The following is a 220,399-nucleotide window of genomic DNA, read 5'->3' on the forward strand; positions in this document are numbered from 1 at the left end:
CATGGTTTGCAGAGCATTGTCTAGAATTAGTTCTCTGTTCCTGAACTGTAGTTGAAGGTGTGTACATCACCAACAAGTAATCTCGTGCCTGTAATCAACTTTGTATTGCCTCACTGATGCAGGAATGGAGTGGAGAAGACAAACCCAGCTGACATTCCCCCTTATGCATACCCATGCACTGAAACCAAATTCAGCTTCAGCATCTGCGGAAACTAGGGAGCTGCCCCCATTCTGGGGAATGCATTGAGCCACAGGGCAGCCTTGCTGCAGACCAATCTGCCACCTGCTCTGCAAGGCTGGGTTGTTCTCTGGGACCTCTAACAAGATTTTGGGTTAGGCCACATATTAATAGTAATCCTAAAAAGTGCAGTGACTTTAAGAAAAGGTTATCTGTGTTTTTAAAATGTATGCTAGTGAGTGTATTTAGGAGTGGAAAGTCCCTCGGTACAACCAAATAAATAAGTTGCCCTAACTGAAGGATACAGAGGAATCATGCTTATAGTTTCAAATATAATGCAAAATGGTGTATGTGAGTTTATCAAATTGTAGCCAAATTCAATTAAAATTGCATTTAATTTTCCTATCAAGGATTTTTATAAACAATGTCATCTTCATTTCCCCTGTAGAAAGTTGAGTAACCTATATCTTTTTTTCCCCTAAATTATGCTACATAATGGTATCATATTGACAACATACCATACTGATAAATGGTTGGGAGTCCAAAGCTGAATGAGACAGATGCCATGACCTTTAGTGATTTCCATCGTAGAAGGAGGAATATGATCTATAATAAACACCAGGGTGTAAGTCAGTATTGGGTATAAGAGCAATAATCAGTGTGCTTGTAGTTCAGGGGAAGGAAATCTATACCAGGTTGGAAAAACGATTTCATCTCCAAGTTCTATTCAGAGCCCTATGCTAATTACCTCCATCTATATCTCTATTCTCTTTTCAGATCCCTGTATCCTGCACTACAGAGTTTGCCTCCTATAATCCCACTAAAGCTAGGGATTCTTTAGTCCTTCAGCAGATATTTCAGTGTTTACTATGGATCAGGCATTGTGGCAGGGTCTAGAAATCGAGGTGAGAAGAGTCCATGATAAGAGCTGAGTGTGGGCTTTGGAGTTAGACTGGCTGGGTTTGAATCCTCCTCTAGTAATTAACCGGCTGATTTGGATCTCTTTTTGGCTCTGTTCTCTCATCTATAAAATGGGAATATTAATATTACCCGCATCATAGAATTGTTGGCAGGATAAAAATTGATATTCTTAAAGGGCTTAGAACAGTGCTTAGGAAGTGTTCAGGTAAGTTTCAGTATTTTTGTTGGGATGAACACAAGTGCTAGCTTCACAATCTGGCATTCTCTTCTCATTTTTTGTGTCTGTCTAGTCTACTGCTGTCTCACAAGATTGTGATTGGTTGCCTCCAGTCATCCCCACGGAGTGCGAGCTCCTCTCCAAGGAGCAGGCTATGCTGGGCACATGTCTTCCATCCTTTTACATCCCCTTCCTGCTCAGCCCCACCCACCCCCTCGGGAAAGCGCCTCTCATTGCTGACCTCTGTTCTCAGTCTTTCCTCTTGTGCTGTCTTGAGCCCCACTTTGATGTCAGACTTCCCTAAAGCCTGGATTGTGTCACAAAACCATCACCTTCTTCCTCTGTTTCCTAACATTCTGGCCTTCTCCCCTTTACCATGCTGCTTTTCTGGTGACACAAGTAGCAGCTGGGCATCTTGCAGGACCGATCCACAGATCTGGTCAGGATATGAGGCGCTCCCTCCCTTAACTTTCCCTGACTATTTGTCTGTGATCCTAGAAGAAAATCTTCCTGCATTCACTCTTGCCAGCCAACTCAAGTTGCCGCACCTGCCGTCCAGTCCCTAACTTGTGTAGTCCATTGCCATCACTCCTTAGGGGCCCTTTGAAGTCCATTTGAGGACTCAATAAATATTATGTACACAGAAGAACCCTGAACTAGCTTGGCACATTTTGGTTCAGCATGAGAATTTTCTGGCAACATTGCCAGAAAATGGAATTGGGTTCCTTTGCTGGTTGTGAGCTTCTTATTAATGAGGATGCTCAAGGAGAGGCTGGAGGACTGAGCGGCTGACCTTAGAGGAGATATGCTGTCTCTCTGGCCTGTGCATCCTGTGCACAGACCCTTCTTGCATCAGTGCTTCTCTGCTTTCCTTCTGAGTCTACACGGTTCCTGAGCTCCTATCAGCAACATGTGTTAGGGAAGGCATGAGAGTGGTGTACTTTGTTCTTTGAGAATTCATGTACTAGGTGTCCTTTTTAGGTTACCAGTTGTGCTTATTCAGGCATTCTTTCTGATGTTGATATGTCTTGAGTAAGAGACCATTGGAGTTGGGAGGATCTAGGTTGTTCCTGCACTGGAAGACCCAGAGTGCTTTGTTGTAGAAGTTTTGTTCTCTTCTAGCTTTGCCTCTTGTTTTCCATTCCTGCTGCCCTCCTTTCTTCCTTGCCTGCTTCCAAGCCTTTTTCTTCCTTGCCTGTTGGGTTTCTCACTAGTAGGACCTGTCTTTTAAGGTCAAAACTCTTCCCTCCCCCCCGCAAAAACTCTTAATAATCATTGTCTTTCTGCCCAGATCTAATAGGCTTGTCTTAAAAGGCCATCTGAGTGGTAGGTGCTAGGTATGATCAGAAGCAAGGTTTTAGCTTCCAGCTCTTATAGCAAAAGATGGGACTGTGGAGCAGCTGATACCTGAAATAGCTCTATATTGTTTTCCAGATCGTAGTGTATTTCATCAGATCTAAAATGTATATTTTATCACATTTTAACATCTCTGAAATGGGATGCTTTCTGTTGATGGCATTAAAAAAATTGTAAGATGTTGAAATGTAGATTGGCCTGAATTTTAAAACATAACTGCACAATATTTACTGCCTCTAAATAGTAGTAAAGATTACGAAATATATTCCTGGATTATATAACTGAGAACATCGACTAACAGCTTTCCTCTTCCTCTCCTCTAAACCCAAAACATACTTTGCATTGTTATCTCTCTGTATCTCTGGCAACTTCTTCAGCCTCCTTAATTATAATTACTATAAGAGTCATAATAATAGCTACTATTTATCCAGCACTTTGTTGGTCAGACACTGTCTTAAGTACTTCATGTGCATAAACTCACTCATTACAAATAGAATCCGTAATCCCCACTGTAGAAAAATGGAATCAGTGTGCCTGGGTGGCTCAGTGGGTTAATCCTCTGCCTTTGGCTCAGGTCACGATCTCAGGGTTCTCTGCTCAGCAGGGAGCCTGCTTCCCCCCTTTCTCTGCCTGCCTCTCTGCCTACTTGTGATCTCTCTTTCTCTCTGTCAAATAAATAAATAAAATCTTGGAAAAAAAAAAAAAAAGAAAAATAGAATCAGAAGCCCAGGCAGATTCAATAATTTGTTGAAGTTCATATGGCTGGGTAAGTCAGGATGTAAACTCATTCCCTTAACCCCTGGACTTTTCTCTCTCTCATTAATTTCTTATTGCCAGTTTTTAACATCTCTGAACCTAAAGATATTAGTTGTTAATTTTAAATAATGGAGGAAATACGTTTCCCTGATAATTTTGTCTACTTTATCCATAGTATTAAAAATAAAAGCAGGAACGCCTGGGTGGCTCAGTTCGTTAAGCGGCTGCCTTCGGCTCAGGTCATGATCCCAGCGTCCTGGAATTGAGTCCCATCGGGCTCCTTGCTCCGCGGGAGGCCTGCTTCTCCCTCTGCCACTCTGTCTGCCTGTGCTCACTCTCTCTCTCTCTCTGACAGATAAATAAATAAAATCTTTAAAGATAAATAATAAAAGCAATGCTCTAGCCCACTGTAGCTAGCAAGGAAGAGAAAAAAAGAAAGATATTTTCAAGGAGAAAGAGAAACCTATTCTTAAAAAAGATTCTGGAGATGGAAATGGAGACCAGAAATAGCTTCCTGGTCTTTGCTGTGCAACCCGACTCAGGAATACTCACCTAATTGAAGTCCTCTACTGCTTTCTTTCTAGGAAGTTTTGATTAGACTAGATCCTACCTTTAGCACAGTGATAGTGACCTATTGAACTTGGATGGTACGTGAATGGTATTGATTTTCAAGAATCCTGTTATTTGTAGATGTGCTGCGAACAGGCAAAACTGCTTTTCTCCTACCTAATTAAAAAAAATAGAACTATAATGTAAACCTGGCGAGTCACAGACCTGTACCCCTGGGGATAAAAATACATTATATGTTTATAAAAAATAAAATAAAAAAATAGAACTATAGTATATGGCTATATGATAGATTATATCTACTATACACGGTATGTATATATGTCTAATGTTAAATATATCAATATCATGAACCTACTGGTATTTGCCATTTTAATTTTTCAGAGAAAATTATGTATAGCTCCCTCTCCCCCACTCCTAACATCTTAGTGTAATAAAAAACTGGGTGTGAGTAGTCACACTCAGATGCCCACTACTGTGAAAGAACTAGGGAACTGACAGGGGTGCTAATTAGAGCCCCTCTGTAGTCCTTTCATAGAAAGTGGCGAACTCAGGCCACTGGTTATGAAAACAGTGAAAAGAAGGGAAGAGAAGGATTCAGGAGGAAGCAAGGAGGAAACTGCCAATGATGGCAATCATTGTTCTGAAGTCAGTGTGGTGCCCAGTATAAGCTCCTTTTCAGTGGAGAACTAATGCCCGTTTCCAAGTTTGGGAACTGAATGACCAACTTGCATGTTTTTGTTAACCTGGGAGATTTGCTTTAACCACATGGTGGGCACTGGGGAGATAGAACAAAGAATTCGAAAATTAAGATACTGATCTAATCCCTACTTCTCTTCCTCATGGTCTTGATGGTAGCTCATTTCTATAAGCCCGAGGAAAATTATATTGGCAATTACATGTATCATTGCACTAAAAGCCTTTGTTTTAGAATATTCATTCCTACAGATCTTTTGTTAATTGTCCATTTCTGGCAGAGATTTCTGGGTCCTACTATTTATACTTTTCCATCTGGAAAAGGTCTCAAAGCCAGTTCCTTACAATTAGTTCCTACAAATGTTATAGCGGCTCATTCAGAAAATAAGCTTTGTCATGGACTATTGGAAAAGCTTAATAGTTTATATCTGCTTATTTTCTTTTATCCAAAAATACCTCTGCAAGAATAGATGAAGAAATCATTCCCCTTTATTTTTTTCTTCTAATATTTTCTCTTTGCTCATGTGTTAAGTGATACAACTTATTGTTGACCAGAAAGTCTTGACTAATAGGAAGTTGTGGCCACTTGAAACATCATTTTTAATGTTAAAAAAGTATTGAATTTGTCGGTTTCATGTGTTTACTTACATTTGCCTTTTCACTGAGGATCCTCCCTGGCCACCTGATTTAATGTTGGAAGCCTCGCTTCCACACTTCTCTTCTCGATCTTTTGTTCTCTCTGATACTTGCCACAATCTCTGTTTAAGTTTTATTTTCTGTCCCTGTCTCTCCTGCCCTAGTGCATATACTAAATTCCATGAGAGCAGAAGGTTTTTGTTTTTGTTTTAAGATTTTACTTGTTTGAGCGAGGGGGAGAGTGGGAGGGGGAGAGAGAAAAAGGGAGAGCTCATGCATGAGCTGGGGGGAGAGGGAGAAGCAGGGTCCCCGCTGAGCCAGGAGCCCAACGTGGGGCTGGATCATGGGATCAGGACCTGAGCAGAAGGCAGAGCTTAACCAGCTGAGCCACTCAGGCACCCCAAGAGCAGGAGGTTTTGTCTGTGGACTCTTTTTTTTCCAAAGGCAGGGTACAGTTAGGATCCCCGCTGTGGAGACTGCCCAGCCTAAGCCTGCAGACTTGGGAGACAGGGAGGTAGAAGGTAGGTGTGTGTGGCGTGTGTGGTAGAAGTGAGCATAGTCCTGAGAGATAGGGTGTGAGGCCTAGGCCCTTCCCAGAGCACCGGTGGTTGCAGCAACCCAAACACACTTGGCTGAGGTTTTAACAGGAACAGGTGGAGGTAGAGTGTGGGGTCAAACTGATTTTAAGAATAAGGTCCAGACAAGAGTTGGTGTGAGGCCTTCAGTTCATTAAGTTGAAACTGTGGATTCTGAGAAGCTTTCTTCATCACTTCTTTTAGTAATTTGTTAAATCACTTTGACATGAAGATGAACCTTTATGTTAGTATAATGAGAGCAGTGACTATATTGGTCTCGGTCCCTTCCTGTTTCTCCAGCACCTAGAAGAGTTCCTTGTTCACTGGGTTTTTGTGAAGTTGAGCAAGAGTATTAAAATGTAGCACTCAATACAGGCTTTCAATATGTCAGCCCAATATTTAGAAATCTGACTAATACACAAGTTTTATCGCATCTTACCTTAATTGTTTTCTTTACTCGATTTCTTTATTTTTCTGAAATAGAGTTCCTTTAAATAAGTTTTTTTTTGGTGCTGTTGAGAAGTAATTCAATTTAAAAGTGTATAACTATAACTTTTAAAAGTTTATTTGTTTGATATACAAAGTATCCTTTAATTATAGCTGTTGAAGTTATATCTCTGAATTGTTTCTTTGAGACAGAGTTGTATCTTTGAAAATCTCCCCTGGGTTGGGGTGGGGTGCGAAAGAAAGAATCCTTTGACAAACCGGGGGATTAGCTATCTGATCATGTACATTTAATCTGAACTACAAAATAAGCTGAGACTTTCCCCTTGGTTTTCTAAGGTTTCTCACAGGACCCAGGAAGGTTTCTCCTTCAGCTCTTATTTAATAGTACATTCTAAACTTTCCATCTACATTTATATGATGGAGGAAGACCTTAAACCACGCTAATTTGTTCTGTTAGCTTGCAGTAGATCTTCCTTAGCTACAGAAAAGTTAGTTATCCTGTAACTAAAACAGTAACTGCAGGTGAGCAGTTAATCATTTGAATACAAAACTCTTTATAGCTGGAATATCTAAAATAGTTTTGTTCTCCTCCCCATAAATTTAATGCACATGAAAATAATTTTAAATTCATAGGCTAAATTCATTTCTTAGCTCCTTTATAATAGTCTGGCCTTTTCACAGAAGAAAGCTTTAATTATGCTGTCTAAAGGAAGGTCACTTCCTTCTTGTAAATTAGGATTTTTGTGTATCTGGACCCACTCTGGTTTCTTTATAGGCATAATTAACTTAATTGCCTTCTCAGTGCTTCGTGCCAGGGAGCAGGGAACTGTTTTAAACTTCTGTAGATACTTTTCTAAATGTAGACATTTAAGAAAATGATTAACTTACGAACAGAGTTCAGATTTATTCTAATGCAAAAATCTGTACAATGTGATGAGGCATCATTTGGTGTTTTGCCGAGATTTTGTCTGTGCCCTGTATATAAAGTCAGTAGTGGACAGTAGTGGAGTAGCAGACAGATTAAAGAAAAATTCAATACAATGATGAATGATAGAAATTTCTTTTCTGAGAGGAGTAGCTTCATTTCTTGAAAGTGGGACAAACTGGTTAAGAGTTCTGGCTCAGTAATCATACAGGTCTGGGTTCAAATCCTGCCTCTGCTACTTTACAGCTTGAGCAAGTTGTCTAACCTTCCTAGGGCTTTCTTTATAATCAGGATTATAATGAATAATGAAAATATTCATAAGGTTGTAAGGGGTTAAATGAATGGCAAGTTTGGTACATTTACATACTCCGTCCTCAATAAATGCTGGCTGCTAATTATATACAGACTGTGTATGTGTGTGTATGGTGGTGTATACATTTTTTTTTAAGATTTTATTTATTTGACAGAGAGAGATCACAAGTAGACGGAGAGGCAGGCAGAGAGAGAGAGAGAGAGAGAAGCAGACTCCCTGCCGAGCAGAGAGCCCGATGCGGGACTCGATCCCAGGACCCCGAGATCATGACCTGAGCCGAAGGCAGCGGCTTAACCCACTAAGCCACCCAGGCGCCCTGGTGTATACATTTTTTTAAAAAAAATTTTATTTATTTATTTGACAGACAGAGATCACAAGTAGGCAGAGAGGCAGGCAGAGAGAGAGGGGGAAGCAGGCTCCCCGCCGAGCAGAGAGCCCAATGTGGGACTCATCCCAGGACTCTGGGATCATGACCCAAGCCGAAGGCAGAGGCTTTAACCCACTGAGCCACCCAGCCACACACCTGGTGTGTGCATTTTCACTGGTAATTAGAATTGGACTGGGCTCTTTTGAAGACATCTGCTAAAACTAATGTAGCAAAACTTCTAGACAGATACCCACAGTATTTAAGTAGAACTAGCAGATTTCACATTAGCAAGTGTTTTTATTAGCTCCTAAAAATCTTACAAAGATTTTAATCTGTTCTTAGTTTACAAAGTTATGCTTACAAAGTTTTTTTAAAAAATATATATATTCTTGTTATTCCTTGTTATCCTTTTAGATGTTTCACATTTGACCCATGTCTTTTCATTTTCAGTACAAGTGAAATATCTTTTGTAGACCCACAATCTTACTATTGCACATAATTTCACTCATATTACTCTCCCATCATCTTCTGCACACTCTGTATACCACCGATGTATTGTCACCATGAAAATTATTTTTCATAATGTTGCTCTCCAATGTTAGGGTTAGGAGTATGCAGACAATGCTTATTTCCTTTCATTTTAGAAAACAGTACATTTACATTTGCATTATAAAAATGGCTTGGAAATACATAGCACCTGACAGCATTGTACCTCTATATGTCAGTCTTGAGATAACAGTAGTAACTATTAGGACACCATCCCACCTTGGAAAAGGAAGAAGTATCTGCTCTTAAAATAGTGTTGAAAGCTCTGCACTTAATTCATGTTAGCCTTCATCAGCAAATTCTTTATGCTTGGTTTTACTTTTCCCCACTGTTCACAGCAGATGAAAAGCCACAAATTAGGAGAGGCAAGAAAGTCGGTCTGCAAGAGAGTGACTACAGGTGTGTGCTTTTAAACAATACACCAGAAATTACCTGATAATCTGGCATAAAGAATAGAAAAAATTTAGATACCATCCAGTGTTTCATTAATGGGTATTCACAACTCTATCTTTCTCAATAAAAATGTTAAATAATGTCCAACATTGTAGAAGGCAATAGTGTATAATTTCCTTAAAATTTCAACTGTAATAGTTTTCAGGTATACCTTCATGTATCAGACTAGGATTATAGTGTAACATAATAGAAATAACAGTCTGGCTGTTAAATCATGACCAGGCTTCTTCTTCTTCTTCTTTTTTTTTTTTTTTTTTTCTTCCCTGTGGTTTCCATTGGCGTATCTCTTGGGTCTTTGTGAGAACAAAGCAAACAGTATAGGTAATGGGTTTTAAAATTCTCTTCAAATGCTAGTGGTTGGTAAACATGATTTTCTTTATCAACCCCAGTTATGATGTTTAAGAGTACCGCCTATAAGGAATTTAGTTCGGGCAGAATTTCTCATCTGCACTACTGGCACTCTGGGTTAGATAATTCTTCATTGTAGAGGCTGTCCTGTGCATTGGAGGATGCATAGTAGCATACTAGCCTTTACTCACTATATGCACGTAGCTCCAGACATTGCCAGATTTTCCACTAAGAGACAAAAGTGCCCCAGCTTGAGAACCACTGGTTTATTGTAAGTGTATTTATATTAGGTATAAACTTAAAACCAAATGCATTGCTAACATTGTTTTAGCCATGCAAAAATGTCCAATCACCATCATCTCTTTTTGGTAGTTCTGGGTACCTTCTGTTCTCACTTTTTTTTTTTTTTTTAAGATTTTATTTTTATTTATTTGACAGAGATTACAAGTAGGCAGAGAGGCAGGCTGAGAGAGAGGAGGAAGCAGGCTCCCTGCTGAGCAGAGAGCCCGATGCGGGGCTTGATCCCAGGACCCTGGGATCATGACCTGAGCCGAAGGCAGAGGCTCTAACCCACTGAGCCACCCAGGCGCCCCTGTTCTCACTTTTTTTTGTTGAGTGACGAAAGAACTGTCTATATTTGGATATTTGTTTCCTACTTGTTTTATGTTGTCCCTATTGTGACTTTAAAGTACTGAAAAAGACGTCTATGACTCATAGAGGGGAGTATACATCATTGTTTTAGTTTCTTGTTATCAAAGCTTCTAAACTTTTTGGTGGGGCATATAATTCTTAGTAGAATGCCAAGTGCTGGTTGAAGAGGAGAGTATCTGGAACTTGCCGATTTGTAGCTGGTGCCCTGGAATAGCTGGTACCCTTTAACACTGGTCTCTGGATATGCCGATCTGCACGGACAAAGTGGGGCAGAGTGCCAGAGAATCTACCAGGGAGATGAATGTTGCCAGCCTTTGCTTCCTGCCAACCACAGAAGGTGCTGAAGGCTGCCTTGCTCATTTTTTTCTTCTTCGTCCTCATTCCATCAGGAGTCACATCATTTTTGTACTGGTTTTACAGAAGCATGAATTGGACAAGGCGGGTGGACAGGAGAACCAGAGAAGGCTGGGGGCAGTGGGTAATGCTTTGAAGGAGAACTCTGAGTAGGTCCAGGAGCAATGCAGAGTGTAAGAAGCACGTGGGAGACCAGAGAGAGCTTTAAGAGCTGTTGCTGTGGAGTGGGCATTGTATTTGTTGTGCTTGAATGTCTTCTGTATGCCAGGTGTTGAGCAAAGAGCTTTCTATGTGCAACTTTATGGAATTCTCCCTCCAATTTGCTGAGGTGCGCACTGTTCCACTCATATTATAGATCAGGATACCAAGGTCTTGGAGAGGTGACTGACTTGCTAGGACTGAGTCTCACAGCTAGTGTGTGGTAGAACCAGGAAGCACATCTAGGTAGGTATTTGTAAGGAGGAGATTACATACACGGTCACTGTTGCTTTTTGGTAAGATAAATGTAAAATCACCCAGGCATGTCTCAAACCATTGTTTTTGCCTACTGCCGTCTTCATCTCTGGATCAGTACTTAGAGAATTACTTTTGGTGGTATCTGTTCATGAGCTAGTAGTCCTCTGGTTTTGTGGAATGTTTTTACGATAAATTCCTCTGCCCCTCCTACTTAAAGTTCACTGAACCATCAGCCCTAGGATCTGGTCATGGTGGCTTAGCTCTTTTCTGTCCCCAGCCATTCCTTAGCCAAAAGTTTTATCTTCAGAGCACCATTCTTGTTTGTAAATTTTCATGTTCCTCAGTGTTCTTGCTTTATGACTAAGAAAATGGTTTTTGACAAATAGAATGTCCAGTCAAAAAAATCTGTTTTAGGAGAGTTGTAGTACTTTATGTAGGAGAGATGTTAGGGTTCTAAGCCAATAGCCAAGAAAGAATTCTTGAGACATCTTTGGTGCAAAAGGTGGTTTTGTTAAAGCACGGGGACAGAGTGTCTGGGTGGCTCAGTCAGTTAAGCGGCTGCCTTCAGCTCAGGTCATGATCCCAGGGTCCCTGGATGGAGTCCCACATCCGTCAGGCTCCCTGCTCAGCAGAGAGTCTGCTTCTCCCTCTGCCCCTTCCCTTGCTCATGCTCTCTCTTGCACACATGCACTCTCTCCCTCACTCAAATAAATAAATAAAATCTTAAAAAAAAAAAAAAAGAAAAAGCACAGGGACAGGTCCTGTGGGCAGAAAGTGCCGCACTGGGGTTGGGACCGGTGACATATATACTTTCAGATTGGGAGGGTGTTAAGGATAACATAAGTCTCTAAGGAATTTTGGAAGCAAGATTTCCAGGACCTTGAGGGGGCTAGCTATTGTTGGGAAAAGATCATTTATTACTGTCTAATTAAACCTTAGTCATGAGACACTTTAGATATATATCAGTGGGTCATATGCTTTGGGGATGACTGCCAACATATATTTTGGGGGATAGAGATAAAGGAAGTTTCCAAGGAATTTTTATATGTTAAAGTTAAAGACTTACAAGATCCTGGGGGTCGGGCTAAGATTGCCTTTTGCCCTTAGCAAAGTATTAATATTAACATCAAGGCAGCTGAGTTCCTAGAGGAATGCCGCTCTACCTGCTTGCAGGAGTTGTCAGTAGTGGGCTGTAAGTGGTAAGGAAATTTAATTTTTCTTTTGCTTTTGTTTCCCACATCAGTAGGGGTAGTCATCAAAAAGAATGAAAATGAACCATAGTCTTTTGCACTTGATTGTGATGACAGTTTTGAAGAAGGAGCAGTATTTGAAAGGGCTTAAAACCAAATCAAAGTAATACATTGTGAGGTAGTGGTTTTTTGTTTGTTTTTTGTTGTTTTTTAGAAAATTGACAGGGTCTCTTTTTAAAAACCAGCTTTATTGAGATATAGTTAAAATATTATACACTTTACTCATTTAAAGTGAATCAGCTGACTTCTGAGGTGGAAAAACTTTGGATTTTTCAGTATAGTTCCGTAAAGCTCTGAATTAGTCAATGATTTCTGACAAGAGTCTCCACTCTTCAGAAGTGCTTAATTATGGAAAAGTAGGAACAAGGCAAAGATCAAACAAAATGGGTGGCATTTCTTCAGAGATCAATGGAAAGTTTTGGCAACCCTTAAGAAGACACTCTGTCCCAAATTTATAATGATTTAAGTGCTTTTTTCCAAACTGCATAACATTTGAAATGGTGATTGATAATGCATGAAGACATGGTTGACTTATTAGAATATCTTTCACAGAAGCTTAGCAAATTGAAATAGAAAAGCAAGGGTCCAGGGTGCCTGGGTGACTCAGTCCTTAAGTGTCTGCCCTCAGCTCAGGTCAGGTCATGATCCTGCAGGTCCTGGGATCAGCCCCACATCCGGCTCCCTGCTCAGTGGGAAGCCTGCTTCTCTCTCTCCCACTCCTCCTGCTTGTGTTCCCTCTCTCTCTGTGTTTCCCTCTGTCAGATAAATAAATAAAATCTTTTAAAAACAAAACAAAGCAAAACAAAGGTCATTAATGAATAAGTTCCTGTGCAAATATTTGCTTTCTTTAACACTTCCCAGTTGAAGACTAAGGGGTGTGTCATGAATTGGCCATGAAAGAATGTGAGACAAATGGAGTATGAAGATGGTTCAACGGTTCTTAAAGAGATAGGAGAACATGTACTTGGCATAATGAGATTTATTAGAAAAAATGATGTCCAGTGATGTCTTTAGTGAAATCTCCTTAGTCCTTACAAGAAAAAAAAAAATCCTTTAAAAGAATATACAATCTTCATAATACAGCTCTTTAAAAGTAAGTTTTTACATGCTTAGTATTTGTAAAAGCCTGTGTCAAGGTTTTCTTTTCAATTTACAAAATAGGTATTTAGGAAGTTGAACTTTGACTTACATAATTCTTACCCTTTGACCATTGCTTAAAAATGATGAGGTTGAAAGTTGGAAGTTGCCTCTGGTACAATAGCTTTTTATATGGGTACGGACTGAAGGAAACAGCTAGCTCATGATATGATTATTGAATTAAATCTTTTGTTTCTGTGGGTGCTGAAAATGGCAGAAAACCTATTTACTGCATTTCATCAGTAGGTCTTTATGCATTCGTTATTTTGGGACTGAACTTACATGTTTCACATAAGCAGTCACTGAAAATGAGGCCTAAGTTGAGACTGGGAATTGGGCTATACTGTGAATTGTGAATAAGATACATATTCTTTCTAAGAGTTTGAAATTTCTTTGCTAAATTACTAAACATGGAGACAGATCTATCTATTTATGTATCTGGAGACAGATCTATCTATTTATGTGTCTATCTCTATGTGCTTCTGTAAGGACCTCCTGCCTGTGGAACTTCCAGTTTTTCTACAGAAGACCAGATGCGGGAATTGTATGTAAAAATTTCTTGATGGTTGCCACTAATGAAAAGTTACTTTGTTTTGTGGGCCAAACTAACCTGCTCTTTTTAGCGGTGTGCACTCTCAGGCTAGGCGGTGTGGGCGTGATTCTGTCCTCCGTGGAGAGACAGCAGCAGCACCTGTTCAACACACTAGAAAGTTGACAAGTCTGGAGCGCAGGGACGTGCTGTGGTCCTGCAGCGGGACCCGGAGGAAGAGTGTAGATGGGAAGTGGCATTGATCTGGGGCCTGAAGCATAGGTCAGATTTAGAGGGGGTCAGTGAGGGGCGCACGTCCTGCCCAGAGAGGGAAAGCACCAGCCGGTTACTGGGAGTAGCAGTTGGTTCAGTGTGCCTCAAGCCTTCTGCTCTGGAGTTGTCCCCAGGAGAAGAAGGATAAAGCCAAGCACTTCCCATAATCTGTGTGAGCCCCCATACCCCAGCCTCTCAAAATGATTCATGCACTATAAGTTAAAAAAGAGAATGTGAAAATTCAAAAATAAGAAAAATCAGCTTTAAGACAGGTCCCCTAGACTGACCGGATTGTAGATTCTTAAAAAGTCTTGTGTGGGAGCGCCTGGGTGGCTCAGTGGGTTAAGGCCTTTGGCTTGGATCGTGATCCCAGGGTCCTGGGATTGAGCCCCTTATCGAGCTCTCTGCTCAGCAGGGAGCCTGGTTCCTTTCCTCTCTCTCAGCCTGCCTCTCTGCCTACCTGTGATCTTTGTCTGTCAAATAGTTAAATAAAATCTTAAAAAAAAAAAAAAAAGTCTCCTGTGTAGTGGAGCTGCTGTCCTGAGTAGTCTCACATTTTACTTTTAAGTAAAGAGGATATTGGCTCAGTACCAGAAGAATTAAAGGCTTTGGTCCCTTAAATTTTGTGTTTCCTTCACTAGACTTTCATATTTTAGAATCACCTTTATATTTCTCAGTAGTTTCCTGAGGTGTGGTTGGATGACTCAAGGTTACTAAAGTTACTCTTTGACTTTCCTGGAGTTCAAGTTTATTGTCTTTACTGTTAAGCATTAGATTTCTGGTTTAAGGTGACACCAGTGTGCTGTATGAACTATTGGGTTGTATTAGGTGAGACTATCTGTTCCATTTGCAGTGTAGGAGATAATCTAACACAACTGAATTTAAATGTACAACGGAAAGGCTTAGCCTTTCTAGTCCTGGGTCATCCATTAACTTGCGCAGTGACCTAGGGCAAGTCACTTACACCTTGAATGACGTGTGATGTTTTTCATCTGTTAAATAGAGATGTGTAGCCAGGTTAAATGCCTGATAGGGCAAGATTTGGAACACACACACACAAATGCTGTCCCTCACCACCAGTATACTGTCTGATTTGTTCACCTTGGAATCCTAGTGTGATGCCTCATACATAGCAGGTTCTCAAGTATTTGTTGGATGAAATCAATATAGAAAAGAAATCCTCCCTCCTTCCCCACCATGGTACTAGAAGAGGCAGAGATAGGTATCTTCAGTGTTTGTTTTGATGAGTGTGTGTGTGTGCAAAAAACTCTCAACTTATTGAGAGAAGGACACAGGTACAAGACAGAGAACTGTGTGGCAAAAATTAAAAGTAAGTGCTTGCCTGATTTGTTCCCAAATCTTTAGGTCCTGCAGATTGTAACCTTGGCCTTTTTTATGCCTTTACTTGCTCTCTCACTTTGGTTGATGCATTTATTCAGAACTCATTTCTTGAGCACCTGCTAGGTCTTGAGTCCTGGTTTAAGCATGATGGTGGCTAAGATGAATTAGGTTTATAACATTAAGCAGACCATCGCCTTTTTTTTTTTTTTAAGATTTTATTTATTTATTTGACAGACAAAGCAAATGAGAGGGGAGGAGATCAGAGGGAAAAGCAGACTCCTTGCTAAGCAGGGAGCCCAATGTGAAACTCGATCCTGGGACTCCGGGATCATGACCTGAGCTGAAGGCAGTCCCTTAACCAACTGAGCCACCCAGGCGCCCAGCAGACCATCATCTTAATAGAGAAATGAACAGAAGCAGATCACAGTGCTATATGATGTTAGAGGTATTATGGTGAGTGTGGAAAGTGGAAATGCAAGTAAGGGAGCCATTGTATCTGGCAGGTTGGAGCAGAGTCATTTGGGCTCATAGAAAAAGGGGTACTTGAGCTAGGTCTTGAAATGTGAATGTGTGTTGGGGCACCTGGGTGGCTCAGTTGGTTAAGCATCCACCTTACACTCAGGTCATGATCTCAGAGTTCTGGGATTGAGCCCCAACTCAGGTTCCCCACTCCTCAGGGAATCTGCTTCACCTTCACTGTCTGCCTGCCACTCACTCACCCTGCTTGTGCTCTCTTTTTGCCAAATAAATAAATGAAATCTTAAAAAACCATGAACATGTGTTGAGTAAGAGGAAGGGAAAGGTAGGGCACTGGGGATCACCTCCTGTAGGGTGAATTATGGGGAGAGACATATGGGAGGGATGCAAGGAAAAACTGGGAAAAACCTGACACCATAAGATATCTCCTGAGACAGAGTTTTTCTGAGGTAGAGTTATAAAGTAATGCAGTTTTATGTTAAAATATTTCTTCCAACATACTAAACTTTGTATTTTTATGTAACTTAATTTTCATAATACTCCTGGAAAAATAGGCAATATTGTTTCCATTTGTAGACTGAGAATTTGAGGTAATCAAAGTCAGATGATGGGTTTAGGGTAATTACTAAGTATGGATTCTGTGTCTTTTAAACTTAAAATTTAACTTAAAAGTTTATTCTATTTTATTTTTTTTAAGATTTTATTTATTTATTTGACAGACAGAGATCACAAGTAGGCAGAGAAAGGGGGAGGGGGAGGCAGGCTCCCTGCTGAGCGGGGAGCCCAATGCGGGGCTCAATCCCAGGACCCTGGGATCATGACCTGAGCTGAAGGCAGAGGCTTTAACCCACTGAGCCACCCAGGTGCCCCTAACTTAAAATTTTAAGTAAATTTAAAATAGTATCAAATGTGCCAAAAAATTAAAATTATAGTACATAGAATTTTTTTTCCTGATTGATAGTAATTGGTCTACCTGATACCCAATCAACCCTGAATATTTAGTGCATATGTATATTTTAAACTAAGGACATTCACCTATGTATTCATAATACAGCCATCAAAATCAGGATAGTAAATTGCTTACAACAATTCAGGTGCTGTTCAACAGGTCCCATTCAAGTCTCACCAGTTGCCCCAGTCATGTCCTTTATGGCAGGAGATCTAGTTCAGAATTGCCCTTTGCTTTTAGCCACTCTGTGTATTTATAGTCTCCTACAGTCTGGAACAGAATCTTAGTCTTTCCTTCACTTTCATGACCTTGACACTTCCAAAGATTGAAGGCCAGCTGTTGTGTGGAATGGGTTTGTCTGAGGTGTCCTCATGATGAGATTGAATTTAGATGTCTTTGATAGGCATATCACAAGACTTACACTGCTTTTCTTCTAATTGAATCTTAGCAATCATAAGATGACTGATTTCTCTGTCTCATTGCTAATGCTGTTCACTTTGATCCCTTGACTAACATGGTTTCTGCCAGGCTTCTCTACTGCAAATTTCTTTCTCTGTAATTAATTACCAAGTATTTTGTGGTTGAGTACTTTGAGACTGTAAATATCTCCTTTCTCATCAAACTTTAAGTTTATTTGGTTATAGTAGTGTGTATGCATCATTTCCTGGTAGGTTTTTATCTGTTATACTCCTTTCAGGTTGTAGCTTTTGTTCCTTTTTGACAAGTTCCCATAATTCTTTGAGCACTTCTGGTAGGCACAAGTTGTTCCAAGGTCATCTTGTTCTTCTCTTTCCCCTCCGTACTAGAATCGTCCTGGAATCAGTGATTCTCCAAGGAATCAAATAAATGGTATAGAGAAACCACGATCATGACTATGGGGATGTTAACTGCTCTCAGGGCTTCTGAGCTAGGAGAATATATGCAGTTATATGTATAACATCCAACACACACACACACACACACACACACACACTCACTCACATATTTATACATTCTCGATCTAAAAATTGTGAGCTGTTCATAGAGATATAGCTAATTCTAATCTGACACCACATGACTCATTCCAGTTTTCTCCCTTGCCATATTTGCAACTTCTTTTCAGAAAGTGGGTATTCTGGCTATTATCCTTAATGTATTTTCTTATTTGGTCAGTTCAGCTATACATACCCAGTGTCTCGTTGCTGCTGCCCCTCCTCCCTCTGTGCTGTTGTCCTCACACCACTTGGGCTCTGATACACTGTCCCGTGTTGACCCCGTTTGGATACCCTCTTGATTGAACGTGGGCATGACTCTAATTAGAAGAGTGGCAAGACTGGAGGCACTAGGTTTACCTCTCTTGCACTTCAGATAAAGCTTTGTGAAGGGGTAATTGAGATCTTGCCTGTACTCTCCTAATCTTAAATTGTATATTTTTAGTCTGTTTTTTCATGTAGTTAGGTTTTTGTTTTGTACTTTGTACAAAAGCAATGAATGTATTTATGTGTGGGTATTGTGATTCTTGTATAATGCCTACATGTATCATTATTGGACAGCTTGTGGTATAAGTGGTGAAGCCATATGTTTGTGTAGTAACATAAAGTGCAAAGAGTAAGAACCAGTTTCATCTGTAATCCTCTTTCTCATGGATTGCAATATAAATTAGAATATTGCTCAATGTCATGATCCTCTAATTTTTTTTGAAGATTTATTTATTTTAGAGTGTGCATGTATGTGCACACACATGTGAGTTGGGGATGGGCAGAGAGAGGGAGAAGAAGAAAATCTCTAGTAGATTCCCTGCTGAGCACAGAGCCCAGTATGTGGATTGATCCTAGGACCTTGAGATCATGAGCCCAGCACGGTTTCACTGCACTACTCTGCTCCCATGACCCTAAGATCATGATTTGAGCCAAAATCAAGAGTTGATTGCTTAACTGTCTGAGCCACCCAGGCGCCCTGTGATCCTCTAACTTTAAAATTATAATAAAGACATTACCAGTGGTGTATCAGTTTCTTTTGGTTTATATTTGTGTTTTTCCTTAAATTTATTTTTCTTTTAAATATGCATAAGGAGGAAATTACTAATTAAGGTCATGCCTGTCTTTTAAAGATAACAATAACAGGGTTTCTTACTTTCCTGAGCTCCATGCCTTTGGAAATCCTTCACAAGTCAATTTGTTGGGAAATAGAGCTTCCTGGACTTTCCTTTCTTGTGTGCACTTATGTGTTCTGTAGGAAGCTTATGTAAATGTGGGCACTCTGAATAGTTGTTGACTGATTGCTAATCTGATTGATTAAAAATCATGCTGAGGGGCACCTGGATGGCTCAGTCTATTAAGAATCTGCCTTCAGGGGCGCCTGAGTGGCTCAGTGGGTTAGGCCTCTGCCTTCAGCTCAGGTCATGATCTCAGGGTCCTGGGATCGAGTCCCACATCAGGCTGTCTGCTTGGCGGGGAGCCTGCTTCCCCTCTCTCTTTGCCTGTCTCTCTGCCTACTTGTGATCTCTCTCTCTCTGTCAAATAAATAAAAATCTTTAAAAAAAAAAATCTGCCTTCAGCTCAGGGTCATGATCCTGGCATCCTCGGATTGAACCCTGCATCAGGCTCCCTGTTTGGTGGGGAACCTGCTTCTCCTTCTCTCTCTGCCTGCCACTCCCCCTGCTTGTGCTCATTCTCTCTCTGTCAAATAAGTAAAATATTTTAAAAAATAAAAAGCATGCTGACATTGAGGTTCTTTTAAACTTTGCTCCTTAACATTTTCCATTCATAAGTCTGTCCTGAAATAGCACTCTGAGAAGCCATTCTTTTTCATTGTTCTTCAGTGATTTGGGGAACAATTTTATAGGAAAATGTTTTGCATATATGTCCATGGTACAGGGTAGTTCTTGAGGAGTTTAGTGTCAATATGTACCAGACACTATTCAGATCTCATCTTTCTTTCTTAGTGAATGTGGAGATCACTATGCACCCATGAACAGACAGATCACTCTTCATCCAAAAACAAGTTAAAGATTCATTTGTCTAAGAATAGCATATTGGTTAAAAAAAAAAAAGTGTGAATCTGCAGAAAAAGTTAGCAATATACATGTAGGTATACCAGTTTGTGAGGTACAGTTCTATTGCAAAGTAATATAATCAGCTGGATTGGTTGGATGTGCTACTCTTTGGAAGTTGTGACTCAGGCAAAAGGTAGAGAACTTCAGGGATCATAAGATGGGTGAATTATTTGAGCATTCTCCCTGCTCTGAATTCTAGCCCATCATTGCCCTATGGAACTATGTGATCCTTAATAGCTGAAGTGTATAAACACCTTGTGCACAAAAGGAACAATTTTTTTTGTTATGGAAAATCTCTACTTTGCATAAGTTTGGAAAGAGTATGACCTCCAGTTCTATCACCCAGCTTTGCCATCTAACATATGGGCAAATGATTTTACGTTACAAAGTATTTTTAAAACCCTTTGAATTTTAATGAAATGGGACTTAGAACTTTTAGCCTGCTATGTTCTCAGAATTAAAGTAATTTATATTTAAAGCATCGTACATATGTAAACTTTGTCTATACCGTGGCAAATGAGAAATTTTCCTTGGATTCCAGTTTATCATTGCCTTAGGTACAATTTATTCCATTTCTCCTTTTGTTTTGTAAAATCATTAAGATTTCTTTCTGGGAAAAAACCTTTCTTCAAGGCTTAACCAAGAGTAAATAAAACAAACAAAAACATTAATGCACTGATGATTGTTAGTTGCCTGAATTAATCAAAGGCGTTCAAGAAGATGTTTGTGTAGCAAGATTTCTTTTGCTCCTAATTTATGGTATTCTTCTTTACTTCCGTGTCTGCTCAAACATCTACAGAACTTTTTTTCCATTTTCAAAAACTGTGGTAAAATAATCATAACATAAGTTTTGTTGTCTTCATCATTTTTAAGTGTACAGTTCAGTGGTATTAAATACAGTCTTGTGCAACCATCTCTACCCTCTATCCCCATAACTCTTCATCTTTAATAAAATTGAAACATTATACCCATAGACACCAACTCTCCCATTTTCTGCACCCCCCCCCAAAAAAAACAAAAAAAAACCTGTGGGGTTTTTTTTTGAGTTTTAGGAATTCTATGTGTAGTCTAGATATTAATTCCTTATGAGATTTGTAAATATTTTCTCCCATTATGTAGGTTGCCTTTTTTATACTCTTTTGATAGTGTCCTTTTTGCACAAAACCAGATTTTCATCAAGTCAAATTTGTCCATTTTTATTTTGTTACTTGTGCCTTTGCTTTCTTGTCAAATTAAATGTTGTGAATCTTTTGTCCTATGTTTTCTTCTAAGACTTGTATTGTTTTAGGTCTTGAATTTAGGTTCTTGACCCATTTAAGTTTTTCCATGTGGTATTAAGTAAAGGTCCAACTTAATTCTTTTGCATGTAGATACCTAGTTTTCCCAGCACCATTTGTTGGAAAGACCATCCTTTCTCCATTAAATGGTATTGGCTTCCTTGTCAGACATCATTTAACCATATATGTGAGGGTTTATTTTTTACTTCTCTGTTCTATTCCACTGGTCTGTATATCTTTATGATAGTGCTACACTGTTTTGATTATTGTAGCTTTGTAGTTAGTTTCAAAATCAAGAAGTGTGAGTTATCCAGGTTTTTTATTCTTCAAAATTACAGCAGGTATTCAGAATCTCTTGAGATTCCATATGACTTTTAGGATGGATTTCTCTATTTCTGCAAAAAAAGTCATTGGGATTTCTATAGAGATTGAATCTGTAGGTTGATTTGGGTAGTACTGACATTTTAACAATACATTTTTTAAGGATTTTATTTATTTGAGGGGCACCTGGGTGGCTCAGTTGTTAAGTGTCTGCCTTCGGCTCAGGTCATGATCCCAGGGTCCTGGGATTGAGTCCCACATTGGGCTCCCTGCTCAGCGGGAAGCCTGCTTCTCCCTCTACCTACTGTTCCCCCTGCTTGTGTTCCCTCTCTTGATGTCTCTGTCTCTGTTTAATAAAAATCTCTCTCTCTGTTTAATAAAATCTTTAAAAATATATACTTTATTTATTTGAGAGAGAGAGAGAATGAGCAGGAGGAGGGGCAGAAGGAGAGGGAGAGAAGCAGATTTCCCATTGAACACAGGGCCTGATGCAGGACCATATCCCACAACCCCAAGATCATGACCTGAGCCAAAACCAAGAGTCAGATGCTCAACCGACTGAGCGTCCCAGGTGCCACTCCATTTGTCTTTTAAAATCTCTTTCAGCAATATTTTATAGTTTTCATTGCACAGGTATTCCTAAGTAGTCTACTTGATGCTCTCGCAAATATATTTTTATAATTTTCTTTTCAGTTCATTGTTTACAGAAATGCAATTGAGTTTTGTGTTGACTTTGCAGAATTTATTTTTCAGTTATAACAGGTGTGTGTGTGTGTGTGTGTGTGTGTGTGTGTGTGTGTAATCTTTAGGGTTTCCTAAATGACCAATAAGATCATCATCTGCAAACAGATAATTTTACTTCTTCCCTCAATTTAGATGCCTTTTATTTCTTTTTCATGCCTGTTTGCTCTGGCTAGAACTTTTAGTACTATGTTGAATAGAAATGGTGAAAGCAGGCATCCTTCCCTTGTTTCTGATTATAGAGGAAAAGTTTTTAGTCTTTCTCAAATGAGTATGATGTTCACTATCAATTTATCATATGTGGCTTTTTTTTCCATATATGGCTTTCATTATGTTACAAAACACACAGCACTCCCCACAACACATACCCTCCCCAGTGTCCATTACCCAGCCACCCTATCCTCCCACCCCCCACTTCTCTAGCAACCCTCAGTTTGTTTCCTGAGATTGAGTCTCTTATGGTTTTTCTCCCTCTCTGGTTTTGTCTTGTTTCATTTTCCCCCTCTCTTATCCTGTGATCCTCTGCCTTGTTTCTTAAATTCCACATATCAGTGAGATTATATAACTGTCTTTCTCTGATTGACTTACTTTGCCTAGCATAAAGCCCTCTGCTTCCATCCATGTCATTGCAAATGGCTACCAGAATTTCTTATTTTTATTTTTATCGTTTAGTAAATGATGAACTAAGACAATTACTGGTTATTTCATCTAAAGTTTAAAATAATGTATTTCTAAAACTAAGCTTTGAAATTTCTATTCTGACAAGATATCTTAGCTCTTCAATGCACCTTACACTTACTTTTTTAAAAATTGAAATATAGTTGGTATACAGTGTCAAATCCATTTCAGGCATATAACATAGTGATTCAACAAGTCTGTACATTTTGCTATGCTCATATGGAGACCGATAGTAACTAACTGTTACAATATCATTGACTATATGCCCTGTGCTGTACTGTCCATTCCTGTGACTTCTTCATTCCATACCTGGAAGCCTTTACGTTCCGCTTCCCTTCACCCATTTTGCCCCTTCTCACAAGCCTACATTTACTACTTATTTTGATTTCTGAGGTTTGATTCATTTCAGGACTCTGAACTACATGGTCATCTGTCACTCTTTATCTCAGATTACTCAGAAACTGTTTGTTTCTTCTGTCTTCTCTACAGAATTATAAAGCTTCAGGAGGACAAAAATCACATGTTCTTCACTTACATATCTTGATAGTCTGGAACATATTAGACACTTAATAAATATTTATTTAAAAAAATCAGAAATGTCAGATGTGACTGTCATGATGTGATAAATTCCATGTGCTCCTGAGTATTCTTTATTATAGAATCCATGCAGTGTAGATGCTTTTTGGGGTATCTGCCAGTCAGCCTCTGAATTGTTTCTTCTTTCCCTCTTCAAATGGTAGATATGAAGTTATGCTTCTGCCTAAGATGGGATAACTGAATTTACCCTCCCATCTAAAACAAAACTAAAATAAGCAAGCAAGCAACCAACCAACCAACAAAAGACGTGGCATAAGGTAACAAAGAACAATGATCTTGAGAAGTGTTATCCCCGGGAGATGGGAAATAGATGAGGCAAGTCTTAAGATTTCCCAAGTTTTACTGCTTTGAGAGTGTTTCTAGTCCACAGCTCAGGGAGGGCGAAGATCTCAGGAGGAGCACAGAGGATTCTCTGAGTTGAGAAATTAGACCATTGCGATTAGGATTTATAGGACAGAGTACCAGAGCGAAGAGAGCTGCAAAGGGAAATCTCCAGAGATCTGTAGGGGATACCCCCTATAGAATACTGATTATTGTTTACATATAAGGAAACTACCCAAAGGCCATGATAAACCACTGATATAGATTATAAGAAACAGTGCCCAGTGCTCAAAGGGAATAGTACTTTTTCTGAGTCATGGGACCTTGGGGAGAATACTCAAAGATTTTTGCCTTCATAGTGCAGAATAAGTTGCCCTAGACTGAGCAATGCCTTGGACCTACCTAACACATCATAAAAGCAAGCCCTGAGAGGCACAGATGGTTTTCACGTATTTTTTAATGTCATCTTGGAACAAAACTTAAGAATATTTTTAGTAGTATAAAAATATCCAGTATCCAGAAGAATAACGTTAGCAATGTCTGGCATTTAATCAAAGATTACTAGTCATGCAAAGAAACAGGAACATAATCCTTAATAAGGAGGATAATCATTTGAAACCAATCCAAAACTAACAGACATTGTAACGATAGAAGTCATTAAAATAGGTTACTATATATGTATTACATGTTGAAAAAAAAGGCAAAACAAATGAAAAACAGACCTGGGAGATGGAAAAAAGACCAAAATCGAACTTTGAAAGAAACTATAATATGAGATGAAAAACACACCAGCTGGGATTAATGGCAGATTAGACATTGCAGAAGAAAAGACCAAAGAACTTTTTAAAAAAGATTTTATTTATTTGAGAGAGTGTCTACATGCATGCAAGAAAGAGCATGGTGGAGAGAGGGGCAGAGGGCAATGGAGAAGCAGACTCCCTGCTGAACAGGGAGTCCCACGTGGGGCCCTGTCTCAGGACCCCGGGATCATGACCTGAACTGAAGGGGGATGCTTAACTGAAGGCAGACACCTAAGTGACTGAGCTACCCACACGCCTCTAAAAGACTAAGAAACTTTTGAGCATAATAGACATTATCTGAAATAAAATGAGGGTGGGGGGACAAGACTGAGAAAAAGTGAAAAGAAGGTAAGTGAATCATGGACAAATTTAAGTGGCCTGATATAATTTACTTGTAATCTTTGAAAGGGGTAGGAGACAGAAAATAATTTTGAAGGAATAGCCAAAAAAATTACCAAACTTGATGGAAACAATAAATCCATAAATACAAGAAGCTCAGTGAACTCCAAACACTAAGTTACACAGAAGCACATCATAATCACATTATTTCAAATCCATGATGAAGAGAACATCTTAAAAGCAACCAGAGTGGGCCACCTGGCTGGATCAGTTGGTAGAGCATGCAACTTTTTATCTCAGGGCTGTGTTCAAGCCCCATGTTATATGGCAGTGGAGCCTACTTAAATTAAAAAAAAAAAAAAAAAAAGACATCCAGTGGGAAAATGATACCATACATACAGAGGAATAAAGGCAAAGGTCTTTGACAGCAGATTTTGTCTGAAAATGCAGGTGAGAAAACAAAAGAGCAACATCTTTAAAGTACTCAAAACAAACCCCTAGAATTCTATATCACCAAAAATGTCTTTCAAAAATAAAGGTGAAATAAAAACATTTTAGACATTTTCAGATGTACAAAAGCTAGAAGAATTCATCAAGAGATGGGCTTCCTGGCACCCTATTTGATTGGGCCCAGATGACTTCCTTAGCTGGGCCAATCCAGATATTCTTCTAGGACCAATATTACACGGTGTGTTAAATAGAATGTATTTTATTTTTATTATTTTTTACCTGGAATTTAAATAAAAAAAAAATATCCTTGTAGGAATGTGAAACTTGAACTGAGGAAATCCTGTTACTATGTGAAATTGGGGCTTATGTGTAATAGCCCAGGAGAACTGAATAACAGAGGTTTTGAGCACAGAAAACAATTCATGAAATGCAACTTGGAGGCAAGAAGCAGACATTCCCATGGTTTTCAGTGGTCTTCCAATTTCTAGTTCTAGTCATTCTTGAGGCTGAGTTGCAGACCTGCATTTTGAGTCTGTGTGAAGCCACTCCATCATTATGATAAATTAACCTCTTTTTTTTTTTTTAGATTTTATTTATTTATTATCACAAGTATTACCACAAGATCACAAGTCAGCAGAGAGGCAGACACAGAGAGAGAGAGAGGAGGAAGCAGTCTCCCCACTGAGCAGAAAGCCCGATGCGGAACTCGATCCCGGGACCCCGGGATCATGACCTGAGCCGAAGGCAGAGGCTTTAACCCACTGAGCCATCCAGGTGCCCCCTAAATTTACCTCTTTTTTAACATGTTCTTAGATACTTGTCACCTCCCCCCAAAAGATTTATTTTAATGTAAATGAGATGTCCCATCTAGGCATAAGAGCAGAAAGAGGAGTCAGTTGTGAGGATTTAGCATTTTTACGCCAGTCATGTATTTAGGATTGTTGTTATGGTTTGCTCAACTGTGAGGTCTTAGATTTCTGTTGAGTCATGGAAGGAAAAAGATGCTCTAGATTTTAAAGTTAGTTTTCTGTCTCACTATCTGGAGTGCCCACACAGCCAGAAATTGTTGAAGAAATGAAGAAAACAGTGGCAAGAGCTTCACCGTGTTGATATAAGAGTCCCAGAGAAGTTAGGGTTTTCTCTATGGACTGTTTGCTTTTCTAACATCCTCCACAAGATGCCCCTATGCTCTGGTTGATATTAGATAAAATCTTTGACTTAAAAAAAAAAAATTGACTTTTGCCTTTCCATTAATCTCTGGTCTTTTTATTTTTACTGTTTTTAAAGAGATTTATTTATTTATTTATTAGAGAGCGAGAGTGGGGGGGAGGGTCAGAGGGAGAAGCAGACTCCCCACTGAGCAGGGAGCCCAGTGTAGGCAGGGCTTGATCCCAGGACCCCAGGATCACAACCTGAGCCCATGCAGAAATTTAACCGGCTGAGCCACCCAGGGGTGCCCCTTTTCACTAATGTTTTAAAAAATATATCAGTGTGATATCCCAGCCTCTGAGTCTGTACCAAATGCTTGTTGATTTAAGTAAGTTTGGGTTTCCATGTAGTCTATATTTCTATCATAGTCATTAGATATTATTTTCTTTTATTTAACTCTATAGGATCATAAGCATCCTTTTGACCAAATATTTTGCTGCTAAATATCTTAAGTTGACTAGACTTCAATTCAGAATCCTAGAAAATTTAAATCTTTAAACAGTTGCTCTTTTTATCATCTTTAATGTTCTTGTATCTAACAATGTATCTTGTGATTCTTTGTATTTTTCCACCTTTTGGGTGATGTGGCAGTATTAAAGTCTTTTTTGAAGGTTCTGGTGATCCTAAATATCGTTTGGGAGTGTTCTGACCCACTTGGAATGGCTTTTTGCAGTAGAGAGAATGTTTATCCCCAGGGTAACTCTGCTACAGAATTGCCCCGTGTGAATGCTTCGAAACTTCCCATTTACCAGATCTTTTATTACTTGAACACAAGGAACAGCATGTAGCCAAAAAGCAGGGAGGAAGATTGCATTGTTCTTGACTTCCTTGAATTAAGACATTTTATTCATCTAGTGTTTTCTACAGATTGTCAGTAATATCCTGAACAAGGATTTTACAACAGTTGCTTGCACGTGTGTTCCTTCTCAGTATGTTTGCTGTAGTGAGAAACAACTTAATCATTTTGTTTAATACAACATGATACTTTTAGATAAAATTTTACTCTATACCTTACCTTTCTTAGGTGTATGGCTCTATTAAATATAGCGGTGTAGTCTTTTTTGGTATTTAAAGATGAACTGTCAGGTCACTGTAAACTTACAGTATACATTTTCAATGTTTGCATTTACTCTATGCCATATATTTTTTAAAGATTTTATTTATTTACTTGACAGAGAAATCACAAGTAGGCAGAGAGGCAGTTGGGGGTGGGGGTGGGGGAACAGGCTCCCTGCTGAGCAGAGAGTCCAATGCAGGGCTCGATCCCAGGACCCTGAGATCATGACCTGAGCTGGAGGCAGAGGCTTAACCCACTGAGCCACCCAGGAGCCCCTCATACACCATATTTGTGATTGACAGCAAAATATTTAGGTCATTCGCTTGATCTTTTCAGGTTTGGGTCATTTACAGTAGACATTTTTACCTACCCATTTCAGTTTTGTTTTTTTGTTTTTTTAAGATCTATTTATTTTAGAGAGAGCACAAGCAAGGGGAGGGGGAGAGGGAGAGAGAGTCTCAAGCCAGCTCTGAGCTGAGCACAGAGCCCAATGCTGGGCTTGATCTCAAAAGACTGAGATTGAGACCTGAGCCGAAACCAAGAGTTGAACGCTTAGCTGACTCTACCACCCAGGTGCCCCACCATTTCAGTTTTTTTTTTTTTTTTTAATGCAAGTATATGTTTATACAGAAATGAGAAAGAATCACTTAAAGTAAAAAATAAGTAGGGCATGTTTTGTTTGGTGATTGTCAACACTTGAACTTGAGGTTTTGTGATGTTTGTTGAAACTAGACAATTGAGATAAATGTGGTATTCTTATGTACTTTGGCCTCTAGGAGGCAGCATGATCTAGTAAAATTTCTACATCCTGAATAAGGATCCTTGGTCCTTTGTCATTTTAAGAACTTTTCAGTATGAAAACATTTGCTCCTTGATTCATAAAGTTATACTGGGAACAAGTAACAACTGATAGTCACAGACTTACAGATGGAGATTGTGATTGTGTTGTTCTCTTTTGTGACTATTTAAAAGAAAAAAGAATTGTGGTCATTGCCGTAGTAGTAGCCTAATGATTGAGAAAACAAAGGAATTAATAATTTTAATGGACAAATACTTTTCCATTTGCAGATCAGTTTTCTTATGGAAATGCTGTGTGAGCATTACTGTCATTAATAGTTTGGGACTCTTATTTCTAGGTGGTGTTTTTGCTAAAATACTATGGTAAGTGTTTAAGTATAATTTGATTAAAATTACTGGCAAATGTTATGGCTCTCTTATAGCTATTAAATGCTATCTAAAATTGGCTGAAATTCAAGAACTACATTATGTTAGTATTTTCATTTTAATTATACTTTCTGGGTGTGATCAAAATGTGTTCATGACATTAAAACTATTGGCTTCAGGAGAACAGGAATTGTGAATGTGTTGTCAGGGGACAATGCGTGAACAGCCATTTTGACTTCTTTTTCTTTTCCTGTTTTCATGCCCCCTGAATGATTGCTATTTAGTGACTTGGATGACAGTAATATAGTAGAGGAATAATACCCGTTGCTTTTCCTAGAATTGCTACTTTTAGGAGAATGTATTCCGCTCAAAGTTCAAAAGTTGGTTCATGGGGCGAAGGAACTGGTGGGAAGATTTATTTATAACCTTATTTATGACATTGATATTGTTAATTTCAGTAATTTAGTTTTGGGTCTGTTTCAACCCAAACCTCAAAGTTCAGGTCACAGTCTTTTGACCCTGAATGTACTTAATTCAGAAAGGATTAATCAAATACTGAACGAATTGATAAATGTGAAAGAAAATTAGAGTACCGTATATTCTGAAGAAGTCCAGTAGTTCTTTTTCCATAAAAGGATACAGTCCTTTAAAAACAGAAGTCTAAGAAAAAAAAATAAAATAAATTATAAAAATGGAAATCTGAGCATAAAATCGGACATTTTCTGTTTGAAATGGTCTGAGGTTTCCACTCCCTTTTTGTATTTCAGACACAAGGTCTACAGTCATCTAATGCACTGGGATGCTTTTTGCATTTTTTTTTTTTTTAATGTTCGTTTAATGTTTATTGTCTCTGCATTTTCAGGGTGATACTTGGGACAGAATGGAAATGGGATAGCTTGAGCTGGCATAACCTGTGTGACTTCTATGAGCCGGCATGTACTTGAAGGAATTAGATCATTTGGAAATCTTTAGATTTTAAGAAGCAAAATAGAGTTTCTATCTCAATTTTTTATGTATTCTGCGTTAGGTCACTAGAACGTTGCTTATAGGAAAATATAGTTTCTATCAAAAAAATTGAGTATTCTATTTCAACATTGTTTAGTTTCTTATTTTTCTTTTAACTAGAAATCAGAATTTTTTTTTAAGGATTTTATTTATTTGAGAGGGAGAGAGGGAAGGAAGGATAGAGGGAGAGTGAGAGGGAGAAGCGGGCTCCCTACTGAGCAGGGGGCCCCATGTGGGACTCAATCCCAGGACCCCAAGATCATGAACCGAGCCTAAGGCAGACACTTAACCAACTGAGCCACCCAGGTACCCTAGAAATCAGAGTTATATGAAAGAAAATAATTGTGAAACATTTTGTATTTTTTTTAAGATTTTAAAACTTTTATTTATTTATTTATTAACATTTTATTTTTTTATTAAAGAGACAGAGTGAGAGAGTGCACAAGTGGGGTGAGAGGCAGAGAGAGAAACAGACTGCCCGCTGAGCAAAGAGCCCAGTGCAGGGTGGGATCATGATCTGAGCTGCAGGCAGACGCTTAACTGACTGAGCCACCCAGCTGCCCCAAACATTTTGTATTTTAGCCTAAGTGTATCTAGGGTTATTTTTGTCCGTTAAGTTAATTCAGGATTATTACAGCTGAAATAATAATGCTTAAAAGATGTCCAACTCCTCTTAAGATGGGGAATTGTAGTGATAATTTTTCTTACCATTTACAACTGTCCTCGTTTCAAAACTCGTCTATCCAGCACGTGCCACAAGTATGCATTATAAATATATTGTAGTGTTGGTAGAGTGTGGGGTGAAATTTCTAGTATCTAATTGCTAGGATCTTTTGTAAGAAAACATAACCTATGCTTGGTTTGTCAAATATGGAAAAAAACACACTGTTAGAGCATTAGGTGTGCTTCAAGGATAGATTCAAGGGACCCAGCCCTCCAGGGTTGTGTTTTGTGGGTACGTGTTTATGTGTGAGTATATATGTACATGTGTGTGGGATGGGCTGTTTTCATTAAAATGGTCAGCTTATTACACATTATTAAAAGCACGACATTGTTATTTGTGCCCAGAACATACAGCATATATGGATAGAATGCAAATTTCAGTGGAGACCTTAAAGGGACCTTGGAGAGTATCCAGTGCTTCAGTCGTCCATCTCTGCTCCCAGGAGCTGGGGTGAAGACTTCTGCTTTTAAAACTTAATTATCAAATGATTAATAATTAAATTCAGTAAGGACAGGATTGCTTTCCTTCCTATTAGATAATAAATAGCATTTCCTCATTAAAATTTTTTTTAACTCAAAATTTCTTTTAACCTTTATCACTTCTTGCCATCTATCTGTTTGGGAGTATGAACTGAATTCACGGTGAAATCTGTATAAGTACATATGAATGCAAATTAATGGGAAAAACACAAACAGCCTATTTTTTTGTGGCCTTGTTTGCTTGTGGCTGTGATTTTCTTTCTTTCATTCTTTTTCTAATAGGTATAATAGAGTTACATTTTCTGGTAATAAGAGTCCCCTATGTGTTATAACACTGAACTTGTTGATAAATCAGTATTTTATCCACAAGAACATGTTTTGCAAAGAGCATCATGAATTTCAAGTGCTCTATAACCCAGACAATTACTATAGCCAGTGGTCTGGTCTGGTGTTTGTTCTTGGCAAGTAAGTCTAAGTCTCCGTTAGAGTATTTTTCACATTATGCTGTAATCTTATTTATTTGATAATTGTGCTGGGAGTCTGGGCATTTGCAGGCAATGAATGACTGGGTCTTCCTTATTTTCCTCAATGCCTGGCATATAATAGGTAGCCAATAAATGCTTGCTGAATGAGTGAAGGTATACAAGACCATATGTTAGAAACATCTAACAATGCAGTAGGGCTCCAGAATAAGGCGTGGTGTGGGCATTGGTAAGAGATAAAGCTGGCTGTAGATAATATCCTTATCCATATCTTGGGCTTTTTATGCAAGGCCAGAGGGTTTGGATTTACCCTGTAAGGAGTTGTAGAGCCATTAAGGATATCTGAGAAGGGAGTGGGTAACATGATTAGTTTTATAACTTAGAAAGGTAACAGTTTTAAGCCGTGTAGAACATAGACTGGAGGAATTTTATCAAAAGTTGAAGGCCAAGTGCGGTGTAGGGTGTGTGTATACTTGGAGGTATCTAAGACAAGTCAGGTGTTGGGAGAAAATTTTCAAACTTTTGGTTATTTAAAAAAAATCCTTACCAGGAATTATTATATATGTTGAAAAATCGTTATTACGTTCTGTTGATGGTGACTTCCTTGTGTGAATGTTATATTGTCGCCTCCCATGTCTTCAGTAAGGCTTCCTGAAAGGAGAATTGCAACTCTGTGACTCAAAGGGGATGGCAGGGCTTTTTAGTCTTTGCTTTTAGTATTTTGCTAAACATTACAGTTCGTATGTACTCGGTTCAGCGGATTTACACAATTTGTTGGCTAGCTTTAAACTCTTACAGAATGATACAAGAGTGCAGAAATACTCTTAAGGAAACCACGGTTTGAAGATAAGCCTAACGGTAAAATGCAAGTGAACAATAAGTAAATGGTAGAGCTTACACTTTCCTGTAGCTCTGAGTCACATTATGATGCAAAAACAAGGTTTAACCTGATAGGACAAGAAGGTGACCAAAAAACTAAAATCAGAATTATCACAAAGATGGCGGTGCCTGGGTGGGTCAGTGGGTTGGGCCTCTGCCTTCGGCTTGGATCTTAATCTCAGGGTCCTGGGATAGAGCCCCGCATCGGGCTCTTTGCTCGGCAGGGAGACTGCTCCCCCCCGCCACCCCCTGCCTGCCTCTCTGCCTACTTGTGATCTCTCTCTGTTAAATAAATAAATAAAATCTTAAAAAAAAAAAAAAAAAGAAAGTTGACATCTGGGTGTTCGTCCAGTGTGAAGTATGTGCTTGGCTTAAGCTTTATTGTGCTTTGAAATATTAAGTAATACTATGAATCCAATATTTAAAACTGCTTTTCATTTTATCTTTATATCCTCTTATTAAAAGTTCTATTTTTGTGTATTCTGTAATATGTTAGTGTAGTCATACATGTATAATTTATAAATGCTCATGTTCTGGGGTGCAGAAGCAGAAGTTTTAATGGGTTTTATGAAAAAAACTCAAGAAGATTGGTTTAGAGAAAGATGCTGAAAAATTAAGGCAAAGAAGAGTCGGTGATCAGAGGATCTACTTAGATTCTTCCTAGACACTGTAGACCTTATGGTGTCCTTTGTATATTTTCTGTGATAAGTTAACATTACTCCCCTGAAATAGATACTGTCATTCTATAGACAGCAAAACTGAGATTCAGAGAAATGGAATACCTTGCCCAAGATCACAGTTACAATATGTATTACAGATTGAGTAGTTCAGCCCAGGTCTCTTAAAAATTCATGGGCATTCTACATATTATTTCTATTGAATAACTAGGGATTTTAAAATGCTATTAACTGAGAAAAAGGATATAAGTATCCCATTTTTTCCAGTAGATTACTAGTGAATTTTTAATGGAGTTGTGTTTCTAGAAACCCTACTTGAAACATCTAATCCATATACGATGTGTGTTATTCCTGTGTCTGAAGGTCCAACATTTATTCATCATGATTGAAGTCAATATGGATTTATCTAAGTTTTTGTATGATAATAGAATACCCAGTTAGAAAAAAAATTTTTTTTTCCCTTTGGAATGTCTGTCCTAATTTGAATCAGGAACATATGGGAGGGGGGAAAATAAGCACTATTCAAGCAACTAAAACTGATGTAAATACAAAATTTACTGTTGTATTTAATTAAGCCCTTGTCAGATGAAGGCTTTCATGGCTCCTTATGTATCTCCAGGCTTGTAATAAAAGTTCTCAAATGATTTCTTCAGTCTTAGAAGCTAACAAGGTGAAGAAAAATGCCTCAGAGCTTAAGAGGCTTTTACTTAATGAGTTCAGTAATAATATTTCCCTTGATTCATCTATTTCTCTGGTTCTTTTTGATCTCCTTTTGCCAGGTACTTAATTTATTTGCTGTGAATTTATACAACTAGCAGAAATGGAATTTGAGTCTGCATATTTTCACGGAACACTGAGAGGTGCTTCAAAGCAAACAGAAACCTTCCTGGGGGAATTTCAAGAATGTTTTAAATGGAAGTATCTGCTTGTTCCCAGTTTATGCCCTCTGCCCTGTGACTATTATTTTGTCCTTTTAAAGGTTTTAACTATGCCCTTTTTGTTAAGGATTTGGTTTGGTTTCTGCGTGATGTCAGGTGGTTAATAACAAGTAAACGCTACATATCTGTCATAGGAAAGTTGGTAGAAAAACTACCTTTCCATCCACCGTATGGCAGCCTTAAGTGCCTTCACAGCTTACTCCACAGTTTGCCTTTAATGATGATTGTCAGATACGATAATGCATTACTTCTTTTTCTGCATATTTCTTTTCCATCTATGAGGAGATGACTATATGCTTGTATTTAAAATGAAACTTAATTTTCATCTAAATAGGTTTGCAAGTATTTTTAAAAACGGACAAATCCTGAAGGCAGTTTTGTAAGTGCAGAAATGTTTGGGACTCAACTTAGCTCCCTAAAGCTGCAGCCCTTCCCCACCTGCCTCCAGTTAGAAAGTATAACTGGGGCCACAATAAAGGAGAGAATCCAACCAACACATGCCAGGTACAGTGCATAGCTGTGTAGTACCCACTATGGAATGTAGTATTTCCATTTTAAGTGGGAGGAAAGTAGGCTTCAGAAAATTTAAATGTGTTTTCAAGGTTATACCCTCAATAACTGACAAAGTGGGGATTGATTTCTGACTGTGGTCCCATTGCTTTACTTTTTCTTGAGAGAGATAACCTATATATATATAAAAGTCTTAGCTTGCTGTCTGTCACTTGGTAGGTTCTTAATAAATGTAGATTCTCCTTTCTCTTTCTCTGAACTTTTGTACCTTTCACTGAAACAAACAAACAGAAAACCCACAAAGGGGATTGGCTGCTGTTTCCCCCCTTCCGGGGAAGGGACAACTTGATTAAAAGAAAAGAAACATATCCTGATGCTGTTTTATCCCTTTTGGGCTTAAAATGAGGGGACCACTCACAGAGACCTTTTCTTATCTTAACTCTTGTTACTGAAGTACAGTTGACATAAAATGTTATATTCTGGTATACAGCACAGTGATTCGACAACTGTGTATTACTCAGTGCTCACTGTAAGTATAGTTACCATCTGTCACATACAATGGTATTACAATATTATTAACTATATTTTCTCTGCTGTACTTTTCATCCCCATGACTTATTTTATAACTGGAAGTTGGTAACTCTTCATCCCCTTCACCTACTTGCCCACCCCTGACAGAGTTTTTCTATTTTGAATATAAGTGGGAGCCAACCAAGAGGTGTAGGGAGCTAGAGGCCATTTGACCCCTTAATAATTAGGGTTATTATGATAGACTATGGACTCTGAAAAACAATCTGAGGATTTTGAAGGGGTGGGGGGTGGGAAGTTGGGTGAGCCTGGTGGTGGGTGTTAAGGAGGGCATGTTTTCCATGGAGCACTGGGTGTGGTGCATAAACAATGAATTCTGGTACATGAAAAGAAATTTAAAAAACTAAAAATTAAAAAAAATAGGGTTATTAAGGAAGGGTTTGTTTGAAGATTTTTTTTTTTTAAATGAGTAAGCATTTCAGGAGCTTAGCTTTGCGTATAAGGCCAGACAGCTCCTGTTGCAAAGAAAGAAGTAAGAGGGCGTTTTGACAAGTTTAGGTTCTCAAACTTAGATATATTAAGTAGTGGTGAGTCTCATCAGGACGCTTGGGTGTTTGCGAAAGGTCCATGCAGTGCCATTCATATAGGCTAGCTTGTGAATGCCCCCTCGGGACCTCAGAGCTGTATAGCACAGTGGCCTTGACTCTAATAGATGGATAATTTCCGAATAGAGATCATTTTCTATTTGTATGGGTGTTTAAGTCTCTTTAAAAATCCCATCTCAAAAAATAAATAAATAAATAAAAATAAAAATAAAAATCCCATCTCTGTGTTTTACCATTTAAACAAATGGTAACAAATACAGTGGCTTCTCAATTGATGGCTCCTCTGAAAGTGAAGTTTGTCCTAATGAAGACAGGCTTTGTGAGGTAGGTGGCATCTGAAGACTAGGGTCCAAGGGAAAGGCTCCGTCTCAGCAGGGGCTGAGAAAAAAAATACTTGCTTGGCTGTGGAAACAGCGCTTGAACACAGGGAGTCTACACTTGCTCTGGTCATGTGAATCCTTGCTGCCACTAGGTGGCAGGACAGGCAAGAATCCTAGGGCGACCTAGAAATTTAAGAAGCCAGGTCAGTCCTACCTGCAGGGGCGGGGGGAGGTGGTGGGAGAGGTGGCATAGCCAGTCAGGATGCCACAGGGAAAAAAATTGTGCCCTAGGGTTTATGTCTTTGCTACTTATTTTAATTCTGTTAATTCTGAGGAAGTTTCTGGTGATGGGATTTATTACTTAGAACGTGTCCTTTAACGGTATAAATCATAAAATCTTTGCTGTCAAAACCTTGCAAAGTTCTGTGATCAGGGAGTTAAGACACAATTATACTTATTTTATAGACACACAAATAGAGGTCCATGGAGAAGTCAGCTTTCCCAAGATCTTACAGCAAGTCACTGGCTGTTCTTACTCATCGAGTTCCAGTTCTGTGCCAAGTAAGCTGTTGTTTTAAGTGCTATTTATGGAAAAATCTAGAGATGGGAGGACGTTCTAAATTGTACCTTTCTGGTTATCCATAACCCTAAAGGTAGGCCCTGTCCTACCCAAACCAGGCACTGCTGGTCCGTGGGTGGTAATGACCAAACTTGTCAGTCCTGTGACTACAAGAAAGTGACCTTCATTAGGTGATCACTTAAAATGCAGAACTGTGAAGTACAGCTACCACACCATGATACTTACAGGATTGGGGGGATTAAAGGAGGAAATCTATATGTGTGCCTAGAATATAATCTAACACCATACCTAGAATTAGTAAAGTTTTTTTTTCCTCTGTACCTGCCCTCTCCCTCATGATTTGCTCCATATCAGCCTCTTGACTTGAAGATATTTGGACCTATTAATGATCAGTTGGACCAATGTGCTAAAGGAGGAGGGAGAACTTTCTTCTTAACAGTGCAGCCTTTTAAACTGTCTTTGTGATAGCAATGACCTTTTAAAAAATAGTGTTACCATCAGTTACTTATTTTCAAAAGGAGAGCAGTCAGTCACTGTGCTTTTGAATAGTGGTTTTCAAGCTTATGAACCACAACCCCGTATGACACCATGATTGTGTGGAATAAAACTTATCCTTTCTGTGTGCACACGTAACTCTCTTTTCTGTCAGACCCACTAATAGAATGAGACTGCAGTTTGAAAAATCTTATGCCTTAGTGGAAAAGATGGTAAGAAAACAAAACATTCTTTTTTGGCAGATTGGCAACATCCAGGGCCAAATTCAAAGTGAGAAAGTGTTGGAAGGTCGGGGAGAGACAGTAAAGTATCTCCCAAATGGAGAGGGCACTTTGAGACGGAAAAATACAGCCAGCCTCCTTGTAGAGTTGACATAGAGCTTTATTCGAGGTGCCTGACGGATATGGGGGATCGGGCAGAGGGGGATCCTTGGCAGCCGCATAGCTGTTCTCACAAAGTCCAGCCCTTAGTCCACAGACTTTATAGAGCGAGGGGACACACAGAAGGGCACTGTAGTAGGATCAAAGGGTTCGCATGCACCTCAAAGGGCTTGCATGCACTTACTTGACAGCTATCCTTTAATTAGATCTGGTGGCATCACTTGTGCATCAAGAAAGAAAGACTGTGTTATCTCTAAAAGATTCATGAGAGGCCAAAATAAAGTCTTCCCCATCCTGGCCTTGGTGGGCATCTCTAAGGTATATATATTAATCTCCAAGGGACCCAGGACACGTAGCCCCAGGAGAGGTCATTGAACAAATATGAACAAGATGGAAGCCCAAGATGGAGTCAGTATTGTCAGCACTCCTACAGAAGAGGAACGTGAAACATGCACGTTTGGGCCGTAGACCTTGGAGCTTCAGATGGGGCGTTGTCTTTTGTATCAGCTTTCCCTACACGTACTCATGCCAGAGGTATGATTAAAGGCAGTGAGAACAGAAAGAAAACGCAACATAGGTACTGTGAATCACAGCTAACAGTCTTGCTTAAACTTTTACTCTCCCTATATTTCTTCTGTGGGTAGTTCTTGGATCAGCGGACTTGTGTTAACTCACATCACCTAGCAAATCCACTTGAGTCAGCTTGGAAATCCAGGTGTGAATGAAACAGACTGCGGCCGTGGCTGCTGGTGGAGGAGAGCAGCAGTGTTGACTGTTGCTGCCTTGTTCGCAATGTGGTGTGTGTGTGGCCTCATTTGCTCCTCATCATCCTGTGAGAGAAAAGACGAAATTGTCTTTTTTGTTCAGTGTGACCACCAGCACCAAAAGCAAACAAAGCGCAGGGATCTACAAGGTTAGCCAGCTTCTCAAAGTCACAGAGCTAGTGGAAGAGATGCTAGGAAAAAGCGTCAATCCAGGTCTGCCTTACTACTAAAAATCTGGATACCAAAACCTTCTGTGATATGAGTTTGGAAATGTCAATGTCAAGAGTATTTTTTATTGTGGATTACATATAAATTAAAACACTAAATCTTTGGGAGACAAAGAGCACAGCACATGAAATTGTCCCTCATCTGTCATTGTTTCAAGGCAAATAACCCATTCTTATGGACTTTGTACTTCAGATATTTAAGATGCCTTCATTGGGAGGAACATTGATACCATTCCCACAGATGATTTTTTCCCTCTGTGCAGCAAACCTGGAAGCCTGTGCCTGTGTTTCATAGTTTGTCTTCACTGTTTTTGTCTGAAAAACCTGTGCGGTAAGGGGGCCGGTGGTATCCTTGTTGGCAATATTGAGGTCTGAAAAGGTTATGTGAGAATTTAAATGAGAACTTGGGTCTTCTGACCACCTGCCCACTTTTTTTGCAGAAGCGTTAAGCCATGTGGGCAGAGTACCTGAATGTTTTGGGTAAAGGCCCAAGGTCTAAAATGGCAGAGGAAGAACACCACAAAATGTACCTGCCACTTAACTTTAAAATGTAGTCATATCAAGACTGTTTGATCAGTGTTCTATAAAGTGACCCCATGAGAGAATAATTAAGTTCTGCACTTACTGGCTATTTCACATATCCAGTAAGCACCCAACTCAACAGGTAGGAATGTTATTTGAGTTGTGATTTTTCCTGTCTCTCCCAACTTTTTTTTTTTTTTTTTAACGTAGGCTCCATGCCCAGTGTGGAACCCAACATAGGGATATGAACTCATGACCCTGAGATCAAGAACTCAGCTAAGATCAAGAGTCAGACATTTAACCAACGGAGCCACCCAAGCACCCCCCAACTTTCTTTTAAAGTTTTTGCTAAGCACTTATTTGCATGTGACCCAATAAAGCATGTTATGTAAATAAACCACTGGATATATCAGTGGTTTTTAAACGTGTTTGGTCTCTTTCAGGTGAAATTCATGACTCTACAAAAGATTAAAAAGGACAAGTGTGAGTAGGGCATGTATATCATAATCACTGAAAAGCTGATTTCATTATAAAACAATAAGGAGAATCGATAAAGTTTACTAATATTTCCTATGTGTTACGTAGTGTTCAAAGGTTTTATCCTTTTTATTTTGTGAAATCTCAAAACCCAATTGAAGGTCAATACTATTCTGGTTTTTACAGATGAGGAAACCAAGTTTTTTGTTTTGGGTTGTTTTTTTTAATTTTTTATTTCTTTTCAGCGTAATAGTATTCATTGTTTTTGCACCGCACCCAGTGCTCCATGCAATCTGTGCCCTCTCTAATACCCACCACCTGGTTCCCCGAACCTGCCACTCCCCCACCCCTTCAAAACCCTCAGATTGTTTTTCAGAGTCCATAGTCTCTCATGGTTTACCTCCCCTTCCAATTTCCCTCAACTCCCTTCTCCTCTCCATCTCCCCTTGTCCTCCATGCTATTTGTTATGCTCCAGAAATAAGTGAAACCATATGATAATTGACTCTCTCTGCTTGACTTATTTCACTCAGCATAATCTTTTCCAGTCCCGTCCATGTTGCTATAAAAGTTGGATATTCAGGTATTTTTTTTTTTAAAGACTTTATTTATTTGACAGAGACATAGAGAACACAAGCACGGGACTAGGAGAAGGAGGAGCAGACTTCCCACTGAGCAGGGAGTCTGATGCAGGGCTCTTCTCAGGACCCCAGGATCATGACCTGAGCCAAAGGCAGACACTTAACGACTGAGCCACCCAGGTGCCTGGGAAACCAAGGTTAATAAACTAATTGCTTCATATACTTAATTGAGGGTCATACTGTGATAAGTGGTAAAGCAAGTATAATCTGACTTCTGATCTTGGGCTTTTGATAAATGTTATATAGCCTCCTGGTGTAAAAGAAATTTAAGTTAATAGATAAATGGGTCCTAATTGTAGTTTTAATAATTTATAGTCTGAACTTGTACAAGTCACTTCATCTCTTTTTACCTTTTTGTCCTCATCTCTAAATTGTGTATATGATCTATTCTGGGGGTGTCTGGATGGCTCAGTGGGTTGGGCGTCTGCCTTCGGCTTGGGCCAAGGTCCTGGGGTCCTGGGATCAAGCACTGCCTCAGACTCCCTGTGCAGTGGGGAGCCTGCTTCTCCCTCTGCCTGCCTCTTCTCCTGTTTGTGCTCGCGCTCTCTCTCTCTCTTTCTCTCTCTCTCACAAATAAATGGATAGACTCTTTAAAAAAAAAATGAAATCTTAAAAATCTATTTTGCCCACATCTTCAGTGGGGATTAAAAACTAGAGTGGTATAGTAGCCCTCGAGCAGGATATATTGTGGAAATGAGAGGCAATGAGGAGGTAAAGATGATAGAAAGTGCTAGAAAGTATAGGTTTAGAAAGCTTATCTGCAAGAAATATTCCAAAATGTTGGTGTGGTGGTACTTATTTTTCTCCTAACATGGAAATGGTCAGGGTAGGCTGCAGGTACCATTTTAATGGGAAGATGAGGAGCTGTAAGGAGAATGTGGAGAAGTAGCAGTTTCAGTGATCAGAGGATGGATGTATAGGGATGCCCTCTGGGTGCTGCTGCTCAGTGGGGTCGGCCACATTAGAGAGCAGCAAGAGTGGGTCATTTGCTTAACCAGGCAAATGTTGGTGGAGGGGGCGAGAGCTGGATGGAGAGGTTCCATAACTATGTAGATAGATATTTGGAAATTCTGAGGTATTTTGAAGCAAGCATGAATAATTCAGCCATTTGTAATGGAGAAAAATGTGTGTGATGCTCCAAAACAAAAATCAGTGTACTTTCTGCTACTGTCTGTTGTCTCTACCTGCCATTTTCCTTTCATTTCCACCATGGCCTCAGCAGGTCATTGATGAGGCCAATTTATCTAGTTATGTGATTTTTTAATATTATTTTGTCTTTTGAAGCTTTGAGCAAAGTATAAACTCCCTTCAGGACTCTTTCTCTTCTTAAGAAGCTAAGTAAGGGATAATAAGGTGTGCCTAGCTATATCCTATTCCACGCGTATTCATGTATTCCTAAACAGCATGATTTGCTGCCAACACCATGATTGGAAGAAGGCTTAGGCATGTTGTGGTCAGGAGAGGCTGTTTCCCCTCATTGAATTACTCTTCCTCTGTAGATATTAAACTGCTAGTAGCCAGGTTATAATGTCCCAGAGGGGATCCCTGTATTCAGGATTTTCCGGAGAAACAACACCAGTAGGGTATGTGGGTATGTGTATGTGTGCATGTGTGTTTTAAGGAATTAGCTCATGTGTTTATGGAGTCTGGCAAGTCCAAATCAGCAGGCTTAAGACCCAGGAGAGCCAACGGTGTAGATGACGTCTGAAGGCAGTCTGCTGGAGACTTCTCTCTTGGGAAGGCTGGGTTTTTTGTTGTTGTAATATTGGGACTGTCAACTGACTGAACGAGGCTTACCACATTATGGAGGGCATTCTGTTTACTCAGAATTCACTGATTGAAATGTTAATCTTATCCAAAAGCACTCTCCAAGTGGGCACATAGAATTAACCATCACACCCTTCTGTGGGGTGTGCTATAGTCAAGGCCTTCATAGAACATTAGAGCCTTTACCATCTCATCCTCAGCACATCTCTTAAATGCCAGCTTTTTTTTGTTGTTGTTCAGTGTATTAGGTAGAAATTCTATAACCTGTTTGAATCAAATTAAAGGCAAGAAGGTAATTTTAAAATTGTGTCATAGGGGTGCCTGGGTGGCTCACTTGGTTAAGTGTCTGCTTTCAGCTCAGGTCATGATCCCAGGGTCCTAGGATCGAGCCACTCTTTGGGCTCCCTGCTCAGCAGGGAACCTGCTTCTCCCTTTCACTCTGCTGCTCCCTCTGCTTATGTGCTCTCTCTCTCTGTGAGATAAATAAATAAAATCTGTAAAAAACAAAACAAAACAAAAAAACTGTAATAGTTTACAAATGCAAGGAAATTAGGGATGTGGTGAGTGGAGAGGGTGAGTAGAGTTAAGTGTAAGAGTGTGTATTGCCACCTGTCATGATGAGTACAGTTTGGCAAGAGAACAATAAACCCTTGTTTTTGTGACTGGACAGCATGTTACCATATACTGTGTATGTGTCGGGAGCTGCTTCTTAGAATCTTCTTAGATCTGCAGGAAAGTCCTGTCTTCATTCTGGGGAGGAGTGGCTTGGTGTGGGGCCTTTGAAACTCTGGATCTGCTACTTAACCACTGAATTCTTCCCTGCTGGCTGTGCTACTGACTCCCTGAGAGGACCCTCTTAGTGGTGCCGTGAGCCCATAGGTTGAAGAATTGCATAGATCAATTCAACTTGTTTCCATAGCAGCTGTCTTCTGGGCCGTATTGTCTCATAAACCGTGGGAGAATCAAATGACTTGGAAGGGGTGATTTTGTTGCTAATACCCTTACAGATAGAGCAACCACAATTTTAATTCTTCTAGTTAGTATAGAACAGTATTTTGCACCTAGTTGCTCAGGAAGTGTTTGGAAAGCTTTATTCTCTTTCTGTATTCATTCTCTTTTCTCTCTCCCTTTCGATGTTCCCTGCAGCTCACATTTGAGTGCCTGTGATACAAAGAATGCTGTATTATTTTTTTCCTTAGGAGAAATGAGGTAAATAGAAGTTTTAGATTCCCTTGAGAAATTTTTAAATGAGATTGATCTTAGTATCAGGGTGGAAATAAAGTGCTTAATACTCATTGTTACGTACCATCTAATACCTTTTGGATTATGTTTTTATAACGGAAATCTTTCATTTTACTCTAGAGAGTAAACTTTTCTTTCGTTTGACTTGCAGAAGTGGTGGTGGTTTTATTTTCCAGTAAACTCTTACAGCAAAATGTTCATTAATTAAAAATAGCTGCCCCATACAGGAAACAGCTCATATAGCAGCTCCTGACACCGTTCTAAAAACAGACTTGAGCCGCTCTGAATGCTAAAGAGGAGTGAACACTGAAGACCATGTGAGCAAACTCAGGTAAAAGCATGCTGTTTTTTAAGAAGGCTCTGTGTGCCTTTCTCTCCATGTTGTTCTGATGATAAGAGTCATGTGCTCACTATTAGAAAACCAAATATTACAGCAATATGTTCTGTAGAAAGTGAAATTCTCACCCAGATTGTGGTGTCTAGTTAGTCTGGTGGCTTCTGGCAGATTTTTTCTGTGCATATACAAGCGGTATAGACATATTTTTAAAATGGGATTATATGTTCTTTAAACTTGGTTTTTTATTGATATGTATTAGAAATTTTCCACATCAAATTTTTCAAAATCCTCTGGTTTGTTATTTAAGTTAGCATAGTATTTCACTGTATATCTGTACTACAATTTGTTTAAAACAGCTCTCTGTTAATAGACTTGTGAGTTGATACTCTTATTTTTTTCCTCGAAGATCATTGTTTTTAGGGTTAGATGTGCTTGCAATTGAACAAAGTTACCACATACAATATATTCATAGTGTAATATATTGAGAGTTTACTACCTGCCTAGAACTTTTCTAAGCATTATCCTGTGAAAATTAGAATAGTTCTGTTATGAGGGATTTCTTCTTGTCTGTATTCTCTAGATGCAGAAAACCTCTGAGATCCTTGCATGCCATCATGGCCATCCCTAAGATAAACTGAAAGACAGGAGTCACTGAGGCAGACACGTGAGCACTCTTTAAACCCAGAGGAGCTAAGCAGGACAGCAGGTGTGTCCGCATAAGAGAAAGCAGAGTTGAGAAAATCTTAATGGTGTTACTGATGTTAACAACAACAACAAAAACAACTTCGCTGGTTGTCATAACAACTGGCTTCAGAAGCCTTGCCATCTTAACCCTTGTGATTGTGCCTGGAGGATTCCCTGGCTGTCACCACAGACTGCTTGGTATTTGTGTGTCCCCACTTCTCTTCCGAATTCCTATTGTGAATTTGTCTGATCAGCAGGGCCTTTCCTCGGATTTGCCTGTGCTCCGGAGTGCCTTACTGAGCACCAAGGGATGTCCGCTAATGCTGAGGTTCCCATCCCTGGCCAGTCCTCTCTGCTGGCTTATGTAGCTGCTCGGTGCTTGCTACTGGAAATGGAAACTTTCAAGTTTTGTCACTCTTAGAGACTTGGACTCCAAAATAGACTCTGTGAAAAGTCTCCTGAGACCTAGAAGGTATATTTCATTTGCTTAAATGGTTGTTGAATTAATCCTAGGTATAATAGGTTAAATTTGTAGAGGAAAAAAAAGTGTACGCACATTACAGTTCTTCATAATTAAGTAGTCTAGTGTGACTAGAGAGAAGTAAAGCTTAAAATACCTCTAAAAGCGACCTGTTTGGGTTATTTATGGTTGTGTAATAAACCACTCCAAAACTTGATAGTCTAAAACAGCGACTTACCTCATGATTCAGTGAGTTGACCAGGAGGTTCTGTTCTGTTGGTGTCAGCTGGATGCTGGGATAGCTGTGGTCCTCTGAGACTTGCTTGGGAGCTGGGACTCGGTGGCTGTTTGGGTAGCCTGGTGGTATCTGTCTTCCCAAATAGAAGTAGATGCTACCCAAGCAGTTAAGGGCTTGGCCCCGAATTGGCTCTGCATCATTTCTGCCATATTCTAATGGTGTAGGCAGTGATAGACCCAGCCCCAGCCCAGCGTCCATATGGGAAGGAACTGTACAAGGACATGAATACCCACAAGTGTGGTTCCTTGGAGGTGGTCACCACAATGACAGTTTACCACCGTGTGCTCTCTGGCCCCTCATACATGCAGACAGACTATACTCACCCATACCTAAGACTCCCACAGGCCTCACTCCGTTACTATGTTAGCTTGGGTCCAGGAGCTCCTCTAAGTCAGGTCCAGGTGCAGGTGAAGCTCTTTGGGTACAGCTAGTCTCCAACAAAATACCTGTGAACTAAAGGCACAAGTTATTTGCTCTCTTCTCCCCACCCAACATTCAATGGCGAGGCAGGGACAGGAAAATTGCCACAGACAATCTCCTTCAAAAAGGTATTAGAGGGGCGCCTGGGGGACACAGTTAAGCATCTGCCTTCGGCTCAGGTCATGATCGCAGGGTTCCGGGATCGAGCCCCACTTCAGGCTCCCTCCTCGGCGGGAAGCCTGCTTCTCCCTCTCCCACTCCCCCTGCTTGTGTTCCCTCTCTCGCTGTGTGTCTCTCTGTCAAGTAAATATAATCTTCAAAATGGTATTAGAGTTTTTGGAGAGGGTCACAACACTGATACACTGCTGGTGGTAATATAAAATGGTACCATTACTTTGGAAACAGTCTGGCAGTTCCAGAAAAATTTAAACATGGGGTGACCACGTGACCTTGGCAATACCTTTCCTAAGTGTATACACAAGAGAAAGGAAAAAATATGCCCACCCAAAACTTATACCTGAATACAACATAGTAACATTATATAGTCAAAAGGTGGAAACAACTCAAATATCTATCAACTGATGAAACATAAAATCTAGTATATCCATACAGTGGAATGAATTACTGACATATACTGCACCATGGATAAACCTTGAAAATACGCTAGGTGCAAGAAGCTAGTCACAGAGAGCACTTACTGTATGATTCCATTTATATGAAATGTCCTAAATAGGTAAATCTATAGAAACAAAGTAGACTAGCAGCTTCTTAGAGCTGGTGGGTTGGGCGTATGGGGGGTAATAACTAAGGGTACAGGTTTCTTTTTGAGGAGGTGGAAATGTTTTAAAGCCAGCTGGTTGTACCTGTGGATATATACTAAAAAAAAAAATCTGAGTTGCAAACTTTGGGTAAATTTTATGGTATGTGACTTATATCTCAGTAAAGCTGTTTTTTTTTTTTTTTTTTTTTTTTTTTTAACAAAACAGAAGAGGGAAGTGAGAGACACCTAGCAGTCCCCAGTCTACAACAGTTCTAAAATCCAGCTAGGTAAATGTCAGTAGTTCCTTGTTTGGGACTAATTTTTTTGTTCTTGTTTTTTGGGGTTTGTTTTAGGGGGTGGGGGAGAGAGAGAGAAGGGAGGGAGGAACAGAGGGAGAGAGAGAATCCCAAGCAGGCTCCACACCGAGCACAGAGCCTGAGGAAGGGATCGGTCTCAAAATCCCGAAATTAAGACCTTATCTGAATCAAGAGTTGGATGCCCAACTGACCGAGCCACCCAGGCACCCTGGGACTAGTTTATAATCTGGGTGGTTCTCTGTGGCTCTTGTATCTACTCTCTAGGCTCTTGGTTATGTCCTCTGAATCTTATTTTTCCATAAGAAATGACTTATGTTTGTAGCCTCTTCCTATCTGAATAAGGGCCCTGATAATTTACATTTTGAACTATGTCTTTTTAGTCCAGATCGATGGTCTTTCCATTCATATGTTTTTATTTAGAGTTTGAGTATTCCCATGGATTTCTTTGGGGTTCACAACATTAGATTAAAACTGTTCCCACTAATCTCTTTGAGACAGGGCTCTACCTTGAACTGCCTTTAAGTCAGGGCATTGTGTGAAAATACCATTAAAATTCTTGCAAGCTCAGGGTGCCTGGGCGGCTCAGTTGATTAAGTGCCTACCTTTGACTCAGTTCATTATCTCGGGGTCCTGGGATTGAGCCCAGTGCTGGGCTCCCTGCTCAGATGACAGTCATTTTCTCCCCCTCTCTCTGCTCTTTTCTCTCTCCCCCATTTGTGCTTTCTCTCTCAAATAAATAAATAAAGTCTTAAAAAAAAATCTTACAAGTTCTACTGTCTGGTAGAGATGGTTCTTAAGACACACTTAAAATCCTCCAAAGCCTTTTGGTCTCACACTGATTTGCAAAGTATGGTCTCTGTACCAGCAGCATTAGCATCACGTGGGAACGACAGGGGTCAGACAGCATTGCAGACCTAGTGAATCAAACAGTGATCGGATGCAGCAGTCTGGGTTTTAACACACACACACCGGCCCCCCACCCAACAGCTGAGTCTGGTGCACATGAAGTTTTAGAACCACTAGTTTAACATAGTCTGTGAGGAACCAACCACCTAAAATCTTTGAGGGCTCAAAAAATGTTTGGAGGAACATTTTACTGGTGCTATAGGAATTGAGTTTTGCCTTGAACCATGTCTTTGAGACATGCTTACTTTGAGCTTGCTTTTTGCTAAGATGCTGAAATGAGGAATGGTTTTATTTTTGAACCCATCAAGTCCGGCTCCTTTTTATTTCCTCTAAATTCTACTTGAAAAGGAACCACACTGTTCCTTTTTTAGTTCATTTCACTACTCCCATATTTTATCATAGGCGGCTAACATGAACCATTTGGTACTTTCAGCATTCTTCCTAAAATTCTCCTTAGTCAGATCCATGAGTTCACTAGGTGCCCTTTCTGTGTCCATGTTACTTCATGCTTTGGGTTTGCTAATTATTCTGCCAACATGTGATGTAGGTTCCTTTTCTTCAGCCACCAATAACATTTCTTCACTTTTTCAGATTTTTATTAACTGTCTCCTCAAGATTCTTCTATTTTCTGCCCTCCACCGGGACCCAAGGCCAGTATATATTTTAAGCTTTTTTCCCCAGCCTTTCTAGTTCTAAACTTGGTTTTGGTTATCTGTTGCTGCCTAACAAGTCATCCTTAAATTTTGTAGCTTAAGGCAACAACTATTTTGGGGGCACCTGGGTGGCTCAGCCAGTTAAGCGTCTGCCTTTGGCTCAGGTCATGATCTCACGATCCTTGGATCAAACCCCAGGTTGGGCTCTCTGCTCAGCAGAGACCCTGGTTCTCTGTCTGCCTGCTTATGCTTGCTCTTTGTCAAATAAATAAATAAATAAATAAATCTTAAAAAACAAAAAAGAAAACTGTTTTCTTGCTCATAGCTTTGAGATCTGGCCAGGGTTTGGTAAGGATGACTCATTTCTGGTCTATGTGTTGTCTGCTGGGACAGCTTGTTCAGGGCTGTAAGATTTATTTCCAAGGTAGCTCACTTGCAGGCCTGGCAGCTTGGTGCTGTCAGCTGTGATTTTAGCTGGAGTCGTCAGCTGGGCCTTCATTCTCTCCCGTGGAGGCCTTTCTCATGTGTGTAGCTATTTGGACATTTTCATAACATGGCAGCTGGACTCCAGAAAGGAAATAGAAATGCCCAAGCTTCTTAAAGATTTAGCTCAGAACTGGTGCAGTGTCATTTCTGCTGTTTTCTGTTGGATAGTCATTCAAGGAGGGGGAAGAAATAGATCCCACCTCTTGGTGTGGGAATAGTGGTGGCAAAGAATTTGTGGCCATCATTAATCCACTGTAATCTGTTAGAGATATTTTTGGGTTTTGTTTTTGGTGTTGTGGTTTTGGTTTTGTTTTTTGTAATACTGAAAAGGCACTTGGCCTAAGTTATAAGTTGGTGGTAAGTAATTGTTTATTAGTTGGAGAGAGGTTCAAGCTCTGAGAGGAGGTTGAAAGAAACATTTACAAATAAAGAGCCTCTCAGTATATCTGTGAAAATTTTAAATGTTGTACTTCACTGGTGCACAAAATTCATTTTTTTTGGTAGAATTAAATTTCAATTCTTCATTAACAGAATATAGTTTTTAGCACCTTTGTTGTGTCAAGATTTGGATGTGACAGGGATGCCTGAATGCATTTGTGGTTTTAATTGGTCTGAAAACAGAAATGGTTATTTTTAGTAAAGATTGCCTTATATATTACCAAAAGTAGAGAAATAACCCTCTTCTACAGACTTTCCTTTTTATAATAGGGACTAAATCTTGCTCAGGAATTGGGAACAATAAAAAGCAGACTCTGGGTGCATTGTAGAAATGATTGTGGTAAAGGCAGAAATAAATAATGGGCTGAGAGAGTCCCAAGGTTTTCTACCATTTGGAACTTTTGTGTGCAGCTGTTTCGACTGGTAAGAGAGGACAAAACAGCCAGCAGAAGTGGCCTCTGATTTTGTTTATTCACCCAAATCACATATTAGATTTGCTCATATAGCCTGGTAAATGGCTTCCTGAATTTGTCAAGCACTTGTGTTAGTAGATTTTTTCACTATTCAAATTGGAGCTCTATTTAAAAAAAAAAAAAAATCAAGCAGCACTTTATTCCAATAGTTTAGAATAGATTTAGTTTAGATTCAAGAGTTTAAATACAACTTGTAGCTTTAAAATTAAAAGACTCTGACTGGTGTTAAGTCTTTGACCTTTAGTTCCTATTTTTAGCTCAGAATCAAACATTTGAATGCTTTTGGTTTTGGTTATACGTTATCTTAATAGTACTGATAAGATGTTAAACATAAAATAAGTTGAATATTTTTTCTTTAATTTGATCTTTTGTAAAAATGTTTGGGGCAGCACTTGTTTCCCTTAGTTTTAGTTTTTACTCTCCTATATCTAAGTAGTTGTCAAGCTGACTAATAATGTACTTCCTCTTTTTTTTTTCCCCCCCTCTCTCCTTGGTTCTTCTATTTGTTTTTTCTTCTTTATGCTCCTCATACCCTGCACAGTCTGGTGCAGTGACCTATCCAGGAGTGAGATTATGGTTAGGGTGGATAAGATGACCATGATACCTGTGTTTGATTCTGTGGAACAATCCTTCTACCTGTCAGTGTCCAACTTCCCTGGCATGATAATCATGACCAACAGTTTAGAAAATGATGCCCATGCTCTCGGTTTTCAGAAATTGTCTTCCTCTGTTTCTCCACCAATTAGAATTCCGTTTGCTTTGGGATATCCTAGGTACTCATCATCCCATCAAGCAATTATTGTGTGTGAACTGATAAAACATTCTAGGAGACCCAGAGGTAAGCAGGGATGTCACTGTTAATCGTTCCTTAGTCTCTAGTCCTCAGGTTCTTCTTTATCAGTTAGATTTGAAAGCTGTGCGTGGTATTTGGGAGACTTGGATCATACACTGGTCTGAATTATTGTGGTGCTCTCCTATTTCACAAATACACTTCACAATTATACTCATCATGAATAGGACCTTACTTATTTCAGGGTTTGTACAATCTACTGTGTTCTATTTTGAACTCCAGTTGTTAAGAATGTATTCTTGTGTTCATTTCCCTTGGGTAGGTGTATAACCTCCTAATTACCTTACAGGTATTTTCACAGAATTCTCATTTCTGGGCTAAATAATTTTAATCTCTTCAAAATTTTCTTGTATCTCACTTTTCCCTGCAGCTTTCATGGATTGTCCAAATAGTTACATACACTTACTATTCAACAGAAGTTTTTCCACTTGACCTGCCCTCTGTAGATCTCTAAGCAGCAATATTCACAAAGCATTATTTTCTATCACATTTCAAAAATATAATTCATAAAATACTTTGGGACTTGGAATGGACCTTTGCAAATGTGTAATTTAGAGCCCCCATCTTGCAATGTTATTGCACATGTAATGCACAGCTTTCATACATAGAAAAAATAACATCAAGAACGGGAAGAAGTGCTACTTGTAATAGAAGGTAGGTATTCCATCCTTTAAACTTCCAATGTGTCCTACATACTGTTTTAATTGCAGAATTACCTATAATGCCCTTTTATTTCTTTGTAAACGATAGGAAGCCAGTCTTTCGGCAAAATCTGCTTATTTGCCCCAAGTGAATATACTTGTGTTTGTGTGATTCTTGGTTATTAACTTTAGTTAGCTCAGATCACGCTGGATTCCAAAACCTGTGTAGACTACCCCCTTTGTATTTTGGTAGCATTTATAAGGTATTTCTAGGTCACTTCTAGGTTTGCTTTTAAAAGATATACCCATGAAAACTACAAAGTGCTGATGAAAGAAATAAAAATCTAAATGAATGTGGAGACATACTGTGTTCTGGGGATAGAAGACTGTCAATACAATGAAGATGACAGTTCTCCAAAACTGACATATAGGTTTAACAACATTCCTGCTAAAATTCTAGTAAGACTTCTTATAGGTGTAGATAAGATTATTCTAAAATTTACATGGAAAAGCAAAGTAACCAAAACAGCTAAAAAAAAAGGTTTTGAAAAAGAAGCATAATGTGGGGAGAATCACTTTAATTTTAAGAAGTGATGTAGTTACTGTGACCAAGACTAGGGTATTGCCAGAGGGATAAACACATAGGTCAGTGCAACAGGATTGAGAACCCAGAACTAGGCCCACACAAGTGGAGCCAAGTGATTCTTAATAAAGGTGCAAATAGAGTTTATCTTTTCAACAATGGTATCAGAACAATTGAATATCTATGGACTGCCCCCCCGCCCACCCAAAAATTAACTTCCACCTAAACCTTAGACTGAATACATGAATTAACTCCAAGTAGGTCATCAATCTAAATGTAAAACATAAAACTGTAAAACTTTTTTAAAGAAAACCTAAGAGAAAATCTTCTAGACCTAGAACTCAGTAAAAAGTTCTTAGCCATGACACCAAAAGCATAAAAACCATAAAAGAAAAAAATTGATAAACAGGACTTCGTCAAAGTTTAAATCTTTTGGCTCTGTGACTTTTAAAAAGGGCAAAAAGACAAACTATAGACTGGAAAAAAGTATTTGAGAACCCTATATTTGACAAAGAACTCTAGAGTGTATAAAGAACTCTTGAAACTAAAGAGTAAAAGAAAGAATAAAAGAACAGGAAAGAAAGACAGACAGAAAGAAAGAAACCCTAACAACCTAATTAGAAAATGGGCAAACACCACAAAGACATTCAGGTTAACAAGTGAAAATAAGCACATGTGGACACTCATCATATATGACAGTCATACCCGGATCATTAATCCCAGAGAAATGAAGACTTAGATCCACACTAAGGCTGTAAATGAATGTTCATAGCAGTTTTATTTGTAATTGTCAAAAACTGTTAACAATTTAATGTTCATTGACATGTTAATGGCTGAACTCACTGTGGTATCACCACACCATGGAATTCTACCCAGCGAAAGAAAAGGAATGGTCCATTGATATATGCAAGCACTTGAAAGGGCCACAAGAGGGGCGTGTGGGTGGCTCAGTCGGGTAAGCATCTGCCTTTGACTCAGGTCACGATCCTGGGGTCCTGGGATCAAGCCCCTCATCAGGCTCTCTGCTCTGCGGGAAACCTCCTTCTTTCCCTCCCACTCTCCCTGCTTGTGTTCACTCTCTTGCTGTCTTTCTCTGTCAAATAAATAAAATCGTAAGAAAGGAAGGAAGGAAGGGCCTCAAGCATTATGCTGAGTGAAAAAAGCCAATCTCAGAGTCACAGTCACATACTGAGTAATTCCACTTATAGAGCGTTCTGTAAACATGACAACATGATAGAGAACAGAGTAGTGAGTGCCCGGAGTTAGGGACAGTGAAGAGAAAGTGTTGATGACTAGAAATGGGTAGCATGAGGGAGCTCTTAGTGATGCTGGAATCCTTCAGTATCATGATTGTGACTGTGCTTACCCAGGTCTATACAAGTGATAAAGTGGCATAGAACTAAACACACACATTGTGCCAATGTCAGTTTCCTGGTTTTGATATTGTACTATAGTTATATAATATGATGTAATCATTAGGGGAAACTGGACCTCTCTGTACTATTTTTGCAATTTCCTGTGAGTCTATAATTAATTCAAAATAAAAATTTGAAAAGACACCCAGATCCGAGGCCTATGCTGTCCATTAGCCACTGGTTGTTTTTAAAATTTCAATTAACAAAAATAAAATTAATTTTAGCCCTCTGGTCACACCAGCCATGTTTCAGGTGCTCATGTGACTACTTTCATATTACACAATATAGAACATTTCCATCACCACAGAAATTCAATTGACGGTGCTGATTTAGACCAGCTCAACAGTGCCGATTGCCATATGTGTGGGTACCAACACATTTCTTAGTGTACTGTCTTAAATTTATAAATTAAAGATAACGTTCTGCACCAATAAAATTTAAATAGAAGAAATGGATTTAACATGACACTTCTTGAAAGTATCGAACTTCTTGAGGCTATATCCTATATTTTAATAAGAAAAGGAAATGAAACTTTGCTTCATGTTTGAAATAGGAGTAAGGTTTTTTCCTTATCTGCCAAAGCAGTTGCAGTTTCTTTCCATAATCACAATACAGGATATATAGGAAATGGGCAAAATAGAGGGGAGGGACAAGTTAGGGGAAAAAGATCAGCAAAAGAAGTATTTTAAATATCCCATGCTTCTTGTTATTTTTTGTTTCTTAATGACCAGCCTACCAATAGTAGCTTACCATTGCAGAGGAAACGTGGTTTAGCAACCAGACCTTAGACCAGAATTGTATTTCTGGCTCAGAGTGGCCTTGAGAAAATGACAAATGTACTCTTCTCATTCTCATAACCAATGAGCAAACTAAGCTAAAACGGACTATTGCTTGAGAGGACTAAGGGTTGAGGTATACAAAAGGAGGATCCTTTGTAAAACTATTGGCTTACATGTAGATTAAATACAAAGTTTTGAGGAATTTGGTTATGAAAAGGTCACATGGAGTAGAAAGCAGAAGTTTACCAGGTACAGATCGTTTCAGTTTTTGAGTTTGGGGTTGAATACAAGAAAACTTAGGGTGAAAATTTTTCTTCTTCCATCCAAGGTTAATAACTTCGAGAAAGCTTTGGGAGACTAAGCAGACATTTTGGATTTTAGAGACCAGGTTTTGAAATTCAACAGTGCAGGGTTTGAATCACAGCTCTGCCACTCAGTCTCTGAGAATGCTGCCTAACTTGAGTTCTCACTTTCACCATCTGTAAAATGGGGCTATAATTATTTCTCTTTGTCAGGTTTTTCTTGAGAAGGACACATATCTAAACAGCTCTAGTTACTGATAATTTTATCAAGTCATGGAACAAAATGATGGTGTTAGGAACAGTTAAATAGCCTTGTTATTTTCCTTTCTTAAAGGTTTTTTTTTTTTTTTAATTTTATTTATTTGACAGAGAATACAAGTAGGCAGAGAGGCAGGGTAGGGAGAGAGAGAGAGGAGGAAGCAGGCTCCCCGCTGAGCAAAGAGCCCGATGTGGGACTCCATCCCAGGACCCTGGGATCATGATAAATGTGTATTTTTAGTTAAATATTTAGATAATATTTTTGGAGGTAGGGTACTAATTTTAGCTTTGTAACAGATTGGTTAATATCATGGTTTCTAAAGCCATTCTCAAATTTAATTAATGTATATAGTATGACTAAACTGATCAAATCTTGATTTGAAACTAAGACAGATAAATCTGTTCTTATAAAAATCCAATATACCAAAATATAAACAGCAAACTGAACAAACCCCACACATTTATGAGAGAAATGTTATTTCAGTGTAATTTTTGCAACCTGTTTCTACAACTATAGCCACATAGTATCTGAATGAACAGTGAGGAAGAGGCTTAATTAATTATAAAGACATATAAAAATCTACAATATACTGGGTCAGATCATCAGAAAATACTTGCTATTGATTTTCTTTTTCTTTGCTTACCACACTGCTAAAACAGTGTAAGAGGTCAGGAACCAGAGCCAACATACTCATTAGGATCCTTCTGGCCCTGGTACACTTAGCGGAGGAGGACAGTTGCAAATTTAGCCAATAGTTTACTGGCATGTGGTCAGTTTGAAGGGAACCAAGAATGCTGACATCCTCATTTGACTTCATCACTGGAGCCTAAGTACATACACCAGCACTTCCTGTATAAAACCTACCCTCATTCTGCAGAGGACACCCCAGCCCTTGGCTGATCTGGGTAGGGATGATGGCTTGGCTTGGTGAAGTCCTCAGCTAGCTGGTATCCACACTATGTGAACATGTCATGTCTCTTTACTGTACCTTTTACTTCATAGAACTTAGCTTTCAAAGCTGATAATAATATTCATCAATAGCAAGACATTGTTGCAGGTGGGTTACTAGCTCTTAAAATTGCCAATCCTTGGAAGTATTATACTGGATGGATTAAACAGCATGTTTAAGAACTAATTTAGAAATATAGTTCTATGGAAATCATACAAAAAAATCTATCAGAAGATCTGAATTATATATAGCTTGTCTCCCTAACAGATCAGTATGGCTACATCTACCTCAACACCTATGGTTTCTGTTTTCTCACCAATACAATGGGAGGGTTTCTAAATTCCTAAGACTTCATGATTTTAGTGAGTATCTCCAATATAGCCTCCATATAGTTTCCTCTATACTTGTTGGTTGATAAGCTACATGAAATGCTTTTTCTATCCATCAGAATTTCCTCACATATTTTCAAGTTCTTTAAGGTAATATGCTATTTTCAATTTGTCATTCTTTCAGAGGCATAGTAGTTTGAAGTGATACAGCAAAAGTGAACTGACCCTCAGTATTAGAGTTTGATTCTGACAATATCTAAATATCACATGAAAGGCAAATTAGCATTTGGATTATTATGTAAATGTTGAATTCACATGATAAACCATTAAGTGTCTTGAGAAGTCTATGATTTATTAACTAAATCATTGACTTTAATCAGTAATTTTTTCTGATATAATATCTGGCAAGGATGAGAAATTTGCTCATTGGTACCGCTCCTCCTCTAAAATTCTGATGTTTTTATGAAGTTATTTGGCATTGTTAGGTAACCTAGGAAGGAAGTAGAAGGCCCTTTTGCTCAGGAAACACAGGGCATAAACACTATTTCGCTGTGTTTTGCTTTTCAGCATTCTTTATGACTTTCTGATGAATGTGAAAAAAATCCTAAGCCTGTTTTTAAAGGATAGTTTGTTATGAATCTATAGGCTATAACCGCAGTAAAATCATATGCCGTTGGCCCCATCCTTCCCATTCCACCCCAGGACTGTAGAACTCTCTCACTACATTTTGAAATACCTTCATGGAATTTTGAAATGCTATACTTGCGTAGATCTTTGAGGCTACATCAGTGCTAGAAAAGTTATGAAACTTAGCTCTGCACTTCCCATTAGTTAGTTCTTCACCATGTCAGACAGAAGATGTGTGTATGTCTGGTATCTAAATACAGACCTGTAGGTTTTACCCATAAATCAGAGATCCAAATAATTGCTCCACAAGCAGGAAAAAAGTATGATTAATCAGAAGAATAAAAGGCACTGCTGGATGTTGTTGGAAAAAAGTCCTTTATGGGGGGCTGTGAGTATTGTTATTTTTGCAATTTCTATTTCTAAAATATCTCAGGTTAAAAACATTTGAAACTTTTAATATACAAAGTATACAAGTAGATGAAGTAACTGGTATTTGTCTTTTTAGTTACTACTAAATGACAAGTAATTTGTCACTATTAAAATTATCGTGGCTCTTGTTTAGAATGGTTTCATGGTGTGGTTGTTTTTTTTTTTTTTTTAAGATTTTATTTATTTGACAGACAGAGATCACAAGTAGGCAGAGAGACAGGCCGAGATAGAGGGGGAAGCAGGCTCCCTGCTGAGCAGAGAGCCTGATGCGGGGCTCGATCCCAGGACCCTGGAATCATGATCTGAGCTGAAGGCAGAGGCTTTAACCCACTGAGCCACCCAGGCGCCTCTCATGGTGTGGTTGTAGCATGAAGGTGTACTTTTTCTTTTTTTTTTTTTATGGTCCATGTCTAGTACCTGGAGATAATGGACCTTCTCCCTGGGATTTATAGCATAACAGTGTTCTCTTAGAGTGATGAACGTGAGCTGTGCTTTAAGTGAAACTGTTGACCCTTCTTATCAGAGACTTATAACCTCTTACTATCTATTTCTAATATCCACTTCTTCCTTCCGTTTCTAATACATAAAAGCTATACTTCAGTCAGTTTCTTAGAACTCCAATCAATTTCTTAGAACTTATTTGTGTAGTTAATGTTCTCTTAGTCATCAATTATTTGGGGATAAAATTCCCTGTACTTCTAAAACATTAGCAAGGTACACTGGTCATGTACAAATTTAAGGATTTCTTGAAATTACATACTAGAGTCTGAATTCTAGTTGACTTGATCCTCTGTTATTATGGCTAAATAATGTTCTCATGGTCTTTTGTATTTAACTGAAAAACTACTAAATGTTTTTATTCAAAAAAACAGTTTTAAACAGATTATTCTTAGTAAGAAGATAAACATCAAGGTGCAACTAACATTTTGAGGTGTTTTTCCTCTTTGTTCTGTGAAGTTGAGGTCCTATTTTATGTGGATTTTTTGATCATGCTTCTCTATTCCCATGTAACGTTAAATTACTTCTTGTTACTAAAAATCTTTAGTAAAAATTCAGTAACTGTATGGTTCTGTTAAAAAGTAGTATTTTAATTTAGTTAACATGTCCTAGATATTTAAAATTTTTCAAGATTTTGGATTAAAAGTAACTGAGAATACCATCATTTTAAATTAGAAGACTATCTTGCAAAGTGCGGGAATTGCACTTTACAGTTGAATTGCACTTGCAAACATTGCATTAGTATTTCAAACAAATGTGTTGGGTGCCATATTGGTTTAAACTATGGATTTCACATTTTTTTCAGCTTTTGCTTCTGTGTGGCAGACAGCCTATGTGCTAGCTGTTTTTCACATGTGGATGACATTGCTTTCTTTAGAGAGGCAAACTGGAGTGGAATCTGTAACACTTTTGCAAATAAATGGATCATTGAGGAAAACTAAAAGAGGACTTCCCTAACTGAGGTTGATTCTTTGATGCACAACATCCTATGAATGGAAGACTAGATCCATGCAACAAAATAAATTGAGCATGGGCTATGAAAATGTGCCTCGGAAAAACAGATTTACAAGGTTTTGGCCAGAGTTTTTCTCTTTGTTTCACTAGGTTAGAATGGCCTGGGATTCTTCTGATAAATTCACCCACAGAAGGAAAAAAAGCTTGTTCTTCATTCCCTTCTTATAGAGCCCCTAGGGTGTCACTGACTTGCACCAAGACAGAGTTATGACCTTTCTTATGGAATGATTGGAACTGAGTTTAGAGTTACTTTGAATTACTCATAAATTCTTTAATGTATCTTCTTTTTAAAACTTGATAGGCCTGATGATAAATTTTAACAGAATAGAACTAGCTATTCTATTTGACTACAGTCAAAATATGAAATTTTGGACCTTTCTCTCCAAGAAACTATTTTGGATCAGGAAATTTGATTTCAAGATTTCAGGAGACTTAATCTTTTTTCTTTGCCCTACCTCCACCTTCCCCTTCCTAGTTTAGATGGCAATATACGTTAATACACTAACTTTTCTTAATAAATGAGTAAAAATTTTTCTGAATATATATTTTACTTAAGAACAGTCATTCTCTTAATATTTATTATAACTTTAAAATTTAGGATCTGGTTGCTACTAAATACAAGACCTTATACACACACACACACACACACACACACACGTATTCTTACATTAAGAAGTCGTCAACGTGAGATTTATTGTAGCACCTGTTTGTTTTAGTCTTTAATGACAAGTATGAATAGATTTATTTTTGAGACTAAAGTAGACTAAGAATTGGGCTGAAAACCGCAGTAGTACTAAGGGGAGTTTTGTCCCATTTTCATTCTTTTGTTTTTCAGACATCCTAACCTGCATATGCTTCTCTTCAGAGTGTGCATCCAGTGTGCATAGTTTCTAAGGATCAACTTTGTAACTGAACCATTTGGACTCCTGTCCAGTGTATGCACTAGTTGGCATTTCTCCTGCCCATTTGTTTAATCTTTCCAACTCATTTCATCCTCTGGCATTAGAGGTGACAGCTGCAATTGCATATGGGTTCATAAAGTCGCTGAGTAATAAAATGCCATGACCTGATTCTTGTGTAGTTTTACCAGTGACTGAGCTGGCAATTTAGAAATGCTACAGATTGGTTTGGCAGGTCAGACGGAACATTATCTCCATAGGAAGAGAGTTTATATATTAGAAAGTCTGGTATTGATCCTGACTGATAGAAGTTCCATTTCCTAAATCCTAGACAATGTTTACTGAGCACCTATTAGACGTAGTGTTTTGTGTTATGTGCATAGTACCTTTAATCCTCAGATTAATTACAAGAATAATCTTGTAAGACAGGTGACATGACCCTATTTTTCAGATGGAGAAAGCAGGTTTATGTACTCATGTCTACATATTTAGTATTACATGAGAAATAGCAGGGCTGAAATTCATGTCCAGGATCATTTGTTTCCAAAGCTTGTGTCCAGTCCATTACACATTGTAGCAGTAATTTTGTTCATTTTGAAGGGTCTTTATTTCCATTTTGCCATGGATGGACATTGACCATTATGCTGAATGGTGCTATGAACATTTTGTACATGTCTTTTGGTGGAATTATTGGGTCACAGGGTATGCATATATTCAGCTTTAGGAGATGCTAGCCTAAAAGTTTTCCGTAGTGGTTGTAGTGTGTGAATATTTTAGTTATTCCAATTCCTTGCCAATACTTTCTGCTGGTTTTAAAACATTTTAGTCATGTGGCAGATGTCTAATGATATTATTTTGTTTGACTTTAATTTGCATATCTCTGATGATTAATGATTTTTATGTGCTTATTAGAGACCTTCTTTCTTGAAGTTCCCAGTCGAGACTTTTGCCCATTAAAAAAAAAAGTCAGATTGTCTCTTTTGTCTGAGTGCTTTATGTATTCTGGATATGGTTCCTTGAACAGTGAGTTACAAATGTTTGTTTTTCCTTTAATGTTGTCTTTTTTATAGTTAGTGGTGCCCTTTCATCAATGATATCAAATTTAAGTTTCATCCTTTAAAGTTAGGTCTCGGTGTTCTTTTTTAAAATTTTGCCTATCTGAAGGTGGTAAAGGCGTTTTCATATAGTATTTCTAGAAGCTTATTGTTTGTTTATAATTGTTTAACATTTTAGGTCTATGATTCTTCTGAAATGTTTTTGTAAAAGATGTGTGGTAGGAGGTCAAGATTTACTTTTTTGTGCCATGTGGATCTCAAGTGGATTTAGCACCATTTACTGGAAAGACTGTCCTTTGCCTACTGTATCTCAATGTCAGTTTTGTTACACAATTTTGAGGGAGAATCCTGACATTTGACATTTCCAGAATCCAAACCATCTTAAATTCTTTTCATGGCTTTCCTTAAGTTGTCTCAAGTGTAGGCCATGTTTTCTATTTCCTCTAGCCTCGCCTAGTATAGTGCCCTATACACATTGTAGGAAAGAGTAGAGAATTTGCCACTTGTGGAAAGGTTTTTATTAACAGAATGGCAGCCATTTGGGTATATATCACTGCAGGGGAAGGAAAAGGAAGTGGCTTTGCATTGCTAGGTGGGAGCAGTGTATGGGTTTTTTTGAGGCAAGGTCTTCCTAGCTGCACTTTTCACCTAAATTTCTTTACATGGAACACTATGGAGGTTTGGATTATAGTTCTCACTGGACTGAAAGCAAGAATCACAGGACTCATTCACCAAAAACTTAGTTCTTTAGCTGCACTCTCTGATGCATTCTATATTTGCTCGATAAGCATACATGTTCCCCATAGTGGGGAACTTTCCCCCCTCATTTGTTTTGTTTCATTGGTTTTTAATTTGATTTTTAAGTAAGCACAAAGAAAGCATTCCATGAAGGATTTTTGGTTCTGGCCATGATGGAATAATTATTATTGGAATACTTTTCTGCCATAAGAAAACTATAAAACTGGAAAGATATATGCAGCTTCATGTGTTTATATTAGGAAAGAAGTTTTAGAATTAGTGAAGGTAAATACAAGGAAAGGCATAATAAACATGAAAATGAACAATATGCAGTAGAGAACAGACAATAGAGAAAATACAACAAAATGTTTCCCTGAAATATAGTAAGATTGATAAATCCCTGTTGAGACTGATCAAGAATAAAAAACAATTCCAATATCAGGGATAAGTAGTTACTATGAGCAACTTAGATGCAATACACAAATTTCTTTGAAAGACAAATTAAGGTGGCCCCTGGGCGTCTCAGTCAGTTGAACGGCTGACTCTTGATTTCAGCTTGGTCATGATCGCAATCAAGGTCCTGGGATTGAGCCTGTGGCAGGCTCCTTGCTCAGCCAGGAGTCTGCTTGAGCTTCTCTCCTCCCTCCCCCCAACTCTTGTACTCTCAATCTCTCTCTCTCAAATGTTTAAAAAAATGGAAATTAGAAAATACTTTAAAAAAAAAAAAGGAAAGACAAACTGAGGAAACAAAACAAATTGGAAGAAGTAGGAATCTGAGTAGTCATACAGCCTACTAAAGAATTTGAACTGGCAATTCAGAATTTTCAGAAATAATGATGTTAACATGACGTTGCTGGACCCAGAAGCCACTGTGTTAGGCTGTGAGGTCTATGAGGGCAAGGAATAACTTTCAAACCTCTTTATTTGCATGTGACATAATATTCTTGGGAAATGTTTGTTAAATAGAATTGATTGGATAACTCAGTACTAAGTAGAGAAATTTCTTCCCTTTAGAAACCCTACAATTCTTTACCTTTCTTTAGTAAGGAACTGAACTTTGATCTAGTTCATTTCAGAAAATGTGCACACCCTACTGAAATGAAAGCACTTTAATTTCTTGTGTTTGTGAAACTATAGGATTCAGAAGGCCTCAGGGTTTCCTTGGTTGAACATATAAATCATGTTGGGTGTAAGCGTGGGCTGTGTTGGTCCCAGACATGATCCTTTAACCTAAAACCATAAATCTTGCAGTCATGAATTAAACCAAAAGTAACGTGGACCCTCTTCCTGGCAATGGCAGTTTGGGGTGGGCTGGGAAGGGCAGATTGTGGGAGGGTAGCGTGTGTGTGTGTTTCCTGGAATTACAGTTCTGTTGAACACTATGTTGCCCATTTAAGAAAAAACCTTTTATTTATTTTGGTGGGTGGGGGAGGGACAGAGGGAGATAGAGTCAGCATGGAGCCCCATGTGGGGCTCAGTGGACTTGAGATCATGAGTGGAGCAGAAATCAGAGGCTTAGCCTACTGAGCCACCCAGGTGGCTTTTTTTTTTTTTTAAGATTTTATTTATTTCTTTGACAGACAGAGATCACAAGTATGCAGAGAAGCAGAGAGGCAGGCAGGGTGGCGGGGGAAGCAGACTCCCTACTGAGCAGAGAACCTGATGCGGGGCTCGATCCCAGGACCCTGAGATCGTGACCTGAGCCGAAGGCAGAGGCTTAACCCACTGAGCCACTCAGGTGCCCCTAGTTTGCCCATTTTTAAAGAAAGAATCAAATTGTAGCACTCCAGTTGCTGCTTAAAATTCATGAGTTTCATCTTGCGTGAGACATTATTCAGCTAACAGTTGAAAATCCTCCAAAGTGGACAGCATTTAGGAGACTATCAGAAACCTTATTAGAAAGTCAGATAGCAACTCTGCACAATAAATTAGCTTAACCTGCAGAAGAAAATGGTACATTGGCTGAAAATAAGTCTCCTTTGAATTGGGAGGCAACTCTTGTTGGGTGGAAAGTTTTGTTTATTTGAAGAAACTTGAAATGACTATACTGGTATTTATTGGACTGTAACAGAAATTATGTTCCTTAGCTGTACCAATCACTACAACATGTTAAATAGCTTAATTATATATCAAAGTCACTTTTTTAAAAGATTTTATTTATTTAAGAGAGAGCACATGAGGAGGGGTGGGAGAGGGAGAGAGAATCTGCGGCAGACTCTGCACTGAGCACAGAGCCTGATGGGGCGGGGCGGGGGTGGGGGAACCTTGATCTCACGACCCTGGGATCATGACCTGAGCTGAAATCAAGAGTTGGAAACTTCACCAACTGAGCCACCCAGGTGCCTCACAAAGTCACCTTTTTAACCCCATCTACCCTGACATAATTAAGAATAAATAAATTATTTATTTATTTAATTTAATTAAGAAGAGTTTGCTTTTATAAAAAAATGATTTCATAAAATTTCTTTTAAAAAAAAGATTTTATTTATTTATTTGACAGAGAGGGACACAGTGAGAGAGGGAGCACAAGCAGGGGGAGTGGGAGAAGCAGGCCTCCGGCTGAGCAGAGAGCCTGATGCAGGGCTCGATCCCAGGACCCTGGGATCATGACCTGAGCCGAAGGCTGACACTTAATGACTGAGTCACCCAGGTGCCCTGAAATGATTTCATAAAATTTCTTAAAGAGCACAATATTTAGAAAAATTCCAATCCTGATGTGTATTATGCGAACGTTTTAAAGGAAAGGCATCAAAATATTGGTCATTATATCTACATGATTGTTTTATAGGTGATTTTAATCTGTAAAAATACATTGCTTTTTAGTCATTAGGATATTTTTGTTTAGTAATATTTGCAAGAGTTAACTAAAAATAGAATTTTTTTGCACGGTGAGCATAGCAGTTAAAATTTGTTGTACTTTGGGGGTGGGGGAGGCTGCCTGGCTCAGTTAGTAAAGCATGTGACACTTTTCTTCTTTAAGATTTTATTTATTTATTTGAGAGAGAGAGAGAGCATGAAGGAGGAGGGGCAGAGGGAGAAGCAGACTCCCTGCTGAGCTGGAAGCCTGACACAGGACCTGGTCTCAGGACCCTGGGATGGTGACCTGAGCTGAAGGCAGAATCTTAAAGACTGAGCCATCCTGGTACTCAGAGCATGTGCCTTTTGATCTCAAGGTCCCGAGTTCAAGCCTCATGTTGGGTGTGGAGCCTACTTAAAAAAAAAAGAAAAAGAAAAAAGAAGCCATACTTCCTATTGAAATACACTTATGTTAACAGAATGCATATCTGAAATTGCTATAATTTTTCATACAGGTAAAGCAGGATATGTAATACACTGTTTTTGTAAAGAAAAACCATTTGTGTTATATACATCTGTATATATATGAATGTGTAGCAAAGAGCTCTGAACAAGTACCGTGAGACAGTAATTAGGGGTTATCCGGAGGTAGTAAGGTAGTGAGAGTAAGCTGCTTAATTGCCTTTTGCTTATTTCTTTAAAAAAAATTTTTTTTCTGGGGTTGGTGCCTGGGTTCTCAGTCAGTTAAACATCTGCCTTTGGCTTTAAACAGAGGCAGCCTTGCTCTCCAGGGACAAGGCAGCGAAGATGGAGATGTATGAAGAGAATGTAACTGGAGGCTTACGAACGGACCAGCTACTTTCGACTCCTAGATTGGCTGACTCTGCTATTTTTGAGAGGAAAACCCCATAGTGTGATCACAGTGGAATAGGATTAGGATTTAGATGACTGCCAGGTTTGGGTCGTGAGGTAAAGTCCGGGTCATAGCCAGGGAACATGGAGATCTGGTGTCAAAGTCACCAGTCACTGTCCAGCCACCCTGTAGGAGACCAAAGAAATAGGAAAGTGCCAAAAGAAAGTTTAGAAAATTTCCCTTGATTTACAGTTTTGCTAAGGCAGACATCTCTTTTTCACTTTTCCCACTGAAAGCATCTAGGATATTAGTGGCCTCTATAGGATCCCTTATTATCTCCTGGGCTGCCAGCCATCTTTCTTTTGAGCCCCTTCATTTGTCCTGGACAAAGTGTGATATCCTGATGAGTCAAGATCATTAGTCCTAGACACAGGTTTTCTGCCTGCTTGTTCAAGACCAGCAAACATACCTGCTCGACTTGCTTCAGAAATTCGTCACCTATTCCCACTCCCATTCACTCAGATGTGTCGGGGACCTGGCTTCATGGCCACTTCTCACATAGGTTACAGTGGTGTAGCCCATCCTTACACTGTCTTCTTTCAGTCCTTACCCTTTTTTATTCTTTTCATTTGTTCTTGCAGCAAAGATTTAATGAGCATCTACTTTGGGCCAGACCTTGAAGATTCCTTAGTAAACAAAACAAAGCTTCCTTATTTATGGAGTTTACCATCTAGGGTAGGAACCCGAAAATGAGTGGAAAAAGAGCAAACATTTAATGTTGGGCAGTGATGAGTGCTATTAAGCAGCAAAGAGACGAAGGTGTTGGGGTCGGTAGAAAGTCACAAGAGATAGGGTTGTGAAGTGACGTGGCATCTAAGCGCAGACTTGTATGGAGTGTGTTAACGGAAGCAAGAGGAAGATTTGGGGAAATGTTCTAGGCAGAGGGAACTGCAAGCACAGAGGATCTGAAACAGGAATGAGGTTTGACATCAGAATGTGGTGGGGAAGTATTTAAATTCCTGTACAGTTGTCGGGCGGACTATTATGAGGGCTGGTAAGGTCTTTACTCTGACCTACCTCCCGCTCTATGCTCAGTAAGATATCATTTACCTTGTTTTTTTTGTTTTTTTTGTTTTTTTTACATAAAGGGATGAAAAGCTTCTAATCTGTTAATGGGGTCCATGTTTGAACTGATAACTACATATTTTGTCCATGAATTGCTGTATAATATCTAAGCACATTGCTTGGGATGTGTTTTATGAATTTATTCAGTGAACATTTACTGACCTTATCTGATTAATTGGTTGTGACCGAAGAGGGAGAAGGTAGTGAAGGAGTCGCTGATAAGAGAAGAAAGGAGTTGCCAGAGATCGTCCTGGAGAACGAGGAGAGGCGGTAGTGAGGCGGCATGGGAGGAAGGAATGTCAGAGAAGCACAAGGTCAGCACAGCCAGACACATGCAGGAAAGACAGTGCAGGGATACGGGAACTGAACAATGTAACCTGCGGGTTGGGCAACTGGAATGTCCCTGCTGGTCTTGATGGGAGCAGGGTCAGTGCGTGTGGGTCAGACAGAGGTGAGCTGAGGAAGTGGAAGCAGTTGACTGTAGAGGTCTCACCTTTTGAGAAGTGCGAATGAGAAAGAAAGGAATAAGATTGGACAGCTTGACAAGAAAATGAATGGAGCTCAGAGGGGTTTTGTTTTTTATTTTAGAAGAAACTTTTTTAAGTGTGTGTGTGTGTGTGTGTTTCATGACAAGAAATGCTATTCTTGGCTCACAGAATAAACAGTTGTTTGTGTATGTGTCCCACCACTATACTTTCGAACATGTTTAAAACGTCTTAGACCTGCGTAGTTTTCCAGGTATTCAAAGAGCGTTCACCTGTGTGATCTTGATCTTCTTGAGAGGAAGGTACCAAGTATTGTGCCTAGGTTTCTTAGATGCAAGTCTCAAAGCTCAGGTTGTAGCTCAGAAGTCACCCCACTAATATTTTAGGGACAAGAAGTTTAATCCTGGGGTGCCTGGGTGGCTCAGTGGGCTAAAGCCTCTGTCTTCGGCTCAAGTCATGATCTCAGGCTCCGCAGGGAGTCTGCTTCCTCCTCTCTCTCTCTGCCTACTTGTGATCTCTGTCTGTCAAATAAAGTAAAAAAAAAAAAAGAAAAAAAAAGTTGTTTAATCCTTCCATCCCATCCTGCCCAGAATTCGGCAGTCTGTATTCACAGCATTAACTAACCATGATTTGCCCTCGCTATTCAACTGGTTATCCTCTGGTTACCTCAGAAAAGAACCCAGGGCATTTAGAAATAATTTACAGGGCAGATGAAGAAACTTTTCAGAATATGCTATTAGGTCTCACATGCCACACACACCTTCTCCCCCACATGTGCATCTTCATATGCATACCCCCCCACACACACTCCTGCCACACACAGAACACACACACACACACACACACCTTCAAATGTTCACAGTTGAGTTTACCTCAGTCCTAGTCTTAAAGGATTCTTGCTCACAAAGCCTGGCTACTCTTTTCAATACTTTCCTCTCTGGGGTTTGGGCTTATGATAGAAAGATAAAGTTAGGTTGAGAGAATTGATTTTATAAGACCAGATAGGCCATAAATAAATCTCCAGGTTTCAACAATAAAGGTTTGGTTGATTATTTTTGCAGGATTTGCTTTCCTTCCTAACAAAGGAAATCCTATACAACTTAAGCTCAACAGTTTTGAATAAATTTGATCAAAAGTAATAGTGGTTTGCATGTGTTATCTTTCAGGATATTTATTTTTTGAGCTGTAAGTGTTAATTATTGAGCCTTGAGTTTTATGAGCACAAAACCTGGGTTGTCATTTTCACTCTGGCCTTATCTCAGCTTCTTAAAATAAATGTTCATAATGTTGATCATTTTGATAATTTTATGGAATGACATTTGTGTGATGTATCTTTGCCACTTCCCTGTACTATAAATCTATCACTGCTTTACCTTTTTTTTTTTTTAAAGGTTTTATTTATTTATTTGACAGACAGAGATCACAATTAGCCAGAGAGGCAGGCAGAGAGAGAGGAAGGGAAATAGGCTCCCTCCTGAGCAGAGAACATGATGATGCAATGTGGGGGCTTGATCCCAGGACTCTGGGATCATGACCTGAGCCGAAGGCAGAGGCTTTAACCCACTGAACCACCCAGGTGCCCCTATCACTGCTTTATCTTGTTAGCACCTTACCTGCTCTCACCCCTGCACCAGAGGTAAAACTGTTTCTTAAACATGCTGAGTACTCCTCTGGAAAAAGGAGCCTGTGTCTCCTTTTTCTTACCTATAGAGTTTAGGTTGGCACTTTGCAAACTGTGGAAACCCAATGTTTTGTTTACATAACGTTCTTTGTTCTTACCCCATTTTCCACTTATTGTACCCTCTCGTAAACATTTAACTTAAATGTATTTACTAATGTAATTAATTAATATAATTAGTACATTAGCAGAAATGTATATTATGTTATACATATGTACTCCCTGTAAAGAGTCTTCAACTTTCATATATTTCTGGAATTTTCTTACACAAGAATTTCAAACATCTAGATACCAGCTTAAATGGATCACTTCTTTTAAAAAAAAATGTGGGTACAAATGAAGAATGGGGAGAGCAACAGACTAGGACCCAATGCGTGAGTTTTAGAGTCAAAGTGAAGGATTTGGAAGGAGAGGGAATATTACCCTATGGAAGACAGCAATAGATAATCTAATGATGTGAAAAATTGGATCCCATTATTCACATTGGACTATGACATTGTTCTTCTGATTGTAAATAAAAATATCTCTGTGGGGTGCTTGGCTGGCTCAATCGGTAGAACATGCAACTCTTGATCTCAGGGTCATCAGTTCAAGACACACATGGGGTATGGAGCCTACTTAAGAAAAAAAACCCTGACGCATTGGTAGACCTGAGTCTACCTGATGGTTGGACTTGCATGAAAAATGACTAGTATATGAGACCCCTGATATAGATTTATCCTCCTTATAATTGTTTTCTTTACAATATGGTAGCAAGTCCTAGAAAGGAAAGTACTCCTTTCAAATGCTAACTACAAGAGAGGAATGATGGGCAATTAAAAAAAAAAATTGCTTCCATCAAATCAGACCAGATTTGTTACTGTATCATCTTAACTCCTTGCAAACTGGGCAGAAAAGTTCTACTTATTTCATTTGTTTTCATTTATTTTCTTTTGCTCATAATACTCTTTACCCTGCAAATACATTTTTTAAAAAATTATTTAAATTCAATTAATTAACATAATGTATTATTAGTTTCAGAGGTAGAGGTCAGTGATTCATCAGTCTTATATAACACTCAGTGCTCATTATATCCCAGGCCCTCCTTAACGTCCATCACCCAGTTGCCCCATTTCCCCCATCCCCCCCCCCCAATTACCCTCAGTTTGTTTCCTATGGTTAAGAGTCTCTTATGGTTTGTCTACCTCTCTGGTTTTGTTTTAATTTTTTCCTCTCTTTCTCTATGCTCCTCTGTTTTGTTTCTTAAATTCCCACTTATGAGTGAGATCATATGATAATTGTCTTTCTTTGATTGACTTATTTCTCTTAGCATAACACCCTCTAGTTCCATCCATGTCATTGCAAATGGCAAGATTTGGGGGTTTTTTGATAGCTGCATAATATTCCTGAGTGTGTGTGTGTGTGTGTGTGTGTGTGTGTGTGTACACCACACCTTCTTTATCCATTCATCTGTTGATGGACATCTGGGCTCTTTCCGTAGTATGGCTATTGTGGACATTACTGTTATAAACATTCAGGTGCAATGCCCCTTCGGATCACTACATCTGTACCTTTAGGGTAAATACCCAGTAGTGTGATTGTTGGGTCATAGAGTAGCTCTATTTTCAACTTTTTGAAGAATCTCCATACTGTTTTCCAGAGTGGCTGCCCCAGCTTGCATTCCCACCAACAGTGTAGGGGGTTCCCCTTTTTCTGCATCCTCCCCAACATCTGTCATTTCCTGAATGGTTAATTTTAGCCATTCTGACTCGTGTGAGGTGGTACCTCATTGTGGTTTTGATTTGTATTTCCCTGATGCCATGGATGTTGAGCACTTTTTCATGGGTCTGTTGGTCATTTGGATGTCTTCTTTGGAGAAATGTCTTCTGCTCATTTCTTGGTTGGATTTTTCATTCTGTGGGTGTTGAGTTTGGTAAGTTCTTTATAGATTTTGGATACTAGCCCTTTATCTGATATGTCATTTGCAAATATCTTCTCCTATTCTGTCAGCTGTCTTTTGGTTTTGTTGACCATTTCCTTCGCTGTGCAAAAGCTTTTGCCATTGTTTCCTTTGCCTACATTTTTGTTCTAAACCATTGTTTTAAAACTAATTGCAAAAAAAAAAAAAGTCAAATTAAAAAAAAACATAGAATGTTCTTTAAGAATACAAAATTCTTGGTAACACAGTATAAATATCTGAGAAAATGTCACCTCTTTATGAATGTTGTATTTTGTGTTTCAGTGTCTGTACCTGGTTAACACTGTTGTTTAATTTGGTGCTGCTTAGGCAGAGATGATAAATTTGATTTCCAATCAGGATAGGTCATTTGAATCTGTTTCATTGTCAGACTCCAACCCTGACAATATCCAGTCACTTAATCATACAAACCTTTTGTCCAGAAGGAGTTTCATTAAGAGTAGAAAGTGCCGAAAGCGTGGCACTGGTGACAGGGTCACTCAGAGTGTGCCCTACGTGGGATCCACTTACCACCTTACCTGGTACTTAAGTAACACCTCACATTCAAAACTTTATCATGGCACACGTGAATTTTAGTCTGGGTTTCCTTCTGGAAAATAAATACTTATTCTGGCTGCTCTAGCCCTTTCTCCTTTTCCTCTGAAACTAGTAAGAATGAGGAAGAACCCTCTTCCTCCAACATTCATTCTTACTGTTTCAGAAGAGAAGGAATGTTGGATATGATCTAACCTAGCTCCCTTGTCTTGTGATGGAAGCGCACAGGATAGAGAGGACAAAATGGCGTGCCTATGTCATGAGTGGCTAAGCAGGCAGTCCAGGCTTCTGGATTTCTAATTAGGGAGTCTTTCTGTCATGGGGCACTGCAAAATCTAAGAGCTTAAAAACATCATTGCCAAAATATGTCCCTATGCTTATGTGCTTGGGGAGCATAGCCCCCCCAGCTCACTGGAGTGTGCTGCCTGCAGGATATTTTAACATTTTAAGACAAGCACAGTGACATCTATCAAATACTGTGGGAACTATTAGCTCTAGGTGGTTCTGCTTTAGTATTAGATTGAACTGTATTTCTTTAGGAGACATCCTAGTTTTGCAGAGCTGGGGTGTTGGCAGGTTATTGTGATAACAAGCAAATACCTGGTAAAAATCCATGTGAAGCAGGAATGAGGATGGCAAGGTCTACTATTAGATCCTGTGGTGTGAGAGGTTTTGCAGGACCCAAACCCAACAGGTACCCACATGCCATTAGTAAGTAGATGTAGTGATTTAAGAGTGGAGTAAGAGTATTTTTCAGGGTACCTGGGTGGCTTAGTCAGTTGAGTGTCTGACTCTTGGTTTCACTCCGTCAGAGTCTCAGTCATGGTGTTGGGGTCTTGGAATCAACCCCAAGTCGGGGTCCATGTCAACGTAGAGTGTTCTTGTCCCTCTCCCTCCCTCTCTGCTTCTCTCCTCAGTGGCACATGTGCGCATGTTCTTTCTCTCTCTCTCTCTCTCTCAAATAAGTAAAATCTTAGAAAAATTTATTTTTTCTGAATGTTTTATATTACATTTTCAAATGATGCTAAGTTGCTGGGTCAAAAATAGTTATTAAGTTGTTTATACCTAAACACTAAGTAAATGAGCCTGTTAGGGATGTCTGTTGGCCTGGAGTGCCTTGAGAGGCTAAGGGCTCCATAATTTCAAAGAGGTTGGGGACCTCTGACTTAAGAGTATCTTCCTGGATAAAACTTCATGCTAAGAAAGAGATAAAGGTTGACTAAGGGGGAATGAAACCAAGTACATTCAATAGTGAAGGGAGATAGACTATGCTCACAAGGTTATTTCCTACTTTAGCTGGCATAGTAGCTACTCTAAAGATTCTAGGCATGATGTTGCCCACCCAGCATCTGAAGAAGATAAATTATTAGGCCTCTCTGCTTCCAACACTTTTTCATCTTGAGAACCTTTCTGAGGATTGTTGGCTCTGTCACCTGCTCTACAGCTTACATTTGGAGGTCCTGTTACTAGATTCTGGGCAATGTGGTTGAGGTGCTGTTGTTGTAGACGATGTCAGAGTGCCCAGAGTTGACTATAGTTCTGAAGAGGACACTGTTGTTGACATGTCTTTCTTGAATCTGTCACTGTTTTTTCTTTCTCATGAATTCCCATAGAATCAATTCTCAAGAAATTGTGAATCAAGTTATTTTTAGATTTTTTTATTGTGGCTTGCTACTTAGTAGATCCACCCACGAACATAGGAAAAAAAAGAGAATGAATAGTGAAGAGGATGTGTAGTAGGAATAAATATTATTCTTAGAAATAATCTTTACTGATATTAGGAATTTTGGAAAATAGAGGAAAGGACGATATCACCAATATTTCTTCCTCACAACTGCTCTTATAATTTTGAGATAGGTAAGCCTAGGCTTTGGTTCCTAAGAATCTTTTCCTTTTTATGTAGTTGTTCATAGCAAGTGTTCAGTGATGTATTTATTTTTCCCCTTTTACTTCCAGGAGGGAGTGTAGCAATAATGACTTAGACCCAAGCTTTGGCCACAACTGAGGTTCAAATTTTAGCCTTGAGACATAGGACACTGAGCTGAATTTCTGAGTCTGTGTTTCCACACCTAAAAAACGAGGATAATAAGATCTACTTTAAAGTCCCTGTGAAGTTTGAATAAAATATTTGTAAAGTGTAAACTGGATATATTCTAATGCCTGGCACATACTAAGGGCTCATTGTATATTGTTATTAATATGCCATCATCATTCTCCTTATGCCACCTCATTTTTGTGACTTTATTTTTAATAACCACATGATATTCCATCAAGCACACATTCTTGTGTAATCATTCACTTATTATTAGAATGTTAGGTTGTCTCTAAAGGTACACTGGAATAAAAAATTCTGCAGCAAGCTGTTACTCATTGCAGATTTAATAAGTGCTCATGATACACAAGGAACTTTGCTTGGCACTAGGAGCACAGAGTCCATAGTGGAAGTCCCTGACCTTGAGGTTCTCACAGTCTGGTGGGATTTGGGGGGATGTGTACAGATAACTGGCCTGTGGGAAACACCATCGCTGTCCCAGTTACTGAGAAAGTGCTGAGGAGAGGACAAAAATGTCAGACTGCTTGGAGAGCTTGGGGAAGGCAGGAGAGAAGGTTGTAGGAAAGGAGTTGAGTGAGTTAATGGGATGGGGCCCAGGTTATCAAGGGCTTTCTAAGCCGTCACACAGAATGGGACTTGGATTAGTGCAATGGGAGTGGCAGTTTTGAGAAGAGAATTGGCATTATCTGTTTAGGTTTGTAGCCTGTAGGAGGTGAGATGGAAGCAGAGTTTAATTAGGAAGTTATTAAGGAGACCAGGTGGTAAGAAGTGGCCAGATTGGAAGAAATAGCTCATGACATGAGCTGTCAGGTTGGATGAGAATGTGTCAGCGAAGGCTGGGAGGTGGGCTCTTGGGTGTTAGACTGAATGATTACAGGAGTGGAGTTGCCATTTCCAAAAACAAGGAAGGATACAGGAGGAGCAGGTTTGGGGAGACAATCAGAAGTTGAGTTTGGGGGACTTATGTTTGAGATATTTATTAAACATCCAGGCAGAATAGGTAATTAGATGTAGGAATTCAATGAGAAAGAGGTTTTTCCTGGAGTTTTAATATGGGAGGTATCAGTATATTGTATTTATAGCATGTTTTAAAAACTTGGTATTATTTTACCTATTATTACTTATCTCATATAGAATTTTCTTTGGTAATTTCATCTTTTTGAAATCCAAATAAACTTTAGAGTCACTTTGTTAAATTTGTTTTCTAAAGTATATTGGAAATTTCACTACTACACTCTACGGTAATTTGGGAAAACTTGGCGTCTTTCAAATAGATCTTTCTATTCAGCAAAATACTAGGTGTCTTCATTTCATTTTCCTTTACCCCTTCTGGTAAGAATTCATTCTTTTTCCCCCGGGTAGTTCACACAAATTTCTTGCTATTATTCCCATGAATTGTATACTTTGCCTTGCCCTTGTTAGTAATTCCCCTTTCGTTGGTATTCTGATAGTTTTTGCTCTTCTAAAGGAATTGTATTGATTTATTGGCTAGTTCACTGAGCTTCTGGTACTATAAATAATAGCCTACTTGATTTCTCTGTTTGGTTTTTTTTTTTTTTTCAAGATAGAATCATCATCTGCAAATAATTTAGTCTCTTTCCTTTCAATATTTGTCTCATTTATGTTCTTGCCAGGAAAAGAACTCCTCAATTTAAGATAGGAAGTAACTGTGAAGGCAATTAATACCTACTTCTAGTCATAACGTACAAGTTTTATTTTGTCTTCACCTTAGGCTTATCCTAATTATTTCTTTGCTATTTTAAAAATTTATTTCTGATGGATTTTTTTGGAGTATCTGGAGTTTATCTCTTTTAGATTTGTGCATTACTTCTGATAGTTGGTTTTGGTGTGAAGTTGTACTTGGTTTTCAGCCATTTTGCTCCTTCAAGGACTTAATCCTCTGATTTCTTGAGCTCCACGGGTTGAGGGGAGAGCTGTTTTCCTGCTGACCCAGCATTTAACTTTCATGATTGCAGAAACAAATTAAACCTGTGGGAAGCACCTAAGGAAGAGATTTCAATCCCATAATTGGGTAAGGCTCTAATGAAAAGTTTAAATTTAATAGCCTTCCCCTCAACCCCCAAAATCCACAAACACAGTAAAAATGAATGTATACAAGTTATTTTTTTAAATGATTAGGTGCACATTTATAAAACAATTGGTTTTGAAAACTTATTTTCAAACTAAGGTAGTTTAGCAAATTTAAAAGTTATATTGTTTAAAATAAATCTAAATACATAATAAAATTTAAAAAAATCTAAATACAAAACCAGTTGCACTTCTCATGTGGATTGCAAATCAGAAAACAATTTGCTGATGCAGCTTAGATTTCTAGACTGCTTTATCTTAAATTTTCAAGTTAACTTTCAAGTGTTATTTTCTGTTTGTCAAGTTAAGCTGCTTGTGACCTTTCTCTCTGGATTAGCACTGAACACTATCTTAAACGTTAGGACTTTGAACCACCAAGTGTAGATTCGCTGAAAAGCTTTTAATTGGCCTGCATTGCCTTGTTTAAATAGCCAAACACCTGCTAGGCAAGCCCTTGCGCATGTGAGTGGCTATATGTTGCTTCCTTTAGGATTTGCAAGGCTGGAGCACAAAGACAGTGATTGTTACCCAATAAGCTGTAGTCACACACTTCTACCAATCGCCTTAGGAGGGCTGGTTACCATGGAATCCACCATCTGTTCACTCCCCGCTGGAATGTGATTATCCTTGCTGGGCTGGGAACTGGGAAGCGTGTGCTGTGTGAAATTATCTGCAATGGACTGGGTTAATGGGAAGCTAGATTTGACTCGCTGGAAGAACAAATGAAGGGAGTTTTACTTAAACCATTTGTGACTTCTAATCAAGAGGAAAACATCCAGCTTTTATAAGGTAAGTAACCCCAGTTCTGTGTATCCAGTTTGTACTATATTTGGTGTGGGGCACTATCTCCATGTGGTCCCAGGAACCGGAGCTAGAAGCTCTTCTGGAACACATCTCCAGCACTACACACTTCTCTTGTATTAAATCTGAGCAGCTTAATTGTGCCTGTACAATTTTATGTTGATGGAAAAAATGAAAGAATTGCGTTTTAATAATTTTAAATGCTTTGTGCCTGTGAAATTATGTTATGACCTCTGAAAGGGGCAAAGAGGCAATCATTTTTAATGGTGTCTGAGAGTGAGTTATACCCATATTCTTTTTGAAATACGCCCATGGCCACAGCGTGTTCTTATGCCTGTTTGTTCAATAAGAAAATGTCTCAGGTCAGGGACATTTGTAGGTTATGGTTTAATTAAGGATTATTCTAGCCCACATGGCTGACCTACCATTACTAGCTCATGTTTTGAAATGTGATGTTGATGCAGTTTTATTTTGCAATGCTTTTGCACAAGTTTCGAGGGCCCTGAGCATGTGGAAACAATGTGACCGTGCTTTACCGGCAGGCATGCAGGCACAGTGATAAGGGCAGGGGCAGCGCTAGGGAGCTCGGTTTCTTTTTCAAGGGCTTCCTTTGTTTTTCTGGTTCAACAGCCCCTTAAAATGTGTGGTGCATATTGTAAGCAGTCGAAGGAGATTTTGGTGCTAACAAATGGATGACTGACATTTTTCTGTGTGGCTAAGAGGTTGGTAGCTCAAACAAGGGACTTCTATGTCCTTTGTAAAGCAGCATTGTATCCCCTTCCCCAAAACAGCGCCCTAAAATATAAAAGTGAAAAACAAAAAGAGTGCTGTCTATACTCCAGATACTCCTTTTGTGTTTTTCTGTCATTTAAACCATAGTACCAAGGGTTCTCTGAGTCTTGCTAGGTCTGCCATTTTTATTTGCTATAGGAAGGGTTGCAAAGAAAAGCTTTTGCTTATGCAGCTGGAGTCCTTCTAATTGTGCTGTTTGGCTGTCACCTTAGACATTGATGTCAGTGGGTCATTGGCTGCCTGGAGAGCTAGAAAAGGTCATTGCTAATAGGACCTACCTTGTTTGATTTTCTTTTTTTAATGATAGTATAAAATTAGATAACCTTGTATTGGTCAAGGACTCATGGTCTTACTTCAAGAACAGGATTTGGGGCCTGACTGCTAGTTGTGGGTTCTTGGTATTAACTGTAGTTTACTTTAAAATCCTTACCTTCTTTTGCACTTACTGATCTATATACCTTATTATTATTTGAACTGTTTTTACTACGAAGAATTAAATTAGGTACATACCTGCTCTAAAAAGCATCTTTTTCAATAGTAATGTCTCTCTGCTTGAAATTTTCCTTAGCATCTGTAAGAAATTTTAGGCTAATATTGTATTACTGGGATGAAATTTTCACCCATACAAACACAAGCATTGTAAGTTTAAGGAGGAAATGAAATAATCAAAAAGCATCCATATTTAGGATGTTCATGTTGCTTTAGTTACCCATTATCTTAAAAACCTGAAAAAGGCTTTGAGTAAATGAGCGTGACGTGTGTGAGCATCCGTGTGCCTGGGGTGTGGTTGAGCACAACTGCTTGAGCAGTTGAGGAAGGCTGGATCAATCTGTATTTCTTAAGTTCTCTAGTGTTTGTGAACTTCTTTACCATTTTTATCGTTACCGAATTAAAGTTAAAAGTTTGTGTTTGCTTTCAGTGGGTATCCACGTCAGAATTTATCCCGGCGTTTTACGGATATTGGCAGGTACTTAGTCATTTATTTTCACTTGTAAGCATATTTATTAATATCACCCTTGACTGAGTTTTCTGAGTAAGAAATAGTGAAGCCACAAGCATATTTAAATGTGTTGAAAACCTCTTCTGTCAACCACGGACATGAAACCTAAGGCTGCTCTTTCAGAAATTAATGAATAGGATTGGACAGCTGGGACACTCCTGGAGCATTTGAGATCCCTACCAGCGTAGCCGAGGGATGGGAGTGCACGGTCATAGATCTATGTGAGTTCGTTTGAGGGGAGATGACTTTGGGACCTGGTGGTTCTTATTGCAGGCGGTGAGGTGTTTGTCTCCATTCACGAACACTGTCGGGAGTGAGACCCAGCATCATGTCCACAGTCTTGTAACGAGTTCAGACTGTACTCTGTTCTTGGGTCTCCTGCCAGGTGTTGCTTTCTGATTCTCACTGTCCTTACCTGTAGGTGCTAGATTTTTGTGGTTTCTGAGCCTTCTTCCAACGCTTTAAACTGATGGCATGCTACTTTTCAGTCCTTCAGTACAACTTAGGATTTTACCAAAAGGCAGTTTTATAATGTTTGTTAACCCTGGTGCAGAGTTATATCTTATGAAACTATTATGTAGATGATGTATTGGGAACTCTGAATAAATAGCTTGTACTGATTCAAACCCGGAACAGTCTGAGTAGACAGCAAATCAACGCACTACAACCTACTACAGGGCAGGCAAGTGCTTCTGCTGTTTCCTTTGACACATTATACTGGAATGCTGCCTGACTTGACTTACATTTGAACAGGTAGACTGCAGAGGTAATAAATAGAACTTAAAAGCTTACATTTTTCTTCCTGTATTTTATTGCCACATTCTTTGTAACTTCTAAACTGAGTCTGTCTCTTTGCTTTGGGAATACAGATTTCGAATCCCATTTTTTGAAGCTAATGCTTTTGGGCAGCCGTGGTCCATTTGGCCCTTGAGCTGTCTGAGATGATGGAACACTAGGGATTTGATGTGGAGAAGAAACTGCAGATGCTGTCATTGCTGATGCTGTGTTCACATGTCCTTGGTATCGATGCTGTTTGCATGTTACATGACGTTTAAAAACAGGTTTATGGAAAATTGCTCTCTTTTACCCTCTCCAACAATTCCATATTGCTGTGGTTTCAAGAAATGCTTAGAGTGAATGGATTTTATGCACAAGTAAAATTTTGTGTTTGTGTTAGATATAGACCTACGGGATGGAAAGCCTCTAATGTGTATGTGTGAACGATGCAAACTCACCCAAAATCTATGGCTCAAACATTGAATTTGACAGGATGTTCCTCTGTATGAGTGTGCTGTATTTTTATCAGCGGCTGTTTCTTCTGAGATGCTTCCTCTTCTGTGTTTGTAACTCCTGCTTCGCTTCTGTAGAAGGCAAACTTTGTAACAATTGGCAATGAATGGGTCTATGGAAGCTGCAGCATGTTTTGGAATGGTTTTGTGTAGCACCACAGCACATCTTATTCTGGTTCAGTTGCCAACACTTTAGGTTTTAGAGGTGGCTTGATGGAGTTGGGTGGAAGGTGTCTAGCAATACCTTATTCTTAGAAAAGTTTCATATTTTACAAATAAACCCCACACTGAGGCTAATTGTTCTTTTGTAACAAATGTGTTGAGTTACTGACTTCCCTTGTAAGGAGCTGTTTTCTTTCCTTCCCTCCTTTGCTTCCTCCTTCTTTGTGTAAATCCTGTGTTCTTTTTACTTTTTCACCAGTTTTCTGGTCCTGAATTCAGATTAATAAGATCATGAGGCAAGGTATGTTTTCCATAAGGCAAACAGATAGAATTTATTGGATTTTTTTAGATCCCTACTATATATTGCTAGATGTTTATTTTCACATAATTTCATATAATTTTCACATATTGTCACCTATTTTGGGGATCTGTCAGAATCATCTTGTTTCACAGCTCTCATTTTACAGAAAAGAATCAGAGACCTATAAAGATTAAGAAGCATATCCAAGGTCACAAAATTTGAGTTGCAGAAATAGCTAATATTGAGTATTGCATGTTGAGTGCAAAGATACAGGGTGAAGTCAACTGACTTCCTACACTGAAGCCTTATGTAAAGAGCAGAACATTAGGTTGTCACCATAAAGTCCCACAGGTGCAATTTTCAGTATGTCCAGAGGAAGAACAGCTTTGAAAGCTGGTTCCTCAATAACCAAAGTCATGAGAAAGAGTTTTTAAAAAGCTTAGGCATTTTATTTATTTTTTAAGATTTTATTTATTTGAATGAGAGACAGGGTGAGAAAGAGAGAGTATGAGCACGGTGATGGGTGGAGGGAGAGGCAGATTCCCTGCCCAGCAGGGAGCCTGATGAAGGGCTCAATCCTGGGACTCTGAGATCATGACCTGAACTGAAGGCAGATGCTTAACCCACTGAGCCACCCAGGCACCCAAAGTTTAAGCATTTTTTAAAAAGATTTATTATTTTAGACAGGCGGGAGGGGCAGAGGGAGAGAATCACCAGCAGACTCCCCACTGAACATGGAGCCTGAGGCAGAGCTTTATCTCACTACCCAGAGATCATGACCTGAGCAAAAACCAGGAGGTAGACGCTTAACCGGCTGAGCCACCCAGGCACCCCAAAAGTTTAGGCAATTAAGTGAGAACTAAAACTTTCAAGCCAACTCGATGTTTGTGTTTTTTAGTTTGCATGTTTTCTTCCTTATGTCCATATCTGTGGCAGAAGTAAAGTGATGATCAGAGTGTTGCTTGGTGATTACGGAGCGCATAGCAGGTGGGGGTGGAGCCCTGGGGAAGGATACCCTGACGGACAAGTACAGTTCCACTTGAGGGCACACTTGTCATCTGGCTAGTGGCTAGTTTATTTCTGATGTGGGCTAATGCATCCTCTTTGAACATTGCTGGAGACATACAGCTTGTGATTACTGATCTGGCACCCCTTTTCTCAGCTTCCCACCATGCCAGCCACCTGCTTCCCCTTGCCCAGGACCACTCCGTGCTACCTATTGAGACTTTCTTTCTTTGGTATGTTACAGTCATCAGTGTTAACCTTGCATTCACTCATTAAACATTTATTGAACATTTACTCTCTACTGGGCAGTTTTGTAGGTGTGGAGGGTAGGGCTCAGAACACAAAAGAAAAGGACTTAGTGAGAAGTATATAGTAGAAGGGGGAGACAGTACACAAATAAATGAAGATTGTTAATTTCAAATAGTAGTGACAAAAAACCGTGATGTATTGAGGGATCTTAGGGCAGCAAATTTCAGATTGGTTAACTAGGAAGTGCTTATGTGGGAGGTCTCATAAAGCTGAGACACAAATGATAAGAAGCCAGCATGAACCAGTGGAGTGGTTGGGGAGGCTGCTATCGCCACTTCATTCAGGAGGAAATTAAGGAGCGCCTATGGGGATCATAATGTGTTCAGTTAGTGCTTCAAAAGCACACTGCGTGTTGTCTTTACTTCAGGACTTACTACTGAATATATGCTCTCTTCCCAAGTCAGAGTTGAGTGGGCTAGCATGGGAAAGGCATTCAGTACAGTGGTTTAGAGCACAGGCAGCCTGGACTTAGACTGCCCACCTGGAAGTCTAGGCTTGTTATTCTAGGCAAGTTACTTAACCCCTCTCAACCTGCATTCCCATTGTTAGAATTTATGGGGTTATCATGGACACTGAAGGAGGCAATATTCAAAACCCCTGTTAGCTGCTAAAGATGATGGTGATAGTTGTGATGTTCTCTAGGGGGCATGGGTGAATAATCCCATGAATGTTGAAAAATTTGCTCCTGTTTGGCAGTGAAAGACTGGAAGTACTTTTAGCCTTCTCTCTATAGGGTAAGTTTTTCTTTGATCTCTCCCATCAGTTTCACCCCTCACATCCATTCATTCATCTCACACATTCATTTATTCAACAAACACTTTTGTTTTAAAAACTACATTGAGGTATGAGTGATGTACAAAAAGCCATACATACTTGACATATACAACTTAATGAGGTTTGGAGATAAGTATACACTTGTAAAATCCTTTCCACCACCTATGCCTCCAAAAGGACAGTTTTTGCATGTTCATCTGCCCTTGCTAGCTTCTGGATGAAGGACTTAATTAGATGTGGTCTGTGCTCACAGGTGGTCAGTTAACTATCTGCTCATCAGGCAGTTGCATTCACTGTGGTTGGTGACTGAGGACATGCAGGGCACCGAGGAGCAGGTGATTGTCCATACAGGTAAAGTGGGCTGGGAATTCTAGTCTGAGGCAACAAGAGCAGGGAGGCATGAGCTGGCCTGGCAAGTGCAAGTAGCTGAGTGCAGAACTTGAACTAAGGCAGGCTTGGGATTCGAGAGTGCAGAACTTGGCTTGCGTAGACGTTTTTACTATCCTGTAAAGAATGAGGAACATGAAATATTCTGAGACTAGATCTTCAGTTTTGTAGTCTAGAAAGATAACTGGCAGCATAAATGATGGAAACCCTGGAAGGAATAATATCTGAGGCAGCATAAAATCTTCTTTTGCATCTTTATCTTTATCGTCTTCTTCATCCACAGGAGGTAGAGTTTCTCTTCTCTTATCACCACCACAAAACAGTCGTCCTATCTTACTCCTGATATTTAGATTCCAATGTCAGCACATAAAGTAAAACCTGTATAGCCCCCCCCCAAAAAAAAGTCCTTGAGAATTTTCTTAGGAAGGCATTGCTTTGGAGATCAATTCTTTCATTGAGTTTGGCCTGGTGTTTTGTTTTATTTTGTTTTGTTTTGTTCCTAGGATTGGAAGAGAGATTGCTACTGCTTTGCTTTGGGCATGAGATGAAATATTGACTTGGCTTGCATTTCAGGTCTATTCTGAATGAAATATGAAGGAGCACCAGGTTCATGATTTCCAGTTCATGCTTATGACAAGGCGCAGGAGCATCGGTTGCCTCAACAACTTGAACTGCACCTGCCTTGTTTGTGCTGCTCACGTATAGCCGTTTTCTATGTCTGCAAAGCACATTAGTTCAAGCAAGTTTAAATACACCTACAGCACAATTGCTGCTGTTGCATTAGTACTAACTTTTAGTGTTTTCTGTGTCAAACAATGCAAAGTGTATTCATCATCTCATTTAATGTTTAACAAACATGTGAGATGAATGGGACTTATCCTCGGTTGAACAAATTAATCTTGTTATAAGATGTATATTGTTCTCAGGTTTACCAATAGTTACGTGATAAACTGGGATTAAAACCTCAGTTCACTCTGGCTTCAATCCTATATTCTTAGCTTCTCTGCTGAATTTTCTTTAATTAGAAAACCATCGCATTAACACAGGCAGAAACAAAACGAAACAAAAAATAAAAAATCTTCCCCGAAACCTAGGAAACTTAAAGACTGCAGTAGCTGAAGGGGTAGAGAAATCATAAGATTCCAAAGAGGGGCACCTGGGTGGCTCAGTGGGTTGAAGCCTCTGCCTTTGGCTTGGGTCATGATCCCGAGGTCCTGGGATAGAGCCCCAAATCGGGCTCCCTGCTCGGCGGGGAGCCTGCCTCCCTTCCTCTCTATCTGCCTGCCTCTCTGCCTGCTGTGGTCTCTGTCTGTCAAATGAATAAATAAAATCTTTAAAAAAAAAAAAAAGATTCCAAAGAAATGAAGAGAGAGGGGCGCCTGGGTGGCTCAGTGGGTTAAAGCCTCTGCCTTCGGCTCAGGTCATGATCCCAGGGTCCTGGGATCGAGCCCCGCATCGGGCTCTCTGCTCAGTGGGGAGCCTGCTTCCTCCTCTCTCTCTCTGCCTGCCTCTCTGCCTACTTGTGATCTGTCTGTCAAATAAATAAATAAAAATCTTTAAAAAAAAAAAAAAGAAATGAAGAGAGAATTGAGTTTTACTGTCTTTAAGAAGACCATAGGTAGTTAGTAATTGTCAAAGAACATGAACAGTTATTTCAAAAAGGAAGAAACATAAATGACTCATACATGAGAAGAAAGCTTTCTATAGCTGGCAATCAAAGAAATACACAAAATAAATATTCTTTTATTACACTAGCAAAGATTTCCTGAATGGTTATATTTTGAATTGGCACCCTTACTTACTTCAGGTGACGGTGTAAATTGATATAATTTTTTGGAAAACAATTTGATAGTATGAATTACCTTAATCCAAAAACATTTTTGCAGGGGATAGAAGAATACTCTGTAACTTAAAAGAGGGATGTATAGAAACAATTTTTTAAAAATTATCTTCTGGAGCCAACGGATAGTACACCCATTCAGGCCTCACAGGAGCCTGGAGCCAAGGCAGTTACATTCTCTCTCTCCCTCAGACCAGCCTCTTCTGTATCTCTGTGTGGATGACAGAAAACAGGGTCACTCCAAATCTCAGTCACACCACTTCCTAGTCCCAGTGCCCAGCAGAAACAAAAGTCCCAACTACTTATCCTTGAAGAGAAACTCTGATGGCGAAGCATTGGTCGGCACTTACCCATGATCCCATCAGATGTGGCTACGGAACACAGAGGTCATTTGTCTTATCTACCTACTCAGAATATCCTGTGAAGCAGAAACTCTTTGAAAGGAAATAGTTAGAGTAAGCAAATATGAGAACACACCTGGTACAAGTATCATGAGCTCTAAAAATGTTTATGTCCTTTGATCCCACAGTCCCAGTTTTATTAATCTACCAGTAGTAAGTTATCTAGTGATCCAGTAAATGATTTCTCACATCAGGTGCTCCAGTGGAATGGAGAGAAGTGGGAAACTATGGATATGTTCCATAATAGGGAAATAGCTACATGAATTATGACTTAGTCATGAGATTATGTGTTACACAAATATTAAAAACAGGTTTTCAAAAAATATAGAAAGTGCTTACAATGAAATGAAGTATGCATGCGTGTCATTTACACTGTACTGTTACATTTTATCTAATACACACAAAAAAATTTTAGAGGGAATTAATGCCAAACACCAGTTACCACTATATTTTCAAATCCCTTTTGTCATTTACAACTTGTTTGTAGATATTATTTTTTTATTTTTTTATTTTTTAAAGATTTTGTTTTTAAGTAATCACTACACCCAATGTGGGGATCAAACTCCCAACCCCAAGATCAAGAGTTGCATGCTCTATCAACTGAGCCAGCCAGGCTACCCTTGTCTGTAAATTTTAAATGATTAACAATGACCTTACAGTAATCTTAAAATTAAAAAATAAACTAATATAAAATGACTCAAACTATAATCTGGTAGAGAAGATAAACCTGTCCTAAGTAAAATAATAGTAACTGACATAACCTCATATGTATTTTTGTGTTATGGATTGTGTAAGAAAAGCTTAAGGAGGGGTTTCCTAATAATTAGACTCTTTATAAGTAGAATGGTATATTCAAGAGCTACTTTCTTATCACTCGTGGTATTCAAATAGAAATGAGACAAGCCCTTACAAGAACTGTGGAGAAGATTCATCTGTCATGTACGAAGAGTTAGATGGCATCTGAAGTCCTTTTCAACCCTAATGTTCTATTAGAGAAACAGGTTTACTGTGGTGATTGTTTAAAAAAAAAAAAAGTTTGATGTTAGGAGAAGATACACAAGGCAAGTAGCTTTTGTGAAAGAGATGTGAAGTTCTTAGAGGGGAGATGTCACAATCTATAGGATTAAGCAGGAAGCAATGAATTTGAGTCATATCTTGAAGGGTGTGACAGGGATTGGATTATGTGATAAAAGTCATTTTAAGGTCTGCCAATGGTTGATGCTGAGGCAGGTTTTGGATTTGGCCATTTATGGATAAGCATAGTAACCAAATTGGTTTGCCAAATTGGAGAAGCATTTTCCTTGTTCATTATCTACTGAGATGAGTGAAATGGTAAAAAACTTAAACTGAACAAGAGCAAAGTCAAGCCAGTCTGCTTGTTTGTGGCCTTAACAATATTCTGAGAAGAAAACTTCAGGATGATAGGACATGATTTTTGGTGGGTTAGTTAAATTATGGCAGTAATATATTAATAGCTATGCTATAAATTCAACCTGCTTGTTTAACTCTCGGACATTAAAATTTTTTGAAACTACACACAACTACACAGGAACCAAGGACACTTTAATTGTGTGTGTGTCTATGTGTGTGTGTTTGGGGGTGGGGGAGTCATCTTTTTGCCAAAGTAAAGTAATACTGAATGCATGTTCTTTCTGTTCATTAAAAAACAGTGTAGGTCCTTAAAGAGTAAGCTGATCCCAGGGCTGACACTTGGTGTAGCATTTTCTGTAAAGCTGATTTTCCCAATTCAAAAAATTGGAATAGGCATAAAATTATTGCTATAAAATGATCAATAATCTAATCTAGCTCTTCCTTGATTTATTTTTCTGCTTTCTGATTATTGCATACATTGAGTCTCTTCTGTGATGATTAACAAATTCTAGGCCAAATCTTTTTTTTTTTTTTTTTTTTTTAAGATTTTATTTATTTATTTAATAGAGAGAGTTCACAAGCAGGCAGAGAGGCAGGGAGAGAGAGAGAGGGAGAAACAGATTCCCTGCTGAGCAGAGATAGGCCAATTCTTACGAGTACATCTTCAACTCATGGTCATGACCACTTGGAAAGCTCTAAGGTGTAGAGTGTTTATGACTTTGAGCTCGTATAGCTTCAGCCTTCAGCTACTTGATGGACTTACAGCATTTGGCACTCCTTTTCCAAATTAGCACCCAATCCCTCATTAGAGTTTGTCACTGCCTTTTTGTCATAGAATATTGTCAAAGTAGTCTCTTTTCTCAGAAGAATCAGCTCTGTACCTGCTATATTAGCCACTGGCTAATTCAATAGTTTGACTACCTCAAATGCACAATTGCTTTGAAAAAGGCTATTTTAATATCTATATTTATGTAAAATGTCTAAAGTCTATCCAAGCATGGAATTAGTTTGTTACATATATCTTAGTAGTAAAATATTGAAGCAGTGTGAATGTTGAGGCAAGAAATGGTTATATGTTGTACATTTTTGTTTTTAAACAACAAAAAAATTTTAGTGTTCTTACTGCACTCCTAAGACACTGCTCAGCTACCATTCTTCAGTTAACCTTTCTTTCCAGTTGCATTCCTCTCCTCTGAGTTCCGGAAGCACTCTGTGGTTCTGTTATCAACATATTTTGCAATTGGCTGTTATCTTGCCTCTCTGCCCAACTGGATTGATTTCCTGAGGCCAGGAACTATTTTACTCATCTTCAATCCCCAGCTTTTGGCTCCACACAGAACTCATGCTTACACTTAGATTGCTGAACTGAACTAAAACAAATGAAAAAATGTAAAGCAATTTACCCAAATTACCAGCAATAGTTGTGTGTTGCCATTTCAAAGATTGGAAGATAAGGCTCAGTTGATATAGCATGCAACTCTTGATCTTGGGGTTGGGAGTTTGAGCCCCACATTGGGTGTAGTGATTACTTAAAAACAAAATCTTTTAAAAAAAGAAACTAAAAAAATAAAATCTACAAACAAGTTGTAAATGACAAATCCCCATAGGATTAGAAGAGTAACTGCCTCACCCAGCTCCTGTATTTCTTCTTCCGGAAAGAGCCCTTCCCCAGAAAAGAGAACTAAGCAAATCCTCCTCAAATCTCTGATGGTTCTGAATCCACTATTGTCTCTTCGTGATTACATTGGGTGCTAGTGGGGGCCATGGATTTTGTTGATCAAATTTATGCATATCGTTGGCTAAAGCCCAGCAAATGGAAAGTGCTAGATAAAGCATCTGATGAAGGAATGAGAAGAATGAGTCATACCCAGAAATCTTCAAAATATTTGAAGAATCACTGGTTTTTCTGCCCTATGGAATTTTAGGCACGGTTGGTTAAAAAGACCAAGATTATGTTATCATATGTAATTGTGATGATTACATAGCTTAGATAATGTATTGGGATTCTGGCAATACTTGGTGACAAGTCATCGTCAACATCGGGTTTATAGGTTATTAATGGCACAATACTTCAGTGAATTGTCAGACCAAAGACCTCTTTATCTTTTCTTTTACAAGAAAAGAGAAATGTTCTGCATTTACTAACCCTATTAGAGAAGTGTATCAGTACATCTTTAACAGGTTCTTACCTAGCAAATATATTTGAAAAAATAAGCAAAACCTGTCCTTCTGAGGTAAAGGTAACAGTTGAGTGAGTGAGAAAGTAGCTGCAATCAGCAGAGGGGAAAGTGCATTATGGACAAAACATTTTTGAAAGGACTGTTTGGAAATGTTTCCATTATTGTGTCATCACCAAAATAGATATGCGTATCTTTTTATAAAATTTCCTTTAAAAAACTATTTCTGCATACACATTTAAACTTAAATACAAGATCTTTTTTAGCTGTTTTAGAATCTTTGAGATAGTTATAGTAGATTTTAGACCAAAGGAAAAAAAAAAAAAGATAACGCTTTCTAAGACATCAAGGCAGATGGAAATACACTAGAAGAATTTCAAGGAAAATTTTTGCATAATTGATAGATGGGATTTAAAAATGTGTATCATGATTTAGTGAGTGCAGCCAGTGATGTACTTCTTCGCTTTAGAACAATGAATCTTCCTCTGCTAGGGGCAGTCATCAAAACCATGTATGGAAGTAAACCAACTTAGATCTGCTGTTTCAAACGGCTGTATCATCAAATATTTAACCAAGATTTAAAAAAAAACAAAGCAGATTAAATCACACTGATCCCTCAAAAATAGTATTTTATCTTTACCTCATCTTACCTTAAGTTTAATTTTTGTATTTTACAGTATGCATTTTAGTGCATAATACTTGTGTTTAATGCATTTAACTTATGCACATACCGATGGACACATCCACACTTGAAGGTGCATTGCCTAGTTTTCACACTGAGAGGGAGATGCCATCATAAAGTTTGGATGTCACTGTTCTAACAAGCCCTTCTTGACCTCCTTAACCCCATGGCAGTAACTGGGCCCCCCTCAGATGTGTTAGTCACCGTTCTACTTGTCAACTCTCCCTTTGACTCCTTGGAGGAGGCGACTATTCAATGAGATTGCATTAAGCGTCTGATCCAGTGTTCAGAGGGCCTATAGACACGAACAGGACAGTCATGGTCCTTTTTCTCCAGACGCTTTGAGAATGGCAGGAAAGACAAATGCTGAACAAGGACACTGTATGAACTTTCATTTAATTACCGTTGTAAATGAGTATTCAAAGGAAACCTACAGGGGATAGTGAGACCTAATCATACAAAAGACCTTAAGGCCATAGGAACTGAAAAGAATAGTGTGGTCAAAGGCATATGAGATGCCATTGAAAGTGATGGTGCAGACTTCTCCAAAAAATTCCCAGGTACTTAGCAACCTGCCATGTATACTGTATTAAGCCCCATGTAAAGGCTCAAAAATTCCTTGTGAATAAATGGATAAAACAATTTCAGAACAAACCTCTAACTGATGGCTCAAAATTTTATTTGATCTGCACAGTGTTTTTGAGTTATTTTGTGTTTTTGAAATTTTAGAAAAATCCATAGTCTAGGTTGCCATAAGTAACTCTAATTCATACTGTTTTAGACTGGTATCCTTGCCCATTTGTGTTATGTGCCTAGATGTGAGATCCATTTGCCTTTCTGTCCTATGTAGAGAATAAAGATTATGCTACACTCCACAGACAGCTGTTGACTAATAGATTATTTGAGCTCTAGTGATTAATGTACAAACTAAGTATTAGGTCTTAAAGACCATATTGGTTTGCAATTGGTTATTTTATCATCCTTAGTATAATATTGAAAATCTCTTTCACCATTATTGGTAAAGTTCACAATACACAGATTGCTAGGATAATAATTTGAAAATTTCAAGCAAGTAAATTTGTAATTTATCATGTACTCATTCATCAGTTTAAGGCCCTTATGATGGAAATTGCCCATTTTCTTTTTTCAAGTTCTTTTTTTATTCTTGATCTTCATTCCTACCACAGAAAAAGGTATCTGAAAGCTTACTAAAATTTGGAAGGACTAATATTCTTTTTCTTTTTTTGCAGTTTTCTTTATTTCTGTAATATATTCCTGAGATGGCATCAAAAAGGAAATTGCATGTTTAAGTGAGTTATCTGTGGGATAAGAGGGAAGAAATAAGTAAAATGGATGATTTGCAGATGGGATGGTGCTGGTTATATTTAGGTTATCTTTTCTTTCCATATTCTGAGTTTGTCCTTTAAGAATGTTTGGGCCAACACAAAAGGCTAAGCAGATGCTGTTACACCAGCAAGCTGTGCATTATGATCTTGAGGAAAGGAAGACAAGTAATTAAAAGAAATCTGGATGAGGCAGCTGATCAAAAAGAGAAACAAAAGCCCTCCCACTGTTCTCCCAAGTTAGTAGCAAGTAACTGGCTGTACTTTACCCTTTATCTGACCTGCCAAGGGCAAAGCCTAAGTTTTATTTTCTTAAAGCCTCAGAGGAGCTTTTCTGGAAGCTGTGTGGCTATTTCAAAGTTGGAAAAAATAATAGGTTCCTGTGGAAATTTATGGAAAGAAAACATTTTTCTTGACTTCCTTCTCAAAACTGGTGATTGATAGAGGGAGCATGGTTTGGGAACATACTTTGACAGCAAAGTGGCAAGAAATGAGTCTAGAAAGGTAAGCAGAGACTTGGGCCTTTGTGTAGTTTGGATTCATTCTGAGCCCAGTAAGCAGCCATAGAGGATATCATCTGGCAAGTGATGAATAATTCTGCAAGCAGCTGCAATGTTTGCAAATCTACCACAGATGTCATCACCATACAGCCTGAAATCAGGCGCTTTCCTTCCCCTTTCCTGCTTAACAAAACCTCAGGAATTCTTCAAGGTAAAGTTCAGTCTTCTTCAGTGAAGGAGGTCACTTGCAGATATATGGAAATGAGAGCATGAAGCTGAAAGAGAGGTCAGTCCTGGAAATGCTTCAAAATCTTCTGCATAGTGGAGGAGTTGTAGCCATCAGGTGGGCCCGTTGTCCAGAGTAGATACTGAAGAAAGAAGAATGCAAAGGAATAGTACAGGCAGTAGAGAGTAGGTGAGGGAATTCATAAGCATGAAGAAATAGATTGGCCATGGCAGAGATAGGCTGGCTGAGGTTGAGTGTCATGAATTCATGGTGGAAAATGTTCTAGTTGCAATAACTTTTTATTGTGGTACAATATACATGGCATAAAATTTACCATTTTTGCTGTTTTTAAGTGTACAGTCAGTTCTGTAGCATTAATATGTTCACATTATTCTACCACGGTCACCACCAGCCATCTCTAGAAATTTTTCGTCTTCCCTAACTGAAATTTTAGATCCAGTAAGATAATTGCTACAGTATTCTGTTCACACACAATGTCAACCTCGGCACCAGAACCCTGTGGGTAGACATTGTTGTGGTGCACACGGGGGAAGGAGCTGCAGAGCAGGACAAGCACCTGCCGGAGAAAGCAGCTGTAAAGAGTGACTCTGTTGTGAGGTGGGTGAGGCAGGAGGACTACGACAGGGTTGAGCAGAGAAGAGAAATGGATATGTAGTGTGTGTCCAGCATCATGTTAAGTGCTGTGTGTATGTTCTTTAATGAAGCTATTATGAGAGCTAAAGAAGACGTTGATTCCAGAGTTTAGGAAAGGGAAGAATCTAGGAGGTGGCAAGATGAGGATTGTAGGATTTGAAACCTCAGAATTAACTTGCTGCTGAAGTGAATGTGATTTCCTCAAGGAAGTGCACAGCTCTTCCAATGTAGGGTTGTCACTTGGCATGGATCAAGTGGAACCCAAAGAAGTTGTGCAGAAATAGTAATGATCATAATTAAAGAAGAAACACTGTATTTATCAATTAACTTTGTTTCTCCTTTGAATTTAGATAACACCAACTACCTGGGATTAAGATAAAGGCTAAATGAGATAAAAAGCATGTCACGGAGCTCCTGGGTGGCAGTGTTTGTTTAGGGTCTGACTCTTGGTTTCGGCTCAGGTCATGATCTTGGAATCATGAAATTGAACCCTGCTTGGGCTCTATGCTCAGCAGGGATCCGGCTTGAGATTCTCCCTTTCCCTTTGCCTCTCCTGTTCATACTTGCGTGCTCATGTGCTCTCTCTCAAGTAAATAAATCTTTAAACAAACAAAAAAGCATGCCAGATGTGAAGGTGGACTGTAATGGGGGGAAAGGCCAAAAAGAGAGACATATCACCCACTTAAAGTGTGTTTGCTGTTGAGCTGTGTAGGCGAACATGTGAAATGAGTGGTGTGATGGAGGAAATCCATAGTGGTAAAATCAGACAAACAATAAATTGGGATATGGAGATGAATTCCATAATTTAGGTTAGAGAATAGTGTTTTTATTCTCTAGGATTACACATTTTTACTTAGAGAATCACAACATTTCAGGTACAATGTTTCTTTTATATACCTAAAATATATAAGCTATCCCTATCCACATGCCATAAGAAAGATGTGTAGCTTTCCATGGGCTTCCGAAGTAGAAGAGTAATGGAGTTGTATTAGAACCCAGAGTGGACAGTAATGTAATCTAAGATTATATTATCATCCATCCAGAAACTCTGGTCTGAGAGGTGCTATCTACTTTAATACTGTGCTATGTGGTTGGGACTTTAAGCATCTAACTGTGGAATTAATATAAAACATTTATATTACATATTTTTTTAAAGAATCTAGGTTCAGGGATAGTAGGCTTTCTTTGACGATCTCTATAAAAATAATTTGGTACAAAATATTTAAGCAACAGCATTTACCTGGCACATATGAAAAAATACGTAGGTCTTACTTCATTAAGTCTCAGACATACAAAATGGAAATTATGCATCAGTTGGTTGGCTTTTTAAATTAAAATGTGTTTTTTTAGGCCAACAAAGGAATCATTTTAATATCAAATTGTTATTTGATTTTATTAGATTGTTGTTAGAAGACTAAAGAGTGCAAAATGGGTTAAGATTTAGATTAGTTTTGGGGCACCTGGGTCGCTCAGTGGGTTCGGCTTCTGCCTTCGGCTCAGGTCATGATCTCGGGGTCCTGGGATCTGGCTCTCTGCTCAGCAGGGAGCCTGCTTCCTCCTCTCTCTCTCTGCCTGCCTCTCTGCCTACGTGTGATCTCTGTCCATCAAATAAATAAATAAAATCTTTTACAAAAAAGATTCAGATTAGTTTTGTTCTGTGAAAATGGAGGTTGCCTCTCAGTTAAATAACATTAGAGAATGAGTATGAGGATTTTGCTCCTTAGTTGATAATTGAAAGTCACAAGTACTTATTGTTGTATCTAAACAAAGTGAAATACGAGTATTCACTTGGTATAAGTGTCCTGTTATTTATTGCCAAAATACGTTTATTAGTAAATAATTATTAAAGCCACTTTTGCCATTAGTACATGGAAGATTTCAATTATATGACAGATGATGTGCTGGATAGCTTTAAATAAAACTGCCAGGTCTAACAACTTAATCTACCACCTTTTTAAAAACATTGTAGATCAATAAATTTTGTTCAGTAAGTGCAAGATGCATGGTAAATTTTTGTTTTAAATCATTCCTATTAGAAATGGTAAGCTATGGGCGCCTGGGTGGCTCAGTGGGTTAAGCCGCTGCCTTCAGCTCAGGTCATGATCTCGGGGTCCTGGGATCGAGTCCCGCATCGGGCTCTCTGCTCAGCAGGGAGCCTGCTTCTCTCTCTCTCTCTCTCTCTTTGCCTGCCTCTCTATTTGTGATTTCTCTCTGTCAGATAAATAAACAAACTCTTTAAAAAAAAAAAAAAGAAATGGTAAGCTATTGAAAATAATAGAAGTAGGCTTTAACAGAAAAAGTAAACTAAGGTCAATATAATGAAAAAAACAAGTGGTTATGAAATACCATCTGAATGTGGGGCAGAACTTTCTAAGTCCTTATTCAACAATTTGTGACGAATAACCTTTCTTTAAGGAGACACATAAGAACAGAGAGCCAGCCCGTTAGATCCTTAGGTCACAGGGTATTTTATGAATAGCTGTGAGTTGTTTAGTATTGATTTTGGGTATGTTCAAGGCTGATATCTGTGACAAATAATCATAATAAATTAATGAAATGCCATACACTATTGTAAACATCAATTTTCCCAAATGGACTTTATGTGAAACTAATTAGGTCACTTCTGTATTTAAGATTTTTTTTAAATCACAGGAAACAGATAAAATGAACCAGTGATTATCTTTGCTATTGATGGGAAAGGCAATGAATATACCAAAAATCATAGTTTTGGGTTTACACTAATAGCATTCATTTCAAGCCTGTTGCTTTTTACTTGCTCCTTACTTTTTAAAATTAGAGGATAATTTATATACAACAAAATTCACCCTCCTGAGGGTAGAATTGAGTTTTGACAATTGCATATGGTCATGTAACCACCACCACAATGAAGATCTAAAACAACCCTATCTCCTTCTAATATTCCATCATGCTTTTTAAAAAAATTTTTTTAAATTTATCATGCCCTTTTGTAATCAGTCCCTCTCCCCACCACCTGCTGCTTCAGATTTATTTTCTGTCCCTATAGGCTTTCCTTTCCAAAATGTCATATAGAATCATATATGTGTAGCCTTTTAAGTTGGCTTCTTTCTTTTTGTTTCAGGTTTTTATTTAAATTCTAATTAGTTGGGGTAGCTGGGTGGCTCAGTTGGTTAAGTGTCTGCCTTTGGCTCAGGTCATGATTCCAGGATCCTGGGATCTAGTCCCACATCTGGTTTCGTGCTCAGCAGGGAGCTTGCTTCTCCCTCTGATGCCACTCCCCCTGCTTGTGTGCGTGCCCTCTCTCTCTCTGTCTCTCTGACAAATAAATAAAATCTTTTTAAAAAATTCCAATTAGTTAACGTAGAGTGTAATATTGGCTTCAGGAGTAGAATTTAGTGATTCATTACTTACATATAATACTCAGTGCTTATCACACGTGTCCTCCTTAATACCCATCATCCATTTAGCCCATCCCCCCCACCTCCCCTCCAGCAGCCCTCAGATTGTTCTTGATCTTTAAGAGTCCATTTTATACTTTGATCTTTTTAAATCCCCCTTCCCCTACATCATCTATTTTGTTTCTAAAATTTCACATATGAGTGAAATCATATGGTGTTTGTCTTTCTGACTTATTTCACTTAGCATAATACAGTCTAGCTCCATCCACATTGTTGTAAATGGCAAGATATAATTTTTTTTCGTGGCTGAGTAATATTTCATATATATATATATACACGTATACATATGTATACATATACATACGTATATACATATGTATATACATATGTATATACATATATATGTATCTGTGTGTATACACACACACAAACACACACACCCCCATCTTTTGTGGGGGCAGGGAGGGACAAAGGGAGAGAGAATCTTAAGCAGGTTCTATGCCCAGTGTGAACCCTGAGATGGGGCTGGATCTCAAAACCCTAAGATCATGACCTGAGCTGAATCGGATACTTAACCAACTGAGCCACCCAGGGGCCCCTTACTACATCTGCTCATCAACTGATGGACATTTGGGGTCTTTCCATAATTTGGCTATTGTTGATGATTCTGCTATAAACATTGGGGTGCATGTGCCCTTTGAGTCAGTATTTTTGTATCTTTTGGGTAAATACCTAGTTGTGCAATTGCTGGGTCATAGGGTAGTTCTATTTTTATAAGTTGGCTCTTTTCTAATGCACATGTGAGTGTCCTTACATGATTCCTTTTTATTGCTCAGTGTTATACCATTGCATGGATTTACCACAGTTTGCTTATCCATTCACTAACTGAAGGATGAGTGGGTGTTTCCAGCTTTTGGTGACAATGAATAAAGCCCTGTAAGCCTTCCTGTACAGATTTTTGTGTGAATGTAAGTATTCTTTTCACTTGGTTAAGTACCTTGGAGTGTGATTGCTAGGTCATGCAGAAGTACATGTTTAACTTTGTAAGAACCTTTCCTGGCTACTATTGGGGTAGCTTAGAATTTAGTACAAGTTTATGGTAGATGCTGAATATAATCACAGTTTACCATTTGTGGACAATGAGAGTCGGTGACAATAGTTATACTTTATTTTAATTACCACTTACTAGCTGCAAATCATGTCTTGGTTTTCTGGCTTTCATCCATTAAAACTTCAAAAGTGGACTGCATTATATCTTAATTTATTGTACAAAAGTGAATTTAGTTTTTTTTTTTAAAGATTTTATTTAGTTATTTATTTGACAGAGATCACAAGTAGGCAGAGAGGCAGGCAGAGAGAGAGAGAGGAGGAAGCAGGCGCCCCGCTGAGCAGAGAGCCCGATGTGGGGCTTGATCCCAGAATCCTGGGATCATGACCTGAGCCGAAGGCAGAGGCTTTAACCCAGAGTCACCCAGGTGCCCCGTGAATTTAGTTTCTTAAAGGTTGTCATTTCGTTCGTGTTATTGGCCAAAATTTTTAACCTCTTGAACCTCATTTTCTCTTCTACAAAATGGGCATTACTGTTTCCTACCTTACCTGTATTATTCCTTTTACAGAAGAGTCTATAAAATAGTGATCAATTATTAATACCTTACAGTGAGGATTTAATGAAATGCTGCATAGAAAGTGCCTAGCAGTACCTGACACAAAGTAAATACTAACTATAAAAAAAAAAGGAAAAGCTATTTATTTGTTTGAAAACCAAACCTGAATTTACAATTTAAACATTGCTATCAAAGCTAAGAAAGTACAATTTAAACATTGCTATCAAAGCAAAGAAAGCACAGAAGTTGGGGCATTTTTATGACAGGGAAATGTTCTGTTTTTTACATTACTGAAATTTGCCAAGGTTAAGTGGTCTTGGAATCAAATATAGACAGCTTTCCTGCCACAGTGAAATTCAAATCCATGGGTGGAGTTTGCAAAGGAAATAAAAGACAATTCAGATTTCTTTGACTCCTTCTCCTCATGTTTCTAATTATCTATTCTTTTTAGATCAGTTGTAAAACCTATTTCTTTTATTAAAAGTTAAGTTGATAACCCCCACTTCCTAATGAGCAGGTGGCGGTTACTGTGAGTCTCATTTGAAAAAACAGCCCGTCATACCTCATCCTGAACATTGCCCTCCTGTCCAGACATTGAGCATTTCCTAAGCAGGTGCAAGTGACCCAGAGCTTTAGGCCATCAGTGAGTGAGTCAAGAGTCCAGACAGGCAAGTCTCTGCCCCATTAGCTCTCCAAGTGTGGTCCCTGACGTGCAGACCCAGACTGGCTGTGTCTGCGTCACTTGGGAGCGCGTCAGAAAGGCAAATTCTGGAGCTCCACCACAGACTTTCTGAATTCAACTCTGGAGATGGGATTAGGCAACATATGTCTTAAAACGCCATCCAGGTGATTTGATGCAACTGGAGGGTGACAGCGATTGTGTGTGGACACCTGAAGAGGGGATTAGAGAGATTATTTCCAACCATTAGAGTGATGTCTGTGTAACCTGTTACTTCATTGTGATTTTATAAATATCTTCATTGATATTTTCTGATATTTCAGGGGATCAGAAATTTTTAAAGCACTTATTGAATAATATACACTTATAAAGATATATAAAATAAGTCATAAATATTATACCAGTTAAAAAGTATTCTGAAATCACCTATAAAATTTGGTTTCCTTAGGAAATCTGTGAGTAGTATTTATTCTCCAGGCTCAATGAGCTGTGCTAAAATGGAAGGTCGACTTGGCAGAATAACATTTGTGATCATTCAAAATGACATTTGTAACATCTGAAGCCAGTGAGTCCTGGATCTGTAACCTCTTCAGTCCAAGGCATGGACCCAGTTAAAGTGGAAACAAACAGTTTTCATGTTGGCTTTTTTAGAACATTACTAACAGTTAAGGAATTAGTTTCTAAACCATCCTATTCCCAAACGTATTTCTAGTTCGCTCAAAGCTTCCATGTGCCTCTGTTGTTGTTTCTTTTACCGTAATAAATACAAGTCTCCCCATCTTCAGATACTTGGCCTCATGATCAGCACTGCGGCAGCCCTTCCTCTGGGGGAGGCGTGGCATATTATGCATGAGGTTGTCTTTGAGCCGTAAGGTCTAAGAATGCCCTGAAATAAACAGTGTCCTGGTGGGGCTCCTGGCTGGCCTGTGTGTGATCTCCAGTCTACCAAAGGCTTTAGGCCAGGAGTGAGATTTTATCACATGATCATTAAAAGAGTAAAGGCAAATATTTTGTCAAACCTGAGTAGACTATCAGTATATGTGAAGTCATGTCCACTGATCAAGGTAAGTGGTTTCATTTTCTAGTGTATCTTTCTTATGTTTTTTTAGAGTGTGTGTGGTCAGTTGATAATTGAGCATGCCGAGGGGCATACAAGTGGCAGAGTGTAGTTTTGTTTCAATGTTAAGAATAAGGTTCACTTTATTTTTCAACTTTAACATTAAAATATGTACTATGGCTCTTCCAACAGGCGTCTTCTGGGTTTGCAAAGTACAAATTTGTTTAAGTTCTGTTTCTCTGACTCATTCTTACTAACATTAGAACAGTTTGAAAATTGAGTCAGTAAGGAGAGGAATGCAGAGAAAGAACGCAAGAATTTTCTTTTCTTTTTTCTTCCATTTCTGGTGTGAACAAAGCTCACAAATGTTTACCACTGATCCTTTCCTAGAGCTATTGCATGGAGCAGCACTGTGGTCAAACAACCCCCCCCCCACACACACACACCACCACCCCAGTCTGCTAGTTTTGGTAAAGTTCAGGGGACTGAGTGTTCTGGGTTTTTCATTTTAGACAACATTGTAGAGGTAGGCATGGGGTATTTTTAAATTGTTAGTGGTATTGAGCCACTGTTGTTTCTTCCAGTATTCTAGAGAGCATATACATGGGAAATTGACATTCAAAGAAGAATGAAATTCTACTGTGTGGTAGAAATATAATCATGTGATAGGAAATTTCTGCTAAAAATATTTTTTAAGACTGAAATGGGTTCATTTTGTGCAGCTAATATTCCCATTGTTTCTGCATGGACAGAATCCCTCCTAAAGAATACATCCATTGCTGAGCCAGATGGGCTGCACCTTACAGCGGCTGGCCTGCATAGCTACCAGGATTCTCTTCCCTCTGATGTCACTCCTTCTCGCGGGCTCAGTGGGGTTTGCACTGCGTGTGGAAACCCAAGGGCGGGGTTGGTCGTAGCACTGCAGCAGGGAAGCTGAGGCTCCTTTCTGGAGCTGCACAGCCTTGGCTGGCTCTGCTCCCAGGTTCCAGTAGTCTAGAGAGGAAGGAGCCCAGTCGGTGCCTGCCCCTGGTCCCTCCATCATCTGGGTGGAAGCCTTGATTCCTTTGTGGGGGTTCTACTCTTCTTGCATAAGTAAGTTCAGAGTTTGTGTCCTCTCTTCATGGTTTACCAGCATATTCCAAATATGAAAATATTTTTTAAAGTGACAATAGGGAAGTATTTTCTTTCTTCGTGACTGAAGTTCTCTCTTTGCTTGAAATAGCTTCTGTCCCTTCTCATTCCATTGTCAAACAGTTAGGGATGATTAGAAGGAATTGATGTGCCCTCCTGGAAGGCAACTCTTAAATGGAAAGAGAACTACTAGAATTTTCTGCTCCGATGGACATCTCCCCGTAGTGAGTGACCTGAAATGTAGGCTTAAGAAGCTCCTTTTAAGGTTTTTAAACTGAAAGGACAGTAATAGAGTACTTCCTGTCCCCACCAGTGGTTTATTTTGTTGCTATTATATTGTCTAAGAAAACATTTTTTGCATGCATATTTAGTGTACATGTTATTTTGTAAACGTTTTACCTCCTTTTAGTGACTGGAAGAAATTTTCCTTTACAAAACCTGTACTTATAGGCAAACTCATATGGAAACTGAAAAGTGAAAAGTAGTATGAGGAGCACTCAGTAGGAAGTATTATTTAATCTTTGCAGGGATGATAATATGGGCTTCATTTTGTAGTCATCCAAAATATATGTAACTTACACTATGATCCAAGAGTAAGATTTAAACTTTCTCAGTTCTCCTTAGACATTAAAATACCATTCAACAAATAAATAAATAAATAAATAAATAAGTAAGTCTTTTCCTTGTTGCCTGTAGACCTTATCCCTACGCCTTCTCTGATCTGCCCTCTGATAATCTTTACTCTTTGTGTTCTTTGTTGTTTATAAAATAGGGAGCCAATTTTTACTGGCCTGAAATATATTTTTAAAGGTCTTTACTCTGTAATTCTCTGAGTTGTCCCCTACCACATTTCCTCTAAGCCCTGTTTAGATCAGATCCTTCTAAGATTATTCACCCAGTTGGTTGGTCCTATGTTGAAGCTCAGAAGGAAAATGCCTATGAGGAGGAAAATTGTGTTAGCCTGGGAAGTTGGTCATTCTACATATGGTTATTAAAACCTGGCCTGGGGAAAACCCCTCCTTCTCCTCTAAGAGAATGAATACAGACAAGATTTTCTTTAAAAAAAAAAAAAAAAAAAAAAAGATTTTATATATTTGAGAGAGAGAGAGAGCAGAGGCATGCTCTCATACACACATGCATGAGTGGGGTAGGGGCAGAGGGAGAGGGAGAAGCAGACTCCCCACTGATCATGGAGCCCCAATGGGAGCTCAATCCCAGGACCCTGAGATCACAACTTGAGCCGAAATCAGATGCTTAAACCACTGAGCCACTAAGGCACCCCCAAGATTTTTTTTTAACTAACCCTCCCCACCATTAAGTCAATATGGCCTTCTCCATGTCACTGTGTAGCAACTCTTCTTTCTTTCTTTTTTTTTGAGATTTTTTTTAAGATTTTATTTATTTATTTGACACAGAGAGAGATCACAGGTAAGCAGAGAGGCAGGCTGAGGGAAAGGGAAAAGGAGACTCCCTGCTGAGCAGAGAGCCTGATGTGGGGCTCGATCCCAGGACCCTAAGATCATGACCTGAGCCAAAGGCAGAGGCTTAACCCACCAAGTCACACAGGTGACCTACAACTCTTATTTCTTAGGCTCTAGCCAAAGACCTTTATCTTCCTTCAGTCTTTTTCCTCTTACATTGAATCTGTCAACAGATCTTGCTTTAAGAGACCTCAAACTGACCATGTTTTAATATCTCCCCTACTGCTTCACAGGCTCAAGCCACATTCAAGCTTTCCTTGGATTATTCCAATCACTACTTATCTGTCCTTGACCTCCTGGACTCTGTTCTGCATGCAGCAGCCTGAGTGCTCCTTTAAAAATGGAAAACAGGGAGGGACGCCTGAGTGGCTTAGTCGGTTGAGTACCTGCCTTCAACTCAGGTCATGATCCCAGGGTCCTGGGTTCAAGTCCCACATCGGGCTCCTTGCTCAGTGAGGAGTCTTCTCCCTCTGCCTGCTCTGCCTGCCACTGCCCCTGCTTGTACTCTCTCTCTCTCTTTCTCTCTCAGACAAATATATAAAATCTTTCTGAAAAGTAGGAAACAGATCATGGTCTCTCCTCTGCTTTATAACGCTTCAGTGGATTCCCAGCTCTGTGAAAGGGATAGCCCCTATCCTCTCAGCGATTGACCAGGTCCTGTCTGTGCTGACGCCAGCCTCTATTGTTAACTCTGACCTCAATGCCAAATGCTCCCTGCTCATTCTTACCTATCCATGTTGTCTTTCTTTTTCTTTCCCCCATGTTGTCTCATTTCTTCCTGAACGTATCTACTGTGCTACTATTAGGACTTTTGTGGTTTTATCCTTTGCTTGAATGTTAATCCCCCAAATATTTGTTGTCTCACTCTCTTCAGGTCCACTCAACTGTCACTTGATTGGGGAAGCTTTCCTTGAACTGCCCCACCCAACAACCCTCTGCCTCCTTTATTCATCTTTGTTTTCCTCATAGCTCTTTATGCCACCTAGCATTTATATAAGTGTATTTTTTTTATTGTGTGGCTCACGGTTCTAGGGCCTAGAATAGTGACTGATAATATACTGGGTGCTTTGTTAATATTTGTTATATGATTGAGTACATTTCTAATACTTGTGACCTTGTGTTCATTTAAAGCCAACTGAACAGGAGTATAAAGAAGTTAATAAATTAAACATACATATTTATAGTATTCTCCATTTCTTCCCTTCAGTTCACTTTCATAAACATTCTGCTTATTAGTTCCTGTTCTTTCTTGTTAAGCAGAATCTGAGTAATGAGTGTCTTTCCATTGGAAGTCTGGAGGCCAACTTGATCACTGTTACAAAGAACAGAGAAAAAGGGAGAGTGACACTGAAGTCATGGCTGGGCTCAGTAAGTGGTTTTGAGTTATGAATTACAGGGCTCTGTTAGAGAAAATAGATGGGAGAAGTTTTGGGGTATGAGACCAAGAAATTTGGGGAACCATTTGTCTGTGTGGAGAAAATTATGGCAAGATGACAATAAAATGTTTAAGATGTCTTATTACATATTCAGGATGTGCTTTCCCCACTTTCTTTTTCTTGTTTTTTCTTCCTCCATTTAAGGCATTTAACTTTGAAATTGTCCCATAGGAGGAAAATAAGAAAAGTATGAAGATAAAATAAAATGTAACAATCTAGAAATGTTTCCTCTTAATAAGTTCTTGTAAAGCTTGATTTAAAGAGGATAGAAAGCCAATTCATGGATTAAAGTGTGAGAATTATTTATGGGTTTATACTTCATCCAGTTTCTTTCCAAATTCATCTGGATAATTGGAAATTGACCGGCATTTTAAAATTTATAACCAGGAGTTAAATTCTGTGAACTATTATTTGCTATACAATAATATGTTTATCAGAGTAATAACAATGATACGTTGCTGGGTCACATTACTTGGAAGTATGAAATCTATTTTGAATATAATGAAAAGTATATAAAGCTTGACTTTATATACTTTTACTTTATATACTTAAAAATGATTATTTTTGTGACTTTGCAAATATAAGCCCCCTAATGACTATTGAACTGGTGAAGTTACCGATTTATAAAGAATATCACCAGTTTTTCTCTTTTAACATTGCCCAACAAATTTTTTTTTCTTGATTTACTTCTGTCAGGGTTGCTAATTTAGAATGGAAAATAGCAAAATACAGAATGAAATGATTAGCAAAGAAGATATTTTTTTACTTCTTTATTCTAAAATTCATTAACTTATTTAGATACAGGACAATGTTAAGGAGACATGCTTAGGGATAGGGAATATAACTGTACAGTAGTTCCCTTTCACCCAGGGTTTCACAAGCAGATGATCCTTCTTCTGATGTGTCGTCAGAAGGTCAGTAGTAGCCTAACAGTATGTCACAATAACTGTGTCCTTCACCTTCCATCAGCTCATCAAGCAGACATTTTATCATTCCACATCATCACAAGAAGGGTGAATATGGAACAATAAGATACTTTGAGAGACAGAGCAAGCGCAGTCACATAACTTAGCATAGTATGTTATAATTGTTTTATCTTATTATTGCTAATCTCTTGTCTGTGCCTAATGTATCAAATAACCTAATCAGAGGTATGTATGTATAGGAAAAAGAGTAAATATAGACTTCAGTACCATTTGCAGTTTTAGGCATCCACCTAAGATCTTAACATCCTCTGTGGATAAGGTTGGGGGTGGGGCAAGGAACTAATGTATTCACTAGACCCAATTCTTTTTTTAAGATTTTATTTTATTTATTTGACAGAGCGAGAGAGCACAAGCAGGGGGAGAAGCAGACAGAGGGAGAGGGAGAAGCAGGCTCCCCACTGAGCAGGGAGCCCGATGGGGGGCTCTATCCCAGGACCCTGGGATTCCAGGGTCCCAGACCTGAGCTGAAGGCAGATGCTTAACTGACTGAGCCACCCAGGCGCCCCTCACTAGACCCAGTTCTAAAAACCTTCTAATATTCCTGCCTTCAAGGAAGTTTAAGTATGTCTCTACCCAGACACAGATTAAAGCAGTGACTATGCCTGACAAATGTAATAATATAGATACAAAATATGTGTTTGGAGAACAGAAAAGGAGGATCAACTGACTGATTCAAGGAAATTTTCTCAAAAAGGTGACATTGGAACTAGAGTAATATGATAAAAGTCTTTCAAGCTAAGGGAACCAACATAGGCAAAAAATACAGAGACATAGGAAAAGAATATAATTATGTTCTCGAAGGTAGAGTGCTGGGTTGTGTATGGCTGTGAGTAGATAGACATGAAACCTTTATGGGTAGATGTCTAATGCTCAGATGTCTGATGGTGAAGAGCCTTTTATGCAAATTAGAGTTTTTTCCATGGGTCTTGCAATTCTGTTAAAGGATTTTAAGCTAGGGGAGGAATAAGATTGGTTATACCATGGAATGAATAAAATAAATTTGGTCTTTGTAGGAACAATCCTCTTAGACGTAACTAAACATGACATATATAATGAAATTTTAAAATTCAGAACTAGAATTTGGTGAATTGGCTTACTTTTCTTCCTTCCTCTGTCAGCCGGGGTGGGGGGGGGGGGGGGAATAATAGAAAAGCTAGATGGAATATTTGCTTTTTAAGTTTTCATGACTGAAACAATCCCCTACACTGTTAGAAGCTGAACACACAATGCTATTGTGCTCCTGCTCTAGAACCCAGCCAGGGAAAAATACAAGGCCGTGAGGCCTGCTGGTCTGATTACATAGCAGGGAAAGCAAATATCTAACTTGTTAAGCTGTTAAATAGTACATTTTTAGTAAAATGGGAATTATATTAATGTTTGTCTTAAAAGAAAGGGTAGTGAAATTTAAAAAAAAAAAAAAGTGAGGTGGGATAGATTAAAGACTGTCTCCAAACCTTTTTGTGGAAAGCCACCTACCTTGTCAGATTTTTTAAAAATTGCCGCTCTTCAAATAGAAGTGTTGAGGTCTATGTACTACCCATCTGTGACCCATAGGCAAGCAATGATATACAGCAGTCAATTTTCTCTCATTTATAAAGGTAAGTAACTTTCTCATAGTCACAAAAGTAAATAATCACGTCAAAACTTTGGCCTTTTACTAATCTGCCCTCTTTTCTCTTAGGAAAAAAATGCCCTTCCCAGATAAACATTAGCCTTGTTTCCCACAGCAGGTCTGGCTGGTGTCCTGGACTATAGTGATTGTATTAGTGTGTTTAAACAAGTAACTTTCAGGATGAAGGACTTGCTGGCCCTGAGGAGCTTTTCCTATTTTGTAGGTTTGTTTTTTTTTTTAAGATTTTATGTATTTATTTGAGAGAGAGAGGAAGAGCACAAGCAGGGAGAAAGGGAAGGGAGAAAGAGAAGCAGACTCCTCACAGAGCAGGGAGCCCGACGCAGGGCTCAGTCCCAAGACCTGGGACCATAAACTGAACTAAAGGCAGACACTTAACCAACTGAGCCACCCAGGTGCCCTGATAAAGTTCATTTTTACCCATGATTGCTATGAAGCTAAATTTAGGTTTGAAAACTGAATGAGCAGTATCAATAACTGCAAAACGATGTGTAGGAAGACAGTGGGCTGAGAAGTAGAAGTTTGCCAGTAATTTTAAGGAGGCAATGTGGAAGCTTACAGACACTAGTTAATAAAGAGTGTTAGTCTGGAAGGTTTTAGCTGCTGGAAATCAGGTTTAGAGAAATCAAATTCAGAAAAGCAGGTACAGAATTTTGAAAAAAGCAAAGTCAAGAAGGATTTGGTTATGAAAATGATTTTGTGTGTGTGTGTGAAGAGAAACAGTAGTCAGTTTTTGGTTGCTTATGATCAAGATAATTAACAGTTCTGTTTGGTCTTAGCAACATCCTTGTCAAACCTTATGCAACACTGGCCAGTTTGATTTTCTTCTTTCTGGACCTGCTGATAAATTTATTGTGAATAAATGGAAAATAGTTTGGCAGTGGGTAGAAGGAAGAGGAAAAGCCAAGATTCTGGTTAATTTATAAACCAGACATCTTGAATAAATGAGTTGGCTATAGCTCTTAGAAAAAAACAACTTTATTTTGCCCTTCAAGTTCTTTTCTTACATCTGTTTTTATTTCTTCCAGAGTTTTTGAAGTCAATAAAATTTTTAAATTTTATTGTTTCAGAAGTCTCCTTTCATAGCAGGGCTTTCCATACTTGGCCAGAATAATCTCCTTCTTTTGAATTCTCAAGCTTCTAATTGATACCTTCTCAAATATACAGAGGACGTCTAGATTTTTGGCGTTTTGTGGTATTTTAGAGAGAGCATGTGCATGCACACAGATTGGGAAGGGGGAGAGGGAGAGAGAATCTCAAGGAGACTCATGCTGAGCACAGAGCCCATCATGGGGCTTGAACCCATGACCCCGAGATTACCACCCAGGCTGAAACCAAGAGTCAGATGCCCAACTGACTGTGTCACCGAGGTGCCCCTCAGTAGTAGATTCTAAAATCAGATAATTTACTTTATCTACCATATAGCAAAGAGGGCCTCATTCTTGAGATTAAATTTTGGGTTTACCTTCAATAGCCATTTGATGCTGTGAACCTAAATCATTTCTATTAAAATTTCACATGGTATCTCCATTTTATGATACAATTTTGGTGGAACTTTAGCTTAACAGCTAAAAATTTAAAAAATTCATTTCATCCAGCTTCCAGTGAAAATACTAATTTGATCTATGCCTGTTATGATATCAGAAACAGTGGATCTCAACCTTGACTATGCCTTGCAATCACTTCAAAACACAGATACCTTGGGACACCTGCTGGCTTGCTTGATTGAGTGTCTGCCTTCAGCTTGGGTCTTGATCCCAGAGTCCTGGGATCAAGCCCCAAGAGAGGCTCCCTGCCCAACGGGGAGTCTTCTTCTCCCTCTGCCCCTCCCCTGCACTTGTTCTCACTCCCTCTCAAATAAACAAAATCTTTAAAAAAATATAAAAATAAAACATAGATACCTGGCACCCCTCCCAATGATCTCATTGATTTGGGATTCAGTGCAGGTAGTGCAGGTTTTATTTTTTTTTTTTTAAAGATTTTATTTATTATTTATTTGACAGAGAGAGATCACAAGTAGACAGAGAGGCAGGCAGAGAGAGAGAGAGAGAGAGGGAAGCAGGCCCCCTGCTGAGCAGAGAGCCCGATGCGGGACTCGATCCCAGGACCCTGAGATCACGACCTGAGCCGAAGGCAGCGGCTTAACCCACTGAGCCACCCAGGCGCCCCGTGCAGGTTTTATTTTTTAAAGCTCCAGAGGTGATTCATGGGTGAGCACGATTGACCAAGAGCATGATCTACTGGTTTATTAGTTCAACATGCTGTAGATAGCTGGGGAAGATAATTTTTACTAAAAATATTAGGAAGGCAACTGAATTAATAACATAGTAAGCATGTGGGATTTAGATCAATAAGAAAGTAAAGATCATACCATGTAGCACTATTAGGTTACCCCAAAGTCATCTGTAAGCCCAGATGTGCTAGATAAACCATGTTAGATCAACTGTGCCATGATGCCGTTAATGAGTTTCCTGAAACCTAGAAGTTTTTACTCAAGGAGGTCACATTGCTAGCTGGGGACAGAACCAAGAGTGGTTCTGGAAAATTATAGTGCTAATGTATCACAGTGTATACGAATAATAGTGTCATCATACAGCACTTACACCACTAATCCGTAGTTTTTTGACTTGATTATTTAGATCAAGGTCTGGAAATCTTTTCCGCAAAGGGCCAGATTTGGGATTCAGTGCAGGTAGTGCAGGTTTTATTTACATATATCATGTGTATTTTAGGCTTTGAAGAACACAGGGTTTCCGTCACGGCTACTCATTTCTGCCAATTTAGTGAGAAAGCATCATACACGGTATGTAAAAGAATGAGTGTGGCTATATTTCAGAAAAATTTTGTTGACAAAAATAAGTGATGGACCATATTTGCTCTGTGAGCTGTGGATTGCAGACCTTGAGTTCAGGTTTATTTTAATTTTCCCATTGAGGGACCTGTGGGCTGTAGTTTGTAGCTCCCTGATTCAGGGGCATTTTAAACTTCCTAGTTGAGAGCAGGGTGAGGATCCTGGTGACCCTAAACACTGATAACTCCACTGGCACTCATTGATCCTGTTTCAGTGCCCTCTCTTGCAAGGTGCTAAGTACACACTTATTGAATTAATGTATATATGCAACTTTTAAACTTTTTTCTATTATCTTCAACCAACCTGTGTAACCAGTCTTCCAGTCAGGGAAAAAGTTGGCACATATGCCAGCTATGGAGAAGAAATGCACTTCTGTTCTTTGAAGTCTGTGGCAGGCTGTAATTGCTGGGTTTGGTAGAATTCTCGAAGTGAATAGGGATCTGATTTGCTCTGAGGACATTTATTATCCTAATTTCTTAGAGCAGATTCTAAGACTTTATTTCTAAAAAGGCATTCTTTTCTTTTTTAAAAATTTAAATTCACGTTAGTTAACATAGTATATTATTAGTTCAGGGTAGAATTTAGTGATTCATCACTTGCATGTAACACCCAGTGCTCATTACATCAAGTGCCCTCCTTATTGCCCATCACCCATTTAGCCCATCCCCCCCCCCACCTCTCCTCCAGCAACCGTCAGTTTGTTTCCTGTAGTTAAGAGGCTCTTATGGTTGGCCTCCCTCTGTGTTTTTATCTTATTTTTCCTTCCCTTCCCCCATGTTTATTAGTTTTGTTTCTTAAATTCCACATATGAGTGAAATCATTGTATTTGTCTTTCTCTAACTTATTTTGCTTAGCGTAATACTCTTAAAACGTATTTCTTAAACTTGGTTTTGTAATAACTAGGGTGTTGTTAGTGATTAAAGAGAATGTTTAGTTTCTCAGAACAATATTTCAATTCATTTGGATTTAAGATCTCTATCATGCTTGTATGTGGTGAGTGGAGTCTTTGGCAAAACAGAGCAAATACTGGAAATCGCACTTCAGATCATGAGTCCATTTGCAGTACAAAATACAAATGGGCCTGACCCTAGTTGTGGTGGAAATTTAAAGCCCTGGTGTGACTCTTGGCTTTACCACTATTTACCAACCTTACTAGAACATGGAGATCTCTGTCCTACATGCTTCTGTCGATGCTGAAGGTGAACTGTGGTGAGATATATGGGAAAGTGCTTCATGAGCTCTTTCCTGGCCTCTCCTTGTAGAGTCTGAGTCGACTGTAGCAGGAACCACAGAGCACCCCCAAGCTGACTAGGACTGCACTGTCATGGAGGGAACCTGAGAGATATGCCCACTGGTACTCAAAAAAAATGTGTAAAAGTATATAATGGAGTGGCCTTCTTGGCCTCAGTAGAAGATGAGAAATCTCAAAAATTGAAGGGCAAGTGAGAAGAAGGTCAAAGCAGGGGAGAGGCAGAGGAGTCTGGAACTCTGTCTTGATCTGTTTAATTACCCCAAATCAAAATTCATATTCTTTTTAAGATTTTATTTATTTATTTGACACAGAGAGCGATCACAAGTAGGCAGAGAGGCAGGCAGAGAGAGGGAGGAAGCAGGCTCCCTGCTGACCAGAGAGCCCAATTCGGGGCTCGATCCCAGGGTCCTGGGATCATGACCTGAGCTGAAGGCAGAGGTTTTAACCCACTGAGCCACCCAGGCGCCGCTTAAGTGGGATTTCTTGAACCTCCTGGCTACCCAGCGTTGACTGAAATGGAGGCACAGGATCAAGGCAAGTGGCTGGAATATAACAGATGCAATCACTTGATGATCTTCTGAGTGAAAGCCAAAGAATTATGCACTAGAGTCCTTATCCAGAGGGTGTTTACAAACTGTGTGTGGATGTGACCTCTCACATCAGCATAGTTACTTCACCACCACCACCTCCATTTATCACTGCCTCCATTCACCACCTTCATAATGGACACAACAATGCCTGCCTGCCTTTATCTCATTAGATTCTTGAGAGGAATTAATGAAATGGTGCATATAAAGTGCCTCACATTCTGCATACTTGGCTCAGAATAAACAATAAACAATGTTGTTATTTTTTTTTACTACTGTGGTTAACAGTATCTGTTGTATACTGTGTAAGTTTTAAAGCATTGGGAAATCCCAAGTTATGATTGTTAATATTTTTGTGACATTTAGAGAAACAACGTGTGTATATTGCTGAAGGATATGTATCTTAGCATCAATGTATCCCTGTCTGAAGTTATGCATTGTACTACATTTATCCAAATGCTTCTTCCTGTCTAGAGAACAAATCAGTTGAGAAAAGGCCATTTTGAATACTAGTTTTTTTTCAGGGAGCATAAGCTTATTCTAATTCCCTGTTGGAATTTTGGGTTATAAGTCTTCAGGAAGAAGTCAAGCTTCCTATCAAATGCATTGTTTTGCCTGATCTTGGGATTTAAACCCCAGGGAGGTCACAGCAAAGGAGCAGTTAGATCTGTTTGTGACTCAGCAGTAAAGGCGATTGATGTGCTTTTATACTCAGGGGTCTTAGGATATTTTTCTCAATGAAATAAAACTGTCCACAGTATTCTATGTATTGCTGTTCTCTGCATGGTTAATTATTGTCATACTTTACATCCTATTTTATAACCACTTTGAAGGGGAAAAAGTCCCTTTGGAGATTTTTCTGTGTTTACTAAGTTTCAAGTCTGCTAGGCTGTGGGATTTTCCAGGTGAGAGGAGGAGACTGGTAGAGAGACAGTGGACTATCAGAATTAGAGAACTGTGATCTCACCTGGGCTCTAAAACTCTAGTTTTAGATTACAGAACTCAAACATCCAGGGCCTGGTGCTAGTGCTGCTTTTTTGGTCAGCACATTGTGTTGTGGGATTGGGCAGCCACAAAGCTGGGGGCAGGAGCATCACCTCAAGAGCCGAGGGCAGGTTAGAGTTTCAGCTAAATTTGAGTCAAGGTCATGAGTGCAGCTAAAATAAGGGCGAAGTCAGAAACAGATGCCAGTAGCAGAGATGGGGAATTGGGGGGGGGGGGGGAATAGCCAAGCCTATAGCTGTCAGAAGGCAGGACGGATCCTAGGGCCACTTTTCCCAAAAATATGTTCTAAGACACATTAGCCCTGTGGGATATTGTCTTGTAATCTATGATGGCAGGTTTTCCTGGACATATAGTGGGTTCAAAGTCAAACAGGTTTTTCTACTTTAGGGCTTGTTGTAACCTCTAACATGCCCAGTGGTATCATGGGGATACAAGGTAAAGCTATAAAATTTGTCAGGTCACTAGTATTTCACACAGAATCATTGTTTGTGGTGAGGGTAGTGGGAGATGGAGTGGACAAGAGGGTTGGAGGGGGGCATGGGGGTGAGAGATGCTGTTGGCAGAGTAGAGTTTCCCAGAACACACTTTGGGAGAGGCTGCCCTAGGGTATGTGGCATGTGCTATGAAGTTTCCTGTGGCTTTTCGCCTGGGCTCTTGAGTGGACAGCTTGAACCCTGTGGAGTCCTGAAGGAACCCGCAAATACCCACAAATTTTCTCCAGGCTCTCAATAACTGTTCTTGTTTCATCCCTCTAGCCTCATCACTTGACTAATAATTGTTACTGCTGTTAATAAAATTAAGGAAATTAGTCCTCATATAAAAAAGGTTAAGTGATTTAACCCGTAGTTACTGAGACCAAAAACAACAACAGCAAAATGGGTCAGAACTTATGTACAGTTGGCCCTGCCTTAGGCATACAGGCCTACCCTGCTCCCTTAAAAGGCAACAAAAAACACTGTTTTTTTAAGGTTTCAAAGGGAATACATTTGAGAAATTTAACAATGAGTTTTAAAAATGAGGCAGATGGCGTGTTTAGGAATGAACTTAATGAATATCAGGGCATACTGTTCATTCAAGCATTCCCACAGGCTTCTGGAACTTAACACGCAACTGTATCCTTGCATGCTTACTTAAAATGAAAGGCACTGTTTCCTTGTCACATTAGCCAGGAACCTGAGCAAGCATCATATCTTACTCCTCTCTGTTCATCTCTTCTTCAGCCAGGCCCCTACCTGTGCCACCCTCAGGATGTCTCACCAGGCACTCCTCTCCTCTTCAGCCTCTGCCATGGGCACGGTGCCGGTGCTTAGCCTGCGCTAGACCAGGGTAGTTAGCAGGGGGATGAGGGAACGGGGCGGGGGGCGGGGGGAGGCGAGCATTCCAGATACCCATGGATTTGCATATACCTCTTCTCTCGTGTAAATCATGAGTTACATGAGGGGACAGATTATGGCTTATTTGGTCTCCTGTTCCCAGTAGTTAGCAGAGTCCTGGGGCATTTTTAATTAGGGAGTTACTCGTACATTTAAGTAGAGACAGAAAAAGCAAAGAATGAAATGAAGTAGAAGCTTGATAGGGTCTGTTAATCCCTTTGTGGCTGATCATTGGGTATTTTTGTTGCTGACAGAACGGTTTGTATTTTGGAGGCATAAAGACAAGACCTGTTAAAATTGAGTACCAAGTTTCTTTAAGTGGTCATAAGTACTTATGTGTGCTTTTCAGAGAATTGTCAGATTCATTGTCAAATTTTCAGAGTCATTGCCAAAACAGCAGTTATGATTAATGTCCAATGGAGGAAAATTGAAAAAGGTTTATGGAGTCCAGGATATGGTAAAGGGTGAAGGATAATGATTAAATCGTTTGGGATTGAAATTATCTGCAGTAAATTCTCTATAGCAAATGTCAGACATCATTTTATCATTACGGATGCTGTTACCTTTATTGAATAAAGATTCATGTTTGTAGCAGGCCATGTGCTTATTAACTAATTATTAATTTGCAGAAGGGTCATTATGTGGCTTGAATTGAACCAAATGGTTTATTGGGCATCCTAGAAGTAGCAGAGGGGCTGGGCACTGAAGCACATGACAGGTGCTGAGAAACTAAGCCAGTATGAGCAAGTGCTAGGTGGTACATCGAAAGTTGGGCAGTGGTCAGGGCAGTTACAAGCAAGGCAGGCAGAGAAGGAGGCAAGTGAGGAGGGCCCGAGGAAGCTGGCGGGAGGAGAAAGGGAAGGATCTGGTTCCCTGATCCACTACTCTGACATCCTATAGCACTGAGTATTCAAGGGGAGGGAGAAATTCTCCTCTGTCTAGGGTTCTTCTAGCTGGACTAACAATTAAATTTACATGAGACAGATTAACTGGAGAAAAAGCCACACCTTTATATGTGTGTATGGAGGCCCAGTTATAAAATTGAGACCTAAAAGGATGACCAAGGCAGGCAGGTTTTATACTTTTGGGCAAAGAGACAATAGTGGGAAATTGACAGGACAAGGAAAACATTAGAATTCCCTACTAGCCGAAGCTCCCAGACAGAACTTGGGCTGAGGTTGTAGATTAGTAAGAAGTCACCAGAGTGGTTTATGCAGCCTCTCAGCTCTAAATTCCCTATCTCTATAATAAATATATCTCCACCTCCTGGAACAGGGAGAGATACCTTCCACACAGAAGCTATATTTTCTGCTTTCAAGAAGACAGAGGAGGATCTGAGTGTCCTTGCACAAACGGTCTCTTAAGTAATTGTTATTTGAAATAATCAGCTTATGCAGAGTGTTTAGATAAATCTTGGTCCCAGTTTAATCCACCTGGTTACACTTTGCCATAAGAAGGAACTAAGAAATGGGTGTAGTTATAAATTGAAAACAATTGATCAGATAAAGCACAGCACCTCTTCTAACTCTAGGTGGTGAAAACTAGAACCCCCCTTTGCAAGGAGGCAAAAAGAAACACATACTTGATTGTGGTTTCTGTTTATTCCCACCTTCCGCTCTAGTCAACGCCGCGGACAGAATGATCTTTGTGCTTTAAATAGCCAGAGCTTTCTGTAATCTTGACCGACAGTCTCAGTTGAATATAACAAAAAAGTGAACCCCATCAGGGCATGATTTAGGGGTGGAAGAACTACCTCTAACTCTCTTCCTGATGCAGGGGGGTGCTGGAGGAAGTTCAGTCTCTACGATCATACCATGCCAAGGGCACAGCAGAGCTATCCCAGCACCGATACAGAAGTCATCATGGAATGTGTACTTTCAACACGTCTATGCAGGAATTCAGGGACCTAACAAATGGTCACACTGAAAGGGGGAAACAGATTCAGAAGCCTAGCACCAACATTTAAATTGTAGTAGTAAAATGTAGTCAGCAACATAAGAGGCACTATGGTCCTGGGCCTCATGCTACTCAAAACTGGAATTTTGACAAGCTTAGTGTGGTTTGTTTCAGTTCATCTAACAGAATTCTAACTTTTAAGGGAGCAGACAATAGCATTCTTTAGAAATGTTATCTTTTTCATTCCTTATGCATAACAAAAAAAGAAAAAAACACTCAGTAAATAATCATGGAGCGTATTTCAGGAACATAAATATTTCTATTTTGAAAGCATTATTTTTGTGTCTTTAAAGGCTGTACATTTCTTTCATCTCATTGCATTCATGCAACGTTGCATTTGATTAAGAAAAATGCAGTAGTCAACAGTTGCTTTTTTGTACATTTTATTTGTGCTCATCCAGCTATGGGACCTTGAAAATGTTGACTATCTACAGTTACCTACCTTCAAGGCTTATTTTGAATTCATACTGCTTTTGAACTTTAAAGACCTCAAGCTATCTGCTTTCTCTGATAGTATCAAATTCTGTAATTTTAGGTAGCATCATCTGATGAGGTCTGAAACATTGGCAGCCCACATTGCCTATTAGTGACTCTAGTAAATGTAAACAAAATTACAGATTATGATGGATGGAAGCATTTGAGTCAGTTGCTGGGATTTTTAGCTGCTGCTGTTTTTATCAAGACATCTGGGTAAACAATTCCAGATGTTTAGAAATCTGCAGGGTTGTGAGAAACATTACTTGGGTAAAAGATTTTTCCTAGATACTTAGAATTTGTGTAGAAGTAAACTTGAATGTTTTAAAACTTAGATAAGAATGGAAATGTTTGAAATTTCATGTAGAATTGGTCTCTCAAATAGTTATATGTACTTATTATTGAAATTTAGAAAACATCTCTCATGGGGATGCCCGGGTGTCTGAGTTCATTAAGCATCTGCCTTTGGCTCAGGTCATGATCCCAGGGTCTTGGGATCGAGTTCTGCCTTGGGCTCCTTGCTTAGCAGGGATCCTGCTTCTCCCTCTTCCTGCGGCTCCCTCTGCTTGTGCTCTGTCTCTCTCAAATAAACAAAATAAAATAAAATAAATTCTTAAAAACAAAACAAAACCCTCTCTCATGAAAGGCAAATGAAGGTAGGCAAATGAAGAGAAACTTGCCTAAGGTCTCTAGAGTTCATTTGTTCAAAACTATTTATTGATCATCTACTATGTGGCAAGTGATATTCCTGGGATACATCAGAACAAAGGTCACTGCCTTCTCAGAGCTGACATTCTAACCAGGGGTCACAGACAATAAGTAAATATGGTATTGATTTAATTTTATTGAAGTATAATTGATATACAACATACTAGTTTCAGGTGTGCAGCATAACTCAATATTTGTATACATTGCAAAATGACCACCACAGTAAGTCTAGTTACCATCCCTCACCAAAGTTACAATTTTCTTTCTTGTGATAAGAACTTTTAAGATTTTACTTTCTTACTTTTTAAGTTTGCAGTACATTATTGCCTGTAGTCACCATGGTGTGCATTACAATCCCATGACTTATTTTAGACCTATAAGCTTATACCTCTTGAATCTCTTCACCCTTTTAGTCTACCACCCTAACCCTTTTCCCTCTGGCAGCCACCAATCTGTTGTTCTCTATGTATGAGTTTTGTTTGTTCAGTTGTTTTGTTTATTAGATCCCACAGATAAATGAAATCATATAGTAATTGTCTTTGACTTATTTCACTTAGTGTAATACCTTCAAGGTCCACCATGTCATCACGAATGTCAAGATTTCATTTTTTAAAATGAGGACTATATTCCAGTGTGTGTGTGTGTGTGTGTGTGTGTGTCTGTGTATGTGTGTGTGTTTCTTTATCCATTCACCCAATGATGAACACTTAGGTTTTTTGCATGTTTTGGCTATTGTACATAATCCTACACTGATATAGGGGTACATATATCTTTTCAAATTAGCATATTCATTTTCTTTAGGTGCTGGAATTGCTGGATCATATGGTAGTTCAATTTTTAACTTTTTGAGTAACCTCCATACTGTTTTCCATAGGTACTGCACAAATTTACATTCCCATCACTAGTGCACATGGGTTCACTTTTCTCCACATCTTTACCAACACTTGTTGTTTCTTGTCCTTTGGATACTAGCCAATATGACAAATGTGAGATGATAGCTCATTGTGACTTTGATTTGTATTCCCTGATGATTAGTGATGTTGAGCGTCTTTTCATGTGTCTGTTGGCCATCTTTGTGTCTTCTTTGGAAAAATGTATATGCAGATCGTTTGCCCATTTTTAAAAATTGCATTGGCTTTTTGTTGAGTAATAGAAGTTTTTTGTATATTTTGATAATAATCCCTCATTGAATACATGATTTGCAAAACTTTTCTTCCATTCAGTAAGTTGCTTTTTAAATTTTTATTGGTGGTTTTCTTCATTGTGCAGAAGCCTTTACTTTGATGTAGTCCTATTTGTTAATTTTTACTTTTGTTGCCATTGCCTTTGGTGTTAGATTCCTTACCCCCCGCCAAAAACAACAACAACAAAAAACAAACAAACAAAAAAAAAAACGGAAAAAACAAAAGACCAATGTTAAGGAGCTTAGCTATTTATGTTTTCTTTTAGGAGTTTTATGGTTTCAGGTCTCTAATCCATTCTGAGTTTTTAGTGTATATTATAAAGAAAGTGGTCCAGTTTCATTCTTTTTCATGTGGCTATTCAGTTTTCCCAACACCATTTATTGAAAAGAGTGTCCTTTTTTCATTGTATATTCCTGGTTCCTTTGTCATAAATTAATTGACAGTACATGCATGAGTTTATTTCTGGGCTCTGCATTCTGTTCCATTGATCTGTGTGTCTTGTTTTTATGCCAATACTATGCTGTTTTGATTCTTATAGCTTTGTAATACAGTTTGAAATCAGGGAATGGTATGCTTCCATCTTTGTTCCTCTTTTTTAAGATGGCTTTGACTCTTCAGGGTCTCTTTTGGTTCCATACAAATTTTAGGATTGATTGTTCTTGTTCTGTGAGAAATACCATTGGATATTTTGTTAGGAATTGCATTGAATCTGTAGATTATTTTGGGTAGATGGACATTTTAACTATTATTTTTTTTAATCCATGAACACAGAATAACTTTCCATTTGTTGCTATCTTTTTCTATTTCTTTCATCAGTGCCTTACAGTTTTCAGTGAACAAAGCTTTCACCTCCTTGGTCAAGCTTCTTACTGTTTTATTCTTTTTGATGCAAATGTAAATTTCTTAATCTCTCTTTCTGATAGTTTGGTGTTACTGTTTAAAAATGTAACAGATTTTTGTGTATTAATTTGCTTATTCTAACAGTTTTTTGGAAGCCTTCAGGGTTTTATATATATAATAAAACCATGTATCCAGATAGTGACACTTTCACTTGTTCCTTTCCAGTTTGTATGTCTCATTTCTTTTTCCTGCCTAATTGCTCTGGCTAGGACTTCCAATACCAAACTGAATAAAACTGGCAAGAGTTGGCATCTGTGTCTTGTACCTGATTTTAAAGAAAAGCTTTTAGTTTTTCTTCATTGAGTATGACATAGGTGTGGATTTGTCATATACGGCCTTTATTATATTGAGACACATTTCATCTATACCCACTTTGTTGACAGCTTTTATCATAAATAGATGTTGAATTTTGTCAAATGGTTTTTCTTCATCTATTAAGATTATCATAGTGACTTTAACTTTCATTTTGTTAATGTGCTATATCACATTGATTGGTTTGCAAATGTTGAACCATCCTTGTATCCCTGGATAAATCCCACTTGATCATAGTGTATGATCCTTTTAATGTATTGTTGAATTCAGTTTGCTAATACTTTTGTTAGGGATTTTTGCATCTATGCTCATCAGGGATAATGGACGGTAATTGTGTGTGTGTGTGTGTGTGTGTGTGTGTGTGTGGTCATTGTCTGGTTTTGGTGTCAGGGTTATGCTGGCCTCATAGTGAGTCTGGGAACGTTTCCTCCTTGTTGTTTTGTTTAGTTTGTTGTTGTTGTTGTTGTTGTTTTTTGTTTTTTGTTTTTGTTTTTGAATAGTGGGGGAAGAATAGGTATTAAGTCTTATTTGAATGTTTGATAGAATTCACCACTAACACTGTCTTGTTCTGAACTCTTGATTGTTGGGAGTTGTTTTTGTTTTTGTTTTTTTTTAATTACTGATTCATTTTCCCTACTAGTGATTGTCCTATTCAGTCTTAGAAGATTGTATGTTTTTTGTGATTTATCCATTTCTTCTAAGTTGTACTATTTGGGGTGAATAATTGTTCCTAGTAGTCTCTTATGATCCTTTATACTTCTTTGGTGTCAGTTATAACTTCTCTTTCATTTCTGGTTTCATTTATTTGGGCCCTCTCTTTTTTAGTCTAGCTAAAGCTTTGTTAATTTTATTTCTTAGATACAACTCTTAGTTTCATTGTGTTTTATTTATTTTAGTTTCTATTTCATTTCTTTTCACCCTGATATTTATTATTCCCTTTCTTCTAACTTGGGAATTTTTTCTTTTTCTGGTTTCATTAGGTGCAAAGTTATATTGTTTATTTGAGATATTTCCTGTTTCTTGAGGTAGGCATGTGTCTCTATAACTTCTTTTATCCCATTGATTTGAGTATGTTATATTTCCATTTACATTTGTCTCATGGTATTTTTTTAATTTCTCCTTTGATTTCTTTGTTGACCCATTGGTTGTTTATTGTCATGTTGCTTAATCTCCTCATATTTTTTATTTTTCCAGTTTTCCTCTTTTAATTGATTTCTTGTTTCATGCTATTATAGTTGGAAAAGATGTTTGATCTAACTTCAATGTTCTTAAATATATTGAGACTTGTTTTGTGGCTTAACATGTGATCTATCCTGGAGAATGTTCCTTGTGCATTTGAACAGAGTATGTATTCTGTTTTTGGATGGAATATTCTGTATATAATTGTTAAGTCCATCTGGTCTAATATGTTGTATAAGGCTGATGTCTCCTTATTGATTTTCTGTCTGAATGATCTATTCATTGAGCTAAGTGGGATGATAAAGTCCCCTACCGCTATTGTTTTGCTGTCAATTTCTCCCTTTATGTCTGCTAATATTTGTTTTATATATTTAGGTGCTCCTGTGTTGAATGCAGGAATATTTATAGAAATTATATCCTCTTGCTGGATTGACCCCTTTGTTGTTATGTAATATCCATCTTTGTCATTTTTATAGTCTTTGGCTTTCTTTTAGCTTGCACTTACATAGAATGACTTTTTCCATTCCTTCACTTTCAGTCTGTGTCCTTACATCTGAAGTGAATCTCTTGTAAGTAGCATATAGGTGGGCCTTATATTTTCAATGCATTTAGCCATGGAACTTAGTCCATTTTCTTGAACCTAATTATTGATAGGTGTGCACTTATAGCCATTTTGTTAATTGTTTTTCTGGCTATGTTGTAGTTACTCTGTTTCTTCTTTTCTTGCTTTCTTTCCTTTTGGTTTGAGGACTTTCTAAAGTATTATGATTAGATTCCTTTTTCATTATCTTTTGTGTATCTACTATAGGTTTTGGCTTTGTGGGTACCATGAGGCTCACATATAACAGACTACATATATTATATATATAGTATATATATTCTAAATATATATATATATTTGTCTAATATATAGAGAGATTAGGCTAATCTCTCTCTATATATACATATATGAGTCTGTTTTAAATCAATAGGAAATTAGGTTTGTGAATGCATTCTAAGACTTCACAATTTTACTCCCCACCCTCCATGGTTGTATTTTTAATGTTTTTTTAAACATTAAAACATTTTAATGTTTTAAACATAAAAACATTTTACACCTTTTTTTTTGTTGCAGAAGAAAAACTATATCCTGGGTGTATTTTCTTCTCAATTTTATTTTATTTTTTATTTATTTTATTTTTTTTAATTTCTTTTCAGAAGAAAAGAATTCATTGTTTTTGCACCACACCCAGTGCTCCATGCAATAGGTGCCCTCCTTAATAGCCACCACCAGGCTCACCCAAGCCCCCACCCTTCCCATTTTACATCTTTTTATTTTGTGTATCTCTTAACTAATTTTTTAAGACTTATTTATTTATTTTAGAAAGAGAGCACAAGTGGGTGGGGCAGGGAGAGGGAAAGAATCTCAAGCACATTCTAGGAGTGTGGAGCTGGGCGCCGGGCTTAGTCTCACAACTCTGAGATCATGACCTGCCGCCAAACCAAGAGTCAGATCCTCAATTGACTGTACCATCCAGGTACCCCTCCCCTAACTAATCATTATAGTTACCATTATTTTTACTACTTTTGCCTTTTGAATTTTTGTACTAGCACCGTTATCATTACCATATATTTACCTATAACAGTGAGGTTTTTACTTTTTTTTTTTTTCCTTACTGTTCAGTGTCCTTTCTTTTCAGCGTAAAGAAGTCCCTTTCACATTTTTCTTAAGGCCAGTTTAGTGGTGGTGAACTCTGCTAGCTTTTATTTGTCTGAAAAGTTCTTTATCTCTCCTTCAAATGTAAGTAATAACCTTGCTGGATAGTGTTTTCCTGTTTAGAAGTTTTTTCCTTCAGCACTTTAAATACACCATCCCACTCTCTTCTGGCCTGTAAAGTATCTGCAGAGAAATCTGCTGGTAGTCTTTATGGGTGTTCCATTATATAGAACAAGTTATTTTTTTTTTCTTATTGTTTTTAAAATTCTTTAACTTTTGATATTTTAATTGTAATGTGTCTTGGTGTGGGTTTCTTTGGGCTCATTTTTGAGGAATTCTTTGTGCTTTGTGAATCTAGATGTCTGTTTTCTTCCCTAGGTTAAGGAAGTTTTCAGCCATTATATCTTCAAGTGAATTTTCTGACCCTTTCTCTCTCCTCTGGAATTTCTATGATGAGAACGTTAATCTGTTGTCCCATAAGTTTCTTAAGCTATATTCACTTTTTAAAGTACTTTTCGTTTTATTGCTCTGTGGGATGAGTTCCATCATGGATGCTTTTGTTTGTGTCATTTACTTTGCTATTGAATCTCTCTACTATATTTTTCAGTTTAGTTATTCTGTTCTGCAGCTCTGTGACTTCTGTTTGCTACTTGTATTTCTAACTCATTTTTGAAGTTCTAGTGTGTTTATTCATTCTTCTCCTGAGTTCATTGAGCATCTTCATGGCCAATATTTTGAACTCTATACCAGATAAATCTCATCTCTGTTTTATTAAGTGTTTTTTTTTGGGGGGGGAGAGGTGAATCTTGTTCTTTCATCTGGAATATATTCCTCTGTTTTCCTATTTTGCTTGACTCTCTTTTCATTTCTGTGTGTACTGTGTGATACAGCTATGTCTCTCAGTCTTGATGAACGGCCTTGTATAGATGATGAAACTTATTGCTAACCTTGTCCTTTATTATCTCTTGAACCTTTGTGATTGTCAAAGCAATGTGATTTATTCCTGATTGGCCCCAGGTGTTGAGGGAATGGCTAATCCTCTGAGTCTTCCAGAAAGTGGGATCTCAGTCAGCTCCTAGCTTTAGGCTAATTGGAAGCTTAACTCTCAGGCACAGAGTCACCATGGCCACCAGAGAAGATTCACCAAGAAAAGTGATAAAGCCAGGGAGATGCACTCCACTCTGGATTTGGAGCAACTCCCTGTTCATGTGGCCGGCCCTGCAGAACCCCTGCCCCTCCTCCTTTGCCCATCAAAGACTACAGAATCTAAGTGGGCTTTTACAGCACTCCAGTGAAGTTGGGGTGTCTTTGAAGATTGTCTTGGAACATCTTTGTTCTTTCTTTCCTGTTTTCCTTCTCTCAGGATCACTACTGAGTGGTGTTTATCCTCACTAATGCAAGATGTGAACTGAGATTAGGAATCCAGTACTCAACCAACTCAGCCACCCAGGTGCCCCTTTATTACTTTTTTTGGCAGGAATATTTTTAATTAATTTTCAATATATATAGTTTTATTCAATAGTTTTCCAACATTTTACTTTATTTAATTATATCTTTTAACCAGTTTTCATAAACTACCAATTTTGAAAAAAGTATTGCAAATATGTTTATATCTAAATGATCATCAAATCCATTTTATGTTAGAAAATGTTTTTTTCCAAATTTTTTAACTTATATTCAGTTGATTAACATATAGTGTATTACTAGTTTCAGAGGTATAGTTTAGTGATTCATCAGTCTTAAATAATACCCACTGCATCCCATGCCCTCCTTAATGTCTGTCACTCAATATCCTATCCCCCCACCATCCCTCCTGTCCAGCAACCCTCAGTTTGTTTCTTGTGATTAAGAATTTCTTGGAGTGCCTTGGTGGCTCAGCCAGTTGGGCATTTGCCTTCAGCTCAGGTAGTGATCCCAGGATTCTGGGATCAGCCAAGAGCACTTCTCCCTGTCCTACTGCTCCTGCTTATGTGCATGTGTGCTCTCTTTCTCTGTCTCTGTCAAATAAATAAGTAAAATCTTAAAAAAAAAAAAGAGTTTCTTATGGTTTGTCTTCCTCTCTGATTTCATCCTGTTTTATTTTTCCTTCCCTTTCCCTATGCTTCTCTGTTTTGTTTCTTAAATTAAATCATATACGAATGAGATCATATGATAATTTTCTTTCTCTGAATGACTTATTTCACTTAGCATAATCCACATCATTGCAAATGGCAAGATCTAATTTTTTTGATAGCTGAGTAATACTCCATCATATATGAGCCAGATCTTCTTTATCCATTCATCTGTTGATGGACATCTGACCTCTTTCCATAGTTTGGCTATTGTGGACATTGCTGCTGTTAACATTGAGGTGCAGGTGCCCCTTTGGATCACTACATCTGTATCTTTGGGGTAACCACCAGTAATGCAGTTCCTGGGTCATCGGGTAGCTCTATTTTCAATTTTTTGAGGAACCTCCATACTGTTTTCCAAAGTGGCTATATCAGCTTGCAGTCCCACTAAGAGTGTAAGAGGGTTCCTAGGTGCCCCTTTAAATTAAAGCTTTTTCATTTATTTAAAAAAAAATACATAAAATTTGCCATCTTAACCATTATAAGTGTATATTTCATTGGCATTAAGTACATTGGCATTGTGTGATACCATGACAACCATCCATCCATAGAACCCTTCGTCCTATAAAACTCGTTAAACAGTAACTTTCCATTCTCCTGTCTCCTCAGTCCCTGGCAACCACCATGCTACTTTCTGTCTGCTTCTGACTTCTCTGTGTATCTGGTATAAGTGGAACCAAACAGTATTTGCTTTTTAACTGGCTTATTTCACTTCACATAATGGCCTCATGGTCATCCATGTTGCATCATATTTCAGGACTTCCTTCTAAGCCTGAATAATATTCTGTTGCATGTATATGCCACATTTTGTTTCTCTCTTCGTCTGTTAATGGATAGTTGCATTGCTTCCATGTTTTAGCTATTGTGAATAATGCTGCTGTCTACATAGGTGTGCAAACATAAATGATATATATTTTTAAATCTTTAATACACCCAACTTTCATAGATTTTCTCTTTTTCATAAGTAATTTCTAAGCACCTTTTCATTATAAAAGATTTAAATGATACAGCTCTATAGACAGCAAAACGTGAAGGTTCCTATTCATCTTCTCTTCCTACTCCCAGTTCTCCCAGTTAAGTCTGCCCTGTTACTAACATCCCTTTCTAATGCATTTATGCACATTTGTATGCATTTTTCTTTTTTAAAGGGGATCCAACTATACATATTTTTCTATAGTTTGTCTTTTATTTAATAATGTCTTGGAGATCTTCCCAATCTTATTTTTGTTTTTCTGTTTTTAACAATGGTTCATATGTTCCATAAAGTTGCATCGACTAGTCATATACTTTTGTATATGTACATATATATATACGTACCTATACTTTATGTATGTATATGTATATGTACATATACTTTTATACACACAGGATTCTTTCTGTATATTCCTAGATGTAGAACTTCTAGGTCCAAGAAAATTTCTTAAATTATTAATCATATTTTCTTTTCTAAGATCCTTTATGGTTTGCTTGTTTTTCTGGAAAAGTTCTTATGGAGCTCTAGAAGTTTGGAAAATATATTCGAAAATAAATTTCCTGGCTATGGCTTTGTTCCCCTTTGCAAAAGAGTTGTAAACCATGAGTTTTATAACCTTAATGGGTTTATCTTAAGAAAAAAAAAATGCTTGATCTTTTTTTTTTCTTTTTTTATTATGTTCAGTTAACCACTGTATAGTACATCATTAGTTTTTGATGTAGTGTTCAATGATTCATTAGTTACATATTATAACACCCAGTGCTCATCACAAAATCTAGATATTTTAGGTAACACTTGGGAGATATGACCCTTATTTGAAATGGTAGGACAAAGGAGAGTTTTTGAAGAGATGATAAGAAAACATTGTTGAAAAATGTCTTTTAATATTTTTAGTGGAGAAACCTGGCAGATACCACCTTACCCAGGGTCCAGAGTTAATATCACATGTGATAATCACATTGATAACATGCCGTGATGTAATACGGTGAGATGGTAACACAGTGAGATGGGCATATTGTCTCTATGATGTCCTGCCCTCAAACCCATAAACCCAATTTAATCATGAGACAACATTAGAGAAACTCAGTTTGAGGGACAGTCTACAAAATACCTGACTGTGACCCTTCAAAAGTGCCAGCATCATACAAAACAAGCAATGACTGGGTAACTCTCTTAGGTTGGGTGCCGTAAGGAGACAATGAGAACTAAACACGATGTGGTATTTTCGATTGGATCCTATAACAGACAAGGGATATTAGTGGAAAAATTGATGAAATCTGAACTGAATCTGTGGTTTAGTATTTTTTCAAAATTAAATTCTTAGTTTTCATAAATGTACCATGGTTATATAAATGCTAATTTTAGGGATCTGGGTGCAGTTCCCTGTAAACCTAAAAATATTTCAAACAAGTTTTGGGACAGGGGTGCAGCTCATGCCTGGGTAGCTCAGGTGGTTTAGCATCCGACTCTTGGTTTCCATGGGTTGTGAGATCAAGCCCTATGTCAGGCTCTGCATTCAGTGGGGATTCTGCTTAAAGATTCTCTCCCAGTGCCCCTCCCTTAGTTCATGCTCGCATTCTCTCTCTCTCAAACAAAAAAAAATTTTTTTTAAAAAGTAAGTTGTAGTTTTGTTTCCTTTTTTAAGGTATCTTTTTGCTCTGGACAATGTACCCCTGAAAAGTTTGTCTTCTCTAGAATACTACTTCTTACCCCTTAAGCCCGAGAGACCCTCTTGTCCCAAGGAGGGGAATCCATTGAGCTTTCATAGACTTGAGACTTGGTGCAGTTGGAAGAGATGTCATGAATGGTTGAGGCAGTATTAGGCACAGCCATAGCAAGGCCGGAAAGATGTGATCTGTGGGAATGGATACTACAGCAAAAGAGCAAGCCTGAAGACTCAGAACTGAGTGGACTTTGCTTTGAGATGGATGGCCAAAGACTGTGAAAGAGCTGTTTGAGAATGATTTGGCAAAATATAACAGTTCAACACAAAGTTTTCCAAATAGGAGACAAAGTCACCTTAACCATTAAGAGGGATTATCTGCCACTCCCAAGTGATACAGAAGAAGACAGACAAATGAAAGTGAAGCTGTAGTGGTAAGCTCTCCAGCTGCAGTCAAAGATGAGGCTGAATTTAATAACTGAAAATATCTGAGGCCTTTTGCAGTTAGTATATATCTAGACATTCCTTACAGGAAATGCGACCCAGCAAGCACGAATCAGTAACCCAAATGCAGAGGAATGCAGAATGGGTAGGACCAGTGGCTGAAAAGATCATCGACCCTCAGGAAGAGACATTATTTAAATAGGCCCCCTTCCCTCACACTAACATCATGTAACTGTTGTAGTTTTATCTGAACCCAAGATTAACTGTTTAGTCACTCTTCTTGGTAAGCTGGACTCTAAAAGTTAATATTAAATTTATTGAATAGGTGAACCATCTGGTTGCAATTTTGTTTTCAGTTCCCTGTTATGCAATTGGCACCCAAATAAGAACTGTCTCCAAATGTGAGTAGGCTGAGTCAGTCGTAAACACTAAAAAAAAAAAAAAAGTTTTGTTTTGTATTGCTATTCCAAGATTAGTTAGAAGATGAAATATTTAATGGAATGGCCCTTTTTTAAATGGCACATTTCTTTACCATGATGTGTTTAACCTAGAGTAGTGGTCAGCAAACTTTTCCTGTAAAGGGCCAGATAGTAAATATTTTTGGCTTTGGGGCACCTGGTTGGCTCAGTTGGTTAGGCGTCTGCCTTCTGCTCAGGTTGTGATCCTGGAGTCCCAGGGTGGAGTCCCACAGCGGGCTCCCTGCTCAGTGGGGAGTCTGCTTCTCCCTCTACCCCTCACCCTGCTCTCTTTCATATGTGCTCTCCAACTCTCTTTCTCTCAAATAAATAAAATCTTCAAAAATATGTTTTTGGCTTTACAGCCACAAATGGTCTCTCTTGCCTATTTGTCATTGCTTTTTTTTTTTTCTTTAATCCTTTAAAAATGTGTTTCCTGTATCTTTCACCATATTTTCATACTTTGTGATAGTGGCTAAAGTTTGTAGACTGGTATTAAGCAATGATCTAAAATCAAGTTTCTGGTTGTAGATTTATTGCCAGTGACCAAAAAAAAAAAAATTGTAAACATGATTTCAATGGATTTATAAGAAAATGAATATGTAGTTGATTTCTTACTGCAGGCATTTTGGCACATTCATGGGAGATACTCTAATAAATATGAGACTTGGGTAAAACCCATCATACCCTGAAAGTTTGCTAACCAGAAATAAAGAGCCTAGTTTTAAATTTCAAGTTACTTATTCAAGACATCTTTTGTTTCTGAATAGGCTAATTATTAAAGTAGTTTCATCTTTTAATATGTAAGTTGGTGATCTGTTTTTCAAAGCTTCAGTATAATCTGTTTTCTCATTTAACCCATTAGCTACCTCCTTTTTACAGTTTTGCTGCTGTAAGTGACATTCTTGCTTTCAGTGCCTCGTTTTACAATCACGTTATCGTTTGTGCCTCTGATTTGGAGCTAAACTCTGGCTTTTCACTGTTTCTGTCCCAAGGCCATCCTTCCAGACCCCAGCTGGTGGCCTTTAGGCCATCATTGGGATCACTGTGGAACAAACATCCTAATATTCCTAATAAAAGGCTGAGTCATTGGATATCATGCTACCAGTTTCAGAGTTATACTTTGTCTCCTTCACATGGTGTTTCTAAAAAGGTAGATAGGGTCACACCTTTAAGGACTTGAGCTTTTATTTCTTCTGTTTGTATTTGTCATAATATACTGTCAAAAAATCTGTAAATCGTGCATTCAAAGCCTTTGTTCTGTTTGGCTAAACAGTGCTTCATCCTATTGGCCGGCCATTTGAGCAGCAGGGCGCCTGATGAAACCCCGTTTACTTCGTCGTCCCACCGAATCCCTCAGACTTGTCGACAGTACTTGGAAGGGTTAAGACCTTGTAAAATGTGTTTTACCAAGATCAATTTCAAGGAAAACACAGAAAATTAAGCAGCATGTGCAGTTTTTAATTAATACTGCTTAAGAATCAAAATAAAAGAATCATTTTACTCAGTAAAAAGGTGATTAGGTTTGGGGCGCCTGGGTGGCTCAGTGGGTTAAAGCCTCTGCCTTCGACTCAGGTCATGATCCCAGGGTCCTGGGATCAAGCCCCGCATCGGGCTCTCTGCTCGGCAGGGAGCCTGCTTCCTCCTCTCTCTGCCTGCCTCTCTGCCTACTTGTGATCTCTGTCTGTCAAATAAATAAATAAAATCTTTGGAAAAAAAAAAAAAAGGTGATTAGGTTTTATTAGCATTTCTTGTTTTGAATAATTAAGGCTTTTTATCTTACAGTTCTCTCTACAGATATTTGGATTCTGTAAAAATGAAACTATTTTTTTTTAAGATTTTATTTATTTATTTGACACAGAGAGAGATCACAAGTAGGCAGAGAGGCAGGCAGAGGGAGAGAGGGAAGCAGGCTCCTCGCTGAACAGAGCCCAGGTGTGGAGCTCGATCTCAGAACCCTGAGATCACAACCCAAGCCAGAGACAGAGGCTTAACCCACTGAGCCACCCAGGCACTCCTGAGACTCTATTTTTTAAACAGTGATGGTTTCTTAAGTGGAATACTTTTATTTAGTTATCACAATATTCCTGGTAGAAATTTTATTTTCTCCTAAGCAGGGTCCAGTCTGTTGTTAATATCATTGTGTCAGCTAGAAGAAAGGGAAATTTAATACAAGTGGTATAAAGAGAAAGCAGTGGCATAAGATTTCTTAAAAAGTCTCTGAAATTCAACAGTTTACTTCTTGTATCAGGAACCGAACAGAAAATTGATCTCTTTTCCTACATCTATGTCTTACGATGTATTTCAGTCTCTTAACATTTTAGAGTTTTGAGCTGTAGATAAGATCGTATAATCTGTATAATCCTTTTTTTAAAAAAATATGTGGGTATTAGCTTGTATGTGTAGATCTGGAGTCTGAGTAAGCTCATGAGTGAGGGGTGCGTGTGTTCGTTTCTCACTGACCCATTCTTCTAGAGTCTTTAGGTCAGCTGTCATGTCGGTGCTTTCCTGCTTTGTTCTGTGGAGTCAATGACTGGTGACTGACTGGCTGCTGGAAAAGACACTTGAACAGATGAATACTGGGGCCCTCCTGTCCTCGCCTTCCCCCATAGCAGCTGCATTCTGCCCTTTCTGTGGCCCTGCAAGGAAAGGAGGGAGAGAGGGTGGGGGTGTGCATGTGTGGGGGTGTGCATGTGTGCGTGTGTGTGTGTGCGGCAATCTCTGTCAGTATGCATTACAAGGTTTCTGGAGCACATGGAATGAGATCTTTCCCAAGAAATTCTGTCAAGGCCAGCACACACAGGAGATGTGTTGCTCTGCTTAGTCTTAGATCTGTGATTGTTTTTGGTTCGTGGGGTAAGAAGAAATTTAACTCATGGGACATAGCTGTGTTCCACCTCTCTATTTACCTTTTCTTTCTTTTTGAACTCTTGCAGGCAGCAGTACCTGTCCAAAGATCACTGTTGTTCCACCTTATTTGAAAAGAAGCACGACCCCACAGGTTGATCAGAATGTATCTAATGAAGAGGCTCAGGGAATAAATGGAAAAACGCCCGCGAAACACTCAGCTGCAAGTCCAAAGCCACAAGGTATGTTTTGGTGTTTGTTTTCTTTTTGTTTGTTTGTTTTTAATCGGGTTGGGTGTTTTGTTATTGATGAAGGCTACCCAGAAAAATGATAATGACAAAAAAAGGGTTTTAAGCTTTAAATGGGAGATATTGGGTGGATTTTTTTTTTTTTTAACCCAGGGAAAAAATCAGTCTCAGGCAGAGTTGGGTATAAAACACCATATACGTTTTTCTAATATGATTCTTTTCTCATTGCAGAAATTTACATGTCCCCTTAAGGGGGACATGTTATGCCTGACCTTGTGTTATGCCTGATCTAGTACTTACTATTTGCATAATAAATGTGTGACAAATGAATGACTACTGTCAGAAAGTCAGTGTGACTTGCTAAATGTCAGAGGATCTGTGAAACAGATAACTGTAAAACTGTGCTTAATATACGTAGTAAGAATGTGATTTTATACTAGTCAGGAACTAGGGCTTGAAAATGCTTCTTAATAATAGTCATCTGCAGATACTAAAATAAACGGCTCCTCCATTCAAGAATTGAGCAGTTAATAAGGGGAAAAACAACTATGATGGTGGAAATCTTTGACTGTTTTGTTCAGGGACCATTTCCTTTTAGCAATAAATTTCTGGTGAACGGGGTATTAGCTTTGAGGAGCACAAAACTGCAATTTTGATGACAGAGAGCAAGGCTTTGGAAACATTAACACAAAGCTGAGCCCTACTGTGATTTAATGTGTAGTTTCTTCCCAATAGATTTTTATTTGTACCAAATGATGAAAATTCAGCCAAGAAACAATACTAGTTATTTTCAGAATTACTACACTCTGGTAAAAATAAATTTCTATTTGATTTATGTGGTATTCACTTTTTGGTCTCTTTCTTGTTCTTTGAAAGAAAAGTTGTTACAGAGGCGCCTGAGTGGCTCAGTTGGTTAAGCAACTGCCTTCTGCTCAGGTCATCATCCCAGGACCTGGGATCGAGCCCTGTGTCGGGCTCCTTGCTCGGTGGGGAACCTGCTTCTCCCTCTGCCTGCTACTCTGCCTGCTTGTGCTCTTTCTCTCTCTGTCAAATAAATAAATAAAATTTTTTTTAAAAGTTGTTACAGAGAACACGTTATAAAAGAACAAGTGTTACTCTTTAAAGTTCTTATGTTTTTAGGATTTCTGAAAAAGTCTTAAAGGTGGTTTTTTTTTTAAGGTGTTTTAATAGAAAGGGGCTTAAAATAGAATCTGACAGATTGTGGGACATTTTTCTTTTTGTTCTCACTACTAGCTATATTTATGGTAGTATGGGGGTAAGGCTATCAAGTGAGATCAAATAATTGGTGATTCAAATGAATGACTCATTCATGAGTTCATAACCTTTTCTTTTGACCATATTCTTCCCTATGTAAATGATATGAATATGAACATAGAAATTTTTGTGATCATGATTTAAGCTATTTTATTTGCAAAATACAAAATTCCATCTTGCTTATTAGACCTGAGCTAACAAAGATCAAATGAAGTAAGAATATGAAAAACAAATGTAATTCAGTTTTATGTAATTGCCCAAATCACAAACAGGAATTTCATTATTTATAAAGCCTTTTTTGGGAAGATGTTTTACTTCTTTGTGTTTCATAGTCCATTGAGATAAATTACACCAGTGTCCTTCTGAGTTGCTATGTGCCAAAATAATCGTATTCCTTAGGGAGATAACACTTGATCTTGCTTTTGCTGTTTGGAATTATATTAAAGTCAACATACTGATACTTAAATACATTTATATTTACTGTTATGAATATGGATTAATGCATATAATTTTACAAAACTATAAGGGCTATTTCCAGGTATTAAATAAATCATTTAGAGAACATTGTACTTTTTGAAAGTACTCTCATTCATTGTTTGGTTCTTCCCTCGTTCCCCAGCTAAAATTTTAACCCCACTGTCACCTTTGACATTTCATATTTCCTCACACTTACTTAATTTTTTCTCATTTGCTATCATTTAACCCACTCTTTATGGCACTCCTCTTTCTTGGTTTCTTTCTGCCTTTGTACTGCAATCCCCCATTGCATCGCAGGCCCTCAGTAATCCTTGTCGAATGACTCCCTGATCCATTGCCATGTTTCCTCTACTTTGTTTCTACTGTTCTTTGTTTAAAACATGGAAGAATGTGTACTATATAGAGAGAAACATTCGGGAAATGAGGCTACACCTTGGTATTGTCAGATCAGCTGCCAAACAGATTGGGCACTACTTACTTATGGGCCAAATAAAAGTGTTTCCCCACCCTCTAGTGGAGAGAAGCTTGCTTTTAATTTCTCCAAACCCTTAAGAATATTTGGGTGACTGAGGCAAAGAAAGGAAGGGATTATTAATGGGGACTTCCTGTACAGATCCAGGGATTATCCCACTGACACCTTTATTCTCACTGCGTGGCAAGTCCCTTACAAATTTATGAATGGTGAGCCTAGTGAGGCTTCAAGATCCATTATGTAACTTTAAGATTCTTACTTTATTTATTTTTTAAATTTTTAAGTTTTTATTTATTGAGAGAGAGAACAGATAGTGACAGAGATAGAGAGAGCACAAGCAGGAAGGAGAGGGAGCCCAACGCGGGGCTCGATTCCCAGGACCCTGAGATCATGACCTGAGGTGAAGGTAAGCACTTAACCAATGAGCCACCCGGGTGCCCCTAATTGAAGATTCTTATTTTAGATAAGTGTTTATTATCTTATTTTAGATAAGTGTTCTCAACTGGAGATAATTTTGCAGCTCTCCTACCCCCACCCCATGGCCTGCACTTGATACTACTGTCTAGAGACTTTTTTGCTGGACACCACGTGTGGCAGTTTCTGATGGCAGCTAGTGGGGAGAGGCTGGGAATGCTGTTCAACATTGTACAGTGCACAGGCCAGCCCCCGCAAAACAAAGAATTATCTGGCCTGAAATGTCAGTAGTTTGAGAAACTCTGATCTGGATCCTCAAAAGAGCTCATAATTAAATCTTTTTTTTTTCCCTCTTGTGGAATTCTAATAATATCATAGCTACCATTTATTTTAGTGATATTTAAAAGGAGAGACAATATTGAATACCTTTATTAGTAGTGATTATGTAGTAATGTGTCTGGAACAACATTAGGTTTTTATTTTTATGTTTATTAATAAGTAAGTTATGAGGATATAGTGTACAGCTCGGTGACTATAGTTAATAATACTGTGATGTATATTTGAAAATCACTGAGTAGAGATCCTAAAAGTTCTCATCACATGAAAAAATTGTGACTGTGTGGTGGATTTAGACTTCAGTGATCATTTCACAATATATACAAATACTGAATTATATTATACACCTGTAATTCATATAATGTTGTATGTCAATTTTATCAATTAAAAAATACCAACAAGTAAGTACTTTTGAACAATTACAGTTTTAAAACAATGAAAGAGCTGAATTTTAGATTAGATAAGCTTCTATTTGAATCTAAGTAAGAGTCTGTTGCTTTTGAAATGGATTCCTTTAATAGTTAGGGCTTGTTTTGCCTCAGCCTCAGAAAATACCCTAAAGCCGTGGAAAACAATGGTTTATTCACTTCATATCAATCCTACCCTTCAAACAAATAAATTACTGAGCAACTTCCAACATAAGTCTTTCTTCTTGTTCACCACTTTCTATATCGGCCTATTTCCTGCCATGCTAGACATAAACTCAAAATAACTTCTTTAGCAATTAAAGCTAATAGTTCTTTTTCTCTCAGGAGCTTTGATCCACAGCATTCTCCATAGTTGTTTATTTTGTAGAGCCCATATATCATCTCTCATCAGTCATTAAAGCTTAATGTTTAAAAAAGTTTCATGAACTTCGAAAACCACATTATTGTTTGAATAATTTAAGTAAATGTGAGGTACTCAAACCTATTTCATTTGCTTCTAATGTAAAGCATCCTATGTGTAATGTTCCGTTTTTAAAGTATAATATGTTATAAATTTATAATGTATTAAAAATAGCCATCTATGTAGGGCACCTGGCTGGCTTAGTTGATAGAGCATGGGACTCTTGATCTCAGGGTTGTGAGTTCAAGCCCCACCTTGGGCATAGAGTTTATGTAAAAATAAGATGGCCAGCTATTGTTTTCCATAGTAAGTAAAATGAGACTAATCAAAATCCACTGGCAATCCCCAAACTTAAGCTGGCGATTCATTTTTTCATGCTCGGTAATTATCTCGGATAATTGGAAATTTTTGAATAAGTTGTTTTGTTCTATTTACAGTCTGTAAAATTGGCTGCAATAGGCCCCATTTTCCTTACAGTCAACTAGATATCTCAAAGTTAGCATGTCCACAACTGGACTACTGATTTCTCAAAAAATTTATGTGTTGTGTCAGTTAATGACAGTTCATCCTTCCAGTGGTTCAGGCCAAAGGTCTCCAGAGTCCTCCTTCGCTCCTCTCTCTTTCTCTCATACCTCACTTTATTCTATCGGGAAGCCTACTTTTAAAGCATACTGGAATCCTACCTTCTTCTAAGTTCCATTATTTCACCTGAATTTCTGCACTAGTCTCCTGACCCTGTTTCTGCCCCATTTCCACCCTCTTTCCTGACATTCTCAACAAAGCAACCAGAGAGACACAGTTGGTTAGAAGTCCTGTCATGTTACTCCTTTGCACAGAACTCCAGTGACTTCTCATTTCACATAAGTCACTCTCCTTATAGCGTGCCACCAGCTTCTGCATTGCCAAGTTACCAGACCCTCCCTCTGACCTCTGTACCTTCTCTTGCCTGCTTGCTGCTTTGGCTTCAGTCACATTGGCTTCCATTGCCTCTAGCTTGGTCTACTCTTTGGGAATACTCTTCCCAAAATAACTCGCTCAACTTCAAGTCTTCTTCAAATCTGAACTTTTCAAAGAGGCCCACTTTCAGTACCCTACTTAATATATACTGCAATCTGCCCTTCTCCCCATTTCCTATACTCCAAATCCCTTTAAACTTGTTCTTGCATTAGCCCTCCCCCTTTTTTTCTTAGCTCTCACCACCTTCTCATAAAGGTTTACTTACTAGCTTTTTTGTTTCTTATCTTTCCTTTTGTTCATTGATAAGATCAAGTACATAGAATTTAATAGTTATTCATTAAATACTGAATTAATGAAAAAGTGAAAATTTAATGAAACCCTGTAATATGTAAGAATTTCTGTAGGATATGTATTTTGTAAATGTCAAGTTCTTAATGGTTCTATTAGTTTAAATTCCCTCTCGAAATACATGAGATATCATATTGCTTGATATCCTCTCTGACTCTTGGTATTGATTTAAAATTTCTGATGGGGCTGAAGTAGAATCCTATTTAGATTTAATTTTCATTTCCCTGATTATCAGTGAGGTTGAACACTGCTTTTCCTATTTACATCCATTGGGCGGCAGGGGGAAGAAGTAGTAGCTTGAGTTTAAGACAGATTCAATGGAGATGCTGATAGAACACCTAGGAGATGTCCAGGGAGCATTTGGAAATGTTGACCTCCATAGGGTAAACGATCAGAAATGTTGAGAAAGGGGGCAGGGGAGGGGAAGACGAGAGTCTTTTTTACTCACCAGTTATGTATTTTTGACCAAATCACACATTATTTCCCTCTAAGGCAGTGTTTATGACACTGTAGCCATTCATGTATCATCTTGAAATTTGTGTCATATACATGTAATATTTGTGCTCTTTTATTTAAAATGTACATATTTACTTTATTTTCCATTTGGGTTGTCTCCCTTGATGAGATGCCTCCTCTGTGCTTCTAAAATAACAGTACCCAGTGCCCACTTTTATCAGCCTCATTAAACTGTCTCCTCACTAGACTATGAACTCCTTGATGACATTTTTTTCCTTCACGTATTCCACAGATTTGCCAAACACTGTGTATGTGGTTACTGTGAATATATTTGTGATCAAAATAAACTTGTTTCTTACCCTCACAGAACTCCAGCCTTGTGAAAGAGAAAGCTTTACATCTGTACTATACTTAATATTTTATTTCTGGTTTCTTTAATACTATTTATGACTATTTAATCATAATAATTTATTATAAGCACTTTGGAGACAAAGTACACAATGCTATGAAACAGTTTAGGTAGGCATAATTGAGATGGGAGAAGTTAGTGGAGTTATCTCTGAGAAACTGACTGACAACATATTATTTGAGTTTTCTAAGCATCTAACAGTGTCTGATATGTAGTAAATAATGTTCACTGAGTAAACTCTAGATGGATGAATTAAAACAATTTTATAACAATTTTTGTAACAATTTTTATAGAATTATAAAGAAGAACACATTCACTTCCTTTTTTGAATATTCTAATTAGGAATGTTGAAATTCTTTCTTTTTTTTCTTTTTTAAGATTTTTTTTAAAATTTATTTATTTGAGAGAGAGGCAGTGATAGAGAGAGCATGAGCGAGGAGAAGGTCAGAGGGAGAAGCGGACTCCCCATGGAGCTGGGAGCCCGATGCGGGACTCGATCCCGGTACTCCGGGATCATGACCTGAGCCGAAGGCAGTCGTCCAACCAACTGAGCCACCCAGGCGTCCCTGAAATTATTTCTAATATTAAAATTGCTTGTGTGTCTGTTGGGGGGGTGATATTGTCATAGTTTGCTATTTTGGTATAATTCTACACAGGAAATTTTTCCTTAAAATTAACAAATATCATGCTTATATAAGTCCCTTCTTTCTCAATGGATACTATATTTAACCATCTGCCCTGAGCATTTCTTGGAAAATAACACCATTTCCATAAAAAGAAGCATACCTTTTTGTAATTGGGATTTTCTTCTTGTGTTGAAAGGGAAGGCGGTGAATTAATTGTCATACCTGTAGCATATTTTTTTCTTTCTTTGTAAGAATTGATAACTCACATAGAAATGATGACATCTAGGCCAGTGAGCATCAGACAACTGTCAGCCAAGTTTATAGAAGAAATGAGAGGACTGAAAACCAGGGTAACCAGCTGAGGGAAAATGGGGCATGTAATTAGAAGGAGACATGATTCCCTACCCTTCCTTGGGAAGTCAGAACAAGGATTTAAAAAAAGAAAAACAAGGAATTTATTTGATTTGTTAGAACCAGTTGTAGAAAAATGCATACAAGTTATATAATCCTTTACCCAGAATGTTAATCTAAGAGGAAAATTATATTGGTTTTCAAAATTGAAGTTATTCCTGTACTGATGAAGCAGGCACTTATGGTGTATTTTCTCCTCTACAGAATTTCTCATCTGTTAGAGATATTCCATAGATTTTAATATTTTAGGAAATGATCTGTTAACTGAGGGAAGGACTTACTACTAAGCAAATAATTTGTGGTATAGAAATGCAAGCCAACTATTAACATAGCAGACAATAATAACAGAACTCCTATAACTCCTTATTGCTGGTTTTATAGTTGGGACAATGCTGACAGAGGAAGGAACTAGAGTCTGGGTACCAGTCATAAAATCAGATCAGCCTTTTTCCAATAGGGCAAGCACTTAACCACTCTGAACCTTCATAGACCTAAGAGGTAAATAATGCTACCTATCTCAAAGGACTGTAAAGTGAAAATTTTCATCTAAGATCAATGAGGTCAGGAGCTTTTGTTAAATGGGAAGATGCTATAGTAATTACTGTTGTTTGATATTGTTTTATTGGCTTTTAGGTCTAATTTACTAGCTCTGGATTCTATTATATTAGTGATTACTTATATTTAGAAACTCTGTTTCATAACAAGCAGTGTATCCCTAGGAATTAGTTTCAAAGTTAGTACTTTCTTTTCTCTGTTTAGATAAATAACTGCCATGTTATCTCTAATAGACGTTGGAAGTTCACAGCAATATGTAGATGGCTAGATGTTTAATGACTTAAAATTAAAAGAACCACTTGAATCTTGGAGATGGGATTTATAGAGGACACAGCAAATGTCCTAGATAGAGATCCCTTGGTTAAGATTCAGTACAAATTTGACAGACCCCTTTACAAAAATTTGATAATGCTTAAGATTTTTGCACCCAGGCCATCAGTTTCACTTGTTAGGGAATACGTATCCATGAAATACTGAATTCTTTTAATTCTTCTTCTACAGTGCCTGCAAAGCCATTGCATCTGCAGAATTCACCTTCGTCCAATATACACCAAACCCCCAGGCATAAAGCTTTATCTAGTGAGAAACCAAGGATGGAGGAAGTTAAACCTGCCTCTGCTTCTTGTGTCTCAAAAGAAAAACCCAGTAAGGTATCAGATCTCATCAGTCGCTTTGAAGGAGGCAGGTAAGAGCTAATTCACAATGGGAAGAAGAGGGGAGAAGAAAGCTGGGCTGTTTTTGTGTGTGTGTGTGTGTGTGTGTGTGTGTGTGTGTGTGTGTTTTAAGATGATAGAGTAATAGATTTTCTAAATCATAAGAATTTTATTCTACTAGTTTTGGGAGGCCTTTAGAAAGAGTAAATTTTAAAAATACTTAAACTTGCCCTAGTATGAACTGTCATTTACTACATATTCCCTGTGTGCAGCAGGGTCTCTGCCGCCACCTTTTTCATCACATTGTGTGTGGTATAGATCAGTTGATAATGCGTTCTCATTTCCTTTGTATCTGCCTATGTCACGTTGTGTTATGCCTTGGGGTCATGCCATGGGTAGCTAGATGTCTGGGTTGGGAAAGCAGGAGGTTGTCTCTCCTTGTTTCTCACTGTGCATGTTTGTGACTAATTTCTGCTGGTCTGTGCCATCTCTGTGGCCTTCTTTCTGACCCACTTTTTATTTAACATGAGTCTTCAGTATCCATTCAGCCCCCATACCCCGATCCCCACTCCCTCGTATCCTACAAGGTTTTGTGAGGAGACATTGCCAATAGCAAAATAAGTTTCGGTTTTGTATTTATTAGAAATATTTTTATATTCCTTAGTCCTAATGTTTCAAAAAAGGTAGGTAAAATATGAATTTCTCACTTAAAGATAAAAATAAACTCCCATAAGTTGTTTTTCTCCTTTATGACCTCAATTGCTTTTTCTTAGAATTCCCATAGCTGACATAAATAGAATTTTTTAAAAATTTTAATCAGAATGATTTTATCTGTCACCAGAAGTCTATATTTAATTAAACAATGTATATAAACTCCCATTCATCCTTGAAGCCAAATATTGCAGTGTAATATTTGGGAATGGTTTCCTGCTAGGTGATTACATTATTTATTTGCAGGATTTATTGTTATTTACATAGGGGATCATAGCTTGGAAATACTTCAGAAATCTTCTGAAAATTGTGACCAAGTACAAAACTGCAGTGTCCTTCATTTAAAATGAGACTATATTTAGAAACAAGTTCTTAAGAAGAAAAGTAGTTCAGAAGCCTGTCTTCATTTTCATTCCCAATCAATTGTGGGAACTTGAGTCATAAATATTTAAACTTCAACATCTCTCCCTCTAAAATAGGAATTTTAATACCTTTGCTATCTTAAATTATAGTAATCTTTACCAGAATGATTTTTTTTAAAGATTTTATTTATTTATTTGACAGAGATCACAAGTAGAGAGGCAGGCAGAGAGTGAGGGGGAAGCAGGCTCTCCATTGAGCAGAGACCCCGATGCAGGACTCGATCCCAGGACCCTGAGACCATGATCCGAGCCAAAGGCAGAGGCTTTAACCCACTGAGCCAACCAGGCGCCCTACCAGAATGATTTAATTCCACTTTAAATTTTCTTTTCCCCCCTCAGGGCAACTTGATTCAATAGCGAAGAGTCACCTTTCATATTTGCAGTTCTCAGGGCCATGTCCAATGACTGCATAATATCTGGGAGACTGGAGCCCTAAGCCTTATCTATAGTGCATACCAGATTTAGGGGCAGGTGTGGGAAGCCCTTAATAGGTCAGTATTGAAAAGGTTGAGCCTTCTGGTTCTCACCATTTTGGTAACCCACTGTTTGCATTCCTCTCCATACACAAAATGTACACAGTTTTTCTGCCTATTAGTACCAGTTTTCTTTTACTCTTTCAGACCTCACAGATTCAAAGTCATTTTTTGATGCAGAGTTTGAAGGTTGTATTTAAGGAGTGGTGTGGTGTAACCTAGACATTTTAAGCAAACTTATTCTAAGTGCAGATAAGATGTAATGTGAGTATTTTGGCAAATCTGGTGAAGGAGGGTGTTACTTGTAGCAGTCTACTGCCAATATGAAAAATGATTATATGCTCTTAATGAGGCATTACTGGTAGGAACTGACCCTAAAAGTGTGTGAATGGGTTAGTGTTGCACTGAGTCTCTAGGACTTGAATGGGAAGTTGTATTTCCTGTTGAGTGATGTCTGAATGCCTATGGTATGTGTAGCTTTCAGGTTTTACCCCAGTTGTTACAGTTTAAAGTAGCATTTTGGGGAATAGGAATTCAGCAGACCGAATTACTGCCATAAACTGACAGGAAGAGTGGGGTCATAGGTTACCAACTATTAGACAATACTATGTATCAGACTATATATCAGAATTTTGCTCTTTTCAGTAATGCAAGTAACACTATTAAGATGAGTGATATGGAGCACCTGAATTTTATTTATTTACTTATTTATGTATGTAAGTATTACTGCGGTCCCACGCTTCCTTTCTTCCTCTCTTCCTTCCTTCCTTTCTCCCTCTTTCTTTCTTTCTTCCTTCCTTCCTTTCTTTCTTTCTTTCCTAGTGTAAGAGAAACTAGCCTTTTTAATCCATGAAAGATTTCAAGATTTTAGAAAGAAATAACATCTTGCACAAAACTGAACACTGGTTTTTCCTGAGGACACTTCAAGGCCATCTGTTTTCCCCTTGGTCTGGGATCCACAAAACAGCAGGAATATATGTATAGGTTCAACCACTTTATCTCTACCCCACCTCAGTGTTCATGTCCCCTGGAAATCACTTATTACAGGAAATTCCTACCTTTCTTTTTTTTCTTTTTCTTTTTTTTTTTTTTTTCCAGATTTTATATGTCAGAGAGAGAGCACAAGCAGGGGGGAGTGGCAGGTAGAGGGAAAAGCAGGCTTCCCACCGAGCAAGGAGCCCAAAGCAGGACTTGATCCCAGGACCTGCGATCATGACCTGAGCCGAAGGCAGCCACCCTAACTGACTGAACCACCCAGGCGTCCCAAATTCCTACCTTTCATCCAAAACAGTCCTTTCCAAAAATCCTAAGCAAGCCTAAAGTTGGTTCAGAGGATCTGCTGAGGAACTTTCTGCTGGGTCTCTGGACCCTGATGTGGGCAAGGAGAGGAAGACCATGCCATTCAAATCACCAAGTACTGCTTGAGAAGTCATCTAGGCCAAGGGGTGTACTCCCCTAGAAGGCACACATTAACGGTGGAGTATGTGACACTTACTTACCTTGACAACCACCAACTTTTACATATATGGCATTTTTCCTGCCAGATTTTTCCTTCCCTTCCTGTGGTGCTGAGCTTACCATGTCTTTTATTAACATTCTTGCCATCTGTGGCATCTCTGTTCCATTCTCCATTCCAGATCAGCAGTGTCTGGGAGGAGCAGAATGTGAAGGGAGAAGGTAACACACATCTGAGTACTGTCCATGAACTGTGCTGCTGTGTCCTCTAGCCTGTGACGTCTCCCTGCACTGGGGAAGGTCTGGCCTGGACTTTCTCCCCACATTCTGTGCGCAGGCTACTCACCTGTCCCTTGTTCACTCCTGCATGTTCTCGTGTATTACAAGGTGGGGTTAAGACCATGGATTTAGAGTCAGACTTCGGGGTCAGGCTCTAGCTGTATCATTTCTTAGCCATGTGACATCACCTTATTATGCAAGTTTCTAAGCTTCAATTTCTCTATTTTGGGGTCTGTTTTACAATTATTATGAGATTGAAGCAAATAATGTAAAGAATACCATGCATTTTCTGGCACTTAATAAATGCTATCTGCTGTTGTTGAATGACTGCCACGATCACCATTACAGTTACTATTGCCAATTATTGATCCCTGACCACTTTCCAGATGCCTAGCACTGTGCTACGAAGTGGAAGAAAGCAGAGAACAAGATAGGCGTGCTCTGCGCCCTCACAGAGTGTTAGTCTGTATTCGTCTTGTCTCCTTATTAGGTCATAGGAATCTCTCCAAGATTGCAGCCCAGAGATTTATGTTTTTCCTCCCCCCGGAATCCTAGATTAAAATGTTATGCAAACATTTACATAGGGACATTGTAATATATTGGCAGTTAGGTTCTATTGTACTATTAGGGTTATATATATAATATCAAGTAATAACAAGAGCTTTAAGAAAAACTAAACGAGATGTGTAGTTTATGGCAGAGTACACTTACAATAGATAGAATAATCCAAGAAAGCCTCTTTGAGGTGAACATGTGAGCAGAATCCTGCATAATGGGAAGGAGTCAGCCACCCCGATGTCTTGGTGAAGGTCATCCTGGGCAGAGAGGAGAGCAGCTGCAGAGACCCTTAGATGCACACATTGGCTTGTTGGGAGTGTGGGAACAGCACTGAGACAGGACTGGCAAGAGATGGTGAGTGAGGACAAATAGAACTGAATGGGGCTAGGGCAAGTGGGGGCTCATGTGTACAGACTCCTAGGCCAGGGGCAGGAGGCCAGATTTACCTCCTAAGTGTACAGGGTGCCCTGGGAGAGTTTGACCTCTGCGGCTGACCTGGAGAAACTGGGTTTGACAGGATGGAGACTGGAGGCAGAGAGGTCAGTTAGGTTATGGCAGCAGGGCTAACAACATTTCTGAGACTGTGTTCTGCTTTGTAAACAGAAGGAACTTATGGTTTCTAACCTGCTCCTAAATTGGGATCTGAAGGTAACTTGTTTTTAATATGTACAAAAGTAAAAATCTTGGCAAAAGATGGCTTTCACTATAAATACTTCTCACATTTCAGTCCTTACTGATGTGCCGTATTGACAAACAACGCAAGGAAATGTTCCAGACCCTATTGCAAATGTTTGGTCTTCCCATCTTTACTTGGATGTTTACTTAAGTGTGTGTAGCATCCCAAGAGACTGTGAACTATGCCCGACTATTCCAATTCATGTTTCTAAAACCATCAGAGGAAAAGTCTTCACTAAATATCTCCTTTCCATTGGAATAAACTGGTCTGTCTTCTAGAAACTTTCCATGCCAGTGTTCACATGCTCCTCTTGTATTTTATCTTTCAGCACATTATCAAATTACAGTGATTTGAAGAAAGATTCTGGTGTGAACCTGAATGTTCCTAGGACCCCAGGAAGGCACGGACTGACAACCACCCCTCAGCAAAATCTCCTCTCCCAGCACCCACCACCGAAGCCGGAAAATGACACCGATCCAACTCAGGGTGTACAGACTGGTGTGGCTAATGGTGTGATAGCTGCACAAAACCAGATAGAATGGGAGGAGGATAAAGCGGCCACTCTTAGCCCAGAAACTCCAGTTCAAGCTCTGGAACCCTTGCTTGCTGTGAGCCTAGTGAACGGAGAAGGAGAGGAGGAAGCGACCACAGGCCCTGCATCCCCTACAGCAAAGGACGATGACGGAAATGCTGCTGACAGTAGCTGCAGGACTCCCAGGGTCAGCCAGGTGCTCCCCCTGGAAGAAGGAAGGGCAGACACGGAAGCCCAGGTGCAAGAGCGGGAAGATGGAGAAAGCCCTCTGGAATCGGACCAGCTAGACCCTCACCCTGAGATGAAGGTAACGCATGGGACCGGGTCGTAAGTAGAGGAAGCACCAACTGCTCCACTGGTTTTAAAACCCTACTCACTAGCACCCGTGAGATGAATGAGTCAGATCACCTGCACCACCAGTTAAACAGTTTTTAAGCATTAGCTGCTAATGAATGTTACCCCTACTTTATGAGGAGATATTTCGCTTTTTCTGGTGTCGTTTCTGTTGATCTTTCTATTATGCTTTCAAGAGTCAGAACATTCGGAAGACATCAATATAGGAAAACCACAAGCTTGTTATTTTTTTTTTAAAGATTTTATTTATTGATTTGAGAGAGAGACAGTGAGAGAGAGCATGAGCAAGGAGAAGGTCAGAGAGAGAAGCAGACTCCCTGCAGAGCCGGGAGCCCGATGCGGGACTCGATCTCGGGACTCCAGGATCATGACCTGAGCCGAAGGCAGTCGTCCAACCAACTGAGCCACCCAGGCGTCCCAAGCTTGTTATTTTACTTAGAGAAGAAGAAAATGTTCTTTGTTGCTCTAGATGTAAGGGCTAGATCCCTAATATTTATGGACTAAGCAAGAGGAAATGGTGTAATTTTCACTTTTCACATATTTCTAGTCTAGACCTGGAAGAGTAACTTGCACTAGCACATGTTTCATTTAAGGACACAAATATGGGAGTGCTCACAATTTATTCAACAGATTGTAACCATAACTCTTTCCAGGCTCCTAATTGTTTTTGTCATTTTTAAAAAAAATTTTAATTAGTATAGTTTTAAAACAGTCGACTTAATCTTGGATTTAGAAGCCTCTTTAAAGATCATCTTAGGAGTCACCTGAGCAGCTCAGTCAGTTAAGCGTCTGTGTTTGGCTCAGGTCATAGTCCCAGGGTCCTGGGATCAAGCCCTGTATTGGGAATTGTTGCTCAGCAGGAAGCCTGCTTCTCCTTCTCCCACTCCCCCTGCTTATGTTCCCTCTCTCTCTGTGTCTCTCTGTCAAATAAATAAAATCTTAAAAAAAAAAAAAAAAAAAAAAATATATATATATCTCATCTTAGTTAAGCAATTCATTTATAGAAGTAAGGACAGTTCCAAAAAGCCGAAGTGATTTTTCAGGTCACAAAAGCCTGGACCCTTGTACCCTGACTGACAGGCCAATATTTGATACAAAAATATCACAAACTTAAGTGCCTAAATGCAGGAAGTATCAACGAATACAGCATCCACGAATAATGTATTAGAGAGAGGGGAAGCTCTGGCAAACTAGAAGTTTCGATCCTTTCCAAAGAGGGCTGCAATTCAGTGAAACTGATTCAATGGCATATCTGTCCGTGTGTGGAATCTAAGCTTAATAGCTGATTTGCTGGTGAGATACATTCCTAATTCACCTGGGCTACAGAGAAACTTTGATACAATTCTAGGAAAAAGACCATTGCATTTGTACTCTTTATTTATGTCAATAAGATGCTTTGGAAGAATTAATAAATACAACTTTTACAAAATACCTGGAATTTCTCAGATCAAAGGTGCAATATAAGCATCATCATACAGTTCACTGGAAGACAAAGTTTTTTATGTGTCTGAGGACCAAAAACAAAAAAAACACACACACATACAAAAAAGTTCCCATTCCTCAGTTTCTCTTTTTAATTATAAATAACAGTCTGTGTAGGAGAGTTGAGAATTGAAAATTTGGCAATTATAGGAAAATCTGTCAATGACAAATCCAAGTTCTAAATTTATTTAGGATTTTTTATGGTACTGTGCCTTAAGTGGCATTAACAAAGGGAAAAATTCAAAAGGACTGGTACTAAAATATCAGAGTAAAAAGCAATTGATGTATTTACAACTTGAACTAAAATGAAATCCATGTTAGGGGACAGCTTTTACTAAACCTGAAAAAGGTCCCAAGTAGACAAAAAGACAGGGATTTATTTTCTTCCAGTTAGTGAATAAATTTTAAGTGCTGACTGTCAGGCAGGGAAAGTTTAAATAAGGAAGTGGGTGGAAGAAAAGTGAGTCATACTTGGTAACGTTATCTGAAACATTAAAGAGACAGAGCCCTGCAAAGTGAATCTCTTCACTACATCTTGAGGTGGTGCCGCTGTGCTTGAACCATGGTGAGCAGAAGAGGAGGTTAGAATCAAGAAGCTCGAGACTCCTTTAATAGTTGGGATGATGCCACCAGCAAGTGCTTATAAAGCAGTAAGAACTATTCTTATTAATATTTTCATTGGTGATGCCTTTGGTTACTGGGTAGTACTTTTTTTCCCCTGACCTATGTTATTATCTGTACATTCTCATAGATGAGTCATATTTGGTTTGGGAGAGACTTGAATAGGGGCTTTGGTATTAAACTAGTGCAATGAAGTAGCACAGCTGGCCTTTCTCCCATATGGGAGTGAGTAGTGGACAGCACATGCTGTGTGTAGGAACAGAAGTGCCGTTCTCTCTGTAGAGCTATTGATACAAAATACCGCATGTGTCTCTCATCCGAAAGGGAGTACTGGGAGGCGCCTGGGCGGCTCAGTCTGTTAAGCTCTGCCTTCGGCTCAGGTCATGGTCCCGGGATCTTGGGATCGAGCCCCACGTTTGGCTCCCTGCTCGATGGGAAGTCTGCTTCTCCCTCTCCTGCCTGCAGCCCCCCTGCTTATGTACTCTCCCTCCCGCCCTCTCCCTCCCTCTCTCTCTCTCTGTCAAATAAAGAAATAAATCTTGTTTTAAAAAATAAAGGGAGGGTTAGGATTTAATTTCTATGTGGTGATAATATGTTCTCCTTTGTTGCTCTGGTGTCTGTTACATTGCCTTTGTTCAAATACGCAAATATAAATGTTAGTAATGTTAAGATGGTAAATTTTATGTGATATGTATATTTTGTCACCGTTAAAAAAGAAAAATGAAATGTTAAAAATAAGTTAGTCATATATAGTAGAACCATTGGAACCAGGAAGTTTGGGTGCTGCTTCTGACTCACCCACTAACTAGTGGTATGACCTTAAACAAATCAAATTACTTGTGGCTTTAGTTAAAGAATATTAACTGGGTGTGATTGTAAAGCCCTTTTCAGTGATACTGTAATAATCACTTTCTGCTGTTGTTGATGAGTATCTTCCTTTGTTAGCATAGCCAGTATTGCCAGCTGCCTCTTGAGCTGTCTAATGTATCAAATCTCTTAAGATATAAAGGAATATCTGGGTTTCACTATGCAGGCAACTGAAAGAAATTACTTCGGTCTTTATATAACTCAAGGTAGAGACATTACAATAGTCTTAGCTAAATTTAAGCCAGTATTAAATGTAATGGCTGTTTCTTAAATGCCTGCCAAGAATGGGAGAAGGAGGGATTGGGGGATGAAGGGGTAGGAGCAGAGTAGAATTGCAAAGATTGTCCAGAAAAGCAGATACACACTATACTAGATCTTGAATAGTCATTATTAATAATGAGAACTGACTTGAAAATTGTCTCAGCTTGAGTAACTTTCAGTGATATCTGATATATTATTGTAATCAAGAATCACTTCAGTGGTGAATACAAAATATTGTTACTTTTACTATATAAAAGGTAATACCTACCTCATTGAAACTATTATTCTTACCATACTTTAGCAAAGCTACACTTTTCCAATATTTAAACTTTTTGCAGCATCAGTGATCTCGAATACAGCCAGACACCTCAAAGTAAGCAGATAGTTTTTTTAAAACCTCTGAAGTAAAGGAAAATTGTGAGCACTTTGTGACACCTTTAGCTCTTACCCATAAGGTGTTATCAGTATCTTTAAATTAAGGTGAATTGTGCGTTACAAGAGATTAAAAGACTGAAGTCTGCTAAGGGGGGAGTTGTCATTAGAAGGGAAACCTTAAAACCCCTAAGCGACAGGGGGCAGGAAACTGTCACATGTGCCTGCGTACTTGAGGGCTTCAGTACTTCAGGGGTAACAGTATTCTAATCCCTGTTTGGCATGACTGATTTGGGTTATCATAAATAGCTTAACTATATTAAGAGACTCAGGTAAATGGGTCAGGACATTTTAGAATGAATTTCATTTAAGGATGGATTTTTTTTTTTTCTCAGATTTATGTGCTTCAGTGGGTAAGCTTCATTAGAAATGCATTAGTATGGAATGCATTCATTGATTACACCATTTAATAAACACTTCTTTTTATAGTTTTCATGAGCCTTTTAATACTTTAACAGGTTGTGGTTGTAGATCTCCCTGAGACTTATTAGTGTTTCCTTCCTCTGTATTTCATATTGTAAGCCAAATATAAACCTGCAGATATGTATACTTTCTAAGACTAAAGTTGATAGAAATTACAAATCTGCTATTGGCAACATAATAGTAAGTCTAATAATAGCAGTTTTATCAAGAATATTATAGACACCTTTTATTTTATTTTTTTTTAAGAGTTTATTTTTTTATTTGACAGAGAGGGATCACAAGTAGGCAGAGAGGCAGGCAGAGAAAGAGAGGGAAGCAGGCTCCCTGCTGAGCAGAGAGCCCAATGCAGGGCTCGATCCCAGGACACTGAGCTGAAGGCAGAGGCTTAACCCACTGAGCCACCCAGACGCCCCTACAGACACCTTTTAAATTAATCCTTCATTTCACCAAAAATGAAAGAAATTATATAATAAGGTGAGGAATTGATGAAGATAGAAATTTAATACAACTGATAGAGAATTGACAACATAGAGATTTATAGAAATATTTTTTAATTACGTTTTTTTTCTATTGCCTTGTTTTTTTAATTACCATTTTACTTACATTTTGACATAAGCCTTGAGAATTTAAAACCTTTGAACATACTCAAAAGTTAAGAAGATAATCATCTTTTAAGGAAAAGAATGACAGAGAATCAAATTTAGAAGTAGTGCAAATAGAAAACCAATGCTATAATCCAGGTTAACTCACTTTCCTTTCTTTTTTCTTTTAATTTCACTTAATTGTGAACCTTAACGCTGTTGATTTTGCAGGATATAATCTAAGGTATCAGAGTTTTCTGTGAGTTAAAACATAATACTAACCTTGCTTGTCTCTTCCTTATGATGGGCTACAAGTTCTTTTTTTTGTGAGACTTTAAATTTCTTTGCTCAATTCTTGAAAAATAAAGGGGGCAGCTGTTGAGATCATGTTAGACCTGAAGACAAATAATAAGTTACTCCCTAGCTATTTCTTCTCTTGCCAACTCAGCTTCCATTCTAAGAATGTGAAAGATGGCAGAAGCAATGGAATTATCCAGCTTCACTAGTCAGTCTTTGTTTTTGCTGGTATTACAGTGGAAGTTCTCACTTAGAACTGAATGGTGAATTTAGAAAGTTCTTTATTTTGTGGAGGCTCCATTTAGTATAGTGGAAAGGTGTAAGAAAGTAAAATGAGAAAAAAAAAATGAACTTCACAGAGACTGTACCTGAAAAAAACACCTATTCCATTTGTAAATTCAGTATGTGGGGCATACTGTGCTAGGTGCTAGAAACAAATGAACAAGACTTACCCCATCTCCAAAGCCTCAGTCTACACAGTAGAGAGACATAAGTAAATCCCCATACTATGGTATGATCCATGCTTTGCCAACACAGATAAGGAATGACCTGTGCCTGGGAGGGGACTGACTGGGGGTGCAAACTGCTGAAAAGCAGTTGAATTTAGCTTAAAGCAAAATGATGGGGAAGTTGCTGGGTAGTTGAGAATGGACGGGAATGTGGTGAGGTAGTGAAGAGTGGCTGTATCTAGTCAGAGACAAGTGGATAGATGCCATGTTTGTGGGTGTTTCTGGCCTGATAAGAAGAGGCCAGAGGGCCAGAGAATTGTGTATAGAAGGATGGGTTTAAAAAGAAAACATGAGCTATGGATTGCAGTGGGTTTGTATGCTTAAACTGTATTGTTCCTTGCTGAAAACAGTGGGTTTTTAAAACTGTGGATAAAAGTTAATAATCCTCCCAGAAAAATCAAGAAAATGCAGCCAAGCATAGAAAATACAAAAATCACGCATATTTCCATCACCCAAAGAGAGCTGCTTTAGTATTTAACATTCCAGCTTGTTTTTCTGAGCTGATTTTGGGGGGAAAACTTTTTCTTTTCAATTGCCTAGTATATGGTCATTTTGCATCCTGTTTTTTAGGATTAAACATAGGAGTTTTCCTGTGTTATTTCAAACTTTCCATAAGTCTAATACTATCTGGCCTCTGACTTCTGAGGCACTTAGTTAAAGCATGGAAGTGACATGATTATACATCTATGGGTTTTAGAGAAATGAGTCAGATAAAAGGAAAACAGATGGAGCAGTTGTAAGCAACCGCAATAATCCAGGTGTTGAGAGGATGAGGTCCTTGACGGATGCGGCAGTGGGTTAGGACAAGGGAGAGAGATTTCTGAGGGCCTCCTGGATGGAGGTAGGGAAAGAGCCATGTTCAACTCCTAGCTTGAATGAAGTGGCAGATGGTGTATCACCTACTGAACTACGAGAGAATAGAAGGAGCAAATGCATTTGGGAGGGCAAAAATTTAATTGGCTTTAGACATAGTGAATTTGAGGCACTTGTGGACTGTCCTCATGAAGGTGTCTCAGACAAAAATGAAATACTCTGGAGACATTACCGTCAACTGGTTAAGGATGAAGACTTTAGATTTAAAAGAGATGAGTTCACATTCCAGCTTTGTCACTTACCAGTTAGGTGACCTCAGACATAGTACTTTACTGTAATTTGGCAGGTCTTGGTTTCTCACTATGTTCATGAAATAGTTGAGGTGGCTGACAGGAAGGAACGTAATTGTGTTTGGAATGATGGGAAGAGTAGAGTTGCTAATTAGGTGAGTTTTGTATTACTGAGCTTATGGTACCTGTAGGACGTCCGTTGGAGATATTAATGAAGCAAGTGGAAATACAGATCTGGAGCTCAGGAAAGAGGATAAGAATGTAAGAGGATGTACATAAGGGTGTGATTAATATTGCTAAAATAGAATGTGCAGGAACAGGAAGAGAAGAACAGGGACTGAGCCGTGGAGAGCACAAACATTATCAAAAGGGGAACATACTGAGTTGTGTGAGAGGAAAAAGAAGAGAGAACAAAGTCCTGAGAACCACAGGATTTGGGGGAGGGGGGCACAGGATTATTGGTGAGCTTATAAGAATGGTCATCATTTAGAATAAGGAATCTTGAAGCCTTGGCCTTACTGGGACAGTATAGCTAACTAGCTCAGAGAACCTGGGTAACCAAATTAATAAAAGCAGTACATTTACATTGCACATATACTGTTTGCAAGGCACTGCAGAAAGTACAAAGAGGAAACCGCTGAAAAGGAGTATTGAGATAAATAACCATCATGTAAGATATCTTGAGTTAAAGGGGAAAAGAGAACTCAAAGATAAAGTCAAGGTTCAGAGCATGGCTGAGAGGGTGAATTCTTCCTTGTTAGCATAAATCAAGGAGTAGGGCGAGTCTGGAACTCAGTGAGTGAGATACTAAGACTACAGTTTAGAGGTGACTCTTAGGCTTGGTGCTGAATGTGTCCATTAGGAAAGCACCCCCAGAGAGGCCAGTGAGAGAGCCTACAGGGGTTGAGGACAATGGAAAAGGTTAGGTCTCATGGTGACTTGTGACTAAGATTCTGAAGGCCAACATCAAAGGTAGTGGGCATAATCAACGGTCTCCCCAGCATTGGTGAGTGGCCTGAAACTCAAAAAAAAAAAAAAAAAAAAAAAAAAAAAATCAAAGGTGCAGTGGGAGTGAGGCAAGTTCTGCAGATCAGCAATACCAAGAGAACAAGGAGATAATGGAGTCAAAGATGGGGTTTAACAGCATATTGACATGAATCAGGAGGTTTGGGAAAGCGAGGTGTTTGGAGGTCACAATGCATATAAAGACACTGTTTGGCATAGGTGAGAGAGAAATGGAAACGCCAGATCTTAAAAACACAGCCATTGTTGTATGTGCCTTAAAACTAAAGAAAATAAAACAAAAGCAATATACCATAACACTGGGGGTCAGGAAGACAGGCTCAAAAGCCAGACTTTCTAGGTTTGCAACCCAGCTCAGCCACTTCCTTACTAGTTGTATGACCTCGAACAGGTCACTTAAATCTCTCTCTACCTTAGTTTCTTCATCTGCAATGTGGAAATAATAATACCTGTCTTACACAGTTATTACAAGGCAAAGATCATTGAATCGTAAAGAATTTAGAACACTGCCTTAAAACATAATGTGAGCTGTCTGTTAGATAAACATAAATTAAAATCCTGTTTCCTCATCTGTAAATCAAGATGAACAGACTCATGATCTGAGATATCCCTTGATAGATCCAATGTTCAGCGTATCCTGCCAGGTGACGATCCCAACAGCTGTTGGTTCGGGTTAAGCTGACGTGCTCCCTTGCGGGATGCACAGAAATAATTTTGCATGCCACTTCCTTTTTTTAACCCTGGTTTCCTATATTTTGTTTGTTTCTCTTGCTTGAGGGCCATCAGTTATTTCCACATAGTGCACTCACTTATGTACATGAGGTTTTAACTCTAGGGAACTATCATCAGAAACACTTATTAGTGACCTAATTACTTTGATCATATGCTAGACTTGGGATAGGTTAATTTAGTTATTGATTGTGAGCATATATTAAATTGTCCTTAGTGCCTGATCTTTAATTTCTGCAAAAGGCAAAGGCCAATTTAGTCTAATGTGTACTAAACTGGGCGTAAGAAGAACAAAGTTCTCTATTTACTACCACTTACTTCCTGTCTGATCTTGTGCAAGTTTAACTAAATTGACCTTCTCAGTCCAAGCTCTCTTTTGCCCTTCTCCCTGCCCTATCTCAAAAGGATATAATGTAAACCTTCTGATTAAAACTTCTCACTTGACTATTCTCTGTTTTGAACTGAATAAATAGTATAGAGGACATCAGATTGGAAAAATAGTGGTGCTGGGTCAAAAGTAGGCTTGGACTTTGCTCCCAAAGCTTCCTGAAGGATCATGCTAAAGTAAAAACTGTTTATTCTTGTGATACTATACATTAAAGCCCTGGAAAAGGGATAACATGTGTGTATCATAGTGAGTATTCTTTTTCCTGTAATGTGAACCTGGTCATAATTTCTTGCTGATTACAGATCTTCCCTGAGACCATGTGACCTTCCTTATGGCATTATTATATGATCTTAATTGAACACAAAATCTGTATTTTATTCCCTTATCTCCTTATCTCACAAATCCATAGGGGCTTCTCTTAAAGAGCTGTAACAAAGCAAGAACTTTGTTTTTACAGACCAAGATAGGAATCCTGGTTCAGTCACTTCCTAGCTATATGATTTTAGGCAGTTTCCCCATCCTCATTAAGACACTGCTTCCTTATCTATAAAATGAGAAGATAATGATATCTGCTTCCCAGGATATTAGTAGGATTCCACTAGATTATTCATGTGAAACACATACAGTATGCCTAGCACATAGTAAATACTCTCTAAATAGTTGGGGCCGTCACTGTCTCTCACTTGTGATCGCCTCCCTTGGCTTCCCTGATCTTTAGTATAATGAGAAAAAAATCTATACAGTTCTGGAATATTGGAATGAAGGTGTCAAGATAGGTTAGAGACTTTAAGATGCTTTTTGAGATGATAGGCCAATTATGTGACATTCAAATATCATTGTCTCATTTTAAATTATCACCTGGAGCCACATGGAAGACTTTAATGTCTAGGAAAACCTTAAAAGTGAGCTATCAAAATGTTGATGCATCTCACGAATTGTACAAAATCAAGTGTTTATTCCTAAGTTGACTCATCTTACTTTGAAAGAATGGACTTCAGGGAAAGCAGAAACATACGTATTCATACAAAGCCACATTTGCCTTCTCCATGGAAGAATTTAATTAATTGGTTAGAAACTTCCAGGACCTAGAAACATTCATTCTGGTCGTAAAAAACCCAATAATTTATAATCATATTATTTTAAATATAAGCTATAATGAATATATGAAAGAACTGTGAGAACTTTTAGTAGTTTTGATTCAATGTATTTAGAAAAAAATTCTTCCTGCTTAAAATAAAATCATGAGAATATGCGCTGAAAAGTTAAAAAGTATAATTGAGTCAGAAAGCATGAAATCAATATCTGATTCATTTTTATATAATTGAAGGTTTTGCCCTTAAAGCATCTTCTAGAAAATTCTAATTGTTGACGAACATTTATGAAGTTCTTTCCAAAATGTCTTCTCCCCTGCTTGGTGTTTTGAGGCATGTGGCAATGCGTATGGCACTGAAGAATGAGTTGCTGGCTCCACACAAGCGTCTTCTGCCTACCCAGTAAATGAAGTCTGTGAGCGGCAGTGGGGGCTCTTTGTCTGGGCTCCTGCCATATGGAAGTGTCATGCCAAAAGGTCTGAAAAGGAGCAGCAGGAGCTGGTGACATCTGTAAGTGGGGAGGCAGAACCAACAGTGCTGCACATTCAGGAGCCAGCAGGCACAGTGACTCACCACCAGGCTGAACCTGACCTAGTAGGAAGGCAGAGGATCTCTGCTGAAAGGTTGCTGCACATGCGTAGGCACACAGTCCTAGCCTAGCAAGTGCACTGTGCAGAGAGGAGAGAGAAGCAGAGGAAAGTAAATTGTGTCCTTTTTTCCTGTAAGAGGCATGCATCTTACCTTTTCAGTTGGGATCGTTTAGACATACTCTATTATATTTTTGTTTGAGGCAATACTCTGAGAATCAGCTTTCAGTGTAGGGATGTGGTGATTCTTTGCAAGTGAAAAAAAATCTGCTTATTTTATAGAGGAATATCAAAGGTAAGATGGCTTTTCTATAGCATATTTATCATTATGTTAAAAAGTGAAGTCTGGGATTTTTTTTTGTTAAATCAATATTGTGTGGCTATTACTATTTTCCAAAAAAATCATTAAGAATATATGACTGTTAGTAAAGTGCTGAGCACAAAGTAGGGGTATATAGTTTTAAGTGGCAAATAATATGAGACAATATTATATAACTTGACATATTTAACTTTCTACTTAAAAAAAATTCCATGCTGGGGCACCTGGGTAGCTCAGTGGGTTAAGCCTCTGCCTTCAGCTCAGGTCATGATCTCAGGGTCCTGGGATCAAACCCCGCATCGGGCTCTCTGCTCAGCAGGGAGCCTGCTTCCCCCTCTCTCCCTGCCTGCCTCTCTGCCTACTTGTGATCTCTCTGTCAAATAAATAAATAGATAGATAAATAAAATCTTTAAAAAAAAATATGCTGTATCCCAAGTGTATCAGCAATTTTAAAACAGGTTTGTTATTTAAGCATAAGTCGGACAGAGTAGTAGAGTAGTAGAGGCCCATGCTCACAGACGGATCAGGTATTTCTCCCTAAATGTACTCACAGATGAGTTTCAGTAACTAATTTTTTAAAGTTGGAACCCATCAGGGGCGCCTGGGTAGCTCAGTCTGTTAAGCCTCTGCTGTCGGCTCAGGTCATGATCTTAGGGTCCTGGGATGGAGCTCTGCTTTGGGCGCTCTGCTCAGCAGTGAGTCTGCTTCTCCCCCTCCCTCTGCTCTTCACCCCGCCTCTGCTCCTCACCCCACTCCTGCTCTCTCTCTCAAATTAATAAAATACTTTTTAAAAAATAAAATGAAATTGGGAGACTCAGTCGTTAAGCATCTGCCTTCGGCTCAGGTCATGATCCCAGGGTCCTGGAATCGAGCCCCACTTTGGGCTCCCTGCTCAGTGGGAAGCCTGCTTCTCCCTCTCCTGCTTCCCCTGCTTGTTTTCCCTCTCTTGTTGTCTCTCTGTCAAATAAATGAGTAAATCTTTAAAAAATAAATAAAATGAAATGAAATAAAGTTAGAAACCATTATATCATCATATCAAATATGACTGAATTTTTAATATCTGATAATTTTTTTTAAGATTTTATTTATTTATTTGACAGAGAGAGATCACAAGTAGACGGAGAGGCAGGCAGAAAGAGAGAGAGAGAGAGAGGGAAGCAGGCTCCCTGCTGAGCAGAAAGCCCGATGCGGGACTCGATCCCAGGACCCTGAGATCATGACCTGAGCCGAAGGCAGCAGCTTAACCCACTGAGCCACCCAGGCGCCCCAATATCTGATAATTCTTAATAAGATGCTGAGAAGCCTGTTATAATTAGAAATTATATTAGAGAAAGAATGTGTAAATTCAAATGCCTAGTAGATAACCACATTTCATTTTCAAGTGGGTAGTTTTGTTAGTTTTGTTAGTCTGTATCCCTTGCAGACACTTATTACAGTCTTGTTTCTAGTTGCAGAGAAGAGTAAGAGTGAGAACCATGACGTAGAGTCCCATGCTTTCCTATGTGATTGGAATCTGATTCAGTTACCTTTTAACTGTGACTTGGGACAAGTCACCTGGCTTTTCTGAACCTTGGAATTTTTGTCTTGTTGTATGTGTGGCTGCCTATAAAACAGGAATAATGTATCTATGCTATAGACTTATCATAAGGTTTAGTCAACTTATGTAAATAAAATATAACAGTGTCTTGTGCATAACAAGCAATCAGTGAATAACTGTTAGCTGTTCTTCTAGTGAAATTGTTGTTTGGGTCCGTGATTTCCTCACCTCCACCACAAAAATCCCTAGTAACTTTTCATAAACCTATATGATGTGATGAAACTGAATGTCAGCAAGTTTACTCTTGCTTATCTTGTGTTGGTTTTGGCAAGGTCAGGGACCTGACATTAGAAGACCATCTGTGTGGAAGGACACAGGTTTTTGCTAATAGCTGCTGACATCTCCCTTGGATTTTGCAAATTATGATCAGAATACCTTCAATTTGCCAAGTCCAGCTAAAGTATGATTTAGAGTCAGCAAAAGATCTTTTATTATAAGCTTCCTATTTAAGATCCTGTAGGATGTGGAAGACCTCAGGAGTGACTTCACTGCATAGCAATAACTGACCATATGACCTGTTGGTTAATGAATTCGCTGACTCATAAAAGATGTATTATTTTTTCATGGCACAAACTTTGCTGGGTGGTTTTCTTTAGAGGTATTTGTTAAAACCAGAATCAGAGCATATGGAAGTATGTGAATTAGTCAAAAAGTTACAGTAGTATCACTATTAGAATAAAACTAAGGGCTTGGAAAGAGCATGCCACTAATACTAATGACAACAAGGATGTGTCTCAAATGCATTTTGAGAAGTGGAAGACACAAGTCTCAAAAGGCACATACTGTGTGATTCAATTTACACAACATTCCGGAAAAGAGCAGATCTGTTAACAGAAGCTGGTGATAGGAGAAAGGCGTGGGGTGGAGAGGAGGGGGAGATGCAGTGCATCTACCCTCGTGTTTCATTGGCTCCTGAACCAATCACTCTGTATTCTCGATTTTATACCAGTCAGGGCTGTCCTTTTGATCTGGGGCATGAGGATAATTTCTCCAAAGGAAAGGCTACACATAGTTGTAGATACACTGAACCAATCTAGATATCATTAAGAAATGGAAGGAAAGGATGTCAAATAGGCAAATGATAATGCTAATACTTTAGCCTGAATTTGTTGTTTAACCAAAACCTTGGCTACTTGTGGGATTTAATGACTACATAGTTTTTATCTCAATATTTTTGAGACCACAAATTATTTACATAGTATTATGTTACTTTACCTGAAGACTTCACATAAAAATACCTCATTTCAGTGCTGCTGTAAAAAGCAAAATGATAATTTTTCACATTAGAACAGATATTGCTTAGGGGCGCCTGGGCGGCTCAGTGGGTTAAGCCTCTGCCTTTGGCTCAGGTCATGATCTCAGGGTTCTGGGATCAAGCCCTGCATCGGGCTCTTTGCCTAGCAGGGAGCCTACTTCCCCATCTTTCTCTGCCTGCTTCTCTGCCTACTTGTGATCTCTTTCTGTCAAATAAATAAAATCTTTTAAAAAAGAAAACAGATATTGCATAAAGCATAAAAGTAGACCTAATATGTTGAACACAGTGAAGCATTCCTATAGCTTAATAGCATTTTATACATAGTTTAAAATGTAGCCTTCACACAAATTAGACACTGGTTTAGAATATACTTTGTTCTGCTTTCCTATTAGTTTTTACTAAACACTTACTGGGCTTCATACTTGCCTAGAATGAAAAGGGTACTTCAGCAAGTAGCTAGGTAGAAATTTTTCAACAAAAAGATGTTCACATATAAAATACAAAATGAAAAAAAGGGTTGGGGGTAAAGAAATAGAAAATGAGTTCTGATAGGACCAAGCCCAAGAGCTTTGGATAGTTGAAGAAGGCTCCATGGACAAGGATTTGAAGAAATTCAGCAGGCCATCCAAAAACAAAGTAAATCTTAAACACCTAGAGAGATAAAGCAAGAATGTATGCCATGCAGAGAGGATGGAAAGAAGAAAGGTTTGGGAATGGACATGTTTGGGTCACAGTGTATTAGATTGGTTTGTTTGGAGGGAAGGGTACCTCCAGAAATACAATGAGAAAAACATCTGAGGAAGTGAATAGAGATGGGATTTGAACAACCCTGAATGATACACAGAGTCTGGATTTTATTCTGCTGGTGAACAGAGGACTGTTGGAAGTTTTCCTTCTATGGAAAGTAGAAAGATCTTGGCAAAGCAGAGTTAGAAAGATTGCTCATACAACAGCATACAAAGTGGGTCTAACTAGCCAAAAAAAAAAAAAAAAAAAAAAGGTAGAATCAGATCAACTGGGAGCTGGTGACTGGCCTGGACTTGAGATATGGTATGAGCAAAACTGGGTGGCAGTGATGAAAACTTAAATGTTGGATGCTAATATAAGTAGGAGCTCATAACAGCTGGATTTTGTGGTAGGGAACTAAGTTTAGAGTGATTCAAGATACCAAAGCCAGGTAACTGGAAAGGGATGGAACCATTACCAGACTGGTAAAGTTCTGGCGGGGTGGGGTGGGTGGCATGGGGTAGGGAGGGAGGTAGTAGGAAAGAGGTTTTCCTGAAAAGATGAGTTTGGTCTTACATTAACAGCATGCCAAAGTGGTAATAAATGTCCAACAATAGTTAATTTTGGATGATTGCTACTCATTCATTCATTCAGCAATATTTTATTGAATGTCAGTATTTTATTGAAGAAAGAGAGTTACAATGTTAGCAAGAAAAAAATGTTCCCATTCTCATGGAACTGGCAAAACTATACAAATATATTTAAGGGCTAAGGAAACATATACTGAGGAAGTAATAAAATGTTTGTATTTAAAATAATATGGGTAGAGGGAGGTGAGCATAGATGAAACAAGATTAACAATGAATTGATAGCTGTTGAATCTCAGTAATGGGTACATACTGGTTCATTTTACTGTTATATGTGATTGAAATTTTCTCTAACATTTTTTAAAAAGGCAAAAAGTTGGGTGCATAATGTTAATAATTAGACAAGATATCTGATAGATTGATGAAATCACAGCTAAAGGGTGGCCTGAGAGAGGCAGGAAGAAAATGAGCCAAATACACTGTCTGAGAAAGATAAAAGGTGTTTCAAGGACAAAGATGATAATGTTAATTTTGACTAAATTTAGGCTAAAGATGTTATAAGTTAAACCTAGCAGATTGTTTATTTTTAATTTTGTTCATTTCTGGTTGGATGGTCCTTCATGGCTGAAAGGAATTGAGTACCTGAGAAGCTTGAGAAAACTCGATAAGGTTGTTTATTACTTGAAAAATATGTCCAGGATTTATCTTCTAATATGTGAATATCTATTGTATTTTTAGGAAACTAATGAGCAAAAGCTTCACAAAATAGCCAATGAACTTTTGCTTACAGAAAGAGCTTATGTCAACCGACTTGACCTCTTAGATCAGGTAAGATTTTCCCTTTCAGGGTAATTTTTTGGCATTGTACATCATTTTTAGTAATCAAGGGGTTTTAGAAACTATAAAGGACATGACTGTTTTTGGCCAGTGGGAGCTTTTTCTTCAAGGAAATCTTTAGGATTTTTAGCTTTGGCAGTGAATTCACCAGACACAAAGGGTTTTCAATTCATAAAGAACAGATTCAATGACTCTTGAGTCACAAAATGCCTTGATCTGTATCTTTCAAAAATCAACACTACTATGTTTCTTGACCATTTATTATGATCCTAGATCCCTAGGATCTATTATATTATACATATCTATTACCATTATAATCCAAATAAGAGACTGGCAATTCTCATTTGTACATGAATATGTCACTGATTCTGTTTGTCTCATGCACTCTTCACCCCTATGTGAGTCCTCTGAATTGACGGAGTAATAGGGCCAGAAGAATTTTGAGCCTTCACTTACTTGTTCAAGCTTGTAGGAGACCTCTAATACAGTGCCTGGTGTAAAGTTGCATGGTCAATTTTTTTTGGAAATGACATCCTACTTTCTCACATTTTGTACTCTCATCATGGTGGAGCCTTGAGTATCATTTCAAATACATGTACATTTATAAGCAAAATTTTAAAATACATCATAAGAAGCACTTGAAAACCAAGGCCTCTTAATATTGTTTTAATAATAAAAGAATAAGATAATTGGTAGATTGTTCATAGAGTCTCCTCTTACTAGAAGAGAAAGTTGCCATGTTTAAGTGTTGATTCTAAAAAGAATTGTCCGACTTCTGCCATTGGAAAACTGGAGCTTCAGGGGAGCATGCCATCCTGGGCAACCTTCTTATCATCGGTTCTTAGAGTGAACTCTAGCCCTGTTAGAGTGAGCCTTAAGGGATCAGATTAGGGTTCTGTTCTTTGAAATAAGGAGTTTGTGACTTAAACACTCACTTTCCAAAAAATTTCACTGTAAGTCCATCAATTCATGTTGAGTTGGTATATTTAAAACAATTTTTCTCCTCATGGGTATTACAGACCTGAAATACTAGGTATTCCCATGTTTTTTTCTCTTAATCAGGTTTTGTGGTTTTTTGTTTTTTGTTATTTTAGCCATATTAGCTTGTCAGCTACTGTTGTTGACCTTTTAGAATTTTAGAGTCTTAAATACTTACAATATCCTATCTATTGGAGTTTTTAAGGACATAATTTTGTGTTCTTTTTGCCTCCCAAGAAAATGCAGTGGAGGTGAATTTAGAAAATTAACAACCATCTGGACATTATGAGGGAACAGACCTCCTTCTGCCTACATTTAACAGAATGGTAATTAAGAGGTATAGTAGCTCTAGTGGAGTATAGCTTAAGACTGCAATTATTTTTTATTTTTTTTAAGATATTCATTATTATGTGCAGGAGATCCTTTTATCCTCTTTTAAGTGTTCAGGTTATCATGCATTATTACTTAAAAGCAGGGAAACATCTGTGAGCTGAAATACTTTTACTTATCCACTGACCAGATACTTACTAAGCACCTATTCTGCTGGGGGAACTAAACTATGATGGCCTCCCTCCCCAAGGGGGCATACAGTTTTAATAGGGAAAATGAGATTTATGCCAACAAATTACAGTAAAGGGCAATATGATATATGCCACAAAATCATTCAAAATCATTCAAAACATAAAGAGGAGTGAAAAATACCACAGTTGTATATAAAGTTTTCCATCTCTCTTAACTCTACCTGTAGATAGGAGTAAATCCCTTTACCTCAGTTGGAAATTCTCTGGCATAGAAAGATTAAAATCCCCTAGATAGAAGCATGGCTTAGCTTAGAGTCAAGTTTTCTAATTCCTTCTTCTCAAAGCATATATTCGGACATTTGAAAAATGATTTATTTCTTGAACCATGAACCTTTTTGTTGATTGAACAAAAGTTACTGAGAGCCCACTATATGCCTAGCACAGTGCTGGGTGGGAACCAATAAATTTAAAGTAATGTTTGCTTTATTCTCTTATTCAGGTATTTTACTGCAAATTATTAGAAGAAGCAAATCGAGGCTCATTTCCAGCAGAGATGGTGAATAAAATCTTTTCTAATATTTCGTCAATAAATGCCTTCCATAGTAAATTCCTATTGCCAGAGCTGGAAAAACGAATGCAAGAATGGTAAGAGGATTAGATGTCAAATGATATGTCTAAGGCAGTCACGTTAGGTGCTGTGTTATTTGCTTTTAAATTGAAACAATACTGCACAGAGAGCTATAGCCGAACATGGGTGTTAAATTTTTACTATAAAGACCACTGATAGGAATTGTGGTACACTATTAGCTTTGGTTGAAAAGAATTTCATCTCTGCTCTCCAAACTAACTTTTGACTAGTGGAGATGAGATATCAGGGGGTAATCTGGAGCTTTAAAAACTCCATAGCAGGTCTCTTTACTATGTCATTCCTAAACTCCCTTTAAAAAGGTACTACTTCGGGGCGCCTGGGTGGCTCAGTGGGTTAGGCCGCTGCCTTCGGCTCAGGTCATGATCCCAGGGTCCTGGGATCGAGCCCCGCATCGGGCTCTCTGCACAGCGGGGAGCCTGCTTCCCTTCCTCTCTCTGCCTGCCTCTCTGCCTACTTGTGATCTCTGCCTGTCAAATAAATAAATAAAATCTTTAAAAACAAAAAAAAAAAAAAAGGTACTACTTCATTCTCTACCCGTCTCACAGCAAGGTGGGTCTGATAAAGCACAGGGAGTGTATAAAAAGTGATCACTTCATTTGGAGTCCTATTAATTAACATACTCTGTAAGAAATCTTAATGCTTTGTTTCTTTGTACAGGGAAACAACCCCTAGAATTGGTGACATCCTTCAGAAATTGGCACCATTCCTTAAGATGTATGGAGAATATGTGAAGGGATTTGATAACGCAATGGAATTGGTTAAAAACATGACCGAGCGTATTCCCCAGTTCAAATCAGTAGTTGAAGAAATTCAGGTAATTGGACTCTTTTGTTCAAGGCTATGAGTTAATTTTTCTGTACAAATCATAAGGTCTTCTAGATCTAAATTTGAGATTGAGACATCTTGTGAGGCTCTATGTCTCAGGGGTTAGAACATTGGTCTTCTAAATTGAGACATCTGTCTGAGACAGCCAAATTCCATGCTGTTCTGAATTATGCAAAAATCATCTTTGCAAAATTAACATATTTATTGAGCACATGCCTTGTGCTAAGCAGTAAATTCTCCATTTACATTTGAGTCTAGCTTTTATAAAGATCCACATAAATTTATAAAGTGAGTTCCCATTCAGGTTTATGCCTCTCTTTCTTTTAGAGGTTGAGATGATAGAATAAATATATAAATGAATATAAAGAATGATTGCCATAAACCCTGACATTCTGCAAACATTATTATTCTGGGTGTGTGTGTGTGTGTGTGTGTGTGTGTGACTTTATATATGTATACTGATTTTTTTTTTCAATTTCACCAAACCTGGATAATATGCTTTGATAACACCATGGTAATTTCTGTTTGATTCTCTAGTTAAAGTTGTTAATGACTTATTATTTAATAAAGTTTAAAAATCAAAAAGGAATTCTATAGATCACATAAGATTTTTATGGCAGGGATTCTGCTGCTCCTTCTCTGTTTTCTTTTGTGCTAGATAAATATTTTTTATTTTACCATTTTAATCCTTTAAATTTTAAAACTTTTTCATTTTTTCCCGCTGTTTGTTGGAGGAATTATAATATGCATTTTAATTTATCACAGTCTTCTTCAGATTAATACTGACCTTAATTCTGTAAAATACAGGCATTTTGCTATGCTCCATGCTTTTATTCTGAGATATATTACCCTTGTATGTTATAAATAGAATAATACAGAGATGTAATTATTTTTTATAACTTTATGTCTTTGAAGGAAGGAAGGATGTGAGAAAAAATATATGTATAAATATATTTATTAACCCATATATTTGCCATTTCTGAAGTAAGTTTCTTTCCACATAAAGTGGTAAGTGTTTCTTGCAAGGCAGAGAATGAATAGCAACAAATTTTCTTGGTCTTTGTTTATCTGGGAATATCCTTATTTTTTCTACACTGTTGAATTGTGTTGCTGGATACAGAATTCTTGGTTAATAGTTTGGTTTTTGTTTTTTTTTTTTCTTTCAGCAAAATGAATAGCATTTCACTGTGCTCTGTCCTCTCTTGTTTTATATGGAAAGTTAGGAACTGTATTGATATTTCCTGTATGTGATGAATTGTTTTTCTCTTGATATTTTCAAATTTATTTCTTTACTTTTGTCTTTCAACAGTTTGAATAGGATGTGTCTAATGTGACTGTATTTTTCTTAGAGTTGAATTTCTTAGACGTGTAGGGTTTTTTAATCAATTTGAGAAGTTTTCAGCCATTATTTCTTCAAATAATTTAGTCCAATTACACATATGTTGGTATTCTTGTTATTCTACAAGTTTCTGAGATGGTTCATTTTTCTTTATTCATTCTTCTGTTCTTCAGACTGTATCATTTCTCTGAGTCTTTTTTTGAGTTCACTGATTTTTTTTTCTCCTGCTGTCTGGAATCTGCCGTCAAGTCCCTGTGGTGCATTTTTCCTCTCAGCTCTTGTGCTTTTCAACTCCAGAATTTCCATTCGTTCTTTCTTTAATGCCTCTTTCCTTCTTGGAAATTGCTATTTGTGCATTCATTGTTGTTATACTTTTCGTGTTTTTCAAATACAATTTCCTTTAATTCTTTTAATATTTTTATAATAGCCACAGTGAACTCTTTGTTGGCTACATCCAGTATCTGTATTCAGAGACAATTTCTTTTGATTGCTTTTTTTTCAGTTTACTAAATAGTAAAAGTTTACTATGTCTTCGAATGTCTCTCTCCCTTTTTTTTTCCTGCTGAATATTAGACATCTTAGGTAACCTATTGTAGCAACTCTGTATTCTGATTTCCCCCACTGAAAGTGGCTTTGGTTAGTTTTGTTTGCGTAGTAACTTGCTTAGACTAAATCTATAAAATCCTCTGGTATGCAGTTGCCAATATCTCTACTCACTATATGGTTTAATATTTCTGTGTGTGGGTGTGTGTGTGATCTCAGCTTTCTAGGGATTGCCCCTATGTCTGTGTAGGTTATGGGGTCAAACAGTTATTGAACAGAGATGACTAAACAAACTACCTAGAGCCAGTAAGCTCTTGTCTGCTGATGGACCGGTCTATGCAGAGGGGAACGCATTTTAAAGATCAGACCATTTTCAAGTCTACTGGACCCTTTTACATCTCCTGTTTGCATGTTCAAGCCTCATGGTAGCCCGGAGACTGTGCTGGCTTAAGCTGTCTTCTGTCTCTGCTGATCATTCACACAGCCTCAGCCAAGAATATTATTATGTAGCCTCCTCTCACCCCAGCCTCCAACTGCAGCTTCAGGCCAGTAGAGCCATTGGTCTTCCCTACTCACCGACCTTCACTTTCACTGACGGTGTTGCTGGATGAGTGCATTGCCCACCATTCCAAATCTAAGGAGCCCTCTCAACTTTAGCAGAGATATGCCAGTCCCACAGCCAGTCCCACCCAAACTGAACCTTCCAGTCATTGAATCTTCATTTGCTAAGGGAGGAATGGGTGTGACCCCAGGCCAGAATGCCACAGATTCTCATTGTTCTTACCCAAAGGTCAACAGGTTTTATAAATGCTTTTCAGATTGTTCTGTGCCTTTGATCTATTTCCAGATTGCCAAAATGGTGGTTTTATCAGTTTTATCCAGCTTTCTAGTTGCTTTTTCCAGGGAGGTTTTTTACCGTCTTTTCCGTTAGCCATAGACAAAAGTCCTGCCTCTTTCCATTCACTCTTTCTTTTTCTTCTCTTGTGATTAAGCACTCATCTACCTTTCCGAACACTGACTCCTTTGATTCTTTTACCAGCCCCATTGGCTTAAACTGGAATGGGGACAGAGTACAGGGTTGACTCCTCACATTCTTCTTGGCCTTCACACCCACATGCTCCTGGTCCTTTATCCATCATGTCCTACAGATGCCTCTAGGGTCGTTGTTTCTAGTTATTTCCTACCTGTAAACTGTCATAGTCCTTGGGAATCAACCAACTAAGTTTAGAAGTTTGCGGCTTAGTCCCTGGACTTCTCTGAGCCAGAGTTTCCTCATGTAAAAATGTGGGGATCAGTAATATTTTCCTATATTTCATCTACATATAATATATATATTTCCTGTACACATATACTATAGAATCAAATGGAATGACTAAACTTATATCATTAATATTTTATACTTAATTAAGGAAAGCTATTATTTCTTCAGCTTCCATGTTGATTTCAGGCTCTTTATACGTTTTTTTCCTGGTCCGCACCATAACTTCCAAACTAATTTCCCCATATCTCTCTAAAGCCATACTGCAGTAGGTTAATATTAATACATCTCCTATGTAACAATATTGCTCTCCTGCATGAAAACCTGCATTAGAAGAAGCAAGTCTAAACTTAGCTTGACTTATTACCCCAGATTTTTTCTTCCTCATCCCCTGTATATATATATATATATATATATATATATATATCTTATTTTATATTTATATATTTATATTGTCCAGCCAAACTCAATGTTACATGTCCCACTGCCATGGGCATGCTCTCCAAGGTCCCTCTTTCTGCACTTGTCCCCTGATCTTCCTTTCCCTTCCCAACAGAGGCTGCCCTCATTGGAGTTCATGTCGAATGCTCTCTTGTCTGTGAAGGCTTTAGCTTCTTTGAATGCAAACATTATGTCTTAATACAACTTTAACACCCGATAGTACCTTGATCGTGGTATGAGTTCAATAAATATCTTAATGGGATTCCTGGTTTATTTAATATGAACAGGAACACATCTTATTTTTCAAGTAATCTTTTCCCTGTCTTCTGTTAACATTTTATTAAAAATAAAGGCTATAGACTCAATTTTGCTATAAGAAAAGGAGATATATTCGCAGAGTTCAGTTTCTAATGGAAAAGACTGACATGGCCTAATGAAAAATTAAAATTTTCTGAGAGATAATAAGATGCTCAGATCTTATTCTTCTATGTGTAGTCTTTTTTAAGTTCAAAGGAAATGACATTTATGGTAACCTTATTATTAAATAGTTTCTGTTGAGTCCAAAGTCATTTAAAACAGTTGTGCTTAGTGAACCTCATTAAATATATGCATCTTTTAAAAAGCTCTGAAGTATGATTCAATAATGTGACCACACAAACCCTTCCAGTGACTAACTGAAGTGGTTGGCAGCAATCTGGAATTTTCTTCCTTAACATTCTACTTGATTTTTCTTTCTGTTCTTAGACTAGATTGATGGGGCTTAAATTTTAATGTTCGAAGAATCTGGGGTATTTTAAAATGTATGTTCGCAGGCCTTAGCCTCAGAGATTCTGGTTTCATAGGTTGGGAAGGGGTTCAGAATTTGCATTTTTTTAAAAGATTTTATTTATTTTATTTGACAGGTAGAGATCACAAGTAGGCAGAGAGGCAGGCAGAGAGAGAGAGGGAGGAGGAAGCAGGCTCCCTGCCTAGCAGAGAGCCCAATGCGGGGCTGGATCCCAGGACCCTGAGATCATGACCTGAGCCAAAGGCAGAGGCTTAACCCACTGAGCCACCCAGGCTCCCCAGAATTTGCATTTTTAACAATGCTTTAGATCAATCTGATGCAAGTGATCCACAGACCACACTTTGTAGGGAAATACTGCCCTTGAGGAAAGTTCTGCAGGACAGTGAGTTTTTACATTGGCCGACTTAATTTTTAAATCTTTCTTCAAAAACCTTTCTCATTGTAGAAACAGAAGATCTGTGGGAGCTTGACTTTGCAGCATCACATGCTGGAGCCTGTTCAGCGGATTCCCCGGTATGAGATGCTCCTAAAGGACTACCTGAGGAAGTTGCCCCCTGAATCTCCGGACTGGAATGATGCTAAAAGTAAATGCTTCTCTCCCGCCCTCTCTCTATTATGGGGTAATCAAGTGACCAGGCAGCCTTGTGGTTAACAAGCAAGATATATCTCACAGCCAATTTAGTAAAATATTGCTGCCAAAAAATAACCTCCTTGGAAATTGTCATCAACATCTCAGTTAGGCAAGCACTTCTGAGCCCAAATCATAGGTTTAGAGCAATGCAAATCTCATTTCTCCTGCTGATTTCACGTTAATCATTAACTTGAAAATCTGAAACTATAGTCTTAGAGACATCTGGCCTAGCAATACATAATTACCCTCTCACAGGAAGAATACAACCATTCAGAATTACTGGTGCTGCTGGTTAATTAGATAAGTTGATGTATACCAAGAAAGCTAAAATGACATCTACTATGTAAAAATAACCTAAGCAAAGTTGGCTCTACCTACCCTGAAAGAGAAGAGAAAATGATGCTTTTTAGTGTCAGTTAACGTCTTCCCAGGAAAACTTTATTCCTATTCTCGTTGTCTTCTGTTTTTTCATTAGGTCCTAATGAATGGGGTTTTTTTTTAAGGCTCAGGAGTTTCAATACTTTAGCTTTCTCTTGTACTTTAAAAAAATCAAAGCCAATGACTCTTGATCTCTAGGGGTCATAAGTTCAAGCCCCTCATTGGTTGTATAGCTTACTTACTTAAAAAATAATAATTTATGAGGGGGTGGTTGCCTGGCCCAGCCAAAAGAATATGTGACTCTTAATCTAGGGGTCATGAGTTCAAGTCCCACTTTGAGTGTATAACTTACTTTAAATTTTTTTTTAATTAAAAAAAAAAAGCAGGGCAGAATGCAAATTTAAGGGATAGAAATGGCTTAGTGTCAAGAACTAACAATGCTGCTGTACAATCTTAAAACATAGATACTTTGCTAATAATTTCTTGTCTTTATTATAAGTGTATCCTGGCAAGAGATGAGGAATACAGAATACAGTCTTTGGTCTTGGCAGCCTGGGTCTTTTTTTTGAACAGAGGCTTTCTCTGATACACTTCTCCCACCACCCAAGTGAGTCAACAACCACAGGAACTTCTCTTCTTCCCTTTCGCCCTTTACAGTTTAGAATTATCCTGACTTGACGTCTTCCACTTTCCATTTCATGCCCACTTCCCACTCATCTGGCTGCATGGTTGGTTTTAGTGGCAGAAGTGGTAGTAGTAGGGTCACCACTCCTCTCTTCCAACTGCTGATCCCAGGTTATCTTATTCTGTCTCCCTCTACCTTGGATCCTGTAGGGAATGCACAGAATTGCCCCAATCAGGATAGTCCTCCAAAATCTAAATAAAAATTCAATTTCTTCTATACTCAAAGACTTAGACTTGCCCTAAGGTGACAGTGTCAACAATGAGAAAGTTAGCAACACTGTAGGGTATTTTATTACTCTCTTTGGTTGCCCTTTGCTCCTAAAATTGTAAGGAAATCACAGAGGTGCTTTTAGAGACCCAAAGGAGAGAAGAAAGCAACACAAGTACATTTTGTTCAGCCATGGAACAAAGAAGGCAGAGAATTTGGTCTAGAAGAAATAAGGTTGTTGTAGTAACAGAATTAATCAGGCTGGTATTCATAAGATAGAAAGGAAAGAGCAGGTCATGATTTAGGATTGAGGGCATTCCCTGGGGTTGATCCAGCAGGAGGCCTCAACCTCCACATTCCTTGCCAGCAGTGCTGGAGGCCCTCCCTTGCCCATACCAGGCAGTTCCCATTCCCATCTCTCCCACCACCTGTTCAGCATAAAACCTTCCATCAGCATTGGCATCAGAGAATTCCCTGTCACCTGAGCAAGACTAGAACTGTGAGTGTGTTTTCCCGAAGAAAGTTGTTTATGCTTGGTGTTTAGTTTGCTCATAAAACTCACAAAATAGTATTCCTGCTGAAATGTTGTAGAACTTTGAGCCAGAAGACGTAGGTTGCAGTGTGGCCCTAGAGTATCATAGTTGTGGAACTTTAACCAAGCCACTTCACTTGCCATTTGTCTCCTCTGCCAGGCGGGGTTAGCTAACAGACTCTCCATTCAAGGTTGTGTCAGAATGAAGAGACATAATATATATGAAAGCGTCTGGCAAAGTGCCTTGTGCCAGTCTAGTGTACATGTATTTGTTAATTTTGAAGGTTCATTATATAGGTCATATGTATAGTTGTATATGACTATTTATAAGGAAATGCCCTCATGTTCCAAGTAATCTGCTTACAAATGAACTCATTAAACTATCTGTTTTGTAAATGGAAATTGCCCCTGCTTTTGGTGTCAGATGTGGTCATCAGTCTCAGATTTCTTCTTATTATAGTATATGTTATTCAGCTATCTAGTAGCATAGGAACAACAAAATACATTTATTTAATTTCTTTTTTTCCATTTAGAATCACTTGAAATTATATCTACAGCAGCAAGCCATTCTAACAGTGCAATAAGAAAAATGGTAAGTGATTTTCAAAGGAGATGGGAATCTTCTAGTTAGATAATTATTGATAACATAGCCTAATGTTATCTGTAGGTTTGGACCAAAATGAATTGATACAAGTGAACCAAAAAGATTCTTTATTAAATGTTTAGTGTTGTGGAGAATAATCCTCTCCCCTCTTCTCCCAGGTTTCAATTTGCTCATAACTGACACATTTTATACCAAATTTATGCTTAGTCCCAATCCCTTCTGAATTATCCAGATTTTAGCTAAGGTCATTGTATTATTAAAGGTACTACTTTATTTGGTCTTGCTGTGTTTTGTTTTAATTTTCTAGGAGAACCTAAAGAAACTGTTAGAGATTTATGAAATGTTGGGAGAGGAGGAAGACATTGTAAATCCTTCAAATGAACTAATAAAAGAGGGACAAATCCTCAAACTCGCTGCTCGGAACACATCAGCACAAGAACGCTACCTTTTCTTAGTGAGTATTATAGTGTGAGCCGGTCACATAAGAGTAATTCATTAACGTTCTGTACATGTTGGAAAAGTAGGGTGCTTGCTTGCTAACGAAAACAATTCTGTCTAACCTGGTTTAGTCAACACTCTTAGGATTCCACAAAACTGAATGTCTTTAGTAACTAAAACTTGTTCTTTCAAGGACACAAATCTTAGAGTATTTTTAAAATATTGTTCTGTGTACTTACCACATATCAGTTACTTTAGTAACACACAACTGAAGACAATTTAACCTGTCCGTGATAATCTTAGCTATCAATGTACGGGGGAAGGTATGATGTGTTTTCTCAAATGTTCCTTGTTTCAGATTCACTCCTTCCTTTAATTCTTAGAGGTGAATGGGTACCATTTTCTGACCGGAGTTCTCTTCCTAATCCTCTCTGATCGCTATTTTTGATCTTTCCAGTTTGAGGAAATGTATCCTCAAGGTTGTGAAGTTTGTGCCTAAAATATCTCTGTGAAAAGTACATGAGTTTGCTATATAGTTCCTTTTCACTGGAGTAGGTCCCTATCCCTTCCTTTACTTCCTGGAAATGACATTTAGTCTGTAGCTTATCTCAAATGCAAGAGCTCTTCCTGGGGCATCCAGGCCATTACGTTTTTAGTCTCTGTTCATTCTAGTTCCTTTCTCTGTTGGTATACTGATAATCACAGTACTAGCCAATGTGGAGTAACAATAAGTTAACACTGAGTCGTAGCTCAGTAGATGTTAGCTGTTATTATGATTGTTATTAGAGTCACAGAAACAGAGGTGCATTGGTCATGAGGCTACCCAGTGCCTGGCACATTCTCAGTGTGTGACTCACGTCTGACTTTGGGCTACAAGGCAGTCATCCCACCATAATATGAGTTTAATTGGGAGCTTACAGGTTTTCATTTTCTGGTTACAGCCTCCTTAGAAAGGACAACTTACAGGAACTAAATATCATGCATAGGGGTGTTCAGGATCTCTCATTTTCCAAAAAGAACATTTGGTCACCATATTATCTAGCTGTTCTCCTGAGTTTGTGTAACTCAAGAAAATTGAAAATATATGTCTACACAAAACGTGTTTATGAATGCTTACAGCAGAATTATTCATAATAGGCAAAATATTTGGACATATGGATATAGTGGTATATCTATGCAATGGAATGTTATATAGCCATAAAAAAGAGAATAATGGTACATGCTACATGGATAAACTTTGAAAGCGCTGTGACAAGTGAAAGAAGCCATTCACAAAAGTCCATTCTATACGATTTCATTTATATGCGATGTCCAGAGTAGGCAAATGCAGAGAGACAGGAGATATAAGTAGTGGTTGCCTGGGGCTGGTGGGGAAGAGGAAATGAACATAGGGTTTCCATTTGGAATCAGAAATGTTCTGGAATTAGATAGTAATGAGGATTGCACAATTTACAGCTATATTAAAAACCACAAATTGTACATTTTAAAAGGGTAAATTTTACATTATATAAATTATGTCTCAGTAACTTTTAAAAATTTATAGATTCTGTCCAATTTAACTGTAAAAGTCTTCATTTGAGCACAACAAAAGTACTTCACCTCTCAGAGGTTATATAGAAGGCTAAAAATGTAAAGCAAGGATTGTGATATCCTGTCAGGGTTCAGAGGCCTATTTATTTTGAAATACAGGTTTTATTACTCAGGTGTGGTGAGGCCACTAGATCAGGAAACAGTTGCCATGAGAAACATCATTATACTCACAGATTCCCAAAGGGAGAGGCATGTCATAACATGGGGTTACTGAGAAAACAGCGGGGTCCATAAGGAGGCAGAGGGAACACATGTGAGCAAGAGCCTTTCTTGTGGCTCAGTGAGAAAGAAGGGGCAAGGCAACATAAACAGGTTTAAAATCTGCTAGTTTCAATAATTCTATCAGGCTCTGGGGCATGCAGGGGCTGCTGTCTGGTACCTGGTCCTGGCAGGGGAATACTGGCCCAGTAAGGGCTTAAGAAGAAGACGGCGGGGGTGGGCTCTGGATGGGTTGCTTTCCATAGGAAAGGCGTGCCTGTAGGTGAGTCATTTACTACTTCTAGGAAGTGGGTAATCCTAAGAGGAACAAGTTCCTCTGTTGTCAGCAAAGCCCCAAGATGTCAAAGCATCAAAAAACAGATTAAAAAAAAGACATACTTAATATAATATTTTGGGTAAAATGCATAGAAGTTCATGTCTCTTCCCTTTGCCTTTACCCTTCCTTTAGGTGCTTTGGTACTGCTCCTTTCCTGTCTTCTGGATTATACTACAGTTTCAATAGTTAAGCTTCTAGTTCTGTGTCTAACTGATTGCCTGGGTTTAATTTTCACATTTGAGAATTATTCTGGAAATAGTTTAAGGTTGAATATCTTGTTGCAGAGCCAAATTAAGCAGCAATATGGAGGACAGATGGCAAAGAGCCTTGAGGGAATACAGCCATAGTGACTTTGAAGAAACGACCCATCTTGTTCCAGTTATTATAAGCTATTAAACCTCTCTTGCCATTGCCTCCCAGGAGGATGGAGTCATAGAGCAGGAGTTACGGGAATTCGTCTTGGGAAGACCATCTTAGAAGCATGTCTATAGGCCCGTTCTGCTAATTCCTGCATGCCACCCCCCTCCACCCCCTGCTCTGTCTTTGTCACACACTCTTCCTCTTCACAACACACTTTTCTTGCCACAGAGCATCTTGGTTGTTTGTATGTAGAAACTTCAGAAGTACCATTTTTATCCTTCTGTCTCTAGAAAATGAGGGCTAGTTTTCGGGTATCCTACCCTGGTGATCTCACATTTCTCTAAAGAGCCCAATTGCATGTAGAATCCGATTTCAGCTTTCAGCTGAGCCTCCCATGTTTGCTCATTCACTGGCCCCCACACCATGCTTTTTTCTGTTACTGCCAGATACTCTGTTGACTAAATCAATTGATCACACACCTGACATCTGAAAGTTTAAAAAAAAAAAATCACCGGATTATCCCATAGAATGGCCCAAGAGGTTTTATTCTTGGCCCTTTGTTGTTCTGGTCTTTATTTCCTTATAGCTTTCAGTTTTTTTGCCCCTTGACTCATTTAAACTTTGAATATAAGAGCAGGCACTGGGAATTTTTTCCAATCATGTACTTTTACAAACTTTAAAACAAACTTTAATGAAATTGTCTCTGGTGAAACATAACATTGAATTGTCTCACTCAGATATTTCAAGACCTTTGAAATAAGTAGCTGAGGACCACTGGAGATGAGGAAGGGGGACTCTGCGCTTTTAATAAAATCAAGGCTGCCTTTTAGCTACCACTTTCAGAACTTGCCCCACCAGCCAGAGATCACATGTCCCTCATGCCTTCTGGCCATGGATAAAAAGCAGTCTCCTGCACTGAAAGGGAAGGCCATCTCCTTGGTGCTGCAGTTGCTCTGAGTTCCTCTTTGAGTGTCAGCAGAAACCCACATGGAAGGGGATGGTGGCTTTTGCCACAGCATCAAGGTTCACAGAGGGCATCTACGGCTTTGTAAACAATATTTTATGTCCTTACGCTCATACTTTGACCTCTAGGAAGAAGAAAAAGAGTACTTATGGACTAGCATTAGATTGTGATAGGAGTTATGTAAGGTTAATAAATAGTTATTGACAGTTTACAATGTAACATGCCACTTAGGAAGCATCTGTAATTGGGGAAATGTAATCCTGCAAGCATAAAATGGAAAGAGAAACATACCATTTATAAGATAGTCTGTCATCTTGTAAGAGTGTCACCACAAAAAACAAATGCCTAGAACTTCCATATTCATGGACTCTTTCTGTAAAATGACAAGACTTTGCTGAACCTTATAAAGTGAACTTGAGTACAAGTAGTAGACAACTCAGAAATTTAATGCCATAGCATTACATTTGTCGCTCAGTTTGCAGAAGCATGAGGTGGTGGTTGCCATCCTGAAGGTTGAGCCTTGGAGCCCCCGGGTAGCTCAGTCAGTTAAGTGTCTGACTCTTGATTTTGGCTCAGGTCATGATCTCAAGTCGTGAGATGGAGCCCCACATTGGACTCTGTGCTGGGCGTGGAGCCTTTCTGGGATTCTCTCCCCCTCTGTCTCTGCCCCGACCCACTCTCTCTCTCTCTCTCCCCCTGTCAAATAAATAAATCTTGAAAAAAGAAAGAAAGTCGAGCCTTGTGCCTGTTGGTGGCTGCTTTGCAGTTCTATGTGCACTGTTCACAGCCTTGGCCAAATCCCCTTCCGAGAAGGCCTTCCTAGGAGATCGGAAAAAAGCATTAACAGGAACAGTTAGCAGCAAGCTGTTGTCTTAATCAAGCTGGGGTGGGGAGGAGAGCCTTTCTGAGTGTTTTCAAGTCCCTGAATCCCATGTACTGCAATGAAGCTGGAGATTGCCACACTTAGAACGCAAGGGACAGTTGATGGTAGGTCGTTAGGGTTCCCTGCTGGCTGTGGAAATGTGAAATGTGGTGCCGAGGTGCATGTGCTCAAGGGTGTTTAGTACCCTTTTATTTCTGCACTATCCAGTGTGGAAATGAAATGTATGACACTCGGTTACAGGAACTTGCAAAATAAAGTGCAAGGAACAGCTGATGAGAATCTGCTTTCAGAATGAGTGCAGTGGACAGTGTCCCTTAAACAGGTCAAAATGTTTTAGAAATCCGTGCACATCTCTTGTCTTGATGGCTCTGTGGAGCTAAATGGAACCTGGCAGAACAGGACATTTTTCTGGATTTAATCCTCTGACGGAGACTTTCATAGATAATAATCCTGAGACATGAAAGGTTACATAGTGCACAAAGTTTAAGTCCCCAGTTGTTCTTGTCTTTGAAAAATATATGTAACTCTAGAATCAGTGTCAGAAACAATAAATGTGAAGGAGGTAGAAGATAAGTATGGGCCTTCTTTAGGAATCCACCTACAAATTAACCTAAATATTTAGTCTTCGCTCCTTTTGCATGTTTCGTTATTTTCAAAAGTGAATTAAAAGTCTCCCCAAACTTACTCTTTGGTCCTAATTAGTAGGGGTGGTTCATTCTTTTTTTTTTTTTTTTTTTTCTTTTCAGCGTAACAGTATTCATTGTTTTTGCACCACACCCAGTGCTCCATGCAATCCATACCCTCTCCAATACCCACCACCTGGTTCCCCCAACCTCCCACCCCCAGCCCCTTCAAAACCCTCAGGTTGTTTTTCAGTGTCCATAGTGTCTCATGGTTCACCTCCCCTTCCAATTTCCCTCAACTCCCTTCTCCTCTCCATCTCCCCATGTCCTCCGTGTTATTTGTTATGCTCCACAAATAAGTGAAGCCATATGATAATTGGCTCTCTCTGCTTGACTTATTTCACTCAGCATAATCTCTTCCAGTCCCGTCCATGTTGCTACGAAAGTTGGGTATTCATCCTTTCTGATGGAGGCATAATACTCCATAGTGTATATGGACCACATCTTCCTTATCCATTCGTCCGTTGAAGGGCATCTTGGTTCTTTCCATAGTTCGGTGACCGTGGCTGTTGCTGCTATAAACATTGGGTACAGATGGCCCTTCTTTTCCTACATCTGTATCTTTGGGGTAAATACCCAGTAGTGCAATTGCAGGGTCATAAGGAAGCTCTATTTTTAATTTCTTGAGGAATCTCCACACTGTTCTCCAAAGTGACTGCACCAACTTACATTCGGGTTGGTTCATTCTTGAGTAGAAATGGAGCATTATACATAATTTGACAGTTTCAAAATAAAGTCCTTCATTTTAAAAAAAGAGCTGGTAAAGAAGATCTTTAAAAATTTTTTGCTAAAATATATGACTTTTCTATCCATACATGATGAATTCTTAAGATGTAGACCAATAAAAAACAGTAACTTCGTTTTTTACATGAAGTTTAGTGTGTTAATCCCACATGTTCTAAAATAATAACTTGGTTTTTTTTAACTTAATATTAAGCACACTGGCAAAAATAATTGTTAAATAATACTTGTTTCCTCTACCAGCTATTGTAGACAATTAGGAATTTTCTTGCCTAAGGACATCAGCTTATATGGTTGAGAACTTCAATTCCTGGTGTATGTAAAGTTCTTTATAAATTGTTGTTGAACTTAATTGAACTTATTTTCTTCATAGTACAAAATGATAATTTGTTTACTTAAATATCAATAAAATATTATGTAACAATAAAGGGAAGTATAAATGTTAAAATAAGGTAATTTTGATGCAAGCATAAAATCTCAATAGTGTTTAAATAATCTTGCTCACATAGAGGGTATGATATTCCCTAGGGCTACTTGTAATACTGGTTGCTTCCTTCCTCCTTGTTTTCCTATTTACTGATGTGTGCCCTGTGTCCTTGCAGTTCAACAACATGTTGCTGTACTGTGTACCAAGATTCAGCTTGGTGGGCTCTAAATTCACAGTTCGAACCAGGGTAGGCATCGATGGAATGAAAATTGTGGAGACTCACAATGAAGAATATCCACACACTTTCCAGGTGTCTGGGAAAGAGAGAACACTGGAACTGCAAGCCAGGTGAGAGAAGCCTTCCTATCACACAGCTTTCCGAAAGCATCAGAATGAGTTGTAGGACAGAATAATTCTGAGGATCTTTCCCAAATGAACACTATAGACCTCTGGGAATCTGGATGGACATAAGTAAAGAAACAGAATCTCTTAAAATGGAGGAATCATGTTATCCCTTTTGATTCCTTCATTAGTGCCTAGAGAGTAGTTTTCAGACAGTAAGAATTCAGTACATTAAATTGACTCTTCAGATTTGCTAGGTGCTCAGAGAATGAAGTGGTTGCGTTCAAGCCAGAGTTTTGAGTCTCATAGGAAAGGGTGCTCCCCTAAACCCCTTCCCTCCACCCTTCCTTTTGGTGCCGATGTTCATTGATGCATCAGAGAGGCAGAGTATGAAAGGTAATGATTCTCCTGCCACATTTGGAGGATATAGGAAGGGGACCATTTGGGGTTATAGTGGCCTCTAGAAACCAGGACTTCTGGAAGGCATGCTTCTCCATACACGCTTTGTTGAGTTGGGAAGAAGGACAGGGGTTCTGGCACCCATCTGCTTAACATAACCAGGATTGGAAAGAAAAAACTATGAGAACCACTATGATGGCTCATAGCTACCTTGTGTGTAAACCTCTGAAAGATAGAGTGCTGTCTGGTTTTGAAATATCTGCCTGAGAAGACTGCCTTCCATCTCTCCTACAAAGGCTTATCATGGTGTGATTTGGGAACCTTCAGAAGGTCACACAGATCAGGGGGTTAAGGACCAATCCTGACTCTGATGGTTCTGATATCCTAGAATCTGGAGACTCAACACTTCTGTTCCTTTTTGTTCTCTTACACCAATAGCATATGGTTCTGGCTGCTCAGATGAACTCATCCTGGATATTTGTACGTAGTAACTGTGTCGAAGTTTGAAGTTCAGACTTTTAAAGGAGAATAATTCATTTCAGCAGGAATCTGCCCAGGGAATCAGGGAATTGGTGAAATTACAGTTAAGGGAAATAGGGCAGGCTGGTACAGTTTGAAGAAGTAGCCCTTTGGCTTCCCACAGAAAATCTATACTGAACCTGCCATTACTTAGCTGCCAGGGGACTGGCCTAAGGACTAGACGGTGGCATTTCAAGCATAAGTTAAAAGTGTAGAGGACTTGGCTTTGCATGGCATGCTTTTCCTACCTTATGGTGGGATTTGGGCTCCAACCACCAAACCCAAGGGAAGAATGTATTATGTATGCTGTGTTTGGAGGCTCCTGACCTGAGTCCTTGCTCAGTGCTTGGCTCACTGAGCGACTGGTTCTGGCAACAGGGAGGATGCATCAGTAGTTCTGACCATCAGAGGAGTCTTCATTGCAGAAGAACTAAAACACCACTCCTCTGAAATCCAGCATACTTCCAAATCTGCAAACCCAGCAAAAGAAAGATTATCAAGGTTTTGAGGGGGTTGGCTAAATGGAAACCCCAGCTACCTGAGGAATTTTCTTAAGTACAGACAGTAATCACTTTGTAGAGTTCCAGTATGCAGTATTGGATACATTTTAATTAGCATTGAAAACACAGTCATTTTTCCTTAAATTTCTTATTCCCCTAATCTCATTGCTCAGTTATATTTATGATTATATGGTCAATTGAAGAGCTGAATTAAGTGATTACTTTTCATCTTGTCTATGATTCTTTCAAGAATAAGGACAAACATTGAAAGTCTCAGAACATCAGAGTGTTATGGGGATTACATGAGCCCAAAGTTCAGTATGTATTTGGAGATATTTAAAGATCATTCTCTTCCGAAGCCACCTGGGAAAAAAGGGTTCTGCTTTTCCTGCTAAATGAGTCAGCCTGAAGACTGACCTTTTACACTCTGCTTCCTCTTTCATATTTAAAAGAAGATTAAGTATTCTGTCTTGTAGACTTTTTATGTAATTATTTTATATTGCTAAATGAATAAAAAAATAGTAAATTAAAGGAGTAAAAATTCGACTTGAGAAAGTAAAACAAAAAGCATTAGAGACTTGTCAAGTTTCTTTGCATTTCAAAGGCTAGAAGCATCTAGGAAATAACTGTGTTTCCAGAGCAGTGGAACTCATTTTATCCAGGCAGGGGACTGCAGTAGTGAGAAATCTCTTTTGAGGGACAAGATTGAACACCCCCCCCGCCCCGCCACCACCAAGGCTCTTGGTCCAAGGATTCCCCACGTGAACAATAAGCAGAATCTTCCATTTGATGGCATGGATTCCAGCAGCATTCTTGGCACATCATGACGCTCAAGAAGAAATTTGCATGAAAGCTAGATGATGTCATAGGAGCAAAACTCCTGCCAGACTCACCCTATGTGATACCTGGGAGTGGGGCATGTGACCTTCAGGCTGGAACTCCAACTTAGCCCTAGCCTACCAAACACATGCAAATAAATGCATATAAACATTTGCATAAATGCAAATAAACAGAGCCCACTCTTGGCATTCTTCAAATTCCTACAGCATAGAGATCTAGCTCTGTCCAGAGTCTACTAAAATGGGGACTTTTCTAATATACTCTGTGACAGCAGCCAGCTGGATAAGCTACCTGCAAGGGAGATGAAATAAATAAAATTTGCCTCAATAGGAAAATAGATATAACTATAGTCAAGGAAAATTTTTCCCAATGGAAAGTATTAAATACTGAAGTAAGTCCATTAACCTGTGAAACTTCCTTCCTACAAGCATCTAAAATGTTTGCTTTGCTTTATCTGTAATAGGTTAAATACGGTGTTGCCTAAAGCTTTCTAGCAAAATTGTTTATCAAAGGAAATGTTAAATAGCTCCCTGAGGACTTACAAAGATGTTTTAGATTCTAGAGCATAATTATAATATTTTCTAAGATGGTTTGTGACTAGTAGCCTTCAGAAGCCCCCTGTGTTTTCTTAAGTGAATTGGAAGACTGGTTGTATATCTGGTACAATGCTAAATCTGCAGTTACCTAACATACTGAGCTAGATGATCGTTGTTAAATTTAACATTAGGGCAATTTATTAATGGAAGCTAAATGTAACTCTCCCAGTCAAAAGTTATGTATAGCAAAGTGGATGGTGTAAAACTCTGTTTTAGGGGTGCCTGGGTGGCTAGGTGGTTAAGTGTCTACCTTCCTTCTCAGGTCATGATCTCCAGGTCCTGGTATAGAGCCCTAGAGCAGGCTCTCTGCTCAGCGTGGAGTCTGCTTCTCCCTCTTCACCCCCCGCCCCCATGCTCGCTTGCTCTCTCAAATGAATAAGATCTTTTTTAAAAATTAAAAATAATAAAACTCTGTTTAAGAATTTATTTGTTCAGGGATGCCTGGGTACCTCAGTTGATTAAGCACTGACTCTTGATTTCGGCTCAGGTCAAGATCTCAGGGTCGTGTGTCGAGCCCCCAGTCGGGCTCCACGCCCAGCTTAAAATGATCTCTCTCCCTCTGTACCACCCACTTTCTTAAAAAAAAATAAAAAGGTATTAGTTTGATTGACAGTGATTCTGTTTAATTTTTATTATAACTCCTTCCTAGGCATCCTTGAATTTTCCAGAAAGTTGGAACAGCATTAAAGCATAGTTTTATTCATGAGGTGTAACTCATTAATGTTCTGTATTCACTTGAATTTTGTTTTGTTTTAGTTCTGAGCAAGACAAAGAAGAATGGATTAAGGTAAACCATATATCTATTTTTTATTTTTGTTTTTTGGTAACCTTTGTCTGTGTGCACAAACATGCACATATAAGAGTGTACACATATTGTCATCAGAACAAGGTCATTTAATTTTTAAGATCACTCTTACATCATAGACATTTGTTTGATAAAGCATTTTCATTAATTTGCATGTGATATTTTAATGTGTGCTCTGAATCTCCTTTATATTTTAGGCTCTTCAAGAGACCATTGATGCTTTCCATCAGAGGCATGAAACCTTCAGAAATGCAATTGCAAAGGATAATGACATGCACTTAGAAGTTTCTGTAAGTTGAAATGAATTCTTTAAGTTCTTTTCTCTTTGCAGTTGCAGATCTGTCTAATCATTTTCTTATGTTGCCTTTTCTCTTTGCAATGCCAGAACTGGCTATTTAGACAGAATCTCATTCTTTCTTACATGAATACAATATGAGTGCCTTTGTATGGTGCTTAAACTTCTTTAAACCTTTTATTTCTTTTCCTAGGTCTTGAGTTTCAAAGCAAGATATGAGCAGTGTTGTCAAAGTGCTTTTTAATGAATAAGTAAATAAGTAAATAAATAGATGGAAATGACAGCTTTTTCTATTAAAACTCGATCCTATTTAGACTGCTGAGCTGGGGAAAAGAGCTCCAAGATGGATCCGAGATAATGAAGTAACGATGTGTATGAAATGCAAAGAGTCTTTCAATGCACTGACAAGAAGAAGGCATCATTGTCGAGCATGTGGACATGTGAGTGAGATTTCTTTTTTCTTTTTTTTTTTTTTTGTGAGATTTCTTAATGATCATAAGGTTGCTAGTAACTAGATAGGTGTTATATAATCATCAAGTTTGAAAAGACAAAAAAAGTCATTTAATTAATCAGCCACCTAATTGATAAACTTATTTTGGTGATGGCTATGTGCAAAGCACTGTGCTGGGTCCTGGAGAAAAATGGTGAGCAAAATGATACCCTTCTTCACATATCTTACATTCTAATGGAGAAAATAACAAAAGTCAAGTAAATAGACAAATAAGCGTTTCAAATTACTATAAAAACAAGAGGTAATGAAGAGGTTAGAATGGAGAATAATGTTAATGTGGGAGGACTTAAAACCACTTTTACTTAGAAAAATGAAGACCTTGGGCACCTGGGTGGCTCAGTTAAGCGTCCGACTCTTTATTTCACCTCTGGTCATGATCTCAGGGTCATAAGATCAAGCCCTGTGTCCAGCTCCACACCCTGGCAAGGAGCCTGCTTAAGATTCTCTCTCTTCCTCTCCATCTGCCCCTCCCCTCTTCCTGTCCCCCTATTAGAAAAATAATAATAAAGAAAAGAAAAATAAAGACCTATCTGAAGGTTGTTATTTAAGCTGATGAGGGTGAGAAGGAGCTAACCATGCCAAGGAAGGTGGGAAAGGTGTGGAGTGGCACTCTATATCAGAAGCCCTGAGATAGGAGAAGGTTGGGTCTGCTCTTGAGGTGCCAGAGGTCATGAGGCAAGAGCCCGATGAGTAAGTGGAACTGTGGCATAAGAAATAGTTAGAAGTAAATAATAACCAAAGGAGTTGATGTCCTTGAGAAAACAAGAGACGGAATGTAAATAGCATACGTGGAAGTTCAGGCTTCTGCTGGGAGAGGGAAACTTCCCTCCATTATAACAAAAACGAAAAAGGTAATGATGGGTGCAAATGTGGGTGTGTTTTTGATTTTGTGGTAGGAAATTTTCAGCATAATGATAATTGTCATTGAAGTATGAGGAATAGTCATCGGCTGAAAGAAAAGGGGGTAAGGGTGGAGAGGGGGGAAGAGTCAAGAAAGAGGGCTCAGTATGAAATAGTTGTCTCTGGGCAGGGGAGTGAGCCTCCCCAAGGAACAGGTTGTGTGCCCATTAGAGGTTTATGGTTATGCATGTAAAGGGACACTCAGTCCATTTACTGGCAAGGTTGTTCTCACAAAATTCAATACCTCTGGCCAGAGAAGGCAGGTGACAGGTTTTCAGTGATTTGAGTTGTTTCATATAGAAAGCGTGAGGAAGAAGGAGGCATGAAATGAAGCAGGAAAGAGATAACAGGTTTTGGATAGCCTTGTAAACCAAGCTGAAGGTGATATACTTTCTTCTAAAAAGTGACAAGTAAACAAAGAAGGGTAGGCATTGTAGTGCTGTGATTTAATATATTACTAGTATGCTAAAGTGCAAAACAGTTCGTATTGATAGTTCTTTTAGATTATTCTCTTACTGCAGATTTATTCTTCCATTTTTTTTCCTGAGTTTTCTCTCAGTGAAACAACTCTGTGATCAAATTCAGTTTGATAGCAAACAACTTTTACCCTCCTCATGGTAAGACTTTTTGATCTGTCATTGAGTTTGCTTGAAACGATTTCAGGCATTGACTGGTAGTCTTACCTTCAGTAAACAAACAGAAGGGTGTTTGAATGTGGATTACCAAAATACTATAATGTGACTTGGAAATAAATAAGGTGGTAGTTGATATGAATATGCAGATGCAGGCATGTCTAATTTCAAATCCAACAGTAATTTCATTGTAATTTTGAGAAAACAATGAATAGTTCTTTATCATGAATTTACAAGCTATGAACCCAAATGAAGTTTTACTAATATTTATATGTTCATAGTTTATTATAAATTGGGAAAATATGCTTCCAGAAACAAGAAGATAATTTTTTACAGATTTTATTTAAATTCCAGTTTAATATACAGTGTAGTATTAGTTTTAGGTGCACAATATAGTGATTCAGCCCTTACATACAACACCCAGTGCTCATCACAGCAAGTGCCCTCCTTACTCCCCATCACTGTTAAGTGCCTTCCCTACCTCCCTCTGGTAATGATCAGTTTGTTCGCTATAGTTAAGACTCTGTTTCTTGGTGTGGCCCTCTCTCTCTTTTTTTCCCTATGTTCATTTGTTTTGTTTCTTAAATTCCACATATGAGTGAAATCATATGTTTGTCTTTCTCTGACTGACTTCTTTTGCTTAGCATAATATTCTGTAGCTCCATCTATGTCATTGCAAATGGCAAGGTTTCATTCTTTTTGATGCCTGAGTAATATTCCTGTGTGTGTGTGTGTGTGTGTGTGTGTGTGCGTGCGCGCGCATGTGCATGCCACCACATCTTCTTTATCCATTCATCAGTCAGTGGACATTTGGGCTCTTTCCATAGTTTGGCTATTATAGATAATGCTGCTATAAACATTGGATGCATATATCTATTTGAATTAGTATTTTTGTAATCTTTGAGTATAATTGCTAGGCCATAGGGTAGTTCTATTTTTAAATTTTTGAGGAACCTCCATACTGTTTCCCACAGTGGGTGCACCAGTTTGCATTCCCACCAGTAGTGCAAGAGGGTTCCTTTCTCCACATCCTCCCCAACACCTATTGTTTTTGTGTTGTTTGTTAGCCATTCTGACAGGCGCGAGGTAGTATCTCATCATGGTTTTTAACTCTTTCTTATTTATTATTACTGTGATTATTGCTCAAACCGTTGATTATTCACTCTTTTTAATTTAAGGTGGTTTGTTGGAAGTGTTCTGATTACAAAGCTCAACTTGAGTATGATGGTGGAAAATTAAACAAAGTTTGTAAAGACTGTTATCAAATAATAAGTGGATTCACAGATAGTGAAGAAAAAAAAAGAAAAGGAATTTTAGAGGTATGGAACACTAAATGTTTGGTAACATTTAAATTTTTATTCAAGGAATGTAGAATTGTCTTTTAACCCTGAAGAATACAAAAGCATATTTTGTTATTTCTCTTAATATTTAACAATTTGAAGAACAAGCAAGATTCATACTTTTGTCCTATCTTGCTGAATTTGGGGATCATACTCAGTTGTGTAGAAAGAAGAGGGACAAGTGCTGTATTTTAATCACATGCATTTGAGAGTGAAATATGATGGTTTTGTGAAGATGGCTATTATCAAATATTAGAGTATTAATTGTCTCTTCCAGTGCCTAACTTATAGTATATTTTTTAATAGAAAAGCTTTTCTGTCAATTTTATCATATTGGCTTCAAAAGCCATTGTTTGAAATTATTAGAATTCATATTAAAGTATTTATTACCTGAAAATATCTACCAACTTATTGCATTAAAAGCATCATTTAATAGCCAGTGACACTAATCTGGTAACTGCATTGAAATATTATTGAAATGTCTTGCAAATGAATTTGACTCATGTTTTCAAACTAAAGTCAGAACCTCCCAAGCCGGGGAACTATAACACAGCTTGTATCTGAAATGAGTTTTATACTCAAAAGCACATTAATGTAAGGAATAAATTATGTAGTAAGGCCTTTGTGGCAGAAAGTTCAACATAACCTGGAAGGTCTGTGAAGAATAATAGGCTCATGATCAGACTCCAATATATCTAAAGTCAGAGACACACTTGGTTTATAAAGAATTTCCATGATTTATTAAGAATCAATAAGCATTTATTGAGCATCTATACAGTGTAAGCTTACAAAGGTCATTTCTGTTAACTAAAAAAGAATCCTAAACTTCAGTGTCCATTGAAGGTTAAAGTATAGGCTGACAAGCTCAAAAGTATAAAACTGAATCCTTCTAGGGTATATATGTTGCTTACAGGCAGACCAAGGCGGGAAGGTGGAGACACATTTCATTAGCTCCCAGGAACACAGCCTTGAGACTTAAACACAGCAACTGATGAAACTGGCATAATAGAATGAGTCAAATAACTTGTGCTAAGGGATGAATTTCAGCCTGTATCTATGAAATAAAAAAACTCTAGGTAGTTTTCTCAAAAAAAAACTTTATTTGGAGGACAAGTTACCAGGTTAACACATTTAATCAAATAAATATATAATGTGAGGTCAAGATAATATATATATGTGCACATGCGCACACATGTACACACGTATTTGAAACTGGCTTCATGCCAGCGAGTTTGTTATGTGCTCTAGACCAAAAGTCAACAAACTTCTCCAGTAAAGGGTCAGAGAGAAACTATTTTAGTCTTTTCAGGCCAAGAGGAAAAATGGAATATTACTTCTATAACAAGAAAAAAAAAAAAAGAAAAATATTTTCACAATTTTTTGAAAGAATTCAAAATTTAGTAATAACTTAGTATAACTTTTTATAATATGGCAATAAGACTGGAATTCTTCACAAGTAAGGGAGAGAGCAGTTCGTTTAATTGGAGTCCAGAGTTAGTGTTTGCTGTCGTCAAATTGATTTTAAATGTTCATCCTTAAAAACTATTCTTAGCTCATAGGCCATACAAAAACAAGTGGTGGGCTGATGGGCCCTAGTTTGCCAGCCAGTGCTTCTTAAACTATCTGTGATGAAGGGCCAGTTTTATTTCCAAATCACCACGGCTCAATATTTTTGTAACATAATTATGTTGCTTGTGTATTGTCACAAAGCCCAGTTGCTCTAAAAGTTTCTAAGTGCTTACTCTTACTTTCTGTGCTTTATATTGAAGGGGTAGCAAAACAGTCTGAACCAGCACTGTTCAGTGGTGGGCATTGAGTAGCACTACCCTAACGATTAGAGCAATCGAAAATAGAAACAAACCACTCGCTTCCCATAATGTGCATAATAAAATCTATCATTTAGTCCAAGGGTTTTATTTTTGTTTTTTTTAACCAGAGATATAGGTATCAGGAGACAAAGCAGAAAACTTTAAATGGGTCTACAAAGAGTTGTTGCCATTTTCAGAACTTTTAAATTATCTCAGATTCCAGGACAAAACTTGCTGGTCAGTATTTGCCTTTTTGCTGTTGCACTGTTACACAGTTGAAGCTGGTATAGCATTGTGGTAAAAGGGCAGGCTCTGGATCCAGACCCAAATGCCTAGCATACCGGTTCCTAAATGTGTGACCTGGGGACAGTTACTTCATCTCTGAACCTCATAGATAAGGGAAGGGGTATCTTCTTAGTGTCAGTGTAAGGATTAAATGAAATAATACACATAGTGAACTAAAAAATGTTCCTGCATAGCAAGCAGTCAGTGAATGTTTAACTTTTTTAAAATTTCAGGTCTGGTGCTACAAAGAGTTAAAATTCATTTAAATATTTTCTCTGGCTCATGAAAAATCTAGATGAGTATTTAAATAAACATTGCCATGAACCTTTTTGGACATTCCCAAGAGAAATTTTATATGAATGTATTGTACTTTGTGATTATTCCCTTAAGGTGAATTACTTCTCCGCCTTGTTCATTTTGTGTTCTCTATCTCTCTCACTCTCTTTCCATTATATTTTTCTAGATTGAATCAGCAGAAGTATCTGGAAACAGTGTAGTGTGCAGCTTTCTTCAGTATATGGAGAAGTCAAAACCTTGGCAGAAAGCTTGGTGTGTGATCCCCAAACAAGACCCTCTTGTGCTGTACATGTACGGTGCCCCCCAGGTATCTAACCTGCATCTTTCTGAAGGGGCAGAGGTCCTGGGGCACAGGCGGAGGTGAAGAGACACTGAACTCAAAATCCTTCCATTACTCTTCCACAGAACAAGAGAGCTCAGACAGTTGCATTGTCTTTCATTACAGTTGAACAATAATTAGGAACTAAAATTCAAGTTTAAACTGACTTTTATTTTTTTAAGCTTTTTTTTTTTTTTTTTTTTTAAGATATAGCCCATAGTTTCTTCACCCTGTGCAGCATTTGCCTTCTCCCCTCCTCTCATTCCTATTCAGTGATTTGAGAAAGGATGAGCTGGATTGGGAAGGGGTATGGGAAGCAGGGGTGAAGCAGAAGAAGAACCAAGGAGGAGAAGGAGCCTGTTTGGTGAAGGGAAATAATTATAGGTTTGGGTTTTGTTTTGTTTTTGTTTTTGTTTTCCTGAATGGATGGATACCTGAAGAAGAAAGGAATTTGAGAGGAAAGGGAATTTAAATCAACCTCAGATTTTCATTGTCCAGTAACAAGTTTCTAAGAACCATGTAAACATGGACCTGAGCTAAACCTGAGGGAGTAACAGAGATGCAGGTTTAGCCTCTAACCAGAACAGCACCAGGCATTGTGGAAAAACACCTGCATTCACCTGGAAATAGATAAAATCTTAAATGTACCTGTTGTATTTTAGCCTATATCCATATTAAGGGCTGGTAAAAAATTTTTTTAGAAATAAACTTAACACCTGGCTGGCTCAGTCAGTTAAGCGCCTGCCTTCGGCTCAGGTCAAGATCCCAGGGTCCTGGGATCGAGTTCTGCATTGGGCTCCCTGCCCAGCCAGAAGCCGGCTTCACCCTCTCCCTCAGCTGCTCCCCCTGCTTGTGCCCTCTCTCTCTCAAATAAATAAATAAAATCTTAAAAAAAAAAAACTTAAAATACCAAGGTATATATTGTCTTCTATTTCATTATTTTTCCTATACCCTTTTCTTGTCCTTAAATAAATTGATGCATGAATGAATGGATCATCAAATAAAACTGTTTGGTAATCAAATCATCATTAGCATTTGGTGGTTTTGTACAGTAAGATAACTATTATTCTTTCCCCTTTTCATCTGAATGAAGAGCTAAATGGACTCCTTCACAGGGGGATGGGGTGTAGGGTCTGTGAATCTTGGCTGATTGAGGTATCTGCTCTCATTCGTTAATTCATTCAGCCAACATTTTCAGTGACCTCATGTCTGGGCAGTATGCTAAGCATTGGATCCCAGTCTCTGTCCACAGAGAGCTCATAGCATGAGTCTTTGTGGAACAGCAATAGGGAAAGGGTTAGTGGGAGCCAGATCACAAAGGGCCATGGATAACAAGCGAATACATCTCACACTCCTATGTACCATGTTTTTTCCTTAGGACGTCCGAGCCCAGGCCACCATTCCACTCCTCGGCTATGTTGTGGATGATCTGCCAAAGAGTGCAGACCTGCCCCACAGTTTCAAACTGACCCAATCCAAGTCTGTGCACAGCTTTGCTGCAGACAGTGAGGAACTGAAACAGAAGTGGCTGAAAATCATCTTTTTAGCTGTCACAGGTGAGACACCAGATGGTCCCAACAAGCATCCAGCCACCTTGGATGATCATGCTGAACCTAAGAAAAAATTAGAATGCTGAACTCCAGGACCATCCATGACATGGAGGTCTCAAGATTTACAGCCCAAGACATTCCCAGCCCTCCTTATTCATCTCTTAGCACTTTATGTTGGAAAATATAGGCTCATAAATGCATCTTTTGGGGGACTATTTTCCTGTTTCTGTACCCTTAGTGAAACTGATGTGCAGAGCCATTCTACCGATAAAAGTTTGAAATAATGTGAAAATGGAGCATTTTTTTAATGAGCTATTCCTTGCATATGTACTTTGTCTTGAAGAAGATGGTATCAATGGATTCTATCACTATCAGGTTAGAATAGGCCACTTGCATCTAAGGTCCTTCCATGTTTTCTCCCTCACAGGTAGGACTTGTAACAGTTTGAAAGATATACCTCCATGTTGCCAAAATAGATCCGTGGTATTAAAAAAAAATACAGGGACAGTTTAGGCTATTAACCTATTTAATTTAGTTTATAAAGCTCAAGCTGCATAAATAATGTAAGGTCTTTTAAAACAAAAAGGACAAATTGTTGATGTTCAAACTTTCAACTTATTAAGAAAAGATAGTACTTGTTTTTGTAGAAATATTCCTAAGAAGAAACTATTTCAAGTATATAGCAATTATGTGTATATAGTATTAAATATGGATATAATTATATTATACATGCTTTTCAGCTTTAGGTTCATATTTGTCTCTAATTTATTTTATAAATATAAAGCATGTTTTATCTTGGATTTGAACAATGTTCTAAATTTCAGAAATGTTTTTGGTGGTTTATGTTTAACTGATTGACATCTAAGGGTATTGATATTTTTATAATAAGAAAAAGCAGTAATTTATGTGGCATGGGATATATTAGTTCCAACAGTATTTTTAAAGTACTATTTTTTCGTTCTGTGCCTATTTAAAACAGTGCCTCTCTTTGAAGGTGCTAATAATACCTATTTAAATATATAATGAGGATTTAATTAATGCTTCAGTCTTGAGTATTTGGCCACTGGAGTGGTCGAAGTCACACAGGTTATTTTACCTTTCACAGTCCTGCAATTGTTGCAGCAGTTAATATCAGCATGTGCAAAAATGTTCACAGAAACCTAAACTGTACAAGATACCTGACTTGATATAGAACTGGGACATATGGAAACTACGTTTATTGTAATGTTTTTCTATTCTGTAAGGCAATTAAGCATGGTTAAATGAGGACTATACATAATTAACACTTAGATAACTGTGTGGGCCTATCCCTTCGTCAGATGGGAAACGAAATTCACATGTGATAACCTGTGTTTGAGGGGCAGATAAATAGATATTAGAGGGAGTTTATGCTCAACTCTTTAAACCACCTCAGTAAAGAAGAGGAGGGGAAAACACAGTAATGAAAAGCAATATTTTAATGGCAGGTTTGGGAGGTACAAGATGTTTGAAGAGAGTCTGAGCATTTTTTCCCGTCATCTGGGGAATTTTTAATAGTCAAAACATGATTTCTTATCACAAAGGCTGCTCTTCATTATATTGTGGTTGTGATTAAGATCTCACATTAAGTTGGCTATTTAAGTTAATCTTTTTCTCAGATTAGGTATTTTTTTACCCATTTACCCTGTTATGCCCCAAACATTATCACTTTTAAATGCCTCAGTCTGCTAGAAATCCACAAGAACGACCCCACTATTTTGGCTTTTGAGAATTATATCTTTTTTTTTTTTTTTTTTTAGATTTTATTTATTTCTTTGACAGACAGAGATCACAAGTAGGCAGAGAGGCAGGCAGAGAGAGAGAGGAGGAAGCAGGCTCCCCTCGGAGCAGAGAGCCCCATGTGGGGCTCCATCCCAGGACTCTGGGATCATGACCTGAGCGGAAGGCAGAGGCTTTAACCCACTGAGCCACCGAGGCACCCCGAGAATTATATCTTAAGTGTAGAATGGATTCACTCAGAATTTGAGACAGCCACACATTTATTCAGGCCTGTTGTTTTAAGAAATATTTGAAGTCTCTCCTTTTTCCCCCCACTCCAAAGGCGAAGGTAAACTAATTATGGCTGACAAAATTAGATTGCCTTCCTCTATAAAAGGAATTTCAGCCATGATCATTAACATTAAACCAAATATTTGGAATCAGAAAGAGATAAAGGTGTAGCTTCTTAAGCCCTATCACATCAGGGACCGACTGAAAGAAATGTTACATTACTTCTCTTTTCTAGTTGCGAATCCTATGGGGGGAGGTGTTGTGTGTGTATGTACAAAGTATATATTCAAGGTGGCTTTTGAGATGGTTACACTATAGCCGTAGGTGATGTATTGGCATTCTTAATCTCCAGAAAAGAGAAGCAATAAAAACATAGAGGGATTATCAGAAGAACATGACTTTCGTAAATTGTGAATAGAGCAATGGAAACATAAGGGCCAGTTTAGAAGATTTATGGGCCAGATTGTTTTTGAAAACTATTTTGAACAGTGAGAAGATTGTTATCCTGCAAGGGGAGTAACATGGATACACTCAAGTTTTGGCTCAGTAAATATCATTATTTAATTTAGATTATCAAAAGAGTATGTAAAAAGAATATTGTCATGCTCTTAACATTATCTTTAATTTTTCCAAAAAATTAGAAATAATAGTACTAGAAGAGAATTTCTGGTTTTCCAGTTACCATCTTTCATGGCACACCCCATGTTCTTTAGACAAGCACAAAGAGAAGCATTGAAGCAGGCTTACCTGTTTCTCATAAAGAGTCACTAGTGCTTTTACTTGGAGGAAGGCAAGGGAATACTCTTAGGCATTTAGTAAACATCCAGCTAAACCGAAAGACATCAAAGTGTGATTGGTTTCAAGAACCATCATATGTCTTGGTTTCTGAGACACCTGAGCAGCATGACAAATTGAACATAAAAAAACAATTGATTGCTTTCCAGTTAAAAACAACATTCCATATAGGTTTTATTCTTTATTTTCCCTAATCTGGTGCTTTCCAAGTCATCTTCAAAGTGCCCTTTCTCCAAACTTAAAAAATACTTCTTTGATAGAAACTGCTATTCATTACAAAACATTCCAGATTTTTTAAGCTTAAATTTTGCTTTTACTAAAAGTCTACCATTTGGTATATGAAGTATGAAATGTAGTGCAGACTTATCTCCAGGTTTTAAGTGGGACTCAATAATGAAAAATGCCACCAGCCACTTTTGTAATAATGGCATCTACAATGCCATCATGTATGCAAGCAATAAAATTCTTCAGGGTATGTTTTTATACTGAAATTTTAATAAGAATGCCCCTAGCCACAAGGATATAGAGAATTAACTTTTAGAAATGATACTATAACTCAAATTGCTGAGTATAAGGAAGGGAAGGGTGGGGGACATTATTCCTTGGATTGAAATAACTGTCAAAAGCATTTTTCCTTTTGCAAAGGATATGGATGGTGAGAGAATTAAGCACATCTGCACTACTTCATCAAGCTACATTTCATTTTCCGTGAAGTTTAATACAGCATACAGGTTGGCGTACTTACCTTCATTGGGTGACCTACTCCAATTTAAAAAAAAAAAAAAAATACTCCAACCTAAAAAATTACTGAACTTTTTACGAGAACTAACCTTTTAAATGTGCCCTGTCCCCATATATAAATACACATTTGGATTTTTTATAAAGAGTACTTGTCGTAGTCATAAGTATATAAACTACAAACTTCATAGTACTGCAGGGTTGTTAAAGATTCATTGATGCCTTCTAAAAACCCTATATCAAAAATACTTTCGTGAGCTCACAATTCTCTTTTACTTTCCCTTGTCTACTTTGTGGAAACAGGGTAGGTTTTTTTTGTTTGTTTCCTTCCAAAGTTTAGATCCCATTTATGATTATATTTAAAGCCTTAAGTTCTTATTCTGAGAATATTATCTGTGATAACTCTAATAATGATCTTTCTGGACTAGATATATCCAGAGGAAAAGGCACCAACAGGAGCAAATAAACTTCTAAGGAACAAAGATCTTATTTTTTGCAGGTATCCTTGTATAATGCAGAATAGAAGATTAATTAAAATTTCCTACATCATGTGATGTTCGTGTTAGCGGGTCTAAGATTAAGCACATGGCATTTATAAGCTAAAATTAATTCAAAAGGCAAGAATGTCTTAATGTTTTCATTCTTCAATTTTATATTCTTTAAGAATGTATTAATATAAAAACTGTGGCTCATCAGTTCTTATTCTCTAGAACTGTATTGACACTGGTAGTGGATCGTGTTACTTCTTCATTCTCATCCAATTTTAGTAGAATCAAATTGCTTTTTTATTTTCGTATTACTATCTACTATAGATTCTTCAGATTTAGAAAATGAGTAGGATATATAAAGACCACTAGATATACTTTTAAAACCCTTTCTGTGAATTTATGCATATATGTATATATGTAAAAACATTGTTGATTTTCCTATTGTTTTTCCATAGGAATGAAATTTTTATAGAAATTATTCTTTTTAACTTAAATATTTTAACATAAATTATTTACATGGGTTTTTAGTACAATTCATTCTTGTGTGTGCCCTATAATCATGTTTCCAGAAGAAGATTACTTTCTTTATTGATACAGTAAAGAGGAATAAAAAATTAGGAACTGAAATAAGCAAGAGTGAACAGAGAGGTGGACAGAAAGAGACTTCTGATCACCAGATCAGAGCAGTATATGTTAGGACAAAAGAAAAAATACCTAAACTGCAGAAGGGATATGAACTATAAAATAAAAGTCTTTGTAGTTGAGCACTGATGGGATTTGTTGCACCAAGGCCTTTCTCCATTAATTACTTTTTCCTTTAGGCTTAAAATTCTTTCATCCTATGGGCCATTTTGTGCACTGTTTACTGAGATTAAAAATTCCTCTAAAGTCAATCATGGTTTTTACACTTTTTGGACTGAGCATTTGGCAGAATGCGGTATCTTTTCTGTGTTTTGAGATGAACTAGCACATGGCTCCTACAAGATGGTTTTTAAGTCATTGCGGTCACTGGAAGTTACATGATGGTATACTTCTTCCTAAAATTTGTTATGGTGGATTTAGTGAGAAATTAAATCAAGAAATCTCATTGTAGCATATTTTAATAAGTGAATACCAAATACATTGAGATATATATACACATATATATCAGTTTGGAAAGAAACATAATAGTCTTGGGGACCATTATGAAAATGGAATTGCATTATATATTACACATTATGTGGATGTTGGAATGTATCACTTGGGGGAGGGGTCTCCATTCATTAGCAATCATGTCTGTATATAAAACTTTTTTTTAACCAAACTAGCATTTTATTTTGTGAGTGACAATTGACTGATATTTTTGAATAAGTGTTATCTGGGTTTTGGAATTGTGATTAGTTTAAAAAGGTATATTACCAGAATTTTAGAGTTAACTCCAATGTGAAAAAGTGTACACAAGAAGTAATTCTTTTATAGCTATATGAATGTAAAATACTTGCATATAGTGTATATATTGTGTAATATATGTATATTTGGTCATAAAGGCTAGAATTGGAAACATTGTAAAATTAAGCACTTTAATTCCTATTAAATATTAAACATTTGTATCTTGTAAATAAATACATCCTTAAATGAATTATAAAGACTTAAATGTCATTTCATCTAGGACTATAGATGTTCACAATGATCTCGGTTGTCAGAAATTTTGGTTATCTCACAGAACAGTTACTCCAATACAGTACCGATGCTCCTTCCCACTTCAAATCCCCACGAAAACCTGTGGAAATCTTTCAAGAATAACACAGTGACAGAAGCCAGGGCTCCCCAGGTATAGAACTGGGGACCCCTCCCTGTGATAACTCCAGGATTAGGTTTACAGGAGCCACAAAAGCAGTGCTACTCTGTTCTCTGAGAAATGACTGACTGCTTTACTATGTTGTTTATGGTGTTTGCCTGCACTGCTCAGTCTTAGCTGGTGAAACAGACATGGAAATGGAAGTCAGAGGAACTGCATTTGAGTCTTAGTCCTGCTGTTACTACTATTATGTGATCTTAGACAATTTACCTGAGTCCCAATAATAAACTCTTATAGTCATTCCAAGAAATACAAAAAATGCACTTGGTGACTACAAAACACTATATACGTAAGTATTTTATGGAATACTTCACTGGGTTTCATACAGTTACTTTACTGGCTTTTGATTTAAAACGTAAAAGATATCCCAAAAAAGAATGTTTGAACAGTTTAAGAGAGAAAATATTTCCAGAGATAATCCTTTTTAGAAATTAATACTCTTGTTGAGGTCTCAATTAATTAATTTATCAGTTGGTTCTTTAAAGCAATTAGCAGGTGCATGGGGGGCTCAGTTAAGTGTCTGCCTTTGGCTCAGGTCTCCTGGGATTGAGTCCCACATGGGGCTCCCTGCTCAGAAGGGAGTCTGCTTCTCCCTCTGCCTTTCTCCCTCCCTCTCTCTCTCATGAATAAATAAAATATTAACTTTAAAAAAAGCAATTAGCATCAGCTGAAGAATTTCTTGTAAGTTGTCCTTGGCTTACCAATATGACGTGTTTGATTGCACCTTATACTAGAGTAGAAATATGGCAAAGAGACCCAGTGTGGCATAATTCAGAACTTCTCAGACTAAAGTACATGGGAATCATGGGGGGATCTTGTTAAAATGCAGATTCTATTTTAGCATGTCTGTGATGATCAAGTTCTCACAGGGTCTCAGATAATGTTGATATTCTTCAAACCATTCCTTGGAATAGCAGCTTATACTGAGAAGGACTTTGTCATAGACAAGTGACTAGAGGTCCCTGACTCTGCCATTTTTTGTGACTTTAGACATAAACTCTTCCTTGAAATGTTTTGGGACTTGGATAATATTTTAGTATATTGCCTGGTCTATATGAGGCATTCAGCACATTTTACTTTTAATTGAACTATAGTTGATAATATTACTTCAGGTTTACAATATAATAATTCAACAATGATATATATTACAAAATGCTCACCAGGATAAGTGTAGTTACCATCTATCACCATACAAAGTTATTATAATATTATTGACTATATTCTCTACACTGTACTTTTCGTACCTGTGACTTATTTTTGTAACTGGAACTTTGTTATTTCTTAATCCCCTTCACATACTGATCGCATCACTCCTCCCCTCTGGCAACCACCAGTTCTCTGAGATTTTTTGTTCATTTGTTTTTTAGATTTCGCATATAAGTGAAGTCATATAGTATTTGTGTTTCTCCACATAGTACCCCCTAGGTCTATACATGTTGCAAATGACAAGATTTATTAAAGATTTATTATTAGGGATGCCTGGATGTCTCAGTTGGTTAAGCGGCTGCCTTCAGCTCAGGTCATGATCCCACTGTCCTGGGATGGAGTCCCACATCAGGCTCCTGCGGGGAGCCTGCTTATCCCTCTGCCTCTGCCTGCCACTCTGCCTGCCTGTGCTCTCTCTCTCTCACTCTAATAAATAAATGAGATCTTTAAAAAAAAAAAAAAAAGGTTATTAGAGTGCGTGGGGAAAGGATGAGGGAGTGAGAATCTCAAGCTGACCTCACTGAGTGCAGAGCCCAATGCGGGGCTCCATCTCACGACACTGAGATCATGACCTGAGGTGAAATCAATAGTCAGACATTTAACTGACTGAGCCACACAGGCACCCCAAGGATTATTCTTCCTTATGGCAGAACATTCCATTGTATTTATATATACCACATCTTTATCGATGGGATACTTAGGTTGCTCCCATATCTTGTCCATTATAAATAATGCTGCAATAAACAAGCAAAAACCCACATCTTTTTTAATTACTGTTTTGTTTTTCTTTGGGTAAATACCCAAAAATAAAATTAATGGGTGTTATGATATTTCTATTTTTAACTTTTTGAAGAAACTCTGTGCTGTTTTCTTAAGCAGCTTTGTCAATTTGCATTTCCATCAACAGTCATGAGGATTCCCCTTTCTCCATCCTTGCCAAGACTTGGTATTTCTTGTCTTTTTGATAGTCATTCTGACTGTGTAAAGTGATACCTCATTGTGGTTTTGATTTGCATTTCCCTGATGATTAGTGATGTTGAGCACCTTTCCATGTGTCTGTCATGCATCTGTAGATCTTTAGAAAAATACCTTTTCAGGTCCTCTGCCCATTTTATAATCAGATTATTTGGCATTTGTGTGTGTGTGTGTTTTTTTTCTTTACGTATTTTGTGTATTAACCCCTTATTTAATATATACTTTGCAAATACCTTCTCCCAACTAGTAAGTTACCTTTGTTTCCTTGATGGCTTTTTCCACTGTGCAAAAATGTATTGGTTTGATGTAGTGCCAGTTATTTATATTTGCTTTTGTTCCCCTTGCCTGAAAAGACATATCTAGAGAAATATTGCTAAGGCTAATGTCTGTGAGTTTACACCTATGTTTTCTTTTAAGTTTTGTGGTTTCAGGTCTCAGGTAGGAGTCTCTAATCCATTTTGAGTTTGTTTTTGTGTGTGGTGTAAGTGGCCCAGTTTAATTGTTTTGTATGTGGCTATCCAGTTTATTGAAGAGATTGTCTTTCCCCATTTTTGGTACTGTTGTAAATTTATTTACAATATATACATGGGCTTCTTTCTGGGTTCTCCATTCTGTTTCATTGATTTATGTGTTTGTTTTTATGCCACTACTGTACTGTTTAATTTACTAGAGCTTTGTAGTATAGTTTGAAGTCTAGAATTGTAATACATCCAGCTTTGTTCTTTCTCGAGATTGCTTTTGCTTTTGGGGTCTTTTGTGGTTCCATATAAATTTTAGGATTATTTGTTCTAGTTCTAAAAAATGCTATTGGTATTTTGATAAGGATTGCCTATTTTCTGTAGGATTTTTATGGTTTCAAGTCTCACATTAAGGTCTTTCATCCATTTTGACTTTATTTTTGTGTGTGGTGTGATAAAGTGGGCCAGTTTCATTCTTCTGCATGTTGCTGTCCAGTTTTCCCAACACCGTTTGTTGAAGAGACTTTTTCCCTTTGGATATTCTTTATTAAAGATTAATTTGACCACATGGTTGTGGGTTCATTTCTGGGTTTTCTATTCTCTTCCAATGATCTGTGTGATTATTTTTGCCTCAGTACCATATTGTTTTGATTGCTATAGCTTTGTAATACAGCTTGAAGTCTGGAATTGTGATGCCTCCAACTTTGCCTTTTCAAGGTTGCTTTGCCTATTCTGGGTCTTTTGTGGTTCTGTACAAATTTTAGGGTTGTTCTAGTTCTGTGAAAAAATGCTGGTGGTATTTTGATAGGTGTTGCATTAAATATGTAGATTGCTTCGGGTAGTATAGACATTTTTAACAGTATTTGTTCTTGAATCCATGAGCATGGAATGTTTTTCCATTTTGTGTGTGTGTGTCCTCTTCAATTTCTTTCATCAGTGTTTTATAGTTATCAGAATACAGGTCTCTTACATCCTTGGTTGGGTTTATTCCTAGGTATCATGTTGTGGGTGCAATTGTAAAGAGGATCACTTCCTTAATTTCTCTTTCTGCTGCTTCATTATTGGTATATAGAAATGTAAGAGATTGCTCTATGGTGATTTTGTATTCTGGAACTTCACTGAATTCATGTATTGGTTCTACCAAATTTTTTGGTGAATTCTTCTCTACATAGAGAATCATGTCATCTGTAAATAGTGAAAGTTTGACTTCTTCCTTACCAATTTGAATCCCTTTTATTTCTTTTTGTTGTCTGATTGCTGAGGCTAGGACTTCCAAAACTATGTTAAATATGTTTAACATAACATGTCAAACTATGTTAAATAACAGTGGTGATAGTGGACATCCCTTTATTTTTCCAGACCATAGAGGAAAAGCTCTCAGTTTTTCCCCATTGAGGATATTAGTTATGGGTTTTTCATATATGGCCTTTATGATGTTGAGCTTTGTTCCATATAACCCCTCTTTGTTGAAGGTTTTTATCTTGAAAGGGTGTTGTACTTTGTCAAATGCTTTTTCTGCATCTATTGAAATGATCATATGGTTCTTATCCTTTCTCTTACTAATGTAGTATATCACATTGATTTGCAAATATTGAACCACACTTGTAGCCCAGGAATAAATCCCACTTGATTGTGACGAATGATTCTTTTAATGTATGTTGGATTTGATTTGCTAGTATTTTGTTGAGAATTTTTGCATCCAAGTTCATTAGAGATACTGGCCTGTATTTCTCTTTTCTGAGGAGTCTTTGTCTGGTTTTGGAGTCAGAGGAATGCTGGCTCCATAGAATGAGTTTAGGAGATTTTGTTCCATTTCTATTTTTTGGAACTGTTTGAGAAGAATAAGTATTAACTCTTTTTTAAATGTTTGGTAGAATTCCGCTAGGAAACCATCTGGCCCTGGACTTTTGTTTGTTGTGAGATTTTTGGTTACTGATTCAATTTCTTCAGTGGTTATTAATCTGTTCAAATTTTCTATTACTGTTACAGTTTTGGTAGTTTATATGTTTGTAGGAGTTTATCCATTTTTTTCATATAGTTTTTCATAATATTCTTTTATAATTATTTATATTTTTGTGGTGGTGTTATTTCTTCTCTTTTTACTTATTTTTTAAAGATTTTATGTATATATGTGTGTATGTATTTTTGTGATGTTATTTCTTCTCTTTTCACTTATTTTTTAAAGACTTTATTTATGTATGGATACATCCATACATAAATATGTATTTCAGAGAGTGAAAGAGAGCCTGAGCAGGGGGAGGAGCAGAGGGAGAAGAAGAAACAGACTCCCTGCTGAGCAGGGTGCCTGACATGGGACTTGATCCCAGGACCTCAGGACCATGACCTGAACCGAAGGCAGACACTTAACTAACTGAACCACCCAGGCGTACCCTATTTCTTCTCTCTCTTATTTTTTATTTATTTGGGTCCCTTCTCTTTTCGGTAAGTCTGGCTAGACATTTATTAATTTTATTAATTTTTTCAAAGACCCAGCTCCTGGCTTCATTGATCTGTTCTATTGCTTTAAGTTTCTATGTCATTTATTTCTGTGCTAATCTTTATTATTTCCTTCCTTCTGTAGGCTTTAGGCTTCGTTTGTTCTTTCTGTACCTCCTTTAGGTGTAAAGTTTGAGATTTTTCTTGCTTCTTGTGGTAGGCCTATATTGCTATATGCTTCCTTCTTTCCTTTTGCTGCATCTCAAAGGTTTTGGACTGTTGTGTTTTCATTTTCATTTGTTTCCATGTATGTTTTTAATTTCTTCTTTGATTTGACCCATTTATTGTTGTCTAGCCTCTGTGTATTTGTGGTCTTTCCAAATTGTTTCTTGTGGTTGACTTCTAGTTTCATAGTGTAGTGGTCAGAAAAGGTCCATGGTATGATCTCAGTCTTGTATTCGTTGCGGCCTGTTTTGTGACCTCATATGTAATATATTCTGGAGAATATCCTATGTGCCCTTGAAAAGAATGTGTATTGTGCTGTTTTGGGATGGAATGTTCCAAATATATCTGTTAAGTCCATTTGGTCCAGTGTGTCCTTCAAAGCCATTGTTTCCTTGTTGATTTTCTGCTTAGGTGATCTGTCCATTATATAACTGTGGTGTTAAAGTCCCCTACAATTATGGTGTTATTATCAATTAGTTCCTTTATGTGTGTCATTATGTGTTTGGATGCTCCTATGTTGGGTGCATAACTATTTATAATTGTTATATCTTCTTGTTGGATTGCCCCCTTTATGATTATTTAATACCCTTATTTATTTCTTATTACAGTCTTTGTTTTAAAGTCTAGTTTGTCTGATACAGGTAATGCTATTCCGGCTTTCTTTTGACATCCATTTGTGTAATAATGAGTCTCTTGGGGCACCTGGATTTTAAGCATCTGCCTTCACCTCAAGTCATGATCCCGAAGTCCCAGGATCAAACCCCACATTGGGCTCCCTGCTCAGCAAGAAGTCTGCTTTCCCCTCTGACCTCCCCCTTCTCGTGCTCTCTCTCACACTCGCTCACTCTCTCTTTCTCAAATAAATAAAATCTTTAAAATAAGTCTCTTATAGGCAGCATATAGATGGTTCTTGTGTTTTTGGGTTTTGTTTTGTTTTTTTTTTTTTTTAACCCATTTTGATGTCCTATTTCTTTTGTTTGGATCATTTAGTCCATCTACATTCAAAATAATTATTTGTTGTTAAGATTTTTAAGTAATCTTGGGATGCCTGGGTGGCTCAGTTGGTTAAGTGTCTGCCTTCAGCTCAGGTCATGATCCCACAATCCTGGGATTGAGTCCAATCAGCCTCCCTGCTCAGCTGGGAAATCTGTTTCTCCCTCTGCCTGCTGTTCCCCCTGCTTTCTCTCTCTCTCTCACACACAAATAAATAAGATCTTCAAAAAAAATTTTTTTAAGTAACCTTTACACCCAACATGGGGCTGGAACTTACGACCCTGATTCAAGAATCATACACTCCACCAACTGAGCCAGCCAGGTGCCCCTCAAAATAATTGTTTGATAGATATGTATTTACTGCCATTTTACTACTTGTTTTGTGATTGTTTCTGAAGATTTTCTCTGATCCTTTGTCACTTTTGGTTTCTCTTTGGCAGTAAAGATTCCCCTTTAATATTTCTTGCAGGGCTGGTTTAGTGGTGACAGACTCCTTTAGTTTTTTGTTTTGTTTTGTTTTTTGCTTTTTGCTTTGTTTTTAAGTAGATTCCATGCCCAGCATGGATCCCAATGTGGAGCTTAAACTCATGACTCTGAGATCAAGACCTTAACTGAGATCAAGAGTCAGACGCTTAACTAACTTAGCCACCCAGGCTCACCAACTCCTTTAGTTTTTTTTCTGGGAAACTCTTTATCTCTGCTTCTATTCTGAATGACAGCCTTGCTGAATAAAGTATTCTTGGGTGCAGATTTTTCCCATTCAGCACTTTGAATATATCATGCCACTCCTTCTGTCTTGCCAAGTTTCTGTTGAAAAGTCTCCAGCTAGCCTTACAGGTCTTCCCTTGTAAGTTAAGTGTTTCTTTTGTCTTGCTGCTGCTAAGAAATTTTTCTTCATCACTGTATTCTGCATACTGCAGACACAGTATGTCTTGATGTTGGCCTGCTTTTGTTGATTTTAATGGGAGTTTTCTCAGCCTCCTGCATCTGGCATTCTGTTTCCTTCCTCATATTAGGGATGTTTTCTGCTATTTCTTTCTGTCCCCCCTCCCTTTCTCTCTCTTCTTCTGGGACTCCTATAATACAAATGTTATTATGTTTGATGGAGTCACTGATTTCCCGGTTTATTCTTGTGTTCCATAGTTATTCTATTGTTCAGCTTCATTTTCTTCCATTATTTTGTCTTCTATTTCACTTATTTGGTTCTCTGCTCTTTCCAACCTATTTATTGCATTAAGTCTATTTTCCAAATCTCATTTATTGGATTTCTGACTCAACTCTCTTATCTCTGTGGTAAGGATCTCTTCTGATCTCTTCCATTATCTTTTCTCAAGTCCAGTGAGTATCCTTATTGTTGCTTTGAATTCTCCATCAGGCATATTACTTATATCTGTTTTGCTTAGATCTCTGGACATGGCCTTATCTTGTTCTTTCATTTGGGATAAATTCCTCCATCTTGGCATTTTGTCTAAGTCTCTGCCTTCTTCTGTGTGTGAAAAAAAAAAAAGCCAGTTATGTCTCCTGATCCTAAAAGTAATAGCCTTATGGAGAAGAGGTCATGTAGTAACCAAGGCCTGGTGCTTCAGGGAATGTCTCTGGTGTGTGCTGCATGTGCTCTGCTGTTGTGTTGTGGGGGCTCTATCCTTAACGACAGTCATCTGCAGGGACTCTTCTTGCATGCTGTGCAGTTTTTGGTTTCTGGCCTGAATGTGGTAACTTTTAACTAGGCCTGAACCACCATCACCTCTTGCCTACATTACTGCAGTAGCTTTCTAATTAGTCTCCAGGCTATCATGCCACCTTGCCATTGTCAAATAATCAACCAGGGGAGTTAGTTAAAGCACAAGTCAGATCGTGTTGCTTTTCCTCTCCAGTCCCTCCAGGAACTACCCATTTCACACCCAATAAAACCTAGGGCCTTGAGTGGCCTCTTAGGCCCTATATGTCTCCTACCACCACCACCACCCTGTACCATACATCTCCTTGCTTTTCCTTAAAGAAGCCAAGTACATCACACCCTTATAACACATACACTGGCTGTACCCTCTTCCTGCAATGTTCCTTCCCCAGATACCTACATGAGTAACGCCCTGCCAGTTTAAGGTCTTTGTTCAAATTTCACCACCTCAATCTCCCTTGAACATGATATTTTAGATTACAATTGCCTTCACTACCAATATAACTCTCCCATTCCTCATCTATTTTTTCCCATAACACTTATAGCATCTTGTAGCAAAATAATTAGCTCTTTTTATGTTTATTTTTCATATCTGCTCTACCTACTAGTAAAAAGTTCCAAATAAGGTCCATTTATCTGTTTTGATTACTGATGTCCCAAATCTACAAAACAGTGCCTGGCACATTTTAAGAGCACAATAAATACTTATGCAGTGCACAAACTAGGTTATGTAAAAGGGGAAAAAAGTGAACAGAACATTTCTTCCAAAATATCAGATTGTGAGTATAGACTTTTGGAACAGAGGTCGAGAGGAAAGGAAATCAACATTTTATAAGCTAAACTGCTTTAATAACAAAACCAGATTTCTGATTAAGTGTTTAAAACATAGTCAAGGACTTCAAAATGTGAAAATCTTGGTTAATTTTTTCATAATGGATTTTTGCTTTCAAAAATCAGTCTTAACCCACTATCACCACCATCACCACAGCACCTCAACTGCGGAAATTAGAGGCAGCTGGTCACTGTTCCAAAAAAAGCCAGAGGCACTGAGAGACACATGTCCTGAGGAAGTGGGACTGGCAGGGGAGACCTCATCCAGGGTTTGGATAATGAGTGCCTAGTCTGAGCCACTTCATAGAGGAAGTGATTCATGGATTGTTTTTGTCCTGCATTTAAGTAAAAACAAAACCAGGTTGCTTTGTCTTAGTAAAGGAAACTCTCTGCTTTTATACAGTAAGATTGGACCTTATAGTCCATTATGTTTTTTCACAAAAAACAATATTTTAAATCACTTAAATATATTATCATATACTGTGAAAAAATTAAGAATGTTGTTTTTATAGAGAATCATGTCCAATGTTGGAAGAAACATACCTTGTCCTAAATATCATCTTGTAGTTTTTCCAATATCTTCTCCACAGTATGTGCTTATGTATCTGTGTATATATGCTTGAGGAGCGGGGAACGGGCAGGCAGGAATGGGACATAAGGAGAATGAATCAAAGGATCCAGGCTCAGTTATAAATATAGGAGAAGGAATCTTCAAATATAAAAAAAATATTTATGGGGCACCAGAGTGACTCAGTCAGGCATCTGCCTTCAGTTTGGGTCATGATCCCAGGGTCCTGGGATTGCACCCTGTGTCATCAGGCAACCTGCTCAGCATAGAGTCTGCTTCTCCCTCTTCCCCAACCTACCCCCTCTCATGCTAGCTTGCACTCTTTCTCTCATAAATAAAATCTTTTTAAAAAAAATTATTTGCTGGGGCGCCTGGGTGGCTCAGTGGGTTAAAGCCTCTGCTTTCGGCTCAGGTCATGATCCCAGAGTCCTGGGATCGAGCCCCGCATCGGGCTCTCTGCTCAGCGGGGAGCCTGCTTCTTCCTCTCTCTCTGCCTGCTTCTCTGCCTACTTGCGATCTCTCTCTGTCAAATAAATAAATAAAATCTTTAAAAAAAAATTATTTGCTAAAGCAGTCATGATGCTTTTCTTTTTATTTATCTATTTATTTATTTTCAGTGTAACAGAATTCATTGTTTATGCACCACACCCAGTCCTCCATGCAATACGTGCCCTCTATAATATACCCACCACCTGCCTCCCCCGACCTCCCACCCCCCACCCCTTCAAAACCCTCAGATTGTTTTTAATAGTCCTTAGTGTCTTATGGTTCATCTCCCCTTCCAATTTCCCTCAACTCCCTTCTCCTCTCCATCTCCTCCATGTTATTTGTTATGCTCCACAAATAAGTGAAACCATATGATAATTGACTCTCTCTGCTTGACTTATTTCACTCAGCATAATCTCTTCCAGTCCCATCCATGTTGATACAAAAGTTGGATATTCATCATGATGCTTTTCTAAATATACCTTTTTGTTGAGTTTTGACTTTTGAACCATCTTAATGTTTTACATACACACACATAATAAAACTAAAATTGTAAAACAAAACGTAATATGGAATACAAATGCAAACAAGTGAACCTATCTGTATATCAAGTGATAGCAAAAGAATAACACAGCCAAATTGAAGATAAGAATTAGAAGAACTAATGCACATTTTTAAATGTAAAATATTGACTACATATTCTTAAACTAAAGAAAAATAGACTTACAAACAAATATTGAATTCTAGGTCTTTTGTTTGTTTTTCCCAATGGTATGGCTTCACAATTCTAACATTATTTTTGCTGAGTTTTGGAACCAAGAAAATCAAGTAGTATGTTGAGTATAATGGAAGCCAAATTTCTCACTGTAAGAAAAGGCAGTATGGAAAGGGTGAACATGATAATAAATCCTGTTTTTTGGACTAGAATTGCAGGAATCAGTATGAATACATGGTTTTATAAAATTAGTTAGCTAGGTGGGTATAGTTATACAGATATAGATATATTGATCTGTATAAATATATAGATATGTGTGTATTCATATATTTCCAAGCTGTCTGCTGCAAGGGTCTAGAAACAATAACACCCCAGTAATAATGAGCATATCTGGTTGGTTTCTAAGTACCACTTTCCACCAAAAGAAATCAGAGGTCCTTGGAAAAACAGCCGGTTCCAGGGCAAGGGCAGAGAACATTCAAAATAAATCTGGAATATTATATTGTGCCAGAAAGTGGGAAAGTGTCCAAAGAATAATGGGGACATGTCAGAAGAACCAGTAGTCAGCTTAAAGAGACTCCCACTGGCAAAATCTGGGATAGTCGAACATGAAAATAAAAATGGTAGTAGTTATATGTCAACTTTTTTTTTTTTAAAGTAGCGGTGTCCAATGTGGGGCTTGAACTCACTGATCCTGAGATCAAGACCTGATCTGAGATCAATAGTTGGATGCTCAATTGACTGAACCAAACAGGTGCCACAGTGATATGTCGATTATATCTCAATAAGCCTGGGAGCCATGGGAAATGATGGTAATGGATTAAATTCCATTCAGTAAAATAGGAACACATGAATTCAAGCTGATATGAATGAATGAGTGAATGAATGAATGGAGAAAAAGGAAAATTTCTTCCCCATAATAAAATACAAACAAATGTACAAGGAGTGATGAAGTTTAAAAAATAGCATTTTTAGCTGTTTAGCATCATGAGTTCAAGCCCCGGACACTCCATGCGGAGCCTACTTAAGAAAAAGGTATTTGATAAAGCATAGTAATAATTTAGGTAAGAATTATCAATAGACACTATAACAGATGGGTAAGAAGTTCTTGAGGACAAGTATATCTCTACAGTCTCAAAGTTGTACCCACAAAATTCTTACTAATTACAAAAAAAAAAAATAATAACTTTACAATGGAAAAACCTGGGGACAACACCCTAACCAAATTAGTATCACCAGTGAATACAAACTGGTATCATGGGCTATTGGTCTGAAGCACTAAGAAGGGCACAGTATCATTTCTGTGGTATTCCTACCAAAAATGCAGAACCTAATCTAATCACGAGGAAATACCAGACAAGCACAATTGGAGGAATATTCTACAGAATGCCTAGTCTATATTAAAAAATGTTAAGGTCATAAAATACAAAGACCGAGGAACTTTTCCAGAATAAATGACTAAAGAGTTAGGACAACCAAATGCAAGGTGTATGTAATCCCGGGTTGGACCTAGGCCAGAATATTTTTTTCCTTCCATCAAGGATATTACTGAGACAGTAATTAACGTTTGTAAATGAGATAATTGTATATGCTAATTTCCCCATTTCAGTCATTGCAATGTGATTATCTAAGAGAACAGCCTTGTTCTTTAAAATACGCACTCAAGTGTTCGAGAGGAAAGAGGCATCTTTCTGACATATGACATATTGACAACATACTGACAAATGGCTCAGCGACGAAAAAGTCAAAGATTAAGCCAATGAAATAAAATGCTTCTAGAGAATCTGGACGAAGGATAAACTAGAGTTCTTGTAATTCATTTCTAACTTTTCTGTAAGTCTAACTTTTCTGTATTTCAAAAAAAATTTTTTCTAATGTTTTATGGAGTTTAACCTAGTCCTTTATTTTCCTGAATTGTTTGTAAGCCTACATATTGCAACCTTCCTTTTCTTTATCTCTTTCCATACAAATAAAAATTGTCTCGTAAAGATACATAAAGAAGAAACAACTGTAAATTGTCCCAGGAAAAACAATAATTTCAAGAAATAGTTTATCTTGAGTCATTCATTCATTCGACATCTAAATATTAATTGAATGCTTTCTGTATGCTAGTTGGTTATTGTATCAATATTTAAGGTCTAAGATTACTCTGAATATACTGACAGTAGGTTTCTTTTTAAATTTCTCTAAGCACACAAAGAACTATTCCCATATTTTGTCATTCCTCTAATCAGAAGATGTGTTCTTTGTAAACAAAATACCCTGGATTTTTAAAAATACATAAGCTGCAGTGTCACAAAAATGTGCATTTGTCAACATTCATATGGAAAAGTGTTAACCCCATACTTGTCAGCTGTGGTTCAACCTAATATAATATTTATAAAGTAAAATAAAAACAGGAGAAGCATCCTATTTTAAGCACAGTGGAAATATGTATCAACAACTATGTGGAATGTTATAAAATTATACAGTTTTTCCTCTTTTTGCTTTCCTTTTTTAAGTAGGCTCCACACTAGACCGAACAAAGGTCTTGAACTCATGACTTGAGATCAAGACCTGAGCCAAGATCGAAAGTCAGATGCCTAACCAAGTGAGCAACTCAGGGGCCCCAAATTACACATTGTTTCAAATAAAAGGAACTGGGATTGATACTAAAAGTATTGCCTTGCTACATATTAATAATTGGTTAATTTAAGGCACCCAAAAAATGGTAATAGATTTTTAGAAGAAAAAACTGTGTGAGAGGCAAAGAGATAACAAGCTGGGTAAATCTGTGACCTTTCTACCTTTCTGTATGCATTTGGGCTTCTCAGAGACACCAAGGGGCTGCATAAATGTATTTCGTTTACTCTTAAAATGCCAAATTCCGGAAGGTCTGAGGTTCTATTGTTTCCAAAGGACATTAGAAAAAGTGCAATAGGACAAGTTGTACATTTCCAGATTCAGAAACCAAACCAAGAAAACCATGAAACCAAAATGGAATTAGAACACAAAGTCCAGACTTCGAGCAGCCAAAGTAAAGATCAATCAATCTAAGTTTAAAGCTGTGGGATCCTGAGTAATTTCATCTTAAGTTTTCTTCTCTGTATCTTCCATTTTTTCTTAAGTCTAAAAATAGAGTCAGAAATTAAGAAGAAACACGCCATTATTAAGGAAATGCTGCCATCCCCCTACAGTTATACAACCATTAGTAACAGTCACTCGCCAGAGTTTGGGGCAGTGACGGTGGCCAGGCAGAGAGAGTCCCCTGCTCCCAAAGTTTGCATTAGTATTTGTCACCTAAGCCCCAGTTATAGGACGCAAGTCTCTCACATCTTAGTATGCAACAGATTCCTTGGCCAACATAACAACCGAAATGCAACAAATAAAAATTCTTCAGTTTCTGCCAATAATCTTGGTCTTTATGAGCTCTGAAGAGGGGCAGGCCTGGGATCAGGGCCAGATGGAAGGTACAGGCTCCAGGGAAAGTATTAATTTGGTGCCTTTTAAAACTAATACTTTTAAATACTTGCTTAACATTTACTTAGAGAAAGAAGGAAGGACAGAGAAGTAAGACTTCTGGGGGCAGCTGGCAACCTCTTCTATTGTGTTCTGCGCTCTCCAGTTTTGGCAAGAGAGCTGCATATACTTACTATTCACAAAATGAAAAGACCGGGATCAGCTGTACCCAGTTTCACTAGAAGGGATCATTTACTCACCCGCGCCCCCTGGGGGTTTCAAACTGACAAGTGACTTTAACCACATTTGGTACTCTGAGAGTTTTGGTAAATACAAGTTTCCCCAAAACACTATTTTCTACTATGGCTAGTGCTCACTGATACTTTAGTATCCCTTGTGCAATGGCAACACAGATGGCTCACCTGCTCGCCCATCCCTTAATCCAGTTCGGCTGGGAAGGAGACAGTCCCTAACCCACCTGCTCTATGATCTTCCCAGTTAGTTGTCTTTCTGTTCTCCACTCTGTTCTCTTATTTCTCCTTAATACCAGAGGAAATTCTTCAAGTGTGTCTCCTACCAGTCATAATGAAATCTAAGAGATAGACTGTCACATCTCAGTCTTGAGTTGGGATCCCCAGATTATGGGTATCTCTTTAAAACACAGGGATCCACTATTTATAGCCTGAGGTCTTATTATTTTAATTCAACGTCATACCCTAAGCACTTCTATACCTCCAAAAGCAGTTTTTCATAGTCATAGCAAGCATTTGAGGGCTCACTATGTGCTAAAGCACTATTCTAGGAACTTTATATGAATTCTTTCGTTTTTACTCCTCCACAACCTGTTCAGCAAATCTCCTACATACTATTTTTCACTAGTTAAGATAATGCTTCAAGGAACATTCTTTTTAAGTTTATTGATTTATTTCGGTAATCTCTACACCCAGTGTAGGGCGGGAACTCACAGTCCCAAGATCAAGCATGCCATGTTCTTCTAACAGAAACAGCCAGGATCCCCAAGGAACATCTTTAACTTGTTATTGAGAGCCCACCTGTAACTGAGGTTAGGTGTCGTAGAAAACTTCTTAGATGGTTCTTCCGCGAGGAGAGAGTTGAAAACAGGCACAACCATCCCGCGCATGCGCCTGCTGGCATTTTTGATGTGCCTGAGGCTACATGCGTGCAGGTGGTGGACAGAGTTATATTATTTTCTCCCAGGTGATTCTGATTTATCCCCTTCTTCCTCTACCTGCTCATCTCCATTTTTTAAGAGACACGGTGATAGTCAAAATTGAGGTAAGCAAGTTAGTTTTCAGTGTTGCTCTCAGGCTTAATACCACAAGCCCTGCCCAGATGAGACCTCACCCCTGGGACCTGCGCCCTCCTGCGCACCTCCCAGATGCAGAAGGGCTTCACCAATGGTCTCTCGGGTAAGTCGCAACCTGTCGTGGGGTGACTAGGATGAAAACAGAAATAGCTCTCCAGCTGCAAAAGATCCATAAAGGATCTTTTAACGGACTCATAAAGAACCTTTCTAAAAAGGTAAAATGTTTATAAAGGAGAAAAAAAAATTTTATGAAAGGAGAAAGGGAGGAGGCAGATGTCCAGGGTATGTTCCTATCGTTTGCTTCCTCACACCGAAGCGCATCGGCTCTCGGCCTGTTCTTCCATCTCCTTTCTCCTGCCTCAGCAGGGACATTTGGCAGAGTCTGGAGACATTTTCGGTTTGTCAATCCTGGGAGAGGAGTGGTGCTACTGCATCTAATGCAGAGAGGCCCGGGATGGTCCTACAGGGCACAAGTCCGCACCCTGACACCAACAGCTCTGCAGTCCGAAATGCCAGTAATGAAGCTGAGAAACTCTGCTCAAGAGCCTTTACTTGCCTACGGCGCTCTCCTTCTTTCCTCGGTCCCCTTCTCCAGTGATCGCCTTTAAGTCCAAATGGAAAGGGGATCCAACCAGAGTGCTTTAGGGGTGTCAAGCAGTTTGCTTATGTTCTCAGTCTGTAGGTGGTATTTAGTAATAAGGTTCTTGGAGCAAAATTCCTTCTCTCAGCTATGAAAACTGGGGACTCGTGGAGACACATGGCTCTCCTAAATCCTGGTGGGTTGGGAATGTGTCCTTTGACCAGCAGAATTGGAAAGTTCCCTTTCTTAAGCGGCCTTGAACTATGAACTTTTCTTTCAGAGCTATGTCTAGTTCTCTAGCTTAACAACTTTTTAGGATGTTTCTCAGATTTGCATTCCTCTCGGCTGCGATTTAGCCTCCCATAACTACTTCCCACCCCCCACATGTCAGTTTGTGTTTCTATTGAACTTGTAAATTCAACAGAGAAATAGAATTGGCGTTAGCTGTTATTTGATAACTTAAGAAATTAATTTGCTGAGAAAATGTACCCCTTGAAGGAAGAAGTCCTCTGTGGGTTTTTTTTTTTTCTTAAATGATTAAATGATTAACATTCTGCTTGAATACATTTTATCACTATTCATTTCATCTCATTACACTTCCTGTGAACTATTGGGTAAAACAGCCCATAGAAAGGACTTTAAACATTTTAAAGGACTTTCACAATGGCAAAAGGGCACAGGGGTTTTGACTTTGAAACTCCCCTTCAACACAGCTACCCTAGAGTTTAAATATACTTATCTGGGGGCACCTGGCTGGCTCTGCTCAAAGAGCACGAAACTTGATCTCAAGGTTGTGAGTTCAAGCTCCATGTTGGGTGTGGAGCCTACTTTAAAATAAATTAAATAAATACACTTCATCTGTGCATGATGAGCTGGGAAGGACCTGGTGAGTGCTCCCATTCAAAGACCTGAACACAGTGCGAAGTGCCTGTATGTACCATGTTTCGGGACTGATGATAAGCATCTCGTTTCATCCTCACAATCCTATAAGGTAGGTTGAGAAAAGTAAATTCAGAAACTTTAAGAGAACTCCTCAGGAACATGTATCTAGGGACTGCCAGAGGCAGAATTTAAGCTCTGGTTTATCTAGCTTCAGCGGTCACATTTGACAGTAATTGCTACTATGATTGAGCACATTTAATGAAAAACACACTCTGGTAAGCCCTTTATATGCATTATTTTGTTTTGAATCACACAGCTATTGTTTCATGTACTTCTTAAAAAAAAAAGATTTTATTTGTTGGGGTTCTAGGTGGCTTAGTCACTAAGCATCTGATTTAGGCTCAGGTCATAATCCCAGGGTCCTGGGATCGAGTCTGCATTGGGGTCCCTGCTCAGTGGTGAGCCTGCTCCTCCCCCCCCAACCCCCGACTCATGCTCTCCCTAACTCTCTCTCTCTGTAAGTAAATACAATATTTTCTTTTTTAAAATATTTTATTTATTGGGGCACCTGGGTGGCTCCGTGGGTTAAAGCCTCTGCCTTCGGCTCGGGTCATGATCCCAGGGTCCTGGGATCGAGCCCTGCATCAGGTTCTCTGCTCTGCAGGGAGACTGCTTCCTCCTCTCTCTCTCTCTCTGCCTGCCTCTCTGCCTGCTTGTGATCTCTGTCAAATAAATAAATAAATAAATCTTTAAAAAAGATTTTATTTCTTTAACAGAGAGCGAGAAAGAGAAAGCCAAAGAGCACAAGCCAGTGGAGGGGAGGGCAGCAGTGAATGGCAGAGGAGCAGGCTCCCCGATGAGCAGGGAGCCCATGTGAGCTCCATCCCAGGACTCTGAGATCATGACCCAACCCAAAGGCAGACACTTAATCCGCCAAGCCACCTGGGTGTCCCTATTTTCTCCTGTATTTTGTAGATGAGCAAATAGGCTCAGAGAGTGTATGTCAGTCATTCAGGTTAGAACTGGTAAACAGAACTTGAATTCAAGCATGTTGTGTCTGCCTATAAAACCCATGCTTTAAAGAATACAGTATACTGTCCCCCAGAATGCCATTTCCACCTCACCAGGCAGCCCTATATGCATTATCTCATCAATGCTAAAAAATATTGGTCCCTTTTTGCAGATGGGAAAATTGAAGCTCAGAGGCATAGGTAACCTTCTAACGCAACACATCTTTCCCCATATATGGATTATACTAGGCAAGGAACATTTACTAGTACTCATTCCACCAGTAACTTTCAAATTCTGTGTGGGTGTCTTTGAGGCACCAGTGCAATTTAAAAGACAAATGAAATCCTAAACAAATTGTGTTCTACATATATACATACATTTAAAGGTATTAAAAAGAATGAGGTGATGCTATATACATTGATTTGGAAAGATGCCAACAAGACAGTAAGTGAAAACTTAAAAAATTATTTTTTTAAACTTAATTATAAAACAATATGACTCCCCCACATGTGGGAAATTTCTGAAAGCACACACCAGAAACCTTTAATAGTATTTACCTTTAGTGCAAGGGATTTGATGAGATGCCAACAGAGTTCAGGTGACTTTTACCTTCCTCTTTATATATTTCATTATTATTTTTAAAATTATTACCACTCTTTCTTTGAGGTGAAAAAAGAAAATCTAAATCAGCCTTTAGAGAATCTCCTAGCTTGAGAACATAGCCTAGATTGGGTGAGATACAAGTAACATAAAGGTTGTCAGCATGTTGTTGTTGTATAATGGGATCCAGAGAGTGAGATGTGCGATCTCCAACACACAGTTGGTAAGGTGGGTGGCGGGGAGGGCAGGAAAGTGGCTTTTAGAGAACCTAAGGTTAAGTTCCAGGCCACAACTTGCTCTGAGTTGCTGATCCTGGGATTTGATTGTTTATGCGAATTTAACGTCTGTGGGCAAAACTCAGAAATGTTACTTCCTGGGGCTTTGAGTTGGCTTCAGGGCTTGGATTTACCATCTACCGAATAGTGCAGCTCAGCTGGGTATTAGAGACATGAAATAGTTGTGAAACCCTGACAAATAAACTATCAAATTTTAATTCTGCAAAAAGTCACATTTTAAAGTGTGTGAGGTTTGTTCTTGTTTGCTTTTAATTCCAGAGATATTGTGGGATGCTTGGGTGGCTCAGTCGGTTAAGCCGCTGCCTTCAGCTCGAGTCATGATCCCAGCATCCTGGGATCGAGTCCCACATCAGGCTCCTTGCTCAGCAGGGAGCCTGCTTCTCTCTCTGCCTCTGCCTGCCACTCTGCCTGCTTGTGTTCTCTCTCTCTCTCTGACAAATAAATAAATAAAATCTTTAAAAAAATCCAGAGATATTGGAACTCCTAAATTAAGGAGGTTTTGTCAAATTGAGAACTGAATTCTAATCCTGTCTTTGCTAGTAACTGGAGCCGGTTCATCTGTGAGTTTTCTTTAATCATCACAAATTTTCTGCAGCATTGTCCATAAAAAGAAATTTGAACTGATTTATCATGTGTCCAGAGAAAAAATTAATTATTATAATCTTTACAAGCGAATACTATTCACCCGTTCAAAAGAATATTTTGGGATTTTTATGCACTGATATGGATGATATCTGTAATATAGCAATAAGTGAAGAAAAATCATAATGAGCTTTTTCCACAATAAGTGAAAAAATAACTATAGGTGTAGTATAATCTAATTTATATTATGTTTGTGTCTGAATGATAAAACGTGGGAAGAACAGAAAAAAGCTACTCACTCTCCCATCTAGAGAGTAAGACCAGAGGTGAGGAGGGGCACCTGGATGGCTTAGTCAGTTAAGTGTCTGCCTTTGGCTCAGGTCATGATCTCGGGTCCTGGGATCAAGTTCTGCATTGGGCTGCTTGCTCAGTGGGGAGCCTGCTTATCTCTCTACCCCTCTCCCCTTGCTTGTGTTCTGTCAAATAAATAAAAACAAATCTTAAAAAATAAGAGGTGAGGAGCTCCTCATATTTTATATTATTCATTCAATGATATTATAGACTGAATTGTGTCCCCACCTGTCCCAAATTTATATGTTAAAGCCCTATCCCCCAATATGACTGTATTTGGAGATAGGGCCTGTAAAAGAAGTAACAAGGTTAAATGGTCATGAGGGTGGGTCCTAATCCTATGGGCCTGGCATCCTTATGAGAAGGGGAAGGGACACCAGAGAGCTCTCTTCTTCTACTTGTGCACAGAGGAAAGGCTATGGATGAAAACAAGGCAACCATCTCTAAGCTAAGAACAGAGATCTACCATAAACCAATCTTGCTGGCACCTTGATCTTGGACTCCTAGCTACCAGAACTGTGAGAAAATAAATTTCTGTTGCTTAAGCCACCCAATATGTGATATCTTGTTTAAGCAGCTTGAGCAGACTAATACAGATATAGAGATTTTCATACTCTTATCCTTGAATGTTCTTTGTTGGGAGAAGCTCATGCCCTCACCCCTTTTTTAGCAGATAATTAAAAAACCCACTTCAAGACATAAGCTGCACCCCAAGATAGAAACTTTTCCAATAATGTGCCCATCAAGGTTAGGCTGCTGTAGTAAGGATAATTAACACCAAATGCTGCTACAGACCTCTAAATCTTAGTATCTCTAAACCACAAAGATTTTTTTCTTGCTTATGCTACATGTCTATTATATTTTGGCAGAGGACTTGATTCTACATAGACAGTCAGGCTAACTAAGGGTTGACCATTTTGGTAAATCACTCTTTCAACCTTTGTCCTCAGAGATTGCCAAGTCAGAATAAGGGAGCTAAAGTGTTGAACCAGGCTTTGCACTGACCCACCTCAAAAGACACACAGGCCACCTCTGTTCACAGTGATTTGGAGAAGTAGTCACATGCCCCCAAGCATATTGCAAAGGAAGCATAAGGAAATATAAGAATTATCAAATATTTAATGAATACCAAATGTTCCATCATTCCTGTTATGGACTGAACTGAATTTCCCCCAGAAGATATATTCAAGTCCTAAGTTGAGTACCTCAGAATATGACCTTATTAGAAACCGGGTCTTTATGGAGGTAATCAAATTAAAATTCCTTTGAGTTAAAATCCTTCTGCTGTCTTCTCTCTTTTTTTTAATCTTTTTGAAGATTTTATTTTTATTTTTTTAGATCTTATTTATTTATTTGACAGAGAATGAGAGAGCGAGAGAGCGAGCGATCACAAGTAGTCAGAGAGGCAGGCAGAGAGCAAGGGGGAGGCAGGCTTCCTGCTGAGAAGAGCGCCCAATTCGGGGCTAGATCCCAGGACCCTGAGATCATGACCTGAGCTGAAGGCAGAGGCTTAACCCACTGAGCCACCCAGGTACCCCTATTTTTATTTTTTTATATTAACATATAATGTATTCTTTGTTTCAAGGGTACAGGTCTGTGATTCACCAGTCTGACATAATTCACAGCACTCACATAACACATAGCCTCCCCAATATCCATCAGCCACCCCGATCCTCCCACGCCCCCCTAAAAATTTTTTTTCTAAGTAATCTCTACACCCAACGTGGGGATTGAAACTACAACCCAAGATCAACTGAGCCAGCCAGCAGGCACCCCCTTCAGTCTTCTCTTAATATGAGGTCATTAGAGTGAGTCCTAATCCAACAATGACTGGTGTCTTCATAAAAGGACATTTGAACACAGAGACAGACACAGAGAGAAAGAGGATGGTATGAATATAGGCGGAAAGCAGATTGCCATGTGAAGTTGGAGCCAGAGATTGGAGTCATGTTGCCACAAATACTTGGACTCACCAGAAGCTAGAAAAGAGCATGGATTCTCCCTCACCACCTTTAAAAGGAACCACTCCTGCTGGCAACTGGATTTTGAGTTTCTAGTTTCTAGAATTGTGAGACAATAGATTTATATATTTCTTTTTTTTTAAGTAACCTCTACACACAACATAGAGCTTAAACTTAGGACTCTGAGATCGAGTCACATGATCTACAGTGAGCCAGCCAGATGCCCCAAATTTCTATTTCCCTAAACCAATGAGTTGGTGGCACTTTGCTACAGGAGCCCTAGGAAATGAACACACTCTATCAAGTTTATGCAGAGAGAGATTTAATGTATGGAATTAGATGTTTGTGAATCTGCTAGAATGACTTGAAAATGAGCTCTAGGCTAGACATCCAGGAATTACTCCCAGAAAAACTGGGCACCAAAAGTTACTGATACATTTACCACAATTAGGAGCTGGCTCTCAGGATCTCCTCACTTTAGCCACTATCTGAGAATCAGAAAGCATCATCAGAACCATTAACTCTAGAACCACGTCATGCCCCCCATACCTGCACAAGTAAAATGGATGCCTTGTGTAACTTGTCCATCTTCTCATAATTTAGATCAGAATTTAAGCCTTGAGTGAATGTACCTGTTTTATGGAACTAAAATTATATATGGAACACTGAGTTGTAAAGATATTGAGAAACGTAGTTTTTAGCTTCTGGAGCAAAGAAAAGCCCACAAGAAAGAGGTTAAAATACATTTTGCACAAGCCATTTAAAACATTTTTTTTCCTTTTTATGTTTTTAGGTCACTATTTTATAGTTTTTCTAACATCCTTCTTCTGTCTCCTCTTAGATGTTCCTATTGCCCATTCTGCCCTTGGCCTTTTTTTTTTTTTTCTTTCTATGTGGACAAATTCATCTATTCCAAATTTCTCCAGTTCCACCAACCCACTTCCATTATTCCCCCCTAGTATACATTACCATCCTCTCCGACTTGGATTACTGTACCACTCCCTATCTGGTTTCCCATTCTCCCTTACCTTGTCCCAATCCAGTGGGATGTGGCTGATCTTTATAAAACTCATAAGATAATGTGTCTCTTTGCACTCTTCTCATTTTCTCCCTTACCCTCGGGATCCATCTCTATGTCCTCACTCTCATGAATTCATCTCTGACTGGTGAGCTATTAGTCTGGGCACTTAGCACTCTGGTACAGACCCTCATGCCCTATATTTAGCCACATGGAACTATTTAAAGCATTGAGAATGCATCATGTGCTTTCCTTCCTCTTCATTTTTCCGGAAGCTGCTCCTTTTGCTTGGTTTAAAAGTCCTTTCTCTTCCTCTTTGGTCAACTCCTATTCTTCCTTTCATCCAGGAAGCCCAGGCGAAGTCTTTTTCCTATGTGTTGACTTATTAATTATGTTAATTAATTAATAGTTATTAATTTTATCTAATTCTGGCCACGTGCCTGTTTTCTTGAGGAGAGGAAAAGAGAAGAAGGGAGTTTTGAGGAATGCCAATGGATGTGTTTTGTTCACTTTTATATCTTAACACCTAATTTAGTATTTAATAGTCCTTTTTTGTTTTCATTTTTATTTTGTTTGCTTTTGTGTTTGCTACTGGTGTGAATAGTGGCACACATTTGAAACTGCTCCCTGGGTTTTGGGCACACCATTTTCTGTCTTTCCATTAACTCACTAGTACTGCTAATTCTGTTTAAAAACTTACTTCTGGGGGCGCCTGGGTGGCTCAGTGGGTTAAAGCCTCTGCTTTCAGCTCAGGTCATGATCCCAGGGTCCTGGGATTGAGCCCCACATCGGGCTCTCTGCTCAGCGGGGAGCCTGCTTCTTCCTCTCTCTCTGCCTGCTTCTCTGCCTACTTGTGATCTCTGTCTGTCAAATAAATAAATAAAATCTTTAAAAAAAAAAACAAAAAAAAACTTCTGTTTAGGTGGTAGGTCACATTCTTAGCAGTTATATTATTACTCCTATGTCATAGATCAGGGGTTGGGAGTAAGTAAAACTTCTTAAAGAGGTTGATTAATTCAGAACTCTTTTCCTCAGTCTGTACTAGTTCTAAAATTACTTGTTAGTCTTTGGCTAGCCCAGAAGAGGATTTTTAATATGCAAAACATCTAGTCAATCATTCATTCATTCATCTATCCATCTCCATTCATCCATTTCATCAAAATTCAGTAACTGAAGAAGAATTACAATAAAATTCATTAGAAACATAAGTCAACTGTTGGATAAGCCTTTTTATATATTATACATAATGTACTTAGTACTTTATGCTATACTGTCTTATTCACTAATTTTATAATCATGTCACTGATGTATAAGTTTTATCATCCATCACAATTGTGCAGCATGTTTATAAAGTAGGTTCTTATAAATTCAAATCTACTCATGCTACCCATTACTGGTTAGATGGGCTGGTTGTGCAATTAGAAAGGAAAGATGTTCAAAGTCTATAACAGGCCTGGCTCCTAATGGAAGAAATTCCCAGTAGAAGTCCCTTTTGTTTACCACCGGGTACTGGTAAGCCTTTGGATATGCAAAGGTAGCTAACCAAGGACTGAAAAGCTTGATTTCTCTTTACCAAAAAGTGTGAGCTAATTGAGTTGGTATAGGGAAGACATAAAGGAAGCCTGAAACACAGAGGATAGGGGAGATTTGCAGAGCTTCTAAGAATGTCAAACAACATTTTGGGAACCTGGAATGCAATTGGAAAGAGGCCAGTGAGAAATTTCCATAGACAGGGTGAGAAAGGTAGTTTAAGGGCAGGGATGTCTAATGTGTAATTTTCAGTTGTTGGAAAGTCACTTTGTATCTCTAGTAGTTAGTGAAATATACATGTTTGAGGGTGGGAGGATTTTCAAAATGGCAGAGTTCCACTGGTGTATGCCAAAGGAGGAGAAGACCATCAGCTAGGGAGAGGAGTCAGCTCCATTCCTCTTAATTGTGTTGTGACGCTGCCCTCTACTGTGCTGTCAGTATCTCCCCAGATTTCATTGCTGGCAGCTGAACCACATGACCTGCCCCACCATCTGTGGACAATTTCCGGCACCTACTGACAAAGTCTGTGTTAAGCTCGCGACTCAGGGAGTAGTGCAAATTGATTAAAGCTGTTTTCTTTATCGTCTTTCCAAAATACAGGCAGTTTCCAAAATATAACAAAGAGGCTTCCCCATCAGAGTTGTGTATTTTATATTCACGTTAGATCTGCACGTTCCACTACGATTTCAAGGCGTGGATAGTGGCAGCTTGGCTATGATTGATGATCAAAATGTTGGCATAAAATGATACCGGGCAATTATGCTATTAAAAAAACTATGCCTGAGCGGACTGGATGGTCTGCAAGAGCTATTAATAATTTCTAGTTATTAATTTAACTCAAAATGAACTTCCTTTCATCTGAGATATTGAGTTAGAACAAAGCCAGCCTCCTCCCCAGTAAAGTAATTTGTCAGCTATTCTGATGAGTCTTCTGCCAGACCAGCCTGCTATGTTTCAGCTGGGTTTAACTGCAAATCCTAGCTGCAATTCTGCCAATTCTGACCTCCTTAAATCCTTGCTATTCCAGAATTTCCAAGTAAAGCAGAAGGAACCCATCCCCTTCACTAGAGTGATACAGTGTAAGAGGCATCATACTTGGTAGTGGAGAGAACTAGCTGTATAAGACACCCCCTTTGCCCTCCTTGAGCTCACTGCTGACCAGGGGGGAAGGGCATGCTATTGTCATGTCCACAGTAACTCTTTTCCTTTAGCAAATACAATGCCTGGCTAAGACGCATATGTCTACAAGGTATGTGGTAAATATGTGTTGAGTAAGTGAGGGAATGAATGAAGAAACTAGGCAGTATGTGTAAAGGTTAGGACTTGGCCAAATAATGTGTTTCGATCACAGCTCTGACATGTACTAGCTATGTAAATGTGTCATTTTATAAATAAATCCCTGAAGCCTCTGTTCAACATCTGTACAGCAGTCCCACAAAGCAACTGCTTCACCCCCAGCAAGCACTCAGTGAATGTTTAATAATATAATGTGAAAAGGGCAAGGAGGAAAAGGAGTGATTAAATATGGGGATTAGAATTCCTAGATTGTGTCTATATATGTATATTTAGAAGTATGGGACAATGTTGGATTTGGGTAGGGTTTTTTTTTTTTTTATGGTGAATAAGGGATCTATTTTCCAAAACCAATTTATTCCATGTGGTAGGAAGCATGATTTCTGAAGACATTGACTCACATCCTGAAAATGCCATAACCAGACAGAGAAAATTCTTGGGTTAACTCAATTTAAAAAATTCTGAAGGGAGGGGCGTGCCTGGGTGGCTCGGTCGGTTAAGCGTCTGCTTTTAACTCAGGTCATGATCCCAGGGTCCAAGGATTGAACCCCATATTGGGCTCCCTGTTCAGTGGGGAATCTGCTTCTCCCTTCCCCTCTGCCTCTGCCCCTCCCACCTCTCATGCTGTCTCCCTTGCTCTGCTCCCTCTCAAATAAATAAAATCTTCGAGAAAGAAGAGAAAAAAAAAAAAAAATCAGAGGGAAGGCTTCTAAATGTCCCTGCTGGGGTCAGGTCCATCTCCAGAGCAATCCCCTTAACCTGATGTGGTAGGCAGAATAACGCCCCCCGCCCCCAAACATGTCCATGCCCTACTCCCTGGAACTTGTGAAATTTACATGGCAAAAGGAACTTTGTGGATATGGTTAAAGGAATGGACTCTGTGCTGGGAGATTGTCTTGGGTTAGCCAGGTGGGCCAATCTAATTGTGGGTTCTTAAAAGCAGAGAAACTTTCTTGGCTATAGTTAGAGATGTGATGGCAGAAGAAGGACATATGACATTGCTAGTTTCGAAGATGTTGGAAGGGGAACAAGAGCTGGAATGTGAGCATTCTCCAATCTGTAAAAGGCAAGGAGTTGGACATTTCTGTAGAAGCTGCAGAAAGGAATGCAGCCTTGATGATCATTTTAGCCAGGTAAGACTCACATTGGACCTCTGACCTACGCAGCTGGCAGATAATAAATTTTTGTTGTTTGAAGCCACAGTGTTTGTGGTAATTTCTTAAGGCAGCAATAGAAAACTCATACACCAGGAAAACAGGGTAGAAACCTAGTTTCAGTTCTTCTCCCGATTCATTCAACGTCATCAGCCCTAAGGCAGCTTGCTCATGGAGATCCCTATAGCTTCCACCATTGCCTGCTGTCCTGCCTGCAAGGATAAACTGATTTGAGAGAATGAAGTAGATTATGCAGAGAGAAGCAGAGCTAAGAGGCAGAGAGAATTCTGATGCTACCTGAGCCCCCAGTTCCAGTCATTTTTGAGGCCAAGGTCATGCTAGCTGTTTGGTTATATAAACTAATCAATCCTTCTTTGTGAGCTAGTTGGTTTGAGTTAAATGTCTGTGAGTTGCAACCAAATGATCCTGCCTAAATCATAAACCTATGGTAAGGGAGGGATGGCTGAAGGAGAAGAGTTGTTCAGTGTGTTTTTTAAAGCCTTTGGGACAGTAGCTGATAATGGCTTAATGTGATTTCATAGCAACCCACTGAGAAACACATTATCCTACTTTAGATGAGGAAAGTCATTTATTGGCTAAATGGCTTTCCTATAAGCAAGAATATTCTGAATTTAAAATGTTAAAACCAATATTGGTTTGCTTTGTTTGTCTCCAGTGAGACACATTGCACATAGAGTATCCTGCCTTATATATATATTTTTAAGTCATCAAAACAGAGCTACACTTTTTAAAGGCCTCACCACTTCCTGTTTCTACAGTCTCAAAGACTTTCCTTTTCCTCTGCACCCGATAAACTCAATGGTTTAGAGTCTAGGCAAGTACTGGACAAAGCTGCTGAAACCTAACTGGTGGTCATGGTAATAGGAGGACTTTTGAACACTGACCATGTGGTCATTTCTCCTAGAAAAAAGACAATTAAAAAGCAGTCACTATTATTCCTGAAGCATGTTATAAGACTCTGGATGTTCCCTCCCAAGAGATATTTTATAATGTCAATGGAAATATATAATGCCACACGAAATTCATGACGTTTGTTTTCCTGGAATATATGTATGCTTATTCTTTTAATTTTGCAAAAAGGAAAAGACTACATCTATTGATGTCACAAATAAGGTAAAAGCAGTTGTAGTTGCATCATTTTTGCCCTAGGGCACCTTGCCCCTATGAAACAGTTACTGATTTTGCCCACAGAGCTTCACAAGGAGCCTGCCCTCTCTGTCTGCTTTTTCCTGTTGGAAGGAATACAGACCACTCAGAGAAAAAGAAGAGATGAAAATCTCTATCAGTAGGGGACTGAAAAGCAAAGTGGGTAAAATCTGAGTATTAAATTGTCTTTGATAGAAAATAAGGGGATTTGGAATAAATGTCTTATTTTTTCTTTGTTTTTTTGGGGTTCTGAAATTTTAATCTCACTTTGTTTCTGAAATTTTTGTTTCTTAAAACAATGAGAAGGAAATGTTCATAAAACTTGGTAAGATGCAAAACACTACTAGAGGCCCTTCAGGTCTTAGCTTATGTGGTATTTTATTCATTGGTCCCAAAACATTCTGTACTTACTGTGTGTTCTGCTGAACATCCGGCATGTTCCTCAGGGCTACAGTGTGGGGCTGTGCAGGTGAACAGTACCGAGGGTATTTGTGCAACACACAACTTCCCCTATTGCAGGTGGTCTTTACCCATCTGGAGATTAAGTCTGGTGATGTCTAGAAAGTCTTGCTTGCATTTTCACTCTTTCCCCTTAGATTTGTAGAAAAATGTTCCCATTATATGTTCTATAATACCCAGTCATAACATGCCACCCATTTATAATGGTGTCATCCTGTTACACTGTAAACTCAGATG

At 38.5% G+C, this 220,399-nt stretch overlaps 1 protein-coding gene across 4 annotated transcripts; it reads left to right on the forward strand.

The window, feature by feature from the left end:
* Window positions 1-56,126: 56,126 nt before the first annotated feature.
* Window positions 56,127-186,142, forward strand: FGD4 (FYVE, RhoGEF and PH domain containing 4). 4 transcript variants are annotated; one of them, XM_032855326.1, is made up of 17 exons: window positions 56,127-56,300; window positions 127,569-127,721; window positions 135,793-135,976; window positions 140,847-141,357; window positions 157,021-157,110; window positions 159,118-159,263; window positions 159,925-160,081; window positions 164,906-165,044; window positions 167,427-167,485; window positions 167,805-167,951; window positions 174,294-174,466; window positions 178,071-178,101; window positions 178,317-178,409; window positions 178,729-178,854; window positions 181,636-181,776; window positions 184,354-184,494; window positions 185,885-186,142. In XM_032855326.1, exons 1-17 carry the CDS (start codon window positions 56,291-56,293, stop codon window positions 186,140-186,142), a joined length of 2,559 nt encoding a protein of 852 aa, XP_032711217.1. In that variant the 5' UTR covers window positions 56,127-56,290. The 4 variants fall into 4 exon arrangements, with proteins under 4 accessions (XP_032711217.1, XP_032711218.1, XP_032711216.1 ...); XM_032855327.1 differs by lacking the exon at window positions 56,127-56,300 and adding an exon at window positions 74,610-74,903; XM_032855325.1 differs by lacking the exon at window positions 56,127-56,300 and adding an exon at window positions 96,668-96,852.
* Window positions 186,143-220,399: the final 34,257 nt, after the last annotated feature.

The sequence above is a fragment of the Lontra canadensis genome, unplaced genomic scaffold (genome assembly GCF_010015895.1).
Source record: "Lontra canadensis isolate GAN:19392208 unplaced genomic scaffold, GSC_riverotter_1.0 scaffold9, whole genome shotgun sequence".
NCBI lineage: Eukaryota > Metazoa > Chordata > Mammalia > Carnivora > Mustelidae > Lontra > Lontra canadensis.

What these genes read in the sequence shown, in the direction of transcription:
- FGD4 (XM_032855325.1), top strand. An exon ending in AGTCGCTTTGAAGGAGGCAG is followed by an intron (nt 135,977 to 140,846) that starts GTAAGAGCTAAT and finishes TTTATCTTTCAG; the next exon opens with CACATTATCAAATTACAGTG. An exon ending in ACCCTCACCCTGAGATGAAG is followed by an intron (nt 141,358 to 157,020) that starts GTAACGCATGGG and finishes TTGTATTTTTAG; the next exon opens with GAAACTAATGAGCAAAAGCT.